The 240991-nt window shown below is 40.7% G+C and overlaps 6 protein-coding genes across 16 annotated transcripts; 1 reads left to right on the top strand and 5 right to left on the bottom strand.

The window, feature by feature from the left end:
* Nucleotides 1-2969: 2969 nt before the first annotated feature.
* mef2aa (myocyte enhancer factor 2aa) lies at nucleotides 2970-69346 on the bottom strand. 8 transcript variants are annotated; one of them, XM_068312285.1, is made up of 11 exons: nucleotides 69128-69346; nucleotides 44801-45012; nucleotides 35210-35413; nucleotides 19481-19612; nucleotides 19279-19413; nucleotides 17721-17943; nucleotides 9563-9747; nucleotides 8190-8213; nucleotides 6953-7079; nucleotides 6664-6787; nucleotides 2970-6493 (listed from the first exon to the last, which is right to left on the bottom strand). In XM_068312285.1, exons 2-11 carry the CDS (start codon nucleotides 44852-44854, stop codon nucleotides 6154-6156), a joined length of 1548 nt encoding a protein of 515 aa, XP_068168386.1. In that variant the 5' UTR covers nucleotides 44855-45012; nucleotides 69128-69346; the 3' UTR covers nucleotides 2970-6153. The 8 variants fall into 8 exon arrangements, with proteins under 8 accessions (XP_068168386.1, XP_068168385.1, XP_068168388.1 ...); XM_068312284.1 differs by lacking the exon at nucleotides 69128-69346 and adding an exon at nucleotides 64934-65086; XM_068312287.1 differs by lacking the exons at nucleotides 44801-45012; nucleotides 69128-69346 and adding an exon at nucleotides 64934-65086.
* A 28861-nt stretch (nucleotides 69347-98207) lies between these two features.
* ttc23 (tetratricopeptide repeat domain 23) lies at nucleotides 98208-108441 on the top strand. Its single transcript, XM_068312361.1, has 11 exons — nucleotides 98208-98519; nucleotides 98690-98855; nucleotides 99423-99546; nucleotides 99802-99958; nucleotides 100057-100182; nucleotides 104303-104474; nucleotides 104590-104695; nucleotides 105046-105173; nucleotides 105453-105602; nucleotides 107470-107552; nucleotides 107654-108441. Exons 1-11 carry the CDS (start codon nucleotides 98461-98463, stop codon nucleotides 107766-107768), a joined length of 1386 nt encoding a protein of 461 aa, XP_068168462.1. The 5' UTR covers nucleotides 98208-98460; the 3' UTR covers nucleotides 107769-108441.
* Nucleotides 108442-108577: 136 nt separating this feature from the next.
* Nucleotides 108578-117108, bottom strand: synm (synemin, intermediate filament protein). Of its 2 annotated transcripts, XM_068312360.1 has the most exons (5): nucleotides 115983-117108; nucleotides 114795-114919; nucleotides 113173-113255; nucleotides 112543-112615; nucleotides 108578-112446 (listed from the first exon to the last, which is right to left on the bottom strand). In XM_068312360.1, exons 1-5 carry the CDS (start codon nucleotides 116772-116774, stop codon nucleotides 110568-110570), a joined length of 2952 nt encoding a protein of 983 aa, XP_068168461.1. In that variant the 5' UTR covers nucleotides 116775-117108; the 3' UTR covers nucleotides 108578-110567. The 2 variants fall into 2 exon arrangements, with proteins under 2 accessions (XP_068168461.1, XP_068168460.1); XM_068312359.1 differs by having other exon boundaries at nucleotides 108578-112615; nucleotides 115983-117107.
* Nucleotides 117109-118440: 1332 nt separating this feature from the next.
* igf1ra (insulin-like growth factor 1a receptor) lies at nucleotides 118441-197668 on the bottom strand. 2 transcript variants are annotated; one of them, XM_068312029.1, is made up of 21 exons: nucleotides 196551-197668; nucleotides 187622-188185; nucleotides 144668-144968; nucleotides 143685-143821; nucleotides 140751-140895; nucleotides 140006-140214; nucleotides 139771-139897; nucleotides 138954-139189; nucleotides 138658-138825; nucleotides 138333-138540; nucleotides 135049-135332; nucleotides 134789-134931; nucleotides 134092-134257; nucleotides 133876-133978; nucleotides 133576-133646; nucleotides 133260-133489; nucleotides 132453-132557; nucleotides 132018-132177; nucleotides 130997-131126; nucleotides 129518-129652; nucleotides 118441-124009 (listed from the first exon to the last, which is right to left on the bottom strand). In XM_068312029.1, exons 1-21 carry the CDS (start codon nucleotides 196642-196644, stop codon nucleotides 123478-123480), a joined length of 4248 nt encoding a protein of 1415 aa, XP_068168130.1. In that variant the 5' UTR covers nucleotides 196645-197668; the 3' UTR covers nucleotides 118441-123477. The 2 variants fall into 2 exon arrangements, with proteins under 2 accessions (XP_068168130.1, XP_068168131.1); XM_068312030.1 differs by lacking the exons at nucleotides 187622-188185; nucleotides 196551-197668 and adding an exon at nucleotides 153080-153187.
* A 4007-nt stretch (nucleotides 197669-201675) lies between these two features.
* LOC137594514 (high-affinity choline transporter 1-like) lies at nucleotides 201676-220117 on the bottom strand. 2 transcript variants are annotated; one of them, XM_068314047.1, is made up of 9 exons: nucleotides 220040-220117; nucleotides 218191-218380; nucleotides 217936-218049; nucleotides 208324-208479; nucleotides 208069-208217; nucleotides 207755-207901; nucleotides 206767-206920; nucleotides 203557-203774; nucleotides 201676-203340 (listed from the first exon to the last, which is right to left on the bottom strand). In XM_068314047.1, the coding sequence occupies exons 2-9, from the start codon at nucleotides 218372-218374 to the stop codon at nucleotides 202843-202845; spliced, it is 1620 nt and encodes a 539-aa protein (XP_068170148.1). In that variant the 5' UTR covers nucleotides 218375-218380; nucleotides 220040-220117; the 3' UTR covers nucleotides 201676-202842. The 2 variants fall into 2 exon arrangements, with proteins under 2 accessions (XP_068170148.1, XP_068170149.1); XM_068314048.1 differs by lacking the exon at nucleotides 220040-220117 and adding an exon at nucleotides 219559-219730.
* A 5363-nt stretch (nucleotides 220118-225480) lies between these two features.
* On the bottom strand, nucleotides 225481-240039 carry LOC137594149 (high-affinity choline transporter 1-like). The gene is made up of 9 exons (XM_068313436.1): nucleotides 239948-240039; nucleotides 236372-236561; nucleotides 236157-236270; nucleotides 233766-233921; nucleotides 233507-233655; nucleotides 233046-233186; nucleotides 232432-232585; nucleotides 229421-229638; nucleotides 225481-228512 (listed from the first exon to the last, which is right to left on the bottom strand). Exons 2-9 carry the CDS (start codon nucleotides 236553-236555, stop codon nucleotides 227997-227999), a joined length of 1632 nt encoding a protein of 543 aa, XP_068169537.1. The 5' UTR covers nucleotides 236556-236561; nucleotides 239948-240039; the 3' UTR covers nucleotides 225481-227996.
* Nucleotides 240040-240991: the final 952 nt, after the last annotated feature.

Raw genomic sequence — 240991 nt, forward strand, 5'->3', positions numbered from 1 at the left:
GAAGGGCATTCGACGTAAAACTTTGCAAAATCAAACATGGAAATCAAATCTATGACTTCCATAGCGGATCTGTTGAGGCCTGGGTAAACAACGATCTGCGGCCAGTGGTGTGGTGCTGTTCACCTACACGGTGTTGGTGGAAATTGGACTACTGTGGTCGAAGAAGAGGAAAGTGTGTTCGTAGGAAGAGAGAGGAGAGGAACGCCAAGAGTATAGGACTGAGAGTAGGGACGTTGAATGTTGGAACTATGACAGGAAAAGGTACAGAGTTGGTTGACATGATGCAGAGGAGGAAGGTAGACATACTGTGTGTCCAGGAGACCAGATGGAAAGGTAGCAAGGTTAGAAGTTTAGGAGCAGGGTTCAAGTTGTTCTATCATGGTGTAGACAAGAAGAGAAATGGAGTAGGACTTATCTTGAAGGAGGAGTTTGTTAGGAATGTCCTGGAGGTAAAAACGGTGTCAGATTGAGTGATGAGTCTGAAGCTAGAAATCAAAGGTGTGATGTTCAATGTTCTTAGTGGGTATGCTCCACAGGTAGGATGTGAGTTGGAGAAACTCTAGTTGGACTTTGATGAAGTGATAGAGAGCATACCTAGAAGTGAGAGAGTTGTCATTGGTGCAGATTTCAATGGACCTGTTGGTGCAGGAAACAGAGGTGATGAGGAGGTGATGGGCAGGTTTGGTATCCAGGAGAGGAATGCAGAAGGACGGATGGTGGTTGACTTTCCAAAAAGGATGGAAACGGCTGTAGTGAATACTTTCTTCCAGAAAAGGCAGGAACATAGGGTGACCTACAAGAGTGGAGGTAGAATCACACAGGTAGACTACATCTTGTGTAGATGTTGTAATCTGAAGGAAATCAGTGACTGCCAGGTAGTGGTAGGCGAAAGTGTAGCCAAACTGCATAGGATGGTGGTGTGTAGGATGACTCTGGTGGTGAGGAAGATGAAGAAGGCAAAGGCAGAGCATAGGAGGAAATTGTGGAAGCTGAAAAAGGAAGAATGTTCCATGACTTTTAGGAAGGATTTAAGACAGGCTCTGGGTGGCCATGAGGTGCTTCCAGATGACTGGACAACTACAGCTAATGTGATCAGGGAGACAGGTAGGAGAGTACTTAGTGTGTCATCTGGAAGTAGATAAGGGCACTTGGTGGTTGGACAGTAAGGAGGGAGAGACAGATCTATACAAGTTGGCAAGACAGAGAGAGACATGGGAAGGACGTGCAACAGGTTAGGGTAATTAAGGAGAGGTGGAAGGGCATTGACAGGTGCCAGTAGTGTGATAGGAAGATGGGAAGAGTACTTTGAAGAGTTGATGAACAATGAAGCTATGGGAAAGAGTAGTTGAAGCTAGACTAAGGGCAGAAGTGAGCATTTGAGCATCATTATGGTTTCATGCCAAAAAAGAGTACTACAGATGCAGTATTTGCTTTGAGGATGTCAATAGAGAAGTACAGAGAAGGCCAGAGGGAGTTGAATTATGTTTTTGTAGATGTGGAGAAAGCTTATGACAGGGTGCCCAGAGAAAAACTGTGGTATTGCATGAAGATGTCCAGAGTGGCATAGAAGTATGTTAAAATGAAAGGAAAGGTGTACAAAACTGTGGTGAGACCAGCAATGTTGCTTGGTCTAGAGAAAGTGTCACTGTGGAAAAGACATGAGATAGAGCTGGAGGTAGCAGAGATGAAGATGCTAAGGTTCTCTCTGGGAGTGACCAGGATAGATAGGATAAGGAATGAGTACATCAGAGGGACAGCACGTGTTAGACGTTTTGGAGATGAAGTTAGAGAGGCCAGATTGAGGTGGCTTGGACATGTCCAGAGGAGAGATAGTGAATATATTGGTAGAAGGATGCTGAGTTTTGAACTGCCAGGCAGTCTGTCTCTGTCTGTCTGTCTGTCTGTCTGTCTGTCTGTCTGTCTGTCTGTCTGTCTGTCTGTCTGTCTGTCTGTCTGTCTGTCTGTCTGTCTGTCTGTCTGTCTGTCTGTCTGTCTGTCTGTCTGTCTGTCTGTCTGTCTGTCTGTCTGTCTGTCTGTCTGTCTGTCTGTCTGTCTGTCTGTCTGTCTGTCTGTCTGTCTGTCTGTCTGTCTGTCTGTCTGTCTGTCTGTCTGTCTGTCTGTCTGTCTGTCTGTCTGTCTGTCTGTCTGTCTGTCTGTCTGTCTGTCTGTCTGTCTGTCTGTCTGTCTGTCTGTCTGTCTGTCTGTCTGTCTGTCTGTCTGTCTGTCTGTCTGTCTGTCTGTCTGTCTGTCTGTCTGTCTGTCTGTCTGTCTGTCTGTCTGTCTGTCTGTCTGTCTGTCTGTCTGTCTGTCTGTCTGTCTGTCTGTCTGTCTGTCTGTCTGTCTGTCTGTCTGTCTGTCTATCTATCTATCTATCTATCTATCTATCTATCTATCTATCTACCTGTCAGATTAAAATCAACTTTCTGGTGCAAATTAAAACAAAGACAATATAGTTCCATAAATCCATAAACAATGGATACAGAATAAAATTCATAAAATCAAAAAGCAAATTTGCTTATCATTGTTAATAAATGTGATGATGAAGGAAATTGGGTAGAGATATGTCCCGTATAAAATAAGCATTACAGATGGAAGGATGGACATTATGTCTTGATCTCTGATCATTTATGTAAAGAGTATAGACAGCTGATAATATGCTTATTCAATAGTGTGAGTCACAAATATTAACTGATAACATTGTACTCATTGCAGAATTTTTTTTAAATGTAAATGCACCATTCTTGATGTAGGTAAGATTTTATATGCTTTTGAACCAATGTTTGTCATCCATAATGGGTACCAGGAAATACATTTCTAAATTTTAATTTTAAAAAAAAATTGTGTTTAAAAATGTCAGACAAGTTTCTTAAGAAGTGAATGTGTTCTGTTTGTGTGATAGACCACAGCAATGGCCTCAGTGTAGTTGCTGATGCATGCAGTGAAGAAAGAGAAATAGACTAGACATGAAGTGCAGATTGAGCATACATTTAGGTGTTTAATAAAGTTGACAGTTTTACTGTTTGGGACTTCACAGGGTTGTTTACTTCATTTTATACAGAATAAGAGAGATAACCTAAATTACACATTAAAAGACAATATTTGTACTTTTGTGAAGAATACAAATTTTGTACAACAATATCTAGCATAGTATCTTAATTGTTTAATAAAAACTTCACTCGAATATTTATTGTATGATGAAAATAAAAGAACACATTCAAGGGAAATAAAATGGAGATTAACTTAAAATCAGTTTAGATTTTCAAACAAATAATTTCAGTATTGGCAACAAAGTCCAGCTTGTGCTGCCAAACGGTCTGAGTATTCAAACCGAAAACAGCTTCTTTAAGTGAACTATTAACTACAAACACTTACCAAACATAGTTCTGTTTATAAAAGCCATGAAGCAAAGCGGTGTACTCTTACACAGCAAAGTGAAGAAAGTCCTCTACAAAGGTTCATTGATTACTGTTTCCTTTCACATTCATCAGTTGTGCACAATTCAAACATGGACCAAAGGAGCAAAGAGTATCACAGTGCATTCACAGAGCATTGTATTGTGTGAGTCTTCTCAAAGAGGCAAGTACGGTCGAGTTAGAGTGATATCTGTATCTTCTACTTTTAATTAAGAAAAAAATAGAAAGAAAATTCGATATTTTTTTCTTTGGGATAAGGCATTTCCTAACTGTGCATATACTGTAGATAGAGAAACTACAAAATTCCCTGATATGTTATTAAGTGCTAACTTATGTGCTCAACTACGAGGTGGTGCCGCCAAAGACAGGCAGACAGTTTTGTTGTAGTCACTTATTGCTATTTTCACCAGCTGTGTTAGTCTTGATTTAACCATGGATAACATTATGCTAAGTATGTGATTAGTGCACATGAAAATGGAGAGAATGCCCCGTGGTTATCCAAATCAATCATTTAATAAAATGTCTTAATGTAGCTGTAGTGGGTTAGGGCCAGTCTCCTCTCTGTGCTCTTCGTCCCACTGCTGTGTTGACTAAATATGACATGTGCTGACATCATATTCTGTATATATTGTGTGAATTTAGCCTGAAACTGCATAGATCGTAGTGGGTATATGCTGAGAACTACCGTGGAACCGATGATGGGGCGGCGATAGGAGGAACCTCAGAAACACACAAAGGGCATGTCACGGCGAATGCAGCGTGATACCCTTGTCGTACAATAAACGTCTCATACAAGTGTGTGCAATCCAGCAGTGAGATTGAAGTCAGTGACATTTTGTTGTTGGTGTTAATATGAATTAGCTGCTGAATTATTTGCTTCTGTGATGATGGAGAAGAAAGCAAATAAGCCCCCCCCCCCCCATCTGTCCCTCGCATCACAAAACACCTTCCTCATACACGTGTTCATCACCTTCAGACTCTCTCTTTCCTGGTTTCTAAGGTTCAGAGGCCTTCAGCACCCATAAGGTTACTTGTAATAGGGCATTGGTAGAAGATACAATTCCTGGGACGAATTAAGGAAACTTCATGGGTACTTCAGTATATAATAATGGATATTTACAAGCACGTATGAGCACATCAGTTTTATGTAAAGGGGAGTATTCCCTTTTACTACGTCTGCATGTCTTCTGATTTGATTCTTTATAAACCAATAACAGGAAAGTGGACAGGACTCGAGAAATGGCTACAACAATAGATTGTTCTTTAGTGTGGGAACATAGGTCTGAATGTTGGCAGTGTATTCAGCAGCAGCTGGTATACAACTAACGCGAACTAACAATCAGAGGGTCTAAATATTTCCCTTAGCTTCGTCATCATCTTTCACAAGTATGAAAATAATGGGACGAACACCTCACGGCATTGTTGTGACAATGTCTCAGTACAATGAGTAAAGGGAAAAGCAAATTGACCACCTGGAACTAAAACACATGGGAGGTTGTGTTGGTAATTCAATTTAGAGGAGTTTGCAGTGAAATTAATAAAATAGCAACTATTGACCCGCGAAAGATGTACGTTCTGAGGGTCTGCTCTCGTAAACTTGGCTGTAATTCACAAAAATATATCTTTCTTGAAAACGGTGTTCATACAGTACATTCAGTATGTATTCACACCCTGGTGATATATATTAAAGTCAGTATTTACACAACAAAAAGAACATGTTTGGCTCAAATTCTCAATTATACAAACAGAACACCAAATGTTCATGGCTTTAAATATCAATTCAAGATCTGGTTTACATGACTTCACATGGTTTGAAATACAGCACAATAAAAAATAAAAATATGATGAAAGAAATGTGTGAGTTATTTTTAGGAAACTGTATCAACTGTACAAAACAACACAAAAAGAAAACAGCTTTGGCTTATATTACTGATGAACTGTTAGACGAATGTGAACATGCTGATTTTCTCACCAGTTCAACTGGACAGCTTCGCATTATCTCAATTGCACATTTATAAATCCTTGCTCTTTTAAATTATAAAATGAATAGTATGACATTATTGCAATATATCTGTTCATATTTAGTTTTACCTTCAACAGTATTGTTTAGTTTATTCATCAAAGTAGTCTCAGCTTTGGCAGTTATTTACCGTGCCTTCCAAATTCTTTTATAGTATTAAACTCCATACTCTCTCTATTATCTGAAGGACCGCAATAATAAATTAGAGGAGGCCACTTGAGATAAAAGTTTTGTATATTTACAGCATGACTCTAAAAGATCATTCCTGCTGTGAACATCATATGTAAGGGTCCTCAGCTTGAAAGCAACACAATATTCTTGGATTGTTTGCGAGCTTGCGAGCACAACAGCAATAAAGCGACGACATGTAAGTGTCTGACAAGACCAGTGATTACAACAATCTACCACCTATTGTTTAACAACTTGCTTTGCACATCTTCCTGCTGCAAACGTCATCTGAATTGCACAAAGTACCTGATTCCACCTTTTTTGTGCATACGACTCAGTCCAGCTCACTTTTTAAAATCTTACGTTATCAGTTTGAGAATTTTAGATATGTCCTAGTACATGTTATAACGTTTGCGCAGAGTCTTATAAATTGAAATCGATTTGAATAATAGTATGATAATGATAGATTGAAGGACCCTTGTTCTATTATCTCCCCGTCTAACCCCTCCCTCTCTCTGACAGGCTGCTGACTGGAGGCTGGACCAGGGCTCCTTATGTCACCCATGTGTCCATCCGCAAGCGCTTGACGGAGGGGCTCTCCTTCTCCTCAGAGCCAGTGGGGGTTCTGCCCAGCCCAAGTGGGGAGTGGAAATCAGGCCGATGGTCCTCGCGATCGCTGCCGTCGTACGAGCTACAGGAGGAGCTGAGGCTGTCTGCAGGTGAACGTCCCAGAACTTCCTGTCGGCTGGACCCTTGCTGCGGCTGCTGCTGCGGGGGGAAGCCGGAGGGGGTGACGCGCTCCCTTGGCGGGGAATTAGGCTCTGACTTGATGTTTATGTTCTCGCTGGTGTTGATTGAGAGGTTGGAGCCCTGAGGTAGGTGACCTACACCACTGCAGAGAAGATAAGCATGGTATTTTGTTTATCGCCTCTGCACAAGAAGGGACAGTAAAAAATGGACCACGTAGATGTGTTGTTCAGTTTGATATCCCAGAGCACAGTGGGCGTTGCTTTTATGTGTGTGTCTGGAGAGTGTGTCTTTGTTTGGAACCGTGTTACTCACACCAAAGAATTAAGAGCTGCCTGGCCCAGCTGATGCTGTTGCCATGCTGACATGGAGCCCAGCGAGAGCCCAGGAGAGCTGAAGCCCTGTAGGGAAGAGATCTCTGCGCTGCTCAGGGAGAACTCTGTAAAAGCAAAAAAAGCAGCCACACACTGTGAGAACTCTCAGATTTCATTTTTAATACCACACACCAATGACGAACAAACTGGAACCTCCAGCCCATTGGTGCAAACAGTAATGGCTGAGTTGCTTGTTTGCAGTTTTCAGAGTGGGGAGTTAAACCACTCACCAGCAGGGTTGTAGGAGGTGGGCATGCCTGAGTACACCAGGCCCTGTGGGGCTAAGCTAGGGGTTGTAACAGACACTACTGGAGTGGCCAGTTGGGTGGACTGGGAGCTGCTTATCCTCTGGGTGTTCTGCAAAACACAAGAACACAGCAAACAAAATGACCACAAAATATGGCACAACTTTATGTGTATTGTCTACAATGAAAAAGTTGGATATTACTGAATAAACAGTACAGGACTGTACCACAGTTATTAGGCATTTGGATGTCATAATACAAAATTGCCACCAGGAGGCGACGAAGCTTCATGGAAAACCATTTTTTTCAGTTTCGTGAGACATTAAATAGAGCTGTGATGGGTACAGGGCAGGTGACAGTGCCTGAGATTCAGTGATTAGTTTAATAACCAAAAAAATCCATCCTTAAGAGTGACAACACCAAAAGAATCATATAAATAACACAGCTGGGTTTCAGTAGTGGCAAACAATACAGCTCCAGTGGTTTTCAGTGCAGTAACAGGCATGCAGTCGACACAAACAACCCTGCATAGCATGATGAGTGATACGCAAACACGCACTCCATCTACACTAATCAAATGTCGACATAGTTTAAGACAATACTAAAACAAATCAGACTAATATACAAGCAGCTGCTGGTGGTGACATCTGAAGCAGCATTGCAATAGCATCCATTTGACAGCTTCCTTCAATTGTTCCAATGCTCTCCAGCCTGATGAGTTCACCAAACCCATGTGTCTCACAGAATGATATCATTTCTAATAATGCAAGTTTTATCTTTCATAGAAAAAAATTATTGTTATTTTTAAGGACTCAACATTTTTGCCTCTTTAAAATTTTAAACACAGACACACACAGACACACACAGACACACACAGACACACACAGACACACACACACACACACACACACACACACACACACACACACACACACACACACACACACACACACACACACACACACACACATACACACACTCCCAGTGGTATATGACTAATACTGACGTGTTGGAAATGGAGGAGCCTATTTAGCAGGATGAGGCAATTTTCACAGGCCGACCCAAAAACATGCAGTGACAAAACATTTCTTTTAATTTATTATCACTGGCAGTTCTGAGAGCCAATCTCCGGTTCGAGCATCGCCTTTAATCTAGCATGTGTGATTACCGGAAGCATGTTCACATTTCAGCCGTTTGCCCAGGCATTTTTGTCAGAACTCACCAAATCCATTTCCTCCTCCTCTGACTGCCCTCAACAAAAGAAAAGAAGAGAGCAGAGTATAGTTCCAGCTATCCAGATTTCACAGCAAAAGAGACAATGGGAGTGCAGATTACTTGTGCATTCACAGAACAAAATCACACTCTTTATGTCTATAGCCTGTGGTGATACTCACAAACCATTTTGTCCAAAGCATAAGCGCCTGATTATCTTTTCTTTACTTAACAGCATATGAATATGAAATTCTGAAGCTCTAGTTTGTTGTGCGTTGAATTTTTAAAAAACATTTTTATGAAAGTTGAAGCAGTTAGTCCTGATCAAAGCTAATAACAAAGAGTGCAGTCAGGCTGCAGAATTGTTCATGATTTTGCAATCATGTCATAATCATTAGAAATGACATCAACAATGACCTGACTGCTCCGTGTTTTGCTCTGATTTTCCCTGCACTCCAAGTGTAACTCAAAACCCATCTTCCATCTTTTCAGCGCTGTGCCATCTTGCATAGGGTGACCCGGCCAGGGCTGTCTTAATATCCACACTCAATCAATAGCAGCAGGAAGACAAGACAAGGGCGACAAGATATTATCTGGCTCACACCCTGGGCCGCTGATTAAGTCTTCATCTACACTCTGTCACACTGAGATGTGATTAATTTAATACCATTATGGTCTAATGACAGGCTGTCTGCAGACCTGCCACAACCAGCAGCCCTCCCCAGCCTCAGCCGGCTCTATCGCTTCAGACAGAAGAGCACATTTCTCCAGCCACTACCTAACACAAGCCGATCCCTTACAACACAAACTGTCTTGTTCCACTGATTTCACATGTTGACATGTTAACACAGTCGCTCCAACGATACACTCAAGGAAAGCCGTTTGTCCACAAAAACAGGAGCAGAATCGTAGCCCGACATTTACTTATCAGTTATTTAAAGTATTTCAGGAGTGGCTCCTGTTATTGACAACAGTGTATTGGAAAGGGAGGTTGGACTGGTTTGAAAAATACTAACAGATTTTTTTTTTTAAATTTATGATCAAATGTAGATTACCCTCGGGCGTTCATTCTGGTCAGAGCCCTCTTATTAACTTCACTATTTTAATTAAAATCCTTTTATTTAAATAAAGTAAATGAGTTAAAGTTATGACGCCCAGGCCACATAAACTTTGCTGGACCTTCATCAATTCCGGACCGTGCTTCAAGATTAGTCCCACTCGACAAATGTTTCAACCTCACCAGCATGCTGTGGTGTTGTGAGCATTTTACTAATAATGTGTAGATCAAGACGATGAACAAAGGAATGGTCTGCCCTGCAGCAGAGCTGCTTTAAGGCCCTTAAGATGCTAATACTTGTGTGCAGTGGTGTGGTCTGTACTCACCAGAGGGGGCATCATCCCTTTGCTGGATGGAGGAATAACAACCCTTAAGTCTGGCTTGCGGCTTCCCAATGCCATGTTCCCTCCAGGGGGTGGTGGAGACTTGGTGGGCATGACTTTACCCAGGCCGTTGCCGCTGGGCGTGCAGAGGATGCTTGGAGAGCCCCTAGGGTTAACAAAGCCATTCCCTGCAGAGGGACATAGTGAGAGAAACGCATCATCAAACCATGGACTGTGACTGACAACACTCCCAGTCATCAAGCAAACCTCTCGCACAGCATTGCTTTCCTGCTGCTGAACACAGCGTTAAGTGTTTCCAACCCTCTGGGAAGTTTTAATAGACTTGGATAATTATCCTCTGCATTTACAAAAATAAAATGTCCATTTCAAAATTGATGAGCCTTTTATTGTCATCTTGAATGATTAGATCAAAGTCAGTTCTTTGCATCTTGGGATGAGGAGCAGTTCACTGACAAATGTAGTGTGACTGCTTAAAAGAAATAGCTGAAGCCATTACAGCTGAATAAAAAACAATAAAAGAACTCTGGATGTTGCTTTTACCCTGGGCTGACAGAAAATAAAGTGATAAATTCTCCCTTTTACAATCACAGCTTTTTATTCACATTTAGTCATTTCCTTATCAAAAAAATTTAGAATGCTCCTTAAGGTTACACATTAAATATCTCAAGAACTATAATACATGTATTCTTATTATCGCTACATTTTTAAAACAACACAAATAAATGCGTGATTCTTCAGGTTGCACATAAATGAAAATAATAGACTGTGTGTGTGTGTGTGTGTGTGTGTGTATACATACATATACATATATGTATATGTATACATATACAGTATACATATACAGTATACATATACAGTATATATATGTATACACACACATATATATATATATATACAGTCTATAATTTTCATTTATGTGCAACCTGAAGAATCACACATTTCATTGTGTTGTTTGAAAATGTTTATATATATATGTAATTTATTTATTATTTATTTATTCATTTATAAAGACATACTAATTAAGATATATATACATAATTGTAATTTTAACTTGCTTTTTGTAAGTCTGAGAAAAACTATAATATATACATGCTATAATGATATAATCCTAAATACAATGGAAGGACTGAATTCTACCTAACACCACGTCAACAGATCAGTAACACTTCAACAAGTTGCTGACTTCTCTATTGTGTTCTGTGTATCCCAGAGAAACACAAACTGTGTGAACAATACATAGCCTCCTGCATAGGAACATAATGGAACAATGGCTCCTCTGAGTATAGATAAGGACAGCAACAATTCAAAAGCAAATAAATAGTTATGATGCCGACAATGGTATTACACAGCTGAATCAACAGTATACAGAAGCGGCTATTGCCATCAGCTCTGGCTTTAATCATGTAAGATTTGGCTGCTGCAGAAAAGACAATGTTTGTAGTTTTTAATGTCCAAGGCCATAAAAACAGCAAACTTGATTAAAAACAGTGCAGCTGTAGCCGAGTGGTGATGTTAGTACAACTGTAAGTCAAGGAATGACTTGCATGGTAAAACGACACATGCAGAAATTTGCTGAAAGTCATCAGTGGGCTGCGAAAGCGCAAGACAAAGGAGACAATAACGGGACCTTTTTTCTACGACACGTTTCGACTTGTAAAAGAAGGAAAACATAAGACAGTTGTGAATGGCTTCAACACAATATGCAGCTCAGTGTATCGGTCTAATCAGTGAGATGGCATACAGGGGCTGGTAATCCTCATTGCAACATAGCTGCTATTAATGAAGCTCCAGCAAAAGTTCAGTCAGGAAGCCCAAACCTTTGCACTCCTGGGCCATACATTATTTCGTTCTGCCATTCACACCTCTCAAACATCCTCAGTCTTAATTTCCTGCTATTGCGAAGCCGGGGCTGTCAGTTGAATTTTTAGCTTTTGTTATCAGCTGGTCACATCTTCATTTTTGGCCTATCATCGTTGTGCTGTTATTTTAAATAAGAATCTCTCTTGTTCTTTCAAGCTGCTGCTTTGAGCACACTCCACCTACCAATAGTCTTCTGAGATTCACCAATCATCGGCTGTCGCCACCAGCTCAGGATCGAAGGGTCTGAGCACCAAAAGACTTTCTGACAGACTAATTAAGATGCACCATTTGTTGTGATAAACAGTCATGTTTACGTCGCCCACTAGTCTCTCCTGACTGAGTTAAGATTTAAACCTGTGGTTTGTTTTTGTTTTTTTACTGCCATGCCACATTAAAATGACTATGAATAAGTTAAATAAGTTAAATACTTGGTCAACTAGTTATCATCTCGGGAAATAAACCACACATCTTTCATGTAGACATCAAAACTACAAAAAATGTAGATAAAGTATCGCAGTATGTGTAAATATACCTTTATAATAACAATACTGTAACTCAAAATTTTAGAAATGCACAGAAAAAAAATACACTAAATCAGGGGTTTCTCTTACAAATGGTTTTATTCCTTGTTCATAAGCTTACAAATTTACAAATAACATAATTGGTTATAATAGAGCCAGGAATAATGAACACACTTTAAATTACTCACCAGACCTAACAACAGTGCGACTTGACCTAATCGCCGATTTTTGGTAGGCAGTCACATGATACCGTACGCGCATTCTATTTGCTGATGGCATCCAGAAGTGCGCTCCGTTCCGTGAGTCTCGGACTTACTTGAGACACAAAAGTGCTTTAAACAGTCGATAAGAGTGTGGGAAAAGGTAATACATATAGAAGGTGGTTTAATATCAGTATGGGGAGGGTTCATAAATATTTAAATTACCGTAAATAATAAGATAAATAGTTCCTTGCTCTATCGAGGAATTCATTAATCGTATATGGTTCCTGGAATGCATTAACCCCAAAGAACGAGGGCACACTGTATTTTAAACCCCTACAGACATGTTAAATTTCCCCGCCATTAATTCACCAGATTGTATTGTGCATAAAGCTGTTACTGTTGTTGTTATGAAATTAGTGGCATTCATTTTGCAGAATACAACCAGACAGAAAGAAGAATGTAGTCACGCTGTATCTGTTACCATTTCAGTCATTTTTTTTGGCCTCTTTTATAACAACATACTGAATGCTGACTTCATAACGGTATGACACTATGGACATTATGCCAGAGAATCACAAGGTAAAGACACAACAATCAGATAGTCAGAGCTGTTTTCACAAGTGCAATAAGACACAGATTAACCCACCTGACTTAAATATCTTTGGAATGTGCAACTGATTATTACTTCAGACATGTGATGAGAAAATCCTACCCCACTTTTAAACAGTCGCCAAAAGGGAAACACGTTTGAACAAATTCACAGACCGCAAAGTTAATTTTGAGTCAAGCCACAAGTTGAGGCCTAGCCACTCACACGAGACGTTTCAATGTGCTTTTCTGACGAATGCCCTCATTCCATATTCAGACTAGCAGATTGCACCAATAAATTTTCTCTGGCTGAAACCTTTGCATGTTGAAAGCTTGTTTGGTTTCACTTCATTGTCCTGAATTATTAACATGGTCTGAGATGGGACATTACATAAGGCCTTGTGTTTACAGCTGAAATATTTAGTTTTCAATTTAAGCTCAGGAACAGAAAAAAGCAACTTGTGAAAATGAGTTGAAATATCAGAAGAGAATTCCCACTTCAAAAAACACTTCTAATAATAGAGTCCACGTGTAACCCTATTTTTGTGGCTCAGACAACAGCAATTGGGCAGGACGTGGATGGAATGACTAGTGAAAACTACAGGCAATACAAACATGTGAATAATTGTTGCCCCTTTCTTTTCAAATTTTACGATACAGAAGGGTTCTGTCTCACTGTACTCCATCAAATACATATTTCATACTGACTTAATCCTTCCATGAAACAAATACAAGGCTACAATAAAAACAGGGCATAACTGTCAGAACACAACAATGAGCTCTGGATACTACAATATTAACTGCAGGACCAGAGCTTGTGATTAGCTGTAGTTTATGACAATGATAAAAGCTGCACATTGATGTGTGGGACACAGATTTGTTTTATTTTGATTTTTATCTGTAGCACCTATATAACCTCTGTTTGTACACAGATTAAACAGATATTACTGGAAAATATCACCAAACATGATCACACCTACCATCTAGTATGTCAAGTAATTTTCACCATCACCTGAGGAGTAATCAAACTTTTACTCAGGCACTCAGAAGTTGCGTGTGACACCTCAACATCCTCCCTTTTCCTTGTGTAAAAAACGCTTGTAATGTAAATGTGGTGACGCCATTGATGGGAAAGAAGATATCACGCGACACATCTTCCAGTTGGCTGTGTTTAAAGGCCTCTGCTGTGGTAATCACTGCTACTTGTGAAAAATCAGAGCTATGTCAGAAATGGTCATCTGACAGCAGGGCTGGAAAGGTTCCTCCTCCCTCTAGCCTCTTCTGTTCTACACACTTGGTACAAACAACAGCTGCAGCGTGCTCACACTGTGCCAGTACAACCCCTGGCAGAGGATCCTGACTCTACCACGACCCTGGTGCTACACCCAAAATGTGAAACTCACCCAGAAATGCTGATTGTAAACCAATCCAAACTGGTCTCCATATGTTTAAATCGATACTCAACCAAACATCTCCTTGTAAGCCTATATTCACATTGTCTGCCTTAAGCTATTAACACTTTGCAATCACACCACTTTGACGCACTACCGCACTAACAGAAATACAATATGAAGTGAGAAGGAAAGAGTTAAACTCCACCTGCCTCTGCCTCTCACACATCACTTTGCAGCCATGGCAGGCTGTCCAGTCATTGTGTACTGAGGACTTAGTGGGATGTCACGGCCTGAATGCCTACTGTGTTATGCTGGTCTCTGCATCTTAAAGTCCCTCTCCAGCCTTATAAGGGCTGGAAGAGTTGTGGGGCAAACAATTGCACCTGTCAATAAAAAGGGAAGGAAAGAGAAGGAGGGAGGCCTGCATAGAGGTGACAAGCTTAAAGGAAACACTTCATTTACCTGCCAAAACCAGTTGGACAGCTAAGGGCCTTGACCTTGTTACCAATGTTAGTGTTGAGCACAAGTGCTACACAGCCTGAATGCTGCTGAGCCATTTCTCATCTCATAACCATGCAATTAACAAGCATATCGTAAAGTTCGACTTTACATGCAGTAAAATATGTAGGGGAAAGGCACTACCATTCACTTCTTCTTCTACTTTCGGTCCTCCCTTCAGGGGTCACCACAGCGAATCAGGTGCCTCCATCTAACCATATCTCCTGCATCCTCTTCTGTCACACAAACTACCTTCATGTCCTCTTTCACTACATCCATAAACCTCCTCTTTGGTCTTCCTCTAGGCCTCCTGCCTGGCAGTTCATAACTCAGCATCCTTCTACCAACATATTCACTATCTCTCCTCTGGACATGTCCAAACCATCTCAGTCTGGCCTCTCTGACTTCATCTCCAAAACCTCTAACATGTGCTGTCCCTCTGATGTACTCATTCCTGATCCTATCCTTCCTGGTCACTCCCAGAGAGAACCTCAGCATCCTCCTCTTTGCTACCTCCAGCTCTGTCTCCTGTCTTTTCCTCAGTGACACTGTCTCCAGACCAAACAACATCGCTGGTCTCACCACAGTTTTATACACCTTTCCTTTCATTTTAGTTGAAACTCTTCTATCACACATCACACCTGACACTTTCCTCCACCTGTACCATCCTGCCTGTACATGCTTCTTCACCTCTTTTCCACACTCTGCATTGCTCTGGACTGTTGACCCTAAGTACTTCAAATCCTCTACCTTCTTGATCTCGTCTCCCTGTAACCTCACTCTTCTACTTGGGTCCCTCTCATTCACACACATGTACTCTGTCTTACTGTGGCTAACCTTCATTCCTCTCCTTTCCAGGACAAACCTCCACCTCTCTAGCTTCTCCTCCACCTGTTCCCTGCTCTCACTGCAGATCACAATGTCATCTGCAAACATCATAGTCCATGGATATTCCTGTCTAACCTCGTCTGTCAGCCTGTCCATCACCATAGCAAACAAGAAGGGGCTCAGAGCTGATCCCTGGTGCAGTCCCACCTCCATCTTGAACTCCTCTGTCACACCTACAGCACAACTCACCACTGTCTTACAGTCCTCATGCATGTCCTGCACCACTCTAACATACTTCTCTGCCACTCCAGACTTCCTCATACAATACCACAGTTCCTCTCTCCACACCCTGTCATAAAGGCACTACCATTTACTGGTAACAACAATTGTCTTGAACCAATCACAGATGGAAACACAACCATCCAACTCACGTGCTAAGCAGGAGGCCTATTGGGCAGAACTACAGATAGCTAATGAATCTCTCCGGGAGGACTTACCCGCTGGGCTTGAGCCCACACTACTTGGCACTGAAAGGTATGTGGTCTCCAGCATGCCACCTAATGAGATGTACAGAGTGATATGATTAACCATCTGCATCCTTCAGCAAACCAGCCGAGCGTGTGATGGAGATGCCAGACCAGAGCCGAAAATGTCATGTAGATCTTTCTTCAACCACAAACGAAAAAAGAGAAGCATATGCTCAAACCAGTGTCCTCAATGTGCGGAATTTTTCAGTTTATGATTAAAACCAGTGACATCAAGCTGTGTTCAGCATGGTGTTTGTTAGATTTGCATACTTGGAAATGGTGAATACAGCATTCCACTATTGAGAATGCACCTTCAACATGCAGTCATTCATTTTCTTGGAAAGCAGGTATCTGTTGGAGCTTCTTTTAATAATAGTAAAGACACTCCTGCCAAGCAGACATATTCAAGAGATGTACTTGAATCAAACCACAAAATTCTAGTATACCACATGGACCCAGACATATTTTAGCATTTGAAATATGTTGATCGAATATGAAACAAAAAAATAATACAATAGAGACCTTGTAGCGTGTAAACATAAAAGATGAGATATTGTGACAAACAACTATTAAGTATACCTGCCACAAATGTTACATGTTGGCCAATTCTGACATGGACAAATTTGGATGAGGTATTTCACACCTTGTTGCATGCACCTCTGTCACTCGCAGTGACACTGAATCTTGCAAAAGCCATCTGGGCTGAGTCGCACTGGTGTAGTACTAGCATAAACTGACTTCATTTTTCCATAATGCTGATAAAGTAAAATGTGTGATAATTAGCATTCAGAGAGGGTGAAATCACACAAACACCCTTTAGCAGGGTGATAGTATGACACGACTGCATAGTTCTAAAATATTACATATTAAAAAAGGAAGAAAACTAATATGACCTTAAATAGATTCACACAGACTAGCTTAGTAATAAGAGGGAAAGCAAAGAGATGCCAGCATGCAATTTTCTCAAAAACATTTTTTTTTACATCGACATTGTTTTACAAAGGAGGCAAATGTGTTAATTTTGGCTTTGGTGAATTAGGGGCTGTATTTGATTCATTGGTGAGAACCAGGTTACCTTCTCCATACCTGTTACTCAAAACAAGGCTAATGACTCACTACTAAGTGAGCAAAGTGGCTGCCAGATCACACCAGAAGTGACAAAACAGAATTTTTGCAGAATTTTTTAGGGTTTTTGCACTTAAGCACTGCTAATTTTGTCACGAAAGAGACCTACTTAAGACACAGAGCATGTTCATAGTTGTCCTATGGATGTACGTGTTCTTTGTTTTGTTTTGTTTTTTCATTTGTAATGAATTTGCAAAGATTTGCAAAGCCTGCTTGTTAAACTTGGCCAGCTTGTGTTGCATTTGCAATGCCAGCATGAAATGAAAGGTAATACAATCATTGGGATGAATCTATTCAAAAAAGGTGTCCAGCATTTGATCTTAGATTGATTTGCTCTTCATGAACTTGTAACTGTAGAAACAATGCCTAATTAACCTTTGAAAGGAGTGGCAACATTACGCTTGTGCTCCATAGACGTACCCCGATACCTGCACCAAGTCTTGTGTGTAACCAGCACTGGCAGTGTAAATTTTTTCCTAAGACAAGATTATTTTGTATACAAGTGCTAGACAAAGGTGATCAAAACCATTTCCTGAGTGATTTGGCTCATCCTCTGCCAGCTACTATGACCAACTAACTATAGAAATTCCACTAACCTGCATTGCCTGCACTGGTGGGCCTCTGGGGACCTCCACTTGAGCCCACATTCCTGTGCAGGGAGGACTGTGGAGGTGACAGCATCCCACTGTCGCTGAGGGAGGCTGTAGCTGTTGCCAGGGCCTGGCTACCCAGGGCCCCCCCTGGCTGGTACATGGCATTGGGATTGGACACAGGCACTGCCACATGCATGGAGAAGTTCTGCTGAGGCAATGCTGTGGGCTACAAAAGGGAGACAAACACGGAGATATTTACACACAAACACACACAATTCAATGTTTTATGGGTCAGTGGTTGTTATGACATCATTAACAGCATGGACATTTGGTTTCAGGAAACTAACAAAGTCACACATTACAAAGCAGAGACACTAAAGAACACAGAATAACAAAGTATACACGGCTATGCACTTTAGACTCAAATTTTAAGCAATACCTCTTCCTGACACCTCAGGGCTATTAGTACCGTACGATAATTATAAAAACCTTTATTTTCATTACTATGGACTCAGAGCACACATACAATTCATTGGGTCAACCGTAACACACACCAATCACAGAAAACAAATCCAAACACATGCATTTAGGATATCACTTTGGCATTGCAACAATCAGCACTACAGACAGACTGTGTTATGGGTGTCTCAGCACAGCAGAGACACTTGTGTAGATTCACAACTACAAGAAATTCATGACTCACTTGCATTTACCTACGAAGTGCTGACTGTGCAAGCGTAAGTGAGAATGACAGGTGGTAGTGAGAACATTTCATCACAGCATCATCCAGTGAGATAGTTGGGTGTTATCATTAGTTTGTTAAGGGCAAAGTGATGCTCTTCATGTCAGGAACATAAAGAACGCAATTGCTCAATAACCACTATAGGTTCTTTTATAATTCTAATATTGTTACGCATGATAAGATCACAAAATTTGTGGCATTCTCCAAAAAGAGGCAGTGTAGAGGTACATGAAACAGGGGGAAGATAATAAATTATAGCATTATAGCATTAGTATGCTCTGGCCACTCCGGAAATAGAACTTAGAAGTATGAGATATTTTTTGCTGGACTGTGTGGATGTAAAAAAAAATCTAAAAGAAGATGTCTTGTTCGTTATCTGATGAAAATCAGGCTTAAGTTTGAAATAATACAACTTCAAAGTACATTGATCACAGCAGATCTTTATGAGAACCTGACACAATATCACAGTATATCCCCAATGTGCTTAAACGAAGAGAACCGTTTTATTTATGACAACAAGACCATGATACTACGGTGTCATCTTTCACACAGAAGCATGCAACATTTCGCCTGTTCACATGAAACGTGATCTTATCAGGGTGTGCCAGAATATCAGTTGTCAAACAAATCAACCTAAGAAAGAAATGCACGCCCTGTGAAGGATGGCATTATTCTCAAACTAGAGTAGTTCTGAAAGAAGTTGACAGAAGTTCTGGGCAGGTGGGAGTAACAAAAAGAGGAAAAGGTTGAAAGAAAAAAAAGAGTGAAATTCCTTTGTGCCACAAAGTCAAGCAAAGATGTTGCATTTACAGTACTTACGATTTTATGATTTCTCATCATATTATCAAACTCCTCATTAATTTTTTTATACTTTTCTTCTGTGTGAGGAGTGAGGACATATGAGGCATCAGGATCCGGGCTATCACAACCTCTGTGTTCTTTCTTGTTTAGCGCCTGTAGTGAACATCAACATAAAGACAGGAATCAACACAAAACAGCAGGGGACAAAGGAAGTACTTACACCACAGCGCTTGTACATTAAATCACTCTCTTCGCTTAGTTTGCCGAAATGGTCGTCCATGAGGGGGCTGTGCCCAAAACAGTCATCAGGATCAGGACTAGCACAGTCATTATGGCCTTTGTTTCTCAATTTCTGAAATGAAATTGCACAGTTGAAAAGAAACAGAATACAAGATGTGGCTTTGTGTTTGTGCTGCTTACCACCTAACATAAGCATTTCTACAAGAAAAAAAATGGAAAGAACAGCTACAGAAATCAACATCTACTAAATGTTAAATTGTTGCTTTAGTTACACCACGTCATGAACAGCTGCTGCACCAATACTAGACTAAACTTAAGCTTAGCACAAGGCCATGTGTGAAAAGGACAAAAAAGTATTACAAGAAACAAAACATTAAGCTCTTCTCCCACTTTCCATCCATCTCTCTTCTCTTCTCTCTTCTCCTTTCTCTTGCTGCAGCCCCGTGTTTGGATTTTTCATTATATTTCAGTTATGATAAACCATCCAAGTGTAAGAAGCCACTGCGTATGAAGATTCTACAGCAGAGCACTTTAGGCATGTGTTTCAATATGGCTCTCACGCATGGGACACATCTTATCAAAGCCCGATTATAAAACAGATTATAAGATGCGCTCAAACAGCTTTTTTGTCTCTGATATTGAGCAGCTATAATAAAAGCAAAATGCTCTAAAGAACATAGTTGTGACTCTACAAAGAGCATATCTACTAGCAGGATGAAAATACAACTAAACAAATAAACGCAATACTGTGCTCCTCTGCTCACTTTCATACAGCTGTTCTCTGCTCCTCATTACAGCTCTGAATAGCACTGTTAACAGGTCTTGCTGACAGCATGTGACAGCATGTGATATCAAGGCAATGTACATCAAAAGATGATTTGTGTGTGGCTCTCAAGCTTCCACCATCAGGCTACTGCAGGTCCAAGCAATGCTCTGCCCTACCAGAGGCCTCCTGTCTACAGGAAGGTCGCTGACCCCTGTGGATAAGGGGGTCAGAGTGTGAGGCAGAAGAGAGGAACTGACACACACTAATGAGACCTTCCTCTCTGTATCTGCTCTTCATCACCCAACAAAGTGGAAAACATGTGCGAGAGAAACAGAAACTGGCATGATGTGAAGTATGAGGGTGAGTCGTGCATACGTGCAATGTCCATGCTTTGAATCAGGTGTGATGACATGTGAGTTGTGTGTGTGTGTGTGTGTGTGTGTGTGTGTGTGTGTGTGTGTGTGTGTGTGTGTGTGTGTGTGTGTGTGTGTGTGTGTGTGTGTGTGTGTGTGCGTGCGTGCGTGTGTGTGCGTGCGTGTGTGTGTGTGTGTTTGTGGTGAGGGGGATGGGTATTTGTACATCCTCTAACAGCAATGCGACTGTACATTTAGGTCTACGTAGACAGTGTGGCTAAACCAGCGCTACTCACCACAACCTCGATACGAGTTACATTTCCTAAAAGCTATCCTGCTACTTCATTTGACTCCTGTGTAATACCACTACTCATTAAATGCATTTATGGATTTATTTATTTAGTTTCTTTTCTTTTCAGACATGTTATTACAACAGACTTCGCACCTCATGACATTTGCAACGTCAACATCAACATCTGAAAAAAAAAGAGCTGACAGGTAGAAGCCATTTGGCTTCCCGTCCCCAGAATCCAGATGATGCTAAATCAAATGGCCCTCAGTCTATCTCCATCCACATATGCATTCAGTGTCTGAGGGTTGTACATTTTAAGCCACAAGAATGAAGTTATTCTACATTGTTCAGGCAAGAATGTGATGCTGCATGAAGCCGAGACAGAAATAAGGAAGTTCAGAAATGCACCCATAAAGTCCTCTGCATAATGAAAGGCTAGCCATGAACCAAAGATGATTTACTCTTTAGTGTGGTCTACAGCATTCCTCTCATTCTAAGAAAACACCATGCTGCTTCATTTCCTGTTTACTGAAAAAACTCCTGAGCTAGGCCCGTGTTTACTGGGTTAAACTATGTACTTTCTCCCCCAGTAAGTCAAAGATCCTATCTCAACCTGCAAATTTAAGTTCCAACCTGCTCATTATGGGAATAATATGGTCAAACTGGTCAGGCACGGCTGTGTGACATGGGCAGGGCTGTTCTAATTCCACAACAAGCATGGCCAGTCTTCAGTGCGCCGCACCCACCAGACCAAGCCATAAGGGAGGGGCTGCAGCAGCTCAGTGGGTGAGATGGATCCAGATAGCAGAAGACAGTTGCAGTCAAGCACACACAACAGCTCTGTCCCATTATACTGGACATGAATCCCTACAATACATATCATCTTCAAAAGGTTGCGTTGAGAGCGTTGAGTCTTTAATAGCTAATTATCTCTGACGTTCTAATGCCAATAACATTGAAGTCCAGAGAGAGTATGGCTGTAAATCGTTGTTAAATAACTTGGCCAGTTGTGGGAGTCCAACAGACTAAATGGATCACTAAAACAGACACATGGCCAAACAGGTGTCGTTCTTCCAAACACATGTCAAGACCTGGCTCTCGATGCTGACCAATCAGAGGCAGCGGTGTGGAGACATTTCCGTAGAAGGGATCACATGGAACCTTGAAGGCCACCTGACCCCAGATCAACCTTGCTCAGACATGTCAATGCTGCTGACTACCCCATAGGCTAGTGTTCTGACCGAGAAATGGGAAATCAGACTACAGATTTTTTTTTAAAATTGTATGTAGAAATTGAAAAAATGTTTTAAACAAATTACTTTGATGAAAGTCACTGGTCAAAGTAATAATTTTGATTAAATGGAGGGTCTTCCTGTTGTGTGTGTTTGTGTGCGTGTGTGTGTGTGGGGGGGGGGGTGCGGAGGGTGTAGAGAGCATAGACAAGAGAACTTGTGTAATCTATTCACACAAGAGCAGAAACGCTCACAAACATGAATGGGAACAAGGCCAGCTACAATTTTGTCACAGCAGTCCAACCTGTATTGATAGAAATTTGGCTCCTGAAATGAAAATGGCACTCCAAGTTGATGACGTCAAACCAACTGGGCTCTGTTGTCTGTATTTGTGTGTGTGTGTGTGTGTGTGTGTGTGTGTGTGTGTGTGTGTGTGTGTGTGTGTGTGTGTGTGTGTGTGTGTGTGTGTGTGTGTGTGTGTGTGTGTGTGTGTGTGTGTGTGTGTGTGTGTGTGTGTGTGTGTGTGTGTGTGCATGTGTGTGTATTTGAGTCCTGCAGTTCGCCTATGTGTTTCACACTTTCTTCAATAGGATTTTCCATCAAAAAAGTCCTTTAAGCTTCCTTATGCAGAAAGAAACATCCATCCATCATCTCCACCTGCGCTTTTAATATTAAGCTCATTGTAACCATGGGGAACATTGCACACCGTAATTGTCTCTCCAGTTTTGCAATATATGTTCAGTGCAAGCTTTAGCGCAATAACAGGTAACCTTGCATTCCACTTGGTTTGAAATCATTAGAATCTCTGTTATTCTGCCAATCGAGTACCTTAAGTACTGCTAATATACTGTATATAATATACTGTATACAGTAATTATCATATACCATTACATTTAATTTGAACAATTGCAGTATATTCACTTTATTACTGTTACACTGAAAGAACCTCTGTGGCATGGATTTAAAAATAAATCTCTGGCCCTCGTATAAGCTACGTACATCACCTGTTTCTTGAGAAGCACTTTCAGAGAAATGGGTCCAAGTAATTTACTTTGCTGCTGTGGGTCTTGGAAAAAAAGTCACTGAGATGTTCTACCTCTCTTGTGTCAAGAGAGCTTTCTGCATTTAACTTATTCATGTAGTACACGGCACTGTACTTGAATATGAGGGAGGGTGAAAAGAGTAGGATAGTGGTTCAGTATAAAAGCTGGACTGAATCAAGGAAGCTTTTACTCACAGTAGCTTTTGCTCTTAGCAGAGGATCACCTGACCTGTGACCAGGGCACAAAAGCTCTGATTACCAGGCCACCAGCTAGACAGTTTGTGTTGCCGCAGCAATACAGCAGGACATTTACACAGAATATTCCCAAGCTGGAGCACATCATGTTTAACACATTTTACACTACACAGATAGACATCATGTTGTTTTAACCGGCCAGTGTGTGGTGGCCTCCCTTCATCTCATTCATGTGGGTCCTCCAGCCTCTCGTCTTGCCGTGCTATGAATTAGCCCTTGTGCCCTATGCTACACTAAGCAAGGTAGCGTGCTAATCCTCATGACATCACCATTGTGTCCAAGCCGTTCCATCTAATATGCTTATCAAAGGGCTTCTTTGAGTGTGAACGCACTAGGAAATCAACATGGGGAGGCGGCTGATAGGGAGGCTTTTATCTGTGGAGGATATTTCTGCTCTTATATAATATCTTAACAGACTTTCCCTACCATTGTGTTCTTTTTCCCCCGTGGTGCTGAAGTCATCACTTGAGGGGAATAAAAGCTTCTCTTGGTTGGTCTTCAGGCACTCCATGCACTAAGGTACTGTTGTGTAGCAGCCATCTTCTCTATTTCCCACCAAATATTGTGAGTTGAGAGTGAGGGTCTCTAAGATAAGGAAGCCTCTGTAATTCCCAGACATATCTTGCTTAATCTCATGACCATTACACATTACTGAGTGGACTGATATCAGGATATGAGGCTGCTTTCATGTCCTTCCTGTGGCTCACTACATTGTCTAGTTGTTCAGCAGACAGGAAGCGAAGCAGGAGGGGGGGAAAGCTCTCTGGTCTGCTTTTTATTTTTTATGTTGTTGTATTGTGACCATTACAAAAAAACAAAGCAAGATTCAGTCCCACCTGACATCACAATGACAATGGAAACAGCATAATGAACAATTAGCTCAAATTCAGATTAATAGTGATCTATTGAAACAAGATAAATCATGGGCTGTAAGCCAGGATTTAAAAAAATTAAAATGTTGAATCATTAATCAGAAAACTATCAAAGTTATGTTATAGGAACTGAAAAAGCATCACATCCACTGTAATCTTTGTTTAGATAATAAGAATAATCCACAATCCATCCATTTTAACAAATGCTGTGCAGTTGCTGTGCAGTGATCTGTCCCTTCGAAGCATTCTACTCTGAGGCTTTGGCCACCAGCTGATGAGACACAGCTATTAGCCACCAGAGCCAGAAAGAATAACCTCAATCAATGGACTGAATATTTTCAGTGTAGACAAAGGGAATTAAACTAATATAAATCAAACCAATGCAAAATTATCAACAGACAACAGACGCTGTTTCCTCTCTATGTAATGAACAGGTTACAGTTTTGAAAGCTGACGAGGAGAAATTAAAGTTCTGAAAAAACATTAAAACACGGATGAATAAAAATGTATTGTTTCTAATCACTGCCTCTCTTTCTTCAGCTCTTGCTCTTTTTCTATGGTCATTGAGTAGATCATTAGCTGTCAGGGCCCTTGAAACCATACCCCAACCCTGAACTCCAATTCCTGCTCGCCTCTAAAATATTCATAAGGACAATTAGGAGTTCCGATAAGGCGAGTATGGAGGGCTGGGGGCATGCAACAGAGAGGGCAGGATGTGCCAGCAGGACGTCTGTTCTGCAACACTCTATACCCAGACCACAGGCCTGTCCTCATCAATCTGAGATGCAGCAACCACCCTCTTTGCCCCAGTCAGGTCAGGCATCCAGGGGAAGGCGGCATGGTGCCAGATAACCCCCAGTCCCCCCCATCCCAGCAGGCTTTGCTCTGTCCTCGCCCCTGGGCAGGAGGGGGTGGCCACACACCACACACAATGGGAGGAGGGAGGCACAAGGGCAAGCTGGTTGTTGAACAAGCTAACTTACAGAGGCCACTGTGCGCAAAAGCAAAGTCTGACTTCAGTCATTCATCCTGCAAGGTCACTGAAAAACACAGAAGACTGATGGACTAATGGCTTCTAGTTCTAATTATCTTTAATATAACACATATTGGTTTTGTTCTGTAACTAGATCAAACAAAATCAGGTCAGTTCAATGTCTGACCTATTAATAGTGTTGGTCCCACAGTTATAACAGGTATGTTTTCAGAGCTCAGTTTGAGCAGCAACACATCATGTTGTGTGGCAAAAATGACAATATCAAGCTTTGTTATTGTAGAAAAGCACCATTTCTTTTCTTTAGAGATGTGAGTTACAATAGAGAGGGACGTGCTGCTACCAGATTTGGATGTCAATCCAATACTGTGCTCACATCTTACAGTTACTATGAAATCCCAGCAACTGAAAACACTTCACAACATCAGAATAATTTAATTTAATTTTTATTTAATATACTGTTTTGAAGGGTAATTAAGAATGCACACTCTAGCTAATGATTCAAACGCATGCATATATATATATATATATATATATATATATATATATATATATATATATATATATATATATATATATATATATATATATATATATATATATATATATATATATATATATATATATATATATATATATATATATATATTAGTGTGTACAGGCCCCTGTAGCACACACACACATACACAAGGGGGCCTGTAGGCATGCAAGGGAGGTAGAGTGGCAGGCAGCTCCATTTTGGTGCGCCTTAAATGAGGAATTTTTGTAAAGGGGACGGCACCTCGCTCTAGGGCGCCTCGACAGTGCTCCAGAGGTGAGCTGACACCTCCCACTGTCAGCTCACCTCCAGGTATTTTTTTGGGCGGGAACGGGAATCGAACCGCCGATTTTGAAACTGAGGCACTGCCGCCCCATAATAATAACTTGCTGTTTAAGAGGGGAAGCATTAGAAGAATCATGTCAACTGTGTGGACATATTTTAATGATCAAAAAAAAAAATTAAAACTGTTCTTCAAGAGGATGTCAAAATACGTCCCGCAATACAAAAAATGTGATCATACACTCTAAGACTCAACACAGGCCCATTTTCAAGAACCTTCCATTGCTTGCAAAAAGAAAATATTACAAAAAACTCTTTACTGCATTATTGCTTAGAAAAGTAATAGTGCCACGCCAGTTTGACCATGATAATCTTATTCCTTTATCCTGAAAACCTGCTTATTTTATTTGTAAACACAATGGTGTCATTTTTAATTTGATAGAAGAAACAACAAATTCCATTAATGATGTTTTTTTTGCTCAAAAATTTGATGATCCCTTCATTGGCACTTGTGCTACACTTCAATCCAGTTTCAAGTTAATGAAGTAGTTCATGTGTAAAAAATAAAACATTTCAAAACTAACTGATAAAACAAAAAGCATTTGCATCTCCATTATATCGAATCTCTTAATGGGTTCTTCTAAGTTGCATTCAAGTCCATTACGTAGTTTATGACAAAATTGGTGAAAAAAATTCATGTCCAAATGTTAAAGAAAGTAAATCCTAATTTCTCATTTGGTGTCTGTCTCTCAATTCACTTTGGCAATCCTTGTCACATGCCAACCCTCCAAGAAAATCTGCCATATTACAGGTTTTCACTTTGTTCGCAATGACATAACCCCTTTTATGATAATTGCAACATAGATTATCAACACATATTTGCTGGACAACCATTTAATACAAAACACATGGATAAAAACCAACAGCAATCAAGAAGCATGTCAGTCATCTTCACTGCTGTGGCACCTGATGCAGAGGAGTTACTATAGCGCAACAACATGCTATAGGTCATTGTTTTAAAACCAGGACTTTTATTGTTGGAGAGCTCAGCAAGTCAAAGAAAAACAGGTAACTCTACAGACAGAGGACACATCTAAAAAATTATTCTGTAATATACCGTCTCATTATTATACTGATAAAACTACGAAAGAGGACTGACCCTTTTTCAGTGAAAGCCCAGAGGAAAAGGAGTCCTTGTCCTATAAAGAGGGGCACTTTGAAACCCAGCATGTTTCCCAGTCCGCTTCACTCACTGTGGCAAGAAAAGACTTTCAGATTTCCCTCATCAGACTACCCCAAAGGAAATCTAATGTTAAGATACAACACCATATACCTAAGTCAAATTGGATGGCTTGCATAACAGACACTATGTGCTCCCTACCTTTATAAAGGATTTACAAATCACAAAGAGAATGTCTATGAATTAAAGAGCGACAGTAATTTTTAATAACTTCCTACATGCACGCATCCAAATGTGTTAAGTAAGAAAAACTGCTAATACCAATTTAGTTTTTATCTTTATAATCTCTGTTCTCACAGATAGACCACAATGCAACTGAAATGCAACACTGTAACTGTAACCTAACATCATCCATATGTCTATAGCAACCAAAGACCATTTACTCAGTTTCTACTGGAGCTATTTGAGTGTCTATATTTGAAATTGTGATTATTTATTGTAAAGATTTAAAAAGAGATGATGCCGTTTGAACAGTTTTGTGCTTAGATTCAAAGCACAAACAAAAAAAAGGCATCTTCAAAACACAGAAGAGACAACTTAGTCTTATATGTCCCCAAATAAAGAGGTGCCAAGAGGATTTCAGAAACAATCAGCTGACAAACATAGTACTTTGTGAAAAGACACCACATAGAAGTGAGTGGTTAAGGTAATCACATCATCATTGTCATTTGAGATAATTTACTGTGACCTCCAGTCTAAATGAAAATAAAAGAAGATACATTTCAATATCATTCCAATAAATCACAGGAGACTAACGGGGCATGTTTTTTATGCAATATTAAAAATGGGAAGGCAGAAAAACTCACACACTGGACATTGAAAAGCCCTGAAAAATCAACATCAACTCAATAAGCCTATGTCAACAGCAATGACATTTGATTTAGCTTAAAAAGGATTTCTCATCATTGCTGCTGTGAGCTCTATGGTGAAATACCAAAAAGAAGAAAAGCAATAAGATGATGGTGGAGTTCAAGAGAGGGACTGAGGTGGAAGATAAGGAGGTGGTGAAGAAATGATGTGATGCCAATGAAAGATTTAACCTTCACCACGTGGTTATGTTTTCACTGCTCTGGTTGGTCAGTCTGTCTATATACAGTATATGATCCCCCATGTCTATATGTCTGTCTGTCTGTGTCAAGAGGATTACACAAAAGCTATTAGAATGGTTTCATAACACTTGGTGGAAGAGCTGGTCATATGACAAGAAAGAACCCATTAAATCTTTCTTTAGCCTTCAAGACAGGTCTTTAACCACTTCCGTCCATTAACCATAAACTACCTAGAACACATTTATGAAATCGAGTAAAATCCTTCTTTTTTTTCTTTTTTTTAAATTGGAAGATTGAGCTTTTTAAAATTGTAATTACTTGACAGGCTAGCATAAAAGTACATGTAGGTGGATGTAGTGCACAAAAACAAAATTTTGGAGGTTGAAAAAAATCCAAACACCCCCCCCCCCCACTGTGACTGAAATAAAGGTTTTCTTGGATGAATATCAAACCAACATTAATACAATGGGATTCTGATTTCTAGGACTAGGTGCTCATGATTATATTATGAGGGTAGGATTAGCAAAGGACTATTGTTTTTGGTGCAAACACATAATGGGGAAATGTAACTGCCTTGGTGGGGAATTGAACTCTGGTTCAATTCCCCATCTTGAACACAAGACAACTGTAGGCTTGACTAACATATAAAACGCTTTCACAAAATGTCTGTTCTTGGTTGTGCTCGAGGTTTTGTTCAGCCAGAATGCAATGATCTGATGGGCTTATTATCTCTGTGATCATTTATCTGTCTGTTTGTCTGTCTATCATAAGAAGATGTCAAAAGATTTAGACCTATAACCACAACATGCCCAGAGAGGGAAAAGTAATGATATTCTACCACTATGCAATTTGTGTGTGCTATGCTCTGGCTACCACAAATAACAATTGATAATCTGATGAGGCATTATATTCTGCTGCAATGGCTGGGAGGAAGCTGGAGAACCCGGAGAGAACCCACACAGACATGGAGAGAACATGCTAACTGTATAGAGCGGGACTTTAACCGGGAGCCATCTTGCTGTGTGGCAACAGCGCTACCCACTGCACCACCATGCCGCCCAAAAACTATTTTCTGATTCAGATTTTAATGGCAGTGTCAAAACAGGCATCCTCTCGGGTCTGACTCTGAGTGCTGTCAAGAAGCAGTCTTTAGAAAGAGTTTTGGATTCAATGATTAGTCATGTTGTCAAATGATGTTCTATAAATATAAAGAAAGATGTTTGTTTAGTACCATACTTGCTTTAAGCTTTAAGAAAGGGGTGGAGCAAGTAACATACTTTGTATTTATATTGTATTTTCTCATGATTTCTTCTTCATTTACCTTATTTACCTTGTCTTTTATGTTTCATTAATATAAAAGCCTCTCCAATGCTCAGCATAGTCTTGTCAGTGCACTATTATACAAGGATTTGTGTTCAGCGTAATGTTAAAATAAACACAGGCAAGCTGCACACCACAATATCCTCGACAGATTTTGGAATTGAAAGAGTACTGATCTACTAAATATTTGTATGTCTGCAGCTAATTTCTCTAGGGAATATTTGATCTGAAAACTTACTGATAGAGAATCAGATACAGATTTAAACTGCAAATTGTGTTTTTGTTCATATAAAGTAGAAATAAAAGTAAGAAAAAAACTCTTGTTACAAATTAACAAACATTAAAAAACTATAAATTTTATACTAATGCTGATTCAATGGAATTAGTATTGGAAATTTACACAAACAGCAATATGCAATTATCTGTTTGTCATAAAAAAGGTTTTCTGTTGTTTTTACCTGCACCTTGGTGTTAATGAACTAAACAGATTGTTTGCAATAGCTATTAAAAAAGAGATAGAACACACTATGACCGACAGACAAAACAGCAGAAGTATGCTAGTCATAGCAAAGTCTGGTATAACAGCTCTAAATAAATTTTAAAAAATGAGGTAAAGCAGCAGCTCTGCAAGGGAAAACGTATCTGGTTGGGTGAACGGGCCCGAGCGGCTGCAGCTCCCCCGCAACCTTGCATGGATAAGCAGTTGTAGAAAATATTTTAAAAATCTACTTCTTTGACAGTTTTCATTTTTTCTAATGCTTCCCCTCCAATTCCCATCCTGTCCACCCCCAGCCATTCCCCAACTTCCATTTCAAGTGAGCCAACAGCAGGAGGATAATTGATCAATCACGCTAATTGAAGAGTCTGGACAGCGAGCCCACCATAGCAGATGTGCCAATTTGCATTCATTAAGAGAGAAATGAGTCTTAATCACTGTTCATCTTATGATTGACAGCATAAACATCCCCTTGTTTGAAGCTCCTGGTGCCCATTCAATCCAAAGCACTGTGCAGGATTCATTTCATATATAATAATAAAATACTTCTGTGTTTGAGCTGGAAGACAAAGAAAATGTGCTTTTGAAGCCATTCAATGCATCAATGTCCCCTTCCAAAAAATAAGATAAAGCATATGGAGCTGATGACTGAACCCTTATTTTTGGTGGTGTGAGGAGGGTTTTCTGACTGTATAATCCACATAGGGAATAAAACTGGAATAATGTAAGATGCTGATGCAACAAAAGGACTTGACATTCAGTAATGGTCAGACTTTGCATATTTGTTTATTTGACTGGTACAGTGCCATTTCTAACAGCAGGTGATATGAATCATAAAATAAAACCTAAGGGAAATCACCCCATCATTTAATGCCCATTTTTTTCTCACTATATTGGTCTTGTGAGAGGGGGCGTTCCTTCATAAATAGAGAAGGAACTGTCTGTTTTTCCCAGATCATATTAACAATGACCATCCCTCTTTTTTCTGAGGAAGATAAGCAGAATTTCCCTATGAATGATCTTGGGCTGTTCGCTCCCAAATCCACTGGGTAAAGACATTTAAAAAAAAACAAGAGCAAGAGTCAATGGTCGGCATGAGGGGCAGTCTGAATATTTTCAACTAACATACATTTGTATTTAACTAAATGTATTCTCTCAAATTTAGTTAAAGCCTATTCACAACCCTGCATTTATAAGATTTAAATTAAGTGTTGGTTTAATGCCAGTTTTGTGCCTACAGATGTGATAAATCTTTACATGTACCATACACTTTAACTACACTGAAGAGGACATAAATGCCAGATGAAGGCTATGAAGTTGTTATCTAATTTTAAGGTGCCCTCTGGAGACACAGATCTTTGCGTGTGATGAAGAACGGTGTGAGGTTATCATGGAGCATGAGCAAAATCTCATTACCTCCACTAGTGGAGAGGGAAGGAAGAGTAAATATTATTAGATTAATGTAATGACCAACGGCACCATTTTCATTTGTGGTATAAACAGAATTCAATACAAAGCACAATAAGAACAACACCATAAAACATTCTGCCATGAATACCGTGCTCTGTTTACAATACTCCAACAATATTAAACAGCACATTTATTATGCATGTTACTCTTTTTTGTTATCAAAGCATTAAAATGCGGCAAATGGGACCTTCAAAAGCAATTTTGGTAACAGCTATACTATTTATTAAACCTTACAAAAGTAGTACAGTTTGATTTACTGAGTAGAACTTTTTTTTAATTGTTCAGAAACTCTTGAAAAATGAAGAAGGGCTTTTGTAACACACATGTAAATGCAGTAAGAGAGATTGCTTACAGCAGTACAGCCATTTCCTGAAGAAATGGTGAGGTTACAAACATCAACAGATTTTCAAACACCGATACACCCATAGAAGAAAAATGTGAGCCTAATGCTCCGCTTTGGATAGCGAGCCAAGTTTGAGACAAAGTCCATAGCCCTCCGCTGGGTTATCAAACTGTGGTCCAGGCATGCATCCATCTGTGGAAAACGTGGAGACTGTTCTCCCACATTGCACAGCTCAGCCTTTATCTACAGATGGTACTACTGAGCAGAAATGTGACCTTTGATTTAGCTTCTCTCATGGAACGCGCATCCCAGCAAAAAGTGGGAGAGGCATTATTTGTCCTCCAAACGAGACAAATGAGCACATGATTGTTTGCATGGCACAGATTGGTCTAACGCAATTTAAAACTTTGATTAGTATACAGTATAATTGTCCTCATGTGAGGCCCATTTCATTGGGTAAATGGCTCCACACTGTTGAACTTACCCTATGATGCACATAGGTAACAACCCATGTGCATCGTAGCGTACAAAAATGAGCAAATTAGACTTTCTGTATGATTAGCTAAAGACTTTCCAGTCTCTCCAGAGGAAGTTGGACATTTTCAAATGTGATCTCCAAGAAAAGTGTATTTATTCTGTATAGAAACCATATTCCAATGTATTAATAATTCTGTTTCTTCACCAATGCAGCTTAGAAGTCAGACAACTACACATAACCGTTTATTGCTCTGGTCAACAAATAAAATATGAACTAAACTCATGTCCTCAGCCTGGAAAAATGCAGGACCTCATATTTGTCACTATCTAAAGTATTTTGTTCTCTATTAGAGAAAATATACCTGGTACTTTTTCAAATAGATAGACAGGTAGGTAGGTAGGTAGGTAGGTAGGTAGGTAGGTAGGTAGGCAGGCAGGCAGGCAGGCAGGCAGGCAGGCAGGCAGGCAGGCAGGCAGACAGACAGACAGACAGACAGACAGACAGACAGACAGACAGACAGACAGACAGACAGACAGACAGACAGACAGACAGACAGACAGACAGACAGACAGACAGACAGAAAGACAGACAGACAGACAGACAGATTGATAGACAGATAATAATCCCGAAGGAAGGAAATTGCACATATCCACTGCTCAAGAATTACATAATGAATAAATGAATAAATACTGTACCACCGAAAAATACTGTACCACCCAGTACCACCCAATTGCAGTTACAAACACTGTCGCTACTTCAGAATGACCTTTTTTTGTCTTATCAAAATGATAAGAAGATCACGAGAGGTGGAAGATGTGTGCCAAATCAAGGGCATGACTGCTGGACTCCAGTAGAGCCAGAAGTTTATGGTGGAAATGGAAAGAGGGTTGCCCAACAGGACTACTTAAAATTTTAGTTGAATATCCCTAGTATACTGCAGTATAAAATGATGTCGGAAAATACTCGATCAATAAATTGGATCTTAAAATATGATCAAGTCTTATATTCATCATGATAACCAACATATTATGTACATTCACTGACCAAGTGAATAGAAGAGTTACGTCATGATAATGATGTGAAAGGATCTGAGCAGGTCATTTCTGCTCCGCTTCTTCATTTCTCAACCTTAAACATTTAGCCAGCAGGCAGTTTTGTGCATATCAGCAAAGACGCTGGCCCAAGCAGTTGGGACAACAGTGACTTTTTCTTGCCTTTGTGCAGTGGCGCAGCTTCCTTGAGTGTGACCAGAAGGGGGGAAACCGCATGGGATGACTGGTGCTACATTATGCACAAGGCACAAGAATTATGCCATGTTATTAACATAAACATACATCTGCAAATGACAGATACATGTGATAGAAGAGCCGGAGGTGAATAACCTCATAATGAGTGTGCACATCATTTTGTTTGCTTGTTTCAAATAACACAGCTTCCAAAGCTGAGGCTAACACAAATTTGTGGTCAATGTTACGTAAGTGAGGAATGTATCCATGTATTTTTTATGCAGGTGAGTCCCTGCACTGCTGTGAGGGCCCCTGATGGAAAATGACTGCACAAGTCTACTGGATGCCAAAGCACTGTTCTGCAGCTCTGCCAAGCAGGTAATTCACAAGCAGCAGCAACATGAATAAAAGATAATGGGACACAGCTGACTCCTTTATGCTGCATGTAATTTCACTAATTCTTCCAAATGAACATCTTTTCCAAAGCTGGGATTCTTGAAAATGTTCAATCTCACCCATCTTAAACCCTTAATGCTTCCTAATTGGGCCAAAGTAATAAAAAACACAGTTTGTTTTAGTAGGCAGGTGGCAGTAAAAGTACTAGGATGCACCAGTCTGTAAATCTCAATAAAAAAAAGTATTTTAGTGTAGAAGAAGCTCGTCTAAATGTATTCAAATAACAGCTATAAAACAAATGGGCAACTTATACGAGCAGTGTTATAATTTTATCAATAGGCATTAACATACATTGTAGATGCTTTCATTAAGTCAGAGCGGAGATACCAGCCTCTTAAAACAGATTTTGAATAAGCTGAGAAACCCCAGGTGTGCCAGTGAAAGATGTTTGCAGCAGGATGCATCCCTAATCATTCTCATTTACTTTGGCTTTTACACTTTCGCCTGACAGTTTCCTATACTGGCATAACAAGTGGCGCACTCTTCCGCCGCAGGAGCTGCCAGGAAACCCAAGTGCCTGTTGAGTTTAAGGAGCTGTACAGAATGAGCTAAAAACCATATTTTCATTGCAGCAGCTACCAAGCTGATGGTCGGTGATGGGGTATATTACAAATGAGCGCTACAGGTATCTACTGTACATTCCCATGTATATCTATGGGAAACAGAGTTAGCAATGGTGGTCAGCAGTTACTGAGAACAGAGATAGGTTTTTCATGTCGGTTGATGGGCACAAAAGAAGATTAACTTATCAGGGAATGCAGACCTCCTGTGCCCTATCAGAATGTTGCCTGAAAGGAAACTGTTACTTGTTCCTCACTGTGTCATTACCCACTGGGAACTTCACAAAACTTTCAGTGTTAACATGGTCAAGGAATAATATATTTTATAGTTAAAATGCAGACTGAAATAATAAATTTAGCCTAAATTTCATAATTCTAAGCACTGTTCTTTGACCACAGTTTGCAAGAAGTTTGTCCTTACAGAGTAAAATGGCCAGCACTCACTCACCTCTACAATGTCAGAGTTGGTTCTGCTCTCGTGGGGTTCGTTGTACTCTGTATATTTCAGCAAAACTTTGTCCATGTCTGTGCTGGCATACTGGAACAGTTTGTTAGAGCTGTTGAAAATGATGAGGGCTATCTCACAGTCACATAGTACGCTCAACTCATAGGCTTTTTTCATCAGGCCGAACTTCCTCTTTGTGAAGGTAACCTGGGGAACACAAAGAAAAAATATGCTTTCAAGTGGAAAACTTTCTATGAAATGATCAAGCCTAAGTGTCAATTTAGAATTTTTACTATGACAGATGCATTTATTTCTCAATCTTGTTCATCTTGTCCAATTAGAATAATTTTCAAGTTTCACTTGAAAAACAAAACCAGTGTGAAAATACTCCAAGCAGTCTATATGCAAACAAAGGGAAAAAAAATACCAGCAACATATCACAACAACTCTCATTTTATAAACGATACTGTTCCATATATCAAAGGATTCATATTAGTTTATCAAGAAATATACAGCATTTATATTATTGTATTATTCTATAAAGAAATCTAACTATTTTATACTGTCACCTATGGCAATGATCAAATTGCAAAGAAATATTAAATGTGACGGAAATATAATTTTTTCATCTGCAAAGCAGCAGTACCTGCTAGACGAATGTAGTGGTATTAAAAATAAAGCACATCACTCTCAAAAGGTGGAATGGAATGAAAAGAAGCAGATGAATGTGGAAGTCCTCAAGTAACAAGTACTAAAAAAAAAGAGGTAAGCATGTTCATTGAGTTCATGCATTTAAGTTACCAATTACATCCTGCGAAGTGGTGAAACAAAAGGCGTCATATTCAGGGAGGCAATGGGATGAAAATTAGATCACAACCTTGACCCTGAAAAACTAGGTCAAGGTCAAATTCTCACTTTTACATCTTTTTAGGTACACATCTTTGAAACCTGATGAGATACAATCACAAAACAAAAAGCAACATTTTCAGGAAGCCAGAGGCACAAAAATGTGATGATGACCTTCACCTTTGGAAAACTAGGTCAATGTCATACCCGATAGTACAAAATAGAATTCATTGCTGCGACCATTATGAAAGTAGGCCAGGGTAAAATTTATAATTCAGGGGTGACGCGGAATGTTGCAGTCTCTGACTGCCTTGTTGTATTTGCACCTTTCTGTAAGTAAATTATAGCAGCTTAATGATAAAAATTAGAAGTGTCCTTTTTAAAAATTATTCAGCTGGCGCCGCGATGCAGGCTAAGTGAGGGGGAACTAACTATAGTATATTAACAGCCTCAATACATTACAACAATGTTGCTGTAACCAAGGTGACAGATAACAAGATCATTCCTCCTTTAGGAATGATTGCAATGCCATAGTGCATATCTGACATGTCTAGTTATCAGGACAGAGGTCACGGTTACAGGCATGAGTAAGTCAGCTGAGTCAGAGCTTTGGCAACAACAGGGGTCCATACATTACTGTAGCCCCTGACTCCATATATGGAAAGTTATCGCTATAGTGCAGCATAAGCCTTGTAACATGAGCTCTCATGTGGGACTTCAGGTCATACATCACTCCGACGGTAGCGCAACCCTTTCTGCAAAGTGACTTTATGTCCTGTATCTTTGCAGCTGTGTCTCTGTGGTTTTTTCGGGACCCACACACATGTCATTATGTTACCCCACCTCTTTACAGAAAGTTACAGTCATTTCTCAAGCTGAAAACATCACTCACAAAGAGGGAGGACAGAAATGCAGTGGCTATTTTCTTTGGTTTTGTAATGGCAGTTTACAGAAAATAGAATTGAAATGTGTACATTTGAAACTGTGCTTCAGATCTGTTTTGTTGTCGCTGTGTGTATGGTACAACACGTCTTCTGAATGTGCTGTTAGAAGCTGTGCTTTCAGCTGCAGAAGAGTGCATGTGTCTGTATTCTCCATCAGTTTCCCTGACCTATAAAGAGAGGAGTTCAGCAGAGGAGCTGGCTTTGTTCAATTGTCACTGGTCACAGCTTGCAGCGAAAGCCTCATTTTAACTGGTGTAATGTAGTCTAATCCTATGTTTAGCATGCTGCGTATGTAACCGCTGGAGCTGTGAGGTAACGTCAACTGTGATAAACAAATTTCAACTGTTCTTCACTACAGGTAATTACACAGGACCATTATTCCCATTCTAGACATGGAGGAGCCTCTCCTGGTGTAATTTACTATTCAATACGCCCATGTTGGCCAGCTCATATGACAAACCAAATTCTAAAATGACATTTCTTTAAATGGCAGGACTGAAATACAGTACAAGCTGAATCAAATGACACGTTTCCTCACAAACTACAGATACATGAGGCCTTTGAGTGAATTTGGTGGAACAGAAAAAGCATAGTGTGGTTTTTTGTGAGTATCATTTTGATGATTTCCTCAACCTGCATCACTGCATGAAAAGCAACCATGGAGATATGATTTGACCAGCCTCAGGTCTTGTTTCTATGCACTTAGAGCAGGTGATATTAGTCTCATCTGACTGTATTCCAGGACGACCCAATCATTTTTACCTGCCTGCATATTTCTTTGTTTGCCTGACCAACTGGAAAAGTGGAGCCATGATGTGGGAACATGATTAACAAAGTGTATGCTTTTTAGCAGATGAATGTGGCTTAACAGCCACATTCATCTGCTAAAGACAAATCTGCTGAAGGGAGATGTCACCTTTCAGCAGGAATCCCAGGATGAGACGCTGAGCGAGGACTTTGTTCCACCTCAATGCATGGCAGAGTGCTGAGTGCAGGGCTGCTGACCCAGGCAACGCCTCATTTCAACCTCAGCAGCAGCACTGAGACCAGGTGCTTGTCCAGCCCCAGATACAGTGAAAATGAGCTGCTCTCAAAGCCATTAGAGGCGAAGACCACATAACTACTCTGCATCTGAACAGTTACTAACGCAGGAACATCAGGAGCATTACTATTCCTCTACTGTGAAAAATATCACCTTCTACCTTCATTTCAGTCATGATGAATGAATTCAAGATGACACAAAAACAGATGCGATAATAAACCCCAACAAAAAAAACACACTAACCTCTACCACCCCCATTGTTACAACATAAACTGGTGAGACAGTGGAAAACCACAGACATCCTTGAGGTCATGTCTGAGGCACCATGCAGTTTTCCTAGTGTTCAACAAGTCAAAGACACCCACAGATACACTCGGTGTGGCTTTAAAACGGCAAGACACTTCAACAAGTCACGTACCTCCCTGACTAATTCATGTAATTCTTAAAAGTAGGATTAGCCTCATATTGTAGAGCCGTGTTGTACCACCATGGCAGCAGTGACATGCGGTCAGGGGAGGCAGGTGTGCCTCACCTGCCATCATAAAAGAAAAAACTGGAAAATGGAACAAATATATTAAATGGTTATATTTATCAAGTTATTAGTATTATATAGTTATTTTCCATTTAATGTCACCAATTTTACATTATTTTACTTAATGTCGCTGAATTTTCACATTTACCACTGAAATACAGTACTGAGAAGAGACCTGCAACGAAACACCAGCCACCCGACTAGCCGTGCTGGTATGCTATACAGTGAGACTGTAATGCTATCTCTTTATATGTCGCTATTAAAATGTTTAAACACCTTTGCTCTATGAACTAAGTTCCCATAATTTAGCTAATGTATATAATGTACAGTGTTTTTTTTTTGTCTACAACTGCATGAGTGTAACGTCTTTCTTGAGTTGAGTGGTCCTGAAACAGCTGGGAAAAGCCATGAAGTGAGGCACACATTCTCCTGCCTCATGGTAGGAGGCACTGGTGATAATACACCACTCACCTAGCTTATTAATGGTGAATAAGCTACACTGTAAGTTCATATGTTTGTAAGCATCTTCATCTGATTATGATGAAGTCAGTGCCTCACCAGCCATGGACCTCACCTCACCGCACGTCACTGCATGGCAGTGGATCTAAAAGACATTCAGTGAGATGAAACAACAAGGCAAAAGATAAAGGAAGTTACATTTAAACTAGTATGAGACTGAAAATATTCAAATTTGTCACACACACTACAAATCATCAAGGCTGACCTATTAAGAAACTCTCACAATGTCAGGTTGAAGTAGAAAATCTAAATTCCCATTTTACATCCAACTTATTCCTGAATGGCCCGTAACTATCAGCACAAAAGTGTGAGCCTTTCTCCCATCTTTAAAGATTTTCATCTTTCATTAGAGGAGGCCAGACACAAGAAAAACCAGATAGTGGATAATAACACAGTGTTCTCGTTTGTGGGCATCCTTGAGTCTTTTGACGCACATATTTTGATGGGGATGCACGATCATCAGACAATGTGCGTCCCAGGAACGCAAGCATTAAGTACTTATAATGAAAAGAATCGATGCTCCCTTTTTTCGCAATATAATATTGGTAAAAAATGCACCTCCATTATTCAAAAATATTCACAATGTTCCCGTTTCTCAACTTAAATTTCGAAACCGCGAATTGCCATTATATTTTGATATAATGGTGAGTCACGAGACTCACCATTACATGTGATGTTTCTTTTTACTGAAACAGTTATGAAGTTACTATTAATAAAACCAGTAAAATTAACAATTTAGTTTTTATATTGTACCATTGGCAAAACTCAATCTTCGTGTACGCTTCTACCGTATATTACTTTTTATATTACTGTTATTACTTTTGGGATGCATAAAAAAGTCATGTTGGGATGCACAACTTTTTCTTGAAGCATTCCAAGGATGCACTACTTTTTTGAGGTAAAATGAACTCTGATAACATATGCTACAAGAAACCCAGGCACACACACCCACATGAATCTGATGTGTCAATCATAAGGTCTATCAATGTCTGTCCTTGGGCAGAGATACCAGGATGACAAACAAGACATCTGGGACTCCGACTGCAGCTGTGACTGGGGCATGGCAGGAGATGCTTGAGTCACTAACACCTTCAGAGGGGTGATGAGCTAGCGGCCTTATTAGAACCTCATGTCACCTCTGACGGCCCCCGTGGCAGACATGAGAGTAGGTTTGAGAGTCAGAGAGGTCTGGCACCAGCTGGCAGAATGACCCGGGCCCTGTGGCTGCTGCCCTGGCTATGTAGTGCCAAAGTGTATGGGGCCTGGGAGACAGGCCAGAGCCGCCCCGACTGTCTGCCCAGATCAGTTCTCACTGGGAGAGAGGACAGCCCCAGGATCCCCATGTGGCCAACTGGGGACACAAAGCCCTCATCCACTGGGTGGGATTGACCTTGAAACCTACAGTAGCTTTGACTGATACAGTTTAGTGGAGACATGACATGCTGGTCAACACAATGTAAGTGTGTTTCCTGGAAATATATACAATCAATAACAATAATCCAATTTAAGGACAACTAACTGTTTGAATATACTATATGCTATGTTGATAAAATGTCAGTCATGTGTAGTGAGGCCCACCCTCTCTGTGACTCTCAACAGTCAAAACACAACCCTTCAATCCCAACTTCATGTTCTGCTGTTTCAGCGCAGTTTTCTAGAAACTACATCATCTTGAACAATGATAACATATGCACCGACTGTCACATTTAACAGTGTTCCTGGTCTATCAACAAGGTCTTTACCTGTCAAAAAATGATAATGATAGCCGCTCAGAACTTCAGCAATGGGTGAAGGCTGAGAAATGGTAGGAAGATGCTGTTTTACCCAAAGAGACAGAAAGAGAGAGAGAGAGAGAGAGAGAGAGAGAGAGAGAGAGAGAGAGAGAGAGAGAGAGAGAGAGAGAGAGAGAGTGGGAGGGAGGGAAGGAGAGAGAGAGAGCAACTACAATCTGCCTACAGCCATTGGAGAAAAATCCAAAATGAGTCACAGCAAGGGCAAGCAACCCTCAACCCAGCAGCAAAATCATCAAACTTTTAATGACTTGGGCAATTACCCCCAGTGAGCTTGCTTAATGACAACGAGAGAATGTCACTAGACACCGCTCACTAGGCTACACCACCCCAATCCCTACAGTTGGGCTGTTGGGTGGTCGGTATCTAGCATTTATTTTCATTTATTTTCAGTATGTCATTGTGGCTGATCATTGTGGTAGGACCTTGACTTATGTAGGGAACGGCTGAAGAACTGTCTCTTACCCATTAAACCGTATGCATGAAATAACAAAATTGTTGAATATGGCATGTTATACTGTATATACTACAACTGTGCAATATCTTGATTATCAAATCATACTTGGCAAGTTACATAACACACTTCGTTGCTCTGAAGTATGATGTGCCATTATATACTGGAGCCAAATAAAAAATCGGCAGTCTTTACTACCTGTCTCAGCTCTGCACTCACAATACCAGATAGATAATGTGTAGTTAGAGACCCTCTCAACCTTCGCTATGCGCAGTATCGTGAATCCTGAAAGTTTAACAGTCACTTGGAGTGGTGATTCAAGGGAGCCCCCGTTGTCACCACACAACATCACATGCAACAAAACTACAGTGGTACCTCTACTTACGAATGTCTCTACTTATGAAATTTTCTACTTACGAAATTTCTCAGCAAGAAAATTTTACCTCTAGTTACAAAAGAAATTTCGAGTTACGAAAGGCAAAAATACAGTATGGGCTGATACTCGCAGCTCCCATAGGTTCCTGAACGCAACATTCTCATAGCTGCTCTGCCATTGGCTATTACCTAGTATCTTCCTGGCATCCCATTGGCTAAGAGGGACCTCTGTGTGGAGCTACAGTATATCGGTGTTTATGTAGGGTCCTCGTAATTCAGCCCTCGACCCATGCGATGTTCTAATAGTTTTACGTAAATATATAAACTTTTTGAGTATTCACTATGGACCCCAAGAAAGTGACGGAGAAAAGAGGAAAGGAAAAGACGAAAAAAAGAGCTTTTTTGTCCTTACAAACAAAGCAAGAGATAATAGAAAAGCATTAAAAAAGGGATGTGTTTGGTTGATCTCGCCAAAGAATATGGTTGTAATGCATCTAAAATCGCCATGTTATTTAAAAAAAAGGAAGTTTAAGGAGTTTAAGGCATTACGTGGGTGGTTGGAGAAGTTCAAAAGGAGGACTGGCATTCACTCTGTTGTTCAGCACCATTAGGCAAGAGCGCATGAACCAAAGAGGGCAAAAAACAATGAGGACAGCAGTTAAAAGATAAATGACCATCATTTTTAATATTTATTCTTTGTTTTTTATATTATGCACAACTCTCATTTATTGTGTAATAATCTAATTGTAACATGTATTTGTTACATGTTTTGATGCATTTTTATGCTTTATAAAAAAATTATGTCGGAATTTTTGGGGGCTTGGAACGGATTAGGGCATTTGCATGGAAAACTCGTCTCTACTTACGTAATTTCTTCCGGAACCAATTAATTTCGTAAGTAGAGGTACCACTGTATATAATTAACCCATTTATGGACATTTTTTTCATTTCCCTGCAATGAGTATGGATAAATAGTAGCAGATAAAGATTCAAATTGTCTCCAGACAATGGGGAGCATATGCTAATGGTTATTCCCCCTTGGTTATGAGCACGCCCCAGGGAGACGGCCCTGTGTGTTTCATGGCCCGGGAAAAAAAGGAGAGAAGGATACACATACACTTTACACCGAAGCTTTATTTCAGTACGTGGGCTATTGTCATAGTGGATTTTATGCTGAGCCAGCTAAAACCAATTAAATGTGAGCTGAAGTGCCTGAGTTTTAAGGATAAACTTTCTTGCAAATTTTACATTGAAACATTTAAAATCTGATGCAAGAGACGCATTAATAGTTAGCAACATTTTCTTCAGAGTTCCACTTTTCTGTAACACAATGTGGTAAAATGTCTCCTGCTCAATTCCCTCGCACAGTGTATGCACTATAAAGAGCTGATTCTTTGAAGCTGAAAACCTGTTTTCATGTAAATTTCTCTCATCTTCTGGCCACGGAGTTAGACCATTGCATACAACATAAATACCAACAATGAGCCAAGGGTGAGTCCTCTCTTGCCCTTACATTTGGATCCCAACAGAGCCAGGTGTTATAGACTGATAATTGGCCCTCAGTGTGGATTCTGGCTTTGCACTTGGTTGAACTGACAGCCTCACAGTAAAAGAGACCATGTCAGAGCACCGATTGGCTAGTATCCTTCCATGTTAATACCCTCAGGGGAGGAAGCACCACTGTGCTGCTATTATATTTCTGTCTGCTCAGCAGAAAATTGCTCCACCTGTAAAGTAATGAAAATGATATTTTGAGGAGACATCAACAAAGTACTTTCTATTTTACTGTGAGAAACATACACATCTTCATTAATTGGTATAATTTGTCAACTGCCCCATTCACACAGTCTTTTCAATAGGGGGCCAGGTGTGGCTTTATTCCACCCCAGTGTTCTGTGTGAATGCAAGGAAGGCGCAATGGGGTGTCTGTTCACTCCATCTACGTAACAGATGATGAGGATGTAACATTGGTGAAGCACACATCTGTGTCAACCTTAGGTGAAAAGGTAGGACAGCGCCGTGACATTTGAATGAGGTACAATGTCCGTGGCCTGAACTGCAAAACTTAGAGAGCAGCCATTACAAGTTAGAAACTAACTCACAGAGGAAAGATATCAACCAAAATGTCTTTGTAATAAGAGAGGGAACATTTGGGAGCTCGTTTTCATCTGATTAGAAGATGACATCAACCATCATCTAACAGGGAAGATAAATACTTTGTTATGTTCAGCGTGAAGGAATAAAGGGATTGAGTAACAGAAGCCGTGTTGTTCAATCTCTACAAGTAAGTTCTTCCTCATCTACAGTGACTGAATAAAAAGACAACTAGCTGAAAAAGAAGTGGATCCAGCATTACTGCTATAATTATCCAAATTTGTTATTCTTGTTTCAAACAGACCCTGCCTGTTTTGTACAATGTTTGCTGTTTAGGAGTTTATATTTAACATGAGGAGACAGATTTCAACTCTGTCCCTCTCTGTGGCTAGCTGGGACCAGTGCAGTCACAGCAAGTCATGGCAGAGAAGGGTACTGTGTGTCCTGCTGACCCACCCTGCAAATGAGAGGGTGCTGTGGTGCAGTGGCTGCTCCTAATTACTACCAACCAGCTGCAAACACACAGTGCTAAAGCGAAGGCACCCAGTCGCATTGCCAGGCCAGGAGACAAGACCTGCAGTGTGGAAAGGCCACAGGAGGCTGGCTGGGTTCCTTGCTGCCTTCAGTTTACTCCCACACCAGGAGACCCCGTTGCAGCCCATCACTCCTGCTGCCTCATCAACTTCTCTGGCCGAAATTGCAGGGTGGCAAGGGAATCATGTCTGTAAATACAACCGCACTGACAATGAAATGTCATGGTCCCTGTTCAGCCGTCTGGCACTTTGGGGAGGGAGGTATGTCTGTTTAGATCCATGCACACCATGACAGCTGCTCAACTCTGATTCAAGACAGGATGGAAAAATAATGACAGAAAACCTTCTGACAGGTAGAGTACACTGTTACCTCAAATACAAAAGGATACAGCAGCAAAGACTATGATGAGAACATGTGAGCAATGGGTATGAAAAAGTCTGCTAGGCAGTCACTTCGACACTCACCTGCCTGTTCCTCTCATCCATGATCCTGGTGATCTGTATCTTCTTTCGCCCCATGGCTGCGTCTTTTAAAGTCTCTCTGACACCTCAACAATATCAGAAAAACAACACAACTTCTTCCCCCACTCTCCTAGCACATTGTGCGGCAGTCCTTCTTCTTTAATATGCTCTTTCTTCTTGCTTCACAAAATGCTCTGTGCAGACCACACAATAATCTAGAAGAGGACACAAAGAGAAAGACAGAAAATCAGAGAAGGAGAGATCAGGGTGGCGGAAGAAAGTTAACTTGATACTCGACTATTTACGTCTTCTTAGACACTTCAAAGCACCGGAGAGGTCTGTTTTCTGTTCTCGAGCACATTCAGAAACCATGAGACACACATGGCATAAACTTTAACTCCTCTGCTGCTGTATTTGAATCACAGCTGAAGACAATGAAAGACTCCTTCACACTGAGGGATGAATACAAATAGGACAGTTTATATTTCTAAAATTGTGCATCATTTACTATCTGGCTCCTCTCAGCATCCATCTTCACACAGTATGTGGAAGCTGCTGTTTTATCTTACACATTTTCAGTTTTATTTGTGGAGGTTTAACACCCACTGTACTATATTATTTTTATTTTTATTATTATTATTATTTTGTTTTTTTGTTGTTTTGCTCTTGAACAAGGTATGCCATAAGCATAGTGATCAAAATGCATTAATGAATACCAATAAATTATTTTAAATACATAAGAGGTGTTATATCTCTCTCATGTCTGGCAATATGCTTTGCTTAACATGAGGCATAAAATCCCTACTATGGTGTATTATTCTAATATGTAAATAGGGAACTAGTAGCCGTGACCTACAAGGTGAATAAGTGGATGCAGGACGAGAAGATTATGATCGTCTTCATCTACAAGAAAATGGATGGATTGATGGATGGATGGATGGACAGAGGGACGGATGGATGGATGGATAAAAATTACACATAGATTATGTCCACTAATCTGATTTCTGTTTAAGAAGTATCAAATTGATAGACGAACAAATTTACACATTCTGAACAGTTTACACTTTCCAAAAAAAAGTTGATTATGATACAACAATTCACTGTGAGTCTGGGAAGACCACTTAGCAGCTGATAAGAATAGTTAAGTTAGAAAAAAGTAATGACTAAGCTAGCGAGAAATCTATCGGTGTCCGATATTGTCACTTTTGACATACAGTTAATGTAGTATACTTCGGGGGAGGGGTAATCACAAATGACACCAACAAAATTTCAAATCCAGCAAGTGACTGAAGGACATGGAAAGACCAAATAGACAGATTGTTCTCAGGAAAGCTATCATCAATAATGTACACATTCAGAATCATGAAAAGAAAACTAAAAATATGGCAGATCTGATGCCTTACTGGTTCTGTCAACTGAAATAGCAGAACATTTCATTTCAAACATTCACACATTCTGTGAAGAAAGTTGGAAGGGTTTGCTGAAACATTGAAGAAACAAACAACCAAACAAGCAACCAAGCAACCATAGCCCAAAATGTAATTAAAAAAAAACCAAACCTGTCTACCATCAGGTGCTCGCAGAAGCAGACAACAACTTTTGTTTACATTTGCTGAGATGACCCAACCTGAAGCCAGCCTTTCTCTTAAGATGATTAAGAGGGCACTCAGTCTGGGGTTGACAGTAACTGAAATCTCTTGGGCTGAAGCTAAAGCAATGGAGGCTGAAGAGCACATGAGCTTATAATACTGGCCGGTAGTTCACGCTATACCATTCTCCTGAGGGTGTCTGACTCTGTCCTGTCTCCTTCCCTGTGAGAAGAGATATAGCCCACTCCCTGGAGCAGCATCCATCACTTACATAGAGCCAATAGAAAATGTCTAAACAACTACATTTCCCCGATGAATACAAATGTACAAAGGTTAACAACTTTCGCCTCTGGATAGAGTCAGCAGTTGGGAGGCGAACAAGCCAAGGGCCAAGCTGGCAATGAAAATGAAAATGACCAGTTCCAGTGGCACATAGTCATTATGGGTTAAGGTGGACTGGCATTATGGTGTCTGGCTGTCTGTATTGGGGCTGCACTGTAGGCAGACTTGACTGAGATCACCTCGCTAACTACCCACGCACGGCTGTTTGAGCCAGGAAAGTAACCACCTAAACCCCCAGAAAGAATTTCCACTAACCACATTACAACAGGCAAAGGAAAATGAAGACGTTCTTGTTCATCAGCACTCCAAAAGACATACCTTGCCAATTACGAAGGCAACAGTCAGGCAAGATGCAAAAATGTCATAATTTTGGAACCATTTATTGTGTTTATACAATATCGTGAAATTGCTAAAATTGTATTTTTAAGTTAGAAAATGATGAAAATTTGAATTTCTGCAGTAATCTTGATGAGTTTTTCTTTCATTTTGACTAAAGGACGTTTTTCCAGATTTCATGGCACGACATTAAAACAGTGGATGGTTTGGAGAAGGAATGATTTTTGATCAAAAGGAATGTTATAAACTAGACACACGACTGACTCCTGTGTTGTGTTTTATTGGCCTTGAGGAAAGTAGCAGTCTTTTTAGGACTGAGTGACTATTTAAGTATTCTACAGTTAAAAATGTAGAACGCCTATATATAAATTTGTTTCTGGTAAAGAGGTTTATCTGAAAAAGATTTATCTGTAATCATCTGTTGAGAATAATCTGAAAGTGAGCACAGCAAATCTTTGAAAGTGTGTGAATTCATTAATCAATGTAACATGAGATTAAGAAGTGTTTCTCATCTAAAATAACAATCTGTTCCTTCTTAATGCTGCATTTTATGAGAGTCCAGTAAATCAATGCATTAAAAAAGAATGGCGAAACACATGCACAAAAAATTCACCTACAAAAACTGTCACAGCGGGACAGTTCACATCTGGAGGCATAATAGTCATAGTTATCTTTCATGCGTGTATCTAAAATGAAAATGTGAGAGGGCCTTTAAATCATAGGTGTGTCACATTCATCAAATTTTAACATGAAATAAAATAAAGCTTTATATTAATATACATTTGCTGGTACTCTGTAGATGGAATAATATAATTGCTATCTCTAGAACCACCATGGAAACTTGGAACCACTGCCGGATGGCCAAATTATGATGGAAAACAAGGTTGGATCTGTAGCTGGGGACACGTTTAGGCATGACGCTCTAAATTATCTGGAGTTTTAGAAAACAGTATCTATTTATTGCCAAAAAACATGTGATTTTGCTGTGTGTGTGTGTGTGTGTGTGTGTGTGTGTGTGTGTGTGTGTGTGTGTGTGTGTGTGTGTGTGTGTGTGTGTGTGTGTGTGTGTGTGTGTGAGTGTGTGTGTGTGTGTGTGTGTGTGTGTGTGTGGGTGTGTCTGTGTCTGTGTGTGTGTGTGTGTGTGTGCTCATGATAGAGAGAGAGAGAAGAGAGAGAGAGAGACAGATTCGGAGCGGGAAAAAAAAGATAAATAGAGTACACTTTCCAAAGTTGCAAGTTTAAAGTACAAATATTATGTAAAATAATGAATTCAATCATTAACTAATTAACATAAACTCTTAATTCCTATAAAAGGAGGATGTCTACATGAAGGTCTGTTAAAAAGGAAAAGCAAATCAATCCCAAAAACTCTCCTCTGAGACAAATCCCAGTATGACCCTAGTACAAAATTTAGCCATGGAAACCAAAAAAATACAAACAATGAAAGTTTCCTAAATAGCAACACTACACCACTTCAGTGCATGGTTATGTGCTCTGACAGTTTGATGAAAAAATATTGAACAGGTTTTGAGTTATGGTCCAGATGTTAAAGACACAGGGCAAACAGACAGAGATGGAATCTATTCTTATTTCAACTTGTCACTCTGCTATGGTCCCACGTAACATATTGTACAATAAGAAACTGAGTTACTACCCAATCATCTACTCGTTATTGTCAGCCATAAGCTAATATAAGAAGACCAATAATATTTTGATATTCCCACATATTCTGCTAAATAAGCATGGCATCTTTGAATGGATGGATTTCTTTACATTAAATATGAGTTTAACAAAGAAAGACTGAATGTAAAGCTTCAGAACAACAAACTCTGAAACTGCGGTTAGTAATAATATATGGGGGGGAGTTATTTGACTAAAATGTCAGTTTTGATCTAGAAAAACAGATCAAACATCATAGAACATTCTTGAAGAAGCTCCTCTGTGTGTACGAACAGAGGCCAGGGAGTGAGTCCACATCTGTTATCGCAGCAACCCAGAGCTATTAGTAAGTTCTGTACTGGCCACATAATACTGAATCTTTTTGACAAAGCTTTATAGTCTGTCTTTTGGAATGAGATCTATATATGGTCATGTGTATGTCAGTACATTCATTATTTTTGTGTATAAAAGTCTGATGTGCAGTTAAAATTTCAAACTACATTATGGATTCTTAATAAATTCCACACTGATAAATACCTTTGTTTCAAGTTGCATTTTATAGACAAGGCTCTGTTGGGGAGATCTTGGGTGCATCTCTAGTCATGCTGCACACAACTCACTGCCCGTGTCTGCATGGGTTCTCTCTTGGTTCTCCAGCTCCCTCCCACCTCCAAAAACATGCAACTCAGGTGAACTTGTCACACCAAATTGTCCATAGGTGTGAGTGTGAGAGTGGTTGTTTGTCTTTCAGGTGGCCCTGAGATAAACTGGTGTCTCATCTGGGGTGTACCCCACCTCTCGCCTGTAGCCAGTTGAGATAGGCTCCAGGCGACATGTGAACCTCAAGACGGATAAGCAGCTGTGTACAAGATGATTGGCCACCCTCCCATCTTCAAGAAGATGAATGAATGAATAAATCAATTCCATTCTGCTGCTCAAATGTTTAAATAAAATCTACTACATTTAAAGGTTTTTGGAACTTGTTAAAAAGCACTCGCTATGTGCTTCTTCTTTTGAAGGCAATGGACAGCAGCCAAAGTCTTGAGCAAAGCCATGACAGTTGTATTTCCTGTGCGAGACTGCAGCATTAGTCTCTGTATCCTACCACAGGCCGTGGGCAGACAAGTCTCGACTTCCTGCCCCTCCACTTCCTGTTATTCAGGACCCTTCTACGTGCCCTCTGTGGGGGAGTTAGAGGGATCCAGGGAGAAACGGAGAGGAGGAAGAAAGGGAGGGACCACTTCAGGGACACCCTTTCCCCTCTGATCCTTCCCCTGATTACTGTTCTGGCTGTAAGTCCGAGACTAAACAACAACAGAGACTCTTCTCTTGTGGCTTCACTCTATGCTTATTATGTTTACTGGATGGATTATTACACCGGCTGGACAATGTGCTCATGATGCTCTCATCCACTCACTTAACAAATACTGTAGTATGCAGAGACCTTTCTTTGTTATTCAAACGCCCTGTCAGTTATATAAAAATGAATCACGACTTCACAAGTGAGCTCATATACGTGGAAACAACGGGATTATGACAGAACTAGATTCTAATAGGCTGCACCAGCCTCACGAATGTAGTCTGATGTGTATTGATAGGAAGATTCTGTAGGATAAACCATGACAATGTTCTAAAGTGTGTCAAAACCAAAGTGTCAACATTGTGGCTCCAATGTGATTAGACTGAAGACATAAAGGAAAGCAGTCCAAATCCACAATTTTACAGATTTGCTTCAATGGAGCCATGACACCAGCATGCTGGGAAATGAGCATCTATCTCTTTGTTGCTGCTTTCATCAGGAGGTGCTGTACCTGTAAACAGGCTGTTGGCCTGGGGGGAAGTGGAGAAAATCCAGCCCCCTTAACGCCCTCTCCTTCTTCCCTTTTGTGAGTGCGCTTATCTCCCTCTCCAGCAGTGAAAGGCAGGATTGTGGCTCAAGCAGCATCACTGGTGTTAATGTCTCCTGATGCTAATCTGACACATGGTTGATCCTTCAACAACCACTTTCTCCATTTCACTTTATCAACACCTCCTCCTCTGTTCATTTTTTGCAGTCTCTTTCTCATGGTTTCTTTATTTTTCTTGAAATCTTTCTTTGAACTCTTGTTATACATTCCCTTACGTGAGTTTCCAAGGCAACTAATGAGATATAATTAATAAGAGCTATGGCAAGGACATGTGAATAAAACAAGTGGAAAAGGAGGCTTTGAAAGATGTGATGAAGGGTAGGGCAGTCTGTAATACATGGACTTTCTTCAGAACTTCCTTCTTTTGTAAAGTATTGCTTAGGGTTATACTGCTCATACCAGGGAATGTTTAAGAGACATTTAAAGAAAATGGTAAAATGATCTTGATATGAATAGCCTGGAGGCGTTGAAAGAAAATCAAATACAAAAAGCTCAAAAGAAAACCAAGAAGACTAAAATTGCATTTATGAAATTAAGGTAAGTCCTTCTCAAATTCACTGAAGGTCATCAAGCTTCTTGTCTCATTTCATTGAGCAATGTTTTACCTCCGAATATTATATCAACTTGAAACTAACTTATTTCACATGAAATACATCTTTCAAATGGAGACCTGCAGTGTGGGGACAGTTACAAAGCCTGCAGTGAGAGCCTGCAATGAAATGGCAGCCAAGCATACAGCAAGTGGTTAATCTACCCTGATGACTGGTAGCTCAGTCCAACTCTCCAATGACCCAGCTGTAATCCCACATTGGATCAATGCAAGTTCAAACAATCCTCCATGCTGCTAGCACCTTCCTCTGGTTGGGGGATGGTGCTCTGAGGCAGGCATCAGGAGATGGAAAAGCTACTTATCACCTTCGAAATGGCATCAAAAAGAAAGAAAACCCCACAGGATGAACTCACTCTTGCTGAGAAAATGTTTCACTGCAGACCACGTTACATAGCTGACTGAGTGGAAACGATCATGTCACTCTTGAGATAAATACTTGACATGAATCCAATCTACAAAATCTAAATGACAATGAGTGGATGTAACAACCAACAACCAAAGGACATCATATTACCAGACAGACAACCTCCATCTCACTCTCTCAGTACTGTCAGGGGACGAGAGGACTATGCAAGGTGACTTTGACTGAGTGCCTGGGGTTTTATGAGAAAACTCCATTGACATGACTTTAATTTCATGTCTGTTTTTTAACTGACTTAGTGCCAAAGAGCCTTGAATGGTGGGTAAAATATGAAATGTAGTTTTTTGCCTCAGCTTCAAGGCAAAGGGCAGAGGTAGGATGACATCAATGACAAACAGGTGACATTATCATCTCACAACTTTTTCCGTACTTAAAACAGATGTTAGATTCCATTATACATCCTTTGTATTTGGGTTTGATAGTTGGTATGTGTACTGAAAGAAGAGATACATGGGGGGGTCAGACAGACAGAAGACAGTATGACTGTGTTAACAACTATATGGAAGATGCAAGGGAAACAAGGCTAAAAGAAGCACCCAGTGCCCATCCCATCCCACCTCTGTGGTAGTGTGCGGCAGCGGCGTTGTAACATAATTACTGCTGGGACACTTCTATTCCCAATGATCCATTTGCGTCAGTCAGGTTTTCAAACCCAGCCAATGAATGGATTTTCAGTTTCTCAAGGATAAAGAGATGACCCTCTCCTAATAGTTATATCCATTTCATGTAGAAAAGCCACTTTCCTCCTCAAGGTAAATCCCTTGATGCATTTTTGAGTAAAACTTTTATGAACAAAGACAATGCTGATAACTTCCTTGATACAAGTGTGGGGTGATGCATAACGCCTCATTAAAATTAAATGGCAGCTCAGATACCATAGAAGTATGGTACAGCTGTATAATTTCTGGTGTTAGATATACATACTTTGCATTCTTAATATGAGAAATATGTTGAAAATGTGTTTTTACTGTGCTGCACACTAAATATCATTCTTTCAGGATGGTTAAAAGTGTAGTTAGCTGTGATACATGCATAATTTGAGGTCGCTATGCTGTGTTTCTCATAGTAGTATTGAGAATTCATTGCTGTGACGTTTGAACTTTACAAATAAGTCTTTGTCAGCTGATTTACGTCATGTCACACCAAATATGTAAAACACAACTGACATGACAGAGGCTCAGAACTCATTGCACATTACACCACTGGTTAAACAAAATATATTTTTCTACAAGTAAAAACACTGAATTGCTATTGTTACAATCTGTCAGCTTGAGAAATTGGTATCTGAATATGTTTTACGATCAGCATTCAGCGTTTTATAGATCAACATGTCCCACTTCATGTCAATTTTTATTACTTTCATTAATTTTTATTCCATTGTTGTGACATAAATGTCTGTTGATTTTTTGACGGCTCTACACAGACACACAAACACAGTAAAAGTTATGCATGCATGGTATTAAAGGTTTATCAATTTGCCAGCATAACAGTATGGTAGTGCAGGCCGATGTGATGAGACGCAATGTCACATGTCCATTTGCACGCTTGTCTGTCATGGACTCCTCACCAGGGAACAATAATAATGGCAACACCATTGGGAGCAACAGTCCCCCACCCTGCCAGGATCGCTGCGAGCTGTGTTAAGCGCCGTGGAAGGCCTTTGATGTTGCACAGACCGCAACTCAGAAATGGTAAACAGCAAAGATGAACCAAGATCTTCCTCCAGGGGGAATCCACAGCGTAAGGATATTAGAGACGTCATGCATAATGTGTCTCAACAGTTACGCATTTACTCGACCATAATACGTCTTTAGAATACTGTAAATCCAGATTAGACTAAGATTCCAGATATGCATGGAGTCTGGTGATCAGCAGACAGCTTTAGCTAAATAAATAGTGAGCACTGTCGAAACAAAAATGTAGTCCATATTATTCTGAATTACATTTACTGTTTTCCATCAGAGAATGTCTTCATTACAATGTAAAAAAAATTAACTCAGAATAAATATTTCCCGCTGTGTTCCATTACATTACAGCAATTTCAGCAAAAATAATGGCAATCAGTCATTACAACTATGTGGGTGACTAGATAAAGAAGCATTGATTTTTATGTATTAATTTCAGACAATGCGTTAGTGATTTTGAATACGCCTGTTGTTCATTGATTTCATTTAAAGCATCGGAAATAAAGCAGCCTACCTACTTCTAAAAACAAAGTCTGACACATACAGGCAGGGGGTCACTGGAAAATGTGTTTGAATGTGTTTTTCATTGTCTGGGGTCGATACAAAGTTCTCATTTAGATTAATCTGTCTGTGAAAGATGTGTTTTAGTGAAGAGGAGTTTACTACCGCTAAAAAAAGCCCCAGAACCCTAAACCACACAGGATATAAAGCAAATATGTGTGAAGCAGGGCATGAGAAATGTGAGAATAAAGTGAGTACACAAGGAGTATGTACACATCTACCCAAAAATGAGGTAAACCTGCTTGGCGCCGGTGTGCGGGAAACTTAAATGCAACCTCAACATCAGATGAAATTTATCTATGCATCATTCAGCAAACATGGGGACAGAAGGTCTGTTCTAAATATTTTGATAAATTTACGAGGATCATGATAATTTTCAAACTGTCTCTGTTCTAGTATATTACAACAATTAAGAAAGGGTGAGTCAGTTTTGTCCTGCAATCATTTTAGAAAATATGAGAGTCGAGGACCAACACATGTATGAAGGTAAAATATTTATACATTTGTCAATTATTGGGACCTTGATAAAGGTCCCAATAATTGAGACCTTTATCAATTATTGGCATGAAAAACTGAATGCATATTTTAGTGCTCATTTGAACTGATGCTTTCAAAATAAAAGAAAAATTGTCTTCACTGGAAGGAACAAAGTGCAAGTGAACAAAATCAAACAAAATCTCTGGCAGTCCCTCCAAACAAAAAGGAAACATGGACAAAAAACAAACATGGACAAAAAAAGACCAGTTCGACAACAAAAAATAATATTTATGGAAAAGGATGACAAGGATGCAATTCTAAGAACAAGATTCCATCTACAAGTGGAAACACAGTCATGAACCCTGATGAACAGATGTGTACAAGGCACAGCATATGAGGACAAAACATCTTTATATGAGACACTTCAGTCCATCTGTATTAACTTTCTCACTCAACATGGATTTGGGATCAAACATTTTTGGAAGGAAAATATTTTAGGAGGAGCCCTCCTGCCTGAGAAGAGTGTGCAGAGGAAAAAGAAAGGCAGGTGGAACAGCAGAAGAGAGTCCTGCAACACTTACAACATTTGGCGGAAATGGACATCATGAACCTGTCAAGCAAGCAAATTTCACACATCTGAAGCACCACTTTAAATGAAGTACATTTCTGCCCTATTTATCCACTGTAAACTATTTACAAACTTATGGATAACATGGGTAGAGATGATCAGCTGAACAGCAGCTGAAAAAGACCAGGGTTCTAACCCAGACACTAGAACCACACCTATAAGTTCCTGTCAAGGTACAAATGCTCACCCAGCACACCAGCATTTAACAAGCATTAAGACTTAAGCGGTACTAGGCAGACATGCTGAAGAGGAAACTTATCTTCTTCTGTACATTTTTTTTCCTCCCGCTTATGTCACATATTTGCCCCGATACATAAGATTGGATGGATTTTGTTAAAACAATATAAAGCTATCCAACTCAGTGACAAAACCTATCTGAGTGTGTCTCAAGATAGTCTTTACAGAATAATGTTCTTGTAGACAAGAGTCTGAGAGCAGCTGTATTCCAAATGTTGTGTTTCTTCCAAATAATGCACGTCTACTGTTCTTAGATAACGCTGAAGACATCCTTATGAACAACATATTGCCCAGTTTCTTCTAATAGTTGATTGAACTGAATTTTTCTCAGAACCTTTTACTACAATGTATTTCCACCACAGGAGGTACATTGATGACATTCTTTTTTCTTCAGAGACTCAGAAACTTCCATAACTTCATCACCATACAAAATGATGAATTAAAATGCACTTTGATCATTGAACCTCCGATCTTTTTTAATATGAATGTATTAAATTTCTGAAAATTTGGAAACTAACAACAAGCAGGTCTTTCATGAAAGGCTGACTGACAGGAATTCTGTGCTACATGAACAGTTGCATCATCCAACACCTTAAAAGGTCTCCCTAATTCTCGGTTTATATGCCAAATATGCAGTCCAGACACTGACTATAAACAAAAGTCAAGAATTTTGGAACAAAGATAAAAGAGGATATAAAAGAAATTGTGTGTAACACAAGCCTCCAACTGTTTTTCTTACCAACCCAATGCAAGCGCTTGAAAACTACTAAAACCACAGACAACAGGATCCCATGCACCAATAAGTAGACACCTCTGGCTCAATATGTGTCACATAACCAGTAAAAATACATCACCATGTTGTAGCAACAGGTCCTGAACTCATAGGACACTAAGTCAACCCAACACATGACATTTTATAAGGTCTCCAAACCTCAAAAACTCCTTCCAACTCCACCCATGAATATGAGTCCTGTGGAATCAGGCAAATATAAATGTAACCGTCATAAATGTAACCAATGTCATTTCACTGATATAAGGTAGACATTTTCTCATCCAGACAAAGAAAGCATTTTTTTATTAAAGGTATCTTGCATGTTAAACTCACCGATGTTATTTGTATATAATCAAATACCCTACAAACAAAATCTTAGCACAAAAATGTCCCTTTAGAAATAATGACCATAAGAGTCCTGTGGCTAACCATCACCATCTAATGAGACACAATGCTGGTACAACATGAGAAATGAAGTCTCCTCTTGACTCTATATCACTTGCAATAAAATGTCCCCAAACGCCTCAGTGAAGTAAGAGATATTCAGCAACAGGTAGGGGCTCTATTTGCTTTTGATGTTAGTTATATCATCAGTGCAGATCAGTTGTTGTATCTGTACTAATCATCTTTTGTTCTTTGATGACACCATTTATTACTATTTACTATTACTATATATTGAGGAAAAACAGAAGCAGTTGTTTTGCATGTTTTACAAATACTTGATGACAGCATACGAGGTTAATGGTGGTTACAAACACCCTATTGAGTGTTGACTGTTAATAATGTCTTTTCCATATACAGCGGTACTTGTACTTACGAATGTCTCTACATACGAAATTTTCTACTTACAATACGCCTCAACAGGAAAATATTGCCTCTGGTTACGAAAGAAATTTCGAGTTACGAAAGGTAAAAATACAGTATGGGCTGCTACTCTCAGCTCCCAAAGGTTCCTGAACGCAACATTCTTATAGCTGCTCTGCCATTGGCTATTACCTAGCATCCTGGCATCCCATGGGCTAAGAGGGACCTCTATGTGTAACCAAATAGGTGTCTATGCAGGGTCCTTGTCATTCGGCCCTCGACCCAAGAGGTGTTCTGATAGTTTTACATAAATATATAAACTTTTACAGTATTCACTATGGACCCCAAGGAAGTGACGGAGAAAAGAAGAAAGGAAAAGACTTGCTTTGTTTGTCCATACAAACAAAGGAAGAGGTAATAGAAAAGCATGAAAAAGGGATGCGTTTGGTTGATCTCGCCAAAGAATATGGCTGTAATTCATCTACAATCACCACATTATTAAAACAAAGGGAAGTTTAAAGAGTTTAAGGCATTGCGTGGGTGGCTGGAGAAGTTCAAAAGGAGGACTGGAATTCACTCTGTTGTTCGGCATGGTGAGGCAACAGCACATGAACCAAAGAGGGCAAAAAAAATGAGGACAGCAATTAAAAGGTAAATGACCATCATTTTTATTCTTTATTCTATTTTTTGTATTTGACATTATGCACAACTCTCATTTATTGCGTGATAATCTAATTGTAACAAGTATTTGTTACATGCCTTGATGCATTTTTATGATTTATAAAACATTTATGTCGGAATTTTGGGGGGCTTGGAACGGATTAGGGCATTTGCATGGAAAACGCATCACTACTTACGTAATTTTCTACTTACAAAATTTCTTCCAGAGCTAATTAATTTTGTACTTGATGCATTGCTTGTTTTTTTGCCTTGTCTGCTATGGAGTTACATTATGTAGTTTTGTATCAAGACTACAGTCTTGTTTATAGATATACTTTATTTAACAGTTTTAGTTAATCAAAGATACATCAAAGCATTTTCATCTAGTTTTTGTCACGATATTATTGGATTATTACAAAATAGTATGATTATATGCAAGTCAAAAGTAAAAATTTTATCAATTACTTCTATTTTGTTTTATCTTATCACAGTTAAAGAGCAGCAGGATTTGCAGATCTGATTTGCAGACCTGATGTCAGCATAATATTTTGCTGAGAACTAATCTAAGAACATGTTTAGATTGTTTCTGATCTCTAATCATTTACACCAGCACCAGCAAATAACAGATTTCACTGAAAACCAATAACAAGATAGTTCAATTACCAATCCAATTTGCACATTAGAACCGCTGCAGACCTGCAACAAAGCTTCCGCTGGAGTCGCCTAGCACTGGGCTAGTTCACCATCATTGGAGTTTTATCACACACACTCACACTCCACCTCCCCACCAGAATGTGTGAGAGGGACAGGTGGTGGTGATCCCACCTCAGCTGGCACAGCAAAGGAAATGAAACTGCTGCACATGCAGCACAAACAAAGACCAAACAGACCACAGAAAAGACACTTATTTTATGTTTTCATTTTTTGAAATGCATTTTAGTCTTGTCTCCTTTTTGTAAACAACATTGGATTATATTTAATCTAATCCAATGTTAGATTAGATTAGATGTCTGTGTCACTTATGCGAGTGGTCACATGACCGGCGTGTGACTTTTTGAATGTGTGTGCTATATGACTGTACCATGCAGTGTTTCTACAGCAGGCAAAATGCTGCTCAAAGCCTCACTAGGATGCTTTATTTCTAGAACTCCAGAATTCAGTCTATCTATTCAGTAGGAATCTAAGGGGTTATTCTGCAATGTACGTCCACAGTTTCTGCCAAATCAGATGATGTGTGCTAGCTGTCACATGAACGCTGTGTGCAAATAGTGTGAAAGAGAGCGAGAGAATAGACAGACAGAGGAAGGGAACCAGGGATAGACCCCCACAGACACCGCTGCTGCTCATCTTTTCAGGAATCTCTTCAGTCAAACTGTTTCTGATAGCCTGTAGTCCTGGGTTCCAAGGCCATTGGCTGATGATGGATTAACCCCCACCCCCCACTCGCCAACCCTACCCACATCTTCCTCCTCAACCCCATTATGTTCTGAACACCCCTTGGCAGTTGGATCAGAAACAGAGGTTGAGGAGAGGGAAACAAAATCAAGAACAACAACGTCTGACATGAATACAGGCTGGCAACAGCTCGCTGGTGGAAACACTACACCATTCTCAACTAGTTTTGCAGCCCACAGCACACAGATGGAAAGTGGACTGAGAGAATGGGAAAGGACGGGTGAGCAGACGCACAAACAGCGGGCAGACTCAACACCTCACTCACAATCACAGTTACACTATAGAGGACTGGGATCTACAGACTGGAGATGAAAAGACAAGTCTCTATGAGTGGCCTTGATTTAACGCTTTTCAAATCATTTTAACTGTATGAGTTTATCATGTTGCTTAAAATATAAACAACTTAAGATAATATCATAGCGTATAATAGTTTGGAAAAGTGCTAACTAAAAATTCCATGCATAAGCCATCACAATGATGACCCAAACAAATGAGAGGCCTGCATGGTACCTGAGCAGCTTCCAGGGAGTAGAGGGGGCAGGGTCACTTCCTTTACCAGTTCAAATGGTTGATGTGTGCTGCAGAATAATGGGAGGAATCATATCCTCCCCAGCTGTTCTGGTTGAGGGGGGCTTCACAGACAAACACAGAAAAAAAAACCTATATCCGGAGCTCCTTCCTGCAGCTCAGGAGGCCACAGGGCCCGTCCAGCTGCAGGGGATCCAACTCTTCCTTCCAGCAGGTCCTGGTCTTTAAGCCAACGTGCTCACCAACGGAGCGCTGACATCCAGGTTTCACAGCTGCATTCACAAGACCAGCCACTGATAAAAACTCAACCTTGGTCTGCTAAGGTAACACAACGGGATGCGGCTTCATCGCAATAAGGTTACCAGACTTAATTTACGTAGAACATAATCCTTTTTTTTTTTTAATTGTGACACTCCTGCTCTGTCAACTCCATACACAGCAGAGATGCTTTTTAAGATCTAGAGAACATCAAGAATTCAATACAGTGGGGTATATTAGCAATCACTGAAGATCTTTTGATGTAGGAAATTAGATTATAATATATTCTTTTGATTTACAATTTTTCAGGGTCTCATTAAAATTCAGTTAATACACAACACACAAGCAACATCTTTCTCAGAGTCAGATCTTTCTTTTAACTTTCCTTTATAACTATTAGTTCATGAGTATCAAGGTATCCACATGATTTAAAATAATATTACAGCTGAACTGTGTCGCAACAGAGCCACATATACTGAGCATCTCTGCAAAATTAAATCATCACTAACCAAACCACAGGATGCAAACATTTGGGTTTTGTGTCGCACTTGTTTATGTGATGATGCACCACACCACACTGCAGAAAGAATGAGGGGGAGGCATCTTAGAAAGGTGCTAAATGAGGTGACTTCTCAAAGTCGTCACCTGTCCTCTACCACATGCTTCCCCAATATACCCTTCAAACCACACAGCGTACATGAACTCTTCTTTTTGTTCAATGTAAAATCAAATAACGCTTAAAAATATATGTATGCTTTTAAGCATAAAAAATACTATAATAATCGGAAATGCACAAAATTTTGAAGCACGCAGGCGCATACGGAGAGCACAAAACTCAGTCCCATGACAGTTTGTGACTCTTTGACCATGAGCACATTCCCCTGATGAATCTCATTGCTATTTCACTTGGTTTGATTGTTATTCAAGAAAAACAATAATTCAATAATTGTCATTTCCCTTAGAATTTAGCTCGGTCGCTTGTGTAACATTTAACAACTGCTTGAATCAGCATTTTAGTTTGATCTTTGTTGCAAGTTTGTTTAATTTTTAACTATGTCACAGCAGCAAACTTTAAATGTTACATTAAACCAATCTTGAATACTACCCGAGTCTAGATTCTTAATATATCAAATTGTATTGTGCCATTGTATAATTTTTGTCCAAATGTAGATGTTATCCATGAAATCCATTCAAGCAAAAATCTTGTAACTGTCTATACACCATGACAAGAAAGAATCAAGGCGATGCATCCTAGGCTCTATCCTATATATCATTAAATTTTCATCTAGTTCATTCAGAACAGACACACTGAAAAAGAAAAGAAAAGCAATTCTTCCTTGTCTCAGCCAACCATTGTGTTATTTTATGTTACTAGTAGTAACAAAAACAGTCATTCAACACTGTGTTTCTGTTCAGAGACATACAAACTAACTTGGATGTGGAGAGAGAGAGAGATAAACTCGGATCACAGTTGTGAAAAGCAGATTAACAGCAGACTTAGAGTGTCGTTCTGCTTGACGATCCTCCTGCTGATTCTCCTGTGTGGCCCCATGTTGAAAAAGGTGAGGGGACCGCCGTTCGGGTCTCATTTCTGAAGAACACACAAGACAGGAAAAGACAGAGCGGCGTTAAGCTGCTCTGCCCCGCTCAGCAGCACATGTGCTGAGTGAGCCAAACGAGGTGGCTTACCACCAGAGGTCTCAGTCAAGGGCAGGACAGTTGAAAGGTCACTGCAAGCTGTCTTGCTATACAAACAGTGGCTCAGCGAGTAATACATTCACCCTCTGAGCCTACATGAGGCTATTAGGGAGCCCAGACAATACTGGAGATTCTCAACAGACTGTCTGTGAGAGATGTGTGTTTTCAAAGCTGTTGTTATTGGTTATTAATGTAAGTTAACTAAAAAATTAACACTTAACAAGGGCATTTAACAGCAGCTTGACAACATGTGTCAATTTGCCATGCAGTGTCTTGGGTTTACATTTAAAAAAAAAAAAAAAACAGCTTATAGATTTTCTCTTCAGTCAAGCAAGGTCAACCTACAGCTAAAGTTTAGCTGTCGTCTAAAACATTGTCTGCCAAGTTCAAAATTCTGCATCCAACCTCCAGGTCTCACAGGAAAACGCTGAAATCTCCATATTGATGATAAAACTCCTATAAAAGATGACTCATGTTGCTAAGAAGCTTTTGTTAGTCAAAGCGAAAAAAGTAAAACAGTGTCAGGGTGGCAGCAACAAGGCAAACATGCCATAATACTAAAACTCTAGTTCAAATTAAGTGAAATAAATAAATAAATAAATAAATAAACAAACAAACTGTTGCTTTAAAGCTATTAAAGGTAGTTTAATCAGCCCAGATAACTAAGAAATTATTTCATTTTTATTATATTTTAAGTAAACAGCCAGATGCCATTGCAATGTTGCAAAAACATATCCTTTTGATTAAAAGAGATCCAAAAAACATATTCATAATTACAAGTAATACAGTGCAAAATAAAACTGGAGAATAATACAAATATATATTCCTTATTTGTTGTACAAAATAACATTCTGGCTTACCAATGAAAGAATTGGTAAGCCAGAATTGTACCACGAATGTTCAGTCTCTGTCTCATGCTTTTCATTCAATACATCCTTGGCTTTCAGCTTTCTGCTGTTTTTGTCCTCCTTGGAAAAATGTCCTGGGAGGAGGAGAGTGGAGGAGAAAGACTTTCACGCAGTGATTCAGAGGCATCGTGTAAACGCCAGCATTCTCTTTCTGACAACCAGCGTTAATTGCAGATCTGACTCGCCCACACACTCCACATTTCTCCTGGAAGGAGAAGCTGAGACACTAAGATTGAAGTGGGATGAGGAGTGCAGTAAAAGATGCTGCAGCTGCCCGTTCCTCACACGTCACCACCTCATCTGCCCTTTTCCACTGAGATGTTGTGCTTACACATACTTACATTTACAGAAGAGTGGAGGGACACACATATATCACATGTAACAAGGCTGTGACATTTAATAAACAGCGGTAGTCATCGTGAAACAGCAGCCATCTAGCTTATATTACTGTGTCGTCACATTTGATTAAATAGTTCAGGGTGGAATTTAAAAACTTCAAAACGTGTGTTTGCGTAATGGCAAAGGCAGGAAGGACGTTTGGGGTCTCTGGGGTTAGAGCAACAGCTCACCACATGCATGAAAAAGACATTCATGATGGTTCGTTCTGGGCCTTCACGGACATCATACTCATTTCTTTGACTAATATACGACATAAATTGTTGAAATGGTATTCATTTCAGTGGGGCTGAAAGAACCCCTCATCCACATATTAGACATAAGAGCTCACGTGATGTGGATCATGAGCAACAAGGCCCATTACTGACGAGGCCTGGGGCAGAACAGAAGCTAATGACTGCAGATTGGACGGTGCTTTACCGCTTTGCTTTAGAAATAGCTGGCAACCAAGTGATATGGTAATGCACAAGCTATCAGAACAGCAGCAAGAGTGAAATATACCCGATTGTTTCAATATTGTTGCAAAAGCTAATGTCACTAAAGAATGACTTAAATAATAAAATGTGTCATTATGTGATGTTATAAAAAGAGCTATAGTTACAGCTGGGGTTAAGGCAAGCACGTAAACGATACACAGCTTTAAAGGCTGCAGATCCCCATTTAAAAGCAGCCGATCTGTAGGCAAACAGCAAGGAAGATCAGCTTACTTTTAGTTACCGTCAACCCTGGCGAGAGTTTAAGGTCAGCAGAGTCATGGCAAATCAAAGACCCACCAGATAGCTAGAGGATATAATACAGTTTGGTACAGCGGATCTGAAATTTTCTGCGCACTATTAGCATCCCATCAAGACAACGATGAACTCCAAAATACATCCATTTAAAACTGACAACAAATAATCCCAAAAAATAAATTATTTTACTTATATTATGTATTTACTGTTAAAAAATATAAAATAAAAAATAATAATAAGTGTAATAATAATATGAATAACTATAACACCAAATCACAAAACGAACATTGTGCACCATCACATAGTCAAAAAGCAAACATGCAATTTACAAACGTACAACATATAGAGTACATGACGAAATATATTTTAAAATGTGTGTTTTAAAAGAGTCAAGACACTCAGTTGATGTAATTTGCAGAGGAAAGGTGTTCCCAAGTTTTGTGCTACATAAACAAGCCATCGCCTTCCGCCTTGAACTTGGTTCTAAAGTTCTGGTTGGACGACCTCAGGAGAGACAGCAGGACTAAAATGGGAGTAATAAGTGAATATGTGATTATTCCCAGTTAAGTCAAGCTGCTGCTTTTTTGGACAAGATGAAGTCCTGCCAAGTTTGACTCAAGCAAGTAAAAGAGGAATCAGTCAAGATGGGAAAGAAAAATGGAGCCATGAATGGTAAATTCCAGATTAGATGCTGATTGGTTTATTTCTGCAATACTTCTCTTTATCAAATTTAAGTCCCCAAATTCTTAGGAATGTATCACAATAAACAGCCAAAATATAATCTGCTTAGACCTGATGTCTTTTTGCTAAACAAAAGAACGTAGTTGTATATCTTACACACATTTACACTTGAAACAAGAGACAAGTGTGACGGTATCATGGTGAACGTGGTGACCTGCACCACAATGACGACCCGTGGAAATGGTAGTCTAAAGAAAATGACTTTCTGAGCTCTATTTGAAGTGAGGATGAGGAGTGATTGTTGTGACGTGAAGTCGCTGTCAGACCCGCTGCTGCCGCGGTGACTCCACGGTGTGAGACATTAAACCCACAATTATTCACAAACGATGCACACGATTTACAAAGTCCAGTGTAACTTGTGTTGAGGCTTAAGTGCGCAAGAATTTTTTATTTTTTTTTTAATTATCTTATTACCGGCGGATAACAGTTTACGGTGATTTGCGTAAAAGTTTCGCGCGATCGTCTGGTACCAGCTGAGCGCTCTTCCAGCCTGACCGCGCTCTTCCACAACATTTCAAAAATATACCGACCCCATTTTTGGGGATATTTGACAATAACCGATGGCAACTAACGCGGGACATTCGGGACGTACGCCAAAGAAGATAAAGACTTAAAAGGTTTAACGTTACAGCTTCTACCTCCGTCTCCCAAACCCGCTCTCTGTCTCCCCCCCGTGCTGTCCTCACTGGAGCTACAGCTCCGCTCCGGAGCCGCGTCTATTTCCGTTACTCACCTTTACTCCCGAGTCAGTCTCTCAGTATAGACACTCTATATCGGTGGCTCCGGTGGATAAACGTAATTTCAGTTCACATTTACACGTTGACTGCTATTTCAGGGGGAGCTGACAAACTCAGGAAAGCCAGGCTCCCTCTTGTCAGTGAGAGACTCCTCCCCTCCTCTGACAAACTCTCTCTCTCTCTCTCTCTCTCTCTCTCTCTCTCTCTCTCTCTCTCTCTCTCTCTCTCTCTCTCTCTCTCTCTCTCTCCCTCTCTCTCCCTCTCTCTCACACACACACACACACACACGCACACAACGACGTCTAAATATAAGACAAAAAGTAAAAGTCTGTTAGTTCCTTAAATTAAAATTGTGTGTGAACGAACCTGTGAATGTGTCACAACAGCACACAGCACATCCGTGGCCTTTATTACTGCTGTATAAGAGCCTACACTGGTGTACAGTATGTCGTGTCATAAACACATGTTATGTCCAGTGAAGACTTACAAGGAACATGAGTGAGTTACAGGGGGGACGAAAGTATACTTTAGCAAAACTAAAAGACAAAACAGCTCATAAGAAAAGTAAATACTACTACTATTACTGCTACTACCAATAATAATAATAATAATAATAATAATAATAATAATCTGATTAATTGACCGATATCAGTTGTTTTCGTCCCAGCTTTGGTGGACTACTGTACTACTTAGTACAAGTTAGTCGAATCAGACCCATCACATCGTCTGTGTGTGACGTCATATCTGTAAGACAACAGTGGAATGGAATGGAATTTGTTTTTGAAGAGCACTCCGCGCAGCCATTGAGAATCTGCAGCGTCTGTTGGCGAACCAATCACAACAGGGAGGCGGGATCTGTTTGTCTAGCGTCTGAGCAGGTCACGTGTCAGCGCAGGAGCAGAGGAGTTCGGGTGACACTGGATTCAAGCAGGGTCTAAAGCAAAACTGTACAATATATTATACATCACAAATGTGATGGATGCTTTGTCAAGTTTATAAGACTTCAAGTCAAACAACACATTTATTTGTGTTGGTTTTGTTAATTGTATTAATCACCTACTTCCTGCAGCTACAATGCCAAGTTTACCTCATGGGTCTCTGAGGAGCTACTGTAGTTGTACAAATGTTTCACACAATTGGCTTCCCATTATCTCCTAGTAGATGCAGCTCATATTGCTTTTCAATGACTGCATATGTTTTTTATGACTAGCATTTAAGTCACAGTTATTATTTCTGTTGCCATTCGAAATGTTAAACTCAAAGAATCATAAGACTCACAACCTTTATTATACTGTTTTAATATATTGTCTCTAGAATTAGTAGTGTAGGTTCTGGCATCTCAGGTAAACACTTTGCTCTTTCTGATAGTTTGGATTTGGATGTGATTCTTTATACTTTTTTCTAATCCTATCTTGTTTTATTAATGCAAAGTTTATTTCCTCTCATCATGGAAAAAGATCCCAGAAAGTATGGATGTGTCTAGCTCATTTGTATTTGTCAAGTGTAGCCTACTCCCGAGTGTATTGTGCTACGTTTTTCACCAGTTAGTTCCAGTCCCAAAGGAAAAAGCTGCCTAGTTTTTTTTCATGCCTCCTGTTTCCTCAGCACTCAAGACCAATAAGTCAAAACTTGTCCTCAATGGCTTTTAATGCCCATACAACATGTTTCTACATTTATAACCACACCAATGTAGTTACATTATGTTTTGTGTTATAGTTTATAACAACAAACTGTGTTACTGCATTATTCAAGTCTTTGCTCTATATGGATTCTTTAGGGTCAGATGAGGACATGCTTTATAGCCACATATGGCAATGTGTGCTGGCTCATTTCCAACAGTTTACTTGGGCCTTGTTCCACTTGTGCTTTACTCAACAAACTCTGGTCAAGAGGGAAAATACCAAGATATCAAGAAATTCCATGTGCCTGGTTTATAATAAATCTGAAACCAAATAACATTGTTTCATCTTATGGTACCCAGTGGTTCAATTACACTGTCCCATCTGCTCATCACATATTTTCCACTGTAAGCAAGTCAATTTACAACATTTTATCAAATTGCTGAACAGATTTGTTGTCCTAAATTTTTACTTTTTTCATTCATTATCAAGGAAGATAAGACCCTTAAGAATAAACAAAAACAATGGACCATGTTTTCCCTTGCCTGGACACGGGTCAACGGGGCCCCCCTCTGGAGCCAGGCCTGGAGGTGGGGCTCGAAGGCGAGCGCCTGATGGCCGGGCCTGCATCCATAGGGCCTGGTTGAGTGCAGCCCGAAAGGACAACGTGGGTCCCCCTTCCCATGGGCTCACCACCTGTGGGAGGGGCCATAAGGGTTGGGTGCATTGTGAGCTGGGCGGTGCCCGAAGGTAGGGACCGTGGCGATCCGATCCCTGGCTACAGAAGCTGGCTCTTGGGACGTGGAATGTCACTTCTCTGGGAGGGAAGGAGCCCGAGCTGGTGTGTGAGATTGAGAAGTTCCAACTAGACATAGTAGGGCTCACCTCCACACACGGCTTGGGCTCTGATACCAGTCCTCTCAAGAGGGGTTGGACTCTCTTCCACTCTGGAGTTGCCCATGGTGACAGACGCCGAGCAGGTGTGGGTATACTTATGGCCCCCCGGCTTGGCGCATGTACATTGGGGTTCACCCCGGCGGACGAGAGGGTAGCCTCCCTTCGCCTTCGGGTGGGGGGATGGGTCCTGACTGTTGTTTGTGCTTATGCACCAAACAGCAGTTCAGAGTACCTGGTTTTTGCAGATCATGTGGTACTGTTAGCTTCATCAAGCCGTGATCTCCAACTCTCCCTGGAGCGGTTTGCAGCTGAGTGTGAAGCGGTTGGGATGAGAATCAGCACCTCCAAATCTGAGACCGTGGTCCTCAGTCGGAAAAGGGTGGCGTTCCCTCTCCGGGTTGGAGATGAGATCCTGCCCCAAGTGGAGGAGTTCAAGTATCTTGGGGTCTCGTTCACGAGTGAGGGTACGATGGAAAGGGAGATCGACAGGCGGATCGGTGCAGCATGTGCAGGGATGCGGACTCTGTATCGGTCCGTCGTGGTGAAGAAGGAACTGAGCCGAAAGGCGAAGCTCTTGATTTACCGGTCGATCTACGTTCCTGCCCTCACCTATGGTCACGAGCTGTGGGTCGTGACCAAAAGAACGAGATCCCCAATACAAGCGGCCGAAATGAGTTTCCTCCGCAGGGTGTCCGGGCTCTCCCTTAGAGATAGGGTGAGAGGTTCGGTCATCGGGACTCAGAGTCGAGCCGCTGCTCCTCCGCATTGAGAGGATCCAGATGAGGTGGCTCGGGCATCTGATTAGGATGCCTCCTGGACACCTCCCTGGTGAGGTGTTCCGGGCACATCCTACCGGGAGGAGGCCCCGGGGACGACCCAGGACACGCTGGACACGCTGGAGAGACTATGTCTCCCAGCTGGCCTTGGGATTCTCCCGGAGGAACTGGACGAAGTGGCTAGGGGGAGGGAAGTCTGGGCTTCCCTGCTTAAACTGCTGCCCCCGCGATCCGACCCCAGATAAGCAGAAGACAATGGATAGATGGATGGATGGATGGATGGATGGATGGATGGATGGATGGATGGATTATCAAGAAAGAGTTTGGGGGCATTTTTAAATCGTGTCTGTCCTTCCTGTGACATTTAAAGTTTGATACAATTATTCTACTTTAATTTCATTTATTATGTGAGTGGCTCAAATTGTATATCTTAAATGGTCCTTAAATGGTTTGATGTTCATGCCCCTAAAACAATTTGCTCTCTGCAGTACCTGGGTGCAGTAAGTTGTTTTAAAAAATCAACCATGTTCAGCCAAATTTGTTTTTCATCATCACAGGAAAGTCATGAAAAGCTATGTAGCTTTTTACTTTTATCACCTTACACATGAATACTATTTACTTTTTCCATTGACTAACAAAAGTCAAACAGTCTCTCAGTGTTCTTTCAGTGTAATTAATCAGTGAAGATCTGCCGCGTCATACTTCATTGTGAGTTCAGGCTGATGCTAACTGACTACAGCGTAGCTCCAAATTACTCCCAGCATGTCCTTTAGCAGGTAACGGTGTAGACAAACGACCACCCATCTTCCCAAAGATGGAAGCAAATGATGTTAGCAAATAAAATCAATATTCAGCTATGTTCAAGGAGTCAAGAACTTTCCTGACACCCATGTCTCACCTGTTTGTCGTTGTTGCACCTTCACAGTACGTGTTGTTCCACTTTTGCTCTATAAATCTTGACTTTTTTTACCTCTTATATTCATTATGTTTACAAATCCTCCTCTTCTTCCGGCAGCCTTTCTTTCACCCCGCCTGTTTGTTTAACTCAAAGCCAGACCAGCTGGCTTTGGATGGTTCCCCCCATGCCCTGAGAGGCCCGTCTTTACAACCTGTTCCTCCTTGGTCTCTCTGCCTGCAAAGAGCATCGGGTTCAGAGGTTTTGAAGGGTGGGATCCCATGGATATAGACATGTTGGGCATGCATGATGTGATGGGGTTTGGCTCGAGGCTCTTCGGACCAGCCACAGCTGTCAGTCATAAGGTGTTGAAGATTTTTCTTGCCTTTCATAGACAGCTGCAACAAATACAAAAAATAAGTTTGTACAAGATAAAAAATTTGAAAGAAATTGTTTTCAAATTTTTGAAAGATTTTTCATTGTAGTCTGCATGATAATTAATTAGTTTTAGTGTAAAATTGTAATTGTAGATTCCAAAAATTTTAATAAAAGCATTTGTTGGGGTTTTTTTTTATCACACAACAGTTTTAATTTAAAGGGGAACAATTTTTGTGTGGAATAATAGTGATGTGTCTCAACAAGTTGCAGAGACATGCCAAATAACAGTTTGTTCCAGTAAGGCTTTGATGCACGACAGCTGGCATTTCCAACATTGCACCAGACCACAAATAGACTCAGACACTCTTTCTCTCCAATTAAAAAAACAGACAACAGCACACATCTCATTCAGCAAGCTTTATTAGGCTATATAAGTCAAGTTTGATCTACACTATGATACTAGGGAAAGAAATAGATGTTTATTTTGTAAATGAGAAAAGCACAAATAGATCACAGAGTCACACAGTTTTCTGAGACGGCAAACTGACCACAGTGCTCAGAAATAACATTTAATTATCTGAAGCTCATTAAAACAGTCTGTCTGACAAGCCCTCAACAACGAAACCCTGCTCCCCCACTCGCTGCGAGTCATGGGAGAACTGCCAACAAATGCCTCACTTTGGTTTCAGCGACTTTAGATTTTCCAATATATCAAGTTACCGATTACAAACTACAGTATGTGTGAGAGGTAACAATTGCTTTTGTAATAAATTAAACATAAACAACACTACCCAATCTTAAAAGGACACTTGAAATTTGTTAATCGATTTAATTCCACCATAACTTTAACCAATCCTAACGTTAAACAGCTCTTCTAGCATCTGCTTATGAGCATCTAAAAATACTAGATATCTCACAGTCTGGATCTTCTCTCTCATTACCCACTGTAATTAAAAACAACCAAGGGCTCCAAACAGCAAAGAACCCTCAACTGTTAACATGGAAGAATGGTACGCTGAGATGAAAACCACATGCTATCAGTTGGTTCAGGAAACTGCAGTAGATAATGTAAATAGTGATGTAAAGAGTGATGCAGTGATGCAGAAGTATCCAGTTAGGTTCAGTGGTCAGCCACAGTCAAATATTCCATTCCAAACAGAGGATCATGCAGGTGCCGTGGATTTTTTTGGTACAGGTTTATTGATAGGAACTATTTCACAGGTGTTCTCTGGGAAGTTTTCATTTATGCAACTCTTTACCTGAGACATGAAGAGGTTCCACGATGAGGTGATGCTGTGTTTTAACATTATATGGTACTCAAGTTTGTGAAGATCTTGTCTGTTTGTTCTGCTGTTAGATGCTCATCAGCTTTGAGGCAGAGTACCTTGTAAAACTTTTTTGTTTTATCTTGTGAAAAATACAAGCTCTTTAATTATCTCTAATGTTCACATGAGCCTGTAGATCCATTTATAACATGTATTCTCCACCGTACTGAGCTCATTAAGAATTGAACAAGGTCAGGAATGAAACTGCTCTTAACATTATTCATTTTGTCCCTAATTTCAAGTATTATTCAATAAATCACGTGGAGTGACTCAAATAATTCACAAAGCTATTAATTGCTGGATTGCAATTGCTGAATTTCATTACAAAGTGCATTTTCAAGATACATTGAGCAAGACTTTCATATTAATTTCTTTCATTTATCCTAAATAATAGCAAGTTGAAATTTATGTGAATATGTCTATTTAAACTGAAACATAAAAATTGCCTTGTTGTGTTTTCCAGCATTTAAGGATAAAACTTTATTGTTTTGCACTTTTTGCATTCCCCAGTTGCTTATTTTCACAGATTGTCTGACTTGATGATTGCATCATAAGCAAAAACCTTATTGTGTGTGAGCACGTGTGCATTCCTGACATCGCCAAAGCCAGTCAGCGGGTGCCATCACTTCTTATTCCCACCATTTACAGTGTATATCTAGGGAGTGTGCCAAAGGCGATGTGTGGGAGAGAAGACTCTAATTTTTGCCTTTCAGCGACTTCTTCTTGGCATTTAAACTGTGATTCTACATCAGACTAATGCTACTGTAATTCAGTTTGTCAGACTGTGTAGCATAAAAGCTAAAGATATCGGAATATACTGGGCTTTTTACCTGTAGGCAGCATGTTGAACAGTGTTCTCCATGCTGGTCCAATTTTTTAATTTTTTTTTCATATTAGACTTTTCTAATTGATTGGTCACATGGTAACGAGTCCTGAAATATAAGAAGACATACTGAAACATCTTCCTCATAGTAACTAGGGTTTACTATCACAATTTCTGAATTTCTTCCACACTTCAGCCTTTGAATGCTGCACAATAGTACAAGCATATTTCCTTACAATTGTCTATAACTGCATGGATGATTTCTAAAAAACCTATCACCCTACTGCACAATTGTACGTAGCAGGTGCCCAGTTCTCACTAAGCATCATGACTCATAAAGGCATAGAGAAGCTATCCAACTCTAATCCACAAGAGATAATTTGGTATTCATGTTTTACAAATGTGCTTGAGAAAAATCCCTAAATCTTTTTGGCAAGTGCAGTCGAGAAAGTCGAGCAAGCATGTCATCCGCCATGAAAAGGCAGTGGGATGGTTGAGCAGGCTTTTGTCTGCTGAATTCAGCCTGAAAGGCACGACCATCGTCAGTTTTCTTTGTTGGGACTTTGTCTTTCCAGTATTTTACTTGTTTCTCAAAGGTAAATAGAGGCTTGACTCAGTGGGGCACACATAGTTTTCCTACAACAGGTAATAAATTTGTGTGTCAGGCCTGCACGTCACAGATTAAACATGCTTTGTTTCGGATGATTTATGAGTGTGATGTCGTGCTGTGTGCATTTGTCTGAGGAGCTGAGGGTTTGATGGTGGTGAGGGGGTAGCAGGTGGGGCGGTGGGTTGGTAAGTGTCAGATTTGTCTTACAGGAAGACTGATCTGTAGCTGCTCTGAGGTTGCCCACTGCAACACACACCTCCGTCATTAATCACACACAGCCCTGGAGTACAGAATGCTTTGTCTTCTCCTCCTCTCACACCGGTGCTGCAAGCTGTCACTGTCCTGAGTAAAGCTTACTTCAGAAGTAAGAGAAACTACCAGAACCACTCTGAAACAGAAGGGTATGCATTCACCGCCACAGAGAAAAATATGAAGTTGCAACGTTAAAACATTACCTTTACTTATTGTCATCTTTGCAGCACATCAGCTGTTGCATTGTTGAATATTTACGAATCAAAGGAGAAAAAAAGCATGTAAGTTTTTATAAAAACAACAGGCTAGCAGTAATATTTTTGTATTTCTGTACACAGATTGCTTGAATATTGTATCTGCTCTAGTCTGGTTCTCCTTTTCTTCCTTCACAAAAGATTGTCCAGATATACAGGATTAAAATCTTTCACTATCCTTATGAAGTAAGAGCTGAATCAGCGAGCAGCACAGCTAAAAACATGTTGACTTACCATCCAAATACAGCTGACCGCTGATGCTCCACTTTCCACTGATCACACACGCACACGCACGTATGCACACACGCACGCACGCACACACAAACACACACACACACACACACACACACACACACTAAGCTTGAATCTGAGTTAATGAATCTCATCAGTAGTATCCGACTGGAGGTGTCCTTTGAGACCGGTTTGAAGTTTTCTTACTCCAAACTGATTTATGAATGTACAAAAAAAGTATTGTTTGCTAACAGGGTCTTCATATATATATATATATATATATATATATATGAAGACCCTGTTAGCAAACAATACTTTTTTTGTATATATTTTTGTATATATATATATATATATATATATATATATATATATATATATATATATATATATATATATATATATATATACACACACACTGTATATACTGTATATACTGTATATACTGTATATATTACATTTAACATTCCATAAATCATTTTGATGTCAAAATAATATCAAAACATTTTGAAATTCTCCATCATTGTGATTCTAGGAATCACTGGACGTTACTGTGGCAAGAAGAAAGATGTGTTTATCAGATTCCGAGAGGAGAAAATAGAGGAAGAAAAGCAGATAAACACTAGTACACTATATAGATATAATCAGGGTACGGAAAGGGTTCAAATTGCAGAATAATACGAATGATTGATGTCCCTTCCTTGTGCCTCACACTCTGTTTAAACATTGCAAAGATTTTATTTTGTGACATATGTTCAAGGACTGGCATACCTCTACTGAGCCCAGCTGGCATAATGGGGTTGTGTGTTGTTCTGCCTCCACTACAGCAGCAGAGGTAATGACATTACAGGCTTTCGACATACAGCCTCTTCACTCCTTATTATATTGCACTGCAGTTGCCACTGTCATTCACCTAGAGGGCACTCAAGTGGTAGTCCTAAATGAATGGGATTGACTGGAATTAAACAATTTAAGAAATTATTTTTCACCTGACTGTAAATCCCCCCCAAAATTTTAATTTGTGCAATGTGGTGTTGATTAAACTTTAGAACTTAAAGGTCGTATTTCTGTCATTTTGTTTCACTTACAAGGAAGGTGATTTTGCCACAAGCCACAAACATTCTGCTAATGAATGCTGATTGGTCAGTTAAGCATTTATTTACCAGACATCCATCCTGGAATCACTGTCTACCGACATTCTTTAAAGGAATTTTAATGAATGTCTGAAGGAGAACCATGAGGAACTTTGTTTTTGATTAGGTTTGTGTATTAGCACAGATATGCTACAGACTGTAAAAGGTGTGAAGTGGCTGTTGGTGAGTGATGCTAAAACTTCTATAACATATTTCACTATGATGGACTGCACAAAAAAACATCAAATTTTTACACAAATGTTCCATTTTAGAGTGTGAGCTCAGTAGAGTCCCATTCATTGCCCATGAGTGACCCCTATGTATCCAGAGTGACCTCTTTCTTTATTATTAACATATTAGAAACAGTAAAAGTGTTTCATCTGTATAAATACGAGATTGAAATACAAGCCGGAAAAATTATTTGATTACAGTTAGCATCTGATGCAAAGGCAGACAATCACTAAAATGTTATCAAATTGGAGAGATGTGGTTTCCAGAGCTCCTTGCCCTCCTAGTAATGGATAAAATCCTCACTATGTAACAGGGAAGTAAAATGATAGTTGTTGCAATGCTATTAGATTTCTTAGACAGCAGTGCTTTTATACATACAGTATATTTATGGTGAAACTGGATTCCAGCTCTGTTGTGTTGAACATACCATCTCTACTACTAGCAGAATGCCAGCTTACCATTTAAAATCATACAGTAGAGTGATGTACTATCATTGTCATCATGTTCACTGTAAATAAACAACAGTGTGGTAGAGAAGGGCCTTTGTTGCACGATCTCTATGAAAAAAGGGCTATTCCGCGTCTGAGCTGGTAGCAGAGGTAGAAACAGCAGCAAATATACACAACGGGATAAATGGGGCAAGGCGGCATGACATAATCTGATGCATGCGGTGTGACCCACAGCTGTTTGCAGTGATATTCTAAATCAAAGAATGGAGTGACTGAAAATTTAGGGAGACAAAAAGGTTAAGGAATTCCTTACTCTCTGAGCAGAGCACATGATCAACATTCTTGATACATGTTTACTTGTTGTCTTCAAAGCTTTGCTCAAAGTATATGTAGATACATCACACTAGCTTTTGCTGATGTATCTACATAGCACCTCTTTTGCTTGAAGAGTACAGTGCTCCTTGTGAAATTGCGCATCAACGATTGTGACTCCACCTCATCGCGCATTCTATTGGCTGACAGCATCTGGAAGTGCACTCTGTTCCGTCAGTCTCAGATTTTCGTGAGACACAATAGTGCTTTAAACAGTCTATACGAGTGTGGGAAAAGGTAATACAGATAGAAGGTGGTTCAATATCAGTATGGGAAGGGTTCATAAATGTTTAAATTACCATATATAACAGAATAAATAAATTGCAATCTCTACTACCACCTCTCCTAGACACTTCCATACCTCTACAGGTATATCATCAGGACCGACTGCCTTTCCACTGTTCATCCTCTTCAATGCCCTCCTCACTTCATCCTGACTAATATTTGCTACTTCCTGGTCCACAACAGCCACCTCTTTTTGTCTTTGTTCTCTCATTTTCCTCGTTCATCAACTCTTCAAGGAACTCTTTCCATCTTCCCATCACACTACTGGCACCTGTCAATAGACTTTCGTCCCTATCCTTAATCACCCTAACCTGCTGCACATCCTTCTCATCTCTGCTTCTCTGTCTTGCCAACCTGTATAGATCAGTCTCTCCCTCCTTACTGTCCAACCTAGCATACAAGTCATCATAAGCCTCTTGTTTGGCCTTTGCTACCTCTGCCTTCACCTTACGCTGCATCTCACAGTACTACTGTCTACTCTCCTCAGTCCTCTCAGTGTCCCACTTCTTCTTAGCTACCCTCTTTCTCTGTATACACTCCTGTACCTCCTCATTCCACCACCAAGTCTCCTTGTCTAATTTCCTTCCAGATGACACACCAAGTACTCTCCTACCTGTCTCCCTGATAACATTAGCTGTAGTTGTGCAGTCATCTGGAAGCAACTCCTGACCACCCAGAGCCTGTCTTAATTCCTTCCTAAAAGTCATGCAACACTCTTCCTTTTTCTGCTTCCACCATTTCATCCTCTGCTCTGCCTTTGCCCTCTTCATCTTCCTCACCACCAGAGTCATCCTACATACCACCATCCTATGCTGTTTGGCTACACTCTCGCCTACCACTACTTTAGAGTCACTCATCTGCTTCAGTTTACACCGTCTACCTGTGTGCTCCTACCTCCACTCTTATAGGTCACCCTATGTTCCTGCCTCTTCTGGAAGAAAATATTCACTATAGCCATTTCCATCCTTTTTGCAAAGTCAACTACCATTTGTCCTTCTGCGTTCCTCTCCTGGATACCAAACCTGCCCATCACCTGTTTCCTGCACCAAAATGTCCATTGAAGTCTGCTCCAATGACAACTCTCTCACTTCTAGGTATGCTCTGCATCACTTCATCGAAGTCCAACCAGAATTTCTCCTTCTGAACGTAGCTCAAGGTGGTCAGGAAGGGGAAATAACAATCTGTCAAAATAGACCTCAAGTCCACAAAGCATGCTTTCAGTGTGAGGTCCAGGTATTTGAAGTATATAATTGCATGCAGTGTTTAACATTTTTTATATTCAGTACACCATTGTGGTTAGTTTATCATAACATACCAGGCAAACAGAGTTAATTTGTTCCAAAGCAAATATTTGCAGCACTATATCAAATTGAGCTATAAATTAAAATGTCGGAGAAGCCAAATAGGGTCAACAGAGATGTTAGGCCATGTGCTGTTCCACACACAGATTTCCCTATCATATGAGTTGTTGAAGTGTTTGCACACAGAGATTTGCCGCCTGCAGGCTTATATATCACACTGGGCCTTATTAAGAGCTTTAACAAAATCTGGCTTTCAGTAGACCCCCTCAGTTGCCACTTTGAGGACAGCGGGCTTCAGGACCACAGCCCCTCAAATAAATGCAATTGCCCTAAACTGATTGGGCATAGTGGAGATATCATGGCAATGTTGTATATACACATGGTGGAATTACTCTTAAGTCATATGCTTCTTTCTGTAGGAGATGGAAGGAGTTATATTAGAGGTTGGACACACTTTATTGGATGTCATGGTTTGATGTGATTCAGTTTAAATTTCCACATACTGAGATCCTCATTTAAATATACACTTTCACATAAATTATCCCCCCAAAATTTAGTTTGTTTCCACTCACAATATCATTTCAAGTCAGATTTGAGACAAATGTGTTGATAAACATGAGGGACACATAGTAATAACCTCATTCATTAATCTCTACTTCAGCTGTCAGATAAATTATTTTGATTCAAAAACAACATGCAATGGTCCCAAAGAGTGAACCTCTTACCCATGAGTAAATTATCTCCAGCTGCACGTTGACAGACTGAAATTACTTCACTGTATTCACTGAAACTTGTGATGTATTCTGGGTGTAGCCTACTGTATTTGTGTTCTATTGGCTCAGTCACCAAAATAGAGGGCTCCATTTTATTATAGCATGCTGGGAATTCCCCTCCATTTCCTCATGTTCTTGACCTCCCACTCTTCATTGTATGTGCGATGAGAAGGTCTGGGCCCACAGTGGCCCGAGCAGCTCTGCCAGGCTGACAGATCGGCTCCTTTTGCCCTCTGCTGCTCTATCTGCACTGCGGCTACATTGTTCTGCCATCTCAGGCCAAGTCGTGGGGCATGTCCCCACCATTGTGTCTGACAGACCTGCAACTTGATACCAAAGCCGCAGGCGCCTGCCTCCGTCCCGGCGGAACACTGCTGCAGCATGTATAGTATGTCTGCTTGCATGCGTGTGTGTGTGTGTGTGTCTATGTTTGTGTATGTGTGTGTGTGTGTGTGTGTGTGTGTGTGTGTGTGTGTGTGTGTGTGTGTTATTTAAAATATATTTAATTTACAGGTACAAAGGCTTGTGTAGTTTTCACCATATTTATTTGTCATATTTAACAGTTTAAATACAATTTATGGCTGGGGGCTTCAGAATACAAAAAAAGTTTGCTCACTATGATAAAGATAGATGAACATGACCCAGGCACCACAGGCACAGGATGAAAACCTGAGAGCATACTCACAGCCTCATCTATACTGCAACAAGAGTAAGACTGACATCCCACCTCATGTTCATAGAGAAATTGTTGCCTGAACAACCCTATAGAGCACACACAACACGACAGCCCATACACATCAAAGCAAGCCCCAACCATTCCGAGTGTGCTGCTGTGTATATCACGGAGGAATAGTCCTTTTTTATGTAACACAAAGATGATTAAAGAGTTCAACACAGCAAGCAGACTAATGACTCCACTGGGTTGTAGGGGAACTCAGGAGAGGAGAAAGCAGGGTCTCTGGAGAATACTTGCCGAAACAGGGATAGGTTCTAAAATATACAAATTTATTCATCACAAAGCAATCTTTGTATGTCATCAATGTGTGTTCAGCAGGTGCATATGGGAGACATATGAATATAAGCTGGCAGGGAGGAGAAGAGAGACAAGAAGAGATAGCAAGTGTGATACTATCAGCCTTCTCTGAAATAAAATAGACCAAGTAACTGGAAACTACCATGAAAGAAATGAACACATATTGTTATAGCTTCACTTTCTGCAACTTCAATTTGTCCTCTATTAGAATAGATAATCTCTCTTTATCTGTGTGGGTTCTCTGGCATCCTTTAACCTCCAAAAACATGTAGCTAAGGTGAATTGGTCACACTAAATTGTTTGTATGTGTGAGTGGTTTTTTATTTCTTTATGTGTCCCTGTGATGTTGTCACGTATGGCGGGATATGGACCCAAAGGCAAATCTGTCTCCATGATTTATTCAAGACTCAAAGAATTCTCCAGACAGGCAAGAAACATAACAGACTTTCAGGAACTAAACAAGAGAAACTAACCAGCACCTAGCTTTCATTGAGCTAGGCTTAAAAACCCTCATCATGATTGCCCCAATGAAGTTCAGGTGTAAACGATCAGAACGGGGGTGTGGATGAGTCTCAGGTGTGGAGCCGTGGCTCCACCCACCAGCCTGGCCTCTCCCTGCCACACACCAGAACTGCCACGCCAAACCGTGACAGTACCCCCCCCCCCTCAAGGGACGGCCCCCGACATCCCAAAAATGGTCCCAAGAAGGGTTAGGGTCGTGCCCCCGAACCAAATGGAGTCCAGGCCCAGGGTCAGGAACAGGTTCAGGAATTTGGTGGGATCCAAGTGCAGGAGCAGACTCGGGCTGGGGTGCAGGAACAGGAGCAGACTCGGGAACAGAACCGGGCTCAGGTGCCGGAACAAACTCTGGCACGAGGATGGGAGCAAGCTGGCATCGGGGCGTGGGGACCGGAACAGGCTGAGTTCAGGACGCAGGGACTGGAGCGGGCACTGGAACAGGCTCGAGGTCAAGCAGAGAAGGTGGAGCTGGAATTCCACCATATGCTGCCAGCCATGCCCAGGTGTCTCTTCCCCGCTGTCGCCACTCAGCAGCCTGTTCCGGATTCCAGGACTTGCTGCTGGTCAGGGCAGCAAGATAGTCGGTGTCCGCTGGGTCCAGTTGTGGCTGGTTCCTTCTGTCACGTATGGCGAGATATGGACCCAAAGGCAAGACAATAAAGGCAAATCTTTCTTCCATGATTTATTCAAGACTCGAAGAATTCTCCACACAGGCAAGAAACACAACAGACTTCCAGGAACTAAACAAGCGAAACGAACCAGCACCTAGCTCTCATTGAGCTAGGCTTAAAAAGCCTCATCATGATAACCCCAATGAAGTTCAGATGTGAACGATCAGAACAGGGGTTTGGATGAGTCTCAGGTGTGGAGCCGTGGCTCCACCCACCAGCCTGACCTCTCCCTGCCACACACCAGAACTGCCACGCCAAACCGTGACAGATGTACTGGCGAGTTGTCCAGGGTGTACCCTGCTTCTTGCCCATAGTCAGCAGGCATAGGCTCCAGCATAAACAGTGGCTCAGATTCCGATAAGCAGATGGAAACAAGACGAGACAGTTGCAATCAAATCAACCTCAAAATTCCTACACTCTCTTTGCACCCCACAAGCTACTTGAAAAAAAAATACACCGAAAATTCACTTCTTTGAATAAGTTTTGCCATGAAAGATAATTGTCTCAGTACAGTAGATACATGTAGTCTATTATCCAGTATGATTGAGTTTCAGATCGAATTATTTCTAATAATGAATATGAGGGCTTATTTGTTAGGCCTGTTTGTCTGTGGTCCCAAACTGGCACTGGTGCTCCCAATCCGATCCTTCTGCTGATTGTTGACTCCTGTCCTTTCTCATTTGTGAGGCGTTGGTGTAGTTGGATAGAATTCATTGTCATATAAAACATTACTGAGTTCCATGCAGATGGTCTGCATAGTGCGCTGATGCCACTGTTTATATACAGCACTGCCCTGCTGTCATGTTTGATGTTGAACAATAGATATATGTGACTACAAGTGTGATGACTGGTTGTCATTACCACTTTAATCAGAAAAAAATGTTTGTAAAGATTTTTTAAAGTTTTTTTTTAATTAAAAGTCATTCATGCACTATTGAATTTTGGGGGATTCCATTCATTCTGTTGTTGTCAGAACTCTGAGGCTCAAAAAAACCCATTGTGTTCAGAACAGAAACATTAAGTACTTTATTAATTTATTTGTTTGTTTGTTTGTTTGTTTGTTTGTTTGTTTATAAATGAAAGATAATTGTCTCAGTACAGTAGATACATTAATTTATTTATTTATTTATTTATTTATTTATTTATTTATTTATTTATTTATTTATTTATAAATAAATAAATTAATTAATTAATCATCTGATTCTGTTGTATGAATAGCACCAACTATGGCATAATAATAAAAGTGCTTCAGAATGAAATAGATTCAAATGTGTATTCAGCATATAGTCGTCTTTCTGCTTTGTTTAAGTAGTCATCATAGCACAAGAATGAGATACCCTGCTCTTTAAGCAAATCTCTTCATCCCATTGGATTCCATTTCAGTCTTTTTCAATCCAATCTAGGGATCCTGTAAATTCAGTTTCATATCCACAAGGGCTTTGCTACCTCTTCTCTTTAGTTCAAGGTCTCCTTTAGAAATAGAACATAATACCCACCAACACACATTGTTTCAGAAGAAGAGCTCTTCATCCCTGGCTGTGGTATTGAAATAGTAAATGCAAATCCACTAAAATGGTTACTCCTCATGAGTGCGATCCTGCAGGGATGACAACATAAACAATGGTGCAGATAGTCGTTCAAACCAGCTGCACGTTGCTATTGTTAGGATTAGCATGGTAATCTCAGGTCTTGAAAAGCTCACCGTAGAGACACCTGATCAGCAAGGGGAATAAGTATTTGTTCCTTATTCAAGTCAGAAGAATAAGCACCTTCGTATTATGTTGGCAATTTAAGTTAATGTGGCATGAAATGGAAAACAAAGAACAAAATATAAGTGTGGAAACAAGAGAAATTATGAGAGACGTGGTTGATGAAGACTGTAAACAAAATATTAAGGAAGAAGAAAGCAAAAGCTCTTGTGTGTCTCGATGGGCAGACGCCCCGCAGAGCTTGGCAGAAGTCCTACTTCTAACAGCAGCTGCGGCCTCAGTTTTATATCTTGAGGTTGTGCCTTTGCTCCTTGCCTTTCTATCTGCAGCCCTCATGTTTTCAATCAGAGGGGACCATAAATTATTGTCAGCAGTAATCACAGCTGTCCACTGTGGCCCTGCTGAGGGGACCCTTCCTGTCCTGGTGCATCAAGTCACATTGATATAGCCACCTCTGATATGGACAGTGGCAAGCAACAGCAACGGGGGGTAAGACATAAGACAAAAGTTTAAAAGAAGTACTGTTTTAAAAAAGCAAAACTAATCTTGAAGAATATCAAATGGCCTGATGGTTAAGAGGATTAAAGTTATCGCTGACCTGGACATGACAATTTTGGGGGCGGGGGGGACAAAGATTTGGTATGTTTTTTACACCTTCATAAAGAATCTTTTTTTTTGTACCTTCTTTTTATTAGAGTCATCATAAAGCTTCTTAATGGCAATTAATTCCTGCATGAAGCACATACCTAAACCACTGTGTTATCACTGCACCCCTTTAACTCTTTAGAGTTGGACAGAAATTCCAAATAACAGACTATTGTGAGTAAGTATGATCAATTAATCATAGCCCTGTATGAAAGGGGAAATTGCCTGTTAGATTTTACTAAATGCTGGCACAGCTCTTTTCCCTGAAGTCATAAAGCAGACAAAGTGGGTTTCCCCTCTTTCGCCTGTCTCCAAAATTCATCTGGCTTCTTTGGCAAGCTGCCCAGGTAATTGTGGCATGGTCTGTGTCTTTCACGACAGCGATGTTATTTTTGCTGTGAAAACTCTCAGCGAGGGGTGGCACACCCACCTCTGGCAAGACACTGCTGTCAGAGCTGATCAGCACAGAGAAGCCTTCCCTTTCAATTAGCCATGTCTGTCTAAGAACAGGATCAGGAGCACCACCACACAGCCACAGGCACTGAGCGAAGGAACAGCAAGGAGAGCAGGTGGAAGGAGAGGGGAGAGCTGGAGAAGTAAGCCCCAAAACTCCAAACGGAGACTGAAATACCCTCAACTGCTGTGTGCTAAGTCCCTCTGTACCAGAAAGGGCTCTGCCATGGCACATCACAGTAAACACAAGCAGGCTCCATGGAAACACAGCCATTTGGCAGGAAAGCATGAGATGAGATATGGCACCAATGAGGCAGATAATTCCCTGAATAACTCTATCTTTCCCCTCATGTGCTATCACATTAATGAAGAGTGAGTGTGCACATATGTGAAAATAGAGGAAAAAAAGGAGCAAGCAGTGAAAAAAAGCTAGGTTTATTGTTACCCATGGAGTTACTTAAGTAACAATGCACTTCCATTATATGTCACTAATGAGAATACAAATTGGAGGCTTTTGAGGGTGTTACGAACTTTGTTGAAGGGGTTTGAGGATGAGTTGCTGGGAGTGAGAAGAGAAAGGGTGGCAGCCATGCCCGTAGGTTGTTTATTACAAATGCCACATCCAGGTGGGATTTGCAGAGTTGCACCTTAACCAGCTTCTTTCTCTCAGTGGAAAGAGCCTGAGGTGCAAGATGGTAAACATGGGCAGCTGTAGCACAAGCACCGATGTCCCCTTGGGCCCAGCTAGGGCTTTTCAATAAAAAAATTGCTTGTGGAAAGCACTGTATTGATAACCTTATTAGGTCTGTGGACTTTCTAAGCATCTACATTGCTGTTTGCCATTCAGTTCAGAATAGTTCAAATATCATACGGCCAAAGCAGTACAGACAAAATTAATCCACTCACAATGTGGAGCAATGGCTCCACATTGGTACCTTTTCTTCCTGTTTCACAGTTTAGTTCACTGAAGCTAAGTGGTGTGAAAAAAGGAGGAGGGACTATGTGGCATAATCAAATTCTCCAAGCGTCAGTTTCCCCTCACAATTGAAGAGATTCTCCACCTGGTGAGAATTATGGGTTTAAAGCACTTGTGGAGTGCTGTTATAAAACCCAGCAGCTCTGACACCAGCAAGCTAGGACATTGAAATTCCATCATGGAACAGATCACCAACTAGTGGGCCAAATCTTGACTGTGAGGCTACAATCTGATCAGTAAAGTCTTTGAAATCACCGCAAACAGATATATCCTATTTTCAACTTTTGTCTTCAAATTGATTTTTAAGAACATCAGGTCAGTAGAAAAAAGTTTGCACCAAGTTTACATATGCTGCTACTAAGTTGATCAAAACTCAGCTGGAGGCACAAAAAAATCATGAAAGATTCCTGAATTCTATAATTCATTAATTCATTCACCTTTCCCATCTGATTTTGATTGGGAGGCTGGGTTCAATCCTTGATGAGTTGCCAGTTCTTTACAGGACTACCTGCAGGCAATTAAGAGTCACCAATTCAGCTATTGGTGCACTGGCGTCGTGCCCACAGTATCCCCTGCCTCACGCCCCGTCAGCTGGAACAGGCTCCAGCACCCCGCTACCCACCACAGTGGATGAAGCAGGTTTAGAAAGTGAATGAATGAATGAATTTAAGTACGGTATATATCTTTTTGGTAATGGGAGGCAAGCAGAGAGCCTGGGGGGAACACACACACACACACACACACACACACACACACACACACACACACACACACACACACACACACTGACTGACAGCGTGTCAGATGACAAGAGGCTGAAAACCTGACAGATATATAATCATTGAATTGAGGTTATTTCTATTCCGACAAAAAAAAGTGTTCTCAAACATCAGTGTGCTGTCACTGAGAGACCCCACATTGTTAGCAGATTACATTAGAAAAACAGGTAAAGTCAATGGGAAATATGAATTATAATAAAAATATGTTGCATGTTTTTAACTTTGTTACGTCAAAATATGAAATCAACTAATTTCTCCAGTCTGGCAAAAGCACAAGTCTATTTCTTGTCAGTACAGTTTATATACCAGCAGGAGAGGAGGGTTGTCTTACTGGACCTGTTGCATGTTTGGATAAAAATCCCTCAAGTAAAAGTTATAAAACTTTGGTGTGAGTACGCTATTTGTGGTATGTCTGTCATTATTGTTCTAACATTTATAAACCAGGGTAAATGAGCTGTTATTTTTTTTAAAACTTCCAAGACAAACACAAAGTCCATTTAACACTTATTCCGGACCTGTCAGTCATATCACATTATGTCATCAGTAAAGGGATTTTGCTCATCTTTCATTGAATTATGAATCCTGAATTTTTTTTCACCAATATTTCAAGACAGCTTTAAGAAGAAATTGTTTGATAATCTAAACAGAATTCATCTGATGAATATGGTGTGACATGAAACATTCCAGATTAATTTTTATTAAACCACTGTTTTAGTGGCAGTGATGAGACTTTTAGGATACATCACACATCTTGGCTGAATTAGAAATGGATGCAGTGCCAAGCAGCACGCAATATCTGTACCGGTAGTTTGTTAATTTACTTTTAATTTATTTTATATTAACCTCATGCACTGTAAAAAAAATTAGTCATTATTTTCTTTCAGTGTAAATACTGTACATTGCTGCAGCTGCTTCAGATCAGGATGTAGTGGTGTGGGGAAAAAACATGGCATGGTTGTGTTGTGTACTGTAGACTAAGCAAGGCATCTGAGTTATAGAAGTGCTGACAGCAGTATGTAATGTAGTATAGTGCAATACCATAAAGAAGACAAAATACACAACACAAACACATTGCTCTGCTTGTTAGGTGGCAAGGATGATGATTCGAATGATGTCTGACATTTTACAGTTAGGACTGGGCTCAGTTTCTTAGAACTCTTTCAAGCAATGCCAAACTCTAGAACCAGCTGCTGTCTTGTATCCATGTGCATCCTATTTGATCTATGTATAACTTAGGATGTGACTCTACCTCTTTGTTCTTTTACTATTCAGACTATATCAGTGCATTTGTGATATTATTTTTTCCATCCTTACAATGACAAAATTTATGATGATGATAAAATTTGACTTTTAATAGCTGGAGAACAACTGTTTTTCAAATGCTGATGACTGGATGTATGGAACAAATATTGAATGTCAGTTTGTGTATACAGAACTACATGGAGATTTTTAATCTGTGTTTCGTGTGAGCCACAGAAAGTCAATTTAAATCAATATTTAAAAGTTTGTTTTTATGTCCTGTCAAATACGCAATATACTGTACATGTGTGTGTGATTATACATTTTGCAGTGGCTGCTTTGGAAATCATTGTTTCACCGAGTAAAAAATATTAGACAACACACGTTTGAACAGAAAATATGAGAATTTTGAGAAGGGGAACTTTTAGTACAGAGGGAAGGACAAGATCTTCTCTCACCTTTTCCAGCTCAAGTGTGGTATGAGGGCCCCTTTGGTGAGTGTTGTTGTCAGCTGAGACAAACTGCAGCTCCTGGGAGTGCCCTAGATCTGACAGAAACCTCCCCCACCATCAGTCACGTCATCTGAGTCAGTGAAGGAGTCTGCGCCCTGCTTGCGGTCACACTAACCAGGAGACACAAGCTGTTCCTCTCCAGGTGCTCATTAATGCACTTGTCCTTGATACCTCACCATAAAACAACACAAAGACAAACACATGCCTCCTGTGTTCTAATTACACTTGCCTACACACACCAACAAGGATGTGTATCGTGTATTTCACTGAGAGACTGACTTGTAAATGTCAAACAATGGCAGACATCCCCCTATTGCTGCTGATGTTGCTTTTCTCTCAGTTTTGCTATTTATCTGTTGTTGTTTGTTTTGTTTTGTTTGTTTTTTTGTTTTGTTTTTTAATAGATGCATGATGATAAGGTCTCTTGTTGAATAGAGTGATGGAAGTGCTTTGAACCTTTGAAGTGTGGGACATTGGGGACAGCTGAGAACTAACACTTGACTGGGGTGCTGGGCTGGAGGAATTCATCAAGCTTTCTTGGTAATTAGCATATGGGCTTAATTATCATATGAAACCAATCCTCCGTAACAAGCCTCTGCCTCCAATATGATTTCCTTTCCTTCCACATCATCACCAATCCCACTGAAAAATGGCAAGCATGGATGACCCTGGTATTGTCTTATACTTCTCCTCTCCAAGGCCTGCCTGAGTAACTACCATACCACCAATGTTCCTTTTTCCATTATGTAGTTAAGCCAGACAGTTAATTATCCAGGAGCATAGAGGCCGGGTCTCTTTGCTGGCTGTGATAACGATATGCTTTGCTGGGCAGAGAATGAAGAGGGCCAGCCCACAGGGAGCCGTGCTGATGTCAGGCAATCTTTCAAAAAAAGCACAGGCAATTAGATGCACCAGTGCTACCAGGGATGACTAGTGTTATTGAGGATACTGGCTAGCTTCTCTAATGGGGGTATTTAGGGCAATTACAATAAAGATGTCAGGGCGACCTCACTGCGATGGCTGCTTTTACAGAGGTGCTCCTAAGTGCAAGATCACAGAGCAGAAATAAGAAGTGACTAAAGACGTGGCCAGTCCCGTGTGGAAGTCTTGCCACAGGCAGAACTGCACTTAAAACTTGCCTCATGTGGAAAATAGTGTCTAGGGGTGCTAAATGTGCTAATCTTCCCTCACAGTTGAGTTTTTATGGGAATTTTGAAGTCTATTATGATAGTCTCAAGAAAATAAACACTCCAGAGTTCAATTAAAGAGTTAAGCCTGGCTGATTTGTTTCCATTTAGCATCACAGATCCAGCACATCTGGCCCGGGGGGATGTCCAAGCACGATTACCACTTAATGGACGAGGGAAGCTGGCCATCTGTAGGGTAGCAGAGCCAAACAAAAAGTTCTTTCATGTGGCTACTGTTGGATACTTATTGTGTCTGAATTGTTTCCATCCTCAAGCTAACCTCAGTCATCACGACTGGTGTCCATCACCCCACATCAAAGTTACAGCACAGGGACATAAGCAAGAGCTGATCGTCTCTGCACACACCTATAGCCAGGAAGCTCAATTGCAGTGTTAGCATATACCATCCACATGGTTGGCACAACACTAAAGACACACTGACAACTGTTTGAAGTAGGTTCAAAGAAGTAAATTCAGAAGACAAGTGCAACATGGAAGCAGCATGAATTCCCTTTCCTGCTTTAATACAACGAAACAGCTGGTCATGTTCTTACAAAATCCTCAGTGCATTTCCACAATTGTTTTTATGCCATGTCTGTGGTAAATGCACCATGAGATCCCTCTCTCTGCAATGACCTCTTTGGATAGATATGAGATATCAGGAAAAAGCAAGCCTGCTATCGAACTGGAGAAAGGCTCTTTAGTGAAGCACATTCCAGAACTAAGTGTTTCTTTCTATTGTAGTTCATGGAACCGAGCTCAGCACCACTCAGGAGAGACTTCGGAGATTAGATAAAGCGTTAAATGGAATAAAACCCTCAATGTATACGAGCCTCTCATTCTAATGAATGAATAGTGCTACACAAAATTAAGTAGACAAGAGATACGTAAAACATAAAAAAGTTATTCTTTCTAGACATGCTAGCAGCAATGATGGGCAGTCCACCATTTGAGTCATGGATGAAGTATCGTCCATGCATGGTTCAGTAGGATGATTACTTATTATTCATCCCTTAAATTTATTTCTAGGTGTACATATGCAAATTTAATTTTTTTTAATTTTTTTTTTTAAATTTTATATACTGGTTTGATCCCCGAAGGGAAATTAAGAAATTTAGTGGAATATCTCAGTACTTTTTTGGTTTAGGAGTTTGCCATGAAATTTGGAGCATAAATTAACGTCCCAGTCAGGTTAAAGAGTAACAATCTTAAACGTAACATACTTTTAAATAGGGCAAAGGAAGATTAGGAATATGGTAGACTTTCAGCATTTGGCAGTATTTTGTGATTGCATACCTATACATAATAAAATAAATATGTTATTTAGCAATATTGCATTTGTAGAGCGTTATTTAGCGTACTGCTACAGAGTCTAGTGGCCTGAGGGATGAAACTACCTCTCAACCTACTGGTATAAAAATGGATGCTGTGTTGTAGTCAGCCAGACAGCAGCAGACAGAACAGTTTATGAGTGGTGGTGGGTCTTTAGTGATCCTGATGACCTTCTCCCTAGACCACTGGGTGAAGAGGTCCTCCATGGGAAGTGCCAGTGAGTCACAGTAGAGGATAGTCTGTAGTCAATAAACAGGATTCACACATATGGGTCTCTGGTCCAAATGGGAGAGGGCAAGGTAGAGGGTGAGAGTGGTAGCATCTTCAGTTGACCTATTTGGTCCTATAGGCAAACTGACATAAGTTGAGCGAGTTCCTACATTAAAATAAGTCATGAACTAATTAATCCTCATTCATAATACATAATTTAAATCTAATTCAACCTCATGATTAAATCTCACATTGTTTGTGCTTATTATTCAAAGCGTTGATGTATTGTAATTGTCAGTGTTCGCGTGTTTGTTTGCTCGTTCGTATGTCCACCAAATATCTTCGCAACCGTTACAGATAGAAAGATGAAACAAAAAGCACATTACTTGGGCAGCAAAGGGGATGAAAACGAGATGATGACCTTGACCTTGAGAAAACTAAGTCAAGGTCAAATTTCAACTTTTTTACACTCAGGAACAGGATAAGATAGAAAAATGAGGGAGAAGGCCAGCGTGAGTGAGACCATAGATCAAAGCTAGTGCTTTAATTTACCTATGCCCTAGCTTTGATCTATGGTCTTACTCACACTGGCCTTCTCCATATGCACTAGCCAGGTACTACTTTTAGGGTACCCTGACCTAGCCTCAAAGTAGGTCAGGGGGGATGTTGCAGTCTCTGACTACCTTGTTCCTACCGCAGATTATTTCCACTATCACAGCATTTCAACATCATAACAAAATGGACACAAGGGGGCATCTCTGAAATATCAGACAATCAATTAGGACAGGTTTGCCCTTCTGCTGCAACAAGCCCCCGCCCAAAACAGCCATCAGTCACGACCAGCCTCTGGCTGTCCTCTTGCCTCTTTTCACACATCTCTTTGCCTCCACATCCAACACAATGACTTATTATGTTTTCCATCTTGATTCTCCTTGATGTTTGCTCTCTAAATCTCTCACTTCCTGGGAGTACAATCCCACCTGTCAATTTTTCTCCACAGTTGCAGCAGAATGACTTGCATGTGTTTTCCAGAGTGTCAGAAGCAAGCAAAATGAACTTAGTAAGAAATAATTTATATTCTTCATTTTCAAACCATTAAACTTCATCACCAATGAAGTTTTAAATAAATAAATAAATAAATAAATAAAATTAAAAAACTTTTATCATGAAAATGTGAATATGTTTTTCAGTACCTTCAGAGGTGTCACTGCATTATCTGCCCATGGAAAGGTACCAGCTAACTTTGTTTTCTGAACATAGTCAATTAAACAAGTGAAGGTGTTAACAAGTTTTCTGTGAAGACTGAACACTTGTGCAGTGAATGTGTAATACCAGTCTTGTGTGAAGGTGCATAGTCTTCATGGATTTAAGACTGAAAAATTAAACAGAAAATTAAACAGACGCTTTTCCCATAAATGCAACATATGCCTTCACTATATGAGGTCATCTTTAAGGTTTACAACTGCATATGCTGCTAAAAGAAATATTTAAAGCATCAGCTAATCGTTAAGCAACAGTTTCACAGCCTACATGATAACACAAGTGTTTGTTTTCATCATTTGCTTTAGATTGTTGTTGACTGTGATGCAAGATTGCAAAACGCATCTTCACTCCCCACGTTCTGTCATTTAAATAGAGACATGGAATTAGGGCATTTGTCCTCTGATAATAAATCTAATTTTGAGCAAATCATCCTTAAATTCATTAAATGTTGCCAAATCACATAGTGATTCCATTAAAAACAAGCATAACCTCGCAAATTGCAGCCATCTGAGTCATTTAGTCACTTTGTGGTGTTTCTCTCAATGCAAATGGATAATCAAGAGCTCTGCATCAGGTCCACCAGAGGACCATTATGACCTGCTGTGTGTACATAAGCTACAACTGTTGTGATGGATGGCTGGGATGATAAGAGTGTTGTTTTATGATGTTGTACAAGAAAGGTCTGTCAGTGGCTCCCATGGACACAAATGTCTCAAAACATCACATTTGTCTGCAGATTCTGGATGTACATGACATTCTGATGTGTTTCAACAAGAAGATGATATGAAATCACAGAAAGATGGAGTGAAAATCAGTCATTATTGTTACACAGACAATATGCTGTGGTTGTTTTTTTTTTACTCTATCCGAGGTCAACAGGATAATGAAATGAAAATCAGAGAAAAGAGCATGTGAACAAAGCCCACCCTCCTTCCAAGAAGGACCCTGAAGGGGTTTGTTGCCCTGGAAAATAAGACTAATTTGAAGGTCATTTAAAGAGTGCTTGGTGCTGCAGCTCAGAAGGGGGCCCTCAGAACAAGTGCAAAGGGAGCAGCTCGGGTTGCACCGCTGTGAGGTAGGCGCTCCAACACTCTCCCTGGTGCTCATCAATCTCTCCTTTCCACCAAGAGACTCTTCTGACCCACATTGGAGCCGAGGGGGTGGGGTCTGCTTTTCTTCCATTATTGATATCACTGCATCACACAGCCTCCACTTACCTTAACCAAATCAGCAGAGGAGCCATAAAAGGTCAAAAGAACCAGAGAGAGAACATTTAGAATCTCATTCACATTATTATTCATAAGTAAGCAACAGTAGTCCTCTAAAAAAAAAAACACTGAAAACATCAGTAACTGATGTTTTTGAACATCAAACGTTTATGTGTGTTAGTTAGAGAGTAGAGAGAGTAGAGTATAACTTTATTTATCCCTTAAGGAGGTTCCATCAGGGGAATTAATTTCTCCTTCTTATACAGCACAGTGAGTACACAAAATACAGAAAAAGCACACAGAAAGCACCAGCACATAGAAAGTAGTACATCAAATAGAAAGATTAATAAACAACCCATCAAGAAAAATTGATGGAAAAAAAGTACTTTTCTGAGCTATTGTGGGCAGAACTGTTACTGTAGTTGAAGCAGAATTAAAAGTGAACTGCAGACCCAGAGAGAGCAAATGGGAACTTGATGAATTTCACCTGGTTACAATGAAGTGACAGGGGTGTGTGAGGATGGACTACAGCACACCAAGGGCAAAGAGCTTTCACCACTTGAAGGGATGTCCTTATATTGCTTTCTTTGTGTGTGTGTGTGTGTGTGTGTGTGTGTGTGTGTGTGTGTGTGTGTGTGTGTGTGTGTGTGTGTGTGTGTGTGTGTGTGTGTGTGTGTGTGTGTGTGTGTGTGTGTGTGTGTGTGTGTGTGTGTGTCTTGCTTTTTGGTAAGAGATACAGAAAGTCGCCTTTACAACATTTTGGAACTGTCTGGCAAACAGTTGCTGATCGGTACTTCAGCAGCTTGATTACTGAGCCGCTGGAAGACGATGAAACTCCCCCATGCACTTATCTCTGTGTCACAGTGCCGCTAAAACTCTAATTATGATGGAACGTACATGCTGTCAGCACACAAAACACAATTATTGGTTTAGTGGGCCATTGTCTAAACAAAGAATAGCAACATCACCTCCAAAGCTCTCTGTAATCTTTGATTTTGACATTGAATAGAAAGAAGGGAAGAAGCTTTACCAGTAAAACAATAGTAGATTTGTTTTCTGCATATGTTTCATATCAGGCTGTGGTTTGGGTAAGGATGAATACAAGTTTAAAATATTCTAAGTCTCTGCCATACCAAAAAAACAATTCACATTTGAATACAAAACTATAGTTAAACAAAGCACTGGCATGGAGCGATGATGCTGGATGGAAAGAGAGCTTATCTTATCGTATTGTGACTACCTTGTCTTTGCTTCGGACAGCTTCAGTCCACTGAAAAGGAAGGAGTGCCTGGCTTAAGTGCTTGGCTTTGATTCCAATTCTTAACAAGAGAGTTATGAGCACAAATACTTTGATTACGGTACCAAAACATGCCTCCTATTTCATGTACAAATAGCTTTGTCTAGAATGCAGCAGTTATTCTAATTCAAGCTGAAACTTTAGAATAGCTGTAAAATTGAGCCATCTATTTACATATCAAATACTCGGAGCTATTGTATTGTATTTGTAATTTCAATTGAAAATCAATGTGCTATGCCTTCAACCAAGGTACTTTATTGGGTCCAGAGCTGCTCCACCAGTTTAGACTGAAAGATCTTTAATACAACAATTTATTAAATCGAGGTCCTTCTCACAACACTATTTGTTATGAAAGGGGCCCAGGGGTGGGTTTCTGTGGGTTAACTATCACAGGATGTGGGTACAGCTGTATATAAGCAAGGTGCTTGTTTGTGGTTTAAAGAAGTAACTGACATACAGTACATTAATTGATGTTTCCTGATTGAAATTAGTTTGTTTGCTTTCATGTGACAGAATTTGAATTAATGAATTGGCTCACAAATGAAAAAAGTTGTCCATTAAGGTATGATAACATCTTGTCTTAATAGCTTTGGGAGATGACTGCTAAATCTGAACAATAAACTCTTTATGAAAAAGTTATAATGGCTCCAAAGAAACATCAGCAATTCATTTGTTTATTGCTTTGTTAAGCATTATTCGATTTTTTTCTGTTATTTTATTGAGAAAATGTCTATGCCTGGTTTATTTAAGCTACCCATAACATGGAGTAAGGGTCTTCTTAAAGCATACCAATTTAACAAAATGATTCAAATGCTGACTGGGTTGCGCAGTTCTTTTTATTCTGTTTTAAAAAGGACAAAAATGTCACTAGTTTATGTGAATTAAACCACATATTGATAACAAAGCTGCTACCCAAGCTGGAGAAAGTAGTTTGGTATTCATCCCATCAGCAACCACATAGTTTGGTAGCAGAAATTGATCACACACCTTGAGAAAGTTCATTCAAATTCTGTGTGGTTTTATGTATCATCATGTAATTTATTTTTAACATATGCTTCTTTTAAATATTGCCCGAAAGATAATCTTCAGTAATGTTACATCAAGCAGCTATTATCCTGTCTGTGAATGTCTGTTCCTTCACATAGACTGCAGATTTAAAGTTTTCATTTAACGCTGAGGCTTTACAAGTGAAATTGTCAAGGTTGCCAAGAGCCTTTTAAGCTGTGGTGAGGAAGGACAAGTGCTAAAGTGCTTGAGGGCAGATTTCTATGGTCAAATGTCTTGACAAATGAAAATGCTACAAGAACAAAGGCAGTCAGAGACTGCAACATCCCATGAAGGGTAGGTCAGGGTACCCTGAAAGCAGTACCTGACAAGTGCGTAGCTTTGACCTTTCAGAGTAGGTCAAAGTGCACTAGCTTTGACCATAGATCAGGCCAGTGTAAGACCATAGGTCAAAGCACTAGCTTTGATCTATGGTCTTACACTGGCCTTCTCCTTCGTCTTTCTATCTTATTCGGTTCCTAAGTGTACAAAAGTTGAAATTTTACATTGACCTAGTTTTCTCAAGGTCAAGGTCATCATCTCATTTTTATCCCCTTTGCTGCCTGAGTAATGTGGGGTTTTTTGTTTCATAGTTTTATCTGTGACAGTTGCGAAGATATTTGGTCGACAAACGGACGAAAGAACAAACACTGACAATTACAATACATCACAGCTTTGAAGCAGGATGTAAAAATAAAAAACACAGGACTGAGTCAGTGGAATAGACCAATAAATAATAAAATAAAAGTTCCTAATACTATCGTACTGCATTTTGTAAGGGTTAAAACGGCCTGGTGTTTTATGAATATCATCTATTTACATATCAAATACTTGGAGCTATTGTACGACAACAAGAATGTTTGCTGACGCCACTTCTTCAGTCTCTCACTGAAATGGCCTCAATAAAGTTATTCATGGTCAATGTTTGCTTGAATGCGTCCATGGAAATGGGAGACTTTGAAAGTCTGAGGTGTATAAGGTAAACATACATTAAAACATGTTTTTCTTGCAGTGCCTGCATGATTTGTTGCTAAATGCACAGTCTGCTAAATGCTCAACCAGGCAGCTGTGTAGCTCACATGTCAAAAAGTTGCTTGAGAGATTTAGCATGGTGGGGTGGAGGGGCCATAAATTTCAAGACCTCTCCTGTTGAATTCAAATGAGCAGGGTAAGGAGAACTTGGTTACTCTGAAGGAGGATATAAAGCAGTCAAAATCAGTCTAATAGCAAAGATTGGGAGTTTAAAAATTATTAGTGTTAACACGTCCAAAGATGTCACAGCAACCCAAAAGACCTTCTGGCAAAGGAGCATTCCTGAATCATACATTAATTAATTAACCCCCAAAAAACATGCTATAATTTATAATTAACTGTGTCAGAAGTTAGAGACGTGACTGCAAGCCTGAGGATCTCTGAAAACTGCTGCAGCAATTCACATTAGAATGTGCTGCTGGTCATTCGGCTTAACGTTTCATTGAGACAATCTAACAGTTTGGCTTAAAATAACCACAAAACACATTTGCTGTGATGTCTGAAAGTCAACTCTGAAAGCATGTGACTTACAGGAGCAAGAGGCTCCTTATGCCAGACTCTGAAAAAAGAGTGAAAAACACCAGCCAGAGAGTAAGTCAAGGTTTTTTCAATAATTTGTAACTGCACTAAAAATTAGGTTTAATTAACAGCCTCACCGTGTGGCCAGAATAAAACAGGGGAAAGATTAGAAGTGTTTGAATGGCGTCTGGCAAGGACGGCAAATTTAAAGAGCTCACCTTCTCCGTCTCATCATCAACCTCACACACACTCTTCACCGTCCATACAAACACACAGATGTCAGAGAGGTCTGAGTGACTCTACCCCTGTCACTGGAAGCCTGCTGTGAAAACACCACATTGCCTCCCCTCCCTCCTCTTCTCACCCCCCCCCCATCTCCCTCCCTCTTCTCTGGACGCCAGCCTGACATACCAGACCTTGTTCGTTAGCACATATTTTTACCCACCGTTACTAAATTAGGAAGCCAGAGAGAGCAAATGGAGTGTGGCTGCCAAAGCAGAAGAAGAAGGGTCTGATCAGTCCTGGGTTTGCTGAGGGCCATTGCCAACCCTACCAGCTTCATTAAGAACCACTTGGGTTTCAGGAATAGAAGCCCAATAGGGACTAGGGCCAAATGGAGCCCCAAACGGCCAGCCAAAAACTCACGAGACAAACAAACAAATAAACGGGTCGTCTCATGGTCTGCCAGAGTCAACCGTCAGCAGTCATACCAAGGAGCCATGAGAAGTTATCTTAGGCAGTCTTGCACACAAAACAAGCCCTGCCCAGAGTTTAAAGTGGTGACAGTACACATACTTCCAGTCTGATACAGAATAAATTAACCTAGAAAGCCGTCCCCTGAGACCAATTTCTCAAAGCAGCCACAGAGACATTACTTCTTGTTTATTTGGCATGAATTTTGAGCACTGATTTAAGTAAGGATATTTTCACAGGGAAATATAGACTTCCTCTTCATGGTATTGGCATATCCCATATATATGTATGAAAGAAAAGAGTGATGTGAAGCACATGTACTTCTTCCTTACTTTATTTTCAAACCATGGTTTATTTCCATTTTCTCAGTCAGTCTCCGTGCATACTTTATCTAAACAGTGATGGTATACTTGATTAACATTGTACAGTACAGAAATTATTTGTCCACTCTTTGCTTTAAAAAATTCTTCAAATGAAAACTAGAACTAAGGCAATCACAGACTGCAACATCCCGCGACACCCCTGAATTAAACATTTTACCATTATCTACTTGCATAGGTCAAAGATAAAAACTAGTGCTCTGACGTATTGTCACAGATCAATACAATGGCTTTAATCAATGGTCTTACTCATAATGGCCTTCTCACTTGTCTTTCTATCTTATCCGGTTCCTGAGTGTACGAAAGTTGAATTGTTCACTCCTTGTTTTAAAAAATGGTTCAAATGAAAATAAAGTATGATTTTGCCAGAAGTTTATTTTCAGAAAACCACAGACCATTAGAAAACAGTAGGAAGATCTGATCTTTCACAAAAGGTTAGAAAGCCATGGAAGAATATCTTTAAAGTTCATTGTTTACTAGTCAGCTCTCAACATGTGCACTGCTGTTACTAGCTCATTTAACACCCACCCAATGAAATTAATGAGCTATTAGCAACTGACTTTGAGCTATTGTAAGGTCATTATTGCTGTGCCAAAAAAAGTGTATTAACCAATGAGAGTGCAAGTGTGTACGTTCTTTGTTCCTATAGGATGACTTTGATTAAGTGACAGTGCTACATATTATGTTGTGATCATGCTACATCTTACCCCTCACCATTAAGCTACAAATAAATAAATAAATTGCAGTCCACAATGGCAATTATCATTCTTATTTTTTACTATTTGACATGTGTAGGAAATAAATGTATGGTTACTAAAAATATCAAATGAAGTGATATCCTCTGAGGCGTGACATAACATTAAATGGTCTGATGAGTTTATATACAACTGAGAAGAGAAGCATGGCCCTGGGGGTTAACTATTGTTATTTTAACACTGAAGTGTGCGTGTCCTCAGGGAAGGCCGCAGTCCCAGCCATCGCTTTAAAAAGCTCAACAGTATTATAATTCCTAGAACACTAGTGTGAAACCTACAGAAAACCTGGAACTGCAAATTTTATTTTTCTTTACTGACATCTTGTGACTACATTGTGTTACTACAATGTTTTGGGGTTTGTGTTTGTTTTTTTTTGTTTTTTTTTATAAAAAGACGCTGTTAGTTCTTATATGACCTCTACCCTTAATGAGTGGAGAAACATTATAGATTTATATTCATATGTTTAGCTGTTATTTTTGAACTTCTGATTTAGATTGTGTTCTTACTGGGGCAAAAGTTTTAAAACCCGCAATTTTAAAACTTTTGCCCCGTGTGTCTTTTTTAAGAGAAAAGAAAAACTTAATAAAACCGATCTCTTTAAATCCTAATTCAGCTGTTATTCATAGTAATATTGTTTTTTTGTTTTTTTTTGCAAAAACACTTTAATCACATTCAAACATTTTACAATTTTACATTAGATGAAAGCACTAAAGTGCTTCAGAAGAAGATTTTTTTGCAAAAAATTCAGAACATTTAGAACATTTTACAATTTTTCATTAGATGAAACTTCAAAAACACTAAACACCAGTAAACAAAAGGAAATACAATATAAAAATTAGTGCATTATAACAGGAAGTTTGCAAAAGTGAGGTGGTCATCAACTAAAGTGTATAGGACATTTTTGTAACACCAGATGTTCCTAAAGTTATTCAGGTCTTTTGTCATTTTATAGAAACCAAATTGTATTGAAGCAGTATCCATGATCAGGTAGGCACCCAGCTGGCATACAGTAGTACGTATTTCGGATTCACTTTTATTGTATAGTTAGTTGACATTTGTTTGTTTCATTATAAATAAATTCGATGGAATTTGTATAAATATTAGACGTATTTTACAGATGTAAAATCGTGTTCTTAGAAAACCACACTATCAAACCAAATGAAAAAGCCATGTAGCAAATATTAAGATGTTTAGCAACACTGCGGCTCTTGAATGCACCCTGTTTCCTTTACTTTACAGTCGGTACGCAGATTTTCAGCCCTGCTTTCAGGAGACATGCAAAATGCAAGTCGTATTGTCGTTTATTTTAACCCTGGCCACACAAACCGTGCGTGTTAGCGGTGGTGCCGCTGCGTCTCGTAACCATGGCAACGATCGGTTCCGGAAGTAAACCGTGTGGGTCGCGGTGGAGCCACAGCCATACGTTCTGTTGAGAGGTGGATCACCGTTCCTTCAGGCTCGTCTAAATGGCTGATCGTAAAGCAACCAGAAAAACACGACGCAGCTCCTCCGAGCCTCCGGCCGAGTGAGTGGGTTTGTTTTATTATCATACGAGGCATTCACAGAACTGACTGCATATCGTACGGAAGAGGATAAGGGCCATACGAAAAAAATATCAACTTTCGAGTTAAAATTGGGATTTGGGATTTTAAAAGTGTCCCATAGTGTTACTCATACATCTGCTTTCTTTGACAGGGGGGGGAGCTCCAGTGTTGGCCGGAATGCTTCTTCCGGCTGTGACTCGTATGTTTCGAGCGCTTCACAGACAGGATGTGTAACAAAGGCCTTTGTCATGACAGCACCTGAACAGAAGCTCAGATACTTTGAGAGTCGAGCCAAAGCCTTTGAAGACAACCAGGAGGTGGGGGGGCACAGAACAATAACTAGAACCAAGGCAGTCACAGACTGCAACACCCTTGAATTCACAATGTTACCCTAACCTACTTGCACCGGTCAAAGATCAAAGCTAGTGCTCTGACCTACTGTCATCGATCAAAGCACTAGCTTTGATCTATGGTCTTACTCACACTGGCCTTCTCCCTCGTCTTTCTATCTTTATCCAGTTCCTGAGTGTAAAAAAGTTGAAATTTGACCTTGATCTAGTTTTTTCGAGGTCAGGGTCGTCATCTCATTTTCATCCCCTTTGCCGCCCGAATAATGGTTTTTTTGTTTCATCTCTCTATCTGTTACGGTTGCAAAAATATTTGGTGGACTAATGGACGGTCAAGCACTGACAATTACAACACATCACCGCTTTGAAGCAGGATGTAACAATAGTAACCTTTATTTGTTTAACACTTTTTACAAAATAAATCCTGCTCAAACCCATTTACAACAAAGAGATTACATCCACTAAGTGCTAAAAAATGTCATGGAAATTCTGTAAAATTCTAATAGTGATGTAAATCAATTTCCTATTTTTGCCTAGTTTGATGCTTGCATCCAGGACCTAGTGCGTTGTGTGGCTCTGACCAGGCTGTTATATGGGGAGGATCATCTGAAACTAGCCCAGGCTCATGCCAGACTGGCTAAAACTTATTTCATTTCCAAAGGTAGTATGATAGTTGTATTGTGTACACTGTAATCCTACTATAACTTATGAAATAATTTTGGTCATTGAATGATGCACCTGCAATTCACAGGCTTACTTTACCCCCTTTTTAACCTTGGCAGATTTTACATTTAAAAAAACAAAACAAAGGGATGGGATTGTGTTAAGGCACAAAAAGTCTCCAAATTGTCATTTAATTCATTTTAAAATGATCTTTTTGTGTGGCTTCCTCATAGATGACACTTTTTTCCTTCAGGCTGGGGACTTCAGGCCCAGAAGCATTCAGCTCTAGCCAGAGAGATTCTGTCTGTTTGCTCCTCCAACTCCTCATGCAGGGAGGATAAGATGGAGGTTCTCATGTGTCTTTTAACCATACATCTTACATGGGGAGGTGCATCACTGATTACAGCCAAATATCCTTGCCTGATACATGATTCATTTGATACATTTATGCAACTGACCATAAATGTTAACTTGAATATAAAGACAAATAGATCCTTGACCTTCCAACTCTTGCAGAGGCAGAATCCTTTTTTGTGGAGGCAGATTATATTCTGCAACAGCTTCATCAGCTCGGAGGCATCAGCCAGGAGGAGAAGATAAAGGTGGAGCTGGAAGTACGCACTGGTCTCTCAAGGTTAATGGTGAAAGTAACGTTGTGTCTTGTTTTAGCAGAAGTACACAGTAGGAAAAAAATCCAATATGTTTGAGGCTATAATGCAGCATCAAAGGAGTGATTTAATTTTTTAATTTTTAATTTGATATACTTTAGTAATCCCCGAAGGGAAATTAAGAGCAAACTCTAGTTAGTCCAATCAAATCACATGCATATGTTAGTATGTACAGGCCCTGAACAAACAAACACACACAGGGGCCCTGTACGCATGCAGAGGAGGTAGAGTAGCGGGCAGCTCCTTTGTGATGCGCTCCAAATGAGCAACTTGTAAGGGGGACGGGGCCTTGCTCAAGGGCGCCTTGCTCAAGGGCGCCTCGGCAGTGCTCCGGAGGTGAGCTGACACCTCCCACTCCCACTTTTGTTTTTTCTGTTTATGAATTGTAGCCAAGTTACTTGCATTTTTCAATTAGGTAATAGGTCAGTTATTTTTAGATGGCATTAATTTAACATTTTTTACACGTACATGTAAAATATTTGTGTGTTTTTTAAATATTTTTTTAATATACTATACAGTACCATATATTTAATTTGGCCACAAGATGGGGTTAGAGTCCTGCAGTTAGTCTTCAAACCAACAGTTCATGTGGTTTTGGAGGGAGTGGTTTTCTGTCTAAGTGATGCTGGTAACATTGTGTACAAGTTAACTCATCACAGAAAGGAATCGAACCAAAATCCTTCTAACTGTGAGACAAAAGTGCTACTCTATGCTGTTCATGCTAATTATTATAAAGCTGTAATCCTTGATAACTGTTGACCCCTTTACCCCTGAAAACACCAGTGATATCATCTTTACAGTTCAATTGAAAGAGAACAAAAAGGAATTGTGGATTCCTTTTGTTCTCTTTTAAATGTCAACTGCTTTGTTAACTTCACACCAACTATGATTTACATATTATTGATTTGCAACCACCCATTTGTCATCTGTATTTGTGTCCTGATGGTAGTATTGACTAAAGCAGTCACCAGGCTTAGGAAAAGATTGACGACTTCTTGGTTGATAGTGGAAACATCAAACACACACAGAAAGGGAGTGAGCATATGATAGCATACAAAACAGCAGCTACTTGTAGCCTTGATCACTGAAGGTAAAATTAGAAACACAACCAGGAAATCAAGTATAGTCCTACATGGGTTGTGACAGTCCTAGTCATGTCTTCATGCTTAGTCAAAGGTTATTATAGTCCAGTATCACAAAGCATTACTCAAAGAGCTAAACAGTAAAAAGTAAATACTTAATTATAAAACCAACAATGACTCACTACAGAGAAAGTGAAACAAAACAGAATATTATTTGGAAAGATACATTGACAAATAAGATTTCACAATCTCAGAATGTTTGTGTATCCTTTATCCTTGTCAGCGTTTTTAGCCATTTGTCTAAAGGGATTTTGAATCATTTTAAATGACATGAGCAACATTTTCAGTGTCAGAAATAAGTATTTAAGGATAGGTGTTAGTAGGGTGTGGACTCCATATTACAGTTCAGAATTTAAGTCACAGAATTAATACTCTTCCAGCATTTCAGCCCTTATTTAAAGCTGAGGTGAGCCACACTCATAGAAGTTTGAAAAAGATGCCACCTTGGTCTGTTTCAGAGAGTTGGACTCTGTTGACATGATTTGTGTGATTGAAAAAATGTGCAGACTGTGGCTGGTGTGTAAGCCTGCTAAATCTCTTTTGTTAGGTGATGACTACGAATTTGGCATGCCTTTAAAAGCTCTGTCAGTCAACTCTGTTGTGATGGGGGGGAATGTTCCCACCAAAGCCTGGAACAATAACCTATGCTCAGCTCTCCTATAAATCCTGGTCCAAACATTCTGCTAGGTTTTAGATTCACACTCAAGGTGTGCTCTTATGGTCAGCCAGATTGTATCTTTTGTTCAAAAAAGCTTTGTTTATAGCACTGAAATTGTTGTTGTGTGTGCAGTTGTGTGTGTGTGTGTGTGTGTGTGCGTGTGTGTGTGCGTGTGTGTGTGTGTGTGTGTGTGTGTGTGTGTGTGTGTGTGTGTGTGTGTGTGTGTGTGTGTTTGTGACCTTTCCTGCAAAAATGACTTTTCCTTTTTAGAAGCTGCTGACACATTCCATTCATGAAAACACGTGAAATATATTAAATTTTCTCTGTCTGAATGATAAATTCAGAGGATGTACTTGTATGTTTTAAAATACTTAGTTCATTATTATTTATATAAATGTACTCTCAATTTATAATATAATTTCGTCTGTCACTTGTCGCTAATTCATACACAGGTAGTGTATTGCAGGAATTCAGATATAACATTAAAAAAAAACATGGATTCTTGGTGTTGAACAGTAGTAGTGTTTTTATTCTTGGGAGCCAGTGAATATATTTTTATATTTAAATAAGTTCAAATTACAGGTTTAAAAGTCTTTCTGGTTAGTCAGCTGAACGACAACCAGCAGGGGTTTGATTTTTATGATGACCATGATTGATAAGATGAGTTGCTAATTCCCAGTACTGAAGAGATTGTTTATTATTCTCCCGACATCTAACTCAGGTACATAATAGGAAGCCAGTCAGAATGACATTAGTGCAAATCCTGCTCACAGTATTTGCTTAAAGTTTCCTATATATTTTCACTTTTAGCTGAGCCTCCTTAGTTAAAGTCCAGAGCCGACTTGCGTCTGGAAACCTTTTCCCAAGAAGGCTGTGATGCTCACTTGGCAACACATCCACAAATCCTTCCTAATGTTAATTCCCTGCTCTGTGGGCTCTTCATGGAGTTCAGCAGGGTGTGGTTTATTACCTCTCCGTCAGAAAGTCAGTAAGAATGCAGAGTGAATGGGACGACAGAGAGTTATTGTCTCTGTTCGTTCTCACAGGCAGAACGGTAAGACTGGAGCGACGCAGGAATGAATCCATGCTTCACCCGCTACTGCTGCCCTATAAGGACCTGAAGTTCTGGCCAGTGTTGGTCGGGCACTGCTGGAACACAACAAGGGATGCTGGGATAATCCTGATTCATAGGAAGAGAAGTTCATGTGAAGTTCGGATAATTAGTTATGCAATGTTTTTGTAATCTGCACTTGGTATTTAAATATGGAGCTATAAATACCCAGATTCAAGTGACTGGGATGTAGGCATGGAATAATACTGTCAAACTTAGACTTTTAGTCTTGCTAAACTGTCATCTAACCACATACATATTACACAAAACGAGGATTTGGAAAGATTTGCTGATAGTGTTATCTGTACCATTGTATGTACCAGTAGCTAGAGGTGGTGAGGGTGTAAGTGTTAACTGTGTGCTTAACTGGAGAATGGGATATTATTTGGAGTCCATTAGATGCTTTGAGGCTTTTAGCAGAGAGAGGTTCCTTTTAGTAGTTGGTGTAGGCATCTTCTCATCCTCCCTCTCTGCTCTTGTAATCTGTAGGAAGTAACTGTCTTTTTTAAAAAAATACAAAGATTTTGTTTTGTGCATCACAACGTTAGACTTCACTGAGATCTTAACTTTTGCTTTACCAACTAGTTTCTTTATCTTGTTATTTAAACCCTGCAAATGACAGTTTGAAACCATAGCAAGAGTTGTTCATCATGCTATGAGGTTGCAGTTGAAGTAAGGGTTTAGCTGTAGTGGAGCCTTCAGTCTCAGAGGAAATAGTTAGAGACGGATGTAACCAACAACAGTGAAAAGGGCATTGTGTGAGTTTTCCCTATTATAGCCTGCACTGGACCAGCCTTCCTCACTGTTGGGTCTGGTTTGGCTGGAGACCAAGCAGCAGGGATGAAAGGAGACTCACGGTGACGAACAGATTCATCCATACATACCAGAGACCGAGAATACGGTAGTAATTATAAATGTTATTGGCTAACATTAATTTAATTAATTTAATCTGTAAGGATTTAGTGTATTTTGCATGCACTGTATACCTCAGTGGAACACATTCTTTCAAACAAAGGCATGCAGACAAAGTGAAGGTATATTCCTTAATTATCACTCTGCTGCCTTAGTTTGCAGCAGTTAATACAGTAGGTTGATGAAGTTTTTTTTCACAGTTTTTCTATTTAGCTTACTGTCTCGTACAATGGGTCCATTTGTCAATCTGTTTTGCCCTACAGGGTCTATAATAAACACAACAGGCCAGACGATGCATTAAGGGAGTGTGAGAAGTCTCTGCAGCTGCTAAAGGACTGTGGTCATCCAGAGCAGATATGCTCCGTCTTCAGAGACATGGCCACCATCGAACAGGGTAACGGACGTTTGGATCAAGCCATAGAGAATCTCATCAAGGCAAGAAGCATTGGCCGAACATCAAACACGATTCTTATCCATCATGTACATACATGAGGGTTTTCTTACCACTGATATGGGATCTGTCTTACTTCTCTTGGGTGTTTTGCTATAGGCTTACAACATCGTGAAGCGTCACAGCTTGAGTGAGCTGGAGGAGGCTCAGATCTCCCACAACCTTGCCCTCAATCTTTCTGCTGTTGCTGAACACCATCACAGTGGTGAGTATATTCCCAGACTTAGGCCAGGCCTGAGCAATGCACACAAGGGCTTAGTTAGGATTTCAGTTCCCTGTTGTATTCCTATAAAATCCTTGAAGGTGTTATAGAAACCAACTTTACAATGACCCTACAGAAGACATGTCCAGGTCATGTCGGGTTAATTCATCCATGTCATCCATCCAGCTGTCGAGCCAAATGTAGTTACATCAGACGTAACGTGGAGTTGAAGACCAACAAAAGGATTTATGTAAAGCCATCAAGAACAATGATCTTGTTGCATTGAATTGGTTGAGCATTTACGTCTGTAATTTATGTCCATGTGTGTCATTTGTCTGTATATTCTGGTATAGACTCTACAGGTCACTACTTTGAGCAGAGTCTAAGTGCGTACAAAAATGCTGTAGGTCCACAGGATCCAGCCTTTCTTGCTGCCCAGGATGATTTCTGTCGTTATCTCCTTTCCAATGGCCAACAAAAGGTTTCACACACAAACACACACTTACAAACAAACACATCTGTTAGAACAATAAAAAAATTTAAAATGTAATTTATATTTCCTTCAGGCGAATCATACAGAGCTCATATTTTGCACATGAAATATTAAAATGTCATTATCCAGTCATTTTCTTTTGCTCACAACAGCACATGGAGACACCTCCAGGGTTTGTCATCATGAGGCAATTTATTCCATTTTCTCAATGGGTTGTGGCTCTCTCACCACTAATGGCAAGAGATGATTTACCTGTTTCCGATGCAGAGGTGTGTGGACATCCAGAGATCCTCTCTCTCAGCAAAGAGATCTACATTTGGCATTACGAGTGCTGAGTTAGCAGACACCTTTCTGCTCATAGGAAGTTCAGAGATGACTGAGGGCAAGATGAAGCAGGCCTACAGGACACTGACGAAGGTAATTTTAAATGAGAGCACTTGGAGAGCGTATCTCTCCTTCAGTGTCATTGTCACAGAAACCCAAACAATTAGAAAAACATTTCCGCATTAATAAAAAAATTATTGTGTCAGCGAACCCGGAACCGCCTTGTTGTGTGGAAAACAGCGCTACCCACTGTGCCACAATGATGTAAGAAAACTGTGGCCCCAACCACACTCATATCTTAATCTCCTAGTTCTACATTATGGTTTGTTAAAATATCAGATTTTCCCAATAATTTAAATGTTATGATATTGGTTAAAATGTTAAATGCACAATGTTGAAGTATTCGTAGTATATTTTTCAGGCAAACAACCATGCAAACACAACAACAACAACAACAAATTGCGTGGGCAACCATGTAACCTCTAACTTATATTGGTGGAGGCGACAACAAAAACAACAAAACTGATGTTTGTCTTGGTTACAACCTGTCACTGTATTTAGGAGATCCTGGACACAGTAGAAGTTACTCATGCCATTCCTGCCAGAGTATTTTAGAGGTTTTAATAAAAGGCCAGAAGTCAGTGGGCGTGTTCATATACTACACCAGTGAGACCTTTTCAAAATATAGACAGAGACCGTGCTATGTTGGGTTGAGCTATTTCCTCCATCGTCTCTAAAGCTCGGTGCCATCAGAGTCCCATACTAATCTTGGAAGGGTTTAATGTGCAGAGCTAACTTCCCTGGTGTAAAATATCACACGGTGTGTTTCCTCAGTCTGGATTGAATCCTGAAAGATGAGCAAAACAGTTTTCAAAAGAGAATGGGACTTGACTACTGTAACTGCTGTCAGGTAATGGGACAGTGACATCATTAATGTGGCGTTAGAATTTGTCCTTGAAAACAAAAGTGCCCCGTTCATGTTTATTCTCATACTCCTCTAACTGTTACTGCCTCGATTATGTAATAAGTTTGAGCATACTTGCCTTATGAGCTCAATTCTGCTTCCATAAAACCGACTACAGGACACCAGGAAATCTGTCTTTCTTCATGCTAGTGCTGACCTGCCTGTAAGAAAAGGAACCTTGTTGCTATGTTGTTTTGTTTTGGTGGAGGGGTTCCATGTCCCCTCATGACTGACAGGATACATCAGGGCTCTCTCACTTTACACCACGGCTGAGTAGTAACCTTTCTGGAGTGCTGTAACACAGACCTGATATGACTTGATAGTCATTTCCTGTCATCATGACGCTTTCTCTACTCCTGTTTTTCCAGAGGAAACTTTCCTCATACAGTAGATGCAGAGAACAATGATGCTCACACAGAAATACACTTGGTATTCTCTCTTTTCAATGCTGAAAAAAAAAGGCCTTCCATTACATCAACCTTAGCAACAGTGAAAACATCCAAAAGGCCAGATGGATGTGTTCCAGATTACAGAGTGTTTTACTTTCCTTGGTGAAGAGAGAAAAGTTTCACTCCCTCTACTTCCAACAGTCTTCTCTTCATCTTGTTTGTGGAGGTTACAGTCATTTTTTCTGTCTGTAGAGATCATGTATTTCAGCTGTTTGTGTTCCAGATTACTAGATTTTAGGTACGTGGATAAACAGTGTTGAGTTGAAATGACTCAGGTTTTCTTCAGACTTCTCAGCAACATCAGGTTCCTGGATTGTTGGTTGGGAGTCCCCGTAATGACTCAGTATCCCCCTTGTTGGACTGACACTGAGTGGTCAGCACAGGTGTTATCTAAAACCCTGACAGTGACAGAGGTTATTTTGGGATGTTTAATGCAGCCACATGTTGCTAGGAAATCTTTATTCCCCCCCTGAGTATGCACCTCTCCTCTTCCACTGACTACTCAGTCTGCTGTCATCAATGTTTGTGTTTTGTTTTTTCATTTCAGTGTCTTGAGATCCAAAGCTTGTTGTATGGTTGCCAACACAAGAAGACAAAAGCTACACAAAGAGCTGTGGACATGTTGGCCCGGTAAATGTGATTTTATTTAAATGTCTGAAAAAGTTTATTTCAAATAAGTGGAAGAATACTGTACATGTTTCAGCAATGCAAATGTGCCAAATGTGTTACAGGGCGCCAGAAGTGTCCGAGAGACAGCAGAGCCGAGGTAGAGGCAAAGAAAACCCTACCACACTATTAGTTGTTCCTTCAGGTGGTAATGATGGAAAAACTATGTCTGACTCTTGATATTATAAGATGTAAAATGTGCATATCAATAACCTTACGGGTGTTTGGCCTCAGAACTGCTGTCATGCTAGTTTGTTCGAATGTACAGTACATATCTGAAACATTAGCTTCAGTGTCTCTTGTCTTGTCTCTTGTTTCTATTATCTTGTGATCTTGTGTTGCAAGCACAAGATTTGGTGTCATTTTAAATATTGTATGAAAGCAGTTGGGTTTGAATATATAAACTCTCAAAGCATTCCCACAAGAGTTTGAATAATTATTAAATATTAAATTGTTAATATTTACTAATAATAATAATAAAGGATTAGATTTATATAACGCTTTTCTGGACACTCAAAGATGCTTTACATTGGATCCATTATTCCTTCACTCCTCATTCATACTGGGTGATGGTAGACTACATGTGTAGCCACAGCTGCCCTGGGGCAGACTGACGGAGGCGTGGCTGCCAATCTGCGCCTACGGCCCCTCCGAACACCAACGGAACAATCACACACATTCACACACCAGCAAGTGCCCCACTGGAGGCAAGGAGGGTAAAGCATCTTGCCCAAGGACACAACAACAAATGAATCGGCAGGAGCGGGAATCGAACCACCGATCTTGAATCATTGGACGACCCGCTCTATCACTGAGCCACAATTTATCTAATCATAAGCAATTAGTCAAAGTACAAATAAGGTCTAATACTTTTTTTTTAACAAAATCGATAAATCTGTTTAATTACTATAATTCATTTTGTCAGTAAATAGAATGATGCTGGAAGATTTGTGCTGAAAACTCTTAAAGAACATTGAACTCATTAAACATTACATCAACAGAGTTTATTGTAAGCTGCTTTTTTATTGTTATAAATGGCACATGGTATTTGGATTCAACTGGTCATACAAATACAGAAACTCATAGATTTATTTGTAAACCCAAATTCTAGCTCACTGATATTTTGTGTTTAAATTGTTATGGTTTCCAGATGAGATATTTTATGGAAGCATGCTGTATCTGGAACTGAGTGCAGCAAGACTCCTCATATTTCATGGAGGTTCCAGTGAACATATTGATAAAATCATTACACCCTCAGTAAATCCTGTGCCAATATGTAAAGTCTGGTTATCAAGACTAAACTTTACATTTATTTGAGTAAATGTGTAAAACATCTAACAGACCGATTATAGTAAACCATTTCTGTCTCTGAAATCAGCACACAACACCACATACCCCAATGAAAAGTCAATGCCGCTAAGCTGATGATGATCCCAAAAGATTCTATGTCATGAATCCTTTAAGCCAAAATTGATATACTGAATATTAAACCCAGAGGCTATTACATTTTCTTGAATGATACAACTGAATGATACAACTTGAATGATACAACTGCTGAAAAAAAAAGGTACTCGCTCTGTCTTGCTTTGACAGCCCATTATGATTCATATACTGTGTCCAGTATATTCTCATATTGAATTCCCATTCCTTCAAGACTTGTTCAGATCTCAGTGGCGACAGTTTGAATAACATGATGTGATGTGTACCACATGAAGATAGACATTTTACACACATTTTAACATGCATTACATTGATCACATAACCAAGTTGTGGTTATTTATTAAGATATCTAAATCAAAATGTGTAATATTACATTGGTTTTGAGTGACATGAAACTATGAATAGCACACTTTGCAGTAATGTGTGAAGTTTTAACCATAACTCTTTTTTGGCACTTCAAACTGTCTTCTACTTCCGCAGTTCGTTAAATTACACCGCATCTCAACGTTTAAAACTTTTTTCTGAAGACAAATCAGCTTTTTCTACACTTCCACTGTACCATCCTCAGCTTCAATCTTAGCTATATTCTTTACACTACACTGACAATCATAGAAATATTACCACTATCATCCAAGAAGCAGTACACACTAATTCTATTCTTCTTGGTAGCAGTGCCCAACTAAAAATGAATGTCAAAGCCCTAATCCGCAAACCCACCTCATAACTTTTCAAGTCTTTTATTAAATATTAACAAAGTAGGATCAGCGATATGACAAACACCACCATAATATAAAGGTTAGTGTGTCGGTATGCTGCCAACTGCAGATTAAGCTCTACAGCTCCAAAAAGTATGAAATTAGAGAAGTGTAGAGTATAAACAAACCTTTCATGATATAACTAAAACTCGTGACTGGAAAATATTTATTTAACAAAACTCAGTTTGCACAGATGCGGGTACACCTGACCTTCTATCACTAGGAATTACATGAAAATCTAAATTCAAACATGCCCTCAAATGTATAAATTTCTTAATTTAAACCTTCGATTATGAGATGCTCATATCTGATACCTCAACCAATCATAGGGGAAATTTTTTGGAATTATTTTATATCTTTCCATTTTTGAGGAGAAGCTGATAGACCTTAACTTAATCACACTTACAGACAAGTTTATGAGCCAAACTGCACATGGTGGAGCACAGTTAATAGATAGAGCGTACCAGTACAGCTTTCTAGGGATCCACAGAATCATTTGCTACATTAGGTAAATTTTACAATCCTGACAAAAGATAACCTACATTAATTAGCATATAACATTTTTCATAGCAGTATTGCCCAAGGGTTCTCAGAATTATAAAGTAGTTATAATGAGAAGCTGCACCAACATGAGTTAGGCCATATGATTAACTGTAGTGCTTACAGAATGATAATGGTGTTAGCCAACAGCATGGATAAGTCCTGCTGTCTCAGGACCTCTTTATGCTCACCTGATCAAATAATATTGACAGATAGTTTGACAATATTTTGATTGAATTGTTCCTTAATCATCTGTTGGGCTTTCAAGGAAAACTGTTGCAATTCTTTTCTCTTGAGAAATCTTCACCTTGGTCTCCAAGATTTGAGATTGCATCTCTGGCTCTGGGGCTGTCTTAGCATAGCTGTCTGGTTTGTCCATCTTGAATGTGAAGGACTTTTCTGCTGCCCCCAATTTAATATATTTCTCGCTAATTTCAGATGACGACCCTTCTTTATCAGGAAAGTCTTCACTCTTGTCACCATAAATTACATCTTCCTCTTTGGATACTCTGATGCTGTAACCTCCTCCTGCCCCACCCTGGAAGGCGCTCTCAAGTCCGAGGTTAGAAGATCTTAGAGCTTTTAAGATCTGCTCTTCAGATATATCATCTTCTGCCTCCAACAGTCCAGAGTCTTCCAGCGTTTGAGAAACATTCAGCTCTGCAACTATAGTAGTGGCACCACTGTCGCTTGACTGTTGGACTTTTCTGATATTCTGTGGACTTTCTTTACTCACTTTGGCAAAGAAAGCCAACTCCTCCCTCAATGGACCCGACACTGAGCTTTGTAGCTGCTCCAAAGCGCCCTTCAACTGCTCTCTGGGCTCCAAAGAATCCTCTCTCAGAAACCCAAGCACTGATTCCTGCACTACAGGGGAGACGCGAACCTCCTCTTCTATTATGCACTCAGGGAAACTTTCTTTGAGAAAAGAGTGATCACCTGATATGTACTTGTATTCGTCACTTTCTTCTACAGTCACTCTTCTCGTGGGAGGACAATCATCTTGGTAATACCGCTCATCTGACAGATCATCTAAGATACCGTAATGGCCATATGAGGTGATTCCTCCACACTCCTCAGGCTCAGAAAGATTATCATCTGGTGAGGAGACAAAATACTCATTGGGCTCTCGGTCATGGGAGAAATATGAAGATTCACTCTCTCTTGAAACTTCTCGAACTTGTCCAGTTTTGCTGTGATCTGGCTCTGTCGTGAAGGTTTTCATGACATTATCACTGCTCAGAAACTGAGTGTCATGAGGAACATTTTCTAGCTCCTCAATTTGGAAATATGTTGTGGTAGATTCATCAAAGCTGGGCTTGTGTTTAACTTCCAGCTCCTCATCACTGTAGGACTCTACTGGTTCCTCAATGATTTCCACGTTGACAGACCTATTTTCAAGGTCCTCACTTCCTTGCAGGCCACTTAACAAGTTCTTGATCATGCTTCCTGTTTCTGTATCCTTGAAGTCCTCCAGTGACACCTTCTTAACTCCTTGGTTCAGTAGCTCATCCAGTGTAGAGTCCTCACAAATATCCAGGTCTTCCTCTACTTTAGACTCCAGCACAATCTGTGTTTTAGTCGTGCCATCTTCCTGCTCGGTTTTCTCAACATGATACCTCACCTTTGATTCTCCCGAGGAGCAAACCTTGGCTTCCAACCCTGCTGGTTTTATCACCTTCTCAATGATCTCCTCTACAGACACAGAGTCTAATATTTTTTTTTCACTTGAGGCTACCGTGGACTGACTTTTCTCCTTATCTTTGACCTTATCTCCATGATCAGTTCTCTCTTTTAGATCTGGTATTGGCTTGTCACTTTCTGTCTCAGTTTTCTGGCTGAGGCTCATCATTGGTGGTGACACCACCCTCACTGATTTGGTCTCAGTTGTGGGGAATTCGATGGGACTGACTATGTCCTCTATCTCAGAAACCGGTTTGATTTCCACAGTTTTATTGCTTCCTGTGGTTTTTGGCACATTTGGAGTAGTTTGGTCTTCTCTTTGGTCTGTTTGTTTATTTTTGGTGGTTGTGGAGGATGTGATAGTAGGAGCAGAAGAGGCAGCCTGAGCCTTGGCAAATGACACCATGTCCCTTCTGGATGCAGGACTCTGGTATTTAGCCCTGCCCATAATGGAAATAGGAATGACCCTCGAGGAACTAAGTGTCCCAGAGAGAGGCACAGGAGATCTTCTCAGGTTTGAAGTTGGCTGCATGTACCTGATATCCGTTTGTTGTCTGGTGGTTGAGGTGGAAGCTCTCGGAGTATAGGGATGAGCAGGCATCCTGATATCTGAGGCAGAGAGTAAATAGCAGGAAATATAATGTATGTAGAGAAATTAACATGAACCTTTTTTCTGTGATTATGAAACTGAGGTGTTTAAGGACTTTGAAATGTCTGATAATGTGATTAAGCGCTATATAAGTAAAGGTTGATTGATTGGTTGATTGATTAATGCCGATAACAAGGAAGCCTAACAGCACGTGTCAAGCTCACCGTTTAATAAGTCATGTCTTACTTGTATTAATTGCCCAAAATAATACAAAAATTGCAATAACTCATGAATCTCATCCTTTCGTGGAAGACATGTTCAATACTGTTTTTGTAGGGAGAAGTGACTTCCTGGAATCTCACCATCAGTGAAGCTTTTCCAGACAGCCAGTGAAGACTACATTCATTTATCCTTGCCAAGACATTGCCCCGCACATAAACCATACACAGTGTTTGTACATAAGAATCATCTCATTTAACCAGTTTAGAAGACAAATAATTATCTCCTTTAAAGTAAGTCTCACAATTTACTCTTGATGTCTTCTTCTAATAACAATAAATACTTTTTAATACTCTACCAATGACTCGTTCCCTCTGATGTTGAGACATCCTCCTACGTCCATCTTGCAAAGCCTCTCCTCTTTCACCTTCCAGAAGAGATCTGAACATACAAGACAGAAGGCAGAATACATCTGAAGAGCAAATAAAGCATTATAAAAACTGGTTCAAAGTTTTTCCAATGGCAACATCTGTTCCCTCATGTAGCATAAATCAAAAACATTGAAAGAACATTGAAAAAACATTGAAACACATACTGTACCTCGCAAAAGCATGTAGATCATTTGACTTTTCCATGTCAACAGTTTCAGACTCAACACAAAAAGCTTACAAGATGGTATGAACCCAAGTCCTGGTCATACAGGGTGGTAATAATCAATAACACTGCTGTCATGTAATAAAGATCTTGTTATAATTAGCTCCAACAAATGCACAACTGATCTGAGCAAAGCAAAACGTCTCAGAGAAACTACCTCTCTGGAGAAAGACTGGACTAAAAATAACAGCTACAATGTGGGGCGGTCCACACTTCCCTGTGAATCCTAAAGGAAAAGCTGACTCGTGACATGTGCAAAAGCGCATGTACCTCTCCAAGTAAACATTCAGTCAGTTCCAAAAAGTCTAAACAAATCAGATGTACAAGAGGAATCAACCGTTTAGAGGCAATCTGAAGTAGAACAACTACCAAAAGAACTTCCTGTGAAGTTCTGGGATATGAAGTCAGAGGTAATGACAACAAAACAATCTATATTTAAAACTGTCTCATGAATAACTACGTTAAATTTAGTATGTCACCGTCAGATCCGACTATGCTCAGTGCATGAAGCCTAGATATGCTATTACAGGAAATGACATGCCACATATGATCTGTCCTGCTCCTGAAATGCTTAAAATAAAATACAAAGACTGCTTGAACAACTTTATTAAAAGACCTTTGTGTAGTATGTGAACTACACTTATAAAAATCTAAATGTGCACAAATATTGATTTGTAGTTTTTTAGTGTTTAGATTTGAACATTTCATGACCATTAAAACCTGAGTTCTTTAAAAGTATATAAGTGTCTTTGTGTGTGGCTCCCGGAGTGTCCCCTGCCTCACGCCCTATGCCAGCTGAATTAGGCTCCAGTTCCCCGTGACCCGCTGCGGCGGATGAAGCAGCAGAAGATGAATGAATGAATGAATGAATGAAAGAAACTAAGAGTATTGCAGTAAGGGGTTGGTACAATTATTAAACTCTTCTTGCAGGAATAAAAATTGACTTTTTTAAATAGACTTTTTTCAAATTTGAGGCAATTTTAATTGGGAACTCTTGATTTCCTAACTCATGAAAAAGCATAGAGAAGCCAGCAATGCTGTATATTTGTACACTTCAAAATAATAATCCCCAATTAAAGCAACTATACTTCCGATCATTTCATGGTTCAGGTAGAACATGCCAGTGTATGAAAAAAACAGCTACAAATAATGAAGATGCATAATCCCTCAATTTAGGCTTGTTGCTCCGTCTCCATGTCCTGGCATTGTGAGTGCTGGCTCATTGTCAGGCTGCCAAGGCTAGAATAGAACTATATCCCTTCTCCCATTATGACCAGTAAAAACCATTGCTGTGAAATCATTACATATAGTGATAAAACTCATTACCTGTAGGCAGCCACCTCCATGCTCAAATCCATCTTAATCTGGAGAAGGTGCTGATGCTCTCTCATCTTTTCTGCGATAATGTCAGCCATCATTTCCCTCTCATGCTCAAGCTGCTCAATGATGGTCTGGAGGAATAAAGGCAAGAAAAAAAAACTCAACAAGATTTCACTTTGCACATGTTGTAATTTTATAACGATACAGTGTTCCTAAAAATCTGTGCTGACTCTGTTGAGAGTCCACACTTATCTTTGTCGGGTTCTAATATAAAAACCTGGTGAACGGACTGGACTTCTATAATGATCTGGAGGTCTGGTTTCTTTAATTTGGTCATGGCTTTATTCCATTAGCATCTGACGCACTGCAACAGATGTCATAATCTATCATCACGGGCATAAACTGAGAGAAGTGTTTCTGTCACACAACACCTTACTGTATAACACATGCAGTGATTGGTAACCGACTGCTTAGTGCTCCATCTTTAGGTCGGCTAATAAGGATTTGTCAGTCTGACATCTAATTGGTTTAACTGGGTGGAGTAATCCTGCAGCCACAGTGTACTGGGAAAAGGAATGTCCTTTAGCTAGGCTAGCTACTCAATCCTTTTATACAGGGGTCAAATGTTTGCACACAAGATCCGTGGCAGCTAAAGGAGCACAAAATCTCAGTCAGTCACCACTTACAATTATGTACCGGGGTGGGGAGGGTGAAATAAATTTAAAAGATAGCAACTATCTGCTGAGTGTGCTTGAAGGACAGAAAGAAGCCAGGAGGAGCTGCTTACAAGGTTTCAGAGGTCATTACATCCTGAAGCCCCTTAGAATAACTGCAACATTCCGCGAAACCCCTGAATTAAAAATTTTACCCTGACCTATATGCATAGGTCAAAGCTAGTGTTTTGATCTATGATTTTACACTGACCTTCTCCCTCATCTTTCTATCTTATCTGGTTCCTGAGTGTACAAAAGTTGAAATTTGACCTTGACCTAGTATTCTCAAGGTCAAGGTCATCGTCTCATTTTCATCCCCTTTGCTGCCCGAGTAACGTGCTTTTTGTTTCATCTTTCTATCTGAAACGATTCTGAAGATATTTGGTGGACTAACCGTTAATCCTTTGTAGGATCCCGCCCAGTTTCACCAACTCACTGACGTGTTCTAGATTTTGTGAAGTTCCTTCTGAAAGACACTCACCTGATATTCACCACAGTCCGAGCGGAATTTTTCCTGCATTTGTGTGACTTCTTCTTCAAGCTGCATTTGAATCCGGCCCTGCTTCTCCGCCTCTGTGTATAATTTGTCCATCTCTGACACATACAGCAGCTTCTCTCTCTGCAGGTCGCCCAGCATCGCCTGGTCCTCTTTAATGGACTGATCCATCTCATCCACCTTGCTCTGGTATATCTCCAGGGTCTCGATCCACCCTTCGGACACCCCGTGGGCATATCTTTGCACCTCCTCCACGGAGGCCGCCGGAGGCCCGCGGTATGTTTGGGTGACGATGGGCACCATCCGGTACTCCACCTGACGCCGGAGATGGTCCACTTCCTGCCTGTGCGCGTCCTCCAGGCATTGACACTCGTTCTCCAGCTGGAACAGGCGCTGCTGGAGCTCACTGTTGGTCTGGTGAGCTTGGTGAAGCTCTTTTTCGCAACCTTTCAGCTCCCCGCTGATGTCCCTGCACACCTCGGACTGCTCGCTGCACAGAGACCGGACCGTCTGCAGCTCCCGCCACACCTTCTCCCTCTCCATCTCAGCCCGGGACTTCTCCAGCGACAGCTGCGACACCATTCTCCTCAGATCCCGCATCTCGTCCTTCAACCTCGGCTCCAGTTCCTTCGTTTGTCGGAGTTTATTTATTTCTGTGATCAGATGAGTGTTTTCTTGCTCCAGCTGCTTGGTTCTGGAAAGATACTGGAAAAGTCTGCTGTTGAGCTCCTGCAGCTGCTGCTTCTCGCTCTCAAAAGTTCTCTTAAAAGGCAACATCGTGTCACCGGATTATAAGAAGTGACCAAAAATTGTCTCGTCTGTGATTTAATTTGGGAAGCTGGTTGTCCCGGTGCGTCTGTGGGCACGACTGTGATGCGACGTGCAGTTCGTGGCCTTTGACAAGTGCAGGAGGAGGAGGAGGAAGGCGTTCCCTGTCTGCCCCGCCAGAGCGTCCCGAGCGCGTCCACGTCCCTGGCAGATGTAACGATGCCTTCAGGGGCTGTCTGAAATATCGGAACTAGGAATTTGCAGTACTGTAATACAGTAGTGCATATCTGGAAAATAAATGTGATCCGGTAAAAAAAATGTTGTTTGATGCTGAGATTTTCATATGAAGAAAGGTTTACATGTAAAGTTTGAAGAAGGAAAAATACTTGAAAAACAGCATATTTTTTAATTTTTATCTCTCTTGTCACTTTTTCCAAAGTATGCAGTTTTGATTAAAGTTAGACCACCTCTCTATTGCTTGACTGTTAGTGGGTGAAAAGGTACATTTTTTTAACATTTCCCAGATAACAATGGGAATAATTCAATAAATAATAACAATAAAGTTTGAAATCAGATAGATAGATAGATAGATAGATAGATAGATAGATAGATAGATAGATAGATAGATAGATAGATAGATAGATAGATAGATAGACCCTGATGGAAATTTGTAATTACTGTAAGACCAGATAAGAGAAAAAGAAAATAAATAGATTACCTATCAATGAATGATTAACTTCAGCAGCAGGTATTGAGTACAAATTGATTGAACAACACTTAAAACCGTTTGTCAGATTATGTCTTGTTACAAACCATGACAAACATTCTACAGTAGTCTTAAAATATGAAAAGAGTGACAGTTTTGCCTGGTTATTTTTCCCTGTGCTGTATGTCTGAAGATATACTTACAGGTTTCTAATAAATAATACTACCAAATTTACTGGAGATTTGAATGCATCACTCCCTCAAAGGCACCCCTCCTCCATTTGTTGGAGAACAGCGCCGTCAAGCGTCAGAAAACTGAGATGCGGAAGCTAACGTTGGGTAATGACTGTCCCGACTGCACTAACAGGACAGTGGGGGGCTCACCGCCGTTCAGGACCTTTTCAGACAGTTAATTCTAACTGAACAGCAGCCATTACAGGTTGATATTATGAAAAAAACTCAAAAGAGTTGAAGTCTCCAATGGATATTTTAAGATCAACAACTCATTGCTGGACATCTTCATCCAAGGTAAAAAAAGAAGAAGAAGAAGAAACAACTAAAATTTAAGACTATAATGAGGAACTGACTTGACATTATTTTTCACTTTCTAAAATTTCTGTATGTGGTGTTCTATTCAACCTATTTGTATATTTTTATTGTCTTATTATTGTCTTAAGTACAGTAGTATTTTAATTTTCAAACAGGTCTAAATAATTCTTAACTACTAGCTCACAGCACCAGTATGACAGTGGCTCAGTGCTGTCTTGACCACATGGGCAAGATAGAGAACCAGACGCCAGTGGTTCTAGCTACCATCACTCACAATTACCAGTGGAATAATGTCTGACACTACGTATGCAAAATGTCACATTGCTGACCAGTGAGATGGAAGAAACCATAGCCTCAGTCAGAATTAAAGAGCAATGCATAGTTCTCATTCATTTATTTATTCAAAATTTCAGAAAAAGAAAATACAAAATTCTCAGATACACATTTAGAGATGGCATGTCAAAAGTCCACCATCTCAGCCATAGGTGGGAAAAACTTTGAGGCCACAGATACAGAGCTTGAAAAAGACAGTCGAGTGAAGATTTAAAAAAAAAAAAAATTATTTCTTTCCCCAATCAGGTAATGAACACAGCGATTTTGTGAAAGTATTATAAAATAATAGGAGTAGCCCAAGGCCCCCTCAGAAGGTATAGGAATGCAAATCATAAAAACAGAGGCATGGCAATGATAAACCTCAAACTTATTATTGCAGTGTGAATGCACTGAGGCATCCTCCATAAACCTGAGGTTTGCATGAAGAACATTCTGAAGAACTGAAGTGATAAAGATGGCCAGTCAAGAGTTTTTCAGCTAGTTACTGTATATTTATTCTGAAAGCTGGTAATGCAAAAAGCAACTAGTGTGAAGCTGTAAACTCAGGCTTATTGTCTTTTTCTAATCATGTTTTTTACTCTTAACCATGACTACCCGTAATATAAGCAACATGCCTGTCCTATGTGTTTATTTAAATGTTATAGTTTTGACAGGTTTGAGATCTAAAAGTAACTAGAAATTTATCAGTAATTCACTTCACAACAGGTACATGTAATGTCTAAAACTCCCAGAACTGAAAAGCTGAAATATTAATGTTTGTACATTACATAGCTCCAAACAGAGGGGAAATAAATGCGCAGATATGTTCAGTAACTCCACCAGCTGCTTGCTTGTCAGTGGTGATTTCTGTGATATTCAGCAGCATCTAAATGATTTGTCTATCTTTGTTGTTCTCTTTAATCATGTACAGACAAAAAGTTTAATAAGAACCTAGACCAAACACTTTGACTTCACATTTGAATTGGCCCAGTCATAATCCCGTCTTTTTTTTTTTTTTTTAATCTTTATTGCTCTTAGGTATAAAATCGGACACAAATTCTAGTAATCATTTAATGCCTCCAGCCAATAAGCCCTTTTACTGAGACAGCACTAACCAAAAGGATTCATGAGACGCTTTGAGATGTACAATAAAAGCTCCATTAACACTTTCACACTCGCAACATGTTTAATGACAATCTCAGATCCACTGAGGCAGCCATTATTGCCAGCAGCTTGAGTGTTGGGCAGCAGTACAATCAGCCAGAGAAGGCATGTTGAGTTTACATTAAAATGATCTGATTCTCCTCAATGACAATGAAAATTCGCAATACAAGAGCTAAAGACTCAACTGGGATTAAAGGCCAATTATTTATATGGAGAAGCAAAGATGAGATCTAATCCAACGATCTAAAAATGACTGATGTCCATCCGAGACCGATGGTGAAAACACATCAGAGGTGGACCTGTTGCTACGTATACGAAGGGTTTGTGAATAATTTGAAGAAACATCCATGTTACATTCACAGCACTCATCCATGTACAGTATGTATCCAAACATGCAAATGACATCAATGTTTGGAATAAACCAAAGTTGTAAAATGTGGGGTTGTGCTGTATTCTCTCAGCATTACAGCAAGCAGTTTGGTTTTTTTTTCTTGGAGGTCAATAAAACAATTCCCTTTTTAAAATATTCCCCAAGATAACTGTTTAGACTTCTACATAAAATGTGTATATTAGACAGAGGAAGGTAGGCTTTCTGTCTGCTATGGGATTGAGGTTGTGATGCTGTAAAATGATCCAGTCAAATTTAAACGTAGGTTGAAATACTCATGTAATAAATACCCCCAAAAAATTTCAAATGATTCCGTAGTGAAGGCAACACACAGTTATTTCCTTTCCAACCTCAGAGGTATAAACTTGAATTTTCAGACAGAAATTGATGGGCTGAATTTACAACACTGAAACCTCCACACATTCTATCACCTGCCCTCGCCCGCCTTTACATCCCTGTGGGACTTATCCAGAGGATGAGGTTTCTATGCACACTGATGAGAAAGAGTGAGATGTACTTGTTTTACATACTCATACATGTACTTTAAAAAGAGTGAGGTAGATATATGCTTGAAGGGAAAAAAAAGTTTTTTAAGTTCCCCAGCCATGACACCAAAGAAAATACATATTTTAAAAAAATCCAACTTTATACTGAATTCTGGGGCATTTGTACAGTGATTTAAACTGATATCACAAAATAAAAAAAATAAATAACAACCCTACAGAAAAGAAAACAAAAGTCAAAGAAAGGAAAATAATCATAATTACCGGGCAACATTTCTAAAAGATGACCAGAAATCCTTCAAAACACTTTTCACTGTTCAAACTCCATTAAAGACCTTTGCCACTCACAACACTGAAATGTGTTCCCTTCCCTGGACTTTAACCCATCCTTTATTTGGTTTTCAGAAGCAGTGACTATGAGCACAAACAACTAGACCTGTTCTTAATTTGAAAGGAGTGATATTAAATGAAGCATCATTATACTGTGCAACAGTGTGTTTAATAACAAAGTGGTGAAAAAAATATCTTTGAATAGTTGGTTGACTGGTTGAGAGATGGATGTAATTAAGGCAAACATGACAATCCAATCAGCCTTACTGAGTTAAAAAAGGCAGAAAATGGATGGGTTAAAATACCAGATCTGGTTTAAAGTAAATATCTCTTGTCCTGGGACTGATCCTGACTTTAAAAAGGAGGCACCGGGGGTGGGAGGGACAGGTATAGTATGTTATAAGAGTCAGTCAGGGGCCAGTGAGTAGAAGAAAGGGCAGTACTGAACTCAAAATGCACAATTGGGGGGGAGGGGGGGTACAATCTAAGACGGGTAGAGGTGAATCATGAGAATGTGTGGAGAAAGCAAAGTCTTTACTTTGACCTGAGATTGAGTCGCACCTAGAGGGCAATGCTAGGCGCAGTATTAGACAACAAGTACAAAACAGGTGCAGAAAGTTCACACTCACACACTGAGTTAAGGTGTCCATAATAATAATAATAATAATAATAATAATAATAATATAGACATCCAAAAAAAATCAGAGGAGGAAATATTTCATAAAATAAAAGGCAATGAGCAAAATATAGTGTTAGAGAAAACCTCCTGGGGTCACAGAGAAAGATGTTTTATATCCACCTTTTTATTTATTTAATTTTTTTTTACTGTTTTATTGTTTTAATAGAGATTGAAGATATAAGAGACAGACTGTAGTGGAGACCGTAAAATACAAAAACCTGAAGGATTTCTCTATTTATAACATCCAAAAAGAGAAAAACAATAAAATAGCAGCTTTTTTTCTGTACATAGAGGCAAACAACTGTAAAAAGATTTTAAGAAAGTGACAAAACCAATGATGTGTATAAAAAACGATCCCACAGTCTAAACTACAGGTGTAAGACCATTACGTTTGTCTGAAATGTAGAGAAACTAAAAGAGACCTGCTGTGATTTAAAAATCATCTCTCTGTTACTAAAATGGGATTCAACACCTTGTTTCCTGTCTCAGGTTGTTTGTCTTGTGTTATTTGGTGCCTTTTCACTTGAACAGCAGCATCAATGATTGATGTTCACCCCCACCTGAAATGGACACTTAAAAAAATCTTTTGGACAGACTAAATTAGAGTAGAGGCAGAGTTTTGTCCCTTGATAGTGAAGTTCAGTGATTTGCAGTGTGAGACTGTGTTAAAAAAACAGAACAAAAAAAACAGACAGAGGCGGTGATTCAGAGTTAACAGATATTAGTCTGCAGGGTTTGTGGGGTTTGAAATACACTCGAATTGGAACGGATGTCAGTGGAGAAACAGTAAGGTCTGGTGTTTTCATTATTAATCTACAAATGTTTTCTCAATTTTTATTGATTACTAACATCAGAAAATAGCAACAACAAAAAAAGTGGGTAAAATTGCATGTCAAGAACTCAAATATGTTCAGAATATCATCACATAAGAGACAAAGGCAAAAAATACATATTCAAGGAATTCCATCTGAAAAAAATTGGGCAATTGATTAATACGTCTTTAATTATTTCTGCATTTACTGTTTAATTGTTTGAACTTCAGGAAAGCATAGTGACTGTCTTTGTATTGCTATTGCATGTCACCTGCTGTTATTGGTTGGTGCTCAGATATGTGTAAAAAAATAATTATTTTAATTCAACAACCCAGTTGCTTTTACAAATAACTTTTACAAATAACATAAATTTTAAATTAATTTAGTAACTTCAAAAGAAGTTCAAATCATTTCCTTTTATTCCACTGTCTCGAACAAAAACACGCACACGCACACACATAAGCATGAAGTCAGAGCGCCACGCAGCAATTCTGATCTTACTGCCCAGGCAGACGCTTCTCAACTCTGAATCACAGCCTCGTAGAAATAAGGGAAACCCTGATGAGAAACTGAAGAGAAGTGTTTTGGCAATAGTTACACAATAGGCCCTTGTGTTTTTTCTTGACCCGCCTCAGACAGGATCTACACCCATAGAAATATCAACAGGAAAGTGAGACAATGATCTTAGTCCTAACGTTGTCTAGATGAGGCGTCTTTACATGACATGTGTAAGTCTGCTCAGGCAAACAAAGTCATTTGTAATGGAAAGTCATTTAGAAATGGAGTTACACCATAATATAGAAAGAATCACGTGTTTGTATAAATACACACTCAGATATCCACAACATCCTTTCTGAAATATCAGGAAAAAAGTGCTCTTCTGTTGGATTTGCTGGCAGATATGCTAAAAGAAGTTTTTTTCTCTCTTAAGTTCATGTCTACACCTGTGAGTCGGGATACAAGCCTGTATAGTTTTCCTCCTCGAACGACTTTTGCAGAAAAGACTGAAATACAGGTCTCACAGGAAAGGAGCTCCTCAGTGTCGGGTTTGAGCCACCAAACTCCAAATGCTTTAGCAGGTTTCTGTGCTCTTTTCAGTTATTAGACCTTGTGTTCGACCTTAATGGAGTGAAGAAACCATCTGCAGGCACACAGTAGAACAAAGTCATTTCTTATCTCATACGCCCTTAAGTGATGGAGCAGAGATTATGTGTTACCCTGTGTAAGAGGAGGAGGAGGAGGAAAAAGAGGAAGAGGGGCTGGTCTGATATCAGCAGGCCGACGACTGGGGCAGTGGTAATGCCCGTTCGTTCTTTCTGCCCCCATTCATGTGTGCATAGGGTTGCATCTCATCAAAGTTGGGCCGCAGAACCACCACAGGCCCGTTGGCCGAAACATGTCCTGAGTGCTTGTCCAAGGCCTGGCCTGGAGATGCCAAAACTGAGGAAACTGGACCCGGAGAGGAGGGTGACACAGGTCCCAGTAGTGGAGTACTCTGGCCTTGAATGGGGGATAACTGCTGCGTAGGAGGAGGCGGCGTACCTCCTGCACATCCTGACAAGGGGGCTGTAGCAGCAGCGGAGGACAGCTGCCTGGTGGATGCAGGGTCCAGTGGAATGTTTTCCATTTTCTCGATCTCCATGTCCAGCTCCTCGGTGTCCGGCGGCTTATTCTCCTCACTGTAGAAGAAGCTCACTTCCCTAAAAGGAGGATCCATTTCATCTTTGATGCTGCTGATTATCTCCAGGAAGGATGGACGCATCTTGGGATTGTACTGCCAGCACATCCTCATCAACTCAAACCTGAGAGGGTCATACATAAGATAAAAGGGTGAGAAATGTGCAGTGTAATTTTTTTACAGACCTAAAGTAACACTCAGTCACCAAAAACATGAAATACTATAATGTTGTGCAAGTGGCACGGTAGCGCAGTGGGTAGCGCTGTTGCCTCACAACACGTGAGGTCCGGGTTAAAGTCCCGCTCAGTGCAGAGTTTGCATGTTCTCCCCGTGTCTGCGTGGGTTCTCTCCGGGTTCTCTGGCTTCCTCCCACCTCAAGAAGCATGCGCATCAGGTTGATTGGCCGGTCCCAAATTGCCCGTAGGAGTGTGTGTGTGTTTGCATGGTTGTCTGTCTTTGAGTGTGGCTCCGCGGTGCACTGGCGTAGTGCCCAAATTGTCCCCCACCTCATGCCCTATGCCAGCTGAGATAGGCTCCAGTTCCCCGTGACCCGCTGCGGTGGATGAAGCGGCGGAAAATGAATGACTGAATGAATGAATAATGCTATGCCATTAAATACGGCCATCTGCTTTCTCACCAGCAGATGGCAGAATACGCTTCCCATTTCAACACTCCTGCAACTCAGTTTACTGTCCTGAGGTTAAACAGAAGCAAGATGCAGCAAAAAATTTCTACTGTCAAACACAGCAAACACGTGGAGGATGCTCTCATTCATTTCCCCATTGTCTGAATTAATTAAGTTTTTTTTCTTATTTTTTTTGGTGCAATGAGACCGGACACAAGGTAGAACAAGAGTGTAAACTGTTTCCCTCACCCACTGCAAATATCCATCCATCCATCCATCCATCCATCCATCCATCCATCCATCCCAGGAGGCATCTGAAGTAGATGCCTGGGCCACCTCAGCTGGCTCCACTCAAGGTGGAGAAGCAGCGGCACTACTCCGAGCTCCTCCCTCGTGACTGAGCTCCTCACCAAGGAAAGGGTTAGGAGCTCAGTCACCAGGGAAGAGTTCACCCTATATTTTTAAGGGGCTCCAAGCCACTCTACAGAGGAAGCTCATTTCAACCGCTTGTATTAAGCATCTTGTCCTTTCGGTCTTGACCAAAAGCTCATGACCATAGGTGAGAGTAGGAACGTAGATTGACCGGTAAATCAAGAACTTTGTCTTTCAACACAGGCTCTTCCTCACCACAACAAACCTATACAGACTGCATCACTGTAGCTGCTACACCTATCCTTCTGTCAGAGTCATGTTCTATCCTTCCCTCACTCGTGAACAAGACCCCAAGATACCTAATTACCTCCACTTGGGGCAAAGACTCCCCACTGACCTGAAGACGGCTGACCACCTTGTTCCTGTTGAGAATCATGGCTTCAAATTTGGAGATGCTGATCCTCATCCCACTCAGTTTGCACTCAGCTGCAAACCACCCCAGCATATGCCCCAGCTGGTCCAGATTTGATGAGGCCAACAGGACAACATAATCCGAAAAAAGTAGAAATGAAATCCATTGGTCTCCAAACCAGACTCCCTCCGGCCCCTGGCGCCTAGGAATTTTTTCCATAAAAATTATGAACAGAACTGGTCATAAAGGGCAGCCCTGCTAAATTCTAACATGCACCTGGAACAGGTCTGACTTAATGCCGGCAATGCGAACCAAGCTCCGGCTTTTGTCATATAGGGATCAAACAGCCACTAGCAAAGGGCCTTAAATCGCATACTCCTAGAGCACTCCTCACAAGTAGTAAGAGGGGCGCTGTCAAATGCCTTCTCCAGATCTACAAAGCACATATGAACTGGTTGGGCAAACTCCCATGAACCTTCCAGCACGCAATGGAGAGAATAAAGCTGGTCCAGTGTTCCGCAACCAGGAAGAAAACTACATTGTTTCTCTTGAATCCGAGGCTGAATTATCGGTCTAATGATCCTCTCCAGTACCCTGGAGTAGGGTTTCTCTGGGAGGCTGTGCAGTTTCTTGAAAAGGGGGACCACTACCCCAGGCTGCCAGTCGAGAGGCACTGTCCCCGACTGCCATGCCACGCTACGGAAACATGTCAACCAAGATAATCCCTGCACATCTAGAGACTTGAGGTACTCAGAGCGAATCTCATCGAACCCTGGTGCCCTGGTATCGAAGAGCTTGGCAACCACTTTGGTGGCTTCAGCTCGGTTGATAGACCAGTCCACCTCTGAGACCTTAGCCTCTGCTTCGTCAATGGAAAACATGGTGGTGGGATTGAGGAGATGATCAAAGTATTCCTTCCACCTCCCAAAAACATCCTTAATTGAGGTCAGCAGCTCCCCTCTTCCAATGTAAACAGTGTTGGTGGTGCATCGCTTTCCCCTCCTGAAAACTAAAATCAAAATCAAAACTGATTGAACAAGACATCCACCACTGGGTTTCCACCACAACAGGCACCATAAACCTTGCTACCAAAGCTGTAGGTGGCCGTTTTGACAAGGGAGATTGAGAACATGGCCTACTCTGACTCAATGTCCCCAACCTCCTACGGGATCTTTAAGGGGTTAAACACCACCAGAATTTCCCAGCAGACCCTCAAACTACTTTTGGGCATGTCAAGTCTGTCCGACCCACATTATAAACATCTTGCTGATGGCAGCGGATGCACATTGAATAAATTTATAAATATCTACTTCCATCCCTTGGTCTAAGTGATTAATCCATTCCGTCTGCTCAACCAGATTAACTACACTAAGAGAATACTAGCTTTACATTTGTCACACCAACTTGTTGGAGACATTTCAAAATGTGGATGTTATTTGTTTAGTGACAATAAGATTGGTGATGTCATATTTCCTCAGCACATAAGGTTCCTGTACAAGACCAGCGGCCAGGCTTCAGGGATGTCAAAACATCATAAAAGTGAGAATTATCAGTTTTGTGGGGTACTAGACCACATGTTCAATTACACATAAAACAATCGGAGAACACTCGACAGCTCGCTGACATAAACGCCTCAATCATCTCTCTTCTACTCCTGTTTTCGCTCTCCCTCTCTCCCAGCAGTCTCTGCAGCAGCCTGTGTAGTTGGAGGCCAGCTCCTCTGTGCGCAGAGGAATTATGGGTAGAGTTTTCCTCAGCACATGGCTCTGTTCATACTCTGAAGCAACAGTGGGGGGTGGCAGGGGGATGTGGGTGGGGGGTGTATTATGGCTTGTTTTTCAGCAGCACAGCAAGTATCTTAAGGATGACGTTTAAATGTCCAATCCCAGACAGGGAAGACCTTTCACAGAAAAATCCATAATGGTTGGGAGCGGGGCCAGCGCTCCGGGGTAACCTGTCTGCTGAGAACTTTCCCCCCACCATCTACTATTGCACGTAAGACTTGTTGACGAAATTTGGGAAACAAACACAGCAGTTGATCTTGATTTGTTTTCAGCCTCCTGCCAGCCGTGGCACACATTGACACATGCTATTGCCATTAAGTGCGATTGACTAATATCTAACTTATCACTGCTGACGTTAGCAACGTGTCCTGTAATTTAGCTAGTCCTCGTGGTCCAAATACTTTTGTTTTGCATGCTTTCCCTCTTTTTAGCCATTCACTTCCATTCTATCCTCTCTGATACATCTCATTACTTGTTACTTCAGAGCCTGATGTCTGTGCTTAGCTGGACATCTACTTCTCTATCATTTATATCAATGCATAGAGTGACAACTGTACTGTGTCAATACACGGCAATCCAACACGATCAATGGCATTACTGTTGTTTCAAAGACCAACCAAACATGTGAATTATGAGCCTGTTTAGTCTCTAGACTGCTGGATGAGCGTACTGAGAGTTCTTGATGTGTGTACTTGGTCACTGCACCACAACTTTTTGTTTGGGTGTCTGAAAACTAAGAGGCACAGAGAGCATCAGGGAAAAATAGAGTCCGCCTTGCAATACACATCATTAGAATTAAATGCAAGATGCAGATCCTCCTTTCAAAGAGGAGACAACACCTAACAAATACTGTCTACATTGTGAAAGACATGGTTCTTACTTGAGTGCTCTAAGATACAACACATTTATTCCCTAAAATTATGTTTCAGGCAGCAGTTGTTTTTAAGAGTAAACTGATATAAACAACAGATGAAAAAAAAAAAGTTATGTGATAATATATCCTCAGCTAAGTGTCACATCAATATACTGAGCTCAAAATACTGAATATCTGCTTGGAAAAATTTAAAGGTTAAAAAGGGAAAGAGCCACTCTTCTAATTAAAAACTCTGCACCACTCAAGCTGTAGTTAAAATTTCACCAGACAAAGAGACGGACTAAAAGACCTTATGACACTCAAATAAAATGAGAAACAGACTAACGTTGAGGCCACGAGAGCAGAGTAGACTCCAAACATCACTGGTAAATGTTTAATAAACTTGAACAGGAATATCTTGCAACAGAACTGCAAAACTTCAAACCTGTACTGGCCGGATGAAACTGTGATGTATTACAGCACTGCCGAGTAATACTGCACACTCCACAATAAATCATGACGTTCAATATGATCGCAGAGTCTGCCTTTAATTTATGCCCAACCCCTGCAAGAGAGGAAGAGAATGCACTTTTGTCTATGGGAAACTCTAGACAGAAACATGGGATATCCAATCAGTAACCCACAGCTACATGACCATGGGAAAGGCAGCAAAAGGAGGAGACCTTCAAAGCTCTCCAAATATGACTCATCCCTCAGTCTTTCATCCTTCCCGCTGTCTCCTCTTGTATCTGTGCAGTCGTCACAACGCAGTCTGGCCTCGCGGTTCCCTTCTGGAAATCTCTGTTAAGTCACTGAGGTGACCTGCGGCAGCAGCCTGACTTCCTCCGTGTGCTGCTCACAGTCACGGAGGCTAATCCCCACTGCCACCACCTCGGTAACACAATCCACATACTCCTGTAATCAGGACAAAACAGACAGGCTGCCATAGAAACCAGAGGCCTGTGTCTGCACAACACACGGCTCTTGTTTTTTTTTTTTACTCGCGCTCTTTTTCTAAGGTGAGTTCAACCATGGTGAGTGGGAGGGGAGAGGGGAGCATGCCTTCTCATTGAGGTCAGAATGAGAGAGGAGAAATGTATATATACAGTTCTGCACACTGACACGGAGGCCAGGCTATGTTTTGTCTCCTCCAGCGGCCGAGATGATTCACTAATGAGTTATAAATGAGTCAATGAGTCTTTAGCCAATGGAGTGACACCATCTCCCTCCTCCATGAATGAGGGGCATCTTTAACATACCAGCCATGGCATCCCTTCTATGGGCTGAGGCCGACGGCTGAGGAGGGTTCTCACCAGCAGCTTACCATGTCGTCAGTAAGCCACATTTAAACTGTGACGTTCAAGTCAGGCCTCATCTTGGCACTTCCGTAGCATACACACAACATGATATCCTACACACTTAGGGCCGCGGCCTAAAATAGACTGTGGGTAAAATATTGATGGATAGGATGCATGCAAGGTGGTGGCAGCAGAGGACAAAACAATACGTCCCTCTGGGGGGGGGCATCATAGCATAAACCTGTCAGGATAGGTGATGTTATGTGAGAATTGGTCGCAGGTACTCACAGCATATCAGGACAGTTGTCAGGTTTGTCCAGCAGTCCTCCCTCCATGACAAAACGCAGCACCTGCTCATTGGACATGCCCTGGTAAGGCTGTTCCGCTAAGGTGGCGATCTCCCACAGGACGACACCAAACGACCTGCAATAAGGAATGACATGTCAGTAAAAAGAACATCTGAACTGATTTCAAAGAAGAGGATGAAATTATTGTTTATAATTTATAACAACGATGCTATGTCAGTGTTGTGTTTACAGCATCTAAAAAAAGAGGCCTGACGATGTTTAAATACTGTACTGCCTAAAATTACTATTTACAAAAACGTGTTAAGATGTAAAATAATTATCACATTCAGCTTTTTGTAGATTTATTCCCACAAGAGGCTAAAGCCTTTAAATTATTGTGTTGATAAAATTATTATCAACCTGTTGTCTAGGATGCAGCACTCAGAGGAAACAAGCCGAGCCTCAGACGTGGCAGCTTACGTATTAAGAATGTCATCTGTCTGTCAGTGCAGCAGTCTTTACTGTACGGCCGGCCAGCAGCATAGTAAACATCACCTCAGCTTAACCTTAGGTCGGGTTACACAGAGATTACTATGAAAATATTCACGAGGAACATTCTTAACTCGACTAACAAACACCACAATATTTGTTCATTCCTGCTAGTCATATTTTCACCACTGGCACAAGATCTGAGAGCGAACTCCACAGGACACCACACACAACTGGCTGAAACAGCCTCGTGCTGACAGACAAAGCCACATTCAGACAGCTTTTCTTGATCAATGTAATTAAAGTCACCTACATGTGGATTCTGAACGAGCAAAGACACAGTTTGTCTTATATTAAAGTTCATATGTACAACATCAAAGGGGAAGATGTAGTGCGTAAATGTGGAGGTGGGTTTGTACTGGCACCGCAACCTATCATTTGAGAACATCTGGAGTAGTTTAAGCCCACTCTTAGTAACTGACCCGTGGGATATTTTGAGTCGGGAAACAAAAAATTCGCAAGCAAGCTAGTAAACATATGTATACCTCAACAATAATATCGCTCCAGATAGAAAAATGTGGGAGAACTGCAAGCGGAAATTTGACCACAAACTGGCATAAAAAGGTGTTGTGAAAACCAATTTATCTTCCTTTTTTACTTCTGTCACAGAGAGAAGAATTTCCACAATGCCAGTTGAAAAAAACCACAAGATTTTTTAGAAGTACTAGCATTCACAATGCACACAGAGAGGATGGAGGGCATGGAATGCATGTTAACACTGTTAAGTAAGGCATGCTCTTAAGAATATAGGCCAAGAAATGATCTTGGTGTTTTTATAGTTTTGACTCCACAGCATGAACTGTTTTATAATCATCGTGCACAGAGACATGCAATATGTAGAACATTTCTGGAATTCTTTGCAGGCCATTGGATTAGGGAAAGTTTATTCATATATAATTGAGGACTGTGTAACAATGCTGTGTTCTCATACCAGACATCTGACATTGTAGTGAACACGCCATCTTTCAGTGACTCTGGAGACATCCAGCGGACAGGCAACAAGCCCTTCCCTCCTTTTCGGTAGTAATCCGTCTCATAAATGTCTCTGGTCATGCCAAAATCTGAAGAGGGAATGACAAGGATGAAATATTCAGGATTCCTCACCACTGCCACATTTAACTGAAGAAAGATAGACAGACGTTCCACCTCTTCATTGTATTTCTTCTACTTGAATTCAGTTGAAAAACCGTATTTATCCCTGGGGGGCTATTTGTTAGGCAATCAGAGTGGTATCAAAGAAAATAAAAGTTGTGAAAGTAAAAACACTAGCACGAATAGAGATAAGTTGTATATTACAACAAACATTAAACAGTACAGATGTGGAATGGAATGACAGGTTACTGAAAAGATAACAAATATTGTAAAAATCACCAGAGATAAATAATTATTATTCTAATTATTCTAAAATACATTTAAAAAAATCACTACAATAAAAAAAAAAACTCTTTAAATGCCCAAAATGTGAAAAGTTCTTTCTCCAATGTCTGAACACAAAGATTTTTGAGTTATTCCAAACAAAAAAAACCCTCCTAAACTTGCAAAACATTAAAAGAAAAAAATCTTAAATAGCAAAAGACACAAATCCAGACACTTTCAGTAATATATGAGCAGAGTGTGTTCCGAAACAATATCGAACAGTATTTGAGTTACGCTCCGGAAATGAAACATGACAGACGGAATGTCAGAGCCTAATCCTTTATTCCCTCCAGACTTTGTTCATGATGATAAAAATACAGGTTGGAAAATCCACAAAATATCTCTTCACTGTGTCAAAAAGGAAACTCCAAAGGGCTCATCCTGTCCTCGCTGCCCCCGCCCTCCCCATCCATCTACATTAACACTCAGGCACTGTCAGATACGCTCACTGTATGCTGTATGCAGGTGGCAGAGTGAGTTTGGTGCTGCGTAACGGGGGGGGGGGGGGCTGATGACATCGTGTTAACTTGACTTACCCCCAATTTTCACAGTGAAGTCCTCAGCCACCATGCAGTTCCTGGCTGCCAAGTCTCTGTGGACAAATTTGTTGGCATTTAGGTACGACATGCCGTCGGCGATTTCCCCTGCCATCTGGATCATCTTCTTGAGCGGAGGCAGGACCTGGCTGGTGGAGTTCTGTGGGAGGGGGTGAGGAGGTTCAATGGCAGGAATAAACAGTGTTAGTCCAAGCTACAGTACAAATTAGGGGATGGATGCAATGGAGATGTGGGAGAAAGACAAAACGGGTGTGGGTGCATCACCTGCAGCATTTCTGCAAGAGACAGGGTACATCTGTAATAGATCTCGCTCTCCCTCTATATACTGTATGTGTGTGTGTGTGTGTGTGTGTGTGTGTGTGTGTGTGTGTGTGTGTGTGCGCACGCATGTAAAAGTGACGAAAAGCTGCTTACTTCTTTGCGCAGAGAACGCAGGTGGCTTTTGAGATCTCCACGGGTCATCAGCTCCATAATCACCAAGGTTGGCTGTCCCTGAGAGACCACGCCCAGCAGACGCACCTACACCAATCACAATGCAGTACGGGTTGGATGGTCAAAGGCAGGGCACCAATTAAATCTAAGCAGCTTTACAGTTTGCAGTGGAAAAGTACAAAGATAAAGTTCATTAGGTAAGCAAATTATTCGTGAGTGTGCCGTTGAGAAAAAAATACACAAAGAAAATGTAGAAGCAGCTGAATGAATGAATGAGGTTCGCACTTGTTGTGTAGTAACAAGAGCAGTAATGCGGCCAGAAGATGCTACCATAGTTTGATTGTGTTTTGAAGAGACATTTTGCACATCATACCCACACTATGGTAGAAAACACATGAAGACTGCCACAAGATGCAGCTTTTAAGTTAAAGACAACTGAGCTGGCTCTCACAGTAGAAAATAGAGGTTAAGTGTTTTTAGATGGTGGGGTTTACATTCAAAGTATTCAAAATGGAATAAACAAATGAATGTCAGTCTTTTTGGCAGCAGGACTTGAAAGAGGCTGTAGCATTTCTTGAAAATGAAAACCTTTAATACGTCAGCTTAACTGTGATGAGAAATTGTACGCAATCTCTGCTTCAGGCTGCAGCGACCTGAGCAGAGCCACCTATTCCCCAACGATCCTTTAATCTCTTCATCAGTGTACATTAATGATAATCGATGGACGTAATGTGATTCTATCTGCTTTGCTATCTAATAGTAAGTATTGTTCAGCTTTCTTCCTCTTACCACGTGGTGACAGTTGAACTCCTTCATGACAGACGCTTCGTTCAAAAACTCAATGCGCTCCCTCATGCTCGCAGACTCGTTGACCGTCTTGATGGCCACTCGTGTCTCGGGTTCGTCCTTGACCACTCCTTTGGCGATGCCTTCGTACACCATGCCGAAGGAGCCCTGACCCAGCTCCTTGTGCATTGTGATCTTTTCCCTGGCCACTTCCCACTCATCTGGGACATACACTGGCATGACACAAAGAAAAGCAGGTCAGGAGTACAGAAAAACTGAAATACAACAAAAAAACTGAGGAGATGTTCAATATGCTTACTCTCAGCAGCACTGAAGTACTCTGGGTTAACAGATGCATAAAGGACGCCCTTCCCCAATCTGTCGCTATTCCTATTGAGAGACAGTGGAGGTAGTCAGTGAGAAGCTGTGACCGTGGACATCATGTGGAATTCTCTCTGGGAATTCTCCTCTTTACCACAGGGGAATGTAAATGAAAACAACACCTACAACCGTAATTAACATCATACTGATCAGTGAGTTTAACGAGTATAGTGAGGTAGAGCAACATTATCAAGAGACTACCTGACAATGTTGAAGGAATGTTTATAAAAATTCTTGCCTCTTTTTGTTCACAAAGAAGAGAATGGTGGTGAGGCTGGCGATGAGGAGTGTCACAATGATGGGAATTATGATGATCAAGTAGAACGTAACACCATCGTCTCCTGTCACAGAACAAAACACAGAAAGCCATCAGCACACACTCATTATGTCATTTCCTTTGTAATTTAAATTATCAGAAGTTTATGTTTTTAAATGGTGAGAAACGCTGCAGTACGTTTGGGCGGGGGCACGTAGAAGGATATGCTGTCTGTCCAGGAGCCGTTCCCCGATAGTGAGGTGGCGCGCACGTGAGCCGTGTAATTCCCCAAGCCCAGATTGGTCAGCCGAGCCCCTCGGTGCTCACGGTACTGCTGTCGTGACACACATTCGTGTTTTTCAGGCTGAAAAGAAAAAGCACACAGCATTCAAGGTGAAAAACCTTCATGTGTACTAGCATACTAGTGAATCTTTTATGTCCCACTGATCTGTTTTGCTTTTTGTTCGTTCAGCAGGTGTTCAACCTTCAGGTTTGGAGGATGATGAATGCGCAGAGACTGAAACTATAAAGTTTCTTTAACATTTGTTGTTAGTTACTTCGTGCTCACATTAAATCTGACTTAAGGACATGTGTTTACGTGCAGGATGTGTGACATCATAGCTAGTCTGAGAGTCCATTATGGTCCGTTACACAAGACGCACATGTTTAAATTGGAAGTATGAACAAAGACTGTACTGGACAAAATAAGAAGTTCAGTATTTGAACATTGATCAACTACAGATAAAAGTAAAGATGTCATTTAAATTTGTTAAATAATGTGTGGAAAAGTTGTGCAAGAAATAAATTTGAATTCAAATAAAAATAAATATTTTGATATATCTAAAAATATATCTACCAATTAAATAGATTCATAATCTTCATCAGTTTGGCTCACCTCGTTCCCCAGACGGAACCTGATCTCGTACATCAGGATGAGCCCGTTGGGCATGACGGGCTCCGACCAGTGCAGCACCACACAGCCCTCAACCTTGTCACTCCTCTCGTACACCACCTTCCCAGGGATGTCATCTGCTCCGACTGAAAAAATAAAAAACAACCCCACATACGATCTTAACACAAGACTGCGTTTACTCAGAACGACAGGAACAGGTATTAGAGCTCTCATGTCATTGTCAGCGCCGGTTGGTTCCTCACCTGCAGGTTTGGTCCGGGAAAAGACAAATGCTCCAGCGCTACAACGCCCCACCTCCTCGTTGCAGGCGTGGAGGTCGATACGGTAGACAGTGAAGGGCCTCAGGTTAGGGATTTCTAAATGTTCTGATGAGGTCTTCTCCTCTGAGAAGGGGTACTCCTTGATGGGAGGAACCCCGTCCGTGCTGTTATCCCCAGGACCAAGGGTGGTGTTCCCTCCGACGCTGTCCTGGAAGAGTGTGTTGTTAGCCACACCAAAAACATCTCTACGTCGGCGGTCTGGAGGTCTGAAATGGAGAAGGCGATGCAACAGCTGTATTTAGTATAGTGAGCGATTTAATGATGATAAAAGACAAAAAGTGATACAATATGTCCTCAACAAAATCTAAAAAATCTGAGCATCTGCGTGGAGTGGGTGTGTGCTTTATATCTTTGTGTTTGTGTGCATGTGTGTGTATGTATGCATGTGCGTGTGTGTGTGTGTATGTGTGTGTGTGTGTGTGTGTGTTCATGTGTCCAGATGCTGCAAACTACTCCCTGCTCCCTGTGGAGTTGTGTTGAAGGATGATGTCAGATAGATCACAAAGACTTGGACAGGCAATAAGCTGACACTTTTTTTTACAGCATGGAACAATTTCAAAAAATATTTTGTCCCAGATATCCCTTTCAGAAATGAAGATGAAATCCAGGAGGGGAAAAGCTGAAATGCAGTCCAGAGAGAGAAAACACAGCGTGTATGTATACAAGTGACACACGTTCTGAGCTGACCAGTTTCCTGTGATCATACTGGGAGTGAATGGACATATGGTTTCATATTTAATTTCTGTAGCACTGAACATTTTCAGTTTTCTGTGCAAGAAGGCAATGACAGCTGTGACAGCAGAAGCGACACACATAGAGCAGAAGCCAAATGGGACTCCGCCCTCACCGTCACTTGTGAATCCCCCAGGATGGTCCACTGAGTCTGGCAAAAGAGAGTTCTGAGCTCTGATAGAGTTGGCAAATACACAGCAGGTGTCAACAGGCACTACCGATGGCAGGAGGCCTTTACAGAGGGCTTGGAAGGTGATAAATGTCTATGGATTATTTAGAAGTGTGATGAGTAGAGGGACAACAGATGACTACATCTTTATTACAGCATGATTCAAACTGTAACAATTAACATGGTTTTTTCTATATGTTACAGTCCAGTTTCCAGTTTCCTTAAGTCTCAGGTGATGCCTGAAAGTTTGTTCCAACTAACCTTTTTATTGCTCATCATCATAAAGATGCTAAAACCACAGAATTTGTGCTAATTTTGTTTAAAAATTACAACCCGATTTTAAATAGAGGTATTCTGTTACTTGACAAATTGTTTCAGAAGTACCAAGGGGGGATAAAACGCTAAAGTAAGAGACCTAAGTCAGCAGTTTGTTGCTGTGTGAACACACTTACGCCTACAGCACAGTGTGCAGACCATGGGAAAGACCATTCGCACTGACATGTCAACATTCCTCTGTGACAGCTAGAACTAGTGCGGCGCAGTCCCGGAATCCAGCAACCAAAAAATGCAACCGATTCTTGTGACGGTGCTTCAAAAATGAAAACAACTTAACATGGAGCAAAGTGAAATGTCGCACGTGGATGAGACCAGTAAATCTGAAGCGATGTTCTATTAAAACCCGCACTGAGGGGCTGCGGTTGTGCACAGTAAGAGTGCAAAGGGTTAAGAAGCACCGTGCTAACACTGTGAGAAGGTTCCTCAAGTGACTGAAGCGTGACCTTATAACTGGTGAGTTACTACTCTTAGTGGCCTGACCTCGCCCACTAAAAAAAGGTCTACCTTTTATGCAATGGCATCCACAGAGGACCAGCGTGTCTACACATTTACCCTGAGATGAGGATGGCACACTATCTGTGCTCACTCCAACCAATGGCTCATGCAATGACCTTTGAATATCATGGAAGAAGGGAAAAATTTCCAAAATGTCTGTCAGTTCATCTTGTCTGTGCTAATAATGACATTCAACAGCATGTTTCCACAGTAAATAACGCTCCACTTAGCCGCTGACAGGTTTTTGAGTATCCGTAAACAGACAATGGCCACCCTCCACTCCTCCAGTAAATCCGTCTGACTTCCTTGCTTTCTGTTTGTCTTCTTGTACTGATGGGGCTTTTCCCTCATTCATTTAAATTCCAGATGGATTCACTGTACATTTCCTGGCAGCTGTCTCACTACAGAAAAAAAAAAGAGAGAGACACGGACAAAGAGAGTGTGCAAGGGGAGGAGGAAAGCGGGGAGCCGACAGCAAGGGGGACAAATGGAAAACATTTCCTCTTCATTTTGTCTGTTTTCACCCGCCTTCTTTCCCGTCACCCTGGGTCTAAACCCTGAACTTTTGAAAAAACCTCCTTGGTTTTCGATGCCTTTCCCTGGAGTGGTTTTTAATAATGCTGGCTCTGTTACAGTGGAGAGTCCGAGCCCTTCTCTGCAGGCCCCGGGACCTGCCACTCGCCTGTTTCCTAGACAGTTGCAGTGTGAGAGGTGTGTGCGTGTGCGTGTGCGTGTTGAGGGGGTGCTTTATTATTTTTCCTTCAAAAAGCATATCGATCCAATTCCACAACAGCACTACTTAGGAAAAGAGAAGGGCACTGTAACAGAGTGTGAATGAATGAAGGGTGGTTTGTAGGCTCAGAGGCATCCATAAAAGATACGCTTTAAGATACCTGCTGAGTGTTCTCCTCACAAACACGTACATCAGGGGACCTTTTTCTCTACGGCGGATGTTGGAGCGTTACGGCACAAATTTACAAATGCATAGCTTGTGTGTGACGGTCTCTAGTAGGATAAGGGAGCGTGGGAGAAGAATAGAGCATGAGTCTTTGAAACAGTAAAACATCCTCAGCCACGAGCAAGTTAAATGATAACATAACACAGATGTCAGTCTCTATTGTGAAGAACAAAAGCCTAAGCAGCTATGAGTGTGGAGCCAAACTAGGCCCTTCAGACTCCCTAATCACATCCTTCTCCTGGGTTTGTTTGTGTTGTCTAAATTGCTGCCTGCTAGGTCCTAAAATCCCCATTGCCAGCATCGCCACAGCAACAGAAAGCCACAAACGTGCTAAGAAGGCTTTGGATCCGACTCAGCGTGTCTCCTCATCTGAACCGCCTGACAAAAAAAGGGCCCCTGTGCTTGGGTTCTGTCACCAAGGCCACCACCTCATTCCTTATTTTGACGTGTCAATGCAGTCAAGTTCCAAATTATGCAAAACACCGCAACACAAAGGGCATCTGTGGCTCACTGTACCTTGGCAGAAAGATGGTATTGTGGAGAAAGTTCTCAAAAAATTTGGAAAAGACACGGTCATCCTTCTCCCGGTCTTTCTCTTCTTGCGTCTTCTGGCAAGCACAGCATGGGGTCTTCTCTTCCCCTGCCAAGTCTGACTTTGTGGGCTTCATGTTGTCCTCCATGTCTGTGAGACCAGTGGCTGAGATTCGGATCGGGACCTTCAGTTCTGTTTAGGAGAAAACAAGAGTATTAAGAAACAGGGAGTGTCATGTATTACCACAGCCGCTGCTGTGTTTTACAGTTTGACCCCAACAAACATGATTATTATCATGTAGCCTCAGACCTTTGGAGCAGTAGTTATGCTGGTACAGTTCTCTGTCCTCAGGCTGCCGCTGCCAGCGGATCAGGTAGTAGGTCAGATTGCCGTTGGGAAAGGCTGGAGAAGACCACTTCACTACCAGCTTGGTTGAGGAGTTAGCAAATGCGCGGGCATCTTTGGGCATGGATGGCACTGAAGAGAAGTTATGGTATGTAAAATTAAAATTTGGTTTGGTGTAATCACTGAAAGAGATGCATTACTGCCACAAATAAATTGCAGATAATTTTGCAAATCATCAATAACGTGATGGTCACACTTACTCGAAGCGCGTGTCCGAATGTATACTATATCAGTCTTTGCCCCAGTAATATGCTTGTCCTCTACCTGTAGAGTAATGGCCTTCACAAAAATAGCATACTGGGTCCAGGGCTTGAGGTGGTAAATGCTGACATTTGGGTCAATGTTTTTGTCCTGAGGAAGATCCACATCCAGCATGTGCCAGCTGTTAGAGCCACAGCCATCTCGGCCATCAAGTTCTGTGATGTTCTGGAAAGGGCTGGGAAAGATGCAAAACATCGCAGTGAATTTACAAAAACATTACATAAATTTAAATTATTCTCAAGAAAATAAAGATGTTTCAAGGGTTGGCTGGATGTTAGCTCCTTATTTACATATGTCAAGTCCTTTACAATTGTTCGACTGTTTTCCTGGCTAAGAAAATCTGACAGGAAATCACACAAGGAGACACTGATGTCGTGAACTGTGAGTTTGTTTTTCATTAGAGAGATTCTTTTATCGATCATCTGAAAAGAATGATTCAGGAAATGAATCCAAAAACTTCAACAACTGTCTTTGGAAAATGGTCAAGATTAATGTGAGGTGCTCATATTATGTGTTGATTGGAGTAAAATAGTGGGGGAAAAACCACGCAGATAAATAAAAACCATGCATGTGATCATCTAAGATTTATTTTTTTTCCATTGGAAGCGATCATGTCTGTGAGAAATTAAGGTCAGACATTCAGGAAACAAATCTAAAAACAGACTATTCATTTATATAAAGAACTTCATTCATACCCAGACTGTTTAATATGACAAGTTACAGAGGACATAGACTTATTAGCCAATGAGAACTCACGACTCCTTATAGTAGACTATGAAGCTGATGAGGTCCCCGAAGCCCGGTGGCCGGTAGCTCTCCCACGTCAACTTGATTGTATAGCTTGATGTGAAGTTAGACTTGAACTTCAGGATCTGACTTTCACCTGTTTTAACAACACATCACATATTTTTAATGTCTCCTCAAACTTAATGAGTCAAAATATTAACAGTCAAAAAATGCAGACTGATCAAAGTTTCTGGGGTTTACTTACAGATGGCTCTATCGCCATTGTTGCGAAAATCGCCTTCTTCCGGCTTCACAGTTATGCCTGTTTTTTCCCACATTTTATGGATCTCGGACATGCAGAGTTTAGGGTTCAGACTGAAGAACAGACGTCCATTCAATATTGTAAGGTTGTGTTGATTCCAGTCCCATAAGGACTGCAGGTGCTGGTTATCGACGGCAGAGAATGCATACATGCTGATAACAGAAGGAAATTAGAGGGTTACAAACAGCAGAAAGAGATCAGTAGAAACTCTTTACTGCACTGACACATTTGATTAAAGCCTATGCTGTTGCAAAAACTGTTGACACCTGGTGACAGTATTAGCAGAGCTTACATGAGCAAAGGTTTGTTTGCCAGTCTAGGTTTGAAAAGACAGAAACAGTGTTAACACTATTATGTCAACCCTTCCAGCAGTGCAAGAAACACCAGAACACCTTCGGAGAAAAGGGAATGACTGTCATCCTCAAAATCCCTCCTCTGGGTCAAACCTTATCCTGGGAGAAATTTCAAAGTGACAATGAAGCTTTTTGTCATGAATAAATACACGATGCTTCATCTGAATCCAAAAATGTACTAAAACATCTGTTTCAATCTTTCTTCAGTTACGTGATTGTAGGAATCCACCACGTACACAACATTTTGCTCGTGTTCTCAAGTTCTCTGTCACCACAGACAAGCATGCACATATCCATAAGCAGATAGGCAGATAAACAGGACAGAAGAGCTATACTTTTCTATGAGTTCCTGTCCATTGATATAACGCAAGCTCTTGAGGAAGGACAGCGAGCCAAGCGCTTGGGAGTGTCGAATCTTCACAAAGCCCGTCACTCTCTTGATCAGTCCCATGAAGCTCTCCAACTCAGAGGCAATATTATCTGAGGACACAAACACACTGTAAATTAACACCATGAAAATGGCAGCAGGCTTACCTGTCAAGTATTACATTTTTTCATTTCTTACTGAATTTGCAATTACAGTCTGTTTACCATATATTGTACATAGAATTAAATACAGTTCATTACTGTAATCTTGTAAATTTACAACACAATACTGGTCACAGTTTTTGTTATCATATTACATTAAATTTGTTAACAACTGTAAAATGTATTTCAATATACTGTATTGTAAAGCATGTATCTTGAATTTAGTGATGATCAAAAAAGTTATTGTAATAATAGTAATAAATACTATGAACTGTATTTATGGGGTGTCTTTTCCTGCCACATTTTTCTTTGACCATCCCATGATGCTCGACTGGTAACATTACATTCCTGTTCATATAAGTTTACTAATCGAGTGGGATTAGGTCATTTCAGCTCACAGCATGTCCCTGTACAAAAGAATATGCCCAGATTTTACTGTAAACTGACATAAATGTTTTCATAGTGCTCTACCGACAGAACACCCAGGCAGGCTCATAGATAGGGAGATAGATAGACAGATATACTTTATTTATCCCAAATTGGGAAATTTAGGTGTCACAGTAGCAGAGCAGAATTATTACAGAAAATATACAGAAAATGTGCATTGAGGAAAAATAAGATAATATAAATATATAATATATATATGTTATAATATATAATATAAAGATAATAACAACAATAATAATATTAACAGGAAAAATATTAACAATATTAACACTAATAATAATAATAATAATAATAATAATAATAATAATAATAATAATAATAATAATAATAATAATAATAATAACAATACTAACAACAGTACCCAAGCATGGTAGGCCTTTAGTCATAGATAAATAAGTGTGGCACTCTGTGGCCATACACTGGACCTAGTGAAGCCATACCAAAACATCCGACTGGTGGTGGGATTCTGTCTGATATTTCAGAGCTGTTGTACAGTGCGATGGCTTGTGGCAGGAATGACTTCCTGTACCTTTCTGTTCGACAGAGGAGCTGTAGTAGTCTATTGGAGAAAGAGCTCCGCTGTATGTCCTGTGTGTGGTGGAGAGGGTGAGCGGGGTTATCCATGATGGATAAAAGTTTGTTAAGAGTCCTCCTCTCCACCACGGCCTCCACAGTGTCCAGACTACAGACAATCACAGAGCCAGCCTTCTTTATTAGCTTATTAAGTCTGTTGGTATCACTGGCTCTGATGCTGCTCCCCCAGCAGACCACGGCCAAGAAAAGTATGCCAGCTCTAACACACTGGTAGAAGATCTCCAACATCTTGCTGCATACGATGAAAGATCTCAGCTTCCTCAAGAAATAGAGTCTGCTCATCCCCTTCTTGTAGACAGCGTCAACATTAGAATTCCAGTCCAGTCTGTTAGAGATCTTGACACCCAGGTACTTATAGTCCTCCACCTCCTCTACAGCCTCTCCTAGGATGTATATTGGTTGTGGCGTGTTCCCCTTCCTCCTGAAATCGATCACCATCTCTCTGGTCTTGCCAACATTCAGCCTCAGGTGACTGGCTCCAGCCCACTCCACAAAGTCGTCCACCACAGCCCTGTACTCCCCCTCCCTCCCCTCACTTATACACCCAACAACTGCCGAGTCATCCGAGAACTTTTGCAGGTGGCATGACTCGGAGTTGTACTGTAAGTCGTTTGTGTACAATGTGAAGAGGAAGGGGGACAGCACAGTCCCCTGAGGGGCTCCTGTATCACTGACCACCGCATCAGACAGAACACTGCCCAGACGGACAAACTGTGGCCTATCTGTCAGGTAGTCACAGATCCAGGAGATGATGGAGGTGTCGACACCCATCCCCCGCAGCTTCTCGCCCAGCAGCCTTGGCTGAATGGTGTTAAAAGCACTGGAGAAATCAAAGAAGATGATTCTCACAGTGCTTTCCCCACCATGCAGATGCAAATGGGCTCTCTCAGGAGGTAGATGACGGCATCATCAACTCCCAATTGGGGCCGATACGCAAACTGTAGAGGGTCTAGCAACTCCTTCACCTGAGGCCTCAAGCTGGCCAAGACCAGCCTCTCCAGCGCATTCATCAGGTGGGACGTGAGGGCAACTGGTCGAAGTTCGTTCAACTCCGATGGGGCTGACTTCTTAGCGACAGGGACCAAGCATGATGTCTTCCACAACACTGGGACTCTCTCCTGGCTCAGGCTCAGGTTGTAGAGGTGTGTGATGACTGGAGACAGTTGGGGGGCGCAGGTCATCGGGATCCCAGGATCCAGGGGCTAATATCATCAGGTCCGGCTGCCTTCCTCTGGCTAAGTCTCTCCAGCTGTCTCCTGACAGCTGGCGAGAGTATCCCAAAAACACTGCATTGTCTAAGCTTTATCATATGTAGAGATTATCTTGAGAATCACTCTCAACTGAGTAAATAAACAGCATCATAGGATAATGTGACAATTAGGTTAGGGTGCAGGAAGCAGATGATGTGATCCTCACAGTGCACCCCAGCAGCACAGACCACCAGGGTATTCATGTTTCAGCAATGAAAATAGTTACAGGGCAGTCAAGTGCAACATAGTGTAGTAAAGTGAGTTTACTGTAGCCAGTTAAGGACTGCTGTGGCGTGATGTGGGACAGATTGGAGCCAAATTCAACACTCTTGTCATGTGATAGTGAATTTGATAACAGAGAACTACTAATCTGAGTGATGCTGGTGTTTATCTCACTTATGTAGCACCAGGGTCTCCGTTGCTACGTTAGGTGGTATTAAAGGGACTCACTTCCACGACGAATGTTGATCTCCAGATTCCCTTCAATGACGGTGCAGTCCTTCAAAGACTGCGCCGATTCCACTGAGGCGATGACAGGGACCGTGCAGGGCTTATCACAGGGGCCATTGCAGGCACTGCATAACATACTGTATACAGTAAAGGAAGAATAGAAGAGGGAGTGAATATGAAGAAACATACATAAATTAAAACTGTCAAAGAATGACCAAAATCTCTTCTACCTCACCCTTGAATCATCTGTTCACTCCCTATCTCTAACAAATTCCAAAGGATACAAGGAAATAAATTTTCTGCATGATACAAGGTCACACTCTTTTTCTCTCAAACAGGGAGTTGAATCTTTTATGGGCCCTCATTTGAACTCGTGAGAGAGTGACTCAGTGCATTGGCCTCTGAGACAAAACAGCAGTGATATGTCCAAAAAAATATACAGCAGCAATGAGAGAGGGCATGGGGAGTTTGGGAACTGATGAGTTGGGAGGATGCACATAGAGGAGTTTTCTTATTGTCAGTTCATAGTATAAAAGGTAATGTCAGGTGAGTGACTTCATAAATCCTCTAAGTATTAATTTATAAAAATCTATTTATGGTGCTGGAGTAAAAAATAACCTGTTGTCATCTTTCATTCTCTCCGAACAGTCTGGGAAGTCAAAACTTGCTTTGTCATTTGTCCAAAATGCTCTTAACCTCTGGCATTTCTAGTTTTGAGACCTATTTTAAGAGAAGGGCCTGTGAGGGGGTAGGTTACGCAAAGACACTTTAAAATTCACAGTAAAGAAAGCTGAGTGAATTGACAGCGAATCCGAACGGTTTTATCCTCTGTGAATGCATAGAGGATACTTAACTATGGTCAATATCATGTTGGAAAACCCTGACCTTGTAAAATTGTTCATATATAATGTAAATTGTTTGTTACCTGGCATGACTCTGCTAAAAATTAGGAACTACGCTAGAAGTGACAAGTGAGTGTTTACCGATTGGTTTCGTTGTGTGTGAACCCTGAGGGGCAGTCGGGCATACATTCTCCCTCATGGATGACAAAGTGAGTGTCGCCGGGCAAGTGCACGTTAGCACACAGGTCCATAGTGATGCAGCGCCAGCCCTCGAACTTGTAAGTGTCTGGGGGGCAGTCTGGCACGCAGCGACCCTCGTGGTAGTAGTGGAGGCAGGCGGAGCACGCCATGTCATTGTTGGGTTCAGTGCAGCTGCCCAGGCACTGGCTGTGGCAACACTCCCCTCTGTCTGTGCAGGCCAGCTTACAGTGTCCCGGGCACACTGGAGAAGATGGAGAAAGAAAGGGAAGAGGTCAATGGTGATGGAAAGTTATTACAATAAGGACACACAAAACTTAAATTTTAACAGGTTGTGATCCTACAGGAGATAAAACATGTGCTTATCTATTCACGTTATTTTCTACCAAAGCATGTCGCCAGGGCAATGATTGCTCATCATTTTACAATAGCGCATCTAGGTCAGCATTATATAGCGAATAACGTCTGTACTATTGTCGACCACATGTAACAACCCAGAATCAGGATCCAACATCCATCTTAGATACAGGTCACACCATCAGGACACAAAACAGGCCTGTTCACCGACAACTAACTGTAAAATGTTGTTTACTCCCGGTGTGTCACCGCTAATTCAAGGTGATTACGTTTATAGAGTTATTAGTTTTCCTGCCTCTCATTGTCAATTGCTGATTAAATTATGCTAATCATTAAGAGTTAGCAAGGAACAAAATAAAAATTGTTGTTTTAGAAAGACAAAACCTACCTAAGCAAATTTGCAGATGAACATATTAGTGCATTACATACACCTTTGACTTTAGAACTTCTTTGTTCGATTGCTAATGAACAAAACAATGACAAAATGTCAGTATTTTCCTACAGCTTAGCACAGCGTACAAAAGTTTTTCATGTTTATTTAAATACTGAGTGGCTGTTAATGCCTTAAACCTTCATAAATGGTGTACAATAATTCCATACACATAGAAAAACTGGTAAAAAAACAACAACACACACCCAGAAGTGCTCACTGAGGTTAAAAAAACATCACAAAACTGTGTCAGTTCGTAGACTCACAATCTCATCAGCCTCAAAGAGGAAAATGACAAAAAGTTTGTTTCTCAAAATTGTTTTTATTCTAGCCTATTTACAGAAAAACACTTCACAAAAAAGTAGCTGTGGAATGATTTAGCAGATGATTCCCACTGTTACCTAATCTTGAGACACTGCAGGCAGGAGTGTCCTAGTTTCAAAAGAGTCCACTTTATTGAAAAGGCACCTGGCATGTGTGTATGGACTCATGTGAATGACTGTGAATAGCCTGGGGACAAGGTGTTTCTTTCTCCTTTTTTTTGGGTAATGATTGCTCCTTGTTTGAGGAGCCTGTGTGAAAATAAAGGGCGTCTCTGGGAAACAAAAGAAAGTCAAAGGTTCAGGTTTCCTTGGAGAGTTTGTCTGTATGCTTGACAAAAAAAATAAAACTGTCATTCTTTAACATATTAGAAATGTATAAGGAGCAAAGCCCTGCCCTCCCCCTATCCCCTCCATAACTTTGTGTTATTTTTGTGTTACAGTCTGAAGTATTTACTATTTATTGTTATGTTCTTCATTATTGCTACAAAGCAAATTTCCCCACAGGAACAATAAAGATGAACTTAGTTACAATGAACTGAACTGAAATAAGGTGCAGCACTCTTGGTTCCTTAGCAACCCCCTCCTGGTGCAAATCTTGAGCTGCAAGTGAACTTGAACAAACACAATTAAATATACTGAAAACAAAAGCACACCAAAAAAACAAATGTTCACTTTCTCTTCATGCCAGCTATAAATTTAACTTATTGCAGTGGGATTATTTCAATCACTCTTACAGCAATGCTCTTTAGAGGTGATAAGGAAGTGAGTGTGATGTGCACATGTGTACGCCGGTTTGATTATAATTGTGAGTACTACAGAGAATGATGAAGAGGTGGTCTGCCTTTTTTATCTGCTTTAAATTAAATTAATTAATGAAATTCACACTACGTGAGGCAACAAAAGGAGCTGGGTATCGGGCTCATCTCCTGATGAATTTTTCATGTCGCTTTGCAAAACATCTGTGTAGGTTGAGAATGTGACGGTGCGCTACAGTAAGGCTGGAGACCAAACACACACTCCTACGGAGCCAACCCCAGCTTTTGTTTCACATGGGAAGGGGGAATGATCGTTCCCTCTCCTGACAGCATCTCAAATGCCAGACATTTTTCTCACATTCAGTCAAATCTAATAGTGCAGAGGAGGTGAAATTGTCTGTTCAGAAAATTCTTGCAGGATCCTATAACAAAAGAAACTCCTCTGGCTATTTCCTTATAAAGAAAAAAAGAAAAGCAAACCCTGATAGAATATCTTTATTGTTGGATATCAACTGTCTCTTGATAAGATAGTATGAAATTTCAGAGTGTATCACAGTGTTCATCATAACGTTGGTATTTATCTACAGTACTTGGCCTTTACTGTGCAATACATAGGTTTTACAATACAAATGTGTTCTGTGACGGTAGGTGCTCTGTAGTACTTCATGAATAGTGTGCCTAGCTATTCTGGACCCGGTCCAAAGAAAATGCCAAAGGTCACTTGCAAAACTCAAGCATCAAGTGCAAGCACACACTGCCGCTCACATGGCAGCTGTGATTTCATTGGAAATATAATGCTGACATTTGTGTTTTAAAGCAAGCAGATCAATGTGGCAACGACAGAGGGAAAGAGAAAGAAAAAGGGAGAAACACCAGCCAGGTTTAATTTTCTTGGAATCCTACCAAAAGGGGGCAGCCAAGGCTAATGAGCCTTGTTGGAGAAGGTCCGTTCTTTCCTCATCATTTTCAGATTCCTGAATGAAGAGAAATTCCAAACATGCATACCTTCCGCAACAAGAAGACAGAGGGAGGGGGGAGCCACTGCCTTAAATCCATATAAGTCGACCCAGTTTCGCTGTGTGACCAAACAACCCGTGGTATCAAGGATACAATCCACTATTTATAGATGCTCCTAATGCGGCTGTATTTCCACGCTGCTGCTCTCTACACATAACTATGCAGGGCATTGTGGGTTTCCACTACTTCAAAGGGAAGGGACTACCTAACAAGGGGCTCCTCCTCGGATAAGTCGTCACCATCCTTGTAGTCCCCTGAGTGGAGTTAAAAGATGAGCAGCACTAAATTAGAAGAATCAGCAGGCTGAGATTCAATGCTATATGAGTGCAAACATACTGTATTACATTACGCAACTGTCGAGAGATGAGATCTGTGAGAATGACAACTAGAAACTACAACAATGATCTGAGGCTGCAGAGTCAAATAAGTCAAGCAGCCAGCGCTGGGGGTAGGGGGAGGTTTATGATGTTATTCCTTTCATACGGTAGTTACACAACACCCCTCCTCCTCGATCTTTCCCTTGCACAAACATAGTCAGGTTCAGATACCGAAGCCAACCACCAGCCTGCCACTGCAGTTCACCAGAGCACTGTGACACGTGGAGCTGCTGGGTCCATTTCATCAACAGTAAACAAGACAACAGCACTGTGGTGTCTTCATCTGAGCATTGGTACATCCCCACACACCCGTCGTTAAACACATCTGCAGCACAACTACCGGGCCTGAGCGACAGACAAGTGCTGTTTGTTTATTGTTCTGAAGGTAGCCTCCATTGACTGGACTATGTGAAGAATCTGCAGAATGTTTCTGACCACAGAGGATTCAAGGACAAGAATGTTAATCCTTGTTCTCCTCGAACAAAAAAAGAACAAATCAGGGATTCTTGATAGAAATTCGAGAAAAAGAGTGCTAATAGGATTGCGGAGGTTTTATCTGAGATGAGAAAAGAGGTAACTACATGAAAACATGTGATAACTTTAATTCACCAGAAGAGTCCTCTTAAGATGACATATCCTGTTTGTAATCTGAAAAACATTGCCCAACAAATACCTCAGCATGTACCACAGCCTCCATTCCTTTAGCAAGATGTAGTAGGAAATATTTTTAACATGTGCTGCGAAGAAAATGACTAACTTTCAGTCACATTAAAATAATTTTGCTTTGGAAAACTAAAAAAAAAAAGATATCTTTAAAAATCTAAATTTTAAAAGGCACATCATCATGGTTGATTCATATCTAATGTTGTGTTAAGAAACCTTCCAGATTCACTTGAAACAACATGTCTCCAAAGGAATCACACAAAGTAAGTAGATACACTCCTTTTAAAACTTCCTTTTAACAGGCAGAAACCTCGAGCAGACCCAGGCATGAGACCTGATCTCATTCTTTCTCAAGTGTTGGCAGATGGATACAAAATCAGCTGAGATCTTGTTCTCTTTTTTGAATTCAAGACATAGGGTTCCCATGTTTTTTTACTTTCTTTTCATACTTTATCACTGTTTAAGTAACATATATATAAATTGTGCACTTTAAGAATTTTTTTTCAAGATTTAGGGGTTTTTTACAGGTCTAGAAGGAATTAAAATGATTTTAGTTACTATGAGGAAATGTTGTTTGACTTACCCACTCAGTCATGGAAGAGATTAAATTCATATCTCAAGGTGCTACTGTCTGTCTAACCAGGTGTATGAAAAAAGACTACAGGCAGCACCCCCGGCTTCAACCCTTCAACAGTACCTTACCCCTCCTCCTTTGACTCAGTCTGTTTTGATTAAAACAAAAAACTGCATCAATCTCTTAAAATGTAAGATTTCAACACTGTCTGCCTTTTGAAGTGTGTGTGTGTGTGTGTGTGTGTGTGTGTGTGTGTGTGTGTGTGTGTGTGTGTGTGTGTGTGTGTGTGTGTGTGTGTGTGTGTGTGTGTGTGTGTGTGTGTGTGTGTGTGAGCATGTGAGGAGGATGGGTGAGGGGGTTCATAGTTGCTCTCTTGAACTAATGCATTACTTTATTGCAAGAGAACGCCGGTGTTGGAGAGACGGGGGATTTGCAGTGCAGGAGTGCGTCTCATCTGAATGCGAGTCGGGTCTCGTTTGCCTTAGAGACATGCTGTTTAAGTAGACTACTACCATGTTTACACAGGGAGGCTGGTGACGTGTTTACTGCCAGCTGGCTGCCACCGACTCTGAAGATGAAGTATGATGAGAAAATATAAGAAGTTTGGTAAACGTGATTTTCCCCTCAGCAATCACTGGGGTCAGCCAGGTGAAACATATACATCCTGTAATGAAACAAGAAACGTTTCACTTTTAATAACACATCAAGGCGTGATTTGTTTCCCCCTGTGTATCAAAGAGAAAGAGGAAGTGTGACAGACCAATTTGGAAATAGTTCATTATTCACAGTAGGGCTTGAGGGGAGGGACGACAGGGAGGCGGGTTGCGGGAAAGAGAGGATGGTGGGGGTTAAACTGAAAGCTATCTGCTGGACCAATAGCAGGTGGGCAAGGGCGGTTCTAGTCCTGATGATTGACATGTTATTGAGTCTGGAGCATAGATGGTAAACAAGTCCCCTCTTGAGCAGGCACTGGGAGGGGGGAGTCGTAACCATAGTGATTAAGCATGGCTATTCCACAGATTTGGACAAACCATAAGTTAAGAGGAAAACCAGAACAGATACAGGGCACTCAGAAACATTATTCCTGCAGACAGCGTCTATATTTTATCTATATGTCAGATGGTGACGAAACAAGTTGGGCTTTATTCTTTGAATTTCCTGATTGACTGAAAAGTGCTTCAAAAAACTAAAAAACATCGATAAACATCAGTTAAAACAAGAAGGGACATTTTATGATACTTTTCATGATTTGCTCATGATCACTGCATAATTGTAAAGGAGGTTATTGTAGATGAAACACATTAAGAATCAAACACGCTGCCTGCCTGTGCTCCACAATATAAAAATGCCCATAAATCTAATAGGATTTATTTCATCCATCCATTTTCTGTAACCGCTTCATCTGCCGTTGGGGGTCACGGGGAGCTGGAGCCTATCCCAGCTGTCTTAGGGCATGAGGCGGGGGAAACTCTGGGCACGACGCCAATGCACCGTGAAGCCACACAGAGACGAAAACAATCAAGCACACACATCTATGGACAATTTGGGACGAGCCAATTGACCTGAAGCACATGTTTTTGGAGGTGGGAGGAATACAGTTAAATGTATCCCTATTTTCTAAAAAAATTAGTCTATGCCACAGTACATGAATCCACGAAATGTTGGGATGAGAAACTTCAGGGTTTTAGGGTACTGGACCTGAAGTCAATAACAAACAGTAAAAGTAGCTCAACAACAGCACAGTAGAACACAGGTCTATCAAGAACTCCTGCTGCCCAGACCTGAACTCCCAGCTCCCTGAGCTCCATCAGGCCACATCCTCCTCGGGCAACTCAATCTTCCCTGGGAGCCCCCGGTAGATCACTCCAGACACTTGTTTAAACCACATCAACCCCAGACGGCCAGGAAGAGGATGCTTCCTCCACTCACGGTTGAGGGAAAAACCGCATCAGACATTCATCTGCTGTCTTATTGCGACAGGGATAGTCTCAAGTGCAGTGATGGGCCGAACCAATTACAACTGGTGTTTTTTTTAGAAAGAGAATCTATGGCTATACATGTTGGACAATGTACTGCTGATCAGAGGGGGTTTTTTTCCCAGAAGGGGAAACACTGCACAACATCAAGATGTGATTTTCTCTTGCAGACAGCTGGCAGAAGAAAGCTTGGCTAGGTCTCTGGTTCTATGTGCAGAGGTGTGTGTGTGAAACTATTCCTCTCCATCCCAGTGTTTCTGGGTACCTTCCACTCCCATGCCCATTAAAGACCAGCAGTGTGTTTTTCACACAACTATGTGCTGGTCTGTGTGTTCAGGCATGCATGGTATTTCCCCTTACTCGCATTCAGGCACAACAACAACGAATAAACACACACACGCAGGCAAACACACAGACTTCTACATACATGCACGCACACACACACACACACACACACACACACACACACACACACACACACACACACACACACACACACACACACACCTTCCGTCTACCTTCAGGCTTTAGCTCATTTTGCAGCTGCCGCTGTTGTTGCTTCATTGTTGACTGCACATCCGAACAACATGCAGCTATGCAGCACCATCACATGTGTTAAAACTTCATGCACTCCATGTTTTAATAACTAAAGAGAAAGAGAACGGCGTGCAAGCAAAAAAAAAAAGCCGACAACAACAGCAACCAACTTTAGTTAGTGTAAAGATTGAATAGAAATATCTATTTTAAGCAGTATTTCATTGAAAGAACAGTAGAAGTTCTACTTTGGTATACAGTGCGCCCTCACCCATTCGAGCATCAACACTCGCGAAAATATCATCTTATTGTGGATTTTTGGTAGGCAGTCACGTGATACAGTACACACATTCTATTGGCTGACGGCATCCGGAAGTGCGCTACGGTCCATTGAGTCTTGGACTTGAGACACAGAAGTGCTTTAGACAGTCTATCAGAGTGTGGGAAAAAGTAATACAGATAGAAGGTGGATTAATATCAGTATGGGGAGGGTTCATAAATGTTTAAATTACCGTAAATAATAAGATGAATAGTTTGCCGTTCTATAGCGGATTTCGTTAATCGCGTGGGGTTCCTGGAACGCATTATCCACGAGGAACAACGGTGCACTGTAATTCAGTATTGGCGATCATAAGTCTGCGGGCTTCTTAACTGAACCATAAATGGGGATCCACTAACATTGGATGGGATAACATATTATTAGATGGGGATCCATTAATATTTAGTACCAGTATGCTACTGTGTTATATAAAGACTATATCCTTAATGGCTGATCTAAGCTATTCTTAACGGATTGCTTGATTTCTTGAGTGATTTAACATTAAACAGCAGCTCTTCTGATATAAGATCCTTTTAAGCCATGAATATACTGTAATTATAAATGTTTGCTGAGTGTAACGTAACTAGTTGGAGTATATATCCAAGCAAACATAGATAGATAGATAGATAGATAGATAGATAGATAGATAGATAGATAGATAGATAGATAGATAGATAGATAGATAGATAGATAGATAGATAGATAGATAGATAGATAGATAGATAGATAGATAGATAGATAGATAGATAGATAGATAGATAGACAGACAGATACTAATCCCGGAGGAAATTGTACATATCCACTGCTCAGGCATTACATAACGAATAAATACTGGATAAACACCAGGAAAAAAAGAAACACTGTCATCACAGGACATACCACAAGACACACTACACTAACAGACACATGCAGCATTAACAGGACTTATATACTAAACTACAACTAAAATATAAACAGTATAAAAGTGAATTAAAATATAAGCAGTATAAAATTAAAATATAAACAGTATAAAAATGCCTAGTATATTCACATTACTGCCAATCCAACGATAGTCCATCCATGTGAACTTGTCCTGGCCTGAAGGTTCACAGTCCCATATATCCAATCGACAAAATCACTCCTGAAGTTCCCCTTGTAGTATAAGGATGGACGTCTGCAGCAATCTTCCTCAAAAATCAGGGAGGTCTCCAATTTACTCTGACCACCTCCTCATCCTCCTCATTGAGGCTGTCAGGACTTGGAAGGACTTGCAAAAAATTGCTTCCCAAGCTAGTATTATACACATTTATTGCACAGAATCACTTTGAGTGACACATCTAAATCAACTACAATTACAGAGATGTCTACTCTTTCTGTCGCAGTCACCAAATGTGGCAGGCTGAGGCTAAAGTAAGCATTAGTATGTGAAAAATAACTCTGGTGAGAGACGCTTTTTTTTTTCACAGATTTGAAGGTGTTTCCTCTCACTAAAGCTAGCCACTAAAAATACATGACTTCCCAGATCTGCTGCACTAAATATAGCATGTTTTCTGGCAGTGCTGAGCCAGCTGGTTGTTTTGCTAGCTGGATGACTGGTTTGGATTTGTAAGAGCATGTCAAGCCTTCACATCCCTTCAGTCTCCCACACATTGCACTCAAATCTGTCCAAGGAATGTGGAGGAGACACCCATCAAGACATCATTCAAGGTTGGTTACCTGTACAAACGGTTCATGGTATCAATCAAGGGAGCACTTTCCTACGGAACACTGGAGAAACACATAACGATCTGTACACGTGAAATAAAGGACCTATACTGCATCATTGGGCCCTGGCGCTGGTAAGGTAAGCAAGCACCCAAAGAATGCTTCGTGTGGCACATTATTTCAAAAATTAACGTCATCGCCATCAGTGTCAGTATAATGGTGGCCTTGGTGTCAAGGTCTAGTCCTATACAGTTATCCCTCGTTACTCATTGTTAATGCGTTCCAGGACCACCCGTGAAAAACAAATACATTTCTGTCACTGCAATCATTCACACCCAAGGCCTGTACTACAATGAGGATATGTCATTGGTAGATAATTCAGTTTTAATCCTGGATTGTCAATCATGCAATTTTGGTTCAGGCCTTTGTCTGCTCAAGAGCAGGCTGTACCCATGGTAAAACATCAAAAATATATAAAAGCACCTCCAACTGACCCACCAGGTCTTGGGAAAATGGTACCAGCAAATCATGAGAGGAACATTTTATCATCGTTTTCTTTCTAGGCACATGAATTTAATAAAATACCAATTATTATGATACTAACCCAACTGGGCAGAATTGTAATACACCTATTGATTTATGATTTTTTTTTGGAACTGTCCTTTTTCACTTATGCAAAATACAGTCGTGCTACCTTCAGCAGATGTTGCCTGTGACTGCTCAATGAAAGACGAACTGGCAGCTCATATTTAAGCAACACTATTCATTGGGGAGACAACAGTTGCGTCCTGACCAATTAAACAAAAGTAAAAATGTACAAACAATGCGTCATGCTGGTACCTTGTACAGTCGTGACATTTGAACCATAAATTATAGTATCGGAAAACTGTATAATCAAACAGTGTCAAATTGAAGACTAGTTGGGATGACTACTTGCACAAACTAAGATATTCTTACCCAAGCAAGTGGAAAAGATACTGAGCTCCACCTATATGTGAAATAGTCTTCAAAGGTCAGTCATGTCACCAGTATGACTAACAATATCCATGGCTCTGGCTTATGCTAAATTAGCAATTTATGGCTTTGGATTAAAAATGTTTAAACTCAAAGACATTTGCAAAAGTGATGTAAAAGTGGTGATTAATATCTTAAAATTAATCAATCATCAATTATTAAGCGGTAAAGAACAAAAAGAGAAAACCACCCTGAGTGGAGGCAGGCAATTACAGACAATTGTGATGCAGCAAATAGAAAAAAAATAAGTAACCACAGGTGAATAAAAGTAAATTAAACAAAACATTTTTTTTAAAAAAAGATCAAGAAGGAAAAGGACACAGCAGTGACTTTGTAAAATCTTTCATGTCTGAACTTTTCTTGTGACTTTTTCCTCCTGTTTACTCTGTTTCATGGCCATATTTGTGTTCCATTCATATCGACTTAAGGCATATACATGTATAGTACATTTTGCGCTTTTGCAGATTTGTCAATGTTTGCGATTGGCCACATCCTGCAAACAAAGCCTCTTTCATGTGAGAGCACTCATAGTCACGTTGGCAAAACCAAGTTTGATAAGCACCGTTTTGTGATTGCTTGAGAAGACTATTTGTTAGTTTTAATGACGCCAGATACGGAAAATACATCCTGTCTATGTACAACTTACTAGTGTTTAAAACTGGGTGCTTTACAAACTGAAAGGGCCATTAGTCGATTAAGAAGCTGATAGCCAGTGGACTGTAAATACTAAAATTCTGTTTCAATTTAATTAGATTGTGTGTGTGTGTGTGTGTGTGTGTGTGTGTGTGTGTGTGTGTGTGTGTGTGTGTGTGTGTGTGTGTGTGTGTGTGTGTGTGTGTGTGTGTGTGTGTGTGTGTGTGTGTTTGCGTAGGTATTATATACATAGCTTACATTGCAGTCTCTGTATGTCTGACTGCACTTTCCTTGTCTCTTAGTTGACAGTGGCTGGGTGCTGGCACATGGAGACAGACTGCGGTGAAATGCGCATTCCGTTTCTCCAGTGCATCTCCTCTTCACATCACGATATACGCCTCAATGTCTGCCACCTCAGTGGAGTCTGACGTTCTGTTAAGTTTTATTAGCTACTTCAAATATGACATCTGGATTTAGGGTTTCCTTTTTCCTCTACTTAATTTTATTTTCACAGTGAGTTTCTTGAGGGTAAAGACAGTATCCTTTTTGTGAAGCTGCACTCGTTCTTTAAAAAGGACAAGCCGAGGGTTCAGCAAGGACAGTTGTGCCCAGAGTTAACGTGTTACGACAAAACACTGAGACTATTCTCTCCAGCTGGTGAGCCTGCGCTGAGACTTTGGGCTAGTCCTTTCAAGTGTAATGGTCTGATAAGATAACACAGTCCCAGATGGTATCGCAGTGAAACGCTTTTGTATTGATCCGCTATCTGTAGTACACAAGTCTTCATTTGACACAAAAGAAGCTTGTCACAGGCCTACCATTTCCTTAGAAATACGCAATCCTCATGGTTGTTTGACAATTTCCTCTCTTCTAATGGAGTTAAATGCTTGCAGCTTGCAGGTACTTCATGGACAGTTGAACAACACGGAAGAATAAAGGCACTTACTGTCCTGATACGGTCAATCACAAGAAATGTTTGCCAGCTTTAGATAATTTAATGTTGAACAGTGTGCCTGAATGTACTCAAGAACGGGATATATTACCTGAGGCCTGACTCAAACTAGAGGAGTTTTAAAATCCTAACCAATCAGATTGAATTGTAGATGTAATGAAGATCTCCAAACATTTTCTCTTGAAGTGATTTCATTAGGAGGCTTACATCAGACGGAGCACCGAGTGTACTATCCCACTATCCCACATGATCTCACGTTGTCGTAACAATCGGCCGACTTTGCAGTGAGAAAAAAAAAAATCAAAACTAGACAAACATCTGTGGTAAGGAAATGTTAGAAAAACCACAAGCACCACAAGCTGTCTATCATTCAGTGAGAGCTGGAAGCGTAATTTTGAAAGGTTAATATCTCTAAACAAGAGTATGCCAGTTTATGCTTCCTATGCCTTGGCAGCAATGTCAGGTTCTCCAGGTTGTCTCTCATTGGTTAACGTGATCTGACATAATAACTGAAATCTAAAGTCTCCAATATCAAACATTTGAAAATTTGGACATTATTAAGGCAGCCTTGACTGTCCATGAGGTGATTGGGATTGGATCTAAGTAAAACCACAACATCTCTGGCATGAACTTTGGGATTGATTCAAGTTGTAGAAAACTTTTCATGTACGATTTTTGAAAGATGGGATTCACGGTGCACACAGTTCCTTGTTGGAGATGAAAAAAAGGGTGTGGGTTACTAAAAAGCACTCGTTAAACAAAAATCTATTACAGTGCATTAAACACTGAATTCACAATAGCATGTGCTCATCTGTAACTGTGAATCAGCAACACCAAATATGGCAGCTGCACAAAGCCTGCTCAGTGGAGTGTAAAAAACGTCACTGTTTACAAGTCTCAAAATGGAGGTTATGTCACCTCCAGTAAGTTTCACCCACAGCCTCAGCAGAGACACAGCTTCACAGTTTCAGCCTATGTTTTGGTGTTAATCAAATCTTACCATGACGCAAGTCTCCCATTCACTTCTGGTCTCAAATACAAGCAATGCAGTCATGATACAGAGTGTGTGGAAACTATAGGAAACAGACTACAGTCTCCTATCTAATCTCCACCATATTTAGTTTAAGGACTGGGTTTCTGTACCAGTGTCAACTTCGGAGAGCTGGACTCAAGAGAAAGGGGTTGAGTTATAGGGGACCAAAACATCAAAGGTCAAAGGCTAGAAGCCAGAGATTGAGGAAACTATGAAAAAAGCCGTGGTTGGCCTTTCTGTGTAGAGAGGAGGGCAGCCCATGTGGATGGAGCAGGACAGCTGATGGCCTGCATACAGTCCCCTGCCCACCCTTCCTATTGGCTGCCAGTGACATCATGGCTCTATCACCATATTTCACCTCCTCTTTTCGGGGTGGGTGGAGAGTTCAGTTATTCCTCCCCTCGTCTATTTCTTTACACTCAACCGGGCTGCTTCGTGTTCTCTCGATCTCCATCACGCACGCACGATCGCACACACACACACACACACACACACACACACACACACACACACATACACATACACACACACACACACATACACACACACACACACATACACACACACACACACACACACACACACACACACACACACACACATGCTTTATTTACCCCTTTTAGGGACCTCAACAACTTACATGACCACTTTGGTCGGGAGGAAAAGAAAGAAGGAAGGAATGAGCAAGACAACAGGAGAACAAAAGAACTGCCAAACGCACACACACACGTGCACATACACACACACATACAAACAAACTGCACATGGGCTATGCTGTTTTTCACTCTTCCCAACCCAAGAAATCTTTTCTTAATCAACACAAGCCAAGTGAGGAGTTCACTGATGCTCTTCCTGATGTTATTGTGAAAGATCTGACATTTTCACCAACATTTATACAGTATGTTGTGTATAAAAGATGTGAAAACAGACATGGAGCAGAGGTACAGTCTGTGGAGTTTTTGTTTTTTTAAACTTTTTTGTCCACAGTCTTGATTTGATCTAATGTCCTGCTACTTCTGTTTTCAAACTTACTCTCATATTCTCATTCATTACCAGATGTGTGATACATTACCATATAGTGCAGCTAAGATGGTGACTGGACAAGATACTGTAGTTCTCACTTGACATTCTATAAAAAATCTAACATACATCATAACAAGCATTTTTGCAAAATTAGAACTATCTTTAATATCATATTCCCAGAATATTTAAAATCTCATGAGGCGCCCCAGGCTTTCTAAATTTGAGAAGAACAATTAAGGATAATGAAATTTTCTGGCAACCTCCCCTTGACACAATCAGATGTAGAGCTCACTCCAGGATCACAGCTGTTTATGAGAGATTAGCTCTTAGTCGGATTAAGGAGGAGTCAGTGTATTGAGGAGAGGTGAAATGTCATCGGAGCACCACAGGAGGTGCTAAGGATGGGACAGAGAGGTTTGATGCAGATGGAGAAGAATGTGCTCCACGTGGAGTCTACAAAGACTGCATCACCACCCGGTCCGGTAAGGCACGGCTCACAGATTTAAACTCCCTTCCATCCAGTTTGTCTCGCTCTGAAGACAAAGAAGCTGCAGCCTCATTACTGAAAGACTGTGAGCATTTAAAATGTTTAAAAGACAACACAGAGGGTGGAGAGGACAGCTGCCGGCAAAAAGGAAGGGAAATGGGCAGAGAAAACAAGTCTGCCTCCAACCACAGGAAGTGCTGAGCCCCCACCGTATCAAATATAAGAAATGATTGAAAGAAAAAAAAAAAAACCCACGCTTTCTCCCCTAAACAAACAAAAGCCTCCATTGTGAAACGCTGTGGCATGCCGAGAGTCAGGAGAGACATAAAGACGCAAGAAAAAAGAAGGCCACATTCCCTCTCCTCTCCCTCTTTCCTCTCAAGGCCACGGACAACTTTCTTCTTTAGTGAGGAAATGGGGGTGGAAGCCACCCACTTTTGTAACCCCCCCCACCACCACAAAAAAAATCTGGAAAACTATGCTTTTGTCTTTTGGTCGTTTAGGGTCAAACAACAACAACTCTCCCGAAAAGACTGCAACGGAATCAGAGCACCAACAGGGGGCCTGAGAGTGAGAGAAACCACACTGCACTGCAGATACGCTATAGAAATCACCAGAGAATGTAAACACTTTGTGTGGGGACCTTTTTTTTTTTTTCCTTGAGAAAAATCCACAATACCTCACCTACAAATAGAGAGGCTCTTCTTCCTCATTTATCCAACCAGAAAATACACAATAAACATGATCAAAATACAGCACAACAATCCCCCACCTTATCGCAGCCTGATCTCACTCATAAACTCATAAACTCAGAGTTATTATCATTCCTCGGGCTCATCTCCATTCAGCCGGAAGGTTTCCTGAGATGGATCAGTCCACAGCTGTTTAATGCCATTTACAAGTGTTCACTCTGACTTCAATGTGGGAACCTGCAGAACGAGAATGACGCATTAACTGCATGCTGCTCGCTCAGGAACAGCTCGTTTGTTATCTGAGAACAATGGTATCCATTATATCATAAATGTCTTATTAGCTCTTATTGGTCTGAAACTGCATATCACAAAGCGTAACAAATGATAGGCCTCAGGTTGTATTTACTCCTCTACAGCAGCACTACTGCGGTTCTGGAACTGCTTCAGAAATGTACACGTGGACACTTGTTATTCTAGTATTTAAACACATCAAAAATGAAGATGTTAACATGGTTTTGCTCAATTTAATGTCTTTATGCATTCTCCGAACTACCTGTCTAGTTAAATACTGACCGAGCCTCAATGTGTTCTGAGTTACACAGTATCTGGTTTTTACTTCTCAAAAACAAGGCCATAAAAAGTGGCCAATGGGAGAGAAGGATCCACCTGCTAGTTCACTGATTTCCTCCAGAATGCATTTAGACAAACATGAATGTGCACACACTCACATTCTTTCGAACAGCCGGCGCTCAGCCTGCTGGCTACACACGGCCAGGGGACGGATAGCTGGCTGCGAGAGGGAATGGGAGCACGCTGCTAAATCAATGAGCCATCAATCTCTCACGCACACACACACACGCACACACACACACACACACACACACACACACACACACACACACACACACACACACACACACACACACACACACACACACACACACACACACACACACACACACACACACACACACACACACACACACACACACACACACACACACACAGCAAGCCGAAGCAAACACAGGAAACAGGAGATCATATCCTTTAGCTACCACTTAAAAGAAAGCCATCAAAGTACTGGCTCTGGGCCTTTTTCCATGGCCAAATTTCTAAGCACAGCTTTGTCTTGTGGTGGTTTGATTAGAGCTACTGTTGCTTTGCCCTGGCCCCTCTCAAAAGAGTGTGTGTGTGTGTGTGTGTGTGTGTGTGTGTGTGTGTGTGTGTGTGTGTGTGTGTGTGTGTGTGTGTGTGTGTGTGTGTGTGTGTGTGTGTGTGTGTGTGTGTGTGTGTGTGTGTGTGTGTGTGTGTGTGTGTGTGTGTGTGTGTGTGTGTGTGTGTGTGTGTGTGTGTGTGTGTGTGTTTTACTGCCGCACCACAACAGCTATCAGCTATCCTAACTGGTCCACTGCTGTGGGGCCTCACTGTACTCTCTAGAGCTCTCAGACAGTCCAGGGTTGTGAAAGGCTGCCAAGGAGGCGGACTCAATCATAGACTGTAGTCGCACGTCTGTTGTCTATTTGGTTCCGGAAGGAAGAATTGGGAGAGGGAACACGCAGAGCAGGAGTCCAACCAGAGATTTTTTCGTCATTATTAGGATAGCTGATGATTCTTTTGTAATGCTGTAATTCACAGATCAACATTTTAAAAAGATTTCTTTAAGGTTTTGAGGAATGCATTCATTAATTATAAAACACAATAAATCTGTCTCCATTTGAACCTATTAGTCTATATGCATGCATAAGACTAAAATGAATCATGTCTTTTAAAGGTTCAATGTAACAGACCTGTGAAAGGTTATTTCAAAAACACCTTCAGAGAATTTAGTAAGGTTTGATGTCACTTCATTAGTACTAACTTAAATTTTATTTTGTTTATTCACCAAGCATGAACAACTCAGGATTCTGTTCCACAGAAGGATTCCACTGAGGAATTGCAAACATCTATTATTCTACTATTATTATACTGACAAAGACTGAGGGAAACACTTTGATCCAATGTGTCTCCTTCTTCTTGTAGAAAGTACCATATGTGTTTATCACTATGTAAGCCAAACCCAGAGTTCATCAGCATACAAACATGAATCTTGCTGTAGGTATACGTATTTTTTATAAAGCAGAAAACTTTTATGAACAGTTGCATGAATTGAAAGTTCTTCGATTAGAAAACGCACAACATTAGTATTTGGTTGTTGTGTGCAGAATGTTTTGTTGAAAATTACTTTAGAGATTATTATTATTACTTGACAACTGCACAAGAAAATCTATCTCTTAAATGAAAAACTGATGAATTGTTTTCAATGCTACAGTAGAGTCAGCAGACAGCCCACTGGATCAAAGAAACATTCCACTTTTCTTCCCAACCCTTTTCCGCCTGCAGGATCACATTCCTGCGACATGTAGGCGGCACCACGAGCACCTGAAGCATGTCATTACGGCATCGCCTGTCCTCCAGGGGCGACAAACACAGCATCGCTGAGCGATAGCAAGTCCAGCTCCTCCTTTTAGTGTGTGTGTGTGTGTGTGTGTGTGTGTGTGTGTGTGTGTGTGTGTGTGTGTGCAGCCAGCGTCACAGGCAGGTTCAGCAGAATGAATGTACACAGTGAGGAGTAAACAACACCAGAGGACGTCCTGGTGTCCCTGAGCCACAGCGGCAGCATGTCCTCCTGTCTGCACTGTCACTCCATGTCAGCTCTCATTACCTACAGCGCTGCACGACCCTTGCTGACTGACTAACTGACTGACTGACTGACTGACTGGCAGGTCAGCTAATGGGACCTGCTACAAAGTGCTGTATGGATGACAGTAGGGAGGTGGGATCACCATTACAGCACAGAGGTTTGCACGATCCATGACCTATCCCAAAAAGAGTGACAGCCTCTTATAAATATTAGTAGTAACTTACTAATGATAATACATAAGAAAGCGGGGGGCACGGTGGCGCAATGGTTAGCGCTGCCACCTCACAACACGGCGGACCCGGGTTCGAGTCCTGCTCTGTGCGGAGTTCGCCGTGTCAGCGTGGGTTCTTTCCGAATTCTCCGGCTTCCTCCCACCTCCAAAAGCATGCGCTTCAGGTTGATAGGCCATTCCAAATTGCCCGTAGGAAATTAGTGTGTGTGTGCATGGTTGTATGTCTTTGTGTGTGGCTCCGCGGTGCACTGGCGTCGTGCCCGGAGTGTCCCCCGCCTCACGCCCTATGCCGCCGAGATAGGCTCTGGCTCTCTTTGACCCGCTGCGGCGGATACAGCGGTGGCAATCTGAAGATGACTGACTGACATAAGAAAGCAGATATCTGTCTTGTTTCTCATTGTGTCACGTATCTCAAAACCAATTTTCACAGAGCGCAAGTTAAACCAAATTTTCAGCACCCCTGTGCCAGGGGAAATACAAACGAAAATGGGAAGTCTGCTGTAACATTCAACCCTTTTCCCTTGGCACAAGTACCACACACACTTGTACTCGCAGTAAATTACTGTACATGGGCATCCATATAATAGACTGCCTCAGAGTAGGAGAGAAATCTCCATGAATACAAAAAATGTTACAGGTGCTCAAAAAGTACCTGCACTGGCTGGGACGCAATTTTTGAGGATTTTCTGAAGTTTATAAGCTTTAAGTCCCCCAACAGGAAGAATGATATCCACTTTCAATCATACAATGAGGTCTGCCTGTTTCTCCTGATCCTGACGACTGCTAAGCGAGCATCGTCAGGCGGAAGCAGGGCCCGAATCGGGCCTTTGTTCCAGATGGCAGTGTCTCAGCAGAGGCATGAACACAACACAAACACATCGAGTCTGTGAAGAGCCGTGAGTGTATGTGTGTGGGCCCACCCCAGGCTCCTCCTCAGCCACTCACATACAAACACACACACGTAACCAACTCCACCACAAGCGCCTTTGGGCCGCGTCTCACACACACACACACACACACACACACACACAGACACACACACATTAACCCGCCTCCCACTCTCTCTCTCCTCCCTTATTCCTCTTTGCCTCTTGCTCTCTCCTTCCACCCTCATTCATAAAATGGCCGCTTCACAACTCCAGCTGGTGGCACACAATTTAAGGATGAGTGTGGGGGGGGGGGCTTGTTTGTTCTATTGTTCCCCCTCCCGTCCATATCTTCACGCATCCTCCTGTCTTTCTCACCATTATCGTCCAGACCTCATCAGAGTTAACATTTGTCTCTGCTTGGTTCTCCCCGCATATGCCAGCTTTCCTTAACCTTGTCCCCCCCCCCACCTCACTCTTCCCACCCCTCCAAAACAAACCTGATACCCTCATGACTTGGGAGGGGGAACTGAAGCTATGCATCTGGTTGGGGAAAGCAGGCACAGAGCAGAGCGGGGGCAGGATCAGGAGCCAGTGGCTCCTCCTCAGAGGCCAGGAAGAGGGGAATGGGGACAGTCTCAAGTTCCATCCCCGTAACACATCCTCCGTGTTTCTGCATTTTCACCACATCACACACACATACACGGACGCGTGCGTGTGTTCAAAGCAACCTGAGATTCGCTGCAACAGAGTTGGGTTTTACCGTCACTCTTTGGAGTCCAGAACTAGCAGGAGATTGTCCGTTTTACAAAGTGAAGTTTATGAAGGATGAACAACTGAGATAAAAGAGTGACAAAAGGAGCTGCAGAGAAAATTCCATTTCGACCTGCCATTGAGTTTGATAAGATGATCCGTTAGACAGTGACCGCACACTGGGCTTTGCTTCGGCAGAGGAAACAAAGAGTCCAGAACCTGAACCATTCACACAAGACTGCAGGGGAAGTGTGTGTGTGTGTTGTGTGTGGGGGTGTGCGTGTGTGTCTGTACGTGTGGAGGAAGTGAGTGAACAAGTGCATGAGCACTAATGCATCTGTTCTCCCGTCTCTACCACTGCAGTATCTTCTGCTGTAAGCACACATATTAAAACTCACTCAAGCAAATGCCTGGCACCCCCTCCATCACTCCTTTCTCTCCTCCTCCCCCCATCTCCGCTGCTGCAGCCTCGAGCAGACAAGAAAGGAAGGAAGGAAGGAAGGAAGGAAGGAAGGACAGATGGATGAAAGGAACGAAGGATCGTGGGTCCACTGTGAAGCTGAACAGACCCGCATCTTGCTGGAAAGAGTTTTAATTTGGGAGGGTGGGGCTGGATCACAACTTCTGTGGTAGAAAACGCATGTGTCACACACAAAGAACCATGTGTTTCATGAATGGTATCCACACACACACAAACACAAATAGCAGACGCGAGCTGTTTTTGCACAGCCTGTTTAAACTTATATCATGTGCTTTTAAATGCATGGCGGGGTTTGTGTTATTATGCACCTGTGATGACATCAGAGGTGGCAACAGAAGAACCAGACATCCGTAAGAAGGTGTTAGCCACAAATTCAAAAAAAAAATCAACCAAAAAAAAATCTCATGGCGTTGGAAAAACAACACAGGGCAGAGGATCCCCCCCATGTGTCTTGTGACAGTGAAGGTAAACGACATCCTGGATGACGAACATGAACAGTGTGTGCTCCCGGCTGCTGGCAGATCTCCAAAAATCAGAAGTCTCATGTTTCTACGTATGTCACACATCCAAATACCGACTCTCAGCATAATAACATAACACAGTCTTTTGACTAGCAGGGGAACTTTTACTGCACTTTGCATCTCATAAAAACATATTTAGTTGTACAGCTAGAACCAGGATGCTGATATTTCTCCTCGTCAGCCCACAGCCTTCAGCCCACCCACCACCCATGCTCATGCTTGTCTGCATTTCAATTCTGGCCCCCATACCACTCAAACTTTCCACAGATGGGCACCAAGCGGCGTGGACGTTCACTGGGCATTCAGTGTTAATGCGTCAATAGCACACACACATCACAGGGAGCGGAGGATCGGAGGGTGGAAATTTTTGGGATGCAGCAGTGGGGTTAAGTGTAGCGGGAAGGCAGCGTCATACAAAATACGTACATCACACACCGTATCTGAGCTAGCAGCGCATGAGAGGGACAGTAGCAAACAAATAGCTGTGCTGCATAGTGTGGTTATGGCTGCCTGGCTATTTATATGTTTCCCTCCTTCAAGAGGAGGAAGCCGCTCCTATTGGATCCAGATGTGAGGAGAAGGACAGACAGCAGCCCCGTCTGAAAGGTGGCAGCAGGGACCAGGTGGAGGTCGCGCTGCTGCAAAGCTACTGTGCCGTCATTTGGGAGGCCGAATAAAAGAACTGTGATGAAAAGAATATGTTTCTAGAACTATCTCGGCACATGAATATTTCATCGACCCTATTGGAGCCCTGCAGGTGAATCACGGGCCAATGTCGTCAAGGTTGAAGAAGTTCTCTTGACTAAACCAAGATTGCAACCGCGTCAGAGGTTTGACTAAATCACACAGCTCTCAAGCAGCCAGCTGATATAACTTAACACTGCCCCCTTCCTCCCTGTTCTTAAACCATGGTACTTGAATGACAATGACTGCTTGTGAGACGGGGCTAAATGTATCCTGACCCCTGAAGATAGATTGCCAGTAGCCAGTCCCTGAAGGGCCACCAACTCATAGAGCAGATCCACAGAGGCGTCATCAATCCAAGCTTAGCTCCTGCAGAGGTAGAGGTGGAGACTACGTGAGAGAAGACAAAGAGGAGAGCTTCTGTACGTTCCGTCAAAATGTGTTTTAATGAGGGAGGAGCTTGTCTGACAGTCCATCATTTCACAGCTCCTTTTTTTTGTAGAATCACTGCATTTTGAGCGTCTGTCTGATCAGTTAGAGTTAACAGGAGAGGCTGAAGACAGCTGTTAATCTCCTCACATCTCGCTCATCGTCCCTCACGCTTCTACTGTGAGTAGATACGGATAGGGCAGAGTATTCTCAGAAATGACCCTTGATCTGCCGTTGTATCAAAATGCCTGGAAGGAGATAATTCATGCAAGTGCAGGGATGTTTGCAGCTGTGGGACACGAGATCTGAACAGGAACCATTGTGGACTGCACTATTAGGCAGCCACACAAACTGCAGGCCATTGGGGCTGCTGATATGGATCGAGTTCGAATGCCGACATCAGCCCCCTTGCATGACGTCAACACATGTGTTCTACGACAAGGCGCCTCAATGAGCTGGTTTCACACAGAGGGAGGACAATCCGGATGTCACAGCTGTTTGCCATTCCAAAAAACAGAACTTGAGAATAGCTTTGATCAGAGAAAGTAAAATAAAACACCAACATTTCACAGTGAGCATCACTGTCAGAATAGAGGTATAATTATGTGTCTGCTCTCAAACGACTCTGAGGCATTTCTTGTGCCCACAGGAGGGCCAGTGTTCAAATAAAATAGTACTGTCTTGTTGACCAGTGGCTCCTGGCTTGTATTTAAAGAGAAGTGATACAGATGGCAATAAAAGTAAATAATTGCTCTCGTCAGAAGAATAACAGTGTCGATTGGAAAAACAGGTTTCCTGGAATAAAATCAGGCTTTTTTGTAAGTTAATATTCTCCTCTCTGCCTCCTGTGTAATAAAATGTTGTGTTCTGTTTTCTTTGTCCAGTGCAGGCCAACAAAGATACAGCTGATACTGAATTTGATTAGTTAATAATAAATGACATCTTGATGCTGAATGATTGTGTTTTGGGCTGTGCTGTTCCTCAGATGATTGTGTCAAAAATAAAAACAAAATTTTGAAAAAAATTGATGTGGAAATTAAATCTCACAAGCACAGTCACATAAAATAGCACCAATTAATCCCCATGTTGCCCTCGCGCCCTCCTGGTAACCATTTTACTGGCTCCGCCCACCCAGGCCACCAGCCATGATCCAGCATTCCTGAAGCCTACGTGCTACACGACACAGCTCTGCACACTCAGAGGGCCAGGGTGACGGGGGCCCCTGCCCTGCACACACCCCATCACACTCACAACGCACACACACACCAGCACGAGAAGGAAAACCTAAAGGCGACCTGATTTCTTTATGTTGCTTTCCTGTGTCACGGACAGGCTTCAGACTACCGGACTAGTAAACATCCAGTCCCACCTGGTGTCTCAGCCATGATGCTATCAAAACAGCTTTGAACTCTGGGTTGTTGACCAGTACAAAGATCCTAATGAGCTTCAGTCAGGGCCCAGACTTCCCACTGCTCTCTTAAGCCTGTTTGACCAGCTGTCTGTCTGCCTAAAGACAGACTAGAGGGCACACACACCCACACAATCGAAGGGAGGGAGCGCCGAATGCACTCAAACGCGGGTCACCCATCCCATCTGCTGCACCAACCGCCAAAATCAAATCACAACAATGTCTAACGTGTGCTTGGATTTCCTCATTAAAACCTCAAGGGATCAGAGCATCAACATTCACGTGTGCTGCACATTGAGTGTCTGTTGTTGTTTGTTATTTTCTTCTTACTTTTGTGTTATATTCCACTGATGTGGGCTACTTTTAACTGATTTTTTTTTTAAAATGTGTTACACATGTTGGTCTGTTATGATTTTAACATCTTAAAACCATACTCTTTTTTTTCCAATTTTTCATATTTTGGAGGCAGTGTGTTGCAGCTCCCTAAATAAATCAAATTAAAACCAGAAACAAGCATGCTTTAAATAATGCACGTAACTCTCAGTGGTTCATAAAGTGTGTTACCACACAGTAGCACTGAGTTGTGATGGTCTACAGGTTTGCATCAGCAAGCAAATGTGGGTGCATCAAAGTCCACATGTGTGTGTTTCTGTCTCAGACCCACAGTCTCTCACTCTTGTCGTCCAAAGTTTGCAAGGAACAGGTTTTGCATCGGCGGAGAGTTTTCTGGACTTACAGTCAGCATGCAACAGGCCTGCTCTCCCTCATGTCACAGCCTACATTTCCTCCAGACAGTGCTGTGAGATGAATGGCTGCAGTAATTGTCTTTGATAGCTCAGGGATCTGCCTCGTTCAAAGGAGGAAACAGTGTACGCTGGTCAGGGTCATTTTGTACGACTGCCTAAGTGATTGTGCCCGAGTGTGAATGTGCCAGCACACACATTTACACACACAACTACAAAGTTCGGTCCATATTTGATTGGTGATTCATCCCTGAGCTTTATCAGCTCTATCCTCATAATGAAGCTCATAATGAAACATGACAGTAGGCTTTTAACCCCACTTTGTTGGATGTGATCACAGGCACATTTGGTCTCGTCTCTCTTCAGAGGTGATCAACCACAACTCGATCTGGAGCTTTAGTATGTTACCTCTCCCTCAGTAAGAGAAAGAGAGCCCACAGGACTCAGACCTGTTTCTTCATTTCACCAAATAGACTCTGCTGTACTCTTTACTGTTAAGTCCCTTTTGCCTGATATTTTCAAGAATTTTTCAGCCACAGGTGTCTAGTTATGATGGAGGGCCAGAATTTTCTGTCAACCAAAGCATCACAAGGAGACACTGTGGGAGGGCTTCACAGGCCAGAATTGCCTGCATGAGTTGTTGTGCAGCAAATCTGTGTCATCTTGACACCTGTCTCCAGAGGATACCTAACACAATTACAGATTTAAACAGGGGAAATGGTTTCAAGACATCCATCCCACTTTTCCTTGGATCTCAACAAGAAGAGAAAATCTTCTCAGCCCTACAGGGAATTTAAAAGATTTAACAATCTCAACATTTGTGGTAGTTTTTGGAATTCAACGCAATAAAGCTGTTTTTGACCTGGAAGTAGATCAAAATTCCAGGCCATTAATCAAATACTGTGATGAAACAAACAAAATATTTAAAGTTGGAGTGTGTGTGACATGAGAGAGACAAATTTACCATGAGAGTAAAGATGGGTCACCTACCAATGATCTCGAGAGATGCAAAGTAGCGTAGCAGCAGACGTCGTTGTGGCATCACATTCAGAGAACACGATCATATATCTCTGGGATTAGTTAGGGAATGTTGGTGGCCAAGCCAAGAGCAACAACAACAATTCAGCCAGACTATTCCCAGTGCACAAAGTCATAAAGACACCATCAACAGTCCATATAGCACTAAGCCCACACACACTGTGGCTGATGTGCTGTACTGGAGCCAGTCCACATTCTAACTATGACTATAAGAAAAGACAACATTTCATTTAAGTGACACCATTGAATGTGCTGTGTTGTGTGCAAACCTAAAATAAACATCTACAATACAGCTCATAATACTACCTGAATAGAAATAGTATATGTGTCATACCTAATCACTCCTAAGAGGAATAAGAAGCAGTGGATTTTTCTAAAAATACCCCGATTTGCTGGGGTCTTAGAGGCTAAATACTGCATTCTGGAGAAGCTGAGCTGAGTACAAGTGACGTTTCAGTAGATCATTTACCATCATGCATTGTTTATTTCAGCTGCGTCATCTTGATTGCCTTAGGTAACCCGGAAAAAGCATTGCTGAGGAATATGAGGTTAAAGTGGAAACAGGTTTGGTTGGGAAAGAAAGCAGTTTTGCCACTGATTCATTTTCTGGTCTGGTCTGTGTCACTAAATGCTGGACAGTTACTATTACAAAACATCACAACTCTGTAAAAAAAAAAACTCAACATAATAGTTCTCTACATTTTCCACTTCCACTAAAAATCACCTGAGTCACACAGTTCCATGCGGAGTAAATGTGTTTATCAGGTTGATGAATGGGGCAGCAGTTAAAGAATGGCGATTCAGCCACATGCATGGACAAACTATGAGACATTGTATTGACAATTGAAGTTCTAAGAGGACAGGGGTTATGTCCTCCTTTCATAACAGTGGGAATAAGGTGTACTGACACTGAAAACAGTTGTCTTTTATGAAATCCCCATCAAAATCTTTTCCTAGAAGACCTTAGATCAGGTTTTCCCACTCAGCAGCTGTCAGGATGAAGAAGAGGATGAAGAACAAAATCAAGAAGAAGCAGGACAAGTGAAAAAAGCATATAAGGGTGAAAGAAAGGGGAAGGGAGGTGGTGACATAGTGCTATCTGATTTTAGCATAGTTAGTCTAGAGTTTCTCAGGCAAAGCAAATAATGAGGAAACAATGGCCATTCTTCCACTTGTCCCAGTGAGGGTCAGTCTGGAACAAGAACAACCCCCGACATGCTGTGGCCCACAAACAAATTTAAAGCAAATGACTGTGTTCCACAAGCTTTAAATGAGGCGTGTACAGGGCATCAGGAGCAACAAGCAATTTTCTAAGGCAGACATGACATCACCCAGAGAATAATAAAAATACTGTCTCAATATGCAAGATGCAGCAGGCCTGCGTCAATCCCTTCATTTAAGTGTCTCCACACTGCTTGACCATTCCGGTGTGGCCCATTCGTCATTACAATTGTATCTCCTCTCCTTATCTTTTCATAGACACAGGAATCTTTAGAATGCAACAAGAATGCCAGCAAGGAGACTAGCCACACAGCTGAACTTAAGTCACCCTGGCTGAGTTTTAATGGATGTTGTTACTGTTTTTACAGGAGTAGAACACACATGTGGTGACCATTGATTAATTCTTTTAGGGGGATGCAAAGCTCTTCAAAACCTGCAGGACTAAATGGACTACTGTACATGGTGACTAAATGCTGATGTTAATATTCCAATATCCAAGACAATGGACAAAAGACAGAGGAAAGGAGGATTCACAGTGAGACTATGTGTCTCTGATTAGACAGAAATGCTGTACCTAGGCCAACAAGTACAGTATTCATCTTAAATATAAATCCCACATATCAGTAATAGTTTTGTAAGGAAAACATCTAATTTTGTGAGCAGCAAACAGGAGTAGGAATGACAGTAACATATGAGTAAAGGACGAGTCAGGACGAGTCAGCACTGGACATGAGTCAAACATTACATCACTAAACTTAAAAAAAAAAAAAAATCACCGCCAGTAAGTGTTGGAGAGTCCAGGATGCATCCTGTCAAAAATCTGAATCAATCAACCAGGAAGTAACTGCTGGTTAACTGGACGATTGTAGTCTCTCGTCTGACCTGCGCTACTCAACCAGGAATTAAAAGCATTTAAAGAAAAAATTACAAACTGCTAAGATCGTAATACAAGTAAATATCTTTGTTTCATAATCGTTTTGCATTATGTAATCAATTTCTTTCAACAGATAGACAGATAGGATACACACACACACATTCATATACATACGCAGAAAAATAAAACTTTATTTATCCCATAAGATGTTCATATTTAATGTGTTTCAGTAGATTTTATCCTCCAGATGGAGGAGGCGACATCCACCTGATCCATATTGATGAACAGCACATTTTCTTCAATGAATTTAATGCAGCACTAAACTTTGAAAAAAAACCCAATCAGCAGATTTATGGTGCCTCAGGGTGAGGTCACAAACAGACAGAAAGAGACCAGAGAAGAGGAGTTAGTAAAGGCTGCCATATGAGCAATGAAAAGCACTGAATCCAGTAACAAGGTGCATGCACCAGCAACCTGAAAGGACTCCATTCAGAAATGACGGCAGCAATGATTACTGATACGTCGATTAAATAAAACGCATTTGTTGTGAATGTCTAAGACACAAATCTGATTACCTAAAAACTGCGGATTTAACTCAAAGTCCATTGTCAACTTAGAAAACAACAAGCAGCTCTCTTGGCTTTAGTTTTAATCCACGCAGCCTGATGTCAGATGCCGAGTGTCCAATATTAACGTCATGGGCAATAACTCTAGAGTCGCTGCATTACCCAACAGAGTCCACCATTGAATTTAGATAAAGAGTGCAATCTAACAGACCATAAATGGCCATTTGAAAGAGGTCATTGGCTTAAAAAGGCTCAGTCGTTTGTGCAGTACAGTTTAGTTAGAATAATGATATTACGCTCAGATGAGGGTATGAGGCCACACTTCAGCTAACTTGTGATCTTCACAGTTCAAATTGGGGACAAGGGAGTGGAGAGACGAGGCAGAGAGAAAACTGAGCACAGACGAAACTTGAAACAATTAAGCACATGTGTTTCTGTTGTCTGAGATCAGAGATGCCCTGTTCCATGTGAGACGGAGATGACGACACCGGCCCCTGCATCATAATTCCAATCAGAAGGCCTTTTACTCTTTGAGGATGCCCATGACAGACCTAGGATGAGGAATAATGCCAAGCAATTGAGTGGAAAACTCACTGTTTCAACAGTCACGGTCTGGAAGCATTTTAATAAGCTGGAAACTATTTCCAAAGTGGTTGACGGTTCCAATTCCGAGCAGAGACAAAGGCCTGCATTGTAAGGGCAAAGCATGTATTTTTCTTCACTGATCAAGTTTACTGCCAAGCGGCAGGGAACAGGCGACAGACTCAAGAGCAGTCCCTGTTGTTTCTCTAGGCCCCACCTCCCCCCAACGACCTGCTCCACCTCCCAACACAAACACAAATACAGCCTTCTCCAACACAAAGTCAGACCTCCTGCACTGGGAAAAATCCCACGCTACACATCATCCCGATAGCGGCGTGTCATCAATATCCTGAATCAATCTGCAGCGTGATAAGCGTAATTGGGCCACTCAGAGGGGAAGCGCTTACATGAGAATGCTGAAGTCATTAAAACCACTTGAAATTCTTGGGATGGGTGTGACAGAAGAAATGAAAGGACAGCAAGAGAAGTAATGTCACAGCTTGACACACTTCCCAGCACAGTGCCTGTTTCAATTACAGACACACGCCAGAGACGCAGATGCTTTTCGCTCTATGTCAGCTTCATACAAGAGCTCTACACAGTTCGGTCACACTAAAATATACAAGCAAACCTACTTATAGCTTGTATATACAGTGCGCCCTTGCGCATTAACACTCACAACTTCACCTCATCGCGGATATTTGGTAGGCAATCGTGATACCGTACGTTCATTCTATTGGTTGACGGCATCTGGAAGTGTGCTTTGTTCCATGGGTCTCGGACTCTCCTAGAAACAAAAGTGCTTTAAACAATCAATAAGAGTGTGGGAAAAGGTAATACAGATAGAAGGTGGTTTAATATCAGTATGGGGATGGTTCAGAAATGTTTAGATTACCATAAATAATAAGATAGTTTGTCGCTATATTGCGAAATTCGTTATTCGCCTGTGGTTCCTGGAACGCAATAATTAACCACGAGTAATGAGTAATCACTGTATATTCATTCTCTTCTCTTCTGGACTACAGTGGAAGGATTTTGGGGAGAAGCTTCACCATGTGGCCTGGTACTACATCCAAGGGGTGGGGGTCCTTCTGTGACCAAGAGGGTGGCAGATGTCTTTGATCTTGACTTCATCTTATAAAGATGTCGAGACGTGACCTAACTACTGGGTGCGGATATTTGAGCATCCATTTTTCTCTTTTAGTCTTTTTTTTTTTCAATCTCTTCTTCCTCCAGTAGCCGGCATTTCTAGGAGGGTCTGACCCACCCAGCTTACACTCACCTCATAAATCAGGAGGTGTGTCTCCATTTCTGTATTTTTAAAAGACTCCAAGTTGCTGAATTTGTTTGATGTATCCCGATAGGTCACCTTCTCCCCCTGGAGGATTGGAAGACGTGTTTGGTGCAGCACTTTTTTATACCCTTAGGCACAAAGATGAGGCATGTCGAACACTGTGGTGCCCATCTCCATGGCGGCACCAAAATGCTCAATGGTTAAAGCACGTAAACACATGTTAGGAAACAGTAACCCCTTTGACATTTACATCCACCCTGATGATTCACTGTAGTAGACTCATTGATTTCCACAGTTTTAAGACTGAGAATGCAATGTGTTAGAACAGGTTTTGTTTAGATTATCTTCTAAATTTGAGAAAAACAAATAGGGAAAGTCCACTAATCGGAGTTTAAAAATACTCCCTAATTAAAGTTAAATTAGCTTGACACAAACTTAATATTGCCGCATTTATTCTACCTCTTTCACAGCAGTACAAGCAGGGACTAAAAAGGCCACAGTCTCAAAAGTATGTGTGGTGGTCTGAAATACTTCCTCTACTTAAGCCATCATGCACATGTAATTATGCCGACCACTTTGGGGTTTCATTTCATTAAAACACTGGCCAGTGTAAAAACTTCAAGAGCATTCCAGGTTTGTGAGTCTGTATGGTGCCTCTACCCCTCACAGGGCAGCTGGGGCTTTTATGACCAGGAGGCCTCCAGAGATACAGGGTGCTAATAATACCACAGCTGCACCGCGTACAGCACATAACATAATCCTCTGTGTGCCTGTCATGACACTGGTGCCTACCCACGAGGTCCTAATCAGGCTCATCCATATCGCCCAATGCAAACCTATGACTGTATTTAATCACATGCCACAGAGTACTTCCTCTTATATTGAATGAGTCTGCTAGCCAGTGTTCACATTTTTATCGTAATCCATGCTGATCCAAAGAAGGGCACCCAGCAAGCTCGGTGATCTCGTCACCATACCACAAGAGGAGCAAAGGATTCTCCAGTGCTATGATTTCAAAAGCCTTTCTACACCACAGGAACAAAAATGAGTCTTTGTTGTGGTGTTTTCACATTGCACATTATCTGTTTCTATTATTCTAATATGAATCCTATTGAGTCAGTGAAGCAGACTATCACTGGATGAAGACCAGTAAACTGACAGGCTCATATAGCTTTGATTTTCATGTAGTTCATGTAGATTTTTTAAGTAATAAATCATCTTATAGGATATTATTTTCTATTTCCCTTGCCACTTTCACAGTAAGCTTGCTTGGGGAGACACTAGTCTAGTAGCTTCAGATCATACTGAAAATATCGCATTCGCCTCAAAGGCATGTGTGTAGACAGGTCAGTTTCATTTATTGGCATTAGGTTTTCTCCACACACTGAGCAAGTTTGATTGTTAATACAAACTTAATCATTTGTATAATCACATGATTATACAATGGAACCCTTGTATAATCATAATGGGCAGTTCAAGAAAGAAGAGAATGCATAAATATAGCCTAAAATAACAATTAAATGGGAGAAAAAGTGATGTTCATTCCCTCTTTAATAAAATGAGATCTGGTTTCCTGGAAAAACTGTTAGCTTTCATCACCGGCTTGCTGGGATGCTAATCGTGATCCCACATGAATCTGACAGACCACAAAGTAGGAAAGAAACGCTTTAATATAAGCCTGAGAAGGTTGCATTCTAAAGTGAAGAAGAACAGCTTGTAAAAATTTGAATAACACTCCGTAGTTCTTCAAACAAAAGTAAAACCACATGCCATAATGACCCCCAATTCAATTTTCGAAATACAAAGACAGCCTGCGAATTAATTTAAATTTAATGTTTCTTGTCAGTTGGTCTCAGACCCTTATAAAGCTGTATGCATCATGGTGAAAACTTCTCTTTTGTGTTTGAGTTCTCTCAAAGTGAGTCAGGACCTACAATTCCATTTGTTTAAAGCTATATAAACACAAAAATGATAAAAGCATGCCTGGAATGTAAATGTTTCAAACAAGTATTGAGATTCAGATTCAGCCCTGAAGCAAGAATTTAAATTGCTGTGTTGAAAAGAAGACAAAGAAGAAAAAACATCCCATACAGCAAATAAAACATACAGAAGAAAAGACAGCTAATGTTTTCCCGAATAGAGACATAAGGAACAAAAGAGAAGGAACAGAAGCCATCCTAACCGAGATCTTCCATTGCTATTTTCACGTGCAGAAAGGACGGCATGCTAACGTATTTGGATTGAATCATTTTTCTTTGTAACTGTCTCTCTACCACACTATGGCGTAACTCCTCCTGGCCACAGAAAAAAATGACGTTTTTGATGTGCTTCCACACTGTAGCTTCAAACATAAACAGCAGATGAATAAAAAAAAAACGCATGCGGTCCCTCGATCACCGGCTGACAAAACAACAGAGGAAATCAAAGCAGGATGAAGTTCCAGGGATTTTCCTAAACAGGAGCATCACTGTCATTACCCCACACACACACACACACAAAGGCAGAGGAAGAGAGACAGAAAGAAGGGGTTCAATCATAATTCCATATATTTTACAAGAAGGTAGGTGGAATGCAAAAACAAAATTTTTACAAGTAGGTACATGCCTGACCTGGAAAGGCACGACGAACACCACATATAGGTCAGAACACTGTCTCCCTGCTTGGAATGGCTGAAACAAAAGGCCACAACGCAAATACAAAACAATAAACCCCTGTATTCGCCGGATTCGAGTGGGTTGGTGGAGTTTGACTTACAGGAAGCATTAACAGCCTTTTCATACTTAAGTTTTCAAAAATGAAAAAAATAAAATGTTGTGACAAAACAAAACCAGAAGCAAGTTAGAGTTCCTTAGCGTGGGTTCAGGAAGGAGAGGCTACTTTCAGTAAATGGGTGTGAGCAATTACACATAAAAGAGTCAACATGTCAGACAGACAGAGAAAGAGACGGGCGAATCCGGAGGCACACTCAAGTGCAAACAAGCCTCACTGCTTTGTCTCTGTAACTGATGCACTGGTGGGAATGTGTAGGAGGACGGCAGTGAACTGAGAAGGGACAAGTTCAGACTGGGACTTCAAAAGGGCCTGCTGGACGATTCTCAATGACTGCACTGCTTCATAATGGGGGAAGAAATGATGGAGCAGATGAAACCTGTGCCAACTCTACACTACCCCCCCCCCCATTAGGATGTATTTACTGACCTGATGAGCTCGGCTACCATAAGCAGAGATCAGTGAGTCATCGGTAAACGTGCTGATCATCACATAGAAGATCCCTCATTGGTGACACACACACACACACACACATACGTGTACATTCCATAAACTTAAACCAGAGCTAACTACTTATCAATTATTCTCATTTATCAGACTTCAAGTTCACTATAACAGTGGTTCTCAAAGTAGAGTCTTGGGTTTTGAAAGACAATCAACTCAACAAATATCAACCCAAAGGACACAAACGGAGCTTTTCTAGCCGATGAAACCATTAAATATGACCCCAAACCCCTTGGAAAAAAGTATTAATTGTGAATAAATTCTGATGAACAACTGAAAAAAAGTGCAAAAATTCAACTACGTTACATTTTAACAACAATGATTTAACAACTGAACTCCATTGCAAGGACATGGTTATGCAATTCAAATGTCCATACACCATTGACTTTCCTGGAGTTGGAATAAAAGTAGATTTTCTTCATAGTCACCAGTTGTAATACAAATATTGCTGATCATCCTAGTTTGGACAGTCTGAGATTTTGTTACAATTCAAATACAATGAGCACAAGTAGAATTTAATATGCCATGCTCACAATGTTTTATATGGCACTCCAACTACAGTGGCTGGAATCCTATTAACATCATGATATTGATTTTAAACTACAGTAATTCCACTTCTCACATATGATCTCATTGCGGGTCAGCACTGTTGTCACGCAGGGCTCCTGTGGGTTACGGGAAAACGGTGACGGCATCGTCCCGTCCCTTTACCTCAGCCGTTACATCTGCCATTACAAATTCTGCAAAAGCAAAACCCATTTAGAGAAGATGAATGAGGATAGCGGCAGCCCTCAGGTGATGCGGCCTTTTCCGCTCTCTGAGCGGAGATGGGAGCTGCAGTGGGGAGCGTCAGAGACCTCTATATTTATCTGACACAGTAACGAGCTGCTGTCTGACTGCAGCATGGTGGAGTACAGCTGCTCCGTTTCTCTACTCCACTGTGGCCAGTGATGAGGGAAGCAGGGATGACCCAGCAGCATGTCATCATAAACACAACTTTTGCTTTCGCATCCAGAAGAAGACATGCAAAGTATTATGTCACAGACTAGGTCATCAGAAGCTCTCCACATGTTGCTGTATTTCTCTGTGGAGGAAACTACGTATATTTCAAAGTTAAGAGCCGTATTTCATCCCAGGCCACCCTGATGCTGACAAAGCACCAACTGGTGATTGCTCTGTTGGAGTGGCCCATTGAGGCGGCTGGCCAAGGAGCTGTTGGTCTGCCAAGAGATCCATGCCAAGAGGGCTGGAGAAGGCAGAGAAGCCCCAAGCACCTGTGCCCATTAGGCGGCGTGCTGACAACTGCACTAGACCCTGGGGATCCCACCCAAACAAGCCGAGCAGAGAGGAAGGGGAGACACTAGACAGGGTCAGGGTCATTTTTAGTCACTGGGAGAAAGAAGACGTGACTTTAGACACGTCACACTACTGTCATGATACTAACAGTTACATAAGGGAACTTCATAAAGAGCGAACTCTAGCAAAACTTTGTCAATCTGACAACTGTTTGAGGGGAAGTGCCTGTTATTTTTTATATTGTATATATACATTGTGTGTGTGTGTGTGTGTGTATGTGTATACTTTACTTGACTAATTAAGGAGGTTTTCCTTTGTAATTTTATGATGTTCTTTCATCTCCTCATTGTACACATGTTCCAAAAAAGAACAGACGACAAAACGCTGCTGGCACGCTGAGGCTTGCTTGATGTATCTTTCACAAATTGTGAGCACACGAAATCCTCACACACACACACACACACACACACACACACACACACACACACACACAGGATCCATGACTCATCCGGAATTAAGTCACTCCAGGATACAATTACTGTTCTTTGCTTATTCAATAATACCTGCCTTCTTATTTAGTACCAAACCCTCTTGGTCACAAAGTTTCAAAACCAGACACATCCCATATCGACATTCCCTTAGGATCTGTTATCTAATAAACACACACGTTTCAGCCACATGTGGAGAGAAAGGTAGAAGAAGCAGATAACATTCCTTGCCTCCTTACCCCACACACACACAAAGGAAGGAGAAAAAAACAGCAGTGCTTCTGTGACCTCAGTGAACCTGATTAGCTATTCTGGCAAATCAGAATATTGTCTGTGGTATGCCAGCGTACATCCTCCCCTCTGCAGGAGAGATGTGTCAGCAGGAGATTTTTTTGTTTTTCCACTGTGGCATTAACCCGTGCTCTGGGAGCTCACTTCCAGGCATGGTACATTATCTCGCAGGATACGATGCCAAGTCAGCCCAGCAGTGAGTAAATGGCAGGTCTGCCTGCGCTATATGGAGGAATAGATCCGGGGGGCAGGCGCATGGGGGCAGACAGCGGCGTGGCTGAGGCGGCAAGGGGCGGGGCACACCAGCACTCGTCTTTCTCACCTCTTTGAGAGGCGTCACTCATTGGGCAGAGCTCACCCTCATCCTTTCACGTCATTTGGAGCAGATCTGAGGAAAGCATACCAGAGAGCCGGAGGGGCCACCAGCTCTGTGAGAGGAAGTTATAGTATTCACAAAGATTTATGAATGAGTGGTGAGAGAGAGAGATGCCTTACAGCTTCCGAGCTGCACAACGAGATGGCGGGAGGCAGCTGATCACTGGAGGCACTGTTTGGCACAAATAGACATCAAGCAGACTGGAAACACCCTATACACACTGCGCTGACATGTATGCAGCACAGCCATGTAAAATAAAACGAGGACGGACAGCACGTGAGAGGAGATGGAGTGCATGTGTGTGTGTGTGTGTGTGTGTGTGTGTGTGTGGATGCGAGTGCACATAGTCTCCTTGGAGGTTATAACAGCATGACACACAGATACTATTTTAGTCAATCAAGTCTATGAGAGGAAACTTAGGAAAAGAAGTCCATCTGTCAGCGCTTTGAGAGCAGCGCTTTGTAGACCACAGAGGACAGGAGTCGGATAAACTCACAGCGCCAGCCATCAATGCACAATAAACCCTGCTGTTCATATATGGACAATAACACACTGTACAACCACGCCACCATGGATGATGTTTGCTTACTTGCAATCAAATTGAAATTATGCCTAGAAAGACACTGTTGTGGACATTAAAACTCAGCAATAGCAGCCGACACATGTCTGTGGCTTTTCAGTGCGAGGCGAGAAGAATTTCATTCTGACCAATCACATTCTCCATTTTTCTGCTGCAAGCTTCTCAAAAGTCCAAAGGCAACCTATAAAACCAACTGAGCAGAAAAACAATTTATAACCACACAGTTTTTGGGTTTTTTTTACCATTGCTTTGGGAGGCTCAGGTTCTGGGATCTCCTCGGTGACAAGGGTCTTATTTCTGGATGACTGTACGAATATAAGCTTCCCAAGAATGACAGTTATGAGTGTGACCTAGATGACAGAAAATGTGGCAAAGACCATAAGATGCGGATGGAATGTATTGAGACAGAAATGTACCATCAGATATTTAATATGTAATCATAGATGAACAGATAACTTAATTCTGTCAAATTCTTCTAACAAATTTTAACTATTTTAGTTTCAATCTGTGTCAAAAGCACTCATTGCATTGCTTTTATCACATTTGCTCAATGTTATTTATTTTTTAGTCAGGTCTTAGCTGATTGAACGTCAGGGAGTTTTATTTTATTTTAGTCATGTTAGTTTAGTTCATATTTTAGTCCCTTCTAAGACATCAGTTTATTATTAAGTTAACTGGATCACAGTATGGCAGAAAAAGCAATATTTGGGGGGATTTTATGCTTATTTTATGTAAAATATGTATGTAATGTAACTTTATATAACTTTATTTTCATCTAATGAGAAAAGGATTGAGTTGTGAAGAATGCAGCTTTGCAGAAAGTGTCCCTTCTAATGACATCAGTTTAAAGATTTAAAACCGACTTTTGTTGTGTATTGGCCATTCACCTAAACGGTAACAGTGTTTTGGCAGCGTGGCAGTCGCCAGCTCCACTACAGACATGGTAATTACAGTTTGGGTCTAATACATGCACATGGACAGAACACTATGGACAGAACTACAAAAAAGTTAGACAATCTGTTGTTGGTGGTGCTAATCGGATGATTTTATTAACACTCTTCCATTGACCTTGTATTTATACTACAGTGTCTGCAACTATTATTGTGGATCTGTGTACACAAGGAATACTTATATGTTGTCATTATTATTATTAACCTTTACTTATCCAGGTGAGTACCATTGAGATTACAGATCTGTTTTGCATTTCACATTCACACCTACGGGCAATTTAGGCTGACCAATTCACCTATGATGCATGCTTTTGGAGGTGGGAGGAAGCCGGAGAACCCGGAGAGAACCTGCGCAGACACGGGGAGAACATGCAAACTCCGCACAGAAAGGTCCCGAGGTGGATTCGAACCCACGACCTTCTTGCTGTGAGGCAACAGTGCTGGGTGGGAACACAGAACTCTTTTGAAACTCAAAAGCGAAACTATTGTCATCCAAAGTAAGCCTAAGAAATACACCCAGAACTGAAATGAGTTCTGATTTGCATACTTATTTTGAACCGCGCTCAGCCAGAAGCAAGGCCTCTAAACCGTTTATGGTTTGAGAGTAAAAACACCTGAAATCCTTTGACACTGAGTAGCAGCTATCAAGATGATTTCATCTGTCTTTCACCCACATAGTGTGACGCAGCCTTTGAAGGCCTTCACCACAGTTTCCTCTGGACTTACCCTACACAGTCTATAGTTCATCATTCAAAATGAATGTGAATGAAGCTTTTTTTATTTTCAAATTATTCACTGGTGTTTCACTGAATTTGCAATTGAAAAATAGAAACTAAGAAATTAAATTGAAGGAATGACAAGACGCTGTTGCGTTCGCTCTGACACACACATACAATCACATTTTCAGACTGTTGCTGGTCATCTTGTCCTCCATCCTGTCTCTAAAAAGCCATAAGCATAAGCGTCACCATATAGTCTTTGCAGACTCACAAACAATCCTTCAGTTTCATCAGCCTCAGCAGTTATAAGCCACCACCACCACTAGTGGATTCCATGGGAGTATATATTTTATTGCTTTGTGAGGAAGACACATATATCTCCAGAGAGTCTGAACCCCTGAGACTTCCTGATTAATTATCACATATCATCTATAGCAGATAAACAACCATCGTCACCACATTCATTCAGCCCTTATTGAAGTTTAATTTGTTGGACGTGGAACAGCGAGACTGAATGAGCCCTATCAAAATGAATGCCATTTCTTTGGCACCAGTGCTGGAACGTTGCCTAAGCATTGTACAAAATGGAGCAGGCAAGTAGTTCACTCCGGATGGAAACACTGAGCATTGAGTCATGTTTACGAGCGTGCCCCCAGGAAAGCACCGGACTATCAAGACTGGAATTTGATCCCTTTTCTCTTCCTGTCCCTATAACCACAGGCTTCAGAAAGGCTATTAAATATTTAAATGTTTTATCATGTTTGATGTGGTTTAAACAAAAAGGACTGACGGATGATCATAAAAACTTGTTGTCCTTTGGCAAACATAAAATACACTTCATCGACATCAACATCAGCCTGGCAATCATTATAACCTTTCTTACCGACAAAACATTGCCTCTGTCTGTCTCTGCACTTGTAGTGTGCACACAGACCGGGCTGTGTGTTCTCCCACTTTATCCCCTCATAACTGCAATGAGTAAGCCAGCAGGAATTTTTTACCTTATATACTTAAAGGGGCAGACTCATTCCATCCAACTTAACATACATGTCTCAAGTGTCAATAAATCTAGCTCTTAGCTAGCACAAACACAGCATAGTTTCTACACAGGTCATCCTGTAACTAATGGTGACAACAACAAAAATGAACTATGGGCCGCCTCTAGAAATATATTTTCAAAAGCCTCTGAGGGAAGGCTTTGCATTCAGTTTTCTCTTCGTACTAATTCACTTCATTTAGAAGGTTGTTAAGATGACAATATAAATCAATCAGAGGGCAGGAGAAATTATAAAGAAAAATATCTGTTACCAATTAAAATATCAGAAAAATACCAAAGTTAAAAATTAATTGTCCATAGTGTTATTTTTGAATCCATATATGGAGTTTTCCCTCACTGTCATAATGCTTGCATGCTGTTGCCAAACAATTAAAAAGAAAAATCTATCATTTAGCCTTAATTACAAGAATTCTTGTGTTTTGTTGATTGTTAGATTGTCATAAATTTTTGCTTGTGCACCAATGGCTGAACGCCCCACCTAAATCACAGTTTCATCCTGTTTGAGTTTACTCCAGTGGACATCGTTCTAGTAAAAAGCAAAGCTTTTGTAAATGTAAATTTAACCTGTTATCAAAGATTGTATCTTTGACAGGACCCATGGACCAGTCAATGTAAGATGGCATCATATGGCCAAAATATTGTCTAAAATAAAAAAATATTACATTGAAAATATCACCATCCTTGTTTATTAAATTCCAGAAAAAATATTACAGAAAATGAAAATCAACAGTTATATACAAATTATCCCGGTGACCTGTGAAAGCAAATGACGTAGGCATTGACAATGAATTAATGAATGAATATAGGAATTATGTCTGCCCATTTTAACTTCAGTTCAGTCCAAACAGAAACTGTTTCCCCTGCTGTGAAAGAAGCTTTGTGCTTACAGCAACAATATCAAAGTGGGTCTCTGGCAAAGAGAAAGTAAATTATATTATCAAATACAAAAGTCTTGATAATACCGGGGTTTCAAAATGCTTTTCCTCTGCTGTATTTTCTCTGGGTTCACTACAACAACACAGATAAATACTTAACAAAGAGTTTACCCAAGACACAACCTGACACAACAGTATTTTCAATCACAAACACTTTAGTTTCACTTTCTGAAAGAGCAAAGCCGTTTCAGTATGCGGTCATTTCTAAAGCAGACGCGACCTCTGACATTAGTCCATCAGTTTCAAGTTACAACATTCAGGACATGATGTTCCTCAAAATCCAACAGCATGGATAGGTAAGCGTCCAGAAACTACACCGGAGTGTTTGTGAGCCCGAGCATAATGAAAGTCAATATTCTATCATATAAAAGAGACATCAGAGCTATGTGAGGACTGGTAAGTGTGAGAATGTGTGCCTCCCTGTGGAACTATGAATACTAACGTGACTTAAAACTGGGCATGGACACAGAGGCATGCTTTCCTGTCCATCTGCCTAATTTTGAAAGTCTCTGTCTATCTGTCTCTGGCTCAGGCCCAGGGGCCGAATGTAGGCATGTTTGTATGGAAAACAGAAACCTTAAGAAGCAATCTGAAGCAAGCTGGACACGTTTAAGTTACAGGAGCCCCAAAACTCAAAGCAAACACTCTGCGATGTCAAAGGATCATAGCCAAACAAGCTATTTGGCTGTGACAACAGCAGTGATGAGAGACTGTCTCCGACAAGTAAACAGACCAGATATCTGACAGCCAGAGCTGTTAACAGCCCCTGATAAGCCAAGAAGAAAAGAGCGAGGTGAAAATAGAGGAGGAAACACCAGCAGAACGACTGACAAGGACGAGCAGAGATGAGATCCAGGCTGAGGGTAAGCAAAGTGGAGATTGCTAGTGAGGGGAAAAAAATGGACAGACAGCTTGTACAAACACATGAACACTGGCGCTTGGAGGATTTTAAGAAAGGATGAAGGGGTGAATAAGGAAGAGGTGGAGGATTGGGATGAAAAACACAGGGAGTGACGGGCATTTTTCAACCCTCTGAGGGCCGCAAACTACAGAGAGCGAGCCGTTCGAGCTTGTATACTTGACATTTGTCTGACATTTCCCCTCAGCGCCCCTCCTCCTGCATACAGCTCCTCAGTCAGGGCCTCTCCACGCATCACTGCCCACAACTAAAAAGCACCTCTGCTCCAATCTGCACTTCCCGACCAACCACTCCCATCCAGACACAAGTACAGCATTAACCAGGCTCATTCTGTACACCGTCATGTTTATTGGTCACCTTTGTGGCAAATCTGATGTAAAAGACCCTAAATCCTTATGAGAAACTGTCGGCAACTTAGAAAAACACGTTAAAAGTGGCATTCTGTTTTTGCTTCACAAAGCACTAGAAAGGCCCAGAGGCAAAAACAGCGTAGTCGGCAGACAGCACTCCCTCCTTACCTAGTGTAATTAAAGAGAAGACCGGGCTGTATTGACTAGAAAACCACTGAATGCCCTTGAAGGAACATCCATACTCGAGAAAAACAAGGCAATTATATAGAATGGTGAGAGAAGAAAAGAATCTAAGCAGGAAGAAGAGTGGTAGACACATCAATCATTTACAACAAAAACAAAGACAGGGTGATAAATGTTACCTACACATGAAGTTTGGAATATTAAAAGACTTCAAGAAGCTCATCTAACTTCATTCTGCTCTATTATTGCTTCAGTAACTCCTCTTTTTCCCGCTGTCTCTAGTCTGCCACAAAGCCTTTATCTGCAGCCTTGAGACCTCGAGGCCCTCCAGATGAATGCGTTCACCCTGACCTTGGCCTGGGTCTAGGAGAGCAGGGGAAATAGTTCAAACAATACAGCTTCTCAAGTCTGACATGTGAAAACAACAGAGGGTTTCGCCACAAAACTATCTACTGTGGGAAGAACGGACGTGACTTGAAGGCCATCATGAGTAAATGCACGTCTCACAATGTAGCGTTCTACTGAGAAAGGATTAAATTATTTTTTCAGATTCATATCCAGAAGGTCAGTGCATCTGACAATAAATAGAGCCACAACAATAAATACCAGTTGTTTTTTTTCTATAGACATGGTTAATAGGGGAAAGACGCAAGCTTGATTTCCACTATTTGTTCTGAGGGTCCCCGGGGGGTGAGAGAGGGTGGTGGCTGTGACTCCCAAATGACCATGGAAGCTGTACACAGGTCTTGAATAGAAAACGGTTGAAGGGACATTTTCCCACCATTATTTAGCACAAATGAGACGACAGAAAAAAAAAGAAAAAAAACATTGAAAAAATTCTGCGGCAATTATTTGCATCAGGGAAATATTCAGGTACAGCATTCAGACTACGGGCAGACAGATTCAAGAGACGGGTTCGTTCATAGTCAAAATAAACAAATACATGAAAAGAGCACTTAGCCCAAAAGCTCCACTTCTTTATCGCCATCTCACAGATAACAACTCTACCGCTGACGCAAAAATACAGACGGGTTGGACTTGTGAGGATTGACACAATATTTAAGTAGCATTATTGTTTTTTTGTTTTTTTTGTGTAGATGTTAACAGGATTTCTTTGTGATGTTTGTTCACAATTGTTCACATATGGGCTGTTATCAAATGTAGTATTTAGAGGAACTGGAAACTTAAATACAAAACATAGACATTTCATGCAACCTTGTCTGAAGTCTTGGGGAAAAGAAAGTATTAATTCATAACATTATTCTCTCCACCCCTAGAAGGAAACATAAAACAAAGAATGACTTGTTAAAGAACATGATTTATTAAAACTGGTTACAAAGGAAAAACTGGAATTTTTTTTTTTTTGGGGGGGGGGACAAAGCAACAAAACAGGAGGCTCCTCAATGGCTCAGCTTTATCTGTCTGTGTCAAATTGCCTGTGGGAGCATCTCGCAATAAAGGAACGATGTGTCTTCTACTGATGTTCCGAAGAGCCATGAGAAAGCTAATCTGTTTGTCCCAATTTCTAGCAGAAAAGCATAAGCTGACCCTCACTGAAATCTGAGAAAAGAAAAAGAAAGAGCAGTGTCGATATGTAATGTTGCTGCCAGCTGCTACGCTCATGAGAAGCTGAACGCGGGCAGCGAATACACAACTGAATCGAGAAGTATTCATATTTCGATACAAATGAATAATGTGACCCTCCTCTGAACTGTGCTGAAGACTTCATGACCCTAGCAAAGCCAAACACGGATGACCGACCCCAGATTCAAAATAGCCTTTTCTATAAATTGGAAAAATTCCCTCAGGCAAATATTTAACTGACATGGTCCACAGGTAGACTAGCTCATTCCTTGGCAGAGCAACTCAGTGTGCCTTTCTAATACCTAGTGCTCTATATGGCAGCCATCCTTCACTCCACAAATAGCCTGATCTAAAGACAAAGTCTGTGTAATGAACAGAGAGGAAATGTTTGCACTGGCCCGTGGACAATACTGCAGCTTGACAGAAATGAAGGAAAAACATTGCACATATTCAAGGGATTTGTTTCACTGGTGGAAAAAAAAAAAGAGCATAAATTCAAGATGTTTACGACGGGAAACCACCTACCTAGATCAAAGTTACATTTACTGCACTTGTAGCACAAAAGCTTGTAGAACTACTACTTCTATAACTGCAGTGCACTACGCGAGCACGACATTTAAAGCATGTTTTTTGGACAGTATTTGCTGAGGATAAACATCAAATAAATTAGAATTCAGGTTACCTTTTTGGCACTGGTTGGAAGTCCAACAGCGGTAATCATAGATGTCATTGAATGACGTCCTCTGACAAAGAGGGTTGTCCTCCATGATGCCCGGGCAGACATTGGTACACTCCTTCGCCTTCTTATTCCCATTAAAAACGTTGTTGAATTCAGCATCCGTAATGAGTGACCAGTCCACTGAGTCCAGGTAGCAGAGCTCTGGGTTCTTTTCAAACCGCACAGCTCCCCGGGTAATGTTCCTCAGGTTGTACAAGCCGATGTCTTTCAGGCTGTTCATCTCGTAGATCACCAGCGCGTAGTTGTAGAACAGATTGCGGCCGCGGATGACACTCAGGTTAGGGAAGAGCATGCTGAGGCTGTCCAGACCCGAGACACGGAACACCAACAGGTAGTCTGTGATGATGGTCAGCTTTGGGAAGCTAAGAGAGCGAAAGACCTCCTGGTTGATGTTGCTGGTCTTGTCAGTGATTAGCAAGATATGCAGGTATCCCTCCACAACCGTACAGTTCTCCAGCCTCTTGAACTCACTGATGTCATTTCGGATGTCAATACTCGGCCCACAGACTGGAAGACACAGAGAGAGACAACGCATGAAATGTTGCTGAATGAAACAAGAAAACAAAATAACAGAACTTTATTGATGCTCTTACGTGTAAGAACTAAATTTTTTGTGTTAATGTTAAGTGTTACCTATAGATTATCACACGGATTACCTTCTCCGAAAAACTTTAATCATAATTTTACTTAAGAATATTGGAGTTTTTGCCAAGATTGTAAGCTCGTATGGTCCTGGCAATGTCACAGAGCTCTGATAAAGACAAAAGGCTGGTACTTTGTTAAAATAAATCATTACTGACTTCATATTTGTTCTGTGTCACCTTCAGCTAGCATTTTATTTTAACAATACAGAGATACCATCATCACAGTCAACAGAGATAAAGACATTTTCAATATAGAATAGAAAATATTATTATAAACGAAATTGTTGTTTCCTTTTCCGGATGTTGCGCTGACATGCTGGAACAACCTCCTGTGTCCTTCACATTAAATGCCGAGGCCACGTCTCTGTGGTAATGAAAGTGTCACCTCAGATAACTCCAATGTTTAAACAGACTATTCCTCTGCATGGAAAACCACATTAGAAACCGCAGAGCCTGGAGCGCTCCCACCAACAGGCTAACATATGTATACACACACACACACACACACACACACACACACACACACACACACACACACACACAGTAAAGATTAACAACAAAGTCGCCATTCATTATTGATGACAATCACCTCTCCCTCTAATCGTTCAGATCAATGACTTTACCTGGGAATCAATGGTAAATGATAGACCTGTGCTCCACTGTAGTGCTCCAATAACAGCCTTGCCTAATGCACTATAATACCCTTTTTTTAAACCAAGAACCATCATGTTGGTCTGAATGGTTTTGACAGTAACTCGTACTTTACTTGATCATTGATAGAAAACTGGACATCATTACAATCGCTTTTCATGCAACTGACAAAACACTCGAGGTTGGTCAAGTTTACATTTCAAAAACCTAGAAAGTGTCTTAAAAAATGAAGTTTCGATCACTTATCTACTGATCTCTTAGTTATCCATTTACAACTATTTAAAAGTTGTATCCATTGAATCTGTTTCAAGCATTTAATCATTATTTTAAGACAAGTATTTTAACCATCAGTTAGCCTCAACACTAAGCACAACAACCAATTGGCTTTTACTTAATGATTTTAGTCAATCATTCTATGCTATCTAGGTAACCATTTTGACAATTTACACATGTTTTTTTGCTTCGCTTAATTAACCATTATTCAATTGCTAACTCCTTAGCAATTATGTTTTAGTTAATGACTTGAGCCAATCAATCTATGCATCCAAGATGGATATTTTAACCATTTATTCATGGCTTTTGGTTGAATATTTAAATGTCTACCAATTATTTTAGCTATTTTACAAATGTATTCGCTATGTGCAGCTTTGTTGAATATAGTCAAAAAAGTTGTTGTATTGTGTTCAATATTTATGAAGCAATGAGTGATTTATGAAATCACTGAGTTGGCAGAAACTGCAGTAAAAAGGTTTGTATCTTACATGAACTGTCGAAAGAAAAGCCAGTGGTCAGCACAGGCAAAAGTCTTGACATATGAGCTCCTTGATTAAACCTGTTATGTTCTTATAGAGGCTTATGACACCACCGCAGTGAACGACACCCATCCAACGACACAGACAGGCATGTTTTCAAGTCCAGTCTGTGATCCGTCACCACACTTACCATGGCTAAGGGCTAAATGAAGGAGCTAAACTGCTTCTGGTCCCAAAATAAACAAAGTGGAACAAATCTGTCCTTTTTTTTTTTTTTAAGTAGCACAATTGTTGTGGGAGTCATTCAGAAAAGACGACTTGACCTCTCTTTTTGCCAGATATTTAACCACAAGATGGGTATTTGCTCTCAAAATGCCCTGTGAGTAAATGAAGTTCACTTCAGCAGAAACAAATAAAGCCTTGTTTGATGCACTTTGTTCAACTAATCTGCCAAAAATAGAAGCCTCATTGTTTATAGGGGATGAAGGATCTATATTTGCTCCTGTCAGGGAGCTTCACTTGTCTGAATTTAGAATGGAAACAAATACTCCAGAAGAGAATAGTATTTGCTTTCGCCAATCAACACCAATGCCCCTGGGCTCCACTTGTGAGCCATCGAGCTGCATGTCGTCTTTGTTTCATTGAGAATTTTCTTTCTCCAGCAGCCGGAGGGAGAGACGGATGGGGGGGGGGTTGCAAGGAATGGAGGGAGGGAGGGGTGGAGCTACTCACACACAAAGACTAATTTGTTTGTTAGTAAAGAGAAACTCTAGGCCCCACTTCCTGATGAGGGCATTACTAAAATCAGGGGGCATCTGGCCAGAGAATGGTAAGAGGGTGGGGGGGGGGGCAAAGAGATACTATGACGGATGAGAGATAAGGTTTCTGCCAAGCATAGCTATCTGAGGTAATCCTGCTGGTGTAGAACCAAGACAAACAGAAACTGCTGAATGCATTAAATGTGCATCTGGCTGGAAATGCCGCTCGGATATCCCCGTGTCTTTTTCTCATTACCTGATTGATTTATACTCATAACATGTGGAAAAAAAAGGAATAGAAAAAAGGAAAAGAATGAGGCACAAAAATAAAATCCCTTCTTTGCCTTGCTCTACTCATTACACATGTGCAGCCCCAGGAATTCCAATCATTTCCTTCCAACTGGGTAGGAGGGTAGGATGTTGTTGAAACTAGGGATCGGAGGCTTCTTGAAATTACATGATTGTTATTTGTTTATGTCACCCACATTGCTAAATCAGATTCCGTTACCAAATGCATAATTCATTATTAAACAGGTGGAAAAAAAAATCATACACTGACAATATTGACCTAAGAGTGATGTGGATAATTTAGCACTAGTGTCCACAGAGAGAGATAAGCCTGCCTGCATGTATCTGTCTCTCTTTGCTCTTCACACTGCTGTGTAAACACATACCTCACTGTGTAATAGGATCCACTGGCTCATGTTTATGATTGATAAACCTTGCCCTGGCCCTCAATGGTAATGTCATCACACGAGCACACACATTCACATTCACACACACACACACACACATAACTCTGTATCTGTCAATTTAAGCTAAGGCTAAAGGTCTCTGTTTACCTCAACTTCACGTATTGATTCTGATTGGGTAATCAGGACGAATGCGCACGCATATAAACTTAATCTGACTTTCTGCTCACGGGAACGAAAGATCGAAATCTGCACTTTAAAACTGCGTGTAGTGGTGTTTATCAAAAAGGCCACAGGCTGAGCATTGTGGGAACGCACATTACTGTATCTTTTTCCCAAACATCCAGCTGTAAACTCCAGGAAGGTTATTATGGAGACGCCTCTGCAGAGCTGAAGAGGAGTCATGTCAATCTGAAGTAGGGTTGCAAAGATGTGTGGATGTGAAATAAACATATTAAATGATGACCACTCAGCCTGAAAAAAAATGATGTGTGGGAGTGAGTTTTTTTAAAGACATTTCTCCAACAAATTAACAAGTATCAGGTTCACGATCAGTGTTCACTTTACACCATTATAACCAGCATTGGTCAATCTTGAACTGAAAGGCATTTCTGGTTGAGGCAGCGAGGGCAGTGTGTGGTCATATCCTCTCACACCTGCCACATCAACTGGCCCTAATCCCCGGCATACTGGAAGTCATCTGACCAACAGTCTGGTGGACCACTTCCCTCGGAGGACCGTACTTCAAATGCAGCGGCTCAGATATCACCAAACAGTAACACGACTCGACTTCATCACAAATCTCACACAAACACTCCACCCCCCCCAAAGGGGGGGGGGGATAACATGTTCTATGTTTATGTCCAACGCTGTTTATCTGATGGATTAAAAAAGAAAACGGTAAAATGTTAATTTTACTGCATCATTAAAGTGAAATAATGTGCAGTGAGTTCATTGTCATGAAACAGTTAGACAAAAGAGGTTTGTGTCTGGAATGAAGGCTTCAGGAGACTTACAAAATAAGACAAGAAACTCAGAGGGACTTCATCAGTATTTACATTTTAGAACTAAACTGCATTGAATGTTTAACTTATGTTTACATCTTGTCACATCAAATTCCTTCGCTGTCACACTAAAACTAGTTTTCCCACCATTGCATATGATTCTGTGTATAGAAATTCTAGTTTCTATTTTCATTCAGCTCATCTATTAAGTCTACCAAAAAGAACAAAATTAAGTTTTATTTGTTTGATGATTGTAAATTAAAGGATAATCATCCTACATTCTGGAAAATTTTAAGACATCAAAAGTCTCCTCTACAATAAATGTTAGAGTGATAGCAGTTTTGTAAAATGCTATTTTTAAGTCATATGCCTTGAAAACGTTCATCTGAGAAAAATCTCATGGAGTGAGAGACGGAGACACACTGAGCTGAAATCAAACATAACCATGGAAACAAAAATACAAAATGATCAAAAATCCCTAAATAGTTTGCTACCGTGTCAGTACTGTACTTGGTTGTTGCATGAGGAATGCTATGTTCTGGAAACTGAACACGACTGACAGGCAGGATGGAAGGAAGCCATTCCCTCTCCTCATTTCATTCCAATCTCTTCTACACAATCATGCATAACAATTATATCTGAGCGCTGCTATAGAATTAGTACTCAAATTAGAATATCTGAATTGCATCGGCACAAAAAAAAATAAAAAATGCAGGATGGTGCGTTCCCCACAATGGAACAAGGAAAAAGGCTTCTCAATGAATTCTCCTCTCTGGATAGATCCACGCTCAGCTCTTGATAAACAGCTTTCATCTGATAAGGCGAGTGCCATCCATTAGAAGAGCTAACATTGGCAATCATCTCACAAATTGTACAATACTCCACGGGCCATTACCACAGACCCGTGATGATGTATGTGTGGTTGGCTGGAGACTGCATTTGAGCAAATTCAATGATGGGGCCACTTGAAATAAAGTGTTTAATTAAGCATTGTAAACCTCAGCTGGCAGCCTGGAGGAGCTGCAGGACGGTGTTTAGACTGCATTCTCACAAACTAGCCCAGTGACACACTTTCACATCCTTACATAGGGGGGGGGTGCACGCCACTGACTCAGGCCATCACACCGAGTCCTGCTGTGGTGCACGCAGGGAGCTGCACAATGCTCACTCACAAACACACGTGTGCACGCAGCATAGGGGGCTGTTAGCGTTCACCACGTGTTCTCGCTGCAAGTGGGGGGGGGTGACACATGAGGCATTCCTGCATTTAGCCCCAGCCGGTAGTTGGGGGATGGGAATGCACGTTAGAAGGAGCAAAAAGGGGGTGCGGGGCATCTAACCATGCAGGCCCAGTCACAAGACGGAGTGGGGCATCTTGGAGTGCAGTGACATCAGTCATATCTGTGCCACTTGCATCGTCATGACAACATGACATTCTTTAAAGGCAACGGCACGCGCTGTGCCCATCAGATACAGAGCTCCACAGTGTTTACTTATTTAAGCCACCATTCAAGTTTTCTGAAAGAACACACTGCTTCATAAATACCTGCGCCGCTGTGACGGCAGACATGTCAGCTGAGTTAATAAGTCCAGCATTACCAAGTGATGCAGTGCAGCACGTTGGGAGAGCGTGTGACGCAGAAGGACAAAAGCCAATAAAGCGGTTCAAAAACCTCTCCGCTCTTCCAATCAAGGAAAACAAAGTCTGTTTCTCTGGAAAAGTTTTGTTTTGAGCATTCTACTCCCACATACTGAGACTTGTTAGCGGCATACTCACAAGACATGGCAGGGAAAAGTTGACTATAATGGGAAGTTATATTCGTTATATTTTATTGGTGTGGAGATATTATCAAAATGAAACAAAATGAGGGCAATTTTTTTAAATCATTGCTTTCAACTCTTAACAAAGCTCTTGGATATCTGTGATTTTCCAGTGAGTGATGATAGGAGCTTCAGGCCCCGTCCACACGATGACGGATTTTTTTGAAAACGCAACTTTTTTGTTGCGTTTACGCCTTCCGTCCACACGACAACGCAGATATCCGGAATGAAACCGCAACTTTTCGAAAACGCTGGCCTAGGTTGATTTTTTTTTAAAACGCTGGGTCTGCGTTGTAGTGTGGACGGTGTATCCGCAACTTTTTAAAAACGCGACGAAAACCGCTGTGACGTCGTATTTATGGGTCCGTGTGTTGTGACAACAAAACACGGAGGATTCCTATTGGATAAAATTTGACTCGATACTGCCACCACATGGTTTGGCATGCTTATAGCTGTCTTCGAAAACGCACTGATGCTTTTACATGTGGACGGAGATTTTTTTGAAAACGCTGTAGTGTGGACGCGAATCGTTTTTGATGCATTTTTAAAAAGTTGCATTTTCAAAAAAATCCGTCATCGTGTGGACGGGGCCTCAAATTCCAAAGTGTCATAGAGTAATAAACTGGTGACAGACCCATGGCTCTTTTGATGTTCACCATGGCCTTTGTTAGTGAACTCTTTGTTCTGGAAGGCTTGATGTATATCGTACACCACAGAGTGTCAAGATCTGAGAGAAACCACTTGTCTCCCAGCCCCCCAGCTGAGTTCATGGGTGTCTCATTGGTTCAGGGGGGTGTGCAAAGAAATGCAACCACCCCCCATGTAATGGTGGTGAGACCAGCAGGACTATAAATATGTTTTATTCTTCTATTTTGATGCTAATACAGGTCATCCTACAAATCTCCATCACATTCCAAGTCAACTTCGCCATCCTGCACTCCCCATTCAGGAAACAGACCAGTAAGCACTGGATGTGATGTAAAAGTGATGCAAGTATCAAGCTGTTCAAAGTGGGAAAGATGCATCTGAACAAGGTGAAAGTTAAACCTCTGAGGCGTCACTCATCAAATTAACACGTGAAGCATAAAGTAAATCAAAGGTTCATGATTTGGAATAGTTTTAAAGGAGAGATCTATCAAAACACAAACGTGACCATAGAAAAAAGTTGTTTTCCTTCTACAAACTAACTTCTACATATTTCCTTTCCTTCAAACTTAGCTCATTACTATTTTTTTTATGCTTCTTCCATTCACTGATAACATAAAGGATTATTCGAAATAATTTCTATAGGAATATTGGTACTGATTATATATTTTTGTTATGCTGATAACTTGGGTATTATATTTGCCGATAACTAATTAAAAGGGACCACTGAAAAGCCAGACACTACAAATCGGCGGGAGAAAATAAACAGTTTTATATATACTCATCAATGAAAAGAGAAGCAATGCTTAGTGAGCTCCATTAATTTGTCGTTCAATTTTAGGAACAACAACAACAACAAATTCCTTATTCTGTCTCCTACATGACAAATACATCAGTAAAATAAATATACACTGAGAGTCAAATTAAATTACCAGAGGAAACTTGAAGTATTCCTGGTGAAGTATTTATGATATCTTTTTACATCTGAAACTCAACATCAGAACCACAGCGAGGACAGTAAAACTGATACAAGTTAAAGGCATTTACGGGACTACACGGTAAGTACTTTATATTTTAGGAAAGTCCACGATAAATTAATAGAATTTGTCTGGTACCCAATAGAAAATCAAAGTCTGTTAAACTGAAAACATTGAACTCTAACCTCTCCTTCTCTGCGTTTTCAACTGATTTATACGTGGGTCGACATTTAAAGTTTTAATGTTCGTTCTCATTACTAGTCTTCTTTTTTTTAAAAAAGGTTTAAGAAATTACCCTAAAATTGGGGGCTATTAATAAAACCTACAGCTGTGAGTAGAGGGGGATCGGCTGTGATTTCAGGTTTTACGCATGTCCACCTTGGTGACGTTCAACTGACGTGTGTCTGATCAGTCTGAATGCTCCAATCCGGAGTCGCACCGGTTTGTCTCATGTAGAATATTCGTGCGCAGCGGCCACGAAATGCAAAATGGCCACATGGTCGTAGTAACCCTCAGTTCTGCACTGTGGATCCATCCTGTGAGAAGGTCTGTCGTGAATGTTACGTGTGCGTGTCCGTGGGTTTCTGTCTCTGTTACTAAACACACAAAACTGCTTCGTTAAATTCGGCGACGTTTGCGCACAACAAAGCACATTTTGCGTCCACGGGCAGTGGTAGCCCTCCACATGGTCTCCAGATCACTCCCAAGTCAGGAGCGCACATTGGTGCTCTCCGTGGACCAGGTTCAACAAATCCTTTTAGAAGATAATCCTTCTTATTTTTTATTAATAACAACTGATTTTCATTACATCTGTATTCATCAAATTCTGATTTAGAAGAAGCGTCACGAAATCGCGACTTATATTAAAGCCATTTAATCAATAAGCATCGATGAAACCTGATTTTTTTTTTTTAAAAATCAAACTTACTCTCTCCACGTGTGGAGCAGACGCAGATGGTGAAGACAGAGAGCGTCAGACCCCAAAACAAGGTCGGGCTACCCATCGGTGTGTCAGATCTCATGCTCCTTGTCGTCGTCCTCTTCACCAAATAAAATTTTAAAAAAGAAAAGAAAAAGACTGGAACAAAGTGAAAAATAACCAATGTGGAAAAAAAACAACACGATCTTCTAATAGACAACCTCGGTGTGTGGGGGGGGAAAGGGAAATAAACGTGCGTTGTGGAGACGCGCCGCGATGGCTGCCAGCGGATGCGTCCTGTCTGCCTGGATGTGCCCGACAAAATCTAGAAATACAAACTACGTGTGTATAAACTGATAACTGGGACTCCTCTGAAGGAAAAAAAAAACCCGACTAAAACAGTCTGCTATTTTTGCCAATCACAGGATTCTTTGACGTAGGGTGGTATGGCACACAAGCCAGTGATTTCATGAGATACATGATGGTAATCCCCATCTTCAGTCTCCATCTCTTGAAAACAGCAGTGCGCGAACAGTGCGATCAGGCCTGTTAATGACAAGCACAAAAAAAAAAAAAATCTGACTAAATGTTATTCTTAATCTACACCACCAAAATAAATTAACGCCAGTGTCGTTCACCAGAACACCCCCCGTTTGAATAACTGGCAAAAAAAAAAAAAAACACGTCCAAATCCACAGGGGTGGTGGCTGGGAGGATGAAAATGAATGAAAACCCCCTTCTTCTTCTTTTTTTTTGCCAATGCCAGTCAACCAACACGGGCTGTCGATCCCTCAGTGAGGATCCCCAGCATGCAGTCAGGCGTCTCTTTCTTAAATAACTATTTCCCAGCTCCTCCGCTCGGACTGATCCACCGTCAGTCGGGATTCGCAGCTGAAAGAGAACACCAGACTTGTGCCACGCAATGGGTCTCCAGCTAGACGACCTCGTCTAGGGGTGGGAGGGAGAATATGTCCAAGGAGTTGCCCTTTTAACGGGTGTTTCTGCCTTTTATCCCCTTAAAAATAAGAGAATGAAAATCTCCCGATGCGCGTAAAAATCCGAAGGATGGAATCTTGGTAGTTCGCCGTCGCCTAACGCAGGCTGTGGATCTCCCCTCCACCGTGGAATCTCTGCTGTAAACAAGAGTCGGCTTCTCTCACTCAGAAACACATACTGCTGTGGGTAAGGTGGCCGTGGGCAGGGTGGAAAAGCAGGAGTGGAGTTATGTACGGGATTTACGCATGGCGCTCCAGCCCGAAACGACACGCACTGGAAAGATCACTCCACTGTGTTTGCCTGGGGGATGAGTCAAAGTAGGTTTAGTCATTAATGGCACTAATATTTAATTATATAGAGGAAAAATTGCCACCTTTTGCTTGTTTTTGAGAGCTTTAGAAGGTCGTCCGTGGAACGGATTTTGTTAAATATTTGTAGTTATTTCTTCTGCCTGCACGCCTTAACAGATTTTAATTCCAATTGTGGATTCAGGAAGATTTAGTTTAATGAAAGAAACCTGCAAAATCATCACACTCACATGCAGACAATTTGCGCATTGCTCAAAGATTTTATCAGTACATGATGAAAAAAACATTTTCGTACAAAAATCTAATGTTGACATTCCGTTTGTTTGATGGTTGTATCTCATAAGTCTGATGTTCAGAAAACGCCTAAAACAAGTCTATGGTGAGTCTGAAGTTTGGGAAGGTATGAGTTCTGAAGTATCCGAAAATCAGACTAGAATTGTAATGGCAAGATTGAGAGAAGATAAAATAGTATTGCATTTAAATAATTTGGTGTAGCAGAAATTATTTTATTTTGCTATAGTTAATAAAAGAGGACCAAGAATGAAGCCTAATGGTACACCAGTCAGACGTCAGTTAGAGCTGACATGGGGTCCAGCAGCTAAAGCAGAGAAATAGATTTGGACCTGGTCCTACCATGGGCCCTCCTAGTAGAAGTCAGCAGTCAGTCGGCTTTCATTCACAGGCCCAGTGATGTGAAAAGGTTTGGGGACTGCTTAAAAACATAAAGTGTGATTTTACTGTCACGAATGTATTTTGCCTAAAAAACACCCCAACCAAACAAAAAATCCCTGTCACATTTTCAGCTCCACAATTTCATCTTCCAGTAATCTCTTTCTGATTGTGAAGAACAAGGTTAACCCTCTGAGCTTTATTTAGCAGCATTAACTTTTATTTCCTTCTGTGAAGTTAGATAGATGTGCTCAGATTCAGATCCTCCTCTACTCCCAAAAAATAACTTATCTGTGAAATATTGTTCTAACACGAACAATTCCCCTTTTGTACATAGACGCCATGTTGCTATCTCATTGTCAATAGAATATGTCCTCCTCTCTACTGTACCAAAGCTACCTGTTTACTGTTACTGTTTCAGTAAAAAAACAAAAAACATAACATTGAACACACTTATTATCTCTATTGTTAATTATGCCATCAGAGCAAGGTTTTAATGAAAAATGCTTTGGAGTGATTTAGGGGGACTTTTAACAAGGAAAATTTAACTCCACTATGGAGTGTAGCATTGCTACATTTACCTCACACGTCAATGGTTCCTTTTGTAGTAACTTTTGTAAAATTTTTATCAAATATAATCAGTAATATTTCAAAAAAAATATTAAATAAAACTATCCGATTCAATTTCCAATGTACATTTATCATAACTAGCCATAACCATTTGGTGGCGGTCAAGTTTGTGTGGCTGTGTCATGATGTTGGGATGTCTGAAATATTTTTTTTGTATTTACAAATGTATCTTTCATCAATTTGTCATTCAAGAACAAAGCAAAAGGATTAACAACAATATTTTACCATTGTTATTTTTTGTTTCTTTTACAATTATACAATCAATATATGACTGAAAGGTCTTTTAAGGCAATGACGACAAATCTGAATTGTGTACTTCTTTGTTTTTTTTACTTAACTGAGTTTAACATGACCTTTTTTATTTTTTATTTTACAAATTATTATAAAGGTAGACGTGAAGAGACAACAAAACCATGGTACTGAAGTCTTTAAAAAATTTCACAATGTTGCAGCAGGTAAACTGGTTTCTCTGTTGTGACAGGTACTGAAATAAAACCGTGTTTATCTCTGGTGGCTCTCATTGAAATTCATTCTAGAGGACAAACACGGACGAATAAAGTTGTCACAAATGACAAAGAGACAACAGCTGTATTTCTTTTAGTAGTAGGTGATGACAAGTTTGAATTAGTCTCATCCTTGACATGTTCATCCGTGTGTGTGTGTGTGTGTGTGTGTGTGTGTATGTGTGTGTGTGTGCGTGTGTGTGCGTACGTGCGTGCCTGTGTGTGTGTGTGTGTGTGTTTGTATGTGTTTGTGTGTGAGAGAGAAAGAGAGAGAGGTTGAACGCAGTGGGCTCTGGTTCCCTCTCTCCTGTTATCACATACATATCCGTTTTTGAGATAATATAAAATAAAATTAAGAATTTTGGTTGTGAACAGACACAAACCTTAGTCTAAGGGTTTATTTTATATCATCCAGTTATTATGTCCATGCAGATAATAGTTTTGCCAGTGTTTCTGCCTCTGTCAGGATTTTAAAAAATTACTTAGGGTATTTCCTACACAGCCAACCTAAAGGAATTTCAGCTGATCTAGATGAAAGGGAAAGATCCAAAATTATTTTTCTTTTTCCCACAGTGCTCAATAGAACCTTTTTCAGCATATCTGTCAATTATGCATAAACTGCCTTTTGATTAAACATGTTAGGATGATTCGTAATGCAGCAAGAAAGAACCCTTTATATTCTGCAGTGGCTTCAAACAAAAGTTAAGTTCATGCATCTGGTTTCTATTTTTTATGTTTTTAATTTTATTACAGTACTTTGGTATGAGTTTTTTGAAAAAGACACTTTTCATCGTTTACCCATAAACTATTTATGAATTGCCATGAGATTAGAGGGAGGCATCCAGATAATGAAACTATTAGATTAATAAATGATACCAGCGAGACTCCCAACTTCTGTGGAGAGATTTTCCAGATCAAGGACTTATTATGAAGAACCTTTCATCACAAGACTGTGTGATATAATAGGAAAGTTGCTGCACAGATTAAGAGCATTTAACATTACCCCACCACAGAATAACATTATACACTGACTGACATACAAAGTAGAGTTATATGAGCTCAGATTGTCTTCCATTCCATTAACGCGTCCTTACTGAGGACAGAAACATTCGCTCCCGTGTTTCATGTTTGTGCACTGGCAGGTTTCACTACATATCACGGTCACGGACACCCACCAAACCCTGACGTGGATTTCCTCGGAGGAGGACTGGCATCTCTCTCCTCTGCGTTCATTCATATCGTGGAAACGACGATGACAAAGGCGCTCAAAGGGCGTCGCTGTTTATCCGGAGGCCCTTTTCCGTCCTGGACGCAGCTTCAAACGTCACCTGGTGTGCAGGTAAAGATAACAGGAACTGTTCTGGCAGGAAGTCCCGTAATATTTGTTTTTAATGACCAAAACTATTTCAAAATTACCTGACCGGTTAATGCTGTAATTTAAAACCCAGAATTAAATGAAGTTTGAGAACATGAAATATTTAAAAAATAATTATGAATTGAAAAAAAACAAACACATTACATAGCTAAAGTCAAATGGTTTACTGTATTATACCCGTTTGGTATATTACTAGCAACAAAACCAAACACAAATGAATGAACCTTATCTACTCCTTATTTCGTTTTTTTTCTTTCTTTTATCCGTTTAGAGATAAATCTTGATCGATAAATCTCACCGTGTTCAGCAGCAATAGAAGGAAAGAATCTGAGGCATTTGAGACAGGAGGAACTACAAACGTTTGAGGTGGGTTGCGTTCATATATAAAATCAGCAAACTTTCCCAGTTAATGCAGATAAACCTGCAGTTGTGTTTTTCTCGGACGGGCCACCTCGTTGAGACTCTGTCTGGTTTGAATACATCTGCTTTGCTGCTTTGTGTCGCCATCTACTGTTAGTAGTGGAGAATTGCACTGAGCATGTTGACGAAGACCATTAACGAAAATCGGATCATTGGTTCAGACAGAGGAAGAAATACTTCTGGATGGTAAATCAAGTAAAATACATACACGAAAGACAAAACACAAATTTTATGACAAAATTTATTCAGGAAAAAAACATTAGAAAAGGACTTATCCCCACCCAACACTGTAAAACAAATGCATCTTTATGCGGCATCTAAATATACTTCCAGAATTCTGTTATAGATATATGGTCTGGAGACAATGAACAACCTCAAGAGTAACATTATTATCAGTTTTTGTAATGAAAAACTCCCATGGAAAAAGTTCAAACAAAATATTGAAAAGGTACAATTATGGTGCATTTATTTAAGTTTTGTTAAATTTAGCATGCAGCAGAATAAAATGAAAACACTTCAGACAACTAAAACAACATTTTCCAATGGGAACAAACAAACAAACAAACAAAACATATACAGTACCAATTCCAAAATAAGAAAAGACATGCCCTAGGTTAATATGTGTAAAAAGTAAATTAAGAATGTTTAGTTTGCCAGATCTCTGGACAATATCATCAGCTTTCAATCTCTCCATAAAATCAAGTTATTACGGGAATAACAAAAACATTAAATTTACAGAAAATTCAAAGCACAGTTGCAATCTTGGATTACACAGTATGAGTGTAAAAGTTTGTAAAAAGAAAGCATACTTTTGTGACATATGCTCTGGAAAAAAATTACTGTCAATGACAGACATTATTGCCATTTACGTGTGAAGACATTTTTGTAGTATATACAGTATATGTTAATAGGAAGGGGGTGATTGGTCAAAACAACCATCAGAGGGATGTTCCCCCCATCCCCTCCAAAAAATCACACCCTGGTCCATCAAGGAGTTCACTAGTATTGCTTTGTCTTTTCAGTTTTTCAAATAAGTTGAGGTAAACACCTTTAAGAAAGTCTGAGAATAGATAATAGTGAAACAATTCAAGAATACCAACAGTGTTGAACTCTGTCTATGAAAGATTTAAAGTACTTGAAGTGTCCTTGAAGTGTCCCTGCTGTGTAACCTTATATAGTACAGAATTTGCATAATCAATGCAGGAACAAAGAAGATAGTTACTAGGAATTTGCATAGAAAAAAGTTTCTGAATGAGCTGCCTCTTGCCAATCGCCAGCTGGGATTGGCTCCAGCAGACCCGCAAGACAGACAAGCGGCTGAAGATGAGACGATTACAGTCGTCTCCTCTTCAAAAAGACGGATGAATGGATAGAAGTGTGTGAATGAGGTTATACTAAATTTAAGACAAGAGTTGTGTCATACAAACAGGTTCCTCCTCCCTCGGAACCTCAATGTTCTCTTTGAACACTCCCAGTAAATCCCATGACTGAGGAATCAGTCGCTGATGGAAGCCAACCTCCACCGTTTTAGACACTGTAATGATACATATCAAGGAGCAAAGCATGGCCAGAGTCCTGTAGGGAAAGTACTGAGTGATAACTCCATCCTCCTCTCTCCAGCCAGGGAACAGGAAGACAGGAGGGATCCCGAGTATGGGCTCCCCACTCAGGAGACGGAGCAGCAGTCCCACAATGTAGCCACAAACAGCACCGTAGATGTTAGAAGAGCCAAAGAAAAGCACACAGATGAGCTGTGGAAGGATAATGCAGTACAGGAGTTCTGTACTCAGTAGCCAGAGGGCAAACACACTTTCTCCCTTGAAGGCCAGGCCCATTCCTGCCAGTCCAACCAGCAGGATGGTAACACGGATCACCCACTGCAGCTCACGCTCCGAGGCCTGAAAGAAAGGAAAGAGGGAAGGATGCTAAAGTATTTCATTTGCACGGTGACAAACCATACACACACACACACACACACACACACACACACACACACACACACACACACACACACACACACACACACACACACACACACACACACACACACACACACACACACACACACACACACACACACACACACACACACACACACACACACACACACACACCTGCTTCCTCAAAGTTGTCTTGTATATGTTTTGTGTGAACATGGACGCTGAGGACAGAAGTGCAGAATCCATAGAGGACATCACTGCTGCAGCCACAGAACCAATGCCTAACACTGACAACCAGCTGGGGGTGAGGTACTGCAGGGCCAGTGGCAGAATCTTCCCTGCCTCCCCTCGTTCAATAGGAGGGGGTAGACCATATGCTGTCTGGTTCCAGTCTTAGAGGAGAGAGAGAGGTGAAGGCATCAGTGTAAAGAATCGTGGCAAGGAAGCATTTCACTTAAAAAACAGACAGAAATTAAATAAGATTTCTGCTGATTCTGACAAATTGTTACATTTTAAAAATACAAAATATATATGCAATACCTCCCAAATTATGAGACGGTACCCCTGCAATAAACTGGAGATGCTTATATATAAAGTATCGAAAATACTTTGGAGTTGGGCTCCAGAATCTTTCATCTGAAACAAAACCCACTGAAAGAATGATGTAAAATTAAACTAGTATCGATGAAAATAAATGAAAAAATAGAAATTACTTGAAAAGATCTGAATAGCAAACAACATCACTTGAGTATTTGGATGTTATGTAATTTGTGACCTTTTTAAAAAATACCAAATGAAATCTTCTCCAGAAACTAAACTAGTAATCAGAGTGAGCTGAACTCCACCTTGTAAACACAGGTGACTTCTTAGTCCTTTTGACAGTGCTCAGTACCCTTAACAATAAAATAAAACTTAATATTCCACATAGACATTGGATATTTGTATATTTTAAGCATATTTTATATTTTGGAAGGCTAAATTAAAAGTCCCTATTAAACTTTGGAAGGAGATACGATGCATATGCATGAGTGTGTGATCATTGTTGTGATTGCTAAGTTCAGCTCCGGCAAAATAATGCATAAGCAGCTCACCCACATCTATGTACAAACAAAAAAAAACAAAACAAAATCACTTTTCTGTGGCAATGTTACTTTGATAAATGTATGATTAATTATGTTTATATAATGTTTTGGAGTTATGCCACAACTGCATAAAATATCTGAATTCATCAACTGGTGATTGAGTTTGAATGGACTGAATAGAAGCACCTATAAGCCAATACATAATGTAAAAAGACAGGCAGACAGACAGATAGATAAATAGACGGAAAGATTAGATACAGTTATGTGAAGAACTTAGGATGCTAATTTCCTATTAAATACTAATTTTTTAATTAGGAAATTGTTATGTATCAATATCCAATCTAGCTTTTCTTTATCCATGGAAAAATCAATTATTTAATTGCAGGTAAACAACAAAAAAAAGGAAAAAGTTAGAACACCCTAGGTCGGCGCGGTGAGGCATTGGGTAGCACTGTCGCCGCAGTTTGAGTCCCGCTCTGTGTGGAGTTTGTAAAATGAATGAATGAGGGAATAGGGTTAACTCCTGATAGCTAGTGTTGCCCCATTGACTTAAATAACTTCAGTGAGAGGCTTCTCATAGCCATCGACAAGGAAAACTTTCTTCAACATTGGTCAAAGAGAGTTTTCCCCACCCCTCAATGCACAATTCTCTCAGCTTTGTTTGAGGCATTTCTTGTGTGTACGTTTTCATCTGGGTTTTGACTCTGCCTTTCCAGGACTCTCTAGTTCTCAGCAACTTGGTATGTTTTGGATCACTGTCATGATGCAGGGTCCAGCTCTGCTTCAGGTTGATTTTTTTTACTGACTCATTAAGCACCCTCTGATAAATGGAAGAAACATTGGTCGATTCTGTGTTTAGTGAACTAGCCAGGTCCTGCTGCTGCAAAGCATCGCTAAACAATGGCTCCAGCAGACCTGTGACCCACAAAGTGGATAAGTGGCTGTAGATTAGATAACCGCAATCAAAAGAAAATAGACAGATGGATGGCTGGTAGGAGCCAACAGCTGGTATAAGCTTCCATTCCTGTAATGCTGTATTGGGTTGGTATCAAGCATGTTCTCTGTTCTGTTGTCCAAATCATACAAATTTAGACAAATCTGTCAAAAGAATATTATTCCAGATGTCCTGATCTTTTTCTGCATTCACTCCAGTGAACATCTTTAGGGTCTTTATGTTTGTATGAGAGAGTGAAGGTTTCTTCCTTGCACACTTAATGTCAAACCTGTCTTATGTCTTTCTGATAGTAAAGGTACTTTCACATCAACAGTATTAAGATCCTTCTGTAATCCTGTGATGATATTTTGGGGGTTTTGGAGACTAATCATTTTGTGCTTTACTATTGAGGTGAACAGAACTGGGAATGTTGGACAGCCAGACCTGGGAATGTTGGCACGTGTTTTGAATGTCCTCCACTTGTAGACCATTTTTATAGAGAGTGGAATGTCTGATTTCCCATTGTGGATCTTTTTAAATCCCTTATCACACTCATAAGCTGCAACAATGGTCTAGACCTCAGACAGAGCTCACAATCTCACCATGGTGCTCAAACTCACTCCCTGAAGACCACACCAAAACAAACGTTGGAGGTTCAAATAGGGAAACACCTGCAAGGCGGAAATACAGCTGAAGACGATAAGACGGTCAACTTGTCTTCAACTAATTTGTTGGATGGCGGACGAATGGATGATGGGTGGGTGGTAGGGTGGATCTCTGTATTATTAAAATTCACATTGAATATCCATATATCCAAATACATAGAAAAAGACAGATGACAGACAGATAGACAGTTATAGAGAAAGACAGTCAGACAGACAGATCAGTGATCTCTCGTTACTCGCGGTTGATATGTTCCAGGACCATCCACAAGGAACAAAATTCCGTGATATAGCAACCAAATATTTATTTTATTATTTACGTAGAATTTAAATGTTTATGAACACTCCCCATACTGATATGAAACCACTTTATAGCTGTATTACCTTTTCCCACACTCTTATAGACTGTTTGAAAAGCTTTTGAGTCTCGTAACGCAGCGTACACATGGATGCAGTCAGCCAATAGCATGCGTGTACGGTCTCACGTGACTACAGCTCATGGGAGACACTTGCTTCTCGCCTCTCGCTCTCTCCTCATACTCGATGAGATGAAACTTACATCTCATTGAAGACAAAATATTATGTATATTTAAATATTTTAAAAATACGAGATGTAGTGAAGCTGCGCATCGTGAAGTGCGAATAAGTGAGGGAATACTGTAGATATATAGATAGACAGACGGACGGACGGACAGACAGACAGTACCTGCAATGGATGCCAAGGCTCCAATGACAACTGAAGGGATTCCCATGATAAAAACTACCCCGGCAGCAGCGAGGCAGGTGATCTGAGCCTGAGCAGAGGAGGCTGCAGAGAGGATCCTCTGGTAGAGAGCCTGATAGGCTAGAGACCCCAAAGCCTAAAACATACAGGTCATGCATATAAACCACCAGCTTCAGCAGAGTACAATTTTGAGATCAGCAAATAACTAAAACTGCTCAAACACAGGTTTGATAAGAGGATGAACAGCTGTTTCTTATTGGTCAGTGCAAATGTTCTTCCTGTCCTTACTGGCTCCAACAAGATCCCCTTTTGCTTTAATTCCAATGTAATTAAAAAAAAAGGGAAGAAAGTTTATGTTCTGAGAAAAACTGACCCTCTAAATATAGTCTTAAATGGGAAATTCCCTGTTTTGTTTTTTATTTTTTTATTTTTTTAACATAAAACAGGGAATTACATAATCTGTTACAAAGCTGAACTATGGAAAGACAATTTTTTTTAAAAACGCAAAATGACTAGAGGGGATCTTTTACTGCCAGGACAGGAAGAGACATAAAAACCAAATAACTGTGTAATAACAATTAAGGAAAATTAGTGGCACCAAAAATAATGAATTCCACAAAATATAAACGTGAACATAAAACTGCTGTGAAAAACCCTGGGAATGTTGAACACACAAACATGCACAGATTGTGTATTGGGCAAATCCATTCTAAAACATTTTAATAACAGTGAGGTGAATAGCTAAGACGGCTCTAGATACTGAAAACGTCAAACTCAAGTACAATATAACAAGTGTTCAGAGGCCACATGACAAGTCCCAAACCATAGGTCTAAGTAATACAATTCAATTTAGCTTCTTCAGGTTAGATGAATAATTGAACGTTTTCCATGTTGTATGGGAAGACTATACCAGGATTCTGTGGTTTCACGTTTGCAATGATACAACTTAGGTCATGATCACATTACTAACCAAAAGCAGCATTTCATCTGCCCATTTTCCTGCATCTGCCAGCTCCAACGTTCCTAACCATGAATTTACATTTGATTGGTTGACGTGTGCTGCTTGTGAGATGTCAGTAACTGCAGGACTGAGGACCAGAAAAGGAATGCAGATAAACTAAAAACAGAGAAAAGAAAAAGAAAAAACATGTGCTGAATATCCTCAATTTCTTGTAATATTTAATGAATCATGAATGTATTTGTCATTAAATTTATTTCAGTCATTTTGTCACAAATATTGTACTTCTCCTATATTTCGGTCCCAGTGTTTCCTCCATTTCTCACCAAGCTGGAAAACATGAAGAAAAGCTGGATCACATCAGTATATGCAACAGAGTAGAGGCCTCCTATAAAGGTGTAGAAGATGGAGACAGCTGCAGAGATACTGATGGAGATGGCAGAAGACAGTCCAAGAATAACACTCATTGTTCCACCTGGAGAAAAAAGCATCAAATAGAAAAGTGTGATGTGAGCATTCATCATCATTACCATGTGATACTAAGGGTGGTGCATAAAAACAAGAGATGATGTGTGTCTTACCCAGGGCAGCAAGGATGCAGGCCACCCACAGAATATCACTGACCAAAGCAGGAAGGAGGAGTGTTGCAGTGAACATGTTACCATAGCGATGCTGAAATGGATCCAGCATGGTCAAGTAGCACTTTGACCTCATAGGTTTGGCAAAAAACAACCCCCCTTTAGAAACAAAGCACATGCAAAAAGAACTGTTGAGGTAATAGAACAGTAGAACGATCTTTCAGTAAACCTATTCTGTCACTGAAAAGCGGCACTCGATAAAGACTTTTCCTTCTTAAGGCTTAGAATAGCACAGAGGTCACCACCTTCTACTAAACAGTTCATTCTTTTTTTTGTCTTTAGTAGCAGTCCTTACCCAGGCCCACGGTGACAGAGAGTGACCAATACGTTACTACTCACAATGTCTGTCTGCAACAGACAGCTATGGTACCATGTTTATGATCTGAAGCAGCTGCTACTAAGCTAGATTTGACTACAGCTGACATTGTTACATGTCCTCTTGTTGTTCGTGTCCCTCACGGTGGCATTTCACAGAACCTGGGGGAATTAGTGTGGTTACTTAAAGGGAAATGGAACCACTTCCCTTCTCATGCTTGCAAAATACTGCTGCTCTCATATGTGCTTGTACTTGACAGGTGGGGAACAAGTTTAGAACACAAGACATCCGAAAGTCTGAAAATCCTTCAGCGGCTGGATCTAAACTTTAGACAGCAAATCTATCTGGTCTATCTGCCACTCTCTCTGTCTCTCTCTTTCCCTTGCCATGTCCCTATCCCTATTGTATTTATTTTCAACCCAACTGGTCAAGGCGGATGTCCGATCTCTAGAGTCTGGGTCCTGGCCGGAGTTTCTTCCTCAATGAGGGAGTTTTTCCCCGCTGCCATCACTTATGCTTTGTGTTGCCCTGGAGGGTTCTGTTGGGTTTTTCTGTCCGTGTAATTGCTTTGAAATGTCTGCTGATGTGATTAAGCATGAATAAATAAAAGCTGATTAATTGATTAACTCTGATAACCCTAGAGGAAACTTCAGATGTTTGTCATCAACGATAAATTTATCAAGGCCCAATAAGGGTATAAAGGTTGTAGAAACCTTACAGTTGTGAAAGCACACTCAGTAAGTCTTCTCTCCACGCTGCATGTATTAAAGAGATCTGAGTCAACACACTAGTCTGTAATTCTTCAATTTGTATCTCAACATTGAACAAGGAAGAATTTCTTGTTCAAAGCCAAACACAGACCAGGTGTCATTAAAGGATAACTTAAAACAGACAGGCACGCTTTGAACTTTTCCTATTAATTTTTTTTTCTTTAAAGCGCACAATGAGACCAGCTGACCAGATGACTCTACTATACATCAGCAAGACAGAGGCCACTACAAGTCTGATGAAACTGCAATAAGACAAAATAGAAAGTTGACAGTCAAAACAAATTCTCAAGAAGTCTATCCTCCTGTATTTATTCTGACTCCATGAACTCTGTGAGGTGTGCCTGTTGAGGTGAGTCTGTTACTGTTCTCAAATGTATAAATACTAAACACTATTATGAATGAGCAATCTTCCTCATTCCCTTACAGCATAAGAAATTAGCATTAGAAACAACCATTAAGGAAAACAAAAGTCCCTTCACAGGTGAGGGAAACAGTGGAACTTTTCAATATGTGAGTCAATGTGGCATTAAAGAGTAGTGTGAAGTTTGTGACCCTGGCTGCTCCTTGCTACAGTCATAATACCTGTGACTGTTTAGCTTGGACTTACAACACTAGCCGTACACACACTAACCATGCTCGGCTCAACAAACACCTCATAGCATTCTCAGCAGTTAATATTATCAAAACAAAAAGCCATTCAAGGAAAAAGCAGTGAGCTTTTAGGTGTCTGATGGCGATGCACTGACATCACATCTACCAAGGTTTGAAATGCTTGTATAAAAGGCTAAAACCTCTGAATTTTGGAAGGGTAGAAAATTCAAGTCTATGACTACTTGAAAGTGACAAGGGGTTCATTGGTAGGTGTGTTTGTAAAATGGCTTGGATAGAGCATATGGTGACGCCATGACTCACCCTGCTCCGATTTTGTCCCAGCTTTATGAGAATGACGGGATGGAGGTAAAACCATCGATGTTGCAATGCTGAACAATCAATTGCCTCTGATTTCTGTATTGCATTGCCTCTGTATCCTATATTTAGCTGCAGGAGGGTTGTCTTTAGCTCTTTGGCATTTTTGAGTCAAACTTCCCAGTTGGTAATAATCAAAGCACAGTAGCATGTCTCAGGCTTTTGCTTTCATGAACATGGATTTGACTTCATGACAAAATTGACTCTGACAAGATGGACTTCAGCTGCTGTTTTTAAGTAGCAACATATTTTTACACATCGTCTTAAAGGAATATTAGAAGCAATCCCACTACATTAGGTTTTAATCAACTTAGTGTTGACCTGGGTATCATGGTAGCCCCTCCCTTCCTCTTTCTGTGTGCATGCCAGTCTTCTCTCTGCTCCTCCTCATGTCTCTCCCCTCCGTCAGTCTCAGGCCTAATCCACACTAACACAGGTATTTTTAAAAACTGAGTTTTCTGTATACATTTAGGCGAGTCACCCTCACATAAATGGCATTTCAGCCATTGAAACGGGATATTTTTAAAAATTGGTGGACTTGCCTTTCTCTCGTTTGCATGTGGTCAGGATAAACAGAGTTTTCAGCTACGGTGTCAGGTGTCGGAGTCAAGGTTGTCTGCTCTTGGCATGATAGTTAGTGGCGTTAACTGTTTTGTTTACATGCTGACAATCCATTCATTAGTTATTCTGCACAATGACAGATGAGGCCAAAATAGTATTGCTTTCAAATTTACTTACTGGACTCTTCACATTTTTACAGCTATTTATATCAAGGTACAGTTACCATTCCTTCACACTGAGGAACAGAGATGTCAAGAATGTTCTTTGGAGACCACCACTGCTACGTAGTCCATAGAGAGTACAGATGCCACAGTCAAATTGCCAATTTGACTGTGGCATCTACTTGGTGAGTCAACTTTGAGCATGAAGTGGTTAATGCAAAAGAATGTGAAGGGCATCGCTGACGTCTTTGTGGGAGCTTTTCGACTCCACATCAAAGGAGAGACTACTGAATGGGGCAGGAGGGTCCGTAACCTGTTAAAGGCACTGCAGTTGTTTTCTCTGTTGGCCACATACTTGTCTATAGTGAGTCACATATTTCATGTCACAGTAAAAAGTGGTTGGCAGTAAGAAATGGTTGGCGTGCAGGTTTATTTCAAGAATCATTTAATCCACAACACTGGCTGGAAGCTGACACTTTTACAACAGCTGTGGTTAGTGGTTCTATATACATATGCAGTATATATTTACGTATATATACACACATACACGCACGCATGCATGGACACATGCACGCAAACACATGCACGCAAACATATGCACGCACGCACACACTCACACACACACACACACACACACACACACACAGACAAACACACACACAGACAAACACACACACACACACACACACACACACACACACACACACACACACACACACACACACACACACACACACACTATTTCAGGCCAGCCAAACGAACAGCAAATCACAGTTACTACAGAGGCTCCAGCCCCTAACGACACAACCACAGTCCTCAGTTTTACTGCATGGTATGCAAAGTTTTTGCAAAACTATATGTCTCTGGCGTGCCCATGTGACAAATGTGACTTGAATCTTAAACAACCCAGCACTTAAACTGATTCCACTCCCTGATGGCCCATGGCAGACGATGGGAGTCAACACTGTCATACCAAAGGACTCATCAAACAAATGCTATGCACTGAAACTGACTGACTAATACACAAAGTGAAGGGAGGTCACCATTATTCTCTCAATCACAACCGCAGCAATGGCGAAGGGACACAATTTATGTCAAGAGAATTTTCAGAGTTCCTTGCAGAAAGAGATATCATACACATATGTGTAACTGTATTATCTTAAAGCAAATGGAGTCATATAGTGCTGTAATGGGACTCTCAAAGACACACTCCTCAAAGCTAAGCATAAGAAAAAAATCATAAAAACCCTTAATACAGCAGTTCCTGCTCATATACAACACAACACCTCACAGCATCATAGGAGTGTCACCATAAGCTCACCTTAAACAGCAGGATGTGCTCAAAATTGAATATTGACCCAACAAGCAAATACATCCCACTGTTGAGGAGCAGCTGTGCAAACAATACACCAACAAACAGAACACATCAAAAGCCATTCTAGTAAATATGATCTGCACAGTCAGGTACCAATATTTGTTGAAAAATTATTTAGTTTAATTACTTACTGAAGTTAAAATTAAATGGAACTGACAGTAAAAGAATTACGTTTCTCTGCTGATAGTAACATTAGTAATATATGGTATCACTGTATCACTGTTATGGTTATCATAATTTTTCCTTCTTCTAAATGAGGTATAAATATTTACGAGTTTACAATCATTTAAAGTAACGTTAATAGTCGATAAGCTTCTTTAAAAAAAAGAGAAATATATGGTTGGTGTTGCATTGACTCTGGGAGTTGTATAGTCTTTGCATTGCGAAATAAAGCAGAAATAGAGTTGAATTCATGTCAAGGCTGCGTGCCATGTTTTGTTTCCCGACAACAATATATATAATACATCTACAGCAGGTCAGTGTTTATATCCGTTTACATCAGGGTGGAAGTGGTAAAACGAGTTGTAGATCTGCTGTTTATATTTTCATTTCACCTTAACCATTAGAAACCAAATGAAATATGAACACCTCACTTGAACATTCTTTAATACCGTTTTATGTGATATGACAGTCACAAGCTAAAAATGGCAAATCTGTAAGTTCCATACCGCCTTGAGCGTAGATAAGACTACTTTTCTTGATCTCAAGGAAATATGAGGTGGGATGGTAGTGATTTCTTCTTTGCAATGAGGAAACTCTTTCCTGGAGGACAGGTAGTCCTCCAGGTAAAGACAGTCTGTCTGCAAATTTTGTCTGAAACGACTCCCACATTTTTATGAGCTTCACTATTAATTCAAGTGAGATACTGAGCAGCAACTGCACTTTGTTGTCTGGCCGGACACAGGATTCCTTGAGGCATTATTGTAACTCTAGCATGTAAAGAACATTTGTCAACAACACACAGGCTGGTAACAACATTATGCCCAGACTGGCTTTTATGGCTTCATGACTTCAAAGTACTATATAGTGGCTTCTACTGTACTTGTGTAAATGTCATTTATGTGTGTGTGTGTGTGTGTGTGTGTGTGTGTGTGTGTGTGTGTGTGTGTGTGTGTGTGTGTGCGTGCGTGCGTGCGTGCGTGCGTGCGTGCGCCTACGTGTGCATGTGTGTCTTTGGTTGAGCATCAATGGTCCGGTGTGTCAGATTTACGACAATCTATTCTTAGGAGTGTAAGTATAAGTTATCATCAGGGTACAATTGCATCAACAATTGAATCATTGTGATGAGTTACTTTAAAAGTGTCTGTGTAGGTTCTCTTTCATCCAGATTGAAGCAAATCAAGAAGAGAAAAAAAAAATCAAATGAACTTGCATAAGATTGGTTAGAGACGTGAGTATTTTTACCTTTTTGGTTGTTTTCAGAGCTTTTGCATTCATAGCTAATTTCTTATATTCTCCTTTGCTCACCTGTTCATTCACACTTAAAGAAACCTCAGCTCCAGAGGACCTTAAACACACAGTAAGGACTTTATTGCTTCTCTGCCATGCGGCAGTCCTTACTGGAGGGGCAACTGGTGTCAGTCAGCTCCTCATTTTCTATTGTGTCTGTAGTCTAGAGTCTAGACTACAGTTCAAGTTCCTCTGCTGAAGGAATAAAGATCATAAAGAGCTCCATTTGCTGAAAAACAATTCCAGATGCCCTGGGTCACTGTGTTCAGAATAATATGTACCTTGGCCCTGTACTGATCCCATGCATTGCAATGACCTTCCTCTGCTGCCTTTCCTGTCATAGAATTCTTCTTCTCCTGGCATAGAATTCTAATTTCAGGTAGTGCCACCTGAACACCTTTTTGGATCTGTTCTCCTTTCACTTGTCGTTAGCCCACTCAGCAAAGACATTTGCAGACATCACCACCACTTAAACTGATATCAAACTGATGTACGCAGTACCAGATGTGTACTTTGTTAGGAGACTCTTGACTGTAAGGCAGAGAACTCCTTGTACTCTGAAGCTCTGTCTGCAGAGTACAAGGAAAATTCGCAACTCCATCTGTAGAATTGCCAACACAATCCCCAATGCTAGTGTCTACCTTTGCCAGAGTTTCTTTATGTAACCACGCAAAATATTCCCCAGTTGATGACTCATAGCCCACATCAATCACATACAATATCTGAGGATAACTGATAATAAGTGGTTTGTGGAGGTAACATTCAGTGTAGTGTCCATCTGCACAAAAAACATACTGACTTCTTACATCCCAAGAAATACAGTAGTATCTTGAGATAAGAGCTGCTTGACGTAAGAGTTATTTGAGATACGAGCTGTCGTGCTGTCCATATATTTGTCTGACATACGAGCAAAATCCAAGATGCGACCCTTGCCTCGGGCCACCTTGCTACTTGGCAGACGGATACAACATCATCTGAGATTGGATTTCCTTCTCTTTCGTGGAGGAAAGACGAAGGTTACATGTGCTTGTGACTTTTGCATTTCATTTAATATTTTCTCATTGTTTACGTAATTTATATAATTAATTATGCACAGGTAAAGTATGTGTGTCTTTTGGTTGATAAAAAATATGTGTTTTTTCATTTACAGGGGTTTGGGGCTTTTTTACAAGGCTGGAGCAGATTAAAATGATTTAGTTGTTTTAAATTGGAAATGTTTGACTTAAGAAATGTATCACTTCTGACTTTTTTCCCTTACAACCTCAGTCACAGAGAGGATTACAATCATGTCTCGAGGTACATGGAGAGGACTCTGCATATGCCAAACAAACAGTACTGTAGTGTTTTTTCTTTGTTAGAATAGTTGAGCCAGATTCTCTTAATAACTTATTTTAAGAGGTACGCATTCATTTGCCCAGGGATTGTTGAAAATGGTAAGAAAAAAACATTTACGTTTGGAGGCCAGGTATGCAAAATAATCAAAGCCCTCATTTTCATTTGGTTGTACCCTGTGTTTGAGCCTTCTTTGCCCTGTGTATATTGTACTTCTGCATCTGTAAGAAAAAAAAAGTATAACCAATAAGATTACCAACAATCCATCACTATTACTGAAGTCAAAACAAAACAGATCTCTAATTCATTAAACTATTAAGATGAAGATCATGATATGTTTATCATTTCCGTGTGACTGAAATAGGAGCATCCATTGCTTTGCCCAGCCCTGCACACCACACCTCTACCTGCCACTGTTTTGGTGGTTCTTATTCCATTGTCTTAGTCCTTCTCTTGTTCCGTCTCATCTGTCTACACCTCCTCCTCACCACCACCAAATCTGGGGTCATCCTATCCCTCTCTTTCTACTCCACTACTGGCAGTTGCCTTGTCAGCTAATAATAATTAATAATGAAGTTTGTTTTTCTGCAGAGCGGTTGAAGAGCCTTGTTTACCATAAAGGAAAAGTTGTATTGATAAAGCAAGTCTTGTGTGAAGAGGCAGTGTGCTTTTGGCTAATGGCTTCACAGCAATCAGTCCATCTTTTATGTGTTTTTTTAACGCAATGATCCCCACAGGGAAATGATCTTCCCACTCATATCTTTCGCACATATACAGGCCGTTGCACACACACACACACACACGCACGCACACACACACACACACACACACATACACACACACGCACAGACACACACACAAACACTTGTTCAAGGGCATCTTGGCAGTGTTTAGGAGGTAAACTGTCACCCTTCCAACTACCACTCAGTGGTTTTTGTTCTGGTCTTGAACCGTTCACATCCACCTCCCCATCTTTACATGTCTTTACAAAGAATGGACATAACAATGACATTACACTTGTAACGACACCAGAATAGGTTTCAGCGTTTTCATTTATATTTTATGAACATGGATTGTAGTGTGACTACTAGTGATACGTTGGTTGCAGCTGTCATGTCCACATGCAGGGAATTGGTGATGATGTAAGTTCTAACTTGACAGATACCAAACAGGGAGGATAGGAGGAAAGGCGATTGCAACACAAACACGTGGGTTCAATTTGCTAACTCATATGACTGACTGCCAGCATCAAAAGCATCTGCAAAAAGCTGGTTAATATTGCTAACCTGTCTTGTCTGTATGACTGCTAAGCTGAGAGTGGTTTTGGTAACCTTGGACCTTCCATCATGGAAAGGATGTGTACATTTTGAGCAATTTTTGTCTGCATCCTGCCCCACCATGCTTCTTTTCTTAACTTTTCTGATCCATAATTTATTTTTTTAATTATTCTTTCTCATAATTTTTATCTAAACATGTTTGTAGCTTCTTCTTTTATTTACCGATAGATGAAAATTAAATAGCAAAATTACTGAACCAATCACATCTACAAATCCAAATTGAGCTGGCATATGTGTACCAGTGGTTTCAATAAAATGCATAGTCCCTCAGAAGTCAATGATGTCTGTAATGCAAAAAAAGCTTACCTTGTGCTGTGTGTAACTTGTGATCTAAGAGAAAGGATATTATCCCCCAATCCCAGATATCTGTATCATGCACCTTAGTGATATAATATGTCATCTGTTCATTAAATAACATTGAGAATTTTGACAGTAAAAAATTCAATCATTCATTGTCAATACCTGCTTCATCCGCTGTTGCGAGTTGCAGAGTGCTGGAGCCTATCATAGCCAACAGGAGGCGTGAGGTAGGGGACGCCACTGCACCGCAGAGCCACGCACCACTCACAGCTTTGGACAATTTGGAGCCGGCCAGTTCACCTGAAGTGAGAATCCACGCAAACACGGGGAGAACATGCAAACTCTACACAGAGCGGGACACAAACCAGGAACCGCCTTGCTGTGCAGCAACTGCGCTACCCACTGCGCTACCGTGTCACCTCCAGTCCAAGTTATTATGTCTAATTTATACCCAGCAAAAACAATCCAAAATTTCTTTTAGGATAAATGGTTGACCGGCGTGGCACAGTGGCGCAGTGGGTAGCGCTGTCGCTGCACAGCAAGGTGGTTCCGGGTTCAAGTCGAGCTCTGTGCAGAGTTTGCGTGTTCTCCCTATATCTGTGTGGGTTCTCTCGGGGTTCTCCGACTTCCTCCCACCTCCAAAAACATGCACTTCAGGTTAATTGGACGTTCCAAATTGCCAGTAGTGTGTGAGTGTGTGCGTGCATGTTTGTCTGTCCCTGTGTGGCTCTGCAGCGCACTGGCGTCATGCCCAGAGTTTCCCCTGCCTCACGCCCTCAGTTGCCTGGGATAGGCTCCAGCGACCTGCCAGGGTGAATGAAGCAGTAGAAAATGGATGGATGGATGGTTGAATGAGCCTCCCCTTGTGTGACTGCTTATTTTGATGGTGACTATGAAACATGTCCATTGACAAATATGACTTCGGCCCTTCCAGCTGTTTATTACCCACTCCTACCATTTATTTTTTAAATTTCTTCCAGGTACTTACCCAGAATTAAATTGATGGCAAAGGCAGGAGGCCCTATAGCCCAGATGAGTCCTTGTTTGGGAGAATAAACAACTTCAGCAGTTCCCAGGATGTAGCCACCACCAACCCATGTTGCTTGAAACAAAAATGATAAAACCCAAAAAATAATTAATAAAAATATTAAGCAACAAAACACATTGAAAGGAGCACATAGCTTACAGGAGAAAGAAGGCAAACCAAGATGAAAAAATAGGATAGTCATATTAAATGTTTTACCTGTTGTGGTGAAAACTCCAACCAGGACACTGATGTTGCGGCCACCCACAATGGTAACTTCACTTTTGGTACCAGCACAGGACTTCTCTGCTTTCTTTGATTTACGAGATGCCCAGATTCCAATAAACAGGATGCCGACATAAAAAATGACCACAACCACCAGTCCAGGGACATTCACTGCCATGACGGTCTGGTGACACAAAGCACATTCAATCAGTTATGCTAAATGTCCCTTGCAGTTCATCTGTGTACTTGTTGCAAGCAGTATTCCAGGGTGTGTTGCTCAAACCATGTGAAAAAGAAACAAAAATAGGTTTTATCATATTTTGTTTTGGGTTTTTTTGCTTTTGGATTGTTTTGAGCAATAAAACCATCCTCTTTATAACAATAACATTTTAATTCTAGTTAAGGTGATAACATCTCATTGGAATGAGCTGGTTCATTTATTACATCCTCAACGATGTTTTACATATGAGAGGAACCAAAAGAGAGAAAGGGAGAGAGTGGAAGAGTGAGAGAGGGAGAATGAGAGAGGGGGGAGAAAAAAAAGAGAGAAGTGAGGCACAAATTTTCAGCTCTGCTTCCATTCTAGACTACGTTGTTTTCTTCTTTAAATCACAACAGGAAATGCATTATCTGCCCTCAAATTAAATGACTTAATCTACAGTCTAATCGCTTATCCACACATTCCAGCCAGCGGGAACTGATGTGATTCTGCGAGTATAGTTTAACCATATAGGCTGTTCAATGTGTGCATGGTGTGCATCTGTATCAATGTAGTCTGAGAGGGGTCTATTCTGTAATACAGTTTATGTATCAAATGTGAAATTAAAGAACTAGTGTTCTTTTGTTTTTTGGGAAAATGAATGAAATTCTAAAAAAGAAGGAGAAGGACCTTCACTTTTGACAGCCAAATATTAATCAACGCATATTCCACAGATAATCCACCAACTATTAATTCATTAAAGTGTCATAAAGTAGCTTGTAGTGTGTGACATAAGTACCTAAAAAAGGTGTTACATGTCAGCTTTTGGAGCTTCAGCTCTAAATACCCCACTGCCCCCACGATCTGGAGGTTTGGACCTGTGACTAACACTATGAAGATGAACTATGAAGATTATGAAGATGAATGTCAATTGATAATAATTACCATTCAACCAGCTTTTTCTGCTTTTTGTCCGCCGTAGCGGGTCGCGGGGAGCTGGAGCCTATCCCAGCGGGCTTAGGGCGTGAGGCGGGGGACACGCCGGGCGCGCCGCCAGTGCACCGCAGCGAAAATAATTATCAATCAAATTAATTCAAATACAATTTACAAAGTTGGACTTACTTTATTATAATCGCAAATGCATGACTTTATCTATCTCGTACCTTCCAGTAGCTATCAAGATCCACTCTGGACTTTCAGACATCGGTGCTCCCCGCGGGGCGTGAGGAGCTAACGCAGCCGGAGACAACACACACACAAGCGGCTGGTGACAAAAGTCCGTTACGCAACAAGGGCGTCGATAGGTTTTCTGGTGGGGACACAATGATGTCTCTATGGCACAGGTCATGTCACTGCCCAACCCGAACAACACCTCCACCGCTGGATAACATCGAAAATAAAGCATGATGCCTGACTCCACATAACTTTACTCTAAGCCGCGACAGACTCCAAACAACAGAGCAGGAGAGGAAAATAACTAGAAGAGAACATAAGTTAGAAAAGAAGGAAGCGAATTTCTAATTGCTGTGAAGGAACAGTTAGTTCTGAATCACATCCTACAAACTGACAACAAAAGAAGTCCGCAAACACATTCATGTCTAAATATTTACACATGCAGAATACAGAACCAACTCTCAAACTTACATTTGTCAGGAGGCGTACAAAGACAAGTCTATGGGACTGCTGACCGACACAGGATACTACTGTACTGCCACTCGTATGTCTCTTCTGATGTGTTCACTTGCACCGCGCAGTGTGGGAATTTTGGAAACATGTCTTTCTGGCAAAGACAAAGTGTACTACCTGCAAACTGGCCAAATTTAGAACTGTTTTTTCCCCTTTGGCAGCCTTCAAATATCAAACAGGTTTTTTTTACTGCCAAGTGTAGATGGATGGATGGATGGACGGACGGATGGATGGATGGATGGATGGATGGATGGATAGATGGATGGATGGATAGATAGATAGATAGATAGATAGATAGATAGATAGATAGATAGATAGATAGATAGATAGATAGATAGATAGATAGATAGATAGATAGATAGATAGATAGATAGATAGATAGATAGATAGATAGATACATAGATAGATAGATAGATAGATAGATAGATAGATAGATAGATAGATAGATAGATAGATAGATAGATAGATAGATAGATAGATAGATAGATAGATAGATAGATAGACAGACACCAGGAGAAAAAGAAACACTGTCATCACAGGACATACCACAAGACACACACTACACTAACAGACACATGCAGCACTAACAGGACTTATATACTAAACTATAACTAAAATATAAACAGTATCAAATTAAAATATAAACAGTATAAAATTAAATTAAAATATAAACAGTAAAAAATTGAAATATAAAAAGTATAAAATTAAAATATAAACAGTATAAAATTAAATTAAATCCATTCAACCGCGTGCTGACCTCGCCACCTCCCCCCCGCTCCTCCTAAGAGAGTCATTGTACCCCCTGATGGCACGGGGCACCTCAGAACGACCTCAGCCTCAGCGTATGATTATTTTAAAGTCCAGTGGACTGATCTAAACAGCTTTGGATAACCATGACCCTGGATAATTGAGAATCTACACAGAAACCATTATTTTAACCATATTGTGGGTTGTTTCATTGGTAGCTGATTTTTATTTTGGAGCATATACACTAAATCCAACTGGCTTTTTGAAAGATTTTCTTTGATTTGATTTGGAACTCTCATCAGCAATTGGTAAGAGTAGTAGACCATGCAAACCATGAGGAAGACAATATTAATATTCAAGAAGATGTTGCAGGATACCAACAGTTAAGAAACATATTTAAGACATATTTTATGACATCCTCTGTCACATTGCTCAAATAATTGTTTTTTAGTAGTTATTAGTGACTTCTTATGGGGTTTTTTAATTTCTGATACAAGACATGTATAAATTATTGGCATATAATGAAGAAGTGACCAACATAAGCCAATGTAACTATTGTCTGTGGAGATTCTCAGTCATCCAGGGCATTGCAGATCTCTGTGTTGAATGAAGTCTTCCACTTTCAGAGGACTTCAGCCTCTTTGGGGGGAGGCTTATAGCGTATACAGTAGCTAAAACCTTTATGACCGGTTCCAACCCCTGTCATTAACGTCAACCACTCCCAGTATATTAAATATCTGGAATATCCCCCCAGTCGTCAGACACTAAGTAGCCACTTGAATGAGCAGTATAAAATCTTCATCTATTTTTTCCTACATGTCAGCTTGACTTTATTTAACATACTGTAGGTCAGTTTCTGATATTCTACACATTACAACTAATCCAAGCCGTCGTAAGTGCAGTTAAGTATCACAGAAAAAGCAACATTAGAGAATAGCACTAACAGATTGAAGAAAAGATACTAAATTTTTGATGCTCAAACCTTTAGTCATTTATATACATATACAGTATACTGTGCAAAATCATCACTTTGTCAATGTAGATGCCATCCAGTGTATATTTATGGGCTTCTGCCACTGAAACAATTGCCACTTAACAGCAAAGTTAACAAATTCAATTGTGTTCGTTAGAAATTAACATTTAGAATGCACAGACATGACCACATTTAGTCTTTAAAATTAATACTGTTCTTTTAGCTAGCTGTGAGACTACAGTGCTATGCACGGCATTGCCCATTATCATGCTAACATAACATGGAGAATTTCTTTTGATGAGCTAGCACATAGCATTGTTCATGCTATTAACTTTTAATAATGCTAAACAATCCCAAGAAGATGTACTGTACTGCATTGTGCACCAGCATGCCATACCACTGCCAGAGAAGCATACCCCCCCACCAGATGAACTAGCAGCTGGACTCATGAATGTTCATCCTACCCATGGCGGCCATTTGGGGCAGGTAACGTTTGATTTCATCCATGTAAAAAGGAAAGGACAAGGAATTCACTTATTCAAGAATGCAGTTATTGAGTCATCAATATTTGTGATCATTTATGCCTCCTATGGCTCTTCTTGTGACTCCAGCACAGCACAGGGGGATATAGCCGGTCAAGCGGACATCATCAGCAGCTGGTGTCCGCTTACATACCTCCGGGGTAATCAGAATCATTCATGTGTGCTCACACACCTAAGAGAGCAGTTCATCCAGAATTGCGGTGACTCTGTTTACACGGGGTGGGCCCCTCTTCTCCTGCTTCACCCCCACCCTCTGTTTTGGCCACACTTTGGCTTTGGGCAGCCATTATCTGCTTCACATCACCTTGATGTTGAACAACTTCTTTTTCACTTTTGCTCGTATGTGCTTCTCTGACCCCCACAGCACTGACATCCGTAGTAGGACAGCGTGCAAAAGAGCTCATTTTTGTCTGTATCCAACTCCAAAAGTATGGTGTTAAATTAGCTTTCTGTGAAATTCTTTTTTTCATGTCTTTCAATGTCATTTTTTAAACATTTTTGATTGTACAGAGAAGGGATCCTCAGGCACAGGGCTTATTTAAATATGATTTGCATATTTAAATAGAGGTGTGGACAGGGAGGGGTTGTACGTACTCTTACATATGTGCTCAATTCCACGTCAGTTGGGATGTACAAAGAAAATGTGGGTGGATTCATGTATGTATGCACACAGATTCATACATGTGAAAATTTTTGGGTGTACAATGATTTTTGGATTTGAGCGTTGGTGGGCACATCTGCCTGTCTACAGAGGAAGAGTTGTCAAAGTGTGCAGGATATGTTCAAAGTGAGTGCTATGAGGAGGAGCACAGGTGCATCAACTCCAGATCCAATATCCTATCTCCCAGCAGTCTGCGGAAATTGCACCCTTTTGACCAAGATGGATTTGTGAGGGTAGGAGGCTGAACAGAAGAGTCTAAGCGTAGACGAGACTCGCCCCATCATCATCTCTGGCCGGCACCATTTGCCACCTTGCTTGTGTCTCACTATCATGAAGCTGTGAAACACCAAAGAAGATATTTAGACTGAATGTGTCATTTGAACTGCAGGATTCTGTCTAGTGGGAGTCAAGTGCTGTATCAGCAGTCTGCTTTAAAGACACATCATCTGTAGAAAACTGAGGTCATGTCCCAATACGTTTGCGATTTAATTTTAGTTCAGTATGGTGTTTTTGTCCTAACCATATAAACAGACAACCAGTGTATTCTGGTAGTCAAGCAAACTTCACCATGTGGTGATCAGTCACTGTTCACTCGCATTCTTAATTAACAGTCAGTAGCTCCTTTGTTAAAACATTGTTCCTTCTTTTCCCTCTTTGCTACAGCAATGTCTGTGAGTATTGTTCATCTAATGACGTGAAGCTGTTGATATTTTGTGTTTGAGTGGATATAACTGCTGCTTGTCATTTGACTAGGTGAGCTCTGTTTCTTTTCTTTTTTTTCATATTAGCTAGACTAGTTGTCCAGACCGGGCGGAACGGTGGCGTAGTGGGTAGCGCTGTCACCTCACAACACGGCGGGTCCAGGTTCGAGTCCCGCTCTGTGTGGAGTTCACATGTTCTCCCCTTGTCTGCGTGGGTTCTCTATGGGTTCTCTGGTTTCCTCCCACCTCCAAAAGCATGCGCTTCAGGTTGATTGGCCGGTCCCAAATTGTCCGTAGGAGTGAGTGTGTGTGTGTGCATGGTTGTATGTCTTTGTGTGTGGCTCTTTGGTGCACTGGCGTCGTGCCCGGAGTGTCCCCCGCCTCACTCCCTATGTCAGCTGGGATAGGCTCCAGCTCCCCATTACCTGCTACAGCAGATACAGCAGCAGAAAATGAATGAATGAGTTGTCCAGACCCTGTCCATATTACTGTATATTTATCTTCTCAGTAAAGCAGACATTTCATTGTACTGTGATTAAAGTTTCCCAAGATTCCCAGTAAACTGCATGAAGATGAATCATCTGTGTCTTGAAGTTTTTTTGGAAGTGTTTAATCTGATTGGAAAGCTAGTCCATGACAGATGTGTGTCTTCAGCCAATTCCTAAGACATTAACAATATTGTGTCATCATTTGAAATTTCAGACATTTGAAGAAGGATTAATACTCTTTGAATACTTCTATTTAGTTAATGCAAGCATTTTATTAAAACACTTGACATTGTTGTGGTGGACAGGGCAACACTGAGGCAGAACATAGTATTTCCAGGCCTGATATTGAAATTTCAATTTCATTTTTCCTGTATATATACTGCACAAACCCCTCCTTCATCCTGTTTTGTGAAAATGATATCACAGAGGTAAGCACTCTAAAGAATATCATTGGACAGTGGAAAATTTTCATTGTATATTAAAATGGTTATCCATTTTCTGTAAAAAGTGGGCATACAAAGACGCTGTTCATCATGGGGAAAAGGCATCAAACAGAACAAGCTTCAGAAAAGACATTTAAATAAATGTTGCCCAAGTGTTCATAGTGAAAACAACAGCATGTGAAATGAGTCAAGGATCCACAGTTGAATATTCTGACAAAGACTGCTCAAAATCCAAATTGCAGCAATGACAATTAAAGATACCTCTGTCCTAACTGGCAAAGGGAGTCTCTTTTCTAAAAAGATGTAAACATTATAACTAGCCATGGCATTCATTCAAACCAGTGTATTCCAACCACTGTGCCACAGCATGTAAGGACGCCATGAGAAATCATCATGTGTGCTGTGGAAGTTTATCAAATTACTAAACAGAGGTGGTGCAATGGATGGCGCTGTTTTCTCACAGTCAGAAGGTTCCAAGTTCAATTCCTTTCTGTGCAGTTTGTACATCGTTGGCAAGAGGCTGCAAGCGTTCACATTTTCATTTTAATGTCATATGATTCTTATGTAAAAATTGATAATGTAGCCAACAAATTTTGCATAATGATACATGGAAATATGTGGAAAGCATAGGCTGGAATTGATTTCAATTTAGTTACGATTAAACTACCCAGCTGGATTACAGTTCTTGACTTACTACATTTGTAATAAATAAATAACTGAATTTTGATATAAAAAGTATTGTCTTGATTTCTTTTAATAACTGAAGTTTTTATGACATTTTTTAACACGCTATGGGAAGTAGAGTACTTAGTGCCCCAGATAAATGAGAGAAAATAGTCACAAATATCAGGATTTCACTTCATTTTTTCCATAACAGGATACTTAAACATAGCATGGTATGGCACATAACCAAGTGATTTTACAGAATAAAGTATGGAATACTTTTCTTCAGTTCCCGGCTCTTGCAAATAACAGTGTGCAGACACTGCTATCAATCAGGTCTGGGAACAACATTTAAATGTCAAACTAAATGTTATTAGCCTATTGTGTCACTCACAAGAATCTCAAGTGTGAATACCTGTGTCTAAGTGGTGGAGTGTGCTAAAAATACATCTGCATTCACAGACATGATTGCTTGGGAACACAAATGTCAAGCTTTTTAACAACCACAAAAAGATTGTTTTTTTCTAATGATAGTTGGAACCATTTCATAAAGAAGAAGGAAAGGAGGAAAGTGTGTCTGTAGGAAGAGAGAGAAGAGGAATGCCAAGAGTATAGGACTGAGAGTAGGGACATTAAATGTTGGGACTATGACAGGAAAAGGTAGAGTTGGTTGATATGATGCAAAGGGGGAAGGTAGACATAATTTGTGTCCAAGAGACCAGGTGAAAAGGTAGCAAAGCTAGAAGTTTAGGAGCAGGGTTCAAGTTGTTCTATCATGGTGCAGAGGGGAAGAGAAATGGAGTAGGAGTTATCTTGAAGGGGGAGTTTGTTAGGAATGTCCTGGAGGTAAAAAGAGTGTCAGATAGAGTGATGAGTCTGAAGCTAGAAATAGAAGGCTTGATGTTCAATGTTTTTAGTGGGTATGCTCCACAGGTAGGATGTGAGCTGGAGGCAAAGGAGAAATTCTGGTTGGACTTTGGTGAATTGATGCAGAGCACACCTAGAAGTGAGAGAGTTGTCATTGGTGCAGACTTCAATGGACATGTTGGTGCAGGAAACAGAGGTGATGAGGATGTGATGGGCAGGTTTGGTATCCAGGAGAGGAACGCAGAAGGACAGATGGTAGTTGACTTTACAAAAAGGATGGAAACAGCTATAGTGAATACTTTCTTCCAGAAGAGGCAGGAACATAGGGTGACCTATAAGAGTGGAGGTAGGAGCACCGGGTAGACTACATCTTGTGTAGACGGTGTAACCTGAAGTAGGTCAGTGACTGCAAAGTAGTGGTAGGTGAGAGTGTAGCCAAACATGATGGTGGTGTGGTACCTCCAGGACATTCCTAACAAACTCCCCCTTCAAGATAACTCCTACTCCATTTCTCTTCCCCTCTGACAGTGGAGTCTGAAATGATGTACTCCTCAAAAATTATTTTATAATTTACCATGATGCTGTAATATGATGCATGATGTTTAACAAACCCCACTCTTCTTGGTCCAATAAGCCCCACATTTCAAAAACTGAAGATCCTGCCCTGTCGACACCTAAGTCAAAATTCAGTTATTGTCAGAGTACCACCTGCTAGCAAAAGGAACTAGAACTAGAAATCCTTTGCACATTCAGTTACAATGACAACAAACGGAAGTACAGCACCAGCAACATCTAATCTTTGGAATGTTGTATATGATTTTCAGCCTGAACACATCAATATGACATTATATCTTTACAGAGGTAGAGGATATACTGTACTATTATTTCATGTTCCCTTGCAGCATACAGGACAAAGAAAGGGACATGGCAACCCACAGTGTGTGAAAGGTATGCAAAGTCAAAGTTGTGTTGCCCCATAACTGAACACCTGCAAGGTTAAAAACAAAATAACAGCACTTGCATCCAAAAGCAGCAACCATTGTTTGAGAAACAAAAACGGGGGGGAAAAACATGTAATTTGGACAGTTTGCACAGTTTCTAAATGGAACTTAATCTTAAAAAGACAACAACATTACTGGTTGGTGGCCTTGTTAACTGTGTAGAGTCTGCCTGGAGATGGTGCTGAAAGATCAGGAGTGTGTTGAAATTTTGATAAAGATGAGTGGATTGAATAATGTCAGATGTCAAGTTGGCACAGTCCCTGTGAATATATCACTTGATACAATATAGAGTTTTTTTGTTTTGCTTTTTTAAAAGTAGTTTTTACAATCAGTGACTCTGGGTACAACGAAGAATGTTACCGTTGATGACATTTGATGAGTTTAATTTTGTTTATTTACGAAACTTGAAACAAGATCTTGTGAAACGTTTTACAGCTTATTGCTTGCATATGAAAATATGGATGTTATGTTTCAGGTTATCTAAGAATTGGCTGGGGCTAACTGGTTAGCATGGTAAGTTTTAGAGGATATTTCTACAACCCAATACATTTGCATCAGCTACCAAATGCAAACATTGTTATTTCTTAGCTTTTATTTCAGAAGGATTATGGCCATGTCAATTTTGTAAAATCAGGTATTTCAGAATGTGCCCTTAATCCTGTTCTGTAAGAAAAAATCATGGAAGTTACAGTACTTGTACATAGTGTGTATAAAAAAAGTGTGTACAGTATAAGGTGTACACACTAGGATTCAGTATAAGGCTGGTAGGTACTGTACCTGTATAAAAATGTTTTTGCACACTGCAACTGAGGGGTTAAGGAAATTCAAACTATAGTCTTGCACTAAGTGTAGTGTTCTCCTCCCCCTGAGGTAGAGGCACCTCCTCCCCTTGATTCTCCTTTTTCTTTTTAAACACTCTCAGTAAATCCCATGACTGAGGAATCAGTTGCTGATGGAAGCCAACCTCCACCATTTTAGACACTGTAATGATACATATCAAGGAGCAAAGCATGACCAGAGTCCTGTAGGGAAAATACTGAGTGATAACTCCATCCTCCTCTCTCCAGCCAGGGAACAGGAGGACAGGAGGGATTCCAAGTATGGAATCCCCACTCAGGAGACGGAGCAGCAGTCCCACAATGTAGCCACAAATAGCACCGTAGCTGTTAGCACAGATAAGATGCAGCACACAGATGAGCTGTGGAAGGATAATGCAGTACAGGAGGTCCGTACTCAGTAGCCAGAGGGCAAACACACTTTCTCCCTTGAAGGCCAGGCCCATTCCTGCCAGTCCAACCAGCAGGATGGCAACACGGATCACCCACTGCAGCTCACGCTCCGAGGCCTGAAAGGAAGGAAAGAGGGAAGGGACAATAACAATTGAGTTACTTTGCTTAAGGGCCCAGTGTGAAGGATGTAATAACATCTAACAAATGGGGTTTTTGATTGCTAACAGCTTAAAAATTCTCTCCCTACCCTCCTTCAAGTGGCAGCACAAACACTGAAAATTCTCCTAAGAGGAAACTATTTTGCGTTAACACTAGTTTGTAAAAAAATGTTGTGCAACAATAGTACAACATAGGGGAGACTATCAGGAATCAGTTGGAGCACCAACTCAAAATATTTTTCAAAAATGCTCTGACCTCTGATGGTTGGAACAGCCGAAGCAAACTCTTAAAGACATGAGAAAAGACCGTCAGAACTGAAAAGCTCCATGAATTGGCACAACAGCTTGCAAGCCATTCTACCAAGCATGACTCCAGACCCCACTGCGAGTCAGCTGGAGCAGATTTGGTTTCCCTGATAGATTACTGTTTCAATATAAAAACACATATGTCCATTGAAAAGATTTGCGCTGTTTTAACAGTAACTGAATCAGATTTGAAGGGGTAACCAAATGGACTTGCTTAAGGTTCATTGAAACATCTTCAACCAACCTTAAGCAAGTCCAACTGATTCTTTTTTACTCTTTTTGATTTACGTCAATCTGGATGACTGAGTACCTACACAGACACTTTTAAAGTAACTCATCACAATGATTACATTTTTCATGCAATTATACGCTGATGATAACTTACACTCCTAACAATAGACTGTTGTAAATCTGACACACTGGACCATTGATGCTAAAAGACACACACGGGCGTATATAAACACACACACACACACACACACACACACACACACACACACACACACACACACACACACACACACACACACACACACACACACACACACACACACACACACCTGCTTTCTCAAAGTTGTCTTGTATATGTTTTGTGTAAACATGGATGCTGAGGACAGCAGTATAGAATCCACGGACGACATCACTGCTGCAGCCACAGAACCAATGCCTAACACTGACAACCAGGTTGGGGTGAGGTATTGCAGGGCCAGTGGCAGAATCTTCCCTGCCTCCCCTCGTTCAAAAGGAGGGGGTAGACCATACGCTGTCTGGTTCCAGTCTTAGAGGAAAGGAGAGAGAACAAGAGAGAAAGAGAGAGAGAGAGAGAGAGAGAGAGAGAGAGAGAGAGCGAGAGAGAGAGAGAGAGAGGGAAGGAGTTGACAGCCAGGGTTGAGAGAAAAAGAAAATTTGGATGGGAAGAAACTTTTACAATTAGAGTGATGATATCTAAGTAGAAATGATAAATGAACAAAAAATAGAAACCTGAATGCATGAAAGGTTTCAGGTTAAATTAATTTTATTATGATTCTCCAAACATACTTCTTCTCCTTTCGGCTTTTCCCTTCAGGGGTTGCCACAGCGACCCCAGTTGTCTCTATCTAACCCTGTCTTCTGCATCCTCTTCTCTCACACCAACTACCTTCATGGCCTCTTTCACTACATCCATAAACCTCCTCTTTGGTCTTCCTCTAGGCCTCCTGCCTGGGAGTTCAAAACTCAGCATCCTTCTACCAATATATTCACTATCTCTCCTCTGGACATGTCCAAACCATCTCAGTCTGGACCCTCTGACTTGATCTCCAAAACTTCTAACATGTGCTGTCCCTCTGATGTACTCATTCCTGATCCTATACTTCCTGGTCCCTCCCAAAGAGAACCTCAGCATCTTCATCTCTGCTAACTCCAGCTGTGTCTCCTGTCTTTTTCTCAGTGACACTGTCTCTAGACCAAACAACATCACTGGTCTCACCACAGTTTTATACACCTTTCCTTTCATTTTAGCTGAAACTCTTCTATCACACATCACACCTGACACTTTTCTCCACCCGTTCCATCCTGCCTGTACACGCTTCTTCACCTCTTTTCCACACTCTCCATTGCTCTGGACTGTTGACCCTAAGTACTTAAATCCTCCACCTTCTTGATCTCTTCTCCCTGTAACCTCACTCTTCCACTTGGGTCCCTCTCATTCACACACATTTACTCTGTCTTACTGGGGCTAACTTTCATTCCTCTCTAGCTTCTCCTCCACCTGTTCCCTGCTCTCACTGCAGAACACAATGTCATCTGCAAACATCATAGTCCATGGGGATTCCTGTCTAACCTGTCCATTACCATAGCAAACAAGTAGGGGCTCAGAGCTGATCCATGATGCAGTCCCACCTCCACCTTGAACTCCTCTGTCACACCTACAGCACACCTCACCACTGTCTTACAGTCCTCATACATGTCCTGCACCACTCTAACATACTTCTCTGCCACTCCAGACTTCCTCATACAATACCACAGTTCCTCTCTGGGGACCGTGTCATAAGCTTTCTCTAGATCTACAAACCCACAATGCAGCTCCGTCTGGCCTTCTCTGTATTTTTCTATCAACATCCTTAAAGCAAATACTGCATCTGTAGTACTTTTTTGGCATGAAACCATACTGCTGCTCACAAATGCTCACTTCTGCCCTTAGTCTAGCTTCAAATACTCTTTCCCATAATTTAATTGTATGGCTCATCAGCTTTATTCCTCTGTAGTTGCCACAATTCTGCACATCTTCTTTGTTCTTAAAAATGGTTTTTCTTAAGCCCCTTGTTTGGCCTTTGCTACCTCTACCTTCACCTTACACTGCATCTCCCTGTACTCCTGTGTACTCCCCTCAGTCCTCTCAGTGTCCCACTTCCTCTTAGCTAACCTCTTTCTCTGTATACACTCCTGTACCCCCAAGTCTCCTTATCTACTTTCCTTCCAGATGACACACCAAGTACTCTCCTACCAGTCTCCCTGATCACATCAGCTGTAGTTGTCGTTGCAGTCATCTGGAAGCACCTCATGACCACCCAGAGCCTGTCTTAACTCCTTCCTAAAAGCCATGCAACACTCTTCCTTTTTCAGCTTCCACCATTTCATCCTCTGCTCTGCCTTTGCCCTCTTCATCTTCTTCACCACCAGAGTCATCCTACACACCACCATCCTATGCTGTTTGGCTATACTCTCACCTACCACTACTTTGCAGTCACTGATCTCCTTCAGGTTACACCATCTACACAAGATGTAGTCTACCTGTGTGCTCCTACCTCCACTATTATAGGTCACCCTATGTTCCTGCCTCTTCTGGAAGAAAGTATTCCCTATAGCCATTTCCATCCTTTTTGCAAAGTCAAGCACCATCTGTCCTTCTGCGTTCCTCTCCTCGATACCAAACCTGTCCATCACCTCCTCATCACCTCTGTTTCCTGCATTAACATCTCCATTCTCCAAACATAATCACTACTGAAATTGAAATACACTCCAAGACAAACAGCTGCAACCAGAGGTATTTGTGGTATTTATACATCAACCAATCAGTCATGACATTATAACCACTTAGAGGTGAAGAAAATGACACAGATTATCTCTTCACAATAGTACCAGAGGTACAAAAGTAGATGGGATATTTTATGCATCAAGCAAACATTTTGACAAAATGCTGAAAACAGGATGATGGCCCCTGTCATACTGAAAAAAAGGGTCAGAAGTGGTTGCAGGAACACAGGTGTTGTTTCCTTATCCAAGTTCCCCTGCTCCAAGACCAATCAAGAATTTGTGTAATGGTGCACAACTTATCAGATCCCTTGGAGAATCGATCTTGTAACTTAAAGCCATTTTGATGTTTATTATCTATGCCTGTGTCTGCTACTGATATCTTGGTGTCAGATCAACAGTCCTTTAGAGTTCCTGCGCAGTACATTGCTCAATGGGTCAGAGTCGTTCTGGTGCAAAAATGGGACTGATAAAATTTAGATAAGTGGCTATAATGTTATGGTTGATCCCAATATCAAAGTTCTGCAAGTTTCTAGCAAAATTTTTATATTCATTGTACCTGCAATGGAAGCCATGGCTCCAATGACAACTGAAGGGATTCCCATAATAAAAACTACCCCAGCAGCAGCAAGACAGGTGATCTGAGCCTGAGCAGAGGAGGCTGCAGAAAGGATCCTCTGGTAGAGAGCCTGATAGGCTAGTCCCCCCAAAGCCTAAAACATACAGAGTCCAACAAAAAATTACAACTATTATCAATGAACAACGTGCTAAATTACAGTTTATACAACAGATATATCTCACACCGGACAATTTCAACTTGTCAAACACAGTGCAATCTAATAAAATGATTAAAAATTGTTTTTTCATTTAATAGCACTTCCAGAAGCCAGGTACTGTATGATTGTAAATTAGATTTAGGGGGAAAGTTTGAAAAGATAAGGTGACGAAAAATCACTGATAATGTTCACCTTAAAACTAAGCTTGAGTGAATATGGGGTTTACACAATTTAAGTTGAAGAGAAAAGCATGCCTTTAGTGGCTTTGTCCTAAAAGATTGGAATGGAACAGCCACTACCAAGACAATAAAATATGTTTTCCACAGCACGTGGGAAGTTCACATTGGCTTATTCCAATACACAAACAGTAACATAAAAACAAAAGTTTATCTCAGACCAATAGCAGCATTTCATCAGCCCATTTTCCTGCGTCTGCCAGCTTCAATTCTCCAACCCATGAGTTCACATTTGATTGGTTGAGGTGGACTGAGATGTCAGCAACTGCAGGACTGAGAACCACAAATGGAATGCAGAGAAACTGAAATAGAGAAAAAAAGCAGCTGTTCAATAACAAATTAGTATCATATGAAGTATCATGATTTGTCCTTTATTCTTCAGTTTTTCATTTAATTTACTACTTGAATACAGTAAGTCTGAATTTCTGTTGTTATTCTTTGTGTCTTGAGCAACAAACGTTCTTTGCCTCATACTGTGAATTATAATTGCATATCAGGGTCATATGTTGTTATGATAACTTTTACACAAAGACAGATCTTGTCTTCTAAATGAGCTTGTGATAAACTCGTGGGCCCCTCAAACACTCTATCACCCTCCCACAGTGTTTCCTCCATTTCTCACCAGGCTGAAAAACATAAAGAAAAACTGGATCACATCAGTATATGCAACAGAGTAGAGGCCCCCTAAAAAGGTGTAGAAGATGGAGACAGCTGCAGAGATAATAATGGACACTGCTGAAGACAGTCCAAGAATGATGCTCATTGTTCCTCCTGCAAAAGAAACAGAATGTTTAAAACAAAAATGTGATGTGAGCAATCATCATCATTACCATGTGATACTAAGGGCGATGCATAAAAACAAGAGATGATGTGTGTCTTACCCAGGGCAGCAAGGATGCAGGCCACCCACAGAATATCACTGACCAAAGCAGGAAGGAGGAGTGTTGCAGTGAACATGTTGCCATAGCGATGCTGAAATGGATCCAGCATGGTCAAGTAGCACTTTGACCTCATAGGTTTGGCAAAAAACAATCCCCCTTTAGAAATCATAGGTATGAAAAGACAAACAAATATTGATAAGAACAAAATTCAAACACAGCTGTACTCCATGGCCCAATCCCAGTTGCTCTAACCTTACCCCTGATTTTTGACTGCCCCCACTTTTCTTGCCCATTACAACAGCATTAAGAGAGGTAGTGGTTGAAATTGTTCATCTCGGAAATGGGATGCCACTTATCATGTCTTTAATAGATGGGTTACGTTAAGGTTGAGATAATCATCAGACATTTATACAAGGAACAAAAAACCAGTGGGCTTACTGAATTCCACAACAAAATAAAAAGATTTATTTTGAGTTAAATTAATTGCATGGCTGCTTTGCTTGGACTTCCCTTGAAAATATGAAAGTATTATACAGTAGCACCTTGAGATACGAGTTAAATGCGTTCCGTAACTGGGCTTGGCAGTAAAAATACTTGCAACTCAAACGAATTTCCCCCCTTTAAAATAATTTTAATGCCTTCCCCCCAAAAAACCCAAACCCCCAATATTATGATTTTGCTTTTTAACAACCAGTAGACATGTATATTTTTCCTTTGCGTAATTAATTGTATATGTTACGTAAACAATGATAAAGTATGAAGAGATGCACAAAAGTCACCAGCATACACAGGATACATCTTTACTCTGCTAACAAGAATGAGATCCAATCTCAGCTGATGTTGCATCCATCTGCCAACTAGTGGTGGTGTCCCCAAAGCATGACTCGTGACTCGGTTTCTCGAACGTACTCTGAACAAAAATATGGACCGAGTAACGGCTCGTATCTCAAAGAATGCGTCTGTCATTCCTTGTCAAGGTACTACTGCCGTTATCATTATAGACTAGAGACAAATCTGACCTAACGTGCAGAACAGTACAGAGAAGTAGTCGATTTGTTTTTAAATAAGTGAAAAATATATGTACATATAGTAAGCTTTATGCAATGTTAGGCAAGGAGGCGCTTTCTTCTGGATTCTATTCATATATACAGTAAGTTATAATAAGACTTTACAGGTGAGGTGATTGGAGTAGGGAGAAAGGGGGGAGGAAGGAATTTAGGCTTCATGTCCCATTGAACAATGTGTTGGACTGTGTTTGTGTATGTCAGTTTGATGATATACGTTGAGGAGTGTCTCACACTGGCAAAGAAAGATTTGGTGGCAATTTAACAAACTTGACCATTTTAGTCTCCTATGATACTGCCACGTGAAATTAACCGCATGTGTGCATGGTGGTGGGAAGGGGGGCAAACAAAAGCCCCAACATTCCATCGCAATTCCATTGCAATATTAAAACCCCCATCAACAATCGTTGAGGAGCCAGACGGGTTTCAACAACGGTTGTTGGAATGTGAATAGCACTGACCACATCCCACAGGGTTAAGCTGGGACATGACCAGCCACCTTCAGAACTGAGGGAGTCTCTTAGAAGAGAGACGAACATCTTCAAGAACTTAATTAACGTCCAGTGGATTGACTTGAACAGTTTGGATACTGATTGTGCAGTTCCTAATCAGCAGCATTTACCCAACAGGCAAATGAGAGATGAAAGAGGGGTATTTGTTGAAAACCTGATCATCTCGTTTTTAACAGAGGTTCTGGAATATTAACATATTCATCTGTCTCTTTTTACACCTATTCCCCCATATTTCTGATTCTCTATCTGCCTCACCTTAACCAGTCCAAGTTATTAGATTCCGCTTCATGATGTATTGTAATTGTCGGTTTTCGTTCATCCGTTCGTATGCCCACCAAATATCTTGGCAGCCGTTTCAGATAGAAAGATGAAATAAAAAGCAGATTACTCGGGCGGCAAAGAGGACGAAAGTGAAATGATGACCTTGGCTTTGAGAAAACCAGGTCAAGGTCAAATTTCAACTTTTGTACACTCAGGAACCGGATAAGATAGAAAGCGGGAGAGAAGCCAGTGTAAGACCATTGATCAAAGCTAGTGCTTTGATCTATGGTCAAAGCTAGTGCATAGCTTTTACCTACCCTGAAAGGTCAAAGCTATGCACTAGTACAACTTTCAGGGTACCCTGACCTACCCTTCACTGGATGTTGCAGTCTCTTTTAGGATAAATGGTTGACCGAGCCTCTCCTTGTGTGACTACTTATTTTGATGGTGACAATTAAACATTTCCATTGACAAATATGACTTCGGCCCTTTAAGCTGTTTATTTCAGCTGTTTATCCTACAATTAAAAATAAATAAATCTTCCAGGTACTTACCCAGAATCAAATTGATAGCAAAGGCAGGAGGCCCTATAGCCCAGATGAGACCTTGTTTGGGAGAATAAACAACCTCAGCATTTCCCAGGATGTAGCCACCACCAACCCATGTTGCTTAAAACGAAACACAGAAAATAATATATTAAAAGGAGTAGCTTCTAGTAGAGGGAAGGCAAACTACGATGAAAAATAGGATAGTCATTTTAATGTTTTACCTGTTGTGGTGAAAACTCCAACCAGGACACTGATGTTGCGGCCACCCACAATGGTAACTTCACTTTTGGTACCAGCACAGGTCTTCTCTGCTTTCTTTGATTTACGAGATGCCCAGATTCCAATGAACAGGATGATGATATAAAAAATGACTACAACCACCAGTCCAGGGACATTCACTGCCATGATGGTCTGGTGACACAAAGAAAAAAGTAATAGTATAGAGCAATGTGTTGGAATGCTGACTGAGATTAATATGGAGATACAAATTATTTCAAATAGCTCTGTATGCTGAGAGAAATACAGGTTGTAAAATGAAGAGCCCATAAAAGGGAGTGGGGGGACCCAAGAGGAAGTCACACATTCTTGAAGTAAATCTTAGATATGTTTAGAGCTAATCACAGGGGTATCTCACAGATGAATCATTTACACACACACACACACACACACACACACACACACACACACACACACACACACACACACACACACACACACACACACACACACACACACACACACACACACGAGAGAGAGAGACAGAGAAAGAGAGAGAGAGAGAGAAGGAGAGAGAAAGAGAGAGAAGGAGAGAGATGGTCAGACTACCCTGAGGACCCTGATGTCACATCCTGTGTAGTTTACAGGGATCCTTTCCTTGTTTTTGGCAATCATGGGGGGACTCTGGATTTTTCAGTTAATTAACAACACATTTCTTCGGGTGGTTTTAAGATCCAGTGTTTTTCCATCAGGATTCACAATATTTTCAGTTAGATTTCACAACAGCTTGTTGATCTTCATATTGGGAATATGTGGGAATATGTGTCACTTATTTAAAACCTTTAGTATTGCATTCCATAATCATGCAGTATGTTTTGGGTGATCTCTAGGAAAGAAATAGCAAAACATCCCAATTAAATAAACGTACATGGCAAAATAGTTATTACAGTATTTCATTTAGTTTGTGAAGGTCTTTCACTCAGTACATTCCTTGCGTTCAATTTGAAGGTGTGCAAATGAGTATTTGTTGTTTGCTGTGTGCAAGCAGCAAAAGAAGTTGACTGTGCCCAACTGAATGACAAAAGTAAAATGCTGAATGAAGTAGTAATTGGCAGAAAAATATAGTCACCAGATGTTTTACCAATGGTTGCACTTTGCGTACAAATGAACACACGCACACATCTGTCAAACTCTTCAAATCAACATCAAAATTATTTAAACTGTATGTGCATGCATTATTCATATTTTCAGGCCATACCACAGCCACTCAGCATACACCTCTATTAAATCCCAATATGCTATAATTTACCTTGAGGGTTATGGTGAAGACGTTCTATATTAACGGCGGTTGATGGAGCTAAATGTCTTAAATACAGTATTTTCTGCACTATAAGGTGCATTGGACTATAAGGCGCACCTTTAATGAATTGTCTATTTTATAATTTATTTAATATATAAGATGCATCAGATTATATGGCACACTGTGGGTTTATGAGAAAATTATAGGCTTTAAGGTGCGCCTTATAGCGCGGAAAATACTGTAATTATTTTAAGTGAACTTATAATGCAGAACCTTTGTTTTTGGCAGCTAAATTTAGAAATTGTTAATTCAATACCAGTAACATTCCACCATAATATATTAACAATCCTTCATTCACTTTCTTTACTTAATATTAATCCATTCATGTTCCTGGATTGTAAGAAGATGAAAGTGCATGCTAGGTAGTGAGTGATTTTTTTGTTTTTATATGTATGTTGCATTCATTCCTCAATAAATATCCCTGCTTCTAGTGTGATCCATGTTTTGAGGGGTTTTTGTTGTTGTTGTTTTATGATCATGGAAAACATGTGTTGTTTTGCAGACATTTTAGCAACTTCTACTGTAAGTGTCTCAATGCATCAAAAGCATATGCTATTTTTTTTATAATAATCAGAGTATTATCTATCCACCCATCCATCCATCCATCCATCCATCCATCCATCCGTTGGGAGTTTCTATTTAACAATGGAAATCACCACAAAACACATCTGCTTAGGCAAACATAGATAGCACAACACTTAGTCCTTGTCTGTCACATAAGCACAGAGCATGCACAACATATAGATGCAGTAACTATAACTGATACATGTGATGCTGAGTCAAGCTGCTGGTGAGCTCATTCTTCTTAAGGACAGACTAACCCAGAGTGTTCTTGTTTGTGTGTGTCCTTGCGTCTTTGACATGCATTTTTTGACAGGGACACATGATCATCGGTTAGCTCGCGTCCCTGTTTTGATTTTTAGTTTCTCGTCACGAGACTCACCTGCGTGATTCTGCCTTATTAAAATCGACCAATAGGCAACATGACGTCTGCTCGTTTTACACGCTGCAGTGAGAGCCAGTACCTAATTAGTTAGACCCTCTAGAGCAAGCATAAGTGTCCTTTATTTATATAACAGGTTTTTTTTTTAATGACTACCAGGTTTTAACATTTTGATAAAGCTAATATATAATTTCACTCTTTTTTTTACTTAAACAGTTACAATGTTATTGATAAAAACATTAGAATTAACAGTTTGTTTTGCTTTTATACTGTACTATTGGCAAAAATCAATCCTTGAATACGCTTCGACCGTATATTCTGTTATTACTTTTTGGATGCATAAACGTCATGTTAGGATGCACAAAATTTTTCTTGAAGCATATCCTAGGGATGCACTACTTTCTTGGATTAAAATGAACTCTGAACCCAAACACTACAATGATCAATGAACATTTGAGACTGTTTTCCGGAGGTTTGTTGCTTCATCTGTTGGAGAGCCCAGCGCTGGATCCTCACCAGCTAGTAAACTGCTGACCTTCTTCAGTAAAGCTTGTTCGGAATACAACTAGTCTCATCATTATATAGATACAGCTCTCAACCGAGCTAAAGAGCCAAAGAGGGTTTTGTTCAGAGCCCCATCCATCCATCCATCCATCCCCATCCATCCATCCATCCAACACATCCATCCATCATCCAACCATTTATTCATCCATGAATCCATGCATCCATCCATTTTCTTCATTTGTGTATTTCCACAACACTATGATAAAGAGGAGAGTCTGGGAAATGACAGCCGGCAGACTAATATATGTCAGTAAATTGTTGTCGATATGATTATATTACAATTGATGACATATTGAAAAACATGTTAGTTTTCTTTTATTTTGCGTTAGTGATGCGGATTTTCAACTCTAATGGTGATAACAATGGTGATAAATCTGGACTCCACTCAAATGAATTAGCGAGTATGTGAAAATGCGGTGAACCACCTAGACAATAATCCACTAGTACACAAGTTATAAAGCGTGTGTACTTCGGTAAATCATTCACAAGGGTGTTAGTTTACATGGATTAACGCAATTAACTAAATTTGAGCTACAAAGTTGAAACGACCTGGATTGATCTCTTGTGTGAGTCACAGGAAAACGGAAAAAGCGGGTGACGGTGTCTTACAATGAACAATGGTTGGACTTATGCGCCAGATGTATTTGTTAACGTTAGTTGCATGATCGTAATGGCGATGTGCTTTTATGTGTGACAGATGTTGTTGCAACTTACCCTTTTCTCTAAATCCGCAGTGCGATTTGTTTTGAGGGTGAGTATCTGCCGTTCTCGTGGTTCTAGATGTTGGAAGCTGCAGCTTGACGGGTTTTAATGGTTGTCGGTATGAAACATGATAACGTGGTGTCGTGTTCAGCGCCGGGAGCGCATGAGAACGTTTCTTGAACAGAACGGATGGAGTGATGCTGACAGATAATAGTTTGTACGTTTGTTCATCACTAGACCTCTAACATATATAAGAAAAGTAATGTATAAGGTATGGTAATATTTTTAACACCGTTGCGGAACGTCGCACACACGTGGAATGAAATGTTGGTGAACTCGGTGTGACAGGTTTATCTTGAACGCACCTTAGACGGAGCGTCACTGTAAGGAGCAGCAATGCGAGACTTCATGCTGGACTACCGTTATAGAATTCAAGTTTTTTTTTTTTGAACCTCTCCTTTGTCTGTCTCTCTGTCGACACACACACACACACACGCACAATGTAATGTAAGTTCAAACAAAGAAGCCAACAAAAATATTTTTTTAAAATGCAATACAATCTCATTATAGTGTGAAGGAAAATATAATCAAATATATTCTCAGGTTTTGTATTTACTTTGTATTTCACCTAATAATGATATAGCTAAATACATTGTGTAATGGGCTGCAATGAGGATTCATTGATATAAAGATATAAAGAGATCCTCCCAACATATTATCAAGACAATCTACAAAACCTGATTCAAAATCTCGCTCGTCCTGCATTCTCCTTTACTTCAATCCTGAGATTCTTAATCCTCCTCATAGCCTTGGTAAAGGAACCATCTGGAGCCATGTTACCTGGAGTATATGTACAACAGTACTCATCTATAAGAGCACAAACACCACCTCGTTCAGCCAATAACCAGTTCAAAACTTGTCTATTCTGCCAGGCCACAGCACTCATAGCATCCACCATCTTGTATGGACCCTCACATCGAGGAATGTTCCACTTGCTTTTCTTTCTTTTTTTTGTCTGCATGTATTCTCATAGTTTAACTCCATAAAAATAGTGTC

The sequence above is a fragment of the Antennarius striatus genome, chromosome 4 (assembly GCF_040054535.1).
Source record: "Antennarius striatus isolate MH-2024 chromosome 4, ASM4005453v1, whole genome shotgun sequence".
NCBI lineage: Eukaryota > Metazoa > Chordata > Actinopteri > Lophiiformes > Antennariidae > Antennarius > Antennarius striatus.

Coding starts and splice junctions, on each gene's coding strand:
- mef2aa (XM_068312285.1), bottom strand. CDS start 44,854: ATGGGGCGAAAGAAGATACAGATCACCAGGATCATGGATGAGAGGAAC. Junction 8,214..9,562: donor AAGGGATGATGCCCCCTCTG/GTGAGTACAGAC, acceptor TGTTGAGGGCAG/TCAGAGGAGGAGGAAATGGA. Junction 6,494..6,663: donor GCAGCTCTTAATTCTTTGGT/GTGAGTAACACG, acceptor TCTTCTCTGCAG/TGGTGTAGGTCACCTACCTC.
- ttc23 (XM_068312361.1), top strand. CDS start 98,461: ATGGCTGATCGTAAAGCAACCAGAAAAACACGACGCAGCTCCTCCGAG. Junction 99,547..99,801: donor AACTTATTTCATTTCCAAAG/GTAGTATGATAG, acceptor TTTTTCCTTCAG/GCTGGGGACTTCAGGCCCAG. Junction 99,959..100,056: donor GCATCACTGATTACAGCCAA/ATATCCTTGCCT, acceptor TGACCTTCCAAC/TCTTGCAGAGGCAGAATCCT.
- synm (XM_068312359.1), bottom strand. CDS start 116,774: ATGTTGCCTTTTAAGAGAACTTTTGAGAGCGAGAAGCAGCAGCTGCAG. Junction 113,256..114,794: donor ATGGAGGTGGCTGCCTACAG/GTAATGAGTTTT, acceptor TTGTATGTTCAG/ATCTCTTCTGGAAGGTGAAA. Junction 112,616..113,172: donor TCAGAGGGAACGAGTCATTG/GTAGAGTATTAA, acceptor TCTCTGCCTCAG/ATATCAGGATGCCTGCTCAT.
- igf1ra (XM_068312029.1), bottom strand. CDS start 196,644: ATGAGATCTGACACACCGATGGGTAGCCCGACCTTGTTTTGGGGTCTG. Junction 140,215..140,750: donor GGACAGGAACTCATAGAAAA/GTATAGCTCTTC, acceptor TTCTGTTATCAG/CATGTATGCATTCTCTGCCG. Junction 131,127..132,017: donor CTTCACTGTGAAAATTGGGG/GTAAGTCAAGTT, acceptor TTCCCTCTTCAG/ATTTTGGCATGACCAGAGAC.
- LOC137594514 (XM_068314047.1), bottom strand. CDS start 218,374: ATGGCAGTGAATGTCCCTGGACTGGTGGTTGTGGTCATTTTTTATGTC. Junction 206,921..207,754: donor CAGATGAAATGCTGCTTTTG/GTTAGTAATGTG, acceptor TGTATGTTTTAG/GCTTTGGGGTCTCTAGCCTA. Junction 203,341..203,556: donor AGACAACTTTGAGGAAGCAG/GTGTGTGTGTGT, acceptor CCTTTCTTTCAG/GCCTCGGAGCGTGAGCTGCA.
- LOC137594149 (XM_068313436.1), bottom strand. CDS start 236,555: ATGGCAGTGAATGTCCCTGGACTGGTGGTTGTAGTCATTTTTTATATC. Junction 236,271..236,371: donor TGGAGTTTTCACCACAACAG/GTAAAACATTAA, acceptor TTTCGTTTTAAG/CAACATGGGTTGGTGGTGGC. Junction 232,586..233,045: donor CTGATGAAATGCTGCTATTG/GTCTGAGATAAA, acceptor TGTATGTTTTAG/GCTTTGGGGGGACTAGCCTA.